The sequence below is a fragment of the Cervus canadensis genome, chromosome 2 (assembly GCF_019320065.1).
Source record: "Cervus canadensis isolate Bull #8, Minnesota chromosome 2, ASM1932006v1, whole genome shotgun sequence".
In the NCBI taxonomy this organism is placed as follows: domain Eukaryota; kingdom Metazoa; phylum Chordata; class Mammalia; order Artiodactyla; family Cervidae; genus Cervus; species Cervus canadensis.
Genome location: NC_057387.1, coordinates 111690912 through 111958222, shown reverse-complemented (window position 1 = coordinate 111958222; position 267311 = coordinate 111690912). Strand labels below are relative to the sequence as shown.

The window sequence follows — 267311 nt, the reverse complement described above, 5'->3', positions numbered from 1 at the left end:
ACTTTGCGACCCCATGGATGCAGTACAACATGCCTCCCTGTCCATCACCAACTCCCGAAGTTTACCCAAATTCATGTCCATTGAGTCAGTGATGCCATCCAACCATCTCATCCTCTGTCATCCCCTTCTCCTGCCTTCAATCTTTCCCAGCATCAGGGTCTTTTCAAATGAGTCAGTTCTTCGCATCAGGTGGCCAAAGGATTCGAGCTTCAGCATCGGTCCTTCCAATGAATATTCAGGACTGATTTCCTTTAGGATGGACAGATTGGATCTCCTTGCTGTCCACAGGACTCTCAAGAGTCTTCTCCAACACCACAGTTCAAAAGCATCAATTCTTCAACTCCTAACTTCCTTTACAGTCCAACTCTCACATCCATATATGACCACTGGAAAAACCATAGCTTTGATTAGACGGACCTTTGTTGGCAAAATAATGTCTCTGCTTTTTAATATGCTGTCTAGGTTGGTCGTAACTTTTCTTCCAAGGAGTAAGCGTCTTTTAATTTCATGACTGCGGTCACCATCTGCAGTGATTTTGAAGCCCCCACCCCCCAAAATAAAGTCTGTCACTGTTTCCACTGTTTCCCCATCTATTTGCCATGAAGTGATGGAACCAGATGCCATGATCTTAGTTTTCTGAATGTTGAGTTCAGAAATGTTCCCTGTCACCCCTGCCCAGTAAGTCCATCTGGTCCATTTGGTTACATCCAAGTGCCCTCGAACTCAAGTCCATTTCCATCTTGTTGGTCTCCCTGCATCCTCCTGTCTACTCAATGTTGACACTTAGACGTAAGATGGGCATCACAAACCACCGCCAAATAACAACTGATTTTCGCCCCCCCCCCCCCCCACACCCCCCCCCCCCCCCCCAAAAGGCGTTCGGAGGCGCCCTGCTGTCCGACGCTGGAGCTCAGAGACTAACGAAGGCCCTGGAGGCGCTCGGAGGTATTCGGGAAGCACCCGGAGGCGCTCGGACGCTTTCGGAGCTTTTGGAGGAGACAGGCTCTTGGCCACGCCACCGCCACCGCCACGCCCTCACGCTCACGCGGTGAGTTCTGGAAAATGTAGTTCCAGCCCTTTGATCTTCCTTTCCCCGAGGACCCTGCAGGCAGTGTCAGAACTACGACTCCCAGGGCCCTCTGCGGCCTAGAGGCCACTCCTCCCCGCTATCTCGAGCTCCGAGTCCGTTGCCGACAGGAGGCCAACGAACCCAACGGCGTTCAGGAGTTTCGCGCGGTCGGTTAAGCGGCTCTGCAGTAAGCAGAGGCTGGGCTGCGATCCCTTACGCATCCCCGGGACCAGGAAAGGGAGCAATGAAGGCGCCGGCGCCCCGCCGCTCGAGCCCTCCGCCTACGGCTCCAGCTCAGGACCCCCGACCACTTCGGGCCACGAGGAGACCTGGCCGTCGGGAGTATTAAAAGCGCCCCGGCCTCTCGGAAAGTGCGGCCAAAGCCGAAAGCGACTGGTGTCGAGGAAGAAGGGGGTCGTTTCAGACTGTGACATGGAAGCAGTTTTCTCGAGGAAGAAAGACGAGTCTTACCGACCGTTCGGTGACCGCGCCTCAGTTCTGCCCAGCGTTCACTCTACAAGTGCAGTGAACACCTGTTATGTGCAGCGATCAAAGAGATGAGACTGACCAGAGCCTTGCAGTCGAGGAACTGGGCAAACAAGAACCCACAGAGGCCCCAGGCCTCTAAAATACATCCCAGAGGTCGACCAAGGTGGTGCTTGGTTAAAAAGCAGCCAGAGAAGTGCAGAGCTCATCAGGTTATTGGGCTTAAGTGGGTCTGAAAGGAGGAGGGATAAGATTTTAAAACCGATGACCCAGAGTCTTTTAGCTGCTCTTGGGAGCGCCCAGGCTTTTTTGCTCTTCCATCCCGGTATAAAAAGTTGCCCCCCCCCCCCGTCCCCCGCCAAGATGGTAACTCTGGCCATATCTGTTCTGCTCCTAGTTGTTGTCATTCTGCCCCTCCATTGTCGACAGATGACACTCCAGGCACTTTCTTCCTTTCCCCCACAGATCCCACCCCACCTTAACCTGGGCGAATTATATACATCTCTTAGACATCTCAGTCAATAGCCAGGCCATGGTCTCTTGTCACCCCTGACAGCTCCATCCCAGGAAACTTTTCATCGGGGTCTCTTCCAGTTAACGGTCTCCCTGTCTCCTTCACAGTCAGGTTTCTTGAGAATAGTCTGCATTCTTAAACTTTTTTCATTTCCTCACCTGCTTGCCCCTAACAAAATTTCACCATTTTCCGTTTCCCACCATTGTACTGGAAACTTCTGGCAGTCTCTGGTGAAGTCCTAAATGTTAGAGCATCCGACACTGTCAAGAATGTCATTCTTAAGACACTGTTCTCTGTCTAGTCTTCTTGCTTCCTCTTTGCCCATTCCTTCTCAAGTTGTAGACAGGGCTGTTCTCTGCAGCCTCCCCTGTACATCTCGCTGCAGCCCGCATCCTCCTTGGACTGACTGCTCTATGGTCTCCCTGGCTTCTCCCAGTCCTCTCTGGAGCTCCAGTCACATGGGGTCACAGAATCAGACACGACTGAGCGACTAAGCACAGCACACAGCATTCTAGTGGCTAAAGTTTCTTCTCAAGTTTATGCTGTAATAAGGGAGACAGACAAGAAATACCTGCTCTGGCAGATGGTGCATTCGTGCCAAGAAAAATTGTAAATCAGGTCATGAGGACAGGGTGTTATGGTGTGGAAGCAGGGTGCAGATTTCAGTAAGTTGATTATAGAGGATTCCTTTCTCTGTAGGTTTGTTTTGAGCGGAGAATGGATGATGCTCTTGGATGGGGACAAAAGCCAGTGGCTGTCCTGGGAAGGAGTGGGTTAGGGTTCAGATGGCCTTAACAATAGCACCAGCCTTGCTTTGCGCATGAAGTGCGACTGTGGGAGCAAAGAAAGTGAAGTCGCTCAGTCGTGTCCGACTCTTTGTGACCCCATGGACTGTAACCTCCCAGCCTCCTCCGTCCATGGGATTTTCCAGGCAAGAGTACTGGAGTGGGTTGCCATTTCCTTCTCCAGGGCATCTTCCTGACCCAGGGATCCAACCCAAGTCTCCCACAGTGCAGGCAGACGCTTTACCGTCTGAGCCATGGGGAAACCCGGGTGGGAGCAAAGCCCTTCCGAGACCCCTTTCTGTCCCCACTCGCCCCCTGCCCCTCCCACTGTTTCTGCCTCCTTCATTCTTTCCTGCCTCTTCTGTCCTCTTCCCTTTCGTACTCCCCATTCTTTGGACTCCCCCGCCTAGCCTCTGCTCCTGCCTCTCCTCCAGCCTTCCTTCTCCCAGCATGGGGTGGGCTTGGCTGGGGGTGGCCGTGCACCTCCGGGCCGCGTGACGCCCTCTCCCTGCCCCTTCGCCGCAGGCTCTGAGCACCTGGCTTCCTGGGAAGGCGTCCCGGCTGCTGCAGTCCCCCTGCCAAGAGGGCTTCGGGGGCACCAAGGACGCCTGCTGACTGTACCCAGGTGAGCCCGGGGAGGCAGGAGGAGAGCCGCAGAAGGCATGGTGGTCTGCACCCCATTTCTTCCGCCGCTGCGCACAGCCTGGCCTGCTGGTCCTGACTCAGATGGGTAAGCAGGGGCCGCCCTGTGGACACCGCTGAGGGACAGGGGAGCCCCTAGTGCAGGGGCGCAGGCTCGGCCGGGCATGCTGGGCCCAGGTCAGGAGGGAGAACCACCTTTCCCATGAGAGCCTGCACGCAGGCACAGATGCTGCCAGTGGGCCGCGAGCCTGGAAGCCCCGGCGGAGCCCAGCTCTGTGCGTTTCCCCGCAGACTTTTCCCCCCGTGGACCAGGTCTGTAGCCAGGCCTCCCCACCAGGCCCCTCCACAGGCCGAGCAGGGTCCAGGGTGGAGGGGCAGGAGGCACCCTCTGCTTTGGGGAAGCTGAGACCAAGTCTCAGGGGGCAGCCTTGCACCCTGTAAGCAGGAGGAGGGGCAGACAATTATACCACCTGCGGGGGAGTGGGGCCTTGCCCTTAAGGAAAATGTGATTTTAGAGGAGCAGATACTTCTTGAGCATTAGTGTCTGAGGAACAAAGGCCATGGGAGAAGAACAGGAGAGCTGGGGGTTTGAGAAAAGGTGCGGTGGCCTCCGACAGCAGCTTCTGAAGGAAGGCTTCCTGGAAGAGGTGGCCTGGGAGCCCTGTAGGACGGGTGGAGGAGGACTTTCCTGTGGGAATCTGGTCCCCACGGAGAACCGGGAGGGTCTTCGGAGGGGGGCCAGAATAGAGCACAGGGGCCCCTCCCGTGGGAGGGTGGGCTTGGGGGCGCTCCTGAAGCCTCCTTACCTCCCTCCCGCCTCCTGTCGGCCTCCCTGCATCACCTCTCCTCCTCCAACAGCTTCCCGGAGCAGCTCCCTGGCAGTTGGACCTGGAAGGCTGGGCAGACTCCCACACGGTCCAGTCCCCACGCGCCCCCTGCCTTCCCTGGGCCCTGGACCAGGGAGCTCACAGCGCAGAGGACAAGACGGTGGCCTGTTGTCCCAGCACATGGCAGCACCACAGATCTGTTATCTCCGTTTCTGGGGGTCGGGGATCCAGCCAAGACAGGCAGGGGCTTCTGCCTCGAGGTCTCGCGAGGCTGCACCCGGGCACCGGCGGGGACTGTGGCCCATGCGCAGGCTCCACCTGGAGGGTCCAGGCTCACTCGGGGTCGTTGGCAGGATTCGGTTCCTCAGTTCCTCATGAGCTACTAGGGGAGCATCATCCTTGTCTGCATTTTGCTGGAGGGCTCACTCCGTTCTTGGCCAAGTGAGCCTCTTCAGAGGGCATCTCCCTACAAGGAGGGCAGCAGGCATCTAGGGGAGCCGGCCCCGCATGTAACGTGACAAGGAGGCTAGCGCGCGTGATGGGGAGACAGGCCCCCGTAACCCCGCCTGCAATGGCAGCTTGTCCTTCTGTGCCGTTAGATTCAGCTCACCCTGGGGAGGGCCTCGCAGAGCGCTCGCCCAGTGGGGACCACTGGGGACCACACCCCCGCCCCACTCTGCACTCTTCCTACCGTCCCCCAGGCCTGGGTCTCCAGAGACGGTCATACTGTGTCCAGTGTGACAATTGTGTGTTTTTCTCTCGTTTTAGAAACTGTAGCCTGGGCCACCGCGCCCTGAGATAGATGTACCCAGAGAGTTGTAGGCTGCACTGTGGACACTGTTCTGTCCACGCCGCCCCTGCGTCAGCCCTCCCCGGGCCTCTGCTTACTAGGCTTTCCCGCCTCCTCCATGACAGGAGCCGCTTTCCTTAAGCTCAGGAGTTGTTTGCATTTTTATCAGAGCAGGATCAGGCCCCCAGTCTCCAGGGAGTGGAGGAGCAACAGGGGAATCTGAGAAGGAAGCAGAGGGGCCCCCACAGGCCACACAGTCAAGGCTTGAACCACAGCTAAATCTCAGTGTTGGTGAGACCCTGGGAAGGGCCGTTGCGGACGCCTGGGCACCCCTGCTGCCCCAGGAGGCCGAGCCGGAGGGGCTGAGTGATGCAGGGCGGGCCCCGGGCGCACGGTGTCCCGACGCTGCAGCCACCTTGGCCCTGTCAGGTGTCCCCTGCCCGGGGCCCACCAGGAGCTGGCACACTCAGCTGCTGTTCTGTTTGTGGGCTGTGTAATAAACGGAAGCTAAAAAGGACTGGCTCTTTCTTTAGAGGCTAACCTACCAACCTTGGCTGCCCGGGCTTGACATGATGGAAGGAAGGGGAGGGGAGGCGGGAAGGCGAGAGGAGGCGGGAAGAAGGGCCCCAGGCCCCGGCCCTCGCCACCCCTCCCCTGGGCCGGAGCCAGGTCCTGCTTTCTGCTCCTGCTTTTCCTCCTGGGGTTCCACCCAACCCCGTGGAGTTTGACCACTCCACTCCAGAGACACTGTGCCCCAGCCCTGCCCCTGGAGACGCTCGGGTAAGGGGAGCCGAGCTCACTCCAGACCAGAGCAGCCCTCAGGTGGCCCAGCACTGAGGGCAAAGCGGAGAGGACTCAGCCCCTTTTTCCTCGATACGCTATGGAATTTTACAATCAGAAAGTTGAAGGAATTTTTGACTACACATCTGTACACCCACTGCCGATGGTCCCACTCAGCGTTTTACTAGACTTACACCTAGGCAACCATCCTTTAATTCATTAGATTTTTGATGCATTCAAAATTAATTTCAGCCTTAAGTGTGCTTGCCCCTACATACTTTAGCATGTACATTAACTAGAGTTCGTTACTGATAGTCTTTTAATATAAAACAATGAAATGCCCAGTTTGTAAGTGAACATTCACTCTTTTGACAAGTGTATGCATTTTTGTAACTCAGACCCTTATCGAGATACTGAGTGTTCCCATCACCCCAGAAAGTTCCCTCATGGTCCTTGCTGGTTGACCCCCAGTGCACTCAGAGGCAACCACTCAGTAACCTGCCTTGTGATACTGGTACAAAGTTACAAAGTGAAGTCGCTCAGTCATGTTCACCTCTGTGATCCCATGGACTGTAGCCCACCAGTTTCCTCCGTCCATGGAATTTTCCAGGCAAGAGTACTGGAATGGGTTGCCATCTCCTTCTCCAGAGGATCTTCCCGACCCAGGGGTTGAACCTGGGTCTCCCCCATTGCAGGCAGGTGCTTTACCATCTAAGCTACCACAAATTACATATAATACTGGAGCCTAAAGCAAAAGGAATTATTTTTTAATGGCTAATACTTTATTTTCCAGAACACCGAAGTAGGTAAAAACCTGTTGAAAAGTAGATATATCAAAATAGTTTAACTCTTTTATTTATATAAAACCCAACTGATAATCTTGCTTTCCTGGTTTTAGTGGGAACGAACTCATCAATATTTCCAAAGTCTACTACTTGTCTTTAAAGGAGAGAATTGCCATGCTAATTTCTTTTGATGAAGTGATCTTAATTTTTCATTTACTGCAGCTTACTGAAAGTGTCTTACAGGATGCCATGGTGACTGGGAATGCTAACAGCCTTCTCAAGACCATGTCCAAATTGGAAAGATTGCACTAAGCAAATTTGTGAATCAGCCTTAGAAGGTACAAACACTATTTTGTAAATAACTGATACTGCATGCTGCTTAAAACTATATCAGATGGATATATAGGACTTCGGATATTTGAGTCAAGTAAGTGGCTGCTTTGTGGAAGTCAGAGGTATCCATAGAAAACTTTTCTCCAGTTAAAAATTCAAAATGTAAAGACACTTTTAATTTTTCATATATTCATTTAAAATGTGAAATTAGGGTGCACATGTCTCTTTCAGATCTGGTTTCCTCAGTGTGTATGCCCAGAAGTGGGATTGCTGGGTCATATGGCAGTTCTATTTCCAGTTTTTTAAGAAATCTCCACACTGTTTTCCATAGCGGCTGTACTAGCTTGCATTCCCACCAACAGTGTAAGAGGGTTCCCTTTTCTCTACACCCTCTCCAGCATTTATTGCTTGTAGACTTTTGGATAGCAGCCATCCTGACTGGCGTGTAATGGTATCTCATTGTGGTTTTGATTTGCATTTCTCTAATAATGAGTGATGTTGAGCATCTTTTCATGTGTTTGTTAGCCATCTGTATGTCTTCTTTGGAGAAATGTCTGTTTAGTTCTTTGGCCCATTTTTGAATTGGGTCATTTATTTTTCTGGAATTGAGCTTCAGGAGTTACTTGTATATTTTTGAGATTAATCCTTTGTCTGTTTCTTCATTTGCTATTATTTTCTCCCAATCTGAGGGCTGTCTTTTCACCTTACTTCTAGTTTCCTTTGTAGTGCAAAAGCTTTTAAGTTTCATTAGGTCCCATTTGTTTAGTTTTGCTTTTATTTCCAATATTCTGGGAGGTGGGTCATAGAGGATCTTGCTGTGATTTATGCTGGAGAGTGTTTTGCCTATGTTCTCCTCTAGGAGTTTTATAGTTTCTGGTCTTACATTTAGATCTTTAATCCATTTTGAGTTTATTTTTGTGTATGGTGTTAGAAAGTGTTCTAGTTTCATTCTTTTACAAGTGGTTGACCAGTTTTCCCAGCACCACTTGTTAAAGAGGTTGTCTTTTTTCCATTGTATATCCTTGCCTCCTTTGTCAAAGATAAGGTGTCCATAGGTTCGTGGATTTATCTCTGGGCTTTCTATTCTGTTCCATTGATCTATATTTCTGTCTTTGTGCCAGTACCATACTGTCTTGATGACTGTGGCTTTGTAGTAGAGCCTGAAGTCAGGCAGGTTGATTCCTCCAGTTCCATTCTTCTTTCTCAAGATTACTTTGGCTATTCGAGGTTTTTTGTATTTCCATACAAATTGTGAAATTCTTTGGTCTAGTTCTGTGAAAAATACCGTTGGTAGCTTGATAGGGATTGCATTGAATCTATAGATTGCTTTGGGTAGAATAGCCATTTTGACAATATTGATTCTTCCAATCCATGAACACGGTATGTTTCTCCATCTGTTTGTGTCCTCTTTGATTTCTTTCATCAGTGTTTTATAGTTTTCTATGTATAGGTCTTTTGTTTCTTTAGGTAGATATACTCCTAAGTATTTTATTCTTTTTGTTGCAATGGTGAATGGTATTGTTTCCTTAAATTCTCTTTCTATTTTCTCATTGTTAGTGTATAGGAATGCAAGGGATTTCTGTGTGTTGATTTTATATCCTGCAACTTTACTATATTTGTTGATTAGCTCTATAATTTTTCTGGTAGAGTCTTTAGGGTTTTCTATGTAGAGGATCATGTCATCTGCAAACAGTGAGAGTTTCACTTCTTCTTTTCCTATCTGGATTCCTTTTACTTCTTTTTCTGCTCTGATTGCTGTGGCCAAAACTTCCAACACTATGTTGAATAGTAGTGGTGAGAGTGGGCACCCTTGTCTTGTTCCTGATTTCAGGGGAAATGCTTTCAATTTTTCACCATTGAGGGTGATGCTTGCTGTGGGTTTGTCATATATAGCTTTTATTATGTTGAGGTATGTTCCTTCTATTCCTGCTTTTTGGAGAGTTTTAATCATAAATGAGTGTTGAATTTTGTCAAAGGCTTTCTCTGCATCTATTGAGATAATCATATGGTTTTTATCTTTCAATTTGTTAATGTGGTGTATTACATTGATTGATTTGCAGATATTAAAGAATCCTTGCATTCCTGGGATAAAGCCCACTTGGTCGTGGTGTATGATTTTTTTAATATGTTGTTGGATTCTGTTTGCTAGAATTTTGTTAAGGATTTTTGCATCTATGTTCATCAGTGATATTGGTCTGTAGTTTTCTTTTTTTGTGGCATCTTTGTCTGGTTTTGGAATAAGGGTGATGGTGGCCTCATAGAATGAGTTTGGAAGCTTACCTTCATCTGCAATTTTCTGGAAGAGTTTGAGTAAGATAGGTGTTAGCTCTTCTCTAAATTTTTGGTAGAATTCAGCTGTGAAGCCATCTGGTCCTGGGCTTTTGTTTGCTGGAAGATTTTTGATTACAGTTTCGATTTCCTTGCTTGTGATGGGTCTGTTAAGATCTTCTATTTCTTCCTGGTTCAGTTTTTGGAAGGTTATACAAACAGTTCATTGGCAGCAGCACTGTTTATAATAGCCAGGGACATGGAAGCAAACCTAGATGCCCATCAGCAGATGAATGGATAAGGAAGCTGTGGTACATATACACCATGGAATATTACTCAGCCATTAAAAAGAATTCATTTGAATCAGTTCTAATGAGATGGATGAAACTGGAGCCCATTATACAGAGTGAAGTAAGCCAGAAAGATAAAGAACATTACAGCATACTAACACATATATATGGAATTTAGAAAGATGGTAACGATAACCCTATATGCAAAACAGAAAAAGAGACACAGAAATACAGAACAGACTATTGAACTCTGTGGGAGAATGTGAGGGTGGGATATTTCAAAAGAACAGCATGTATACTATCTATGGTGAAACAGATCCCCAGCCCAGGTGGGATGCATGAGACAAGTGCTCGGGCCTGGTGCACTGGGAAGACCCAGAGGAATCGGGTGGAGAGGGAGGTGGGAGGGGGAATCGGGATGGGGAATACGTGTAAATCTATGGCTGATTCATATCAATGTATGACAAAACCCACTGAAATGTTGTGAAGTAATTAGCCTCCAACTAATAAAAAATTAAAAAAAAAAAAAATTCATGTCCAAAAAATAAATAAATAAATAAAATAAAATGTGAAATTAAGGCATCTATAATTTCTTTAATTTCCATTTGATATGCAGTTTCTTATAATAATTGACATCTAGTGATTCATTTCCAATTTTTACACTTTAATTTTAAAATTCAAGTGCAGCATTGGTGACATAGTGGTGAGCATACTGCCTTTCATAAAGTTCAAGCAGTAGCCCATATCTTCTGCTAAGATTTCACATTAATCAAACATGAAAGGTTTCTGTTATTTCTAAGCAAAGGTACAGGCCTTCTAAGCATACAACTTATATAATGTATAGTCTTTTTTTTAATTGTATAGACATTAGCTTTTACACTTGGTTTAGAATAACATCCTACACAGATAGATTGTATAAAGTAATGCATTTACGCCAAGATGCTTTTGATGTATGCATTTCATTTAATATATATTTCAGTATAAGTGCCTTTGTATATGAAATACCTTGTTTACATTTAATCTTGATCCTCACAGGGTATCTGGATGTGTTTTTAATGTAGGTTTTAGAACAGACATAAAAATATGCCATCCGCATCCATTTTTAAAACTTCACACACAAAATATGTATATTATATGTATCCATATACATATATATAAATGCTAAAAAAATGGTTAACATTTTATTTCCCAGGGGCAGCATTTTTGCATATTATTATGAGCTGAGGAAGCACAAATTTGGCATAATCATATTTGGAGGAAAATGTCTTATAAACTCTTGTATAACATGCTGTATTTTCTCCATTAGACTATACCTGGCCACAGGCATTTTTAATTTTATTTCCAACCTCTAATTTTATAACCTAGACTTAGAAAGTTTCACCTTTCATTTCAATGAAGTCAGTACAACTTATTTTATTGTCATGACATTGTTCTTAATGTGAGCAGACCTCAGGGTCAGATATGCTTGTTCACAATGGACTACATCTTGTGTACAAGCAAAAAATAAAAAGTACTTGCTCCATTCTTGACAATTATTTCAGAACTCATGTGATTTGCTTGTAACATGATATACTTGTTTTGAATTTTATTAGACCAGGCACACGGATTTCCAATAATTTCCTGTGATTCCCTTAAGATTTAAATTGTTTTTTTCAAAGTGTAACATCTAAAACCACTCAATATATTGTGATTTTTGTTGCTTTGATTTTGTCATCTTCTGCAAAACATCTATTAAACTGTCAGTTTGAATATTTTTCAAAAACACTTCACATTTTAGACAGCATCACAATGAGACATCAAATTTTCAAGATCACAGCTTCTGTTTAAATTTTTCTAATATTTGAAACTTTTTGATGGTTACAAAAATTTGATTCTGTTGTATTATTGTGGGGAAATATGCGTGAAAAAAAAGACACTTCTTGTAAATAAATGAACCAGTCACAGTGAATTTATTTGCCATTATAATAGTAAAAAAAAAAAGAAATGTGGAAGAATCTTTGGCCATCATGTGAAATAGATTCTTTAACCTAGCTTCTCTAAAATATACCCTTTTCCTTTGTTGGGTCTGTGTTGTATTAAAATAATTTCTATTATCACAAAGTAGCAACCATAATGCAAAACTATTAAAAATGTATTTCAAAATGGCATCTTCTTACTTTTGCTCACACAAGTATCTGAAATTTCTAATATTTCTCTTTATTTCCCAAATAAGAATCTTTAAGAATCTGAATTTGATTGTAGTTCTGTTCTAATAATGTCAATGTTAAGGAACCCTCATTTTTAGTTGCTAGAATACTGTTTTTCTAGTCCAATTTTAATTGTCCCCTATTATTTTAATACATTTCTGCATATATTTTTCTTCTTTTCCAGAGTATTACACCATTTGACTTTGTAGATACTACAGATACCATATTTGTCTAAAATAATTTAGTATACATTTAAAATATGTATTTAATGAATTATATAATTATTACAAATATAATATTTAAATTAATATGAATTTTTAATATTTCACAGGTAGGTATACATAAAGTTTTGTTTCAAAAATAGAGAAATCAATTGCTGTTTGGAATGTAAAATTCTATAGTCACTATGAAAAAGAGTTTGATAGTTTTCAGAAAGTTATACTAAAACTACTTTATGACCTAGCAAGTCCACTCCTAGGCAAAAACCCAAAGAATTGAAAATAGGGACTCAAACCAATTCAGTTCAGTTCAGTTGCTCAGTTGTGTCCAACTCTTTGCAACCCCATGGACTGCAGCACACCAGGCTTCCCTCTCCTTCACCAACTCCCAGAGTTTACTCAAACTCATGTCCATTGAATTGGTGATGCCATCCAACCATCTCATCCTCTGTCATCCCCTTCTCCTCCTGCCTTCAGTCTTTCCCAGCATCAGGGTCTTTTCACAAATGAGTCAGTTCTTCCCATCATGTGGCCAAAGTATCAGAGTTTCAGCTTCAGCATCAGTCCTTCCAGTGAACACCCAGGATCGATCTCCTTTAGGATGGACTGGTTGGGTCTCCTTGCAGTCCCAGGGACTCTCAAGAGTCTTCTCCAACACCACAGTTCAAAAGCATCAATTCTTCAGTGTTCAGCTTTCTTTATAGTCCAACTCTCACATCCATACATGACCAATGGAAAAACCACAGCTTTGACTAGACAGACCTTTGTTGGCAAAGTAATGTCTCTGCTTTTTAATATGCTGTCTAGGTTGGTCATAACTTTTCTTACAAGGAACAAGCATCTTTTAATTTCATGGCTGTGATTTTGGAGCCCCTAAAAATAGTCTCTCACTGTTTGCCCATCTATTTGCCATGAAGTGATGGGACCAGATGCCATGATCTTCATTTTCTGAATGTTGAGCTTTAAGCCAACTTTTTTTTTTTTTCACTTTCATCAAGAGTCTCTTTAGTTCTTCACTTTCTGCCATAAGGGTGGTGTCATCTGCATATCTGAGGATATTGATATTTCTCCTGGCAATCTTGATTCCAGCTTGTGCTTCATCCAGCACAGCATTTTGCCTTATGTACTCTGCATATAGGTTAAATAAGCAGGGTGACAATATACAGCCTTGATGTACTCCTTTCCCGATTTGAAACCAGTCTGTTGTTCCATGTCCAGTTCTAACTGTTGCTTCTTGATCTGTATACAGATTTCTCAGGAGGCAGGTCAGGTGGTCTGGTATTCCCATCTCTTAAGAATTTTCCACAGTTTGTTGTGACCTACACAAAGGCTTTGGCATAGTCAATAAAGCAGAAGTGGATGGTTTTCTGGAACTCTCTTGCTTTTTTGATGATCCAACAGAAGTTGGCAATTTGATCTCTGGTTCCTCTGCCTTTTCTAAATCCAGCTTGAACATTTGGTAGTTCTCAGTTCATGTACTGTTGAAGCCTGGCTTGGAGAATTTTGAGCATTACTTTGCTAGCGTGTGAGATGAGTGCAATTGTGTGGTAATTTGAACATTCTCTGGCATTGCCTTTCTTTGGGAATACATAATACACAATAGAGAAAAGGTGGAAACAATTCATGTCCCTCAATAGATGAATGTTAAACAAAATGTGGTATATTTATACAATAGGATACTATTTAGCCAAAAAAAAATTAATGAAGTTTCAATACATTCTACAACAAGGATGAATCTTGGAAACATTTTGCTAGGTGAAATAAGCCAAACACAACAGAACAAATGATTTATTATTCCATTTATATATGGAGAAGGCAATGGCACCCCACTCCAGTACTCTTGCCTGGAAAATCCCATGGACAGAGGAGCCTGGTAGGCTGTGGTCCATGGTGTCGCTAAGAGTCGGACACAACTGAGCAACTCACTTTCACTTTTCACTTTCATGCACTGGAGAAGGAAATGGCAGCCCACTCCAGTGTTCTTGCCTGGAGAATCCCCGGGACGGGGGAGCCTAGTGGCCTGCTGTCTATGGGGTTGCACAGAGCTGGACACGACTGAGGTGACTTAGCAGCAGCAGCAGCAGAGCAGGCAAATCCACAGAAACAGAGTAGAATTGGGTTACCAGGGGTGGGGGGAAGGGAGGGATCGGAGATGTCATTTAACGGGTGCAGAATTTCTGTTTGGGATAGTGAAAAAGTTCTGGGAATAGATAATGTTGGTGGCACAATGTTGTGAATGCCACTGAATTGCACACTTAAAAATGGCTAAACTCACGCTTCCCTGGCAACCAGTGGTTAGGACTCTGCGCTCCCACTGCAGGGGACCCGAGTTCAATCCCACATGCCACATGATGTGGCAAAAAAGAAAGAAAGAGAATGGCTGAAATGGTAAATCTTCTATTATATATGGTGGTGGTTGGTGGTTTAGTTGCTCAGTCGTGTCCAACTCTTGCAATCCCACGGACTGTGGCCCGCCGGGCTCCTCTGTCCATGGGATTCCCCAGGCGAGAATACTGGAGTGATTTGTCATTTCCTTCCCAAGGGATCTTCCTGACCCTGGGATAAAACCCAGGTCTCCTGCATTGCAGGCAGATTCTTTACTGACTGAGCTACAAGGGAAGCTCCTTAAGCTCTGTTATGTATCAGTTCAGTTCAGTTCAGTTGCTCAGTTGTGTCCAACTCAGCGACCCCATGAACTGTAGCAGGCCAGGCCTCCCTGTCCATCACCAATTCCCAGAGTTTGCTCAAACTCACGTCCATTGAGTTGGTGATGCCATCCAACCATCTCATCCTCTGTCGTCCCCTTCTCCTCCTGCCCTCAATCTTTCCCAGCATCAGGGTCTTTTCCAGTGAGTCAGTTCTTCACATAGGTGGCCAAACTATTGGAGTTTCAGCTTCAGTTCTTCCAGTGAATATTCAGGATGGACTTCCTTTAGGATGGACTGGTTGGATCTCCTTGCTGTCCAAGGGACTATCAACAGTCTTCCCCAATACCACAGTTCAAAATCGTCAGCTCTTAGGCATAATGATCTGTATGGAAAAAGAATCTTAAAAGAAATAGATGTGTGTACATGTGTGACTGATTCACTTGGCTGTGCAGCAGAAACTAATACAGCACAGCAAATCCATTATACTCCAGTATAATTTTCAAAAAACCCACAGAAATTAATTACTCAAAATAGCAGAAAATGGAGATAGAGTAGTAAAGACCTTTTTTTATATAAGAAGTAAAAAATGATGAGCTATTTCTTTTTCTTTTCTTTTTTTTTTTTTTTTTTTTTGAGCTGTTTCTCATAGTATTAAGTGAATAGAGGATGAAATTTTCCTGGTAAATATGTTTTTCTAGTTAAAACATTTCAGAAAATGTTTGACCAAGTCTCATTTATGGAAAGTCAAATTATATTCACAAATATAAAATTACTATTACTCACCTAAATGCCCATGATGAGGGTCTTGCAATTGGAAGACTTAAAGCCAGGAGGGCAATAGACTGAGTCATGTTTTCAAAGATTTCTCTCTTTTTCTGGAAAATCGGGAGGGCAAGGAGTCTAAGAGAGAGAAGACAATCTCATTCATCTAGGAAAGAAATAGCAGGGCTTGGTGTGTGTGATCATGGTGGCAGAAATGGGATGTCCAAGGTTTCCAAGTAGGAGAGGCAAGAACTTCCACTGAACTGGACACGGGGGTGAAAGAAGGTAGGAATGGAGGATGACACCTAGGTTTCGGTAGGAGCCTCTGGGTGGATGGTGAGATGAGGAAGATTGGGGAGGACAAGTTTTGGGGAAAAGAGCAGGAGCTGTATTTGGCACATGTTTAATCCGAGATGTCTGTTAGCCATCCAGGCGGGGATAGTGAGCAGACGGCTGGGGATGTATGTATGTATGCAGAATTCTGAGAAGAGGTCAGGACAAGAGTCCCACATGAACAGGTCATCAGAATTTTGGGGTCTTTAAAGCCACAGAAAGAATGAAGATGACTTCAGAAGACAGGAAACTGCAGAGAAGAGAGGGCCAGGCCCGCGGGCACACCAACATTTCAGATCAAGAAAACAGGGGGTCTCAGAGTGGGCCACGTTGCCTTTCTAACGTGGAGTGGTGGGATTACAAGTCCTCTGGGGCTCTTTCTGCCCTAATAACAGGGGTCTATAGTTCTGAATGGCTACAGATGGAAGATGGTGAGGGGGTCGGGGAGAGCGGGTAGGTAGACGCAGGAGAGGCTGCACCCACCCATCACCTTGTGGGAAGGCTGAGATTTTGCTAATGGTAAAATTGTCTATGATCCCCCCATCAAGCTTCACTCACCCTCTTGGCATTCAGGACCCTTATGAAGTGATCCCAAGTTAACTGTCCCACCTGCCAACCCAAGTCCTCTCTACCCCTTGTGGAGGCCTGGCAGCCCCACACCCATGCCTTCCAGCTCTGCCCTTTGCCCATAGAGAATTTATTTTGGCATCTCAGCATCACACCCAGTTTTCAAAGAAGACTTCCCACTCTGGCTAGTGGATATAGGAACTCCTGGCCCTGTGTGAACAGCAAGAATGCAGCCATAATAATTGCACCACTGTTATTCAGGCTTGTTTTGTGCACTGTGAAAAAGGACTGGCAAAACAAACGAAACAAGACAAATAACTGTCCTGTCTTCTGTGGCACCGGGGAAAGGTAATAGCAGCTTTCCCGTCCTGGTTGTTCCTTCTTCAGCCTTAGGTAGATTTCTCACACAACCGCTATCCGGTTCTCACCTGAAGACTCCAGGGACGCCTTCTGCAGCCCTACCCATCGCCAGTACCACTTTCCTCCAAAGCTGCTGAGAGACGAGTGCCTGGTCCCAGGCAGGCAGTGGCGGTCTCAGTTCTCTGCCCCGCTCCCACTGTGCTTTGGCGGTACTGTGTGCCAGGCACGTGGGATCTTAGTTCCTTGACCAGGAATCGAACCCACATCCTCTTTTTAATTAACAGGTTAATTAATCTGGTCACATCAGGTCTTGGTCTCAGCGTGCAAGGCCTTCCCGCACTGTCTTTTGCTGGGGCACACAGCCACTCCAGTTGCAGAGCATGGGTTCAGTGACCCCAGAGCATGTGGGACCTTAGTTACCCACCAGGGATTGCAAGCTGGGATCTTACTAGGCACTGGATGACCAGGGAGGTCCCTCTCCCCCTTCCTTAAAGGACGTGTTTCACAATAAAAATAGGACTGCCAATTAAATTTGCACAGTGTGAGAGATTTTCTGACACTCAAATTTCCCCAAACCAGAGTGGCTAGAAAATTCCTTTCCCCACTGCCACAGAAAACAGAACAGTTGTTTGTCATGTTCTTCCTTTTCCAGTCCTTTCTCACAGTGCACAAAACAAGGCTGAATAACAAGGCTGTTCAGTTACCACTGCGGCCTCCTGTGGACCCCAAACCCGGCAGTTTACAACAACCTCTCCATTTGCGCTTGGCCTGGCCCTGCTTGCTTCAGACCTGTCGCTCAGGTGCAGTTGGGACTTCCAACATTTTTCCTGGAAATCTTCCATGCCAGAGCCGTCGGTTCACTGGGCACAGTTTTCTACTTCCTACATTATTGTGGGCAACAGTTTTCCTAAGCTTTCCATCAGTGTCTAACAGTAATTTTTTCTCCATCTTCCAGCAGCATGGTTCTCACTTTGAGCATCATCCACAGCCTGCGGCCCATCAGGGTTCCACCAGGAGTCGTCTCAGCTCCTTCCAGGCACCTGCTGCCCAGTCCAGGACAGTACTGTGCATTTTGAGTTTTTGGTGTATTAACACCCCACTCTGGGTACAAAATTGCTCTTCATGCTACTACTGTTGTGTAACAAGTCACCCCCAAACTTAGCAGCTTAAAAAAAAACTTACTTTGCTAGAGAGAGTGTGGAGAAATGGAACCCTCCTACACTGCTGGTGGAGATGTAAATTGGTGCAGCCACTATGGAAAAGAGAATGGAAGTTCCTTTAAAAACTAAAACTAGAACTACCATATGATCCAGCATTCCCACTCCTGGGCATATATCTGGAAAATATGAAAACTCTAATTAAAAAAGATACATGCATCCCAGCATTCACGACAGCACTATTTATAATAGCCGAGATATGGAAACAACCCAAGTGCCCATCAATAGATGATCTGCTTAAAAAGACGTGGTACATATACATGACGGAATATTACTCAGCCATAAAAAAGAATGACGTATTGCCATTTGCAGATGGACGTAGAGAGGATTATACTTGGTGTGTGCGTGTGTGCTTAGCTGCTTCAGTCGTGTCCGACTCTTTGCAACTCCATGGACTGTAGCCCACCAGGCTCCTCTGTCCATGGGATTCTCCAGGCAAGAACACTGGAATGGCTTGTCACGCCCTCCTCCAGGGGATCTTCCCAGCCCAGGGATCAAACTCGCATCTCCTGTGTCTCCTGCATTGGCAGGCAGGTTCTTTACCACTAGCAACACTTGGAAGACCCATTATACTTAGTGAATTAACTCAAATGACTTACTTTCTTAGTGAAGAAAGACAAACATTAAATTATATCACTTATATGTAGAACCTAAAAAATAATACATATGAATCTATATACAAAACAGAAACAGACTCACAGATGTAGAAAACAAACATGGTTACCAAAGTGTACAGGAAGGGGGGAGGGATAAATTAGCAGTATGGGATTAGTTTGTATCTACAAACTACTATACATAAGATAGATAAGCAACAAGGACTTACTGCATAACAGGAAGTTAACTGAGTGTCTTATAATAACCTTAAATGAAAAATAATCTGAAAACTCTCTCTGCATATATATGTTCAAACTACCACACAATTGCATTCATTTCACTTGCTACCAAGGTAATGCTCAAAATTCTTGAAGCTAGGCTTCAACAATATCTGAACTGCGAACTTCCCGATGTACAAGCTGAATTTAGAAAAGGCAGAGGAACCAGATATCAAATTGCCAACATCTACTGGATCATAGAAAAAGCAAAGGAATTCCAGAAAAACATCTACTTCTGCATCATTGACCACGCTAAAGCCTTTGGCTGTGTGGATCACAACAAATTGGAAAATTCTTCAAGAGATGGGAATACCAGACCACCTTACCTGCTTCCTGAGAAACCTGTATGCAGGTCAAGAAGCAACAGTTAGAACAGGACATGGAAAAATGGATGGGTCCCAAATTGGGAAAGGAGTACTTCAAGGCTGTATATTGTCACCCTGCTTATTTAACTTATTTGCAGAGTACATCATGTGAAATGCCGGCTGGATAAAGCCCAAGATGGAATCAACATTGCCAGGAGAAATGTCAATAACCTCGGATATGCAGATGACACCACTCTTATGGCAGAAAGCTAAGAGGAACTAAAGAGCTTCTTGATGAAGGTGAAAGAGGAGAGTGAAAAAGCTGGCTTAAAACTCAACATTCAAAAAACTAAGATCATGGCATATGGTCCCATCCCTTCATGGCAAATAGTTCGGGAAAAAATGGAAACAGTAATAGTCTTTATTTTCTTGGGCTCCAAAATCACTGCACATGGTGACTGCAGCCATGAAATTAAAAGATGCTTGCTCCTTGGAAGAAAAGCTATGACCAACCTAGACAGCATATTAAAAAGCAGAGACATCACTTGGCCAACAAAGTTCTGTATAGTCAAAGCTATGGTTTTTCCAGTAGTCATGTACAGATGTGAGAGTTGTACCATGAAGAAAGCTGAGTGCCAAAGGATTGATGTTTTCAAACTGTGGTGCTGGAGAAGACTCTTGAGAGTCCCTTGGACAGCAAGGAGATCAAATCAGTCAATCCTAAAGGAAATCAATCCTGAATACTCATTGGATGCTGAAGCTGAAGCTCCAGCACTTTGGCCACCTGAAGCAAAGAGGTGAATCATTTGAAAAGACCCTGATGCTGGGAAAGATTGAGGGCAGGAGGAGAAGGGGGCAACAGAGGATGAGATGGTTGGATGGCATCATGGACTCCTATGGACATGAGTTTGAGCAAACTCTGGGAGATACTGAAGGACAGGGAAGCCTGACATGCTACAGTCCATGGGGTCACAAAGAGACACAACTGAGTGACTGAACAACAACAAATATATATATATTTTAAATATATATATGTATATATACATATATATATATATATATATGAAACTGAATCACTTAGCAAAGCGAAACTAATGCATTATTGTCAAATGAACTATACTTCATTTTAAAAAAAAGAAACTTTATTTAGCTTGTGATTTTGTGGGTCAGAATTCATAAAGCAGTTAGCCAGGCCTGATCCTTAGCCTGATGCTTGCTCAGGGTCTCTCATAAGGTTGTAGTCAGATGTTGACTGGGGCTCAGAATCCTAGTGTGAGGGTTCCCCAGGGATGGACATCCAAGATGACTCACTGAACTTGGCTGGCAGTCACTGCTGGCTGTTGGCCATGCCAGCTCATCAGGGCCGTCGTTGAATGCAGTGCTTATGTGTGTGGCTTTTCCTGTCAAGCAGCCTCAGAGTAACTGGACTTCTTACTTGGTGACTGACTTCCCTGAGGGCAAGCATTTCAGAGAAGCAGGCAGAAGTTGTGTGGTCTTTTATGACCTAAACTTTGAAAACATGTAATGGTGCATCGTCCACTCTCTCTGTTGGTCAAAGTAGTCACAGCTCACCCAGGTTGGAGGGGAGGAGGCTCAGAGCCTACCTCTTGATGAGAGGAGTGGCAGAATGCTATTTAGAGGAGCACAGGGAACAGGAAACGTTGTTGCAACAAACTCTGGAAAACAGCATCTGCTGCTTAGGCAGCTGAACATGTCCTAGGACATCAGGTACCTTTCTTATTGCTAGACAGTTTAAGGTCTCAAAATCAGAAATTAACCATCTTTTTCTAAGAGCAAAACTGAGCTTAGTTTGGGTCATCCTGAATGAGTACACAGGAGGCAGCACTTTTGGCTCCAAAATTCCCAACTTTCTGGAGGTAGGAAGGCTTGTATTACAAACCCTGAGCATCAAAAATGGACTTATTGGACTTCCCTAGTCGGCCATTGGCTAAGACTCTGCAATCCCATTGCAGGGGACCTGGTTTTCATCCCTGGTCAGGGAACTAGAGTCCACGTGCTGCAACTAAAGACACTGCATGCTGCGAAGCAAGATCAAAGATCCCAGGTGCCACAACCAAGACCCGGGGCAGTCAAATAAATAAAATGTTTCTTAAAAAATAAATAAATTACACTCCTTTAAAAAACAGACACTTTATCCGTCCATTCATTTTGTCCATTTGATCATTCATTCATCTAGGCAGTGTATCTACTGTTTGCCAGGTGCTGGGGGTTCAGTAATGTGCAAAACTAAACATAGTTCCTGCCCCTACAGCTTACATTCTGATAGAAGATGCAGTCACTGAGGACAAAATGACAGAAATAACTGTAAAACTGCAACCATGACAAAACCCATTTAGGAGAGGTGTCAAGTGGGGGTTGTACTTCGGACACTCAAGAAAGGTTTTCCTGAGTATTTGATGACCAAAGTCTAAGGAATAAATCAGATTTCCTAGAAGCAGGGGGATAGAAAAAGATCCCAAGCCAAAGGACCCACATGAGAAAATGTGCTGGGACAAGACAGAGAAAGATGAGTTGAGGAAAGTTCTGAAGTAGAAGCCAGAAAGGAAGCTGTGATTTGGTGACACAGGTTTGGTGGGCATGGGGCTCAGGGGATAAAACTGGTAGGACTTGGTGATGGAGGGTGTATTTGTTATCTACTGCTGTGTAACAATGGAGAAGGCAATGGCAACCCACTCCAGTATTCTTGCCTGGCAAATCCCATGGATGGAGGAGCCTTGTAGGTTGCAGTCCATGGGGTCACTAAGTCGGACACGACTGAGCGACTTCACTTTCACTTTTCACTTTCATGCACTGGAGAAGGAAATGGCAACCCACTCCAGTGTTCTTACCTGGAGAATCCCAGGGATGGAGGAGCCTAGTGGGCTGCCGTCTATGGGGTCGCACAGAGTCGGACATGACTGAAGAGACTTAGCAGCAGCAGCTATGTAACAAATTACCACAAATTTAGTAGCTTAAAACCACATCCACTTGTTATTGCAGTTTTCCTGGGTCAGGAGTCCTCTGCAAGGCTGCAATTGAGGTGTTGGCCTGGACTGGGGTCTCATCTGAGGCTTGACTAGGAAGGACCCATTTCCATGCTCATGTAGCCGTTTGCAGCACTCATTTCTTCACGTGCTCTTGGACTGAAGGCCTCCTTTTCTGCCGACTGGAGGCCACCCTCCATTCCTTGCTGTGGCCCTCTTCATACTGTAGCTCACAATTTCAGTTGGGACATGTTGAGTTTGAGTGACTTTTGAGACATCCCTGAGATATCATGTGAATGATATATGAATGTATGGATCTGGAGCTGGTAGGAAACACAAATGAATAAACCACGTTTAGATAATCGGAAACTCAAGCCATGTGTGGATGAGATTTGCTGAAGGAGGGAGTGTGGGGTGAGGAGGACCCAGGATCAAGTATTAAAGAATTCCCTCAACGAATAACCAGGCAGAAGAAGTGGGCCTGCAAAGCAGACAGGGAACACTTTCAAACAAAGACAGTGACATGTCCCACAAACCAAACGGAAAGAGAGGCTGATGGTGTCAATGCCGCAAGGATTCATGTATGCTGAGGACTAAAAAACTCAGTTCCTTTTAGCATCACAGTGGGAATTCACTGATGAGCTGAGCAGGAGGTGTCTGGAGAAGTGATGAAGTGAAGCAAGGTTGGGGTGGGCAGGAAAGTGGGAGAGAGGTGAGGAAACAGGGCTTTGTTATTCCTTTAGAGCACGCCTGCAGGGAAGAGGCAGTTCATCTGCTAAAGGAAGAGGAGAGTGCCCTGAGGGTTTCAAACAGTAGCGAGTGAGCAGCTGGGTAGATGTGCAGCCTGAAGGCTTGCTGGGCCAACAATGTCCTTAGCCAGAGATCACCAGAAATCAGTAATCAGTAGTCCACGGAGCTGTGCTTCATCCCAGCGAGGGAGACCATCACCATGGGAAACCGCAGTAAAGGGATGTGTAGATATATCCCTGGACCGTAAAGGCAAAATGTCAAAGAATTGATGCCTTTTAACTGTGGTGCTGGAGAAGACTCCTGAAAAACCCCTGGACAGCAAGGAGATCAAACCAGTCAATCTTAAGGGAGATCAACCCTGAATATTCACTGGAAGGACTGATGTTGAAGCTCCAGTATTTTGGACATCTGATGTGAAAAGCCAACTCATTGGAAAAGATCCTGATGCTGGCAAAGATTGAGATCAGGAGTAGAAGAGGGCATCACCAATGCAAGGAACTCCAGGATACGGTGAGGGACAGGGAGGCCTGGTGTGCTGCAGTCCATGGGGTCGCAGTCGGACACAACTGGACGACTGAACAGCAACTACTGATATTTACAATATTTCAGTTGTGTTAGTTGATGTGGGGGAAACATTTAAGGAAGCCAGTCCACTTTGGATTGGATGTCAGGAAAAGGAAGCAATTCCTTGACCAGATGTCTTCATAGATTGCATCACAGAGGCAAGAAGAATAGAGCAAAGTTAAACCTGTAACTGGTAAAGAATGAGCAGTCACTCTGATTGGCCGAGACAGAAAGAGGTTTGGTCATTTTTGTGGCTTGGACAATGTTCTTCTTCTGTCTGTGTTCAGACAAGTATGGAAGGGCCTCGTTTTTGCCGTGGATCTAACATCAGAGCCTGATGTCTACGTTTCATGGAACTCTGTATATTCAGTAGAACACTGAGGCCAGCTGTGTGTGCCAGGCCAGCTCCCTGATGTCACCGCCATGGACGCTTGTTTTCCCCTCTTCCCCACGTGATCGGATGGGAGCAGACAAGTCCAGAGATGCCTCCTCTCCACCATGCATCTCAAGGGTTCGCTCCAACAGGATTCTGCTTCTCAACCTCAAATTGGCCAGGGATGGCGGGACGGAACCAACGTGAAAACCCGGGTCTTCCGGGTCACCAGGGCTCACTACAGCGGCCCTTGAGCGCAGACTTGTGTTTCTGAAAGGGGCCTTCTCGGAATCCAACGCCCATGTCCAGAGAAAACTTGAGGAGCCCAGGACAGGCGCGCGCGGGGAACATGGCGCCGTCGGCCTCACTGTCAGCAAGTCAGCCGGGTTACCAGCTCGCTGTCGCGGCGGAAGCGAGGCCAGTGCGCTTGCGCGCCGTCGCCCCGCCCCCGTCCCGCCCTCACGCAGGCCTCTGGGGCGACAGGGCCATGCCGCGCGCCGATTGGTGGCGTTCCGGGCCCGCCCTCGGGTGATTGACGGCTCCCGGGCCGCCGCCGCCGCCGCCGCCGCCGCCGCCCCGCAGCCGCCGCAGGGTGTGGAGCCCGCCGCCGCTCGCGGGCTGCGCGTCTGCCGCAGCCGCTGCCCAGCCTCCGTCATGGACCTGTTCGGGGACCTGCCGGAGCCCGAGCGCTCGCCGCGGCCGGCTGCTGGTAAGCGGGCGGCCGCTGGGCTGGTGAGGGCCAGCAGGGCGGGCGGGCGGGCGCGCGGGAGGGCGAGCGCGGCCTGCACCGGCGCGGGGAGCCGGGCCTCCGCCATGTTCGCTGCGCAGGAGGAAAGGCCGCGCGCGGCCCGGCGCCCTTTGTGCGCGGCCGCTTCCCCTCACGGGAGCCCCGCGCCGCCGGCTTGCGTCCCGGCCGCCCGCCTGGGGAGCTCGTGGTCCCGGGCGCTCTCCCGGTTCGGCGTTTCCTGTGCTTTGTGTTCTGTGTGTACCCCGGCGATTGAGGTGGTCCCGGCTCGGCTGCTCGTGATTCTGAGGCTCAGAAGAGAAGATTCGTTCTCTCTCCGTCCTCCGATCTTGTCTCAAGACTCGGAGTAGTAGTTGTTGTTCCCTCTGGGCCCCGGAAGTCCCCTCTCCCCAAAGGGAAGACCATTCGCCCGGGTCCGCTCCCCACCCCTGGCTGCCCCCTGACCTCGGCCGCCGTGCGCGTCCCGGAGGCCGGGGGTCGGAGCTCCAAGGGGTAGCCGTGCGGGGACCACCACGCCTGGTCCTCTGTCCGGCGGGTTATAACCGCTCCGAGGCTGAATTTGGCAAGACCTGTTCACGTTTTCAGGTGCAAGACATTCAGCTGGATGCTGTGGTTTAGGACTTTTTTTTTTTTTAATTTCCTAGTCTAAGTTGGTGGCAGGAAACGTGGAAAACTCTTCAGAACACTTTTCAGATTCCAGGCCCAGCTCAGCCCCACTCAGCTTGCAAGCCCGGAAGGTGGGGCCCGGCCTCTGGGTTACGAAATCCGCAGCGGATTTTGTTGGACAGTCCCGGAGGGGGTCTGGAGACCCTGGTTCGGCAACTGCTGTTGTCCTAGGGGCATACGAAGGTGACTGACACCCAGCGTTTGCTTTCTTTCAGAGAAGCCGAATTCTGAATGCGAGTGGTTGACATCGAAAAGGGACAAAGTTAATGACTGGGAGTTGCTCAGTGCCCGGGGAAAGGGGTGTCTGTGATCCGTGAACGGAGAGTTGGTTGGGAGGTGGTGCTGGACTCGGGCTTCCAAAGATGGATGGACTTGTAATTTGCAGAGATTCTAGGCAAGGGAACAGTGTGCTTTGGGGGGAACGTTTGGTTCTCCGGTTTGCCTGTGCATGCAACGTGGAGAAGTAGTGCGACCTGCGACTTGGATCCGTGAAGAAGTCTCCCAAGAAGGGGTTGTTCTGCCCTCCGTAGGGCTTGGATTCTGGCATGTCACATGTGGACGCCAGGCCAGTCTTAGGAGGCCGTTAGTCACAATAACGGCACTGTTAATTTTCCCGGCAGAACATCTCATTTTGTGGGTTGTTCCCTAGATTTCTTTTCTAGATTGTTCTCGTTGTGAGTGAAAACTCTGGCTTGTGTATGCAGTCTTTTTGACTCTATTGATGGAGGATAACTTCTGTCCGAGTGTGTTTGGGGCAGAGTTTGCCTTAGCAGATGCACCTGTATGCCTGTCATTTTCTTTAATTGCCATCACTTTCTACCTGAAATTAATTCGGGTCCACTCAGGTGGAAGGGACCCCTGAATGATCCAAAAGTTGACGATTCTTTAAGTTGGTGCCTGGAAGGACATACCCAACCCTGGCTGAGACGACAGGGTGGCAGAGGTGCTGCGTGGTGTTTAAAGCCGGGCTCCCTCAGGAGTGGATCAGTGACCCGCCTCCGGCCGGTGAGGAGGGTGCTGGCACTGTCACAGGCTCTCCTTGACCGAGTGTGTTAAAGGCAAAGAAGGCATGCCTTCTGAATTTGTTGATGACAGACGCTGAGAGGGATAAGTACTAAAGTGAGTACACAATCAGAACCCAAAGTTATCTTGATAGGCATTTAGTTAAAACCAGTAAGATTAAACTTAACAGGTTAAAAAAAAAAAAGTCATTTGAACAAGAATAGAAACTGATTTTATGATTTTGTAAAAGTACTTTGATTTTTGAAAATTTAAATCAAATGTCAAAAAAATAAATGTCATACTTTTTGTTTCTGAAAAATTGTTGATAACATTGAATCTAGAGTGAAGGAGAGGAAAGTAAAGTTGGCTTCTTGAAGCAGATGGAGAGAGGAGGCTAGACTGCCACCGTCACAGCCCTTAAAGGATGTGCAGGTGTCACAAATTTCTGAGCTAATGCAGGAACAATAAAAAGACCTAATCATTTTCACAGTCCCCCAGCAGAGTTGTTTGGGGCATGTACTCAGACTGGTTTCAAATCCTAATTCTGCCCTTACTGTCTTCTGTGGCTGTTCCTGCATCTGAAAAATTAGTGTTGCATCCTACTGTTAACCACAGGTTAGAGAGAGTGAGTACGTGTGTAGGGGAGAGCAGAGGCTCTGTGCTCAGTACTGATAGACGCTAGTGCTTTGTAGATGTCACTCTATGAGTTAACTTTCACAGCTGTTCGAAAGGGGGGAAAATGCACTCTCAAATGGATTCTGTCAAAACGCCCAGTGTCCAAAGGGAAGAAGTATCCACTCCTGATCATGTCAAGTGTATTCTATTTGGTGTTTTGATTTTTGGTTTGAACATCACATCTAATGTTCCTACACCAAGCCTCTTACTTTTTATGATCTGAAGAAAAATATGGAAAGAATACAATAAATGTTTTCAGATTTTGAGCTGAATTAAGGGTTTTCATCCCAACCCTTAACAGGTTTTGCTTGCTGAGTGAAATCAAGTTTCTAATGTACAGTATACATACTTACTTAAAAGAGGATGTGTATTTGTTCGTATCAGATGGAGATGGAATTTCTTTGCTTGTTCGATCTCTAAGTCGTGTCGGACTCTTTGCAATATAGTCATTAAAATGCTGATTGATGTCTTTGAAGATTGATAGCTTATATTTGGTAGTTGAACAAGTTAAAGGTGTCTTGGTTTAAAGTCATTTGTGTAGTAATCTGATTTCAGTTTTATAGGGTGGTTCTTTCACTACACCAGTACACTTTAAAACTGATGGTCTGCTGTCGACGACTAAATAAATACTTGCTTTGCAAGGCACCCTCAAAATATTTCTTTTTATGAAATTGGAGATCAAAATATAAAATAAAGGCTAAGATAGTAGAAAAAACTTGCACTAATTGTAAAACCTCAGGGTTAGTAAGAAAAAACTTAAGTCATAAAAAAATTAAAATGGATTTAGCTATGTAAAAGTAAAAAGTTTTTGCAGCCAAAGTAGCACAAAGGCAAAAGACAAACTGAGAGAAAATAGTTGCGGTACCGTTACTAAAAGTCACTGCCCCTGGTAAGGGAAAGGCTCAGACAAGTTAACAGGAAAAAGAGGTGACCCATTAGAAAAATGGTCAAAGGATGTATCCTGACAGTTTACAGAGAAATGCAGGCGACCCATCGATGGGAATTGGTGCTAGCATCCTCAGTCACTGGGAAGGAATAGCAGGTCACTGGTGTACCATGTTTTTCACTGGTCAGATTTAAAAATTGGCACGATGGTAATGAGTATTCAGAGAAATGGACATTCTCATAAAGCATGTTGAGAGTGAAAGTTACCACAACTTTTTTTGGAACACATTTTGGCATTTGTCAAATTTCTTTGTTTACTTTCTTACTAGCAATCTGGCAGATAAAATGAGCTTATGAATCCCGGGTTGTTCATTACGGCATTATTTGTCATGTAATAAACCAGAATCACTCCACATGCCCATCAGTAAAGGACCCGGACAAGTGAGTGGCAGTGCTTCCGGTATATTGTAGGATAGTGGGCGACTGTTGGAAAGAAGCCTTAGACCCAGTGTGCTGGTCTGGAGCATGCCCTGATGGCTTACATGAACAATGATATGTGTAGAGTATTGTATATAATGGTGGCAGTGGCTCATGGTAAAGAATCTGCCTGCAGTACAGGAGCCGCAGGAAACACAGGTTCGATCCCTGGGTTGAGACGATCCTCCAGAGGAGGAAATGGCAACCCACTCCAATATTCTTGCCTGGAGAATCCCATGGACAGAGGAGCCTGATGGGCTACAGTCCATGGGGTCGCAAAGAGTTGGACACGACTAAAGTGACTTAGCAGTAGCAGCATTGTATATAGCTTACTTACACCTTTTAAAAGTTAAAATGAACATCTACGATTCAATTCATGAGCATAAAGGGAAGTGGAAAGTATACACTAAGGTGTTATTCTGGTGGGGATAGGTGGAGCAGTGGGCCTTTTTCTAATACATCTGTGGTATTTGGAAAACATACACAGTTGTCTGTCACTCTCTGCGGGGGATTGGGTCTGAAGTCCTCTTCAGATCCCCAGATCCGAGGATGCTTAAGTCACTTATATAAAATGGTGTAGTACAGTTGACCCTTTGTATCCATGGATGAGGAGGTCAACTGTATTGCATTTATAGTTAAAAATTCAGGTACAAGAAGCAAGTTAGGCAAAATATTTAAGGTTTCTGTTGCTATAAGTAGCAACTTTTTGCAACCTGAAAATGATCAAGAGTATTTTTGTCAGCATAATATGTAACTTTCAGTAGACTTAGCTTCAGAATGTAAATAACTTTAAAAAAAAAATCAGATGAGATTAAGTGTCATGGAAAACCTGTTTTCTGTCTCGTTTCTTTCTTTATGAGAGTTCTTGTATTTAGAACTCAGGGACCACTTCTAAAGGTAAGGTCAAAGTCACACTTAGTCCAATGATTGCAGCCCCAGATACTTTGAATTACTATTTATCCAACACAGAATGTAAGGTTCTGGCTAACCAGAAGTTCCCTTTATAGCATCTGTGATGTACAGATTGTTTTTAAAGAATCCAGATGCAAACTATTTTAACTTTGATCCTTACGATGATGCAAAAAGGTACTCCAGAGATCTTATAGAGCCTTAGGCTTATCTTTGGGGGGTTGTATAAAAGTTAAATGATCTTGTGAAGTTCCTGTAACAGCGAGGAGGCAGTATAACACCTCACAAAGAGCATGTGCTGGGAAAGCAGGCTATCTGCGTTTCAACCTCCATTTCTCACTGGCTCTTCTCTTGGACAGTTACTTAAGCAAGTGCATCAGTTTCCTCATCAGTAAGTAACCATAATAATAGTACCCACCTCATAAGATTATTTTAAGAATTCAATCCATGAAAATATGTAGAGCACTAGAGTAGTTCTTGGCAGGCAGTGAATGTTAATTATCATTTGCATAAGCCATTCTCAGTTGTGGCCAACAAAACTCTGAGATGATCTCACTGTGTTTAATTGCAGTACCACTCAGAATATTCTAGAGTGATAAAGAGCAGTTGAGGTTCACGCCATTCAGCAGGGGAAGAGAGGCTGTTCTCTGGGGCTGGTGGTAGGTTTGAGGCACTCTCTTAACTAACTTGTCAACAAAGGAGAGCGGCCGGGCTAGTGCTGAGCTGGAAACCCTGTTATGAGGAATGCTTGCCAGGACCGAAAATGTTTTACCTGGGTAAAAGAGGATTCCCCCCATTGGACACTGGATTTGGAAAGACCTGGTATAGAGAGGTAGTTTAATTCAGAAATTAAAATCTGGCCCTGCATAAGTGGAGGGTTGGTTGCTCTTCGGGTCGGCCTCCTCCCAGCAATGTCCCTCTGTCCCAAGGTGCCTTGTGCTCTGACCCCGCTGAATATAGTGCGACTGTTCTGGGTCATCCTGTTCGGTCTGAAGTCTGTTGAAATGGACATGATTATGCTTAGACTAGTACGGTTTGAGTTCCCTTTGGAAGTAGCCTGCTGAAATATTAGTGATTCTTGTAGGAGGAATAGTACAGTGAGTAAATGGTTATCCTAAATGCCTTTTAATGTTCTAATGCTGTTTTTGGAATACTTCCCATAGAGTATGTCACTTGTGAGAAAAGTGAAACTACTTGTAATTACTTAATGTCTTTATGCTAATCCTAAGGGAAAAAATTATAATTTAAAGGAATAACTATTTCCTGTTTGTGTTACGGGTGTAAAGCAAAAGAGTTACTTTTTGTTAAATTAGGAATTTATCAGGTATTTAATGTACTTCTGACCTAAAGACCCCTAAAGAAATTTATTTCCTTGAAGTTTATAAATTTTGCTTAAAATTTTTAGTTTTTAAAAAAGTAGAGTTGATACCTAGCTCGTTTCTAGGCAAAAAGACAATATGGATGCAACTTTCGGAGCACACATGTTGAGTAGGTTTTTTGTTTTTTTTTTGTTTTTTTTTTGAGTAGGTTTTTAATTGGGTGCATTTCTGTACTTGAGCTCTGAGGAACAAGATCAGTGTGTTCGATCTCAGAGGACGTGGACATCCACATCTTCATCTTTAGCCCGTTGTTTCCCCCACATTCCTGTGGGCTGGTTCGTATATTTTGTAACTTCAGTAGAAATTTTGAGGAAAGCTGGAGAAGGAATAATGATTAAATTTTATGTGGAAAGGGATAATTGAGTATAAAACATTTAAGACAAGTACTTCTGTTAGGTAAATCTTTAGGTTTTTAAGTAGAAAGATTTCTTAGCTTTCTCCTGAGTTTATCTTGGAGTATCTGAAATTCCTCATTTTCTTCATAGATATTTATTGAATTGGGCTCTGTGCTGGAGATACCAGGTTAAGACAGATTCAGACCTCTCTCACCGTCTCTCTGCTTGTGTGTTTAAGATTCTGCTTGGTAATTAGTTCAGAATGTTATTGAAATAGGATTTTTTAAGATCGGTAGATCTTTGACGAGTCCCTTTATCTGGGTACCGAGATAGAATTATTGTTTTGCTCTAGAATCAGTTTTTTCTTCTCAGGATTCACTCTTAAAGAAAGGTTTTTTAAAATTTGTTCCTTTCAATACTGAAATTAGCAAGAATACTTGTTTTCCTTAAAACACTCAGTAGCCCTTAAAATTCCTATTGGATCATCTTCATTGCTTGTATATTGACTATAACTGTTGGAAACAAATGTCCATATTAAATGACTGTTGAGAAAGTATTTTTGGAAACGGTTACTCTGTCCAACAGAGAGGAGAAGATTTGAGTTTAATAGCTGACTTATCTCAGAAGATCTCCCCCTTCGAGCCCCACCTGGCCAGTGTCCAAGTGCTCTCTAAGCAGGTGTTCCGTGTTCTAGGGAAAGAAGCTCAGAAAGGATCTCTGCTCTTTGATGGTCTCCCTCCGGCCAGCAGTACTGACTCAGGTACAGTCTCCAGGCTCTCCCAGGTGTGTGTCAACGTGTCATCCTGGGATTGTAGTTGTCTCAATCTTTTTCCCTTTCCCCCATTTTCAACACACAGATGTTTTAGGTGTTGGACTGTCTTAAGTTTTGAATCCATGGCATCAGGTAAGGCAGAAAAATCCGCTAGTTGCTAGCCCTGAGAAACTGCGTGAAGATATTGAGCAGTGTTCTCTGGTTCATCTGAGCGTCTATTTTACTAGTGAAATAAGACTGAACTCCAAGGCAGGTTTTCTGTCTCCTTTGAAATGATGAGACTTAAAGTAGTTTCAGGACGCTGTGTGCACAGTATGAGTTGCCACTGGATTGACACGAGAGTTTTGAGTTTATTTCAGTGACCTGTGTAGGTATCCTGGTGGGATGGATTCTGAAACTGGAGCCCCACCCTGGTTTTGTGGGCTCACTCGGTGTTTTGCTGTGTTTCAGGCTCTGGGGGACCTTTGCTTTTTGACGATCTCCCGCCAGCCACCAGTGGCGATTCAGGTAAGTGGTAGGGAAGCTAGTCCAGTGTGCTGATGGAAATAACATAATGTTTTACTCTGACATAAAGTGTATTTATTTATAGCTGTAAAAAGCCTTAGGATGACAAATTATAATACTACATAAGGTTTATTAAAACTAAATAGATACCGGAAATTCCCTGGCGGCCCAATGGTTAGGACTCAGTTCGTTCACTGCTAGGGTTCAGGTTTGACCCCTGGTTGGGGAACTAGGTTCCCGCCAAAGCGAATAAACGAACAAACTAAACTCAGTAGATACCATCAGTTGGGAAGCAAAAAATTTACATAAATACTGCGTCACTTTCTGGTCATTATTTTCTACTCCTTGGAATTTTAAGAATTCAGTTGTTTATTTTGACCTTTGTTATTAAGGTTCTTTAAAAAAAAACCTGAGTCTGTCATTCTGGTTTTGCTTTGTTATATTCCTGACAGATCCAGATGTATCCAGCAGAAAAGTATCTGAATACGTGAAGTACTTTCCACATTTATATGTGAAGTACTTTTCACATTTCACACTGAAAAAATATCTTCAGTATCCCTGATAAATTAGTCTTCTGTTTTATACCACTTACAAAAGAAAAAGAATTTTGATCTTTAAGTGAAGTTGGAATGACACTGCTTTACTGACTGGTACAAACCGTGTGCAGGAATTTGAATTCTTGAGATTTAAGACCTTAGTTAATTAATTTCCAGCCAGTGCTTTTATGTTCGTTCTCAACATTCTTTTTGTTGATTTTATTTCATTTTTGTCAAGCCTATTAACACTGGCTCTACTTGTTTCTGTAAATGTTTAACTTCTCCTTTTATATCCCAACTGAACAGAAGGGGAAAACAGAGCAGATTCCTGTAGGTTGTCATACATGATGAGTCTGTTATTCCGTCTGAGTACTTCTCACATGGAACCTCCCCCAAAGCAGGGTGGGGGGGGGGGCAGGGTGGATGTGGCAGGGTGGATGCAGGCTGTCCTTTCTCATATGTGAGTATCTTCTAGTGTGAAAAAACCTTCCTTATGTTGTCAGATAGAACTCTTACTGCTTTTCAGGTATATTTTTCTGTATTATTAATTAATTGCTACTGAGTCATTGGAATTAGTCTAACCAAGTATGGATTAAATTAGTATTTTTCCTATATTTGGACTTCCCAGGTGGCACTAGTGGTAAAGAACCCACCTGCCAATACAGGAGATGTAAGAGATGTGGGTTCAATCCCTGGGTCAGGAAGATTCCCTGGAGGAGGGCATGGCAACCCACTCCAGTATTCTTGCCTGGAGAATCCCATGGTCAGAGGAGCCTGGCTGGATATAGTCCCTAGACTCGCAAAGAGTCAGACATGACTGGAGTGACTTAGCACACACACATTTCTGTATTTAGAAAAAGTATCACAGTCATATTTCACAAGAATTCTCAGATTTTCAGGCTGTGTCCATACAAAAAAAATTACAGCATTCTCATACAATTTACCCTAAAACCTTCCTAATAAAGACCGTACTCTTAGTTATAATGAAAGTTAAATGTGTGCAACTAGGGCTCTTAACAGATTCAGTTAAAGAAAGGAGGGTTCAGGATAGTTATGTCTTAGTTATCCTCAGGGCAAAAGGCAATAAATTAATAGCAACTTAGAAGACTTCAGCACCATTATTAACAGGGTTTGTAGAATCCAATCTTGTATCCAATATTTAGGATTTCTTGAGAAGACATACTTTTCTTCTCAAGCAGGCCAGAGCCATTTACAAAAGTTGACTACATTCTAGGCCATAAAGTAAGTCCTAGTACAGAATCAATATCATATGTAGACCACTTTCTCTGATTACAATGTAATTCACTTTGAAGGCAATAACAGTTTAAAAAATTTCTCTGTTTTGCAATTTAAAAGAAAGGAAGTTTTTTTTCATACACATTTGGAAAACTGGAACACAAACACTAAGTGGCAGGAGGCTAATGGAGAGACCATTGAGAGATCCATGGCATTGTCCTAGTTAATTTGCCTTACCATGTGGGGTAGGATGTGTGTGTTACACTGTTGCAGAAATCTGTCCTTTGCAAGTAACTGATTATTCTTGAAGGCAAGAATGTTTCCTTTTTCCCCTCAGTACTCAGAAAGGTCTGGCAAAGAGTAGTTGTATGAATAATAAATGGTTGTATGCTTTTATACCTACATGCAGAGAATACTTAGGGCCATTCATTGGACACTTGATGGACCAGGGACTGTGATGAAAGCTTTACATACGTTCTCCCCATCAGTTTTAAACAGCCTTCTGAGAGGACAGTTTTCTCCCTGTTATGGATGAAGGAGCTGAGGCCGGCAGGTTAAGTAACTTGCCTTAAGGGTACACCCCTTGTAAGTGGCAGAACTGAGACTTAAAACTAGACTTTGTCGTTCCACAGTGCATACTCACTGCAGGTGCCCTTAGTTCTTAACTTTGACTAGACGTTCATCCCTTTGCAAGTGGGAATGGCTTCAGCAGTAGTGTTCTGCCTTTCAGGATACAGACGGTTCTTAGAGCCTGATATTGGTCTCATTTTAAGTCCTTGTTGGTTTTTTTGAGCTGGTTCAGGATGTTTCACTTGGCAGGTTTTGGAAAATGTATATGTAAGGGCTTGTGGATATAAAATACCATGTGTGTGCCATAGCCCCAAGGTATGAATGTGTTTTTGCCACTGAGAAGCCTCTCACATGTCCCCCCGAAGCCTTCTGAGCAGGGCCTGGATTTTAACTTGTGGCCCCCCTCTGTGGGCACCCAGGGCACTGCCCCACCCCTCAGAGTCATGGCCATGACCGCTGAGCCTCCCTCTCTCCCAGGCCTCGCACGAATGTCCTTTCATCTCCGAGGGCTGGGAGGGGACCAGGTCTGCTCGGGACTTAACAGTCTATAGCTGTGTTTCTGTCTGGTTTTTACTTTATATTTCCAGGTTCTCTTGACACTTCGATATCCCAGGTGGTAAAGAATGAAGGGAAAGGAGCAAAGAGAAAAACCTCTGATGAAGAGAAGAATGGCAGTGAAGAGCTTGTGGAAAAGAAAGTTTGTAAAGGTTTTCAGACAGTTTGAAAACAAATGTATTAGACTTCATATTGTAAGACAACCCAGAGCAAAATCAAGCTTAGCTTTCCAGTGATAACACTTCCTTTCTGTGTCTGTGTTTAAGAAGTGGATAGGGTTCCTTGTTTGCACACGGATTTCCAAGTTCACGCGTGCTTCCTCACTCTTTGCTCTCCATGCGCTCCATCTCTTACTCACCTTCAGTCAGGTAGGAAACCTGCCTTAGTCCTTCAGGGGTTAGAGACAGGTTTACTTGGCTGTGGTTAGTGTATGGGTCCCCAGTCTCTCTCCAACCACATGTCCTTGCCCTCCGCCTGTTGATTAGTACTTGGAATTCTGTGAAGAGCTCGTAGGCAGCGTCCCAAGAGATGACCTGACACTGGAAAGAGCAATTGAAATTTCTTGTCAGCTTTGTAAAGTGTCACAGTGCATGAGGAATAAGTGAGGAGTATCAGCTAGAGAGAAAGCTGACGTTCTGGGTTTTTACTGACTGCACCAGCCAAGCAAGCCACTTGGTCGCATGCCATAAGTGATCTCCGGCGGAGGCTGCGGGCTCCCGCGGAGGTGTGGTGTGAGGATGCAGGTTTCAGCGTAGCTTGTCACTGCCTAGAGCCTGAAGAGCGCTGTGCCTGCCAGCAGCCGCCCTTCAGGAAGGACATCTATCACTGACGTGGCTCTCAAGTGTCAGAATATGAGCTCCAGCCAGCCATTAAAGAGAAATTTCTGCACCTCCAGTGGACTCCCTTTTTCCTTTTCCTTCCTCAGTTAAAGTAAAAGCAACTGATCTTTCCATTTGTTCAGTCTTCCAGCCTCAAGCATGGAAACATATTTCCAATGTGTCCAACAGGGCAGTTGGGATAAACTACTTACTTGCATTTCTCTAAACTAGATTTTTCCGTCCTCATGAAATTATTGACAGACAAGATTTGCAAGGAGCTCCTTGCCCTGGTTCCAGTCTCACTTCTGTGGGGTGACAGCACATTCCTTGCTCTGGTGCTTTGACCAAGTGCTCTCTTTGGAGGAGCCGTTCTGTCCTGACTTGCTGTCGCCTGCTGTCTCCTCTCCGCTGCTCAGCCTTGCAGAGGCCGCCCCTATCAGCAGTGGTCTGCTTTCTGTAGCAGACTTGCCACTTGTAGCAGGGAGATGCCTGGCAGGGCAGCTCTCGGACACTGCTGGGTAGAACAGCCACAGTTCCCTCTCATTTGCTCTGGGACTAGGGCATCTGGAGAGAAGGGCACAGTTTTGTATTGGCTTTTTGTTCTCCTTTCCGTAGCCTCTTCGGTGATCTTCAGCCTGAAAGGCTACGTGGCTGAGCGGAAGGGCGAGCGGGAGGAGATGCAGGACGCCCACGTCATCCTGAATGACATCACTGAGGAGTGCCGGCCCCCCTCCTCCCTCATGTGAGTGCCCTGCTCTGGCAGCCCGGGTGGTGTAGAAGTCTGTTCTGATGCTGGCGCAGCAGTGAATGGCATCAGGAGAGCTGGTGCGGTAGTGAGGGCCCAGAAGGAGACCAAAAAAGCGGAAGACAGACTGTGAACTTTCTCCTGCAGTTGCATAAAATTAAAGTGAAGGAAAAGGTATGGAGGAAGAGCCCTTGTCACCAAGAGCAGGAGTTGCTTGGAGTTGCTTTTAGAGCCAGGAGAGGGCCTCTGGGGAAGCCTCGGGGGCACGTCTTTTGGAAACAGATTTAATTGGGGGACACCAAGCCATAACTAGTAGATGCTACACTGTAAGATTCTGAGTTATAAACCACATATGAGAGGCATATGTATACATATATATCACATTATATATAATATTATATATTGGAATATATGTACACACATAATAGAATATCAGTTAGCCATTAAAAAAATAAAATTTGCTGTTGGCACCAACATGGATGGGCCTCAAGAGTATGCTCAGCAAAATAAGTTTATTGTTTCATGGCTCATGATGTCCCACATTGAGAAGGGATTCTAGAAACGTTTGAGGAGAAGAACAGCTCTGCAGAGTAAATGTCATTTCTCACAGCATATTTGTTCTTTCCTTCCTGAAACAGTTTTTTAATGCTATTTATGTATGTGAGTTTTTTGGCCAACTTGAAAGGGGAATAGCAGTAGGAGTGGTAGGGTAGGCTTTAAGAATCTGATATCCGTCAGAGTTTGAGTAGCAGTTCTGAAACTACCTGTCCTCTTACAGATGTTCTTGACTGTCTTGGATCAGTAATTTATCTGTGTTTATCTGTGTGTTGGTGTTTAAAACTAAATCTGCTGTAAGTAGAAAACTAAATCTGCTGTAAATAGAAAAGAGTTCTGAATATTAGTGAAAAATCAGAGTTAACAGATCTTGATTTTTGAAGTAAGAGTGAATTTTTAATTTTAAAATGTCATGGACGTTACTTCAGTATTGTCTCAGGTACTGTTACTGCTTGCTGTTCGAGTTAAAAGCTTTAATGGAGAGGAGTAATCTTTGCCTGAGGATCTTGCTGACTCTCAGTTCATTATTCCAGCACTCGGGTTTCATACTTTGCTGTTTTTGATGGACATGGAGGAATTCGAGCCTCAAAATTTGCCGCACAGAATTTGCATCAGAACTTAATCAGGAAATTTCCTAAAGGTGAGGCTCAGAACTCAATCTGTTCGCGTTCATCTCAGGGTTGGCTCTTTGTGCTGGTGAGTGAGACGTCACTGGCTTTAAAAGAATCCTTGATCGAAAGAGCATGGCTTAGAGAGGGTGGCGCCGAGGGGAGCAGGGGCCGTGCAGCGGGCCCACTGTGGAGCTGCTTGTGTCTCTGGGCGATGGCACCTCTTGTCTCTGTACTTGGGAGGTTACTAACACCTCCACTTACAGTGGAGGAAGCACAGCTTGTTCTTGGTCATAATGCAGAAACACAGTGATGGTGGCGGGAGGATAATCTTCCTTCCTTAAGACTTTGTTTTCTTTCCTGCCCTCTGCAATAGGAGATGTAATCAGTGTAGAGAAAACCGTGAAAAGATGCCTTCTGGACACCTTCAAGCATACTGATGAAGAGTTCCTTAAGCAAGCCTCAAGCCAGTAAGTGTAACCATATGAAGACCTGTGGTGGAGGGGGCGTGTTGTTTTCCTACACGCATCTCAGGCCTTCCAGTACGGTTTAATGCTAACGCTTGTTGTCCGAAAAACTCCTAGCACGAAGTAAGCTCTTAAAGCTTAATGAAATCTGAATTAAAAAAAAAACACGTATTAAAGAAACCGTCCATTTTAAAAGCAGGACACTTCCGTTTCAGCTCTGGAAGTTCAGTCTCAGAGTGCTGGCACGTTGGTGGTGACTGTGTCTCTGATGTGTTTCCCCCTCAGGAAGCCAGCCTGGAAGGACGGGTCCACCGCCACGTGTGTTCTGGCCGTAGACAACACTCTGTACATCGCCAACCTTGGGGACAGTCGGGTATGTGGCTGTGGTGCCGCCCCCGAGACAGCAGCACGTCCGAGGGGACTGTAGGCAGCACTGGTGAATAAGGCCACGGTGGCGGGGTTGCTACAGGGGGCTCTGTTGCAGTTAAAAGTTCTGGGTCAGGGAATGGCCGCTAAACTGGAGGCTGTTTGTTCTGGGAAGACTTAGACCCTATCTGTCAAACAGGTACAGAACTGTAAGTTGGAATTTAATTGGCCCTCAAGTAAAACTACTTATATTTAAACAACTATTTGTCTTCATTTCTTTGTCCTCAGATAGTAATGAATGAAAAGTATTAGCCCCTGCCTCTCCAAATTATATAATTTCAAAATAACTCAACAGCTGTGACTGGAAGAGTGCTTGGTGATGGGATGAATGTCCACTGAGCCCAGCACCAGGGCTGAGGGAGAAAACCTGGCTACTTCCCACGACGACAGCCTGCGTCACGTCCCAGCTGTGAGGCTGACTCAGAGCCAGAGGGCGGGCTCCGTAGGGCCTGTGTGGTCCCTGCTGCCTCCCCGGCCAGGAGTGGACGGTCGCCTCCCTTGCCGCCTGCTTATCAGCCAGCCTCCATGCCCGTGCAGTGGTCACGGACAGAGTGACCTTCCCACTCTTAAAGCATCTTCAGACACGGACATAGCCGCTCCCCACCCTGTTGCTTTTAGGGTGACTTGGGATACGGGGCACTGGGAGCCGCGAGCATCCCAGATGAAAGCCCTGCCCCAGTGGGGTCTGTGTTGGGGTGACCCTTTAGTGGATCTCTCTGGTGGGACTGCCTCTTGTACACGGGCGTTTGGACCAGAGGACTTAAAAATAGCACGTGTATGAATTAGCCAGAAAGAGAGACTTTGGAGTCAGACCCAGTTTGAGTCCTGGCCCTGTTCTGTGACTCCAGGCCTGATGCTTATCCTCTGGGCCTCAGGCTTCCCCCTCCGTAGAATAAGAAGTTTGTCCGGAAGTGACCACCCAGTAAACACGGTGATGGGAACACGCAGACCTGTGCTTGCTCAGCCCACCAGATGGGCCAGTGTAGACTCGGGGAATGGTAGCGCCTAAAGGGACCTCGGTGCTGTTTAGGGACCTCCTTTTCACGTCACAGGTGGGAAGACAGTGACCTGGTGAGGGGAGCAGGGGGCTGTGGTCACTCAGCAGTTCTTCCCTCCCTTAGTGTTTGTGTGTGTGTGACACCACTTTGCTACTTGATACTTCTGACGCTGGACCTCTGAACTCAAGTTTGTCAGCAGGAGGCTGAATCTGAGAGTCAGTTGTTTTTTTTTTTTTTTTTTTTTTTTTTTTTTTTTTTTTTTTTGAGAGTCAGTTGTTAACTGTGCTCTCCCCTGGCATTATTGGGCGCTGGGCTTGTTCAGTTCACACCTGGTGTCCTCTTGTCATCCCAGGCAATCCTTTGTCGTTACAATGAGGAGAGTCAAAGACACGCGGCCTTGAGCCTCAGCAAGGAACATAATCCAACCCAGTATGAAGAACGGATGAGAATACAGAAGGCCGGAGGGAACGTCAGGTACCAGAGGGTGGCGGGGGCTCCGGGAGGGGCCGCTGTGGACGCGCGAGAGACCTCCGCGGGCGGGTGCTCTGCCTTGTGCAGTCTTCAGCGCGATGAGACTGCCTGCGGTCTAACTGGGTGAAGCCGAAGTAGGATTTCACGTATGTCCCAGTGGGAACAAACAACGTGTGCGAGAAATATGCCTCCCTACGTCTGCAAAAGGAGGATTCCTGTCTCTAATTCACGTTCACCATTTGCAGCATCTTCTCTGGTCCTAGGAACTCTCATAAAAACTATTGTTTGTCACAGCTGAATAAGCTACAGTTTGGGCAGTTTCTCCAGAGAGAAAATCTGAACTGGTTAGGACAGTAGCATGAGCTGATCACCTCTGGGCTTCTGGGGAGCAACTTCTCAGGCCCAGGGGGCGCTCTTGCCTGGCTTGGTCTGCCGCAGTTGTTTCATCTCTCTTTACATCTTTGAAGACTGTGCCAGCTCTAGTTTGTCATCTGCCATCTCTCAGGTGGTTAAGCAGGGCTAAGGATGCTGCATTAGGAATATCACCAGAGGTCTTTTCTGGTTCATCTTACCGTTTGAGCCCTTTAAGACTTCGTTGCCTGTTGGAGATAAGGGAGAAGTGAGATGCCAGTGTGAGACTGCAGTAGGAGGTGTCATTTCTCTTCTGTTGTGTACTTAGGGCGGTTTTTGTTGTCGCTGCAGGCTGTTTCTAGCTGGTGGTGCAGGGAGGTCTCGAGAGGAGTCAGAATTCTTAGGGTTGGTTAAAAAACTCCAGGGTTAGTAAAAGGTGATTTTGGTCTGGGTTATGGCTGGCTGCGTGAGCAAAGACAGAATTACAGACGGGGTTCTGACCTTGGCCAGTGCCGTGACTGACTGAGCCCCCGTGACTGCTTGTGGGAGTTAATGCCCAAGGATGTGACCCCAGCACTGGTGTTAGTAGCATCACCTTTAAAATTCTGCATTTGCCTGAGCTCCTTGGAAAGATTTTGACATTAGCATTCCTATGGCTGAAAGTAAGATCAGCTGTATTGCATTTACTTCCTGTTTCCCAGTCTCCATTTATTAAGCACTAGGTGGACTTAGGGTGTGCCCCTCAATTTGGAGACGTGAGTGGGGGTGCTCAGAGACAGGAGGGGTGACTTGTTCCGGAGCAAAGGGCTGGGCTGTGACCCACCTCCGGCCCAAGGCTGGGGCTGGCACGCTTTTACTTTTTGTCCATGCCCTCTCACTTTCATTATTAAGATTTTCAAACATGCAGAAAAAATATTAAAATAGTAAGCATTTAAATATCTACTACCTAGATTGAATAATTAACATTTTGCCATATTTGTTTTGTCTGTTTATATGTGTGTATGTGTGTGGCTGAACTGTTTAAAAGTTAGTTGCAGACATAACATCTAAGAAAATAATCATTCCTTAGTTTGTGTTAGCTTATCTTAACATTCCATCTGTGCCCCCATTTCCCCAGTTGTCCCCAGAGTGTCTGTGTTGGACACCAGGGTCTGGTCAGCATTGGACTCGCGTATTTCCATGAAGAACCATCTCTGCTTTGGCTTGGATCATGTCCCTAGTCAGCCCTTGGATAGGGTCACCAGCACTGTTTTCTCATGGTGTCATTTGAGGCGCCTGTATGTTACGTCTCATAAAGCAGAATGTAGGTCTACAGGCTGCTTTAGATTCAGGTTACACATTTTCAGTAAACGTGGGGGATTTGATGGGGGATGCCAGGCGCTTCTAACTGCCCCCATGTCAGTAGCCGTGTGGGATCACTGCTGGAGATGCAGGCTCCGTGCTGGCCACCATGCGGTAGCAGATGGCTCTGGAGTGGAGGGCATGTTTCTGTGTGTGTCTGCCGGTAGTCTGGGGAGACCCACTCTGGCCCCTTGTGACTGCTGCCCGTCAGCCTTTCAGCTGCCGCTTTTAGCACCCCTCAGTGATCTTGTGTGAATCAGCCACTTCACAGCGCCAGCAAAGCGGACCACCGGCTTCTGGCTGCTCCTGCACGTGGTAGCAGGCAGCCTGTTAGGAGAGGCTCTCCTTCGCAACAGGGGTTGAACCAGCTTCTCCCTGAAAGCAGGGTATGTGTTGAATTCTTCCATCACCATTACAGAGTGGGAGCCACCCACTCTTGTGGAAACTGGTGTTTTTCTTTCCCTTCTCTGCTGCTTCCGTCCGCCTTCCTTGCTCCAGGAGTCACTGCAGGTGGGTTTCTGGACCCCGGGCGCTGACTCCAGCCGTAGAGGCAGGGTGTTCCTGCTGCTCACGTGCCCTCTGTGGGCCGCGGGAGGGAGCGCCTTCCACACGGCTGCCTGTCTTAAAACAGCTCCATGTGCTGGGGCTGCTGGCGTCAGCTGCAGGTTCCTCAGTTCACGTCTGTTCAGGACAGAAGCAGGACACACACGTGTGCTCTCTGTAGCCTGTGAGCTTAGATTGCTACTTCTCATTCGAATTGAGTGTTTATAGGGCTTTCTCTTAACTTGAGTCAGTAGTTGTAGTGTCTTTTATCCTGAAAATCTTGGTTCCTGATAACACCGCATATTTATTTGCCAAAATAGCCTTTTGAAATTGAATTATCAGCAGCATCACTATTAATGAACGTGAGCTCCCTGTGGCTCTCTTGTCTTCGTCTGTGTCTCACTGAGGATATACCGAGTATTGTGTGTAAACACGGAATAATTATTTTCACTGCGGTTTTCTTACACTTGGCTTGTCATGATTATTAGTTTCATTTTGTTTTCAACTTCAGGGCTTTCTTACCCTCTATTATGAAGCATTTACATGGCGAGATAGGAACCCTGGTGCACTGTTGGTGGGAATGTAAAATGGCACAGCCATTGTGGAACACGGCATGGCAGTTCCTTACAAATTAAAACTAGATCTACCATCACAACATTGTAAATCAGTGCTTTAAAAAGAATAAAGATAAAAATTACATAGACCTGCCATGTGATCCAGCAGTTCCAGTTCTGGGCCTATATGCCCCAGAATTCAAAAGGGGATTTGAACAGACAAGCGTGCACCCATGTGCATAGCATCACTTTTCACAATAACCACAAGGTGGAAGCAACCCAAGTGTCCATCGTTAGATGAAGAGAAAACAAAATACGGTCCCTCCATGAAATGGAAACACTATACAGCCTTGTTAGGTAGGAAATCCTGTCACATGGATGAGCCTTGAGGACATTTTGCTAAGTGGAGTGAGCCAGACAGAGAAGAGCAGACACTACATGATTTCATTTATATGAGGCCCCCCAAGTGGTCAGAGGCCATCCAGACAGAAGGTAGGATGGGGTGGTGGGGGAGGGGAGCTGGTGGTTAGTGGTCACAGAGTCCTGGTGGGGGGATGGGAAGGCTTGGAGATGATGGTGGTGATGGTTGCACAAGACTGTGGATGTACCTAATGCCACTCAACCGTTCGCTTAAAAGTGAAAATGAAGATGGCAAATATCATGTCACATATTTTTACCATGATTTTAAACATGAAGAAAGCCTACATTGACATGGTCGGCGATCTAAAATACAGAGCAGAGAGGTGCTTCCACGTCTCGTTCTCTTCACCTTATCTCCTGAGTCTTGCCAGTGTGTCTTACAGAGACACGCATATCCACACATGTGTTTTTATTTTCCTGCTTTGTTACACTGAAGGGTGTGGACTGTACGTGCAGTGCTTTATGCTGCTCAGGAGAATTCCTCGGAGAAAGTGAAGACAGCTTGATGTTTATTTTACGAGGAAGGGAAGCTTACACCTGTAGCATCTGCTGTCGGGTCCAGAGTGCTGTGTGTCTGGGACAGTCTCTGATGACAGGGAGACAGTTCTGGAATCAGGTGCAGTCCTGCCCTGTAGCACCCACCCTGCTGATACTCCAGACCTTGGCATTTGCCGTCCTGGGATGGTCAGAGGAAGATGGAGCTTCCACCTCCCAGCCTCAGCTTTGCGAGCCCGTTGAGACCACAGTGTCCCTGGGCCAGAGGCACTGTAGTCAGAGCAGGTTCAGCGGGCAGCCAGGGTGTTGGTCTCTGTGGCCCTCTCCCGTTGTGAAGGATAAACCAGAACAAAACACCAGCAGAAACGGTGCTGCAACCAGCGGGCTTTGGTGCCTGTCTTGGCGCCAATAGGACAGCCGCTGTCTGACTGATGGGCGGACGGAAGGGAGACGGGAAGGACACTGCGTGGAGCAAATTTGCAAGTGCTAGAAGGCAGGAGCCCCGGCCTGTGGACAGCAGGTCCCCAGGGAAGGCAGACTGGCTTGTGGGCTGGGACTTGAACACCCACTCCCTGCCCAGCATGGTGGTCTCAGGGGAGAACTTTGAGCACAGTGGGAGAAGAGCGGATTCTCGGCAGTTTGCTGGGGGAGAGGCCGACGCAGAGCGTGCAGCGTCCTGTGTTGCGTATGGGAAACTGGCTGTGTGTGGAGGGGCTGTCGAGGAGGCTTGGGGCGGGCGCAGTCCGTGACCCACATGGCTGGTTCCGGGCAGCCCTTGCCGGGAGCAGTCCTGTTGGGCTCGCTGGGCACAGAGGGCAGGTGGTGTGGCTGTGCTCCCGTGACGCACAGCCCAAGTCGGCCTGGGCCTCTGCAGCCGGCTGGCGCCCGCACCACACACATCTCACACAGCCTGTTGCGCCGAGTGCAGGCAGAGCGGCAGCCAGCCCACCGGGTCGGCTTCGGAAGCGCGAGTGCGCTCCGAGTTGTCCTGGTGGTACCGGGGTCTTCGGCCTGGCCACTGCGCACAGTCTTATTGAAACAAGCTGGGTCTGTGACTCGGGAGGAGGAAGTGCGCCCAGCCCCTCGGCCCTCACTCCAGAAGACGCACTCTGGTCCGTGGGCTCCAAGCTGCCACCTCTGGAGGGCTGAGGGACCCCCGCGCACTTCTTCACCCTCAGCTCTGCGCTGGCGCCCTTTGCTCCCTCTTGCTTTTTGTTCTGCTGTCTGTACCTGGGAAGACTGCTCAGCTGCTCACAGATACCAGCACAAGTCTCTGCTGCTGGTGACCTGGCGGTGGCCACCGGGAGGGGGACTCTGAGGGCCAGTGAAAGGCCGGGAGCCAGGCGGGATCCTGACACCGGCGGGCGGTTCCGGCCCCTTGGGCGGGTGGCTCACTTCCAGGGCGTGCTCCCCGTTGGGGAGCCCCATGGTGATGCGGCAGCTCTGTGGCTGGCTGAGCTCTCTGGAGCCCCTTGTCGAGTGTGGCGTCTCCTCTGGCCTCACACTGAGAGCCTGGGTGCTGGGCGTTGGAGCTGCCCAAGGGGCAGAGCGCGCACGCCGCCAGGATTGTCCTTGGGAGCGGTGGGCATGGGGCTGCTTTCCCTACCGACGGAACTAACTGGCTGTCTTAGGCCCTGCAGTCACCTTCCCCTCTTCTGAAAGTAGAATGAATGAAGGTGTAGTGGTGCCCAGAGTTCTCCTGTTTATATTTAAGTCATTAAATCATGTTCATACCCCAAGTAAAGAACACTTGCTTCTGAATCAAGGAATAGTCACTTTCAGGTATTTTCCAAATCTAATTAGAGTGAAATGCAAAATATCCCTCTATCCCAGCTGTTTGTAACTCTGGTGGTTTTAAAGTGAAAGTGAAAGTCGCTCAGTCGTGTCCAACTCTTTGCAACCCCATGGACTACACAGACCATGAAATTCTCCAGGCCAGAATACTGGAGTGGGTAGCCTTCCCCTTCTCCAGGGGATCTTCCCAACCCAGGGATCGAACCCAGGTCTCCAGTATTGCAGGCGGATTCTTTACCAGCTGAGCCACCAGGGAAGCCCAGGAATACTGAAGTGGGTGGGTAGCTTGTCCCTTCTCGAATCAAACCAGGGTCTCCGGCATTGCAGGCAGATTCCTTACCAACTGAGTTACCAGGGAAGCCCCTGTGACTTTAAGGTACAAACGAAGCAGACAAAGCCAGGTCCGCACCCAGTCACTGCCCCTGGGCTGTGGGCAGACCCGCGGGTCAGGCCTGGTCGGCCCCGAGCCAGGCCGAGGGGGCGCTGCTGCCACCAGCGTGCAGGCGGCGGGCCGCTGACGACCCGGGACAGGAAGGCTCCACGCAGCGCTGCAGTGCTGTGTGACTGGCGGCTGAGGGGTGTGGGTGCCACAGCTCACGTCCTTCACTCTGGCCCACTTCTCTGCTTTTGAGGTCAGGGTCTGGGTCCTGGGCCCCTGGTCTGCCAGGTGGGGTCTGATGTGCCTACCCCTCGCTGCAGGGATGGGCGTGTCCTGGGCGTGCTGGAGGTGTCCCGCTCCATCGGGGACGGGCAGTACAAGCGCTGTGGGGTCACTTCGGTGCCGGACATCAGACGCTGCCAGCTGACCCCAAACGACAGGTAGGCTCTCCTGGGGCACGGGGTGGCCGCCTCCTCTTGTTTCTCTTCCGACTTCTTCCAGCTCGCATACTGAACCTGGGGTGGCGAGAGGGCTGGCGGCCATGTCCTAGGCACTGTGCTGGGCCCTCCACGTGCAGGGATCAGTAACATCCCAATCTGCTATCGTGGGTCCAGTCTGACTACACATGAACGCATGCACAGTCCCGTGTATCTTAGGGCTGCGGGCTGCTCCGGGAGCCTTCAGCCGTGGCGGGAGGGAGACACCCGTGTTGGGGACAGCAGGGCTTTCCCGCAGGGGACACACACCAGGGTGGTGAAGTGGGGTGGGGTGAAGGTGTGGCCACCTGACGCCACAGTGGGACGTGGTAGCAGGCACTTGGACGGGTTGCAGAGGCTTGTGTTCTCTGCTGAGCAGTCTGGGGTTTAGCTCATAACGGGAGAATCGTGGGAGGTTTTTAAGCGGAGCCAAACTAGGAAGAGATCTCTTGTCCAGCCTCTGTTTCTGAGCTGCTTGAGAATAATGCCCTGTGCCTGCGGGAGAAGGCCTCCGCAGGTCAGTGTGGAAGGTGGACGGGGCCCAGGGGCCTGTCAGGCACTGGCGCACCAGCCTGCATCGGGGGTGTGGGCGCTGAGGCGGCAGCAAGGGGCCAGGAGGCCAGTGCTGCCAGGGGCTCCTTTCTGCGCCTGCCTCAGCCCCTCGGGGCACATTTCCACCTGCTCCTCCAGCTGCCCAGGTGACGCCTCGGGAGAGTCTTTCGTTGCCCCTTGAGACCAGGCCCCGTGTGGTCCCTGCTGTGGGAACCCCTCGCTTTGCAGCAGAGCAGAACCCCTCTCCGGGGTCTTTCACCTCGGCGGAAGGGGCTGGCAGTGCTTGGGCTGGGGCCCTGCCGGGTCCCAAGCACAAACCATGTGCCTGTAAATGCTTGCTGAGTGAGTGCCCAGTCAGAGGTGGAAAACCAGGACCTGGGTGTTAAAATGAGGAAAGAGGTGAGCAGGAGGACCGGAACTGTCCCGCCCCTCCGTCCCTGCTGGAGAGCCTCCCCTCGGCGGTCGGGGGGACTTTGAAAGGGACGGAGGCCTGTGTTCCAGCAGGGAATGCGGAGGGCTGTCCCCCTTCATATGGGCAGTGAGCGCTTGACATTCCTCAAGTCCAAGCGTCCGTCCAGTTTGAGAAATGGCCAGAGGCCTGTGTTGACCGACACTCACCATGTATTTACCGTCCCACCTGATGGATCTCACGCAGTGATGTTCCTGGAGTCTGTCTGAGAAACCGGGATTGGGTTGATCCCTAACTTCTGGTGAACAGTGTAGTCTCAGCTTTGATGTATACCGTCTCACACAAAATACTTTTTAAGTGCCTTTAACCTTGATCTCGTAGAAGTTAAATTGGTTTAAAAATGTGTAGCTTTTGAGGAGTTGGCCAAATATATTTTATCTCTATTGCCAGGCCATTTTGTAAAGTTTGTGCTAAAACCCATCTATGTTTTTCTCCATGTTGTAGGTTTATTTTGCTGGCCTGTGACGGCCTCTTCAAGGTCTTTACCCCAGAAGAAGCCGTGAACTTCATCTTGTCCTGCCTGGAGGTGAGCACTCTCACAAGGGGGTGGGTGCCTGTCGTTCCGGCTGCCCTTGGGCTTCAGAGGAGAAATCCCGGGCCCCCTTCCTCCCCGTGTCCCCGTGCAGTCCCGGGCCCCCTTCCTCCCCGTGTCCCCGTGGGGAGCGGGCCCCCTTCCTCCCCATGTCCTCGTGGGGAGTGGGCCCCCTTCCTCCCGTGTCCCCGTGGAGAGTGGGCCCCCTTCCTCCCCATGTCCCAGTGCAGTCCCGGGCCCCCTTCCTCCCCATGTCCTCACGGGGAGCGGGCCCCGTTCCTCCCGTGTCCCCGTGGGGAGCGGGCCCCCTTCCTCCCGTGTCCCCGTGGGGAGCGGGCCCCCTTCCTCCCGTGTCCCCGTGGGGAGCGGGCCCCCTTCCTCCCTGTGCAGTCTTGGGCCCCCTTCCTCCCCATGTCCTCGTGGGGAGCGGGCCCCCTTCCTCCCCGTGTCCCCTTGCAGTCCCGGGCCCCCTTCCCCCCCATGTCCCCGTGGGGAGCGGGCCCGTGTCCCCTTGCAGTCCCGGGCCCCCTTCCTCCCCATGTCCCATGGGGAGCAGGCCCCCTCCTCCCGTGTCCTCGTGGGGAGTGGGCCCCCTTCTCCCCGTGTCCCCTTGCAGTCCCGGGCCCCCTTCCTCCCCATGTCCCCATGGGGAGCGGGCCCTTCCTCCCGTGTCCCCGTGGAGAGCGGGCCCCCTTCCCTCCCATGTCCCAGTGCAGTCCCCGGGCCCCCTTCTCCCCATGTCCCAATGCAGTCCCGGGCCCCCTTCCTCCCCATGTCCTCATGGGGAGCGGGCCCCCTTCCTCCCGTGTCCTCATGGGGAGCGGGCCTCCTTCCTCCCCGTGTCCCCTTGCAGTCCCGGGCCCCCTTCCTCCCGTGTCCCCGTGGGGAGCGGGCCCCCTTCCTCCCCATGTCCCAATGCAGTCCCGGGCCCCCTTCCTCCCTATGTCCCTGTGGGGAGCGGGCCCCCTTCCTCCCCATGTCCCAATGCAGTCCCGGGCCCCCTTCCTCCCTGTGCAGTCACGGGCCCCCTTCCTCCCCGTGTCCCAGTGCAGTCCCGGGCCCCCTTCCTCCCTATGTCCTCATGGGGAGCGGGCCCCCTTCCTCCCATGTCCCCGTGGGGAGCGGGCCCCCTTCCTCCCTGTGTCCCATTGCAGTCCCGGGCCCCCTTCCTCCCGTGTCCCCATGGGGAGCAGGCCCCCTTCCTCCTGTGCCCCCGGGGGGAGCGGAGCTCCATCCAGGACAGTCACCGCTCAGTTTCTCCCGCGCCCCCCCACCACAGGGACTTGGGGGTGGTCGTCCCTTGGGGGTGCGTCTCAGGAGTGGTGGGACGCGGGGTCCCTGTTCACCAGTGCCCCTTCCCCGCTCGGCAGGACGAGAAGATCCAGCAGCGGGAAGGGAAGCCCACCGTGGACGCCCGCTACGAGGCCGCCTGCAACAGGCTGGCCAACAAGGCGGTGCAGCGGGGCTCGGCGGACAACGTCACGGTGATGGTGGTGCGGATCGGGCTCTGAGCGGGCGCGGCCCTGACTGTGAGGTTCGCTTTTGTGTTGTGCACATTATGTGTTTCGTGTACTCCTGTGGGATGCCCATGGCTGTAAATAAAGGTGTTTTTTCTAGACTTCTGAGTTATCTTACTATGTTTTGAGCAACACTTGACCTTTCAGAGGTCATATTTGCTTTTGAACGTGTTTTGGGTTTTCCCTTGTTAAAGGCGTTACAGGCCTCTCGGATTGGCCAGTAGTCATGGCCGTGACTGCTCACCGCGCAGCGCTTTGTAGTTTAGGGCACCTTTCCCGTGCTGCCGCCCCCCGATAACTGGTGGGGAAAGTGGCATTTCACAAGCTGGTGTTTGAAGCGGTGACTGGCTTAGACAGGCGAGCGCCGGAACCCAGGGCTGCTGGGGGCGCTGACTGCCTTCAGCCCTGCAGACGAAAATAAGGTGACAAAGCATTAGCGCAGCGTGAGCCCAGGCTCCACCAGGAGGTCAGGCTGATGGCTGAGGCTGTCGCCCTGCAGGGCTCTGCCCGCACCAGGCCCTCCAAAACACCGGAGTCTGCTCATTTCCCATCCTGCGATGACAGGCGCCATCTGGCTGCCCCCGTGTGGAACACGTGCGTCTCCAGGTCTGGGCAGTCCCGCTGCAGCCCCGTGTGGCCTGAGGTCTGGCCTCCTGGCTTGGGGGCACGCACTGGGCTCTGGGCTGGGCTGAAGTTGGGCTTCACAGCAACACTTGGGTCCAAGACGCTAAAAACACGTGAGGAGCCTACCCAGAAAAACAAACTCGAAAATTCTTGTCACGCCCTTCCTCACAGAGCAGGACGCTGGTGTTGCTGGTGAGGCTCCTTAGTGAACGGCCTCAGGTCTCTGTGTGAGTGCTTGCCCCGGGATGATGTAAGCCTCCGGAGGCTGGCTTTTGAAGCTGTTGTGACACGTTTGCGGGCCGCGCCCAGCCTGCACACAGGCCTTATCACCTCGTCAGCGCCTTTGGAAGGACCGGCCTCCCTGCTGCAAGGACCTCAGGAACGTTTCCAGCACGCCCCTTCCCAGCGTGGAGAGCCGGGCTCCCTCTCTGCGGAGGGGTGGGACGAAGCAGTGTGCCGTCACAGGAGGAAAGAGCCTCGGCGTCTCAGACCGGGGAAACCGCGCACGTTACTCAGTCAAACCTTTCCTTACAGCCTACAAGGCACCAGTCTGAGCCCGTGTCCCTAATTGCCAGAGTGCCGCTGTCCTGGAGCTGGGAGAGGCTTGGCGTGGGGCTTCTCTGGCCAAACCCATGCTCCCCCCTCCAACCCCAGGGGGAACCTCCCCTCCACCTCCCCTCCTGGAGGTCGCCCCTTGTCCTCAGGAGCCTGGCCTGAAGGACTCCCGAGTCTGTATTTTTAAGGTCGGCCCTTTGCTTTTGTAACTTTGTATAACCACATAAAAGAATTCTCAAACAGGCAGTTTTTATACATAAATATATTTCACCTGACAACATTACACAATAAATACTTCAATTAATTGCTGTATAACACACTTATATCGAGAAAAAGAAGGACCGTGGGTCTCCCCAGGGTGAAAGCTTTTCTAAAGTATCTGTACCCACTGGGTAAAGAGAAATCCAGAAGAGGGTGTGGCCACACCACCCCTTATCTAGGAGCAGGGGTGGGCAGGCAGGACGCCAGCCGGCTGGCCGTTCCTGGTAGGGTGGGGGTGCGTCCTACTGAGAACTGTGCCCAGCCCGCCGAAGGGCAGAGCGCCCGCCGAAGGGCACAGACTGGCCGGTTTGTGTGTGCAGTGCCTGGGGTTCCCGTTAGAGTCAGACTGTGGGCTGGAAGCCAAGGGCTCCTGGGCACCTGCGCACCCCCGGGCCAGCTAGGAGGCCAAGGAGCAGGGTGACTGCAGTCATCACCCCGGCCTCTCCCAGGCCTGGACGCACCCTTGCCAGACCAGCTTGGCCCCCAGGAGCTCCTGCGGTACCAGTATTCCTGTGGTCTGTTTTCCGTGCAGGAACGGGGGTGGGGGTAACTTCCTCAGCAGGCCAGGGGGGCCCTGTGTCAAGAAATGGCAGGAACCCTCAGACACGCTTGTCTCTTCACGGAAACAGCCACCATCCCCCAGCCCCAAATCCCATCACCGCTGCGTCAGGGCAGAGCACTTGTTCCCCAGCCTGCCCACAACGCCCATCTGAACTTGGGGCCACGGTGCCACCCGACTGGGGAAGACACTCTGAAGAGCCCAGAGCTGGATGGACCCAGCGGGGCTGGACCGCGTTGACTGGGCACCCAGAGCTGCCAGCCTGCGGGGGCCGCGGCTTCACCCATCCAGATGAGGGCGCAAAGCCTGGCCCTCCCCAGTCTGCAAGGATGTTCCAGCTCTCTCCTCTGGTGGGTGGGCCCGAGCAGCGCGCCAGGGCCTCAGGGGGACAGGCAAGACGACCTGGTCCAGGGGAGGGTTTGCAAAGGAGGGGATGGTGGGGAAGCCAGGCGAGCTCATGAATAGATTCTCGCGCACACGTGAGAACAGCTCCGGACTCACTGTCCCCGTCAGCCCCTATCAGTCCCTGGTGCCCAAGGCTGCTGTGCCCAGGGGCCGCAAGGACAGGCTCGGGCCCTGTGGCCCCTGCAGGCCAAGCAGTGCCCTGAGGTCCACGGCAGCCAAAGGCACGGCTGGGAAGGGGCAGGTGGACGCCAGGCAGGCTGGGCGGCCTTTCCCCTCCTTGTTGGCACGCCCAGCGGGCAGCCCACGAGAGCCCCAGGAAAGATGGAAAAGGTGTGGCCGGACCTCAGCCATGAAACTCAGGCCACCTGGGCAAGCTGCCCGGGGCAGCCAGGAGGGGCCCAGGTCTGCAGCTGGGGAGGGACAAAAATGCGCGCGCCTGGGCATGCTGAAACCCCTCCTTGGGAAAGACGGCGTCCCGGGATCATCCGGAGTTGTGGGACCGCCAGCGTGCGTGTCGCCTCCGTGGGCTGCCCGTAGTGGCATCTCTGGCTTCAGCTGCGGTGGCCAGGGCAGGCAGTCCGGCGGGCTCCCTCCTGCCCGTGGTGTCTGCCACTCCAGCAGTGCCCCTGGGGTTGTTCACACTCCGGTGTGGCGCTCACACACCAAGGAGGACGGCGCTGAAGTGGGAGCCGCCGCGCACCGTGAGGGGGGAGCCGCTGGCGTTGTCCAGGAAGACGGAGGCGTACTGCCCGGCCTGCGGGGAGGCTCCGTGGTCAGCCTGGGTGCTGTGGCCCCGCCAGCCCAGACGCTTCGCCCTCAAACCCAGCACCTCTGACCCCCGTTCTTGCGCTTTCTCCCCAGCTCCATCAGCCTCCTGCGCTGGCTGGGGGCTCCCTGTAGTTTATGCATGTGGGGGCGAACCTCCCTCAGGGCCAGAGTCAAGCTTTCTTTGCAAAACTCAGGCGGGAGGGCGCCCCTCCCACCACAGGCCTGGCCGCTGACCCCTCTGGTAGAGCCACTGTGAGGCCGGTAGTCGGGCCTGGCTACTCCAGATGTGGTCCAGGCACCACAGGGTCACATCCCCAGATGTGAAGCAGGAGCTCCCAGAAATGCAGAAGCCAGGCATTCCACCCCAGGACCACAGGCCCACCACGCCGCCTGAGGTCATCATGCAGGGACCAGACCTCTCAGCAAACACAGCCACAGCACCTGCAGCCACAGCCTGGCCTCCAATCCTGCCGTTGCTGGGTGAGTCTGGGTGAGCTACTTAAGCCTTCTGTGCCATAGTTCCCTTACCCACCTCAAATCACTGTGGGTTGATGAGAAATTTATGTGAAGCGCTCAGAACAGGCCTGGCCTACTTAAGGCCATTTGCATGTAAGCTGTTATTCAACACATCTGCAACTAGACTTCTGTTTCCAGGAAAGCCTTTTCATCCATTTCTTGACCACCTGCCCCAAATCCCCACAGTCTTTCTAGACTGTCACTCGGAGTTTTGTGTGGGAATAACCGCGTCTGCTTCCCACAGTCTCAGAGGGCCAGGGGTCCGTGCTGTCCTCCCTGGGAGAGCTGACCTCTGTCGCTGTCCTCCCCTGCCCAACTGAGTTCTCTTGGAAGGGCCTGTTGAGGCCAGCATGGAATGCTTGGGAGGTCAGAAAACAGATGGAGGGGCAGAGCAGAGGACAGGTGTTGGGGACAGGGCAGATGTGGGGAAGGGAGACCCAGTAACACAGCTTGGCTCTGCTGGGACTAGCATGAGTACTCCGTGCTGCCCTGACCCTCGTCAGGGCTTGGAGGCCGGGGGCACTGCACCCACAGCTCCCGAGCCCACCAGCACCCCTCCCTGCCAGCGGTGGTCCCCCCACGGCGGAGCCTGCCCCACACACCTGCAGGTAGAGAACGCCATTGACTGAGATGGTAAAGAGCTCACTGCTGCTCTCCAGCCCCATGACAGCCTCCAGGGAGCTGCGGCCAAAGGAGATAGAGGGCGTGCCTGAGACCCTGGCCGCAGACCCCCAACCCCACCCAGATGTGCTCCCCATCACCCAACTCCCAGCCCGACGCCACGGAAGCAGCAGCCTTGGCCAGGCTTCTGGGGGAGGTGGTATCTGAACTGGGTCCCCAGCAGGAGTGAGGACAGGACTGACGCGCACAGGACGGAGGGTGTGCCGCCAGGGCCGCAAGTCCAGGCTCTCATGGGACAGGAGACTCCGCTCGGGGCGCGGCTGGAGGTGCCCGGCAGCGGCAGGGAGTCTGGGTTCAGGCCAATCGGAGCGCAGCTTTCCAAACCAGACTGAGATGTGAACTTCACTCATGTACGCCTTCTGCCACTACTGTGGCACACCAGCTCTCCGCCTGGGCTGTCTCGGCGCTGGGGTACAGAACCAGCGGCCCAGCCCTTCTGAACCGACATCAACCGGAGGATGGATACCGCGGGAGAGTGCCGGCGGAGAGGATCCCGCACAGACCGGGCGGGGAAGGCCTCTGAGGACGCGATGCTGACATCTCGGTCGTCGGGTGGTATAGTCAGTCCCTTTTGGGTGCAGGCGGGATCGGGGGTGGTGGGGAGAGCGGGGCGGGGCTGCGGGCTGCGGAGGGTCGGTTTGGGGAAGCGGGCGGCCGCCAGGAGGCTGGAGGAACCTTGCCAGCAGGCGGGGGAAGCCCCGAGGGAAGAGGCGGGCGCGCACTCACGCATGGTGCTGGCACCGGGACTCCAGGCAGATGAGCAGACGCAGGCGATCCCGGGGGCGCGGCGGCCCCCGCCTCGGCGGCTCGGCCAGCGCTGCGGAGGAGGCGCGGGGGTGGTGATCACCGGGCGGCGGGGCCCGAGCGCGGCGGGGCAACCCCCACCCCGCCCCCAGCCCCGGGCCGGGCCTCACCCACGTGCAGCGTGGCGGCGAGCGCGTAGAAGCCGGCGACGGGCGCCGTGTACTGGCCGCTGGTCAGGTTCAGGCCTGGGCCGCGGCGGAAGGCGCCCTCGGCGTCGGGCTGCGGGCGCACAGACGGTCACCCCGGGCCCGCCGCGCAGCGCGGCGCCCGCCCCGCCCCGCCCCGGCCGGGACTCACCACGTAGTAGAGGCCGAGTTCGTGCAGCGCGCGCCGCTCCACCGACGCGTCCCGGCGCAGGCGGCAGTGGAAGGCGGCTTCGACGCGCGGCGCCCGCGGGCCGGGGGCCACGGGCGCGGCCAGCAGCGCCAGCACGCCCGCGTCCCCCGCCGCCGCCTCCTTGTCGTCCTCCGGGCTGCCGGCCGGCACCGCGGCGGGAACGCGCGGGCCGGGCTCGGACTCCGCGCACTCCCGCGTGCGCACCGCGCCTGGCACAGAGCGGGCAGTGGTCGCGCCGGGACCCCCATCCCACGCCGCGGCCCGCCCTGCCGTGTCCCGCCCGGACCCCTGCCCCAAACCCGGGCGCCGCCGAGAGCGCAGACACCGTGACCAATGACCCCTGGAACCGCGCGCCGGGCTCCCGCGCTCGGGAATCCACGTCCCGTGGATTCCAAGACCGGCTCTGGCCTGCGGAGTCTTCTGAACCGGCTTCCCGATCCCGCGGCTACTCCCGTTTCCTTTCACGCTTTGGCTACCGGGAAGCTCAGGGCTGGTGCACCCAGGACCCCTGTTCTCCTGCCTCACCTGTTTATCCTATCGCTTCTCACCCCGGGGCTGCTGCTGCTTTTGCTCTGTTTACATTTTTATTGAATCACGAAGTGCAGCAGGATAAGCCAGACCCGTCATTTGGGGAAAGAAGTGTAAAGACATTATTATTGCAGAGAATGGGGAGGTTCTTCAGCCGCTGAAGCTGGTCTATTTAAATGAAGTGTAGTTGCTAGTCGCTCAGTCGTGTCTGCCTCTTGGCGACCCCATGGACTGTAGCCCACCAGGCTCCTCTGTCCATGGGATTCTCCAGGCAAGAATACTGGAGTGGGTTGCCATGCCCTCCTCCAGGGGATCTTCCTGACCCAGGGATCGAACCCGGGTCTCCAGCATGGCAGACAGATTCTTTACCGTCTGAGCCACCAAGGAAGCCCCAGTACATTAAATAGAAGTGGGGAAAGACTCAACAGCTCTTCACGGTGAAATGAACTTTAGTCGGTACCCAGAGCCCATGCAGGGACACCGCCCTGGGTGCTAGAGGCCCCCTCAACTCTCGCCCTCTGCGGCCTCAGCCCCAACATGCTCCTCCCAGTGCTCCCGGGACTGTCCTCCCCGCCCGAAGCAGGCAGCCTCCTGGGGCCCTCCCGTTGGGCTCTGCAGCCAGCAGCAGCGATGTGTCAGGGGAAGAGGCGGGGCGCAGGTGAGGGGAAGAAAGAGGCCTGAGATCTCCCTGGACTCCCTGCAGGGCTCAGTGGAGCACTCTGCAAGCTTAAGGAGCTCTGACTCCTCCCTCACAGTCCCCACTTGGGGAACGCGGGCTTGGATCTCTCAGCTTTTGCAGGCTCAGCGGCCTCCCAGGTGGGGCTTGGAGGCTGGTCCCCAGGGGCCTACTGAACAGAGGCCAAGTCCATGCTCCTCTGTGAAGCCGCCCCCTCACCCACTCCTCCCCTACCCCCACCAGCCCCCGACCCACACACAGCCCTGACCCGGGCCAGCACCAGAGCCGTGGCCTCCCAGATACAGGTCAACAAGACCAAGGTCTGGGGTATCTCGGCTCCCTGCCCCCGCTCTCCCCTGTGGGGTGTGTATCCTGGTCCCATTCTCCCCAGTGGGGTGTGTATCCACAGCCCGCTCTCCCCAGTGGGGTGTGTATCTGTGTGGTACCCACCCCCTACCTTTCAGCAGCAGCTGGAACTCCTTCAGTAGGACCTCAGGTGGGGTGATGGGGCCTGGGGGGCCCTGGGGGCCGGGAGGCCCCGGGGGTCCTGGCAGACCAAGCTGAAAGAGAAGGCTAACAGTGAGGACTTCTGAACAGGTGGGGTGGGTGAGGGGAGACCGTGGGCACCCTCTCGGTGAGCTCTTGCCACCAAGGCTGGTTACGGGAAACAGGGAGACTCCTGCTTTGACCCCTGAGGGGGAGGTTGGCCTCCAGTTCCCCTGAGGAGGCAGTGAAAGCTGCAGGCATAGGGCTGGGGTTGGTGGGGCACTGGGGGCCAGGCTGGGAAGAAGGAGCCCGCAGCCCATCCCCGGGGCTGAGGGAGGGAGAGGGGCGCAGGGGGCGCTCCAGGCCACCTTTGAGTCTGTCACCACCCCAGTCGGCAAGCCACCCCCGGGTGGGGGGACCCTCAAGGAGCCCTCACTGGACTGGTCCGGGACCCTGCTGGAGGAGCCTGGGGACCCCCCAGCTCAGCTTGGGGGTGACGGGTCAGGCCCTGGTGGCCTCCCAGCCGCCGGGCTGCCCCAGGCTCAGAGCCTGGCACTCCGTCGCTGGGACGGCCCTGGAGAGCAGGGAGGCCAGGACTCAGCAGAGCAGCAGAGCGCCCCACCGCAGGGGACGCGGCCCTCACTGGGGCCCAAGGCAAGGGTCAGCCATCAGAAGCAGGGACCAGGCCCCACCCAGGCTGAAGGAGGGTGGGCACCAGCGGCTGCCCAGGCCCCCGGTGGCCCCCAGACTGTGTCACTCCGGCCCACCCGCAGGTCCCTTCTGCTCGGTCCCTGACTGCCCTGCAGCCCAGCCCAGGCCTCCCAGGCCAGGATACAGAAAGGGAAGAGAAAGTGGGGAGCCAGGGAGGCTGCCTGGCATTCTAGGGGTGCAGGTAAATGGCCAGAACAGGCACCCCGAACTCAGGGTCACATGGGCCCCTGACTTGACACTTCTGTGCTCTCTGGCCTGAGGCTGAGGGTCTGTGCTTGTTGGAAATGCTCAGGGTGGGACCGGGGGTCAGTGAGTGAGGATGTGGGGTGATGGTGGTAGACTGGGGGGTTGGGGAAAGGCCTGTGGGTGGAGGTTCACACACACACACACACACACACACACACACACACACACTGGCTGGGCTCCAGTGCTCACCTTCAGCTTCTTGGCCTTGCCCCTGCTCCCCCTCTTGCTGTTGACACCCTTGTCACTCTGCCTGACGAAGAGCATCCAGGTGTCGCGGGGGTCGATGAGACCGTGGGCTCGCTCCATGGGGGGCTCCTGGAACACAGCCGCCAGCGGGTTGTTTTGCCTCCCAGGCAGGGCTGCCGGCCAAGCAGACCGAACGCTTTGCAAGGCGTCGCAGGACTGGCATCCTCCGGCCCCCTGGGTCCCCGTCTCTGTCAACAGTACTGCCCCCCAAGACAGCATAGCCCCAGCCCCCGGCCCCTTCCTCCCGACCGCGGAGGACAACCCCCGGGAACAGCCACTCCTCAGCCTGGACCCTGCAGGGGAAGACCCTGGGCGTGGGCAGAGGAAGGTGGGGTGCAGAGCTTCAGGGCAGGTGGAAGCTGGCACTGCTGGGCCCCTCCCAGCCTCCCTCCAGGGGAGCTGCAGTGCGTGCCCTGCCCTGAGGACCAGACCACCGGCCTCCCCAGGGGCTCAGGCAGGGCCGCCCACGGCCAGCAGGCACCCAACCAACCCCCGGGGTCTGGAGTTCTCGGGAGGCCAGTTTCCGCCCTCAGGGCTGCAAGGCCTGCCTCTCCGGGCTGTTTCAGGCACCATGGGTGGGGTGTCCAGCACTGAGATAGGATGACGCAAGGCCCCTCCCTGTCCTTAGGGCTTCTGAGACACGAGCCTCGAGCTGGGACAGTGAGGGGTCCAGAAATGTCCACCCCTCCCCCCTCCACAGGCTGCATTCTGACCAGTCCTGACATGGTGGAGCTCCAGGAGGTAACTTCCAGGGAGAGGCATCCGGCCCTGTGGGCGGCAGGCCCTGGACAGTCTGGGCTCCGGGCAAGGCTGCCAGCTGGGAAGGAAACTGGCTCAAGAGGGCTTGGATGAGGTCATGGGCACTGACTCGGGCGGCTGGTGGGAGGACCCTGGGATCTTGGAGCTGGGCAGACTCAGGGGTCTCGCGGCCACTCGGCAGGGGTCCAGGGCCTTCTCTCAGGAGCCGGTGTTGTGTGATGGGGATGGGGCTTCTGTGACGGAGGGACGTGGGTCGGAGGGGGAGGCCTCAGAGTGCCCAGGGTGTCCCCACACCTCCCTGGGTGCCGGGCCCTGCGAGGCCTCCCCCCGTGGTTCCTCTCCATGAGGACCCGTGACCCCAGTTCACCATCCCACGCCGCCCTTAGTGGGGACACCCGGGAGGAGGACTCTGTCCAGGGTGGATTGTGTGCTGGGCCAGCCCTCCCACTGGTCCAGGAGCCTGTGGAGGGACTCAGACCCCAGTTTGGCAGAAACAGGTGGAGCCACATCGGTCAGGGGGCCTGGGAGACAGGCTGTGGCAGTGTGGGTGGGCATCAGGCCTCCAGCCTCCAGTGGCTCTCAGAAGGGAGCCCTGCCTCCAAGGCCAGAACCCCCCTGCCCCCACCCCTGGAAGCACCTGAAGCCCCTCTGTTTCCTGACCACCACAGGCCAGCCTCTGGAAACCCTGCCCCCTGGCGCCCCCGGGGGCTGAGGTGGGCTGTCGGGGTAGGCTTTGCCTTCAGTCCAGGGGAAATGGCAGGGGGCGATGGGAACAAGGGCTCTGGGGAGGCCTCTCCCCGGGGTGGGGGGGATCAGGGCTGGCTGCCACTGTCACCTGTCTTCAGTGGGGGCGTCCCCGAGTGGGGGCGTCGTGGTTCCCAAAGTGATGCTGAGAGCAGAGGGCGACCTGAGCCTCTGGGCACCACCCACAGCATCTTTGGAGAAAAGAAGCTCCAAGCACCCTCCCCGGAGCCCTCCCCTCCCTGTCTGGAGGCCCCGCCCACACTGACGGCAGCTCTGAAGGCCCCAACCCCCTGGTCGCCCCCAACCTGACTGCCTGGCTTCTGCAGCCAGAAAGGAAGGAGCAGGGCAGAGCTCAGCGTTGGCCAGAAAACACACATCGGAGCCCAGCACACCGTCCAGACACACTTTCTCCCTCCCTCCCCAGTTGACAGGAAGACAGCTGTTTATTTTCAGAGAAGGCACCAAGGAGATAGGGGGCAGGCGGGGTGGGGAGGGGTCAGGGGTCAGGGACTTGCTCACACTTTTACAGATACCCTCTTCCCAACTTCAGGAGGATGGAGTTATTTACACTTTACCAGCTTCCCAACCTGAAAGTCCCCAGAGAACAGGCATTTCCCCCAGTCCAGTAGAACTTTGCTTTTCATGACAACCCCAAAAGCCAAGGTCAGGGCTGGCCCTTAAGGCGCCGGGCTGGGCAGGGGACCAGCGCCCAGACCTCCGGTGCCAAGCCCGCAAGCTAAGCGTTTTCCCCTCCCCTGTAGAGAGAAGAGGACAACCGGACCAGTCCCGGCCCCCGCGGGCTCGCGACGCCGCGCTCCCCGCTGCCGTGGAAGCAAGCGCATGGCGCCCGCGGGGAGCCAGGGGCGCGCGCTGCGGGAGGGGAGGCTGAGGCCCGAGGTCTCCAGGGCCCGGGCGGGCCGGGCGGCGTCTTACCGGCGGGCGGGCGGCCGGCCCCGCGGGCAGTTCGTTCCCGGGCGGCGGCTCGTCGCGGGCGCGGCTCCCCGAGGGCGCGCCGGGCTCCGGGGAGCCCAGGCCCACAGCGGCGGCCAGCAGGCTGGCGTAGGCGAGCAGCAGGGCCCGCGCGGGGCAGCGGGCGGGGGCCATGCGGGCGGCGGATGCCTCTGGCCTGCGATCGCAGCTTCTGGACTCTGCCCCGGGCTCCGCGCCTTATAACGCGCTTGAATCCCCCGCCTAGCCCGGGGCGCGCCTCCCCGCCCAGCGCCGCCTCTCGGCTCCCGCGCGCGCTGCCGCCGTCGGGGGGGCCGTGCGGGGAGGCGGGCCGCCCCACCGAGGCGGGGTGCGGGGAGGGGCGTGGGCGCCCGAGGGGTGCGGGCGGGGCGCGAGTCGGGGTCGGGGGGCGCGGGGTCAGCAAGGGGCTGCGAGGAGGGCCGCGCGGGGGAGGCAGGGGCTCGGGGAGCCGCGGCTGGCGGTGGCCGGAGCGCCCCCTCCTGTCGGGCGCCTTTCCTCTCCGCTGCGGTCCCCGCTGAGCGCTGTCCAGCCTCTGCTTCGCGGGCACCCGGACACCCTTCTCCCGGCCACTGGATATCCCGTCTCTCCTCTCTGTCCCCCGCGCCTCCTGCGGGGACCCCGAGACGCCTCTCCCTGACCGCGCGCTGGGCTGGGTCTTACTAGATGGATCACATCTGAGCCCGAAGACTGTCAGAGCCCCTCTTTGGCGCCCCTTTCTCGGGCGGCGACCCCTCCCTGCTTCCCACGGCCTGGGCCCACCCTGAGCTGTGACGCGCTGTTCCTCCCTGCCAGGCGCATCTGCGGGGGCCTCGAGGGCGCGGGGCTGGGGGCGCGGAAGAGATCTACCGCCTGGGAGCGGGCGCCCTGAGGCCTAGACTGAGAGGACGGAGCCCTGCCTCGAACTCGCGGGGGTCAGGGGCAGATCCGACCGGGGACTGGGGACCAGATACCCGCAGACCCCCGAGATCAGGGCAGCCCACTGGGGGACCCGACTGGCGGGCCTGAGCTCCAGTCTCCTCCCTGAAGACAGGCAGCCCCTCGCAGCTCCCTGGGCTGTTTGTTCTGTGACCCGCCTGCCTCCCCAACCCCCGCTCCCTCCATCTCTCGCTCCCCCCACCTCTCACCACCCCCACCTCCCGCTCCCCCCACCTCTCACCGCCCCCACCCCTCACTCCCCCCACCTCTCACCCCCCCACCTCCCACTCCCCCCACCTCTCACTCCCCCACCTCTCACTCCCCTCCCCAGGCTGGCACTTCAGGCTCAGGCTCTCCTGTGCCTCCCTGAGGTCCCTGCACCTGGAGGGTACACTGCATCTTATTTAGGGGGCTCAGGGGAAGGGCGCTTCTGAGGAGGGCACCTTACCAGGCCCTGCTGCCCTCACCAGGGATGACTTCTACCTCTTCTGAGAAGAGGGGAGACCCCCACCCCGTCCTGTTTCAGAGAGTGGCAGCCGGGGCCTGGGGGAGGAGCCGTGGGTCATCCTTGCTACCCCACTGCACCACCTATGGTCTCCACCACCCTTGGACTGTTTCCAGGGGACAGGAAACACTACACTTTAGGAAAAGCCTGAAATTTGATGTTAATTGTTCCCTCTGATTCTGCCTCTTTTCCTACAGGATGGTGGGGGTGATGGTAGTTTTAGATTTCTTAAAGAAAAAAATGCTCTTCCCACCCTGAGAATGTGTTTCCCCTACCCAGTGGTCTATGTGTCCCATAGACTCACTCTATGAGACTTACAGGCAAATTAGAACTGCACAGGTATTCTGTCTTTATACATGTTTGGGCGGGGAAAGGTATCAATGGAATTAAAAAAATAGAGATTCCTATAGAAATTGCAGCTTTGCTGTGGTACATACACACAATGGAGTATTACTCAGCTATTTAAAAGAATGCATTTGAATCAGTTCTAATGAGATGGATGAAACTGGAGCCCATTATACAGAGTGAAGTCAGAAAGAAAAACACCAGTACAGTATACTAGCGCATATATATGGAATTTAGAAAGATGGTAACGATGACCCTATATGCAAGACAGCAAAAGAGACACAGAGGTAAGGAACATACTTTTGGACTCTGTGAGAGAAGGCGAGGGTGGGATGATCTGAGAGAATGGCATTGAAATATGTATATTACCATATGTGAAATAGATCGCCAGTCCAGGTTCGATGCATGAGACAGGGTGCTCAGGGCTGGTGCACTGGGATGACCCTGAGGGATGGGATGGGGAGGGAGGTGGGAGGGGGGTTCAGGATGGGGACACATGTACACCCATGGCTGATTCATGTCAATGTATGGGCAAAAACCACTGCAATATTGTAAAGTAATTAGCCTCCAATTAAAAGAAATAATTTATTAAAAAAAATAAATTGCAGCTTTGCAAGAAGACATGTGAGAAATACTGGTTTATATTATATGCATTCAATAAAATATATGAACTTATCCCACTGACAACCGTTCAGTAGTTTTGTTGCAAACAAAGGCATTTGCTCTAATATTTGTAGATGGTGTTGCTGGAAGGCCCTCAGAGAATTCAGGCTTTCTTGGGTGGCTTCTTGTTTCTGGCCCCACAGGCACATCTATCAGAAGACCAGGCACTGGAACTTTGTAATGACATGTGTGTGTGTGCTGGGTGTGTGCTTCAGCATTAAGTATTAACATTTTTGTTCTGTTTCACTTTAGGGGGAAGACTTTGAGACCGTGAGATGCCGAGTGTGGGGTGTTTTCGTTGCTGAAACCCGCAGTCTGCTGGCAGAGAGGGGTGGCTGTCCTCAGCTTGTGCAGCTGAGTGGTACCTTCATGATTCTGAACAAGCTTGTCCTTACTCAGCATCGCATTCACTTCCCATGGCCCAGCTGGTCAGCCCGTGCGGCCGGGGCTCACCAGGCACGCACAGCCTGGGCTTGGGGCCGCGCTGGGCCCCCGTCCCCCTGGGCATGGTCACATCTTCACAGCCACACATTTTGCGTCCAGCTCCTTCCTATTTCTGATGATGAGCTGGAAGGGTACTGAAACTACAGCTTTGTCTTTTCCCTGAGATGGGCCCCCCTTAGGAGTCTCCTGCAGGGGTCTGGCTGCGAGCAAAGCCCCGGGAAAATGCGTGCAGCTGCCTCTCTTGGACCAGGGGCTCATCACAGAGCTCTCCCTTCCCTGGATGGTGGCAGGGGTGGCGGGGGGAGAAAGGCCACAGAGCAGCCGCCCGGTGTGGTGGGAAAGGGGCTCCTCCTGGGCCCTGCCCCTTGCCCGAAGGTGGCCAGCCTGTCCAGGAGCTTCTGGGAGCCTCAGCCTCCTTGCCTGAGAGTTGGGGTGAATGCACGTGTGTCCTCAGGGCCTGCTGTGGGTGAGGTGCGGCCCCAGAGGGTGCTGCGTGGAGCCGTGAGTGAGGCCGGCCGGCCTGCCTTCCGGGTCACCGTATCATGTTGTCGGGGGGAGGAGGCCCTCAGAGCTGCCTGAAGACAGAGGCCCCGGGCCATGGAGGCCTTGACCGAGCACAGTCAGAGCCCCGGCCAGACCCAGCCACGGGTCTGCTTGGCAGAGCTTGTCCTCACACAGCCCCCTGTGGCTTTGGAGGAGGCCCATCTCAGGGCCTTTAGACACGCATCTCTCAGAGCCTCAGTTTGCTGCTCTGTACAATGGGCACAATGACAGCTGTCAGCCCCGAGCCCTCGTCTGGGATCCCACTCACTGGGGGGTAAGGTGGGTAATGGTCACCCCCAGAGGGAGGCCTGCTGCCTGGGGACTCCACTTCTGTGTTGCTGGCCTGTGTTCTTTTCAGCTGAGGCCAGCTGCTCCCAGGACCACATCTGCTGTTAGTCCCATCCTATGCCCTGGGAAGGTGAGCCTCAGGCTCTGTCACCTTTAGCGACACCAGGGACATGGGGGGATGGAGGGGCCAGGTTTGGTTCACGTGATCGTTTGGATATTCTTGTGATATGGTTTCCAGCTGACGGTAGGGAGCCTTGGCCTGCGTGCGGCCAGCAGTGAGGACCGGAGCCGTTGCCATGTGAAAAACAGTTATTTTCCCAAGCAGTGAGCAATCCTTATGATGTCACAGACCCGCCAGAGGACCCAAATCGAATCTGTTCCGCTGCTGAGTGGCCTCTGTACACTCTCTGGAGGTGATGACACGGCCCAGCCCCAGGGCGGGAGCGTGCAGAGGGCTGGGGCCTCCAGGTGGGGCTCCCTGCGTGCTTCTGGGGGGATCACAGCTCCACAAGAGCCCCCACAGAGGGGAGGAGAGCTCAGCAAAGGGTCGCACAGGCCAAGGACCCCCCACCACGGGGCTCTGGGGGCCCCACGTGCCCCTCCCCGGCAGCAGCGTCCTGTGGGTGCAGAAAGGGGGGCAGTGTCTGCGGGCAAGGTAATGGGTCCCAGGGCTGAGGCGCTGGAGTGGCTGCAGGCAGGGGCCGGGCAGCGTCTGGGGGGTGGCCCCCCAGCCCTGCGCCTTCAGGCCTGGCAGAAATCCAAGCCTCATTCCTGGGCCCTCAGGTCACGGCCTTGGCCCTGGCTTCCCAGCAGCCTGATGCAGCCAAGCCGTTCCCACTCGCGTCTCTTCCTGCAGAGGAAGGACCTCTGCCGATGAAGTCATGGGAAGCCCAGCTCCCTCTGCCCCCAGAACCGCGGGAGCCTCAGCAGCCTGTGGAGTGGCCTCTGGTGGGGGAGGGGACCGGCAGGCAGGCAGGCCGCCTTTGCCGTCTGCCCGACATCACCCCACCCTCAAATCATGTGGTTGCCCCCACTGTGCAGATGTGGAAACTGAGGCTAAGCCTTGGGTTGGCCCGAGGTCATGGAGTCCCCAGGTGCCCTCTCCCTCCCCAGCTCCCTTTCTGGGCTCTGCCTCTGCTCTGCAAGGCCCTGGAGGCAGAGGACTGGCGACGGCCCCCCAGCCGTTGGTGGTCCGGGGAGCCCCCCCGAGCTCCCCGCTGAGTCGCCTTAGCCTGCCCCCACCTCAGACGCAGCCCCCTGTCAAGTTCTCCCATCACTCAACTTGAGGGGCCAGATCCAGGCGCCCTGAATAGCGGCAGCTCGGGCCCCCCAAAGTGGAGGGCGGGCGGAGCAGAAATCAGGCCTTCCCCTAGGACATTTTCAACTATGCGTGTTTGATCAGAAAAAAAAAGTCCAGTGTGACATGCTGAGTCTTTGAAATAGCACCTTCGATCAGCGTCTAAAAAATATTCCAGGTGATTTTCTTACAGAAAGCGGCAAGGATCCCAGAGACCTCCGTCCTCGGTTTCAGCCACCCCGTTCACCATCTGACTGACTAGGCGTCCTGAGGGCTGTGGTTTGTGTTCCTTTGGGAGCAGACCCTCAGCACGCCCAGCTCTGTCTGGGTCCTGGGACCCACTCAGGTCTCTCAGAAGAGATGGGCAGGAAGAGTCAGTCTGGGAGCAAAGTGGCCCTGGGTCTATGGGAGCCAGAGGGACCCAGGATCCGATCCTCAGAGCCAGCAATGTCAGGGGGCCCTGCGGTCCCCAAGGGATTCTTGGAGGAGCCCACAGGCTGGCCCCCGAGAGGAAAGCCAGGTCCGGAGGATGACGGGAGCTGCTTGAGGGCTCGGCGGGTCAGCACTGGGGATGGAGCCAGGCTGGGCGCCCCCACGGAGCCTGTGTCGAGGCGGGAGGGCCTGGTGAGGGGCCTCCATCGTCCCCGTGGCCACCGACGCGGTGCCTCGTTCAGGACGGGTGAGGAGGGGCAGGGGCCCGAACCTGCCCTGTGAGGGGCCCTAGTGCGTCTTGGGGGACTCTGGGCAGTCCACGTGCTGGGCCTCCTTGCCCAGCAGGCCGCCTGAGGGCAAGTCACTGGAGCACCCAGGAGCTATCCCCAGAAGTCCCTGCAGGACACCAGCCCTGCAGGCTCCCCTCTGGGGACCTTCCTTCTGACGCAGCGCCTTCGTTTAGGTGCTGGTAGTAAAGAACCTGCCTGCCAACACAGAAGACGTAGGAGACGAGGGTTCAATCCCTGGGTCGGGGAAGATCCCCTGGAAGAGGAGATGGCAACCCACTCCAGTATTCTTGCCTGGAGGAGCCCATGGACAGAGGAGCCTGGTGGGCTACAGTCCATAGCGTCGCAAAGAGTCGGACACAACTTAAGCAATTTAGCACATACCCCAAGAAAAGGGGAAGCCCTGGCCCTTCCTGCTCCCCTCTCTGGGCAGCCTTGCCGCCCTCTCTGCCCCCAGCCCGCCCCCCACCCCCAGCAAGCGGAAAGACTCTCTATCACAGCCCCTACCCCTCACCTCCTTCTTTGTTTCTGTGGGTGCTGCCCTTCGGGGGGCTGACCCAGAAGGAGCTGGACCTCGTATTTCCCCAGAAGCAGCCTTTGGAAACCAGGTGCCAGTGTAAGCCTGGGGGCTGGGAGACCCCTCCCGAGCCAGCCCCGTGTGCCTGAGAGCAGAGAGGGTAGGCGGCCAGCGGGGTCACACAGATGTGAGGTAGAAGCAGGCCCACTACGGCGGGCGCTGACCCCACCTTGGGGTGCTTCGCTCGGTGCCACCCACCCTCTGCAGCCCTGGCTTCCCGGGTCCCCGCGGTCACCCTCATCTGTGTGGCTCCCTCTGACCGCCACCCATGGGACACATGGCCCAGAGTGGCTGGTCCTCAGACAGATCACGAGTTCTCACGCTGCTCCCCAGGGCCCGGCTCCCTGCTCTGAGGTCTCAGACGCCCCATGGCAGGCGCGCAGCTTCTCCCATCCTTCCAGGCGTCCAGAGGCCCAGCCCTTGCCGCTGGTCAGCTCTGAGCTTGGAGTGGTCTTGCCGCAGAGACGAAGACTCTGTCCCCTGTCGTCCCCGATGGCCGGAGCCCAGCCTGGACCCGGAGGGGCCGGTGATGCTGAGCCGTCAGACAAACCAGAGTGAAAGGGGGCCCGTCCCCCGGGGTGGGGGCTCCGCCAGCCCGCTCCAGGGGGGCTGCAGGGCGGCTCAGGGCTCCGGGGCGGGCCCGAAGGGCTGGGTCCACTTGGAGACGTCCAGGAAGACGGCGGACGCCCCGTGGTATAGCCAGAGGCGGGGCATGGCGCCGAGGCGGACCCAGGCGTCCCGGCGGCGGTCGTAGGCCTCCATCTCCACGTGGTAGTCCCCAGCCATGCCCTGCCAGCGGCCGCCCGTGGCGTAGAGCGCGTCCCCCAGCGGCACCAGAGCCCCGTTCTCGTGCAGGCTGTGCAAGGGCTGCACCTGCGGACGGTCTGCCCTCAGCGCCCCGCGGCCTCACGGTGAGGGGCACCCCACCCCACCCCCATCCAGGGTGCCCCCCACCTGCCTCCTGGGACCTCAGCCCTGCCCCCGGCTGCCCCCGGGGGACCCCTGCGACTTTCCCTTGTGGGGGAGACCCCGCTGCTCCGGGGATAACGTTCCCAGCCATCCCTTGCTCTCCGAGTTTGCCCGTATCTGAGCCGAGAGGGTCAAGGGGGACCTGGGCCTCGCTCCCAGGGTGCAGGCTGGGCCTCTGACTGTCTCTCTCTCGAGGACATGGTGTGGCTTCCACCCTGACAGATGCCCTGGGGACTCAGCGCTGTGCCCTCGCCTCGGCCTGGGGCCTCGGGGGTACCCTGGCTGGGGGCTGTGGGCTGAGGGCTCACGGCTTTCCCCAGGCCAGGGAGAGAGGTGTGTGCCCTTCCGGAAGAGCCGGGGAGGGCAGGAAGGGGGGGGCCACCCAGGTGGAGCAGGGAACGGGCGGCAGACCTCCAGGCCCGCGGAGGACAGGCCCCGGCCCAGAGCCGGGCGGTGGGCCGGGCCAGCCCTGGTGACGGCCCCAGGGACAGAGCCTGGCAGGGCTGGCCTGCACCTGTCGTGCTGCTGGCATGGGGGCCTCCGGTCAGCTGGGCGCTGACGCCAGGGGACAGCTGCTGTCAGCGGATCACAGAGGCCCCGCTGTTGCGCGGCTGGCCTGGCTAGCAGAGGCCACCGCGGGCTCTGGGCACTGTCCCTCCTCCTTCTCGGGAAGAAATGCGGAGGAAGGCCAGGGCTCTGGTGCCTCCACGAGCCCCCGCCCCCTGCCCTGGGGTGATGGAGGAGGGAGCAGTAGCAGGAATGGGGGTGGGGTGGGGGGCCAAGGGCTGGCTCCTTGCCCGTGAAACAGCTCAAGAAGCCCCCTCCCTGGCTTGATCACCCCCTGGGGTGGGGGAGTCTCTCCCTCGCGGGCCTGGCTGGCACCAGCAAGGAGGAGTTCTCTCTGAGTCCACCGGCCCCTGAGCGCCCCTGGCCGAGCCTGGTTTTGCCCCCTGAGGAGGAGGACAGGTTTCTCCATGTGCTGGGGACAGAGCATCCACAGTGACCAGCGGCCCCAGGTCCTCGGGAGGGGGCCCCTCTGGGCCCTTGCGTCCCCAGGCCTCATCCCCTGCCCCCTGCCCCAGCGGGGACCACAGCCCAGGCCTGCTCTCTCCGGGGGCGGGAGAGGCTCACCTTCTGCCACAGGTTGGCCCCGGGGTCGTACACGTAGACTTTCTTGGTGTTGTCCCCCACCAGGTAGAGCGCCCCGTGCAGCGCGGCGCAGCGTGGAGAGGACAGGTACTTGGGGAGGAAGGGCGAGGCGATCACGCTCCAGGCGTCTGCGGACACACGCCCGCCCGCATCACCAGGGAGGCCGTCCCTGGGCCTCCCGGCCGTGCAGCTGGGGGCGCCCCGCTTTGGGGGGCAGGGTCCCCGGGGGGCCTCATCCTCGGGTCCTCAGGAGGGGCTGCGAGGTGTCCAGAGGCCGTGGCCTGAGTGGGCACCCCAGGCCTCTGCCTCCATCCTGCTGGCCCCTTGGTCCAGTACCCGGGGCCCCCACCTGACCCTGGGCCTGGTCTGCCTCCTGTGGGATCCTCAGCCCCACCATCCAGAGGATGGACCAGAGGGGCTGCTCTGAGGGAGAGAGAGAGCTGGCTCCTTCCCCCCGAAACAGCTCAAGAATCCCCCCTCCCTGGCTTGATCACCCCAGGGGCGGGGGACTCACTCCCTCTCAACTCCCTCCCTCTTGGGCCTGGCCCATGCCAGGAAGGAGGTGCCTTGTGCAAGCCCTGTATCCTTAGGCTGGGGCCCAAACCCCGACCCGGCCCTAGAGCCCAAGCTGGTGCCCGCTGGGCTTCAGGGGTCCAGGCCTGCTGCCCCTCCCCACGAGGCCGGTTCCAAGCAGATCCAGCAGCCAGACAGGTTTAGGACCCGGGGTGGGGCTTCCTGGTCCCCTGTCCCCACACCTCTAGACAGTGGGGGGCTGTGGCTCCGTGCTGGTGACCCCTGTGGGCCCCTGCCTTCCTCCACTGCCCCATCCATCGATGGGGAGGCCGTGGCCCTTTGTAAGAGGCCTGCGACTGCCTGCTCCCTGACACCCCCCTGGCCACACCTATCCCCGGGGTCCCCACCCCTCCAATCGCTAAGACGGGTCATGGCGTGCCTGCCCCCTGGGTCCTGCCAGCGCCCCGCCCCTGGGTCCCTCCAGCGCCCCGGCCCCTGGGTCCCACCAGCGCCCCGCCCCCTGGGTCCCTCCAGCGCCCCGCCCCCTGGGTCCCACCTGTGCCCCGCCCCCTGGGTCCCGCCAGCGCCCCGCCCCTGGGTCCCTCCAGCGCCCCGCCCCCTGGGTCCCACCTGCGCCCCGCCCCCTGGGCCCCGCGGCCGCCCCCAACCTGTGACCGGGTTGTAGCACTGCAGAGCCAGGGCGTTGTACTTGCAGGCGCTGGAGCCCACCAGGTAGAGCCGGCCCCCGCAGCCGGCCGCCGAGAAGTTGCTGACGTACTTGAGGGCCGGGCGGATGGGCGTCCAGGTGTCCGTGAAGGGGTCATAGCTCTCCACCTCTACCACGTCCAGAGTGGTGCCTGCCGGGCCAACGGGTAGGGTCAGGGCTGCCGGGGGCTAGGACGAGGGAAGGTTCCCGAAACGCAGGGTCTGAGGCTCTGCGGAGGCTGCAGGGCCGTCCTGGGTGCCCAGGCGGGCAAGGGCAGGGGGAGGTGGGCACAGCCTGGAGAGGCGGGCGTGTGTGTGCGCGGTCTGTGGCTTCAGTCCTGCCCGACTCTTTGTGACTCCACGGACTGCAGCCCGCCAGGCTCCCCTGTTCATGGGGTTTTCCAGGCAAGAATACTTAAGCGAGTCGCCATGTCCTCCTCCAGGGGATCTTTCCAACACAGGGATCGAACCTGCATCTCTTGCCTTGCAGGCGGATTCTTTGTCCACTGAGTCACGTGAGAAGCCCTGAGACGCAGACAACGTGACCCATTTTAGAGAGAGGGGAGCAGAGCTCCGAGAGGGGAGGGTGTCTGCCCAAGGCCACTCGCCTAGAAGTGGCATGGGAGTGGGCTCCTGGACCAGGGATGCCCGACTCCAGAGCAGGTGATGGGGCCTCCCTGTGAGGCCCAGCCACTCTGAGCCCCTCAGAGCCCGGGGTGCCTGGAGACGTGCCCGTGGGGGTCCCGGAAGGCCGCCAGCCCCAGGCCCTTCACATGGTGGAGGCCCTTCCTGGGATGGAGAAAGTCATTCTTGGGGGACTTTTAGGCAGCCCCTCACCCAGCCCTTCCCAGATGGCGCTAGTGGAAAAGAACCCGCCTGCCAATGCAGGAGACGTAAGAGATGTGGGCTCGATCCCTGGGTCGGGAAGATCCCCTTGAGGAGGGCATGGCAACCCACTCCAGCTTTCTTGCCTGGAGGATCCCATGGACAGAGGAGCCTGGCGGGCTACAGTCCATGGGGTCACAGAGAGTCAGACATGACTGAGCGACTTAGCACACACGCACGTTCCCGGCCCTGGACAGCCTGGATGTGACGGTGACGCAGAGCTGCGGTGGGTGGGCGCCCACCTGGAGCCCACCTCAGTCTCTGAGAGCCCGGGGCCCCAAGCTGCCTTGTACCCCTGTGCGAGCCCTCTGTCCTCGGGTGGGGAACACGGCAGCCACTGAGGGAAAGGGGGTCCCCGGGACAGGTGGGGCTCCAGGGATGTCCCTAGGGCCAGCTGTCACCTCCAGAGGCCATGGGACACTCTTGCTCAGCCACCCAGTGCGTCTCTCACTATTCATCTAACCATCAGCATCCCCAGGACGACTCCTCGCTGCACCTTTGGGGTGCGGGGGGAATACTGCAGGCCCTGAGCTCAGGCTGGGTGTGTGGGGGGCCAGGTGACAGCAAAAAGATGCCCCATGTGTCCCCTCGCCCCAGGGGTGTCACCGAGGAGGTGACCCCAAGCTGAGGGCTGAACCCTGGGTCCTGGGATGAGCGTGGCCAGCCCCACCGGCAGCTGAGGCCCCCGCTCCTCACGGGGTTGGCGGACTGACTCCTTGCCCTGTTCTCTGCGTCCCAGAGAACATGGAAGCAGCCTGGAGCTGGGCCCCGAGACTCCTGCCTGAGTCGCACCCCAGGATGCGGCGGGTGGGGTGGGGGTGGGGTGGGGTGTGAGGGGCCCAGGTGTTGGGGGCGGGGGGGCAGGCGGGGCGTGGGAGGGGCCTTACCTCCGACCGCGTAGATCTCCCCGTTGAGCGCGGCGCTGGCGTGGTTGGTGCGGGCCTTCAGCATGGGTGCCACCGGCCTCCAGGCGGCCTCCTTCAGGGGGAAGCACCAGGCCTCCGTCGTGGACCACGCGTCCGTCCTGGAGCCCCGAGAGCCCCCTGCAGGAGAGGCTGTGTCCATTTGGGCGCCCACCGGCCTGGGGCCTCTGGGCGGGCGGGGGCTGAGCACCAGGGCTCCCACCCCCTCCCCGGTGCCAGGCCTCTGTCCTGCCAGACGCTGGGCGGGGGTGGCGGGGGAGGGTGACCGCAGTGGCACGGTCTAGCCCTGTGACCTGCAGAGACCCCTCCACACCCCATAAACAAGCGGGACAAGGTCTCAAGCCCCCATCAGCGGAAGCTTTTTTCTCAACCAAACCTCCCGAGGACCCCCCCAACTTCTAAGATATAAGAGCAGAGGGACAACCCCCTCCTTCACACGCTTCCTCCCGGGGAGACCCTGGGTGCAGGACAGAGCCCATGACACTGCCCCGTGCCCGCTTGTGGACCCATGGACTTGACATTTCCTTGTCTCCGTAGGATGAAAAGGTCTGCAAGAGTCTTGACCAAATGGTCAGCGATCCGGGCATGGCATTCAGGGGTCAGCTCAGCACGGGGCTCAGGACAGGGGCCCCGCCCGCCCACCTGTCACGTAGACGTCGTTGTTGAGCGCCGCCAGCGAGAAGCCCCACTTGTGATGGTCGGGGAAGTCTGGGAGGGCCATCCACCTCTCTGGCGGAAGACGGGGGGCAGTGTCAGGGTGGCTGGGCTCACTGTGGGGCCCCCCTTCCTGCTCAGTACCTCTTCTGCTTGAGGGGGGCAGAAATGTCCCCTCACTGATGGGGGCAGAGGCTGGACTCAGCTAGGCACAGAGGTGGGGGGCAGCACCCAGTGGGGTGGGTTCAAGGTGGCCCCGGGCGCCCCTATGCCCCAGGCTTGGCTCCAGGGGGTACCTGGCTCCCCCCGCTGCCCTCAGAGCCTGGCACCCTGGGTGTGCGGAGAAGGGGTCCAGGCTCCAAGGGGCTGGCTGTCACCCTGACCCTGCAGCCAATCCCACTGACCCCGCTGGACTTTATGGCCCTGAGTCAGGTCTCATCCCAATCAGATGGAGGAGGGGTTAAGGGCTGGCTGATCGCCAGTCACAGATGGGTCATAACACAAGCATCTTCACTTGCTTCTCATCCCGAGCACCTTCTGGGCCCATGGGCAGCGGGGAGGGGCAAGATGCGGCCGTGCAGCTGGCAGAGTGGGTCCCAATCCCTGCTCCCCTGCCCCAGTGCCATGGCCTCGGACAAACCCCAGCCTCAGTTTCCTCATCTGTAGAATGGGGCTAACTTCTCTCCCAGTGGGTGGGGACTACAGGAGATGCGTCTGTCACACGGCAGCTGCCCAGCTGATGGGGGCTGTAAGAACGATTGTCCCTAAGATGAGGCACAGAGTAACGTGCCCACATTACTGCACGAAGCAGTAATGGATCTGCCTCCATGAAGCTACAAGATCAAGAGATGACTTTGAAAAAAAACAGAATGAGCAATAAAAATGTTTAGTACTCTCTATGGACACATTTTGGGTGCTTGTGGAAGGCTGTGGGAGAGACCGGGCCTCTGGGATGTCCCCGGGAGGACTCCTGTTTACTATTTACAGCCGTATGGGGGTTTTCAGGACATGTGGAACCCCCTCTGGGCAGGGACTCCATGTCCCCCTGACTCACGTCTGTGTCACCCCAGGATGGGGATTGCCCAGCGGTCACCAGGCCTTGGCCTGCCAGCGGCCCTGCTGCCCCACCCCCCGCCAGGGTCTCAGGGACAGCTGCTCCCAGCTCATCTGTTGACGTCAGCCCCCAAATTCCCCCCGTCAGCCCCTGACCTGGGACAGCCGGCCCCTGGCTTCCTGGAGCCTGCCAGTCGCTGACGCCATGGGGTGGTGGCCCCCTGCCCGGTGGCCCCAGGATGGCGGCCAGCAAACTGCTGATTTCCAAAGAACTTCCCCGGGCTGGTGTGGCGCCCACCCCAATCCTGAGCCTGGCTGCCCTCTCACCCTCCTTTCTGGTGGAGGGGGACCTGTGAAGGGGCTCCCGGGCAGGAGAGGCAGGCCTGCCCCCCACCCACCCACTGACTCCTCATCACAAAGGCCATTTCACAGATGAGGAAACTGAGGCTCAAGGAGGCGAAGTGACCTGCTCAAAGACTGGAATCGGGACCCCACTGGGCCGACCCAGATCCTGGGCTGTCATACCCCAGGCTGTCTGCACCCCAAGTTCCCTGTGCTCCACCAGGACTGAGGACCCGTTAGGCACACAGAGCAAGACTGCCAAGGGGAAGCAGCTGCCAGCTGTCCCTCCCGCCCGGGCCAGTGGCCACTTTCCCACACCGGGCAGTCTGGGCGGGGGCCACTTTCCCCAGGTCCCAGTGTGTAGAACCCCAGAGTTAGGGCTGCGGCTGGAGGCAGAGGGGTCTGCCGTGCCCCCCACAGTCTGCCTCCCTCCCCTGCTGGGGCCCAGGCTCCTCTGCAACCCCCCACCTCAAGGACAGAGGACCCCCTGTGCCAGGGCTGTGGGCCCCGCGGGTACTCACTGGCCTTGGTGTGGTAGAAGGCGAAGTTCCCGGCCTGGGGGGCGAGCTCCTCGGCTCCCTCCTCCTCCTCCTCCTCCAGTGCCCGCCCGCCCACCACCACCAGGACCTCCTCCAGCTTCTGCGGGAGGGCCAGCAGTGCCTGCGGGGCCAGGGGGCTGGGGTCAGTGGCAGGCCCTGTCCTCGGGCAGAGGGGCCTGGGCGCCGGCAGGCCTCCACGGTATTTTCTGAGGCTGGCCGTGGCCTGGGCATTTGGGAGCCGCTGTGGGTCCACAGTGTGGCCCTGCATCAGTGCACAAGTGTGGGGTGGGGAGAGCTGCAGTGTGTATGTGCCTGTGTGTGCTTGTGCACACGTGTGGTAGGGTGAGCGTCAGTGTGTGTGTGCCTGTGTGTGCTTGTGCACACGTGTGGAGTGGGGTGAGTTGCAGCGTGTGCATGTCCATGTGTGCTTGTGCACACATGTGATGGGGTGAGCTGCAGTGTGTGTGCCTGTGTGTGCTTGTACACACGTGCGGTAGGGTGAGCATCAGTGTGTGTGTGCCTGTGTGTGCTTGTACACACGTGTGGAGTTGGGCGAGTTGCAGCGTGTGCATGTCCATGTGTGCTTGTGCACACATGTGATGGGGTGAGCTGCAGTGTGTGTGCCTGTGTGTGCTTGTACACACGTGCGGTAGGGTGAGCATCAGTGTGTGTGTGCCTGTGTGTGCTTGTACACACGTGTAGTGTCAGCGTCAGTGTGTGTGTGCCTGTGTGTGCTTGTACACACGTGTGGTAGGGTGAGCATCAGTGTGTGCGTCCCTGTGTGTGCTTGTGCATGAGTGTGCATGCATACCCGTCCACATGCCATGGCCACCGTGGGCCGGTGAAGGCAAGTGCTCAGAACCTGGAAAGGTGGGAGCCGGGTCCTTGTGGGCCTGAGCGTGAGGCCTGCTCCCTCCCAGCCGCTCCCCAGTTCCGGCCCCGCCGTGCAGAGGTGTTTCTGCACCACCTTTGGAACCAAGCCCCAGACCCTGTCCCCAGCCCCCCAGGTAGGCTCCCCTCCCCGAGGAGCCCAGCTCCCCTGTGCCAGCTAGGGTGGCCACCTGGGACGGCCCTGGGTGGCAGGAAATGCTGGAGTATTTCTCGCTGGGGGCGAGCTCCCTGGATCCCAGAGTCCCACTGCCTCTCTGGCCCGCCCTCCAAAGTCCAGACCCCCCACCTGCAGCACCTACAGGGTCACCACCTCGTGGGCGGGTGGCCAGCGGCTGCACCCTGTCCCTGGCAGGCCAGTGGTGCCTGGCCGTGGAGTGGCCAGTATTTGCCACCACACACCCCACCGCTGGCCTGAGCCATGTCTCTGTTCCCAGAGTTGGCTCCTAAGAGGTCCTTCTGAGCAAGGCCCGGAGCCGGCTGCCTGGGAGCAGACAGACTTCAGCTCCTTGCCTCAGTCACAGCCTGGCCTGTCACTTCATTAAGGACCTGCCCTCTCACCAGGCCTACCGCCAGCCCAGATAGGAAATTGCACCCCATAAACGCTTGAGCAGCTTCCTAAGGGCAGGTGGTGGCTGGCTGCCATGCCTGTCCGTGCTCCTCGCCTCTTCTTCCTGGCTTATTTCCCCCTGCCGGGCTCCTATCTTTCCTCTAAAGCCCAGCTCAGATGCTGCCTCCTCCAGGCAGCTCTCCCTGGCTGCCTGCCCCTCAGAGGACACCCAAAGTCCAGCACTGGCCTTTCTCATGCTGCTTGGGTGTGTTTCCAGGGGATTTCCCTGCCACGCTGTGGGCTGGGGATGACCACTTCTGGGTCGCCTCTCCTCACAGGCAGGAAGTAGCACACACAGGGGCGCAGTATATACTTAGGAGGTGAACCGACCCCAGGGAGGTGGAGTTGCAGGCTGGGGACACACCTTGGGGGTGCCCACTTCATCCTGTCTGTCCCCATGCAGGTGGGGTCTCGGGGCTCCTCTCCCTGCTCCCCGCCTGTCACTCACCCCCTCGTGGCCCTGGGCCAGGGCCTCCCGACAGGCCTCCGACTCCCGGATCAGCGGCTCTGAGGCCAGCAGCTGCTGCACATGGGGCCTGGGCACGGCGTCCAGGTGCACCAGGCCGAGCAGCTCGGGCAGGTGGGTGGCCCGGACCTGGGGGTCGTGGCGTACCCAGCGCAGCAGGGCCTCCAGCCGGCTCTGCTCTGGCTGCACCTGCAGCAGGTCGCCGGCCAGGCAGGCAGCCAGCCGCTCCTGGGACAGCTGCAGGAACTCGTCCTCCCGGGCCACGGCCTCGAAGTTCTCCCGCAGGAAGGCCCAGGCCTTGGCGGCCACGCCCAGCAGCCCCTGCTGTTCCCCAAACTCGCAGATGCCCAGGCAGTTGGTGGCATCGAGCTGCTGCTGCAGGTAGCGGCCGCAGACCTTCTGCACGGCGGGGAAGTGCAGACGCGCGGCCGTGCGGGTCAGCGCCTCCACGTTGCCCTGGGTGACGGTCAGCCGGCCCGTGTACACGAAGTCCACCAGCTGAGCCACCACGGCGGGCTCCACGTCCCGCAGCTCCACGCGTGCCGAGCAGCTCTCCGCGAAGTCGCCGGCGAACATGGCGTGGAAGTAAGGGCTGCTCAGTGCCAGGAGCCCGCGGTGGCAGGGCAGCTCCCGGCCGCCCACCAGCAGCGTGACGTCCACCAGCTTGGGCTGTGAGCGCAGCCGCTGCAGGCCGTCCAGCACGTCCTGGGCGTGCGAGGGCAGGTGGAAATCCAGGTTGTCCACGTTCCGCACCATGACCGTGAGGCTCACCTACTCACGGGCGTCTGCGTGGGGGCTCCTGGGGAGAGGAGCCAGCAGGGTCAGCCAGGGGGACCGTCTCGTCGGCCCGAGTCGCCTGTCAGGCTGACGTCGGTCCGAGCATCAACCACGTGTGAAGCGCTTCACCCAGCCTCTCACCTAAGCCAGCCCCGAGGCCCTGGGAGGTGGAGGCGCTGTCTTTCCCAGGTGAGGTGGTTGAGGCTTAGAGAGGCTAGGCAGTTGGGGCAGGACGGGCCAGCAAGAGAACCAAGCCTCAGCCCCTCTCCACACCACTGGACTGTGCGGAACAGGCCCCCTGGAGCACGGGGGCCCCTGCCACCCCCAAACCCTCCTAGTGGCCTCCTCTATCCCCACATCCCCCCTTGCTGGGAAGGGCATCTGCCTTTGAATAGTTTCAGCCCCATGGGTCCTTACTGGCCCGTGGTTACGGGGAACCTCGGTTGCCATGACCTTGCTGGGTGACCTTGAGTGAGCCACGCCCCTCTCTGGTCCCAGCCTCATCATCTGCAGACTGAGGCTGGAGGTGAAAGGGCTGGGCCATCAGCCGTGCCCTCCCGGTGCCCCCCACGGACCAGGCCATCCTGGACTTTGCACAAACACCAGCCCTCACGGGAACCCCACCAGCCAGTTGCTGTTTACGTCCCTTTAAAGGTGAGGAAACAGAGGCAAAAAGAGGCTCAAGTCCCTTATCCAAGACCACACAGCTCGGGGGTCCCGGGTCCCTGGACCCCCCCATGTTACATGTTGCTGGACGGTAGGTTGGTAAAGAAAGACAAGCAACCAAAAGAGAGCAATCTCAGTTCGAATCGCCTGATCCAGAAAATGCACTTCTGGGCTAATTTAATTAAGCGCACATTTCCTTACTATCTTCTGATATTTTTGCCCTAAGAAAACCGCCCCAGAGAAAAGAAAGTTCTGTGCAGCTGTTCTTCCCCCAAGTGACCACACAGCAAGAAGCTGCACCCTGAGACACCGCGGGTCCACCAGGGGGCGCCTTAGCAGCCAACAAAACGAAGGCCAGTGCAAAATGCCGGATCCACCCAGTGCCATCGAAACGACAAAGCCCCATAAGGAGAGCTTGCACTGTGGCCGCCCCAGGGCAGCTGTGCTGGTGGTGGGAGCTTGAGGCACACAGAGAACCCACCCAGAGGCCCAAGAACCTGCCTGGGCTCCGCTGGGTCAGGACGGGTCCGGGGCCCTGGTGGGCGTCCAGCCTGCCTCACCCTCTCCCCACAAAGCCCTCTGGCTGGAAGGAAGGCAGCGTGTCCCTCCCAGGGGAGCGCAGGAGATTAGTCAGGCTGCCCCCGCCCCAGGCAGCCGGGGGCCAGCGGGCGGGGGCACCTGGCACCTTCCCGGGGAGCCTCAGGTCATCTGCTGACACCTGCCACCCTGCAGACCTCGCCACCAAGCATTCCTGGGGGCTCAGAGCTCCCCACCCAGTGCCTGCCAGGCCGGGAGTGAGGAGGGCAGAGCGGTCAGGACAACAAAGGGCCTCAATCCAGCTCTGGCCTGGGCTGGACACCGCGGCCCTGGCTGCAGGCAGAGGTGTGATTCAGCCTTCCCCCCGCTTCTCCAGAAGGGCCTGGAGGGGAGCAGGCCCGCTGAGCCCCCACCCCCATCCCCCAGGGCTGGGTCTAGGCGGTGTGCAGGTCTCTCTGCACAGCACCCAGGACTGGGATCGCCAGACCCACTGGGCTGTCCACTAGAAGCCCCTCTCCCCTGCTGGTCCCAGCCCCGGTCCTCCGCTCCCTCTTCCGGCTGCCCCCCCTCATCCTACCTCTCGGTGGGCACCAAGACCTCGTCTCAGAACGCAGGCTGGAGAACACGACTGCCCAGCTGGCCAAGGGGCATGGAGGACCTGCTGGGATATGACGGGGCCAGGCTGGGCTGGGCTGGGCCGGGCTGGCAGCCACGTGGGGACAGAAGGGTATTTTTAGCCTCTGTCAGCAGCGGGTGGGGGGGTGGCCAGCAGGGGGAGGAGGGAGGAGAGAGGGGACAGCTCCTCTCTGAATGACCCTGCTGGCCGGGAGCCTCCTGTGACCCCTGGGCCAGGACAGACGGCAAGAAGCACCTGGGGAGCAGCACGTCTGGGCTTCCCCTCCCGGGGTGTGGGCCCCCTCACTTCTGTGTTTTCTCATTGGCAAGAGGGGCACAGTGAAGCCTGAGCTGAGGACTCAAGGGCCACACGGAGCCCCCAGTTCGGGGCCAGGGTGTCATGAGGACCCGGCATGTGTCAGCTTTCCTGTGGATATTGACAGGGGCGCACGTGGCCTCTCATTTTCCATCAAGTGGGAAAAAGTGACCATGGTGAGGAAATGGGGGTTGCTCAGCAAAGACTTTCAAAACCTGGGGTCCCTGGTGATGGGGAGTCCTGGTGGTGAAGGAGGGGCTCAGAGCGGCGCCTCCCAGGCTGGTGACAGGGGTGTGCAGTCCCGAGGCTCTGTCCGCTTATATCGCGGCCTTGGCCTTGGGCCTGCCCTGCTGTCTTCATTAGTTGTGATGCCGAAGAAAGTGAAGAAATGGGATGGTCTAAAAATACAGCCGCAGAGGCTCGTGGCCTCCTGGGAGGCCTGGGTTCACAGTGTCACAGGGGAACTCCTGACATCTGGATCTCTGCAGGCCCTGGGGTCACAGGCCCCGACTGAGTTTGGGGTTGAGCCCAAGGACCTGCAGGGCATCTCTCATGCCAGGGGTCAGAGAGAAGTTCCCAGCCCCGGGCCCTCAGGTACCAGGGAGGCCAGCTGGGGGCCTCTGCCTGTCAGCCCCTCTGTCTTGTACCCGCTCGGGCCTCACCAGCACAACCAGTTTCTAGGTGTGCTGGGACATGGAGGAGTCAGGTGGCCAAGGCTGACCAGCCTCCCAAAGCCCGCTGGGGACTGGCTGATGCTCTTACAGGGCAGAGAGGCCTGGGGGCACCAGGGTGGTGGACCCCACTCCTGGCAAGGTAAGGGAGCTCCCCAGGGTGTCTGGGTGTCAGGACAGCACGGCTTTGGGACAGCTGTCTCCTCCCGGGCACAGGACGGCTGGCCCGGCTTCCTGCTGGGGCGCTGGTTGTGAGCCGGCCCCAGTCTCTGCTCTCATGTGAGAGTGTGGTCATCACACAGACACTGCAGGGATCGCCTCCCCGACCACGTGTTCACCGGGCCTCCCACACGCTGCTCACTCACAGGTGTCCTTAATCCACACTTCCCTCCCCAGCGCAGCTCAGCCCAGTCCAGTCATAGCCCAGCCCAGCTCAGCCCAGTCATAGCCCAGCTCAGCCCAGTCCAGTCATAGCCCAGCCCAGCTCAGCCCAGTCATAGCCCAGCTCAGCCCAGTCCAGTCATAGCCCAGCACAGCTCAGCCCAGTCATAGCCCAGCCCAGATCAGCCCAGTCATAGCCCAGCTCAGCCCAGTCCTGTCCAGTCTTGTCCCAGTTCAGTCCAGCCCAGTCACATCCCAGTTCAGTCCAGCCCAGTCATATCCCAGTTTAGCCCAGCCCAGGCCAGCCCAGTCACATCCCAGTTCAGTCCAGCCCAGTCCAGCCCAGTCCAGCCCAGTCATAGCCCAGTTTAGCCCAGCCCAGGCCAGCCCAGTCACATCCCAGTTCAGTCCAGCCCAGTTCAGCCCAGTCCAGCCCAGTCATATCCCAGTTCAGTCCAGCCCAGGCCAGCCCAGTCATAGCCCAGCCCAGCCCAAGGTCCTGCCCCTTCCCCAGAGTCCCAGGGCTCCCCCTAGCCTTCCTTAGCATCAGCCTCACTCCTGGGGGCCTCAGGGATGTCTCCAGCTCTCGCCATGTCCAGGACCACCCCAGAGAAGGCGTTGGAGGAGGAGCAGAGGCATTGCTTTTGCCTCCCGACCCCAGCCCCCACTTTGTTTGCAGGCAGAGCACAAAGGGTTAATGCACCCCTGACTTGGGCTGCAGGAGACAGGGCAGGCGATGCTGACGCCTGGCCAGGGTCACAGGCAGCTCCCCCCGCCCCCCCCTCCTTGTGTACAGTGCTGGGCGCCAAGAATGGATGCCCTACGGGGACCCAGCGCCTCGGATGACAGGTCAGTTTGGGAAACTCGAAACCAGGGGCTCAACAGATCCTCATCATCAGATTGCTCCCCAGTGGGGCAATTTTTAAAAATACGCTGCTTGTTTCTTTTTATGATGATAAAAATAACACATGTTCATGGTGGGAGATTTGGAAGACACAGAAAGACGCAAAGCAGAAAACCGGTAGAAGACAATCCCTGTGAACACACGGGGTTAGAATGACCGCTGTGGGTCCTGTGTTGTTTTATCATGATGCTCTATGGCGAGCATTTCTGATGTGGTGAGTCATTTCTGATGTGATGAGTCTTGGACCAGGTGATTTTTAATTCCATCATAATGGGGACACATCACACTTTAAGAAGGTGGAAGTGATGCCCGGTAACTTCTAGTAATGGACGTGCAGGTTGTGAGCCATGCGGACTGTGATGACGAGTGCGGTGTCACCTCTGTGCCTTCCCCTGGAACAGACTGGAGTGTGAGATGACCGCGGTAAAGCACACGATCGTCTTTATAGCCCGATGCATGGACAGAGGGTCGTCCAGCTCGGGTGACCGAGGCACTTACCAGCAGGAGGTAAGACCGCCCCCTCCGCTCAGCCTGGCCCAGTCTCGCTGTGAGGTCCTGCACAACCAGACCCGACCACACCCTCAGTGGGTGTTTCACGGATTTACTTGCTCACAGTATCTCTTATTCCATCTGGGATTTATTTGGGGCATGGGGTTCTGTAAGGTCATATATTTTCTTCCTCAAATAGTTCCCAACACTCTCAGTACTATTAGTAACAATCTCTTCTTTCCCCCACGGATTTGTTGCAGCACCTCTATAGAAAAAGGGCAATGTTTTCTGTGTGAATTGTCTCTTCTGCTGATTTGAATGAGCATATTCTAGGGTCAGAGCAACCCTAGTTCCATCAATGGATTATTACTCTATAATTATAACTATTATATTAGTCCATCAATGGACTATTACTCTATAATTATAACTATTATATTAGTCCATCAATGGACTATTGCTCTTCATACCTGAAATGTAAGCCTCTTTGTCACTCTTCTATTTAAAATCGTCTAGTCTGTTGTATTAGTTAGCTATTGCTGCATAACAAATGACCCCAAAGTCTAGTGTTGTAAAACAACGAACGTTTATTATCTCACAGTTTCATGGCTCTGGGACTGCTTTAGTGGGTGGTTCTGCCTCAGGATCTGTCCATAGCTAGTGCCAAGGGGCCCACTGGACATCAGTCACGGGACAGAGGCTGGCCTGGGACAGAGGTCCACACCGACCTCTCCACAGCACTACTCCTAACACGGTGGCCGGCTTCTCTCAGAGATAAGACAGCAGCAAAGATGGGAGTCTTTCATAACCTACTTGGAGGTGCAGTCTGTGGCTTCCACCATATTCTGAGCTACAATGAGGGAGAGACTCCACCAGATGTGGTCAGGAGGCAGGCTCACTGGAGGCCTTCTTGTAGGCCGGCCTCCACAGCTGGCTTTGTTCATGCCTTATCACCACTAGCACTACCTGGGAAGCCAGCTTTGTTCATGGTTTCTTTCCAAAGAACTTTAGAGTTGTTAAAAAAAAAAAAAAAAAAAAGAGCTTGACTCTTCTAAATCCAAGCATTGACATTCAAAGAGCTTACACTGTTACAGTATTTATTCTCATCATGAGGAATATGTACCACCTCGGGTACAGCATTTTCTTCACATTTGTCCTGCACACGTTTACAATGGGCCGGGGAGAGAGACCAGGCTCCCCTTCTCCAGTATCTTCCCGAGTCTTCTGGAAGCCTCTGGTTCTGCACCTTGTTTTGTGTCTGGTCACCTCACTGAAGTCTGCACCCTCTGGATCCCTACGTAGGGGCTCTGCGGTCCTCAGTGGGGTTTTGACAACTGGACACCAAGATTAAAGGGCCCTACAGCTGAGTGTGGCCTTGCTGGGCCAGAGACCCCCCCCCCATGGCAGTGGACACCTGCTTCCCACAGGTGGGTTGCTAGTGGGGTTCCGAGGTCACTAAGCATCAGAATCACTTGGAACGTCTTTTAAATAACAAACCAGCTTTCTCCGGCCCAGCCCAAGGGACTCAGGATTCCTGGGGTGTTCTTAGGATACAGAGTATTTATAAGGAGGCCCCCAGGAAGCAGAGTGCCTGCAGAGGGGCATTTAGGGAGTCACCCGTGAGTGCCCAGCAGAGAGGTCCTTTCCCTCCGCCAGGCCTCTCGCTGGGGTCTGAGTGCCCCTTGCTACCTAAACCTGGAGCCCTGGTCCTCCTGGAGTCCTGGATGCTCATGGGAACATGAGAGTCGGAGCCGTGGAGGGCCTTGCCCGAGGCCACAGTGAGTGGGGGGGGTGCCCCAACTTGGGTATGCAGGCCTCCTGCTCACTGTCTCCTGAGCAGCCCTGGCTAGCAGCCCACCTCTGGGGCTCGGCTCTGCATCTGCCGCCCACCCTGGTCCCGCCTCCTCAGACAACAGGGTCCTGTGGGTGGCCCAGGGGAGGGAGACATCAGAGCGTCCACCACCTTCTGACCCCCACCTCCAGGCTCACCCCGTTTCACCCTGTGCCTGCACCATGCCAGCCCAGGCAGCGGCAGAGTCCTGTGGCCCAGCCCTTGTCTGGCTCCAAAGGTCAAGCTTCGAGGCCAAGAGCCAGGGCCTCAACACTGTACGGGATGCGTGCGGCTGCCTAGGGCCAGGGCTGTGCTCCTGAGCGTGTGCTCCTTAAAATACTAACATGGCTGGCGAGCATCACTGTCATCCTAGGACAGAGACCTTCATACGGGGCTTCAGTCCATCCTCACCAGGACCCCGGGGATGGGCGGGTCAACACCTTACCCCCATTTTACAGATGAGAACGTGGACGCTCTGTGGGATAAGGACGCTGCCTCTGGGGCTTCGGCTGAGCTGAGCACTGAGGTCTGGGTATGCCCCCAGCAGGGCCCGCTCTGGGCTCAGGGGCAACAGGCACGCACAGAAAGGCCAGCAGGAACAGGTCTTCATTTAGCAAACTCACGCCCGGTGTCGACCCTGCAGGAGGGCTTGGACCCAGAACCTGGCCAGCACCGCCCGCTTGATCAGCCCACGGAAGCCCCGATGGCCTGAGCCCCCCACTTTATTTCTTCCCGGGCATCCCTCCCTGAGACTTCAAGCCAGCAGCCTGGGAGGACCCCCAACCCCCCACAGCTGGCCTGAGCCCTCCCAGCTCTGCAGGCAGGGAAGGACAGGCAAGAGAGCTGTCCTGAGGGGCTTCTGCAGGGAGGTGAAGGCCGTGGAAGGTTCCTGAAACCTCTTCCCCACTCCTGCCTGTGGGGCCATCGCACAGCTGCAGGATATCTCTCCCTGAAGGCCCCTGGACTCCGCACCCTGACCAGGAGGATGCGGGAGGGAAGGCCAGTCTGACAGGAAGGTGGGGGGGGCGGCCGCAAACGGGGAGGGGCACGGCCCAAGGTCACCAGGCTTCACAGGTGGGGGAGGGGGGCCATGGAGGGGGAGGGGAGCTGCAGAGGGGGAGGGGCAAGGCCCAAGGTCACCAGACTTCACAGGTGGGGGAGGGGGACCGTGGAGGGGGAGGGGAGCTGCTGAGGGGGAGGGGCATGGCTCAAGGTCACCAGGCTTCACAGGTGGGGGAGGGGGGCCATGGAGGGGGAGGGGAGCTGCTGAGGGGGAGGGGCATGGCTCAAGGTCACCAGGCTTCACAGGTGGGGGAGGGGGGCTGCTGAGGGGAAGGGGCAAGGCCCAAGGTCACCAGGCTTCACAGGGGGGGGAGGGGGCTGCTGAGAGGGGAAGGGGGCAAGGCCCAAGGTCACCAGGCTTCACAGGTGGGAGAGGGGGCCGTGGAGGGGAGGGGGAATGGCCCAAGGTCACCAGGCTTCACAGGTGGGGGAGGGGGGCTGCTGAGGGGAGGGGAGCTGCTGAGGGGGAGGGGCATGGCTCAAGGTCACCAGGCTTCACAGGTGGGGGAGGGGGGCTGCTGAGGGGAAGGGGCAAGGCCCAAGGTCACCAGGCTTCACAGGTGGGGGAGGGGGGCTGCTGAGGGGAAGGGGCAAGGCCCAAGGTCACCAGGCTTCACAGGTGGGAGAGGGGGCCGTGGAGGGGGAGGGGAATGGCCCAAGGTCACCAGGCTTCACAGGTGGGGGAGGGGGGCTGCTGAGGGGGAGGGGCAAGGCCCAAGGTCACCAGACTTCACAGGTGGGGGAGGGGAGCTGCAGAGGGGGAGGGGCATGGCTCAAGGTCACCAGGCTTCACAGGTAGGGGAGGGGGCCGTGGAGGGGGAGGGGAATGGCCCAAGGTCACCAGAAGGAATGGAGTCGGCATTGGAGGAGGGCAGACAGAGGCTCAGGATGTGACCAGAACCACAGGCACGGGAGGACCTGAGAGATGGGACGTCCTGGTGACTCAGTGGGGACTGGAGGACAGCCAGTGGGGAACAGGCTGGCATCAGAGGCGCCCAAGAGACGTGCAGGCTGAGGGCGTGGGCAGAGCCCATGAGTCATCCAAGGGCAGGGCGACTGGGGTCCTGAGAGAGCTTCTCAGGTGCGGAGGTGACAAGGGGGGCTCTGAGCCCAGTCTTGTAGCCTAGGAGGAAGCCGTCAGGGGGCAGACATGGAGGGTGGCAACTAGCACGCTGAGTCCCTGCCGGCCTGGTCCCAAGGCTCACCTGGCCACCAGGTAGGCGAAAAGGAAAAGAGAAAAGAAAAACCAAAACCACCCCAAACCCGCTCCAGAAAGAAGGCAGGCCTCCGGCCCACGTCACTCCCCAAAGCCGAACATCTCGGCTTCCTTCTCCTTCCAGAAGGCGAAGCTCCGGTCGATGTAGCCACAGATGTCCTCGCTGTTGAAGCTGCCCCGCTGGGGGCCGGACCCCAGCCTCTGCACTGCGGGCTCGGGGCCGCCGGGGCCCGTGTGAGGCAGGGGCCCAAGTGGGGTCAGGCCGGACTTGCGGCCGGGCTCCGCGTCCCGGGCGGGACTGTGGCTGGAGCCGAAGAAGCGGGCTTTGATGTCCTCGAAGCCATCGGTCCAGGCACGGCGCCCAGCGGCCACCTCGTCAGTCACGGCCTTGTGGAAGGCACGGGCCGCCTCCCAGCCGTGGGCGCCCAGGTGCTCGAAGACCTCGAAGCACAGCAGGTGGCGCATCTTGCGCTCCTCCGCCGGCAGGTCGCACTCCAGGAGCTGGAAGTAGCCCAGCATGAAGAGGTCCAGCGTGAGGCTGCCGTAGGGCACCGGTGCCCCATCCACGTGGGGCAGGAACTGCTCCGGGGACAGGGGCCCGCGGGGCCGCCGGCTCAGCCGCCGCAGCTGCCGGGCAGGCACGTGGGCCAGGACGGCCTTCCAGTGGCCCAGCAGCTGAGCGATGACGCTGCGCTGCTGCCAGAGGCGGCCGGGCCGCAGGCTCTCGCTGGGCTGCGGGGAGGGCGGCAGAGGGCCCCTGGCTGCCTCCTGCCCCCACGGCCCCGCACGCCGGGCCTCCAGGGTCCTGCAGGCCGCCGTCTTGAGCGCTGGCGTGTAGGCCGATTTCTTCCAGTGGCTGAGAAAGAGGGTGACGATGCGCTCCTTCCGAAGGCTGGCCAGGTCCGGGCCCGGCGCGGCGCCCGCCTCCGATGGGGCCTCCTCACAGCTGATGCCTGAGTCGCTGGCCTCCTCCGTGTCGCCCAGCCCGGGCCTCCCTCCTATCTGGCCACCGCAGGGCAGGATGGGGGCAGGCCAGCTGCCCCTCGGGCATGACCCCGGCTGGGCCCCCAGCTCACAGGCGGCAGGGCTTGGGGTGCAGGGCTGGCCGGGGGCTGACTCGAAGTTGCCGCGGAGCATCCGCACAGACACCCCACACGCTCGGATCTCGCGCTGGGCCTCGCTCCTCGGGGGGCTGGCCGGGGCTGGGCTGGGGGCCTCCCTGGGGGCCTCTGGGGGGGCCCCCTCCTCGCCCTGCACCAGCCCGTTCACGCCCTTCAGGAGCAGGGACAAGCTGCGCACCAGCCGAGCGACGTGGCTGCACCAGAAGGGCAGGGCCTGCCCGCCGGGCGTGGCCTGCGAGGCCCCCTCCTCGGAGCCCCGGGGCGCGGCCTCCGCAGCCTCCAGCCCGGGCCCCGGGGACGGGAAGCGGCTGTTGACGGTGATGCTGACCAGGGGCGCAGGCAGCAGGGCCTGCAGCTCGGCCGCCAGCCGGCCCAGCTCGTTTTCGTACTCCTGGCAGCGGCGCCGGAGCTGCAGGTCGGCGATCTGCTTCTCCAGGTACACCAGGTCGTCCTCGGTCAGCAGCTCCCCGAAGGGGCCCAGGATGGCCTGGTGCGTCTGCGAGTACCGCCAGGCCGCCTGCTCCATGGGGTCTGCACGCCCGCCGTCGTCCTGGACACAGGGAGGGCAGGTCAGCGGGGATGCAGCCCACATGGCATGCTCCTGCCGGACACAAGCTCCCCTGGGTGGCCTGGCCCCAGGGAGCCCTGGGGACCCTGGCTGGCCCCTGCCTGGGCTCAGAGGGTAAAGGAGGTGACAGGCCAGCCCCAGGCCCCAGCCTGAGGCTCAGGGCAGTTCTCACCCCGGGCAGAGCCAGTCTTGCCCTCAGAAGGGGCAGGGGTGCCTCTGCTCTGCCACCCCCGAGTCCTCCTCCTCTCCTCTGTGGTGAAGTCAAAGGCTGTCCCCAGGGCCCTCTGGATCCCTGCACAGGATGTCCTGCGGGTGGACAGTGTCCCCAAGGAAGGGTAGCCTCTGAGTTCTCATGGCGTATGGCCAGCTCTACCCCAGAACATCACCCCTCGGGGCTCCCCCTGACGCCAGGATACGGCCTGACCCCAGGGCTCGCAGTCTGTGGGAAACAGACACAGAGCCTCCCAGCTGGGGTCCCTCTGGGTGGCTGCGTGCCCACCCGGTCACTCCCCCGAGACCCCCCGAGCGAGGTCCTGCGTCTGCCCCACCTCACAGGTGAGGAGCATGAGCTCTTGCCTAGTCGCCAAGAAGCCCAGGGTCATCTGGTGCAGGTGGGCACTTGGCACAATAAGCCCCCAAGAGGCCTGGGGCAGAGAGGGGAGACTGGGGAGTGTTTGGACCACAAGCGTCAAGCCGGGAACTCGCAGCCAATGGCCAGGCTGTGCCCAGGCCCATCCCCTGCCCTTTTGGCCTGTTTTCTGTGTTTCCCTGAGTTCTTCACACACCCTTGGCTCTGCCCTAAGGTCAGATTCTAAAGGGCCTCCTGGCTGTGACAGGATGCCCCACCCACTCCGGCCTTGCTCCACCCCCAACCCCATGGGCATCCTGGACCAGCTGGGCCACTAGACCAGAGCCGCCCAACACTTCTGAGATGAGGGAGAAGGTGTGCCGAAAACCCTGCAGGAGCCACTCCTCAGAAGTGCAGCTAACTCAGGAGCAGGGGGGTTTATTTCACTTGAAATCCTTTAAATAGCCGCAGCTGCTGGGGCAGATTGAAGGCAGGAGGAGAACAGGACGACAGAGGACGAGATGGTTGGGTGACATCACCGACTCGATGGACAGGAGTTTGAGCAACTCCGGGAGTTGGTGATGGACAGGGAAGCCTGGTGTGCTGCAGTCCATGGGGATGCAAAGAGTCGGACAGGATTGAGCGACTGAACTGAACTGAACTGAAATAGCCACAAATGGCTGGCCTTACGGTACTGGCAGGGCAGCTCTAGACAAAGGGCTGCAGAATACATCATTCAAGACAAAGCCACACCCCTTCAGGATACAACTCTAGAACAGCTGTCTACAGGGCGGCCAGAGGGAGCCTGTTAAAATTCAAGTCAGACCAGAGCCCTTCCCTGCTCAAATTCTCAAAGGCTCCCTGAAAGTCCTGAATGCCTGCCTGTCCCCTCTCTGACCTCACCTCTACGCTGCCTCCCCCTGCCCCCCCCCAACTTGGGCCAGCCCACCCTGCCTCAGGGCCTCTTCACTCACTGTTGCCTCCACTCACAATTGCTTGTCCTTCATCCCCAGAGGGCTCGCCCCTCACTTCTGCCTGACTCCTGCTCAAGGACACTCTCCAGAGAGGCTGCCCCTGAGCACCCGGACAAAGCAGCCCCCTCCCCTTTCCCCTGCCTTCTCTCCACAGCAGTTGGACCCTCCCTCCCCCGCTCCCCGACACCCCCAGCACAGTTGCCCAGTCACCCCGCCTTCCCTGCTGGCACAGAAGCATCAGGGGGCAGGGCTGGGCCCCTTCACTGCCGAGAACAGAGTCTGACATGCGACGGGCAAGACATACAAATCGTGAGATCAAAGAACACGTGGGCAACACATCCCTAAGACAGTTGAAGGGGCACTGCTCACAGCCCTCTGATCTGGTTCAACCTCATCGTCTGGCAGAAGAGGAAGCCGAGGCCACAGAACGACACGCAGTGGGGTACCCAGGTCTCAGGACTCGAGGTGTGGGCTCAGGAACCCACCTTCCACGTCTACCTGCTGGTACTAAGTCAGTCTCCTGCCCCACCTCCGCCCTCTACACCCTGGTCCCACCCGGGCCCCGCCCACCTTCCGCGACACCACGCCCTCCAGGCCCCGCCCACGTCTGACCACGCCCCGCGTCTGGCCCCACCCCACATCTGGCCCCGCCCCCACATTGCCCCCGCCCATGCCTGGCCCCGCCCCCACGTCTGGCCCCGCCCTGCGTCTGGCCACGCCCTACCTCTGGCCCCACCCTGCATCTGGCCCTGGCCCCACCTTGCCGGACCTGGGCCTCTGAGGCTGCTGGAGCTGCACCCAGGCGTGCCTGCAGCTTCCGCACCATCACCTGCCGCTTCCACTCGGGAATGGGTCGGCCGCGCTCATCCCGCGTGGGCACCAGCCCGTCGAGGTCGCCCAAGCGCATTCCGTCCAGCTGCAGCGCGACCAGGCTGTCCGGGGCGCCCCCCGCCACCGTCTCCGCCCCCTATGTGGATGCAGGCACTATTCGAGGAGGCCCGTAGGAGACAGCCGCTCCGAGAGGAGGGGAGGGCCGGCCCGGAGGAGCACAGCTGCGGGAGGAGGGGCGTGGGGGCTGACCAGGGAGGACGGAGGAGCTGACCACTACTGCACCCGCAGCCTGTTCAAGTGTGAGGCTTTGGAGCGCAGGGGCCCCCTGTCTCTGTGTGACCCCAGTATGTGTGGGAAGGCTCGTATGCTGAGAGACTCCCCCCTACTCAGCTCCGAGCATGCCATGTGGATGGGGAAACTCATTTGGGGAACAGCTGCATAGACAAAGCCTGGTGGCCAATCGTGGGCTGCAGGACTTGTCAGAGCCTTTAATGTGCTGTGTGCACTGTGACTGCACTTGCCAGACTTGCACAGAACAGCTCAGGGGCTGGGAGCTCCCAGCCCGAGTGAGAATCGCTGGGGTGGGGGGTGGGGGCGAGGGACAGCAGGGGGCGCCAGGACCAGCCTTCCCATGGACAGATGCTTTCCGGTACGGTGACAGCAGCATCTGTCAGGGTGAGGGGCTTGACCCACTGGGACCCCTAGGATCGAAGACAGTGGCATTTCCACTCTGATGGGTGGACATATACTTGTGGCCTTGAACTCCCATCTCCCCAGAAGCTGGGTGCGCCCCCGACTCCAGGCCAACCCGTCATCCCAGGGACCTCCTGGGCTCTACCTGGAGCTGGAGGGAAGTGCCTGGCTGCCCCCGGAGTGACCTGGCCAGGGCCGGCATAGGAGACCATGCTGAGAGGCCAGCTGGGCTTGGGCTGGGGGTCTTGGAAGACAGCGACACGGCGGGGGCGCTCACCGTGGGGACGGCCATGGCACTGGTGGTGACCCTCGGGGGCGCCGTGTGAGCTGTGTGCTCCCTCGGAGGAGGCTGGTCTGGCTGGCCGGGCCAGGCTGGGCTGAGAGACGCTGCTGCTGGGAGGAAACGGGAGCTGGTGTCAGAGAAGCGGGGGTGGGGTGGGGAGCAGAGGACCCCAGACCGGGGCACAGCCAGCCTTCCTGAAGGACCACTGGACCGGGAGCTGAAGGCCCAGCCAGCCCCCTGACCAAGCGCCCCGGGCAAACTCACTCGTCGCTGCGATCCCATGGGTGTCCATGGGGCCAGCTCCAAGCCCGGCCAGCTGGGGAGCCTGCATTTTACCCACCTCATCCCAGCCATGGCCTGTCCCCCCTCCCCACTCTCCTATGGCCTGGAAGGAGCTAGAAAGGGTGTAGTGTTTGGTAGTCTGGGGACCAAAGGCAGCCCCATCAGAGCAGACCTGTCCTTTTATGACTCCCCTCTCCACTGCACGTGTGTGTGCGCATGCACACACACACACCCCTACCTATGCGTGGCTACATAACTACCACCCATTCCACGAAGCACACGTACCCTCACGACACATGGGGCCTGCTGACATTTTTCACGCTATCCCATTCTACTTCTTTTTGATAAATGCTGGTCCCGGTCCCCCTAGCTGGTGGTGACCTGCGGTTTGAGGACCACCCCCCTGCCCCCTGCAGGAGTCTCAGGAACAGCAGTGGAGAGAGCCGACCTCCGCGGTCCCTCTGGACGAGCAGAGGCCCAGAGAAGGACGGACTACCTGGGACCCCAGCAGCAGGGGAGCTGGGCTGCGGGGGCTTGGGGCTCACAGAGACGCTGAGGACTGGGCAGGAGGCAGCTTAAATGTGGTCATGGAGCATTCTGTCCTCACTTTAGCAAGGTGGCAGGGCGATGACAGAATCCCGGGAGAGCTGGGGGGCTGGCCCCAGCCCGGGCCTCGGTGCCCTCTGTGCCAGCTGTCCAGCCTTGCTGCTCCCCACACCCCAAGCCCCCTCGGAGGACCTCAGGGGGAGGCCAGCAGGGCCCAGTCCCTGCACCCCTGGCCTGGGCCAGCCCCCCTCCCAGGGACGCGTTTACTCACGGGTGGGGCTCCCAAGGCCTGTGCCTCCACTTCTGCCATCCTCCGGGGGATGTCTGGCAGCCGACAGCGGAGGAGGGGGGAATGGCGGGGGCGGGGGGGTCATCAGGAGTGGCACCTGGGGACGGACAGGCCTGGTCAGCGGGAGGCCGGGGGGCGGGGCGGGGGCCTTGACCTGGGCTGCCAGGCCGGGGTGGGGGCACCCAGCCCTGGCCTGGTCTCCGAGGTGGGGCTGGGAGAGGGAAGTGTGTGGGGGCGAGGGGCGGTACCCCTGGAGGTTATGCCCCCCATGTCTCTCCACCCCGGGGGCACGCACCCCCACCCCCACTGGGTGAGCCCCCATCTGGAGGCCCAGCTCGTGAGCGCCCTCTGGAGGCAGCTTAACTCGGCTCCGGGTCAGGGGCTGGCGTCCCCCTCAGGCTCAGCACTCCTTGGCCTTACAGGGGACACGTGTACACACGCACACTTGCGGGCACACGTGTACACACACACACACACACCTTGCCGACTGTCCCCTGATGGCGCTGAGACAGACTGCCTGGACCTGCGCCCGCGCTCAGCCCCGGGCACACAGGGAATCCCAGTGAACCTGGACGTGTTCTCAGCCCCGCACCTCAGAGCAGTGGCGCGGTGCCCAGGACCCACCCCGCAGTCCCGGGGATCCTGGGGCCAGGGAGGCCCACGTCTGGGCTGCAGGGGCCCCCACGTTGCAACCCCACATCTGCCCCAGGTCTGGGGCACCCCCACCGTCCCCCTTGTGCCCAACACTGACGGGTGGGCAGCCAGGAAGAATCTTAGACCTGGAGGCAGCCCAACCCTGTCCCCCGTCCCCAGCTCAGCCCTGTGAGGCCCCCGCTCTGGCCTCTGACCAGCAGGAGCCAAGACGGCTGGCCGGGCTGACAGACGGGCTGGCCCAGAAGAGACTGGGGCGCTCAGGCCACTGTGTGCAGGACTGCCCTCGCCACCTGCCTTCCCACGCCCCTCCTCAGGTGGCAGAGAAGCTCTCCATGAGGACGTGAGCCGTCCTCCAAGTACTCCAGAGCCAGGCTTGCTGCGTTTTAAAGCTGAGCATCGCAGGCGGGCCGACCCCGTCTTGCAGGTGGCTTGTCTCCCAGCTGCCCCCCTGGTCGCCCTGATGCCTGAAAGCACACGACCGCCCCAGCTCGGGGCTCCAGCAGAGAAGGCCACCCATGGCGGGCCCGCTGGGCACTCACCCTTGACCGTCAGACCGAAGTGCCTCAGCCTGCTCCCTCCCGTGGGCAGCGATGGTGGGCAAGGGCCTTGGGGCCCCCACGCTGGCACTGGACAGAGCCCCGGGCCGGGCAAAGGAGCTGGATCAAACCTGCCCCACAGGGACGTGTGGTTTGGGCCCAGTGCTGGCCCCAGTGTCAAGTGAGTGGCTTGAGCCACGGCTTCATTCAATATCCTCTCCTGTCCCTGCCCTGAAATCCTTGATCGGTTTCTAACAAGAAGCCCACGTGTCTGCTTCGCGCGGAGCCCTGCCCTTGACGACGTAGCTGGCGCTGCTGGGGTTAAGTCCCTGGGCCACCTGAGTGTCCCCAGCTCCCCTGCAGGTGGGCCGGGTCCCTCCCCCCCGGACGAGGAGGCGCAGGTGTCGGGTGGCCGCCGTGGCCTGGGGGACCCCTCAGAAGAACCCCAGTGGCTACAGCCACTGCTGCAGGGCCCTCGGTCACATCCCGGGACCCTCTGCACTCCAGGGCCACCGGGAGGGGAGCCTGGGGCCCGAGTGCTTATCTGCCCGTCGCCGGCACCTCCTACCTCTCTCTGCAGAAACTGGTCCCGGGAGCCCAGGAGCCCAGCCTTGGCAGGAGCGTCTCCCAGCCCCCAGCCCGAGAGGACCTTTGGAAGTAGGCACTGGGCTGTGAGCACAGGGAGCTGAGCAGTCTGGAGCCGTCGGGGCTGTCACAGCGCCCGCCCCCGGGGGCAAGAGGCGTCGCATTAATATTTGAAGGCGGAGGTGTCAGGTGGCCCAGCGGGCTTTGGGCTGGCATGGGATCCCTTACCACCAGGCCTTAACCCTCCCCTGGACAGGGGCCAGGGGAGCAGACCCTCTGGAGAGGGAGGGGAGACCAGAGCTCCTTGGTTGTACAAAAGAGACGGCAGAGAGGGGTCCACCAGGGCAGCCCTCAGGCACAGCTGGGCAAACAGATTCGGGGAGGCAGGGTGCTTTCTCAGGGGTCCATGGTGGGGACGGGGATGGGACCAGAATCCTACTTCAGACCCCCGCCCCCTTGATCCTGCCCCTGGAGGAGCCCAAGGACTGAGCCCCTCGAGTTGCTGCCCCTTCAGTCCAGGACCACCAGCTGTGGAGGGAGAGGCAGGCGGGTGGGCCTCTAGGGGAAGCGCGGCACCAGTGGGGTCCCTGGTACCCCTGCCAAGGATGCCAAGCCCTGGCTGCTGTTCACCTACCTGCCTTGGCACAGGGGACCCAGAAGGAAGACCAGGCTGCTCACGCTGGCTACAAATTAGGGGGCGCCCCGGCTAGGGGTTCTCGGCTGTGACACAAAGCTGTGTGTAGCAGCCATCCGCGCCCAGGTCGGTCACCCCGGGACTACGGGGTGGGGGGGGGGCGGAATCTGACAAAACACGACGCCTGCTCCCTGCCGTGTGCCGCAGACCTGGGAATCTCCTGTCTTCCCGCGTCCACAACGCAGGCATAGGTGGCTTAGGAGCCTGGAGGGTCCAGTCAGACCCCAGACCCGACGGCTGGAGAACCTGGTGCTGACGGTCTGACGGACAGAGTGGGGCTGAGCCCCAGGCGCTGAGCCTGCCAGAGCCTCCCCGGCCGCCCCTGCCTAGAAGCCCTTGGGGCTCACCATACCCCTGCACCCCCGGCTGAATCTGGGGTGAGGCGAAAGGGCCTTCCACTCCCGGCAGAGTGCACGGCTCAGCTAGGGTGGAAGGAAGAAGGAAAAGGCAGGACATTGGTCCAGGGCCCAGGGGAACGGACCTTGGCCCCAGACCACCGCACCCGCAGCCTGGGAGGCCGCATGCCATGGGTCCCTGAGGCCGAATTCTGCTCCAGCTCTCCCCGAGGAGAAGCCCTGGGGAGTCGCTCAGTGTCCCCTGGGCCTGAGTTTCTCTGCCTTGGCTGGGACTTACCGGGAGCCCCTGGCAGGGCCTGGCGCACCGCTGCACAGACCTCCTTGCTGCTGTTAGCACAGTGTCACAAGGATCTCTGAATTTTAACCAGCACGGGGGTCTGCTGTGGCGGCCCCCAGTGATGGGAGTATCCAGGCCCTGGACGAGTCTACGGGACCTGGGGGAGTGCTGCCGACCTCTGGGGTCCTGACAGCTGGGCGTGCCCAAGGTTGGTGGTCAGCCGGCCTTGGGTTGGTGACCTTCCTGTGGTCTGGTGTCTCTTTTTCTGTGTTTCTGATGAGATTTGAGCAGTGCCACGCCCGCCATGCATTATACATGGAGGACCGCTGTGGCGAGCTGGGTTACAGGCCTGTAACGCCACCCGGGCCGAGAAAATCATGACCCACGGATGGGTGCTGGACACCCAGGCACCACGGCTGAGATTGGGTTACGGCTGCCCTTCCCCCGAGGAGAGCAGTCTGCCTCGGGGAGCCCCTTGCCCTCTCTGGGTCTCTGTTTCCCCATCTGGACAGTGAAGGGGTCTGAGGGCACCTCTGGACCCAGGGGTGCGCAATTAGCCACTAAACCGGTTGCTCAAGGCACACCTCTAACCCCCAGCGAGGCTCCTCGGTTCCGTCACACAGATGAGAGACCCGGGGCTCACGGGTGCTCATGACTTGGGGGTGTCACTCGGCCAAGAAGGGTCGCTCCAACTCTGGTGGAGGTGAGCACAGGGGTGGGGGAGTGGCGAGCTGAGAGGCTGGGCTCCCCCCTGCGTGGAAGGCTGTGCTCACCCCTCTGGATGGCTGCTCCTAGCTGCAGCAGCCTGGCCCACGCCCTGGAGGTCTGGGGAGCAGGGGGCCCCCTCTAGCCACTGCCCAAGCCCTCCTCACTGTGCAGAGGTGACCCCAGGCCCAGGGAGGAGAAAGACGTGGCCAGGGTGGAGGTGGGGTGGTCCAGGCGGCCGGGGGAGCACCTGCCCAGCCTCACCTCCCAGACTGCCTCTCCCGGGACCCACGACGCCCTGGGAGCAGAGGCAGGTGGCAGGATTGACAGGAAAAGGCAGCCTTTCACCACCTCCTCTGAGCTTGACACGGGAAGAGGCTGCGCAGGCGACCTCTGGATATTGTGTTTCCATCAATATTGCATCGGGCCCCCGCCTCCCCCAGCCTGGCGGCCCCAGCTGACGGCCTGCCCTCCTGCGGGGCCGAGACTGAATGTGGGGGGTCAGGGGCAACTCCAGCCAGCCCCGGGTGCAGCAGCTCATGGGGACAAGCTCATAGTCTGACGACCCTGTCCCTCCGCCACACAGGCGGGGCAGGTGGATGGGCTGGACACTGCGGGCCTGCAGGCTGGGTGTGGAGGCTACACGGACCTCCCAGGCTGGCGTGGGGAATCCTGAGCAGAGGATCGCTGCCTCGTAGCCTGTGGTGACACCAGGGGAGACCGCCAGCACCAGAAGGAACCCCAGGAAACCTGACATGGGCTGGTCCCTCAGCCCCCAGTGGAGGGGTCAGCAGGGCGTCCACAGTCCCCAGCCATAAGAGAGCCAGGCAGAGCGTCCAGGAGGGGTGGGCTGGTGTGCCTGGGCCTGGGGAGGCGGGGCTGGGCACAGAGGTCCTGATCGGACAGAAGGCCCGGCCGTGGGCACCGCTGCGTGGGCTGGAGGCGAGCCAGGGACCCCCGGACAGGGGCCAGGAGGCACCTGCCCCTGCCAGCAGAGGGGTCGCCCAGCCCCGACCACAGCAGGCTCCAGGGCTCACACAGGCCAGGGACCAGGTGGCCAGGCCGTCCCCAACCTGCGGACTACAGAGCTCCGTCCACCACACCAGAAACCCGCAGAGTTCCCCCAACTTCTGGAACCCAAGCCAGAAAGACAACTCTTGTCAAGCAATAGCCAATCGAAAGAAAGTCTGAAAGTCGTGTCTGACTCTTTGTGACCCCATGGACTATACAGTCCATGGAATTCTCCAGGCCAGAATACTGGAGTGGGTAGCCTTTCCCTTCTCCAGGGATCTTCCCAACCCAGGGATCGAACCGGGGTCTCCTGCATTACAGGCAGATTCTTTACCAGCTGAGCTATCAGGGAAGCCCATAGCCAACAGAAGGATCAGTAAACAGTAAACAGGTTGCTTCAAGCAGTGACTGCAGCTCCTGTGTCTGAAACTAGGATACCGAGACAAACCAGGACTCCAGCGCATGTGCCCTGAAGCACCCCCAGCCCCCAACCTGGCCGCCCTGGCGTGGGTGTTCGGCGGTGGAGACAGGCTGTCTCGGTGGTGGCCAGGTGAGGACCAGCCCGCTGGCCCAGGGCCGCGGAGGAAGATAGCTCTGCCTCCGTTGTCCTGGACACTCTGGGGGAGATGCCCCAAGGGAAAGGGAGGCGCAGCAGCCCTGGGGTGGGACCCGGCGTGGGGAGCACGGTGCCCCTGTGGGCCTCAGAGCTCTCACCTGAGGGGGCAGCCAGCCGGTCCCAGGGACACCTTCCAAAGGGGTGGCCAATACAGAAGACTGCGGCAAAATCTGTGCAGGTTGGGACGAGGCGTCAGTCACCGCCCGGGGCCTTGAGGGGCGGGACCGATGGAGCAGGCCTGCTCCCGCACACCTGCATGCTCACGGCTTCATTCATTCAGCAGACACACGGCCAGGCACGGGCTGGGGGCCGGCACACGGGGTCCCTGCCCTTGCAGAGGCCAGGCTGGGTGAGGTCACGTGCCCAGCTGGGAGCCCGCCTGAAACTGTCCCTTCTGGGCTGCACAGGGCTGGCCCGCCTCCTGGGGTCACGCCCCCGAGAACCCGGGAGGGACCCCACTCCCACCCCCGAGTGTCCTCAGCCCAACCCAGCCGCCTGGCCTGAGTGTGAGCGTGGGCTCTGTGGCCTGCAAGGCGGGCAGATCTCTGCGGAGCTCCAGCCGCAGCCCAGCCCTGGACCCCCTTGTAACCCTGAGACCAGGCCCTCCCCTCCTCCCTCCCGACCACAGGGAGGCCGGCCGGGTGAGCTCCCCGCAGGGGGGCCGGGAGGGAAGGGGCCGCGCGGCTCACCGGCCGGGTGCTGTCTCGCAGGTACTGGGCACAGTCGCGGTGGCCGTGGTACTCCGCCAGCTCCGCGGCCGTGTAGCCGTCCTCATCCCGCAGGGCGGGGTCCACGCGGTGGGACAGCAGGGTCTGGCAGCACTGCGGGGGGCATGGGGGGCAGACACACGTGAGCACCGCCAGCTCCCCGCACCCCCGAGCTGAGACACCGAGGCCTGAGCTCCCGCCCTGACCCGGGCCGCCCTGAGCCGGCAGCATGCGATCCTGCAGGCGCCAGCACCATGAATCCGGCATAGGAGCCCCAGGCGCCCTCGCTCAGGGGCTCGCCGAGGGCCCAGACGGTAAGCAGGCGGCACAGTGGGATCCCAGCCAGGCTGCCCGACCCTGACTTTGCCCCTGTAGCCCAGGCCTCGGGTTTAAATACAGAGCCGGTTTCCATCTTTACAGCAGGTCCTGGAGGAGTGTCCATTCTCACACAAAGAAACTGGGGTGCAGAGGCTAAAGACGACGGCTCCGCCCCCAGGTCTCCGGGCTGTACCCTCGCCCACCTTACCCACCTTGCCCACCTCGCCCACCTTGCCCTGCCTGCTCCCTGGCCTCCCGGCCAGGCCTGGCACTCAGCGAGCCCCTCCTCTTGGCTCCAGGTCCGGGGTGAGCTCCTGGGATCCTCACTCCATCCCCGATGTCTCCATCTCTGAGCGTCTGGCTCCTGCTCTGGCCTCACACTCCCCCTCCCCTGGCCAAGCCGGCGCTGGGCCCCCAGTTTCCCTCCCGGCTGGGCCCCAGGGACCGGAAGGAGAGGAAGGCAGACGCTCAGCAGCGGGGAGCAGAGGAGGCTGGAGCGTGGAAAGCGAGAGGCGCCTGGGCGCATGAAGGCCCTTTGTGATGGAGGCTGCGGTGGGGTGGGGGGCGCAGGAGCGGGCCATCTATCTAGAGCCTGGGGGGCAGCGGTCACAAGAGAGCGGGGGCACTGGGTGTGGGGCCTGAGCCCAGACGGGTCTGGGGCAGCGGCCCTGAGGACAGGGAGAGGAGGACTTCACCGCAGTGATGGCCACCAGAGCGGGCACCTGTGAGCAGGGGCGGGAAGGCGGATGTGGACTCGAGCAGGACGGTCTGTGCCAGTGCCTCCGCTTTTCTACAACTCTGAAACGATTCTAAATTCTTCTAAAATAAGAATCTATTTTAAAATACGGAGTGGGCATTATCAGAGAAATGCAAACCAAAGCCACAATGAGGTACCATCCCACACCGGTCAGAATGGCTGCTATCCAAAGTCTACAAGCAATAAATGCTGGAGAGGGTGTGGAGAAAAGGGAACCCTCTCACACTGTTGGTGGGAGTGCAAACTAGTACGGCCACTATGGAGAACATGTGGAGATTCCTTAAAAAACCAGAAATAGAACTGCCATACGACCCAGCAATCCCACTGCTGGGCATACACACTGAGGAAACCAGAATAGAAAGGACACGTGTACCCCAATGCTCATCGCAGCACTGTTTACAATAGCCAGGACGTGGAAGCAACCTAGATGTCCATTGGTGGATGAATGGATAAGAAAGCTGTGGTACATATACACCATGGAATATTATTCAACTGTTAAAAAGAACGCATTTGAATCATTTCTAACAAGGTGGATGAAACTGGAGCCTATAATACAAACTGAAGTAAGTCAGAAAGAAAAACACCAATACAGGATATTAACGCATATATATGGAATTTAGAAAGATGGTAACGATGACCCTATATGTGAGACAGCAAAAGAGACACAGATGTAAAGAACAGACGGTTGGACTCTGTGGGAGAAGGCGAGGGTGGGATGATTTGAGAGAATAGCATTGAAATATGTATATTGCTGTATGTGAAATAGATCGCCAGCCCAGGTTGGATGCATGAGACAGGGTGCTCAGGGCCGGTGCACTGGGATGACCCTGAGGGATGGGATGGGGAGGGAGGTGGGAGGGAGGTTGAGGATGGGGACACATGTACACCCATGGCTGATTCATGTCAGTGTATGGCAAAAACCACTACAATATTGTAATTAGCCTCCAATTAAAATAAATAAATTAATTTACAAAAAAAGTAAAATAAAATACAGAGTGGGGTGTGGGGATTATATTTCCTGGATGATCATAATTTTCCGGAACTGTTAACAAATTTAAGACCCTACAGGTGATCAATAATGTGTGGACTCTGCTTCCGTGCTGGTTATAGCACAACCAGAGACATGGATTTGAGACGGATATTAGGCTGGATCGTAGATGGCGTGGAGAAGTTATCGTGGGGCTTCCCTGGTGGTCCGGTGGTTACAGACCCACCTGCCAAGGCAGGGGGATGTGGGTTCGATGCCTGGTCCGGGAAGACCCTTCATGTCGCAGGACAACTAAGCCTGTGTGCCGCAAGTACTGAGCCCGTGTGCTGCCAGTCCTGAAGCCAGCAAGCGCTAGAGCCCGGGCCCGCAGCAGAGAAGCCACCGCGATGACGGTAAGTCCCTGCACCCCAACGAGGACCCACTCCCACTCGCCACAAGCGGAGGAAGCCGGGGGGGTGGGGGGCCACAAGGAAGACCCAGTACAGCCAAGGGAAGAGGGATTTCCACAACACAGAGACGGAAACGCAGGGCGGTTCTCGGCTCTGAGGCTTGAGTTCCTTTCCTTTCCCACCGGGGGAGGAGGGTAAGGAGCTCGTGAATCCTTGGCTCATCTGTTGAACCTCCTGGATGCCTATAGAATACTTCACTTGAAAACAGATATTGCCGCTTCAAAATAAAGGTGGCAGGGCACTGCTCAGGCCACCCTCGGGTTGTGGAGGCAGTGGCCAGTGGGGGCGGGATGCTGTCTGAGCCGCACCGTGCTGGCTCAGGGCCCTTCTGGCCACCCGCGGCCTCCCCGCCCAGGCCCCTCTGGACACCACCCACATCATCTGCTTGGTGAGCCCATGGGGCTGAGTGCTGGCCTGCAGGGTGAGAGGAGGGGGTGTGGCTGGGGGGTGGGGGGAGCAGGAGGGGGCCCTCAGGGCTCCTGAAAGTCAGGAAGAAGTGTTCGGCCTTGCTGCTGGGCATGGGGGCACCACACATCTCTCTGACTTGTCAAAAGGACCGCTTGCCTTCCCAGGTCTCTGGCTGGCTGCCCTGGGCTGCTCATGGGCCACCTGGGCCCAGGAACACTTGGGGTTCCAGCTGGAAACTGCTGTCCAGAACCGAAGTCCAAAATGGGATAGCGGGCTGCACCTTGATAAAACACCCGCCCTAGACTAGCCTCTCCGGGGCCCGCGGGCCTGTGGGAAGGCCGCGGGCAGGCCCAGGAGACGTCGCAGATGCACTGACCCACTTTGGAGCCCTGCTGGGTGGTTCCGGGGAGGGCGGGCAGAGGAGTCATCCCACGTGCTCCCCTCAGACACACTCTGCTCAGACACAGCCTTGCCTTCGCAGGAGGTCCGCGGGCAGGTCGCGCCAGTGCAGGGGCCAGCGGCTCACGGCCGGGTCCACTCCCAGGCCTGGACTTCAAGTATCGGAACACCGACCCTGCCTACTCCAGGTTCCCAGATGCTGTTTCCTGGGCCACGTGCGCCCCTAGGTTTATCTGGATCACAGCAAAGGGGCTGACCTCACACCCCCCGGGGGCTCTGCTCCCAGGCTGCTCAGAGCAGGGGGCCAGCAGACCCCCTCCTGGGAGGACTGGCAGGAAGACCAAACCCTGAGCCGGCACCCGGGGGGGCTCCAAGCTAAGGGACGGGTCCCCCACTGAGGGCAGAGCCTGGGCCTTATTCCCAGAGAGGTCTGAGTCTGCATTCTGGGCAATGGCTGCCCTGCTGAGGCTCGGTAAAAGGGGATAATAAGATGTATGCTACAGGGTTGTGTTGAGGGTTCAGTGACAGTCACAGGAAGCAGTCCACGACTGCCAGCTCTTGGAGGCTCCCCTGCCCACCCCGTGACCCCCACTGCCTTACCTCCATCTGCCCATTCTCCGCTGCATCGTGGAGGGGTGTCCCCCCCCAGGAGTCTCTCATGATGGGGGCGCCCATCAACAAGAGCCGGTCCAGAATGGGCGTGTGGCCGCCCCGAGCAGCGAAGTGCAGGACGGTGGCCCCCTCGTCATCCCGAGCTGTCAGGCTGATGTCTGTGAAGGTGACCTGTGGGTGGAGGAAGGGGGACAGGCCAGCTGAGGCCGGACGGGGGCAGCCACTCCCCCCCGGGGAAGGGGGCCCTGGGGACATGGCTGGCTCCTCTTGTGCGCCCCAGGCAGCCTGGAGGCGCAGCAAGCTCGGTGGTTTTCTTTTTTTTTTTTTTTAAGCTCGGTGGTTTTACTGCGAGATTCCATAGTCCCCAAACCTGCCCCAGCCCAGATCTTAAGCTGAACACCTCCAGGGGTGTTCCCACTTCAAATAAAGAACGCCTTTGGGCAGCACCCCAGGGCCAGTAAACAGGTGTTTGCTGATGAAGAGAGGGACCTCCTGGCACCAGGCCTGTTTGCATCCTGACCGTCACAGCTCCAGTGCCAAGACGCAGGGTGCTGGGGGCAGGCCCTGTGCAGCCGTCCTCAGCACGCTGGACGTGAGCCCGGTCATCCTGTGGCCTGGGCCCCACACCGGCAGCCTTCCGGCCAGCCCTCCTCACAGCCCTCGCCGGCCCCCAGCCCTGACCACGTGCCCCCAGGGCAGCCACGTGACCCCTGCCAATGCAATGCCGGAAGGGGCTCTTCTGCCTTCCCGACGGAAGGGCTGGTGGACATGGCGTCACCCCCTTTTTCTCCCCCTTCCTACTTTGAACGTGGCCAACCTTCTCCATGAAGGCGAGGCCAGGAGAACAGCAAGGATGTGACCGGGTGTGGATGGCCTGCCGTGTTTCTATGTGGAAGGGATAACTTTTCGGTGGTTTAGTTCCCCAGTCACTGCAGCCAAATGCTGGCTGATCCAACATTCAAACGTGTCTGTCTGTTAGAAAAAGGACAGTGAGCTGGGAGGAGAGCGCCTGCCATCAGCCAGCTACCCCAGGGGAGCGCGGCCCCATCCCTGAGTGGGTCAGCCAGGCTGGACTCCACCCCTCTGCCCAGGGTCCACCCTGCAGGAGGCGGGGGTGGGGAGGCCCATCTGGAAGAGGCTTTCTGGCCCTGGGACCCTCGGCCACAGCTGCTTCTTCCTGGGATGAGCCCCGTGGGGCTGCCCGGGGGGCTGGGTGGACGTTCTTCGCTCCCGCCTGCCCTCCCGCCGCTCCCGGGCATCCCCACTGCTCTGAGATGCCGCGCGTCCGGAGTCCCGCCGACTCACTCCCACCGTGTGTGCTGAGTGCCCGCTGCCTTTGTGCCCCTGCGGCCAGACCCGGCCAGGACTCAGGCCCCCGCAGCGCCGGGAGCCCAGGTCTGGGAACAGGCACGTTTCTCTCATTCACCATCTGAACTACAGGCCAGAGGACGGAAGCACAGCTCCACATGAGGGCCAGGGCGGGGCCCACGCCGGCAGATTTCTCCTACGAGTGGGGCTGGCCCCGTGGGAGCAGCTGCAGAAGGGCAGCTGGTGGGGGGCACGGCCGGTGCAAAGGTGGGTGCCGGCGGGTGCTCCAGGGGTAAAGGGCCAGCCTGGGAGAGGCGGTGGTGAAGGGAGGCTGGAGGCAACTGCTGCGGGCTTCTGAGGCCAAGGTGAGTGGCTGGAGGCCAGAGGAAGTCGCTCCTTCCTTCCTTCCCTCACTCAGCATCCCCACAGCTCTTACCATGTGCCAGGCACAAGTGGAGCAGCAGGACTGAGTCCCTCCCCAGCCACCTCTTGCCCCCCTGCTCCTCCCCAGAGCGACCTCCCCAATCTGACCCCTGACCGGGTAATGAACACCCGCTCTGTAACCCTCAGAGCGCCGGGACACCCCACAGGCCTGGTTTTCCAGGGCGGAGGCGGAAGTCGCCAGCCCTGGAAAAAGCCTTGGAAGAAGGCATCCTCCTCCCATCTAGGTCACTGTGTGTTTCTTCTGGAAAGAGGCCCAGATGATGCTTCCATGGTTCAGAAGGGAAGAAGGGTGGGGCTCGTGGGGCCTGCCCCAGGGTCTGGGTAGCAGGGCATGGACACGTGGGCAAACAGCAGGGCCAGGCACTGCCTGTGCAACCCACCCTGAGAACGGGACACCCACCAGGACTCCTAGGGGAGTCCTGCCGGGGCGGGTCCAGTCCAGGGCCATCCCCAGTCAAAGCTCCCCCTGCGCCCTAGACTGGGCCTGGCATGTGGGTGCTCTAAGGCTGGGGGAAGCACTTCTGATCCGCCCACCACCCCGTGGTCCCTGAACTTCCTGTGGGCGATCCGAGACCCAGGGGGTGGCGCCTCGGCCCCAGCTGGCCCCGCTTGCTAGGCGGGAGCAGGTGCCAGCTTCCGCGGACGCCCCCCCCCACGCCCCGCGCGCACACCCCGGCGCCCCCTTACCAGCCAGACGACGAGCGAGTAGTGGCCGCCGGCGGCGGCGGCGTGCAGCGCGCTCATGCCGTCGAGGGCGCGCAGGTGCACGTCGGCGCCGCAGTCCTTCACCAGGAACTGCGCCAGGTGCAGGTGGCCCTCCTGGCAGGCCAGGTAGAGCGGGGAGGCCCCGCTGCGCGTCCGCTGGTTCACGCCGCTGCGGGGGAGGCCGGGCTTCAGAGCGCGCTCGGCCGGGGGTCTCGGGGAGCCGCTCTGGCCTAGGGCCCAGATCGGGCGCGGAGGCCCGGCACCTGGCTCTTTGCGGCCACCCCCTTACCCGCTGAGGGGCCTAGACGGCAGTGGCCCAGGTTGCGCGCGGCCCAAGGAATCCAGCTCCCCCCACTGCCATCAAGCTGTGAGCGCCGCAGGGGGTTGGCCGACAGGGGTCTCCTCTTAGGGTGAATGGCCCAGCGGGGCCGCCGTGGGCAGCTCAGGGAACCTCTGGACCCGGGGCCTGCTCCGTGCAGGGGGCCCTTGTGAGCAGGACACTAGCCTTTCGGGGCGCTTGGCCTGGTACCGGTATTCCAGGTCCCCGTGTGGACCGAATGGGCAGGGTCGTCAGGTTTCCGCAGCCAGCCTTGCCTCCATGTGGTCGCGGGGCCAGGTGAGTTCTCGGTGCCCTGCAAATCGCTGCAGGGAGCGGCAGCCCCCTCCCCCAAACGGGCCCGCAAGCCCTGTTGACAAAGACTTCCGCTCCGGCTCCTGTGGTCTCTGCCGGTGGGCATGTGGGCCCTGGGGCAGCGGACCATCCCTGTGCATGTGGATGTTTTAATGTGAAATCTCCCGGTTTTCAAATGACAGAAAGTACTTCTAAAACTGCCAGTCTGACACACTCTGCGGGCGGCCAGGCCCGGGGCAGCCGGTGTGGACTCTTTGGGGAGGACGCGCAGAAGGGAGTCTCAAAGGCCTTGGGGGAGAGATCAGGACGGGAAGGCCCAGGAACAGCAGCATTGTCACGGGGTGACTAGGACGGCCGGCCAGCTAACAAGAGCCCCGCAGGAGAAGAGGTGTGGTCAGAGGCAGACGCTCGCGGGAGAAAGGCCAGGTCGGGTGAGGGGTGGACAGAGTCCCGCTCCCAGCCAGGAGAGCCGTCCTGCGGACAGACGGTGCGGGCGGCAGGCCACAGACGCCGCACCCCCTGACGGCCAGGTATACGCCCGGGTGTCTTCTGTGGGGCCAGGACCGCAGCCGTGCCCACGGCTGGGAAGAGGCGGTGGTCTGCTGCCCCCCGCCCTCGCCTTAGCTGAGCCGGTCCCCTCCCTGCCTGTCCACCTCGCCCATCTGCCTACTCGGGGCAGTGGGACCAGGCGTGTGGAGGGAGAATCCACTGCCCCCAAGCCCAGTGCTCACTCTGCTCGCTTCGGGAGGCGTGAGCAGCGACCTTCGCAGCCCAGCGGGGGACATTAGGCCTTGAGACGCCCCCAGGCCGCGAGCGCGTCCCCCTCCCCCCTCGCCCTCTCCTACCCTCTCCGCCCCTCCCGGGGGCCCGTCCCCCTTCCCTTCCCCCTACCCCCTTCCCTTCCCCCTACCCCCTTCCGCCCACCCGCCCCTCCCCCTCCGCCTCGCTTGGCCTCCTCCCTCCTCCCGCAGCCCGCGCCCCCTCCCCCGGCCGCTCCGCCAGGCGGCGCCGCAGCCCCTCACCTGCGGTGGGCGGCGGTCAAGAGCTTCAGGCAGGTCAGGTCCCCGCTGACTGCGGCGTGGTGCAGCGGCAAGGCCCCCTCCAGGGTCTCCAGGGTGGCCGCGTGGCCCTCGCGGAGCAGCCACTCCACCAGCGCCGGGTGTCCGAAGCGGGCGGCCAGGTGCAGCGGGGAGACGCCCGACGCATCCTGGTCCTACCGGGGCGCAGGCGGCCAGTGAGCGGGCGGCGGGCCGGCCCGGGCCTGCCGGGCAGCCGCTCAGGACCGCTCGGCGCGGACCCGCCGGAGAGCTCCCACCCCTCCACCTGGCTCCAGCGCGAGGGTGCGAAGGGGTCTCCTGGACTGAGCCAGGCCAGCGGCTTGGTGTCACCAGCAGGGCCGGGACCAGGCAGGTCTTTTGGGTCCAAACCCCTGATCCTGCACATGCGAGCCCCCCCAGGCTGCAGTCCTGCCCTTCCCTCTCTCTGCTCGCCATCGGGGAGGCTCCACTAGCCCAACCTGCTCGCCTAGGGTGGGCAGCCTGCCTCGTGTCCAGGGGTGATCCAGGGGTCTCTGCCCCGCCCTCACTGAGCGCCCACCCCACGCCCCGAGTCCTCTTGCTGGGGAGCTTCTCTCCCGCAGGCATCCGCACACCTGGGCGTTCTCCCAGGCTCTGGACCAGCCCTGCTCCCGCCCTCGGGGCTGTGGGAAGAGCCCCTGAGGACGGCGGGGCTGCGGCTGTTGGACACTCAGGCTCTGTGACCCGTGGGTCTTCCCTCTCCTGGGACCCAGCGCCTCACAGAGACGCCCACCCAGCTCTGGGCTCCGGGAGGGAGTTCTCTCTCCATCACAGCTAGCTCGCCCACACCCATGGGGCCGGCAGGGAGAGGCGGGCAGGAGAAATGTCCGCGGGGAGACCATCACTGAGCCCCGGAGCCCCCACCGGGGTCCCTGAGCACCCGGGGTGGGCCAGCATCTCCTGAGCCCCAGTGCCTGCTGGGGTGGTTTGCCCAGACCCTTTTCTAGACCCTTTGGAAGCAGGCCCCGTGGATCAGGCCTGATAAGAAGGAGACCCCAGGAGACCCCACACTGGCAAGGCCGGGTGCTCTTGAGTGGGGGCCGTGGGGTGAAAGGACGAGAGGGGCCGCTCTGTGCTGGGCGCTGGGGAGTACCAGGCGGCTCAGGAGGTGTCTGTGGCTTCCGGGGGCCTTGTTTGGGGCTGGGGAGAGGCGTGGGGTGGAGACACGCTGCTGTGTGTGGAGAGCAGCAGCCCAGGGCCCTGGGGAAGCCTGGGGCTCCAGACCCGGCTCTCGCTCACGCCTCCCCATGGACGCGGGCCCCGCTCACCTGAAGACCGCAGCCGCCGTGGCGCACCAGCCAGCCCAGCTCTGCCAGGCCGCCGGTGGCCGCGGCGTCATGCGCGGGGGTGGCCCCGTTGTGGGCGCGCTGGTTGCCAGGCACCTTGGCCCGCTGCACCAGGAACCTGACGCAGGCCAGGTGGCCGGCCCGGGCGGCGTGGTGCACCAGGCCGGCCCCCAGGGCGTCAGTGACGCGCGGGCCCAGGGCGCCTGCCTCCAGCAGCAGCTCCAGGGTGGCCAGGTCCCCGTCCTTGGCGGCCACGAGCGCCCGCTGCTCCTCCATCCTCCGCCCCGGCCACCCAGCCGGCTCTCTGAGGCTCATGCAGGCCCGGGCTTCCTGTTTCAGGCGGGGACGCAGCTGGCAGCTCCGGTTACCCGATAAGCGCGCACAGGGCAGATGGAAAGCGGCGGGGGTGGTGGGGGGGAACAGGCCTTGGGGACCTGGCCTTGCAGCCCTGCCCCAGCCGCTCCCGGGGCACCCAGAGCAGGGGAAGCACCCGCATCATGTTCGGGTAGGAGGTGGGCACTGTCCTGTGGCTGGACCATGCCTCCCCTCACGTGGCTCGAGGGCTGGGACAGACTTCCCACATCAAGTGGGTATTCACAGTTAGTGTCCTTTCCAGGAAGTGGTCGGCTCCCGAGAGTCTGCTTCCTCTGGGCCAGGGACAGCCTCCGAGGGCCGTGCACAGGCCTCCTGGGAGACAGACCCTTTCCCCAGGAGGGCAGACGCGTCCAAGGGAAGCCCTTTCTGGGCGTCTTACACCAGGTGCTGGAGTCTAAGCGTTTGAGCCATGTCGCCCACAGGTACCTGGGCCCGCTACGCCCTGGCCACGCTCTCCTGGAGCCTGGCCTCGGCTGGCACTGGGGGCTCCATGCTCCTCTGAGTGGCAGTGGCTCTGCAGACCAGTGATGGGCCCAGGGTCTGGCCCTGGACAGGAAGGCCTCTGAGAGGAGGCTGAGGGCCTCAGGTGCCCTCCCCAGCCCACCCTCCAACCACAGGGGCCGGAGTTCATGGTCCCAAGCCCATCTTTCAGAGATGCCCAGCATCTTTTCCCAGGCCGTTATCTGCAGTGGGGCTGGACACCCACAGTGCGTGCTGGTGAGCTCGGGGCGCCCTGGCCTCTGCCTGGAGCCCGCTGGATGCTCACTCATGTCAGGGAGCTGCCTTGTGGGGCTCCCGCAGACATGATCTCAAGCTGGAGTCCTGGAGATAATGTGGGATTATTCAGTGACCGGTGGGTCTGACCCCATCCCGAAGCCGGCACAGACACCCGCTGCCCCCAACAAAGCGAAAACTAGAAAAACCACAAAGTGTCCAAAACAAGCATCGGCATCTTTTATTAGTTCATCTCATTTCTGACAGTTGTATTCTCAATGTCATCATGAAGTTCTCTGCTCCTTTTAATCACACATTAAATGTGTTGTTCAATTAAAAAAATCACTCCTATATAAATGTCTCCACAGATAACATTTGCCGTGAATCAGACACCCCAGAGCATCTGTGGAGATCCGAGAACCCTCCCGAACACACCTGGGGGGGACGGCGTGAGGGATGGAGGCTTGCCTGTCCGGGGATGACTCAGATTCACAGGGCGCCCACGGCTGATGGAGGAGCCGAAACCCTGAGCAGGTGATCAGAGAGAAGGGGCGGCAGGGACCTGGGGGCCGGTGGGGAGGCACCCAGTGGCCGACGGCCGAGGGACCAGCAGGTGACCAGCGGAATGGGCAGGGCGGGAAGTGCGGGGTGCCCCGTGGGGAGGGGGCCTGACCGCAGCAGCCAGCCCCTGCCTCTGGAAAGGTCTTGAGGAGGGTCTGGGGGTGAGGCGACACTGCCCTCTCTGCAGACAAGTGCGGGGAGGCCAGGACGGCCCCTGAAAATCACGCTTCCTATGTTCATGGTAGCAGCTGGTGATAAATGCTAGGATTGTATCTTTCAGATAAAAATGCCACCTTCCAGGAAGGGGGTGCCCGTGACAAGCTCGCCCTTCCTCCCAGAGGGGAGCAGGGAGGCGGCCACGACACTTCCCCTTCCCCAGGTGCTGTGGGGCGGCAGTGTCGGCACAAGGAGGGGCTCCCGCGGGCACTAGGCCTGGCCCTCCAGCCGGGCCACTGCCTGCTTCAGGTCCTGCACGACGAGGTCCACCTCAGCCCGGGTGCTGCTGCGGCCCACGCTCAGCCGGATGGCGTTCCTGGCCACGTCGAAGGGGACGCCGCAGCTCAGCAGCACCGGGGACGGCCTGCGGGTGGGAGGCGGTCAGCCTCGCTGCCAGCAGGGGGGCCCCCTGCCCTGCAGCCGCAGACTCCACCCTGGAGGCAGCCACGGCCCCCTCCCTGGGAGAGGCCTCCGTCCCCGTGGCGTTTAACGGGCTCGGGTCTTAGCGGGGCTGCGTGGCCGCCGCGGAGGCTGGGGGCTGGCCTGCTGCACCGCGGGAGGCTGCGGCCCCTGGTCAGAGCTGTATGGTCTCTCACGGCCCCAGCGCCCGGCCTCCCTCCACTGAGGGCCCCTGCTTGTCAGGACCTCATCCCTGCGCTCTCAGCCCAGGCCGCCTCGTCTGGCTGCCCTCCCACCTGCAGGCCCCCACCCAAGAAAGCAGACCCCCTTCTATCCTCCCGCCTGGCTGCTCCCAGAGCCTGAGCCCCCACATCAGCCCACCCCCTCCACCGCCCCCGCCTCAGCCTGCTCCTGGCAGGGGGAGAGATCTGAACTCAAATCTGCTCCCAATTGTCTTGAGGCCTAAGTGGGTGCCTGCCGCCGACCCTGTGCCTCCAGGCTGCCCCACGCTGAGATGCTGCCCCATCTCCTGGGCCAGCCCCAGCACCCCCAGGCTGCAGCTCCCCCCCATCGCCCGCCTCCCGAGCGCCCGCAATGCCTGCTCACCGCCCCCCCACCCCAGTCCCTGCCAGGCCGCAGAGCTCCCCGGCGCCTGGAGCAGAGACGCGCCCCAGATACCGCGGCCATATCCGTGCGGAGCACTCACCGGTCCCCAAGATCCGAGTGGCAGGCGGCCCCCACGCTGGCCAGCAACGTCCGGCACTGCGCTAGCACTGCGCGGCCTGAGGAGACAGAGCGCGGGTCCCTGAGGGCAGGCCAGGCGGCGGCCGCCTCTCATCCCGGCTGCCAGTTTGGAGGCCCCTCCCTGGTGCCACCTGGCAAATCCCAGGGCACAGGCCCCTCTGACCGCAGGTGGGAGGCCCCGCGGGACCCAGCGGAAGCGCTTCCTCCTGCCTCCTTCTGCCTCCTGAAACCAGCCTCGAGGACGCGGTACCCTGACAGGCTAGCATCCCGACCAGCTGCCTACTGAGTGCCGTGTTGTCCTGGTAAGAGTGTCCGTCCTGACGTCTCTGTGTGTTACTGGTGGAGCTCTGGGAGCTGCCTTTGTTAAGGCCTTGTTAAGCCTTCTTCCTTCACAAGCACGGAGATTTAAAAAAAAACACACTGATGGAATTTCCCAGCGGTCCAGTGGCTAGAACTCCACGCTTTCACTGCCAGGGCCCAGGTTCGGTCCCTGGTTGGGGAACTAAGGTCTCACAAGCCGCATGGTGTGGCCAAAAGAAAAACACACCGGTGACAGCTGATTTACTTAGAACGAGGAGCCTGTCTCATTTAAATTAACACAGGCCCTCAGGGAATATAAAGTCTGCCCCAGAAAAGGGGGAAAGGTACTTGAGGAACTCCCCTCCCACAGCCTCCTTCCCAGAGAGGATGCGTTCAGTCCAGTGATGGCTGCCCCAGGGCCCCTTCATGGTCCGAACACGCTGCCTCGTTCCCCGGAGTGACCCAGGAGACCCTTGAGGCGATGACCTCGTCTAAGAAGTTAAAACCACCCCGTGCTCTCAGGTCCCCGGAACCACTCCCAGACAAACAGGGTGCTCTGCCCTGGACTCCAGCCTCAGGGACTCGGGCGTCTGGGAGATGCATCATCCGAACCTGAACCTGAGCCCCAGGGTTTCCGGCCTGGGCTGCGGGGATGGCAGCAACAGAGGAAGCCCGCATACCTGCACTTCAGCCTCCTTCCCAGCCGGGGTTTAGTAGCCCGCATCTCCTTCCCCCACCCTCACACAGCGTTCTGTAAAAGTTGTGGACAAAGCTGGGCCCAGTGGCCTAATCTTTTGCTCATCTGACCTTCCCTTCCACCTTTGGGGCGGGCCCCTGTGCGTGCTGAGCGCCTCTGCGTCTGCGGTCGCAGCACCCTGAGCCGGTCAGCAGCTGTGGTCAGAGCCCCTCAGACTGCGCCCGGCGGGGCGAACCTGCCCCCAGTCCCCGACCAGCCCGCCGATGGCCCGAGCCAGGCCCGGCGCGGCCCAGCCTGCTCCCTCCTCACCTTGGAGCTGGGGTCCCCAGATGGAGAAGTTACAGGTGTTGGGGAGCCGCTCGGCGCCTGGAAACTGGCTGTTCAGATGGATTCTCTTACCAAATTCAGCCTGAAAAATGTACAAAGTGTGTCGTGTCTTCGAAGTCCCCCTCTTCACATCTGTTTGAACTTCAGACTTTCTGGAAAACAAAGCCTCACCCTCAACACAGAATGATTGTTTTTTCTTGTTGTTTAGTAGCTAAGTCCTCTCCGACTCTCTGTGACCCCACGGACTGTAGCCCGCCAGGCTCCTCTGTCCCTGGGATTCTCCAGGCAAGGATACTGGAGTGGGTTGCTATGTCCTTCTCCAGGGGATCTTCCTGACCCAGGGATGGAACCCACGTCTCCTGCACTGGCAGGCAGGTTCTTTATCATGGAGCCCCAGGGAAGCCCCACAGAATTATTTTATCTGTAAGTATCTCCTTATAATACTCAGGGAGACTGAGTGCGGAAGGCAAGGTAAATTGGAAGAGAAAGATTCTGAGGACACTTGGATCGTCTTCACAGGAGCATCAAGTGTCTTGTCCCTGGTATGTTTCGGTCACGCATCCGTGACCCCCGGGGGTCTGGGCCCGGCCTGTCAGGGCTCCGGGCGCGAGCACTCACCGCCAGCCTCTCCTCCAGGTAGTCGCGCACACCCCGCATGTGGGCCTCATAGGCCTCGCAGTTCTCTGCTACCAGCTCGGCCGCCTGCGGACACAGGAGGGCGTGGGGTGACGAAGCACCCCAGTTATGGTAAGATGGGGTGGGGGGCGCAGACAGCAGCGGAGGGGCTGCTTCCTGAGGGCAGAGGCGACGTCGCCTCCGACTGCTGCTTCCCCGGGACTTCACGGACACAAGCCGCATGCCGACTGCCCGCCTTTCGCTTGTTGGCTGGCATCTGACAGCTGTCAGGCTTCCTGATGCCCCGGGCACTGTGGAGTCCCCAGTCAGTGACCGGAGGCCCTCCCGGCCCACTCTAGAGACAGATGGACAGGACGGAGGAAGAGGCGGCTGTGTCTGACCTCGGGTGGGCGCTTTGAAGAGAGCGTGGAGCCTGGGAAAGGGCATCTGGGCGGAGCCCTGAGGAGGGAAGGGCGAGTGCTCCTGGAATGGCGTGAGCGAGAGCACAGTGCCCGGAGGCCTCGCGACAGCGGGCTCTGAGCCGAAACCTGGATGCTGAAGCTGGGTCTGAGCCGCCCGATCTGTGTGTTCACAGCTGGGTGCCATGTGGAGCATGCATGAGGCGTCCACACAAAAGGTGGGGGTGACCTGGCCTAGGCTCGGTGGAGGTGGACAAGGGGCAGGCCTTCATCCATGGCGGAGGCTGGACGGACGGGGCCGGCTGCCGCGTCAGGTGCAGGGGGCGAGGACAGGGAGGACCAAGGGCCCCTCCTGGGTTTCTCAGCAAGAGCCCAGGTGACAAGGGGCACCCCGGGGAGAGAGACCAGGACACGCCGTGGGCTGAGGAAGCAGGTGGGGATGTGGGTCTCCCCAGAGGTCAGGGTCTGCCCTGCGATGGCAGGTGGAAGACCGGAGCCCAGGCTGACGTTAGAGCCCCCGGGGGGTGAGCACCTCGCTGGGAGAGGAGGCTGGCTGGAGAGGAAGCAGAGAATGAGCCCGGCTGGGGCGGGGGTGGAGAACTTGCCCCACGTTCTCTGGAAGTCACAAAGCAAATGGGGACCTTCTCTGAGGCTTCAGGGGAGCAGAGCAAGCAGCAGACCTCAGGAGGAGGGGCGGGAGGGTGCGTGCAGGTCACTCCACTGGGGGCAGAGGACACCGGAAGAGGAACGGGAGGATGTGGGGGGGTGGGAAGGGGGCGACAGCAGGAGGGGCCTGCCTTCAGCCACACGGGGAAGGGGCGGAGAGCAGCCGGGAAACCTGGACTTGGCCTCGGTGGGTGAGGACATACACACCTCCCGGGGAAGGTGAGCAGTGTGGGGGGCGGGAGTCCTGGCCGGAGTGCACTGAGGGGGTCCAGGCTGAGTGAGGGGCGATGATGGTGGGCCCCCCGCCCCGAGTGACAGCAGGGTCAGAGGGGCCATGGCTGCTGCTGGGCCGCCGTCTGGTCCTCTGAAGGAGCCTCCTTAAGAGGCTGCACTGTGTCCCCGTCTTCGGGGGTGGGCAGCCATGCTTGGGGGGGTGGGGGTGGGGGTGGGGGGGCAACTGGATCCAGGGAAGAGCAAACCTGTGGGAATGATATCACTGTTTCTTATAAGACTTGAAAAGAGAGCCTTTTCCTTTCAAATGCTAGGTACATGAAACCCACTCCACGGATCCTAAAAAGCATGTCTCCAGGTTGATAAATAAAATTCGAGGTTTCTCTTATTAATACACTGGTCCGTTTATTGGGATCATGAACGTGACCTCCTCTGAAGCCTGGGCCGCCTATTGGAGCGGCTGGGAAACTGCTGTGAGCCCACAGAACACGCCCAGTGGTCTGCCCTGGCCCTGCAGAGACGGAGACCCAGGAGTTTCCCGAGTCATCACGGCATGACGGAGCTGCCGTTATTCTAATTATTGGCCTTGGACTCTGGTTCCCGATGCCGAGCTCCCAAGTCCCTTGGAGTTTCCTGGATGACAGGAGTGCTTCCTGCTCTAATGAGGTGACTCTGGGTGGGCTTCCAGGTGGGGGCTGGTCACAGAACCAGGATTAGAAGCATGGGGTTTTCAGTGCCCCGGCCCCACCTCCAGAGAGGGGAGAGGGGCTGGAAACGAAGTTAATGATTGAGTGAAGCCTCCGTAAAACCCCGGGAGGATGATGGCTTCAGAGAGCTTCCAGGTTGCTGAACACAGAGGTGCTGGGAGAGGGGTGCGGGCGAGGGCATGGATGCCCCTTCCCACATCCTGCCCTTCAGAGTGTCCACCTGTGTCCTTTATCACACCCTTTCATGATAAACTGTTTATTGGGGTCAGTGGTCTAGTCCTCTGAGTTCTGTGAGCTGTTCTAGCAGACTCACTGAACTCGAGGAGTGGGTCGTGGGAATCTCTGATTCACAGCCAGTTGGTCACAAGCACAGGTGACAGTTGGCATCTGAGGTTGTCGGGGGTGGGGGGGTCTTGTGGGACCAAGCCCTCATCCTGAGGGTGGATAGTGTCAGGATGGGCTGAATTGCAGGACCCCTGGCTGGTGCCACAAGTGCGCTGGGTGGGGACCCCGCCCCTGCACATGGGGTGAGAGTGAGGAAGAAACGCAGGAGGAAGACTGAGGTTCCCTTGCATGCTGATGGACAAAGCGAGCTTCATCCGTCCAAGGTCCCCAGGGCTTACCTTCCCAAGGCCAGCAATCATCGGGGTGTTCTCTGTCCTGTAAAAGACAAGGGATTCAGTCCCGTTTCCATGCAAAGTAATTAACCAACATTCCTGGAAGAAATCCCAGCCATATGAAAGTCAGGTGTTCAATTAAAGATAGTCAGGCCAACATCTTTCCTAAACGAGGGCAGCTGCCAACCCCCCCCCAAACCCTCTGTGGCTGTGGCCTGGGGAGAGCAGATGCGGTGCACTCTGGGCGGTCTGCCCTGGCTGCCACTGGCTGGCCAAGTGACAGCTCTGTCTGGACCCTTCCCCTCCCCGCAGGAAACCCCCCTCTGGCTGCAGGCCCCAGAGCCCGTCTCTTCGGTCCCCCTGCCAAACCCGGCCAAGGTCCAGGGGCTCAGTCCCCGCCCCGCTCCCTGCAGCCTCTCAGCTGTAATATGGGGTGAATCTTTGGTGACTAGAGATGTGGGGTGTTGTGTGTGTGTGTGTGTATGCGTGCGTGCATGTGTGTGGCTGTGCAGGGGACAGGAAAACCCCCGAAGACCAGTGGTTCCCACGTGTTGATCTAACAAACTAAAACTACAATGCTTCACTCTATTTCAGGAAAAACCAAAACAGTAACTTAACTTTCTGCTTTGGCTAAATGAAGTTCTCTTAAACCTCTGGAGCTGTTTCCTGCTTGTTTACTAACAGCAAGATAAATGAACTCAGATGAACAGCGCTGACAGTACAGGAAATAAGGTCCCACTGACCTTGCCTGGACAAGTTCACTGGTCAGGCCTGTCCCCGAGACAGGCTCTGACACCCGGAGGGGGCGGGGCGGGGGGGACAGGGACGATCCAGGGGCTCTGGGCTCCGTCCGGGGCTGTGAGACCTCTAATGTCGCCCTCCTCTGTAGGATGACATGGTCGGACCTGACGCATCGCTCAAGTTCTGTGACCTGGGACTGCCTGGGGGTTTGGGCAGGGCGACAAGGCCAGGCCCCTGTAGGACCTGGAGCCGGCCCCGCACGAGCCCAGCCCTCCACCCCCACCCAGAGTCATGCAAACCTGCTCCCACACCTGCCCACCCACGGAGCTGCCTGTATGACTCTGGCACAGCTGCTGTTCCGCTTCTTCTCTCTCCCCACCTTTTTCCTAGCATATATTTATTTGGCTGCGTCAGATCTTACTTGTGGCAGGTGGGATCGAGTTGTGGTGCGCGGGCTTAGCTGCCCTGTGGCGTGTGAGATCCCAGTGCCCCTACCAGGGATCGAACCCACGTCCCCTGCTCTGCAAGGCGGATTCTTAACCACCGGACGACCAGGGATGTCCTTCTTCCTTTTTTTCGTTTCCCCTCTCTCCCTCCTTTCTTTTTAATTAATCTTTTTATTTTGAGAGAACATAGATTCACATGTCATTGGAAAAAACAGCACAGAGGCACTCTGTGTATCCTGTACTCAGTTTCCCCAGGTGTTAATAACACTGCAGGCCAGAATCCCAGCCTGGACACTGACAAGATAGAGATGTGGCCACCGCCACAAAGACCCTGCCGCAGCCCTTCTGTAACCATGCCCACTCTTCATCACCCACACCCTCAGCCCCATTCCCTCCTTAACCCCGGAGGACGTTTCAATTTTGTCATGTAAACTGATATCACAGAGTTTATAACTTGGAGGGCTTGGCTATTTTCGTTTGCCAAAGTCCTCTGGAGGTTCCTCCGAGCTGTTGTGTGTGTCCGTGGTTCCTTCCCCCTCATCCCTGACAGGAGTTCCATAGCATGCATGTGCCCCTGCTGTTTAACTGCTCGCTCGTTAAAGGACATCTGAGTGGCTTGCAGTTTGTGGCTGTGATGAATAAAGCTGCTAAACACTTTTGAGTACAGGCTTTGCTTGTGAACACAAGTCTTCATTTCTCTGGGATAAATGTCCAGGAGTGAAACTCCTAGGTTGTGTAGTAGTTGCATATTTTGTTTTTTGTTTATGTATTCTAGGGACCAGCCCTTTGGCAGATGTGTCATTTGAAAATATTTTTTCCTAATGTGTAGCTTGTCTTTTCATCCTCTTAACAAAGCATTTTTCAGGACAAAAGTTTAGATGAAGTTCATCAATTTTTCCTTTTATGGATGCTTGTGGTGTCGAGTCTAAGAAAGAACTCTATGCTTAGCTCTAGTTTTTGAAGATTTTCTCCTAAAATTTTTATGGTTTTATGTTTTACATTTCAGTTCATGATCTATTTTCAGTTACATTTCATAAGGTGTGAGACTTGGGCTGATTTCTATCTTTACTTGGGATGTCTAGGTGTTCCAGCAGCATATGTTGAAAGGCTACCTCATATTAGGGGAATTACAGTAGCTTATATTTTTTGATGAAGTAGTCCACTCTTCATATCAAATTCATGTATGTGGGGTTCTTCACAGCATTCCATTATTCTTTTTGATGTTTGCAGGGCCCACAGTGATATCTTGTTTCATTCTTGATAATGGCAATTTGTTTCTTCTCTCTTTTTTTGATCAGTCTTGCTAAATTAAACATTTGTCAATTTTATCGATGTCTTCAAAGAGCCAGATCTTCAATTCATAGATTTTTAAAAGTGACTTTTGTTCATAATTTCACTGATTTCTGTTCACATCTTTATCATTTCATTCTTTCTGTTTGCTTTGGGTTTGTTTTGCTCTACAGTTTCTAGGCTCTTCAGATGGGAGCTTACTGACCTGAGATGCTTCACTTTATCTAACATATGCACTTAGTGCTGCACGTTTCCTCTCAGCCTTGCTTTAACCATGTCTCACAAATTTTGGTAAGTGTATTTTCCTTCATTTCAGTAATTTGCCCCATGGATTACTCATAAGTGTGTTGTTTCTAAGTGTTTGGAGATTTTCTTATTATCTTCCTGTTATTGATTTCTAGTTTGATTCCACTGTGGTTAAAGAAAACATTCTGTGTAATTTCAGTTCTTTCAATGGCTGAGGTTTGTTTGATGGCACAGAATATGAACTTATCTTCGTGTACTTTCCGTGGCATTTGAAGAGAATGGGTATCTTACTGTTGTTGGGTAAAGAGGTCCAAATATGTTGATTAGATCCTGTTGATAGGTGTTACTGAGTTCTTCTGTGTCCTGGCCAATTTTTGTCTAGTTGTCTACCCATTGTTGAGGGATGGGTGTTGAAGTGTCCATCTGTAATTGTGGGTTTGTCTACTTTTCCTTTCAGTTCAGGTTTTGTTCCTCACACATTTTGAAGCTGTACTGTTTGTGCATCCACATTAGGATTGCCATGTCTTCTTGGTGAACTGACTCTTTATTCCTTTCACCCTCTGGTAATTTTCTTTGCCCTGGAGTCTCCTTTATCTAATGTTATGTAGACAGTCCTGCTTTCCTTAGATTAAGATTAACATGAAACACTTTTTCCCAACTTGCTATATTTGAAGTGAGTTTCTTAGAGACAGCATATGGTTAGGCCAGTTTTCAAAAATTTATTCTGCCAACCTCTGCCTTTTAATTGATACATTTATTCCATTTACACTCAATGTAATAGTTGATGTTCAGGCTTCAGTCTGCCATTTTATTGTTTCAGTTTGTTCTATTTTTTCCTCTGTTTTCTTTTTTCTACTTTTCTGTGAGTTACTTAAACAGTTTTCAGAAGTTCAAGTAAAGAATAGAAAATGTACCTCTTTATACATCTGTTATTCGTCCCCATTCACAAAATAATCATCGTAAATATTTTTTCCACTTACATTAAAAAAAAAATTATTTGTTTTTGGCTGCGCCAGGTCTCTGTTGCTGCACAGGGGCTGCTCTCCAGCTGCAGCGAGCAGGGGCTGCGCTCTGCCGCAGCGCCTGGGCTCCTCACTGGGACGGTTTCTCTGCAGCGAGCAGGGGCTGCGCTCTGCCGCAGCGCCTGGGCTCCTCCCTGGGACGGTTTCTCTGCAGCGAGCAGGGATTGTACTCTGCCGCAGCGCCTGGGCTCCTCCCTGGGACGGTTTCTCTTGCTGTGGAGCACGGGCTCTAGGGAGTGTGGGTTTCAGTGGCTGCAACATGCAGGCTCAGGAGTTGTGGCACATGGGGTTGGTTGCCCCACAGCATGGGGTATCTCCCTGGACTAGGGATCAAACCCATGTCCCCTGCATTGGCAGATGGATTCTTAACCACTGGACCACTAGCCAAGCTCCCTGCACATACATTTTGAACCACATCAGACAGTGCTATGATTTTTGCTTAGGCTACCAAACATAATTTAGAAAACTCAAGAGGAGAAGGAAAGTCTATTTTATTTACCTATTTTCTTGCTTATCATGCTCTTTTCTCTCTGCTGTTCCAAGTTTCCTTCTTTTACTGTTTCCTTTCTGTGTAAAGAACTTCTTTAGTCATTTTTAGCATAGGTTTTCTGGTGACAAATTCTGTCAGTTTTCTCTTTCATCTGAAAACATCTTGATTCCTTCTTTGTTCCTGAGGATATTTCTGCTGTGTACATGACTCTGGATTGACAGGCCTGCCTTTTCTTTGAGCACTTGGAAAATTTTGCCTTACTTCCTTGGGCCTCTGTGATTTCTGATGAGTAATCCACTGTCATTTGAATTATTTTTTCCCTATAGGTAAGGAGTTGTTTATTTTTTCCTCTGGCTGTATTCAGGATTTTTCCTTTGTCTTTCATTTATGGAAGTTTATTTTTTATGTCTTATATTTCTTTTGGTTTACCCTGGTTGGGTTTTGTTCAGCTTCTTGAATCTCTGAATTTGTCTCTTTGCCAAGTTCTTTTTCATCCCATCCTCCTTCTCCTCGCCCTCTCAGACCTCAATGAAATGAATGTTAGATTTTCTGTTGGTTCCACAGGTCCCTGAGGCTCTGCTCAATTTTTTTCCAGTCTAATTCCTCTCTGTTTTTTATATTGGTTAATTCTGTTCTTTCAGTTCACCGAGTCTTTCTTCTGTTGCCCCCATTCTGCTGGTGAGCCTGTCCATGGCCTTTTTACTTTGGTTGTTGAAACTGTTTGTTCTAAAATTTCAGTTTAGCTCTTCTCTGTATTTTCTTCTTCTTTGCTGACACTTTTTATTTCTTCTGTTTCAAGTGTGTTCATAATTGGTCACTAAAGCATTTTTATTGTTTTTGCCTTAAAATCTCTTGTTAGACAATTTGAATATCTTTATCACCTCAGTGTCGGCATCTATTGATAGTTTCCTTTCTTTGGTTTAAGGTCTTTCTGGTTCTCAATATGATGAGCAATTCTAAACTGAAACCTGAATGTCTGCATGTTATTTTATGATTCTTGATGTCTGTTAACCCTTCTGTAGTAGCTGGCACTTTCTGACCCTGCTCATCACTGTCAGGCAGGGGTAGACGTCCGGGCTCCCAGCTCAGTCCTAGTCAACATCCGAGAGGAGCAGGCACCTTGCCAGTGATGGATGTGGGCCGAAGCCCAGGTCCCCATGTGGTCCCCGCTGACACCGTGGTGGGGGTGCGTCACTGTGGCGGGGCAGACGTCCTGGCTCCTCACTGGGCCCTGTCTGGCACTGGAGGCTGTGGGCTCCTGTCACAGCGTGTGTGGGTGGAAGTCTGGGCCCCTGGCACCTCTGTGGTGTGGGTGCGGGTGGAGGCAGGTGTCCATGGTGGCAGTGGGAGGACAGCATGTGTTGTCTAGAAGCCTTCCGTCTTGCTAGGTTGTTCTTTCCCTGCCACCAGCTGGGGAGCGGGCTGTTGGGCTTTCTTCATCAGCCCTTTCTGGTGTTTCTAGTCGCTGGCTTCTTCTGCTTTAGTTCTGGAATAAAGGAGGCAAAAGAAACCCCAGGGACCCAGCGCATGTGTGGTCTCTCCCTCTTGTTATCACATTGCTGACAACATGTGTGGTGCTGGCCCCACCTCCATTGCCTGCAAGTCATGAGGACACAGGAGCTTTCAGAAAGGAAGCCAGGTGCTTCCACGTGGCCCTGTGCACCCCCACAGTCAAGAGGGGGCAGCACATCTCAGCCAAGGCTGGGGGGGTATGCAGCGGCCCCTCTATTGTCGGCCGGGCCCAAATAACAGAAGGAACTGGGCTCACTGAAGCAGCCACGAGACAGATTGCTTCATCTGCTTTGACTCCTCCCCAGCAAGACGGCATGCGTGTGAGTCCCACATGCAGAGTCAGCCAGTGGAGCCATGTCCGACTCAGTGGAGGGTCTATCACAGCACTTCCAAGAGGCGGAAGGGCCACGGCGTGGCCAGTGGGCAGACAGCTCGTTCACCTCCTGCCTTACCCTGGCCTGAAGTTCCGCTCTTGTCCGCCTCCAAACAGCATTGGGTACAGAGGGGTGTGCTCACCGAGCCCTCGGACGTAGAGCGCACCGATCCTGGGGCCGTAGAACTGCAAGGAAAAGCCAGTTACTTATCCAACAAGAACCTTCGGGGACCTTCTCCTGCACGTGCTGAGAGCGACACGGAGATGCTCTGTAACGTGAGGGCCCTGCTCTCTGCGGTCTCGTGGCCGGGACCCGTCCAGACATGGGTGCGGGGCAGGCACTGATGCTGGGCCCCAGCTCAGGGGCAGAGAGCACCTGCCAGCCACGGGGGAGGCTGACGGACGGGCTGGAGCCAGAGGTGGCCGAGGGCTATCCTGTGGGCGGCTCCCGCTCTCACAGCCTCGTTTGGGGGAAGTTTCACATGCCGGTGTGTCACATGGGCACACTCACTCCCTTGGGAACCAGCTGGGAAGAAAGTACTGAAAATACTCCCAGTTCTCTTGGCTGCTGGAGAGAGACGCAAGAGCTTCAGAAGGGTCTTCACTGCTAACTATCAGAATTCCCCAGCACAGCCTAGAGCTGAGGGTCGCTAAAACCACACCTTCACTGTCTGAGCTGCCCTGTGAGTCAGATTAGACGAGCCCTCACTGATGAGCCCTGCGTCTTCCGTCCCTGGGTGGGGGTGGGGGTGGGCTGGGAGCGCAGAGAACACTCCGCCGCTGCTCAGTCACCCAGCCGAGTACGACTCCTTGTTGACCCCATGGACTGCAGCCCGCCCAGCTCCTCTATGGGATTCTCCAGGCAAGAATACTGGAGTGGGCTGCCATGTCCTCCTCCAGGGGATCTTCCTGACCCGGGGATCAAACCCGTGTCTCTTACATCTCTGGCATTGGCAGGCAGATTCTTTACCGCTTGCACCACCTGGGAAGCTGCAGAGGACACTCGTCCCGGGCTAAGCCCACCTGAGATCACCCCTCCACCCCCTCCCTCCCCACCTCCCCACCCTCCCCAACCCCTCCACAGCTTGCCTGGCCACAGGGCCACAGTCCGCCTGGCACCTTGACCCAGGGCCTCGCTGGGCAGGCATGCCAGGCACGCCAGGTGAGGGAGGGTGAGTGGTGCCTTGGGCTCTGCTCAGGGGTGAGCCTCACGGGTGTCGAGGAGTCTCCCTGCGGGAGGGCAGGGGGCCAGGCGGACACACCTTGTGCCCCACGATGGTCAGGAAGTCCACGCCCAGGTCCCGCACGTCCACGCGCCGCTTCCCCAAGGCCTGGGCGGCGTCCGTGTGCACAAGCACCCCCGGCAGCCCCCCCGCTGCCCGCTGCTGGTTCAGGGCTCGGACTCGCCGGCTGATCTCAGGCACGGGCTGGAGAGGGAAGAGCAGACAGCGGGCTGGGTCACTCTGATTCCACAGAAATGGAATCAAAGAAATGAGGAGCCGTGAACGAGGGTGCGGCAGAAGTTCCCAGACAAAAGAACAGAGGAAAAGGGGAGGCTGGGCCGGAAGCCCGCGTCCCCATCGGTCTCCCCAGGAGGACAGCGACTCACCATGATGACACCTGTCTCGTTGTTGGCCAGCATGATTGTCACCAAGCACGTGGCCGGGCGAACGGCCGCCAGGATGTCCTCAGCCTCCACCTGCCCGTTCACCTTGGACACGGGGACAAAGGTGACCTCTGAGGAGTAAGACACAAATATGAGGTCAGCCCAACAAGGCCTCCTCTGTGGAACGGGACACAGTGAAAAAAGCAATTTATTGTAAAGGTTCAGAAGACTCTAAAGGAATATGAGCCACCCTTTGTCACCAGGCCCACAGACAATGGCTTGCAGGCTTCACCAATGAGCCCCAGTGGCGGGATCTCTCTGGGGACCCTCTGATCTCCTCTGAGGGACCTGTGAGCAGCTGAGACACCTCAGTTCACAAAAGCATCTTGAGGTGCCAGCAACGTGACCTTCACTCACTCAGTGCTGACCCAACCTTCCTTAAGCCCCTCCTGTGTACTTGGCACTTAGACCCCTGCTACTGCAGGTGGAAGACAGGCAGGGTGACTAAGCCCAAGTTTCGGGTGCAAAATGCTGAAGACAACACACCTGCTTTCCCCTCAAGGTCCCACTGAAATGAGAGGACGGATATATTTCTCAACATGGGCAGCACCTTGTGGACGAGGAATTCTGAGCCATGCCCAGAATACAGAGAGATGGTGGCATCAGATTAATGCCAACAGGGAAAACCCACCCAGGTTGTAGACAGGTGAAAACTAACTCTGTAAAGAGTAGGAAAGGACCTAGAGGTCAGCTGAGTTCAGGGTGCACACGCGGAGAGCTGGGGGAGTGCCGACTGCCAGGGCAGGCAGTGGACTAGGTTCTGACACCCAAGGACCCCCACCCCACTCCCAGAAGTGGGCGGCAGAGGCGCTGGCCTGGTCAGGCAGGCTCCCGGGGTGGGGGTGGGGGCGGGGGGGCAGCAAGAAATGGGTGCTGCTGGTGCCTCCACTGTGGGGCTCAGAGGGGAGCAAAGGAAAGGCTACTCTAGCCGGGAGTTTTGTCTCTTTACTACGTACAGGAGCACCCACTCATCATCATCAACCCTCAGGGAGATGCAGATCAAAACCCACCCATTAGAGCCGCCTGCATACCTGCTAGGACAGCTGTAATAAAAAACACTGACAGCAGACAAACGTTGGCAAGGACCCAGAGAAATCGGAAGCCCAACCCCACCCCAGGCACCACGGTGGGAATGTAAAATGGTGCAACTCAGGTGGAATACAAAGGTTAGAGTTAAACAAGTAGAGCCTTGGAAAGGTGAAACACAGAATTACCACATGACCCAGCAGTTCCACTCCTGGCAGATACTCAAGAGAAACAAAAACATATATCCAGACAAACACCTCTATACAAATGCTCCCAATGGCATTATTCATCATATTAATATCAAATTGTTCATCAGCGACGAACAGATAAAATGTGAATATCATTCATCCGTAAAAAGGGAGTAAAGATTGGCACAGGATATGATGCGGATGAACCTTGAAGACACAGTGCTAACTGAAAGAAGCCAATGACAAAGACCACGTATCCTATGATTCCCTTCACATGGGAGTCAGAATGGGCAAATCTCCAGAGACGACTATGGACCAGCTTGTCCAGGGGTGAGGGAAACAGTTTCAGCTACAAGTAACGAGGTCCTCTGTGGGACGTGAAAGGCATCATAACTGATCGTGGTCATGGTCACACAACTCTGTGAATACACTTTAAAATGACTGAAATGTACACTTCAAATGGGTTCAGGGTATAGTGTGTGAGTTCTGTCTCCATAAAGCGGATGTTAACAGAAACAAACCCGCTGGGACATTGTCCGGGTGGAGGGGTGGGAGACAGGCAAGGTCAAGTCCCCGTTTCACACTTGGGCGTCAACAGACAGGTGCTCGAGTGATAAACCAAGAAATGGAGATTATGTTTGTAAGCAAGTAAGTATTAAAGTGGAAGCAGCTAAAATGATAATACTGAGTGGGAGAAAAATTGAAAGCAAACTCGAGGGGCGGCTGCCTCAGGACTAGCGCTTTGGGGAAGAACCTTTGCTTTTCCTTGAAGCCTTTCTGCAGATCTTTATTTCCATCCCTGTGTGTCTGTACTTTGTAAAAACTTGTGTAATTTTAAACGAGGTAACATGTAATAGTAACCAATGACAATGTATTACATTGCCTTTCCCTGTTACAAGTGAGACAGGGATGAAAAGGAATTACAGTTTAAAGAAGAAAGTCGGACCTGACTTGCTTGAGTTAAAGTGGTCCACTCAGGAGAGATCACAAAGTGAAAACCAGTAATAAGGCTCACGGTCCGACCAAGCAGTTCTGTCCCACTCCTTATCCTTAAGATACAAACACTTTCCCTGCTTCCCCTCGGGTTTCCAGGCAGATCAGGTAATAAGGCGAACGCCGAACAGAAGAGCACTGTCTTATTCCAGGCAGAGTTCAAGCTCAGCTGTTCTGAGAACGATGACTTTTATAAATTAGTTTTTGAAAAACTAGTCTCAACACCCTGTGTCTCAGGATGCCGCATCACAGGAAAAGTGAAGGAAGGACCGGAAGTGACCCCGGCCACTGCCACTGCTGGGCAAGCCCTACCTACCCTCAGACTCCCTGGCAGGGGCACCTCCTGGGGGGCTCCGGACCACCCCTGCCCCTCACCTGGGAGGCCCGAGCCTCCTCTGTGCTGAGAGAAGGGCTCCCAGCAGGAGTGCACTTATTCTTGTTTTTACCACCAGAAGTCATGTCTACTGGATCCTTTTCCTTTCTACCAGAGGGAGGGAAGCCAAGATTTAATTATTAAAATCAAACAATGAAAAGCACGAGTTAGCGTTTATAGGCGTGCTACTAAATATGCATTTACTTATCATACACAAGGGGCTTCCCTGGTGGCTCGGTGGTAAAGAATCTGCCTGCGTTGCAGCAGATGCGAATTTGATCCCTGGGTCGGGAAAATCCCCTAGAGGAGGAAATGGCAACCCATTCTAGTATTCTTGCCTAGAGAATTCCACAGAGAGAGGAGCCTGGCAAGACAGTCCATGGGGATGCAAAGAATTGGACACGACTGACTGAGTAAACTACCACCATACCATTTAAAGAACGCAGAGTTCATGGTGAGCTGGGCTCTGGATTGGGCAAAGTGGTAATTCTTTCCAGGTCTTCAGGTGTTATGAGGCACTGGACTACAGGAGAGTAAGCAAGTTGGCAACCAGGAGGTGGTGTGTGTGTGTGTGTGATCACACATAAGAGTCTATGCATCATTTGGTGATAAATGACCAGTTCCACACACTGATAATCATGGGGTGTGTGTGTGTGATCACACACAAGAGTCTATGCATCATCCGGTGATAAATGACCAGTTCCACACACCGATAATCATGGGGGGTGTGTGTGTGTGTGTGTGATCATACACAAGAGTCTATGTATCATTCAGTGATAAATGATCTGTTCCACACACTGATTATCATGGTGTGTGTGTGTGTCTGTGTGTGAGATCATACACAAGAATCTATGCATCATTTGGTGATCAATGACCAGTTCCACATACTGATTATCATGGGGTGTGTGTGTGTGTGTGTGTGTGAGAGAGATCATACACAAGAATCTATGCATCATTTGGTGATCAATGACCAGTTCCACACACTGATTATCATGGTATGTATGTGTGTATGATCATACACAAGAGTCTATGTATCATTTGGTGATCAATGACCAGTCCCACATACTGATTATCGTGGTGTATGTGTATGTCTGTGTGTGAGATCATACACAAGAGTCTATGCATCATTCGGTGATAAATGATTGGTTACACACACTGATTATGGTGGTGTCTCTGGGTGTGTGTGTGTGTCAGATCACACACAAGAGTCTATGCATCATTTGGTGATCAATGACCAGTTCCACACACTGATTATCATGGTGTGTGTGTGTGTCTGTGTGTGTGATCATACACAAGAGTATGCATCATTTGGTGATCAATGACCCTTTCCACACACTGATCATGGTGGTGTGTGTGTGTGTGTGTGTGTGTGTGTGTGTGTGAGATCACACACAAAAGTCTATGTGTCATTTGGTGATAAATGACCGGTTCCACACACTGATCATCACTTTGTCCCTCAGGGAAAATCTGGAAGCACAGGCCGTGTAAGCGTTGTACCGCAGCACAGCCCGGCGGGCGGGTGCGGGAGGGCAGGTGGTTCACGTGGCCCCCGGGGGGCCAGCGGTCACTCACCGGCCACGTGCTCCTCCCCCAGGTGCTCCAGCGGCAGGCGGATGGAGTCGTGCTCCACGGTGCAGGTGATGATGTGGGGCAGGGCCCCGTCCACTGGGCTGGGACGCCCGCCCGTGTCCCCGTTGGCGGCGTGGACTTTGTGGAAGTGCTTCACCATGGACTGGATTACTAAATTATTTGACTGCAGAGACAGAGCAGAAAGGTTACTTACAGTAACCACCCAAGGGGAGCCATCGAGTAACAATAGCTCTTATTTGTAGTTTCTTTTGTGACTAACGTGGAAAAAAATGGTCTCAAAGAAATTCAGCTCCTGAGCTGCACCTTCTGAAAGACCCAACTACAAAGATCTGGGGGTTTTCAACTTTCAGAAATGTCAGAATTCACTTCTGGTGGATTCTGATTTTTGTTACTGTTGTTAAGCAACATTATACATTTAAAATTTTCTAAATCTGTTAAAAAAGCATATTTTGCCCAGGCACCCCTCGCTGGTGGGAGTGTGAACTGACGTAACCCCTGTTAAGGGCCGCCTGGTGCATTCATCAAATAAGCCCTCTGACCCAGGAGGTCTACTTCCTGGACTTGATCCTACAGCTGCGCTTGCATAGAAGCAAAGCGATGGACGTGAAGTTGATCAAGTGTACAAAGATGAAGCAGCAAAATCTTAGAAGCTTCAATGTCTATCAATAAGGGGGCTTGGTAAATAATTACACATTGTTAGGTGGACACCAAGCAGATGTAACAGCATCGAGGGACCACTCCACAGGCTGACGCCAAAGATCTCAAAAGCACTTGTTAAATGAAAGAAGGTAGCATGCATTGGACGCAGCATCCTCCAGTCTGTATAAAAAGGGCAAGACACATACACATTCACACATACACCCCTCCCCGCCACATCCTTCCTTGAAGAGGTAAAAAAGGAAGGAGAGAAGATAAGAATTATCTACACCTTTAGCTGCATTTGGACTTCCCTGGTGGCTCAGACGGTAAAGTGTCTGTCTACAATGCGGGAGACCTGGGTTCGGTCCCTGGGTCGGGGAGATTCCCTGGAGAAGGAAACGGCAACCCACTCCAGTATTCTTGCCTAGAAGATCCCACGGATGGAGGAGCTTGGTGCAGGCTACTGTCCATGGGGTCGTAAAGAGTCAAGCACGACTGAGTGACCTCCCTTTCCCTTTAGCTGCATTTAAGGCAGAGACTGTCTCTGCAGGACTCGACAGAAACTAACAGTACTGGCCTCCTGTGGGGACAGGAAGTGGATAACTGAGGAGATGGGGTGGGAGATTTTTGTGTTAAATCTTTTTCTCTTATTATTATTAACAGTATTATTGTTCTCATTATTATTATATATGGGCTTCCCTGGTAGCTTAGCTGGTAAAGAATCTGCCTGCAAAAAAAAAAAAAAGAATCTGCCTGCAATGCAGGAGACCCTGGTTTGATTCCTGGCTTGGGAAGATCCGCTGGGGAAGGGATAGGCTACCCATTCCAGGATTCTTGGGCTTCCCTGGTAGCTCAGCTGGTAAAGAATCCACCTGCAATGCAGGAGACCTGGGTTGGATCCCTGGGTTGGGAAGATCCCCTGGAGACGGGAACAGCTACCCACTCCAGTATTCTGGCCTGTAGAATTCCATGGACGGTATAGTCCAAGGGGTCACAAAGAGTTGGACACAACTGAGCGACTTTCACTTCACTCTTGTTAAATTTAGCATACATACAGAAGAGCACAGAAACGTAAGTTTAATGAGAAAGTATGACAGTGAACATCTGAGTAACAGTAACCTGGATCAAGACAAAAAAACACAGCCCCCACTCAGGGACCCCCCCACTTGCTCTCAATCACCACCTCCCCCACCCCAGCTAACTGCCACCCTGATTTGTATAGTAATCATTTTCCTGCTTGTCTTTACATGTTTCCTTCCTGTGTAAGCATTCCTAACCAATTTTGCTTATTTTGCCTCTTTGGGACCTTCATATGAATGGAATTGAACTGAACTGATCTTTTTCTCAACTGAACATCCAACCTATTCAGGTATCCGAAGGCACCACCTGCGGGAAGGCGGGGGCTGTGCTTGCTCGGTGGCGAGGAGCCCTCACACTGTCACCCGGCGGGGACTGCAAAGGCTCTGAGCGTGTAAATAGGGGGCCCTGGGGGAGAACAAGGCAGCCGATGCAGGGACCCCAAGACTCGAGACGCATCAACCTGGGTGATGGGGAGGAGAGGGTCAGGATGGACAGCTTGGATGCGCTTCTCTGAGTGGCGGGTGGTTCTTTATAGAGCCCCACCCCCTTCTGAGAACACTGCTGCCCACACAGTGATTCCTGGTCCAGAAAGGGGGGCCCCTGGGGGCTGCACACCTCAGGTCAGAGCTGATCCGACCCACCGAGAACAGACGAAGGTGCCGGCCCTCCCACACTGGCTCCACCTGCAGGTACTGAGGGGTGCAGGACTCTGTGCTGCGCGCCCTGGAGGCGCTGGGAAGGCGGCAGCCTCTGTGGGAACCAGCTGGTCACAACTGAAAATGCACTACGTGCCCTCAGGCCAACAGGCTGCTTGGCACCTGGCCCCAGACGAGATCAAGACGGCTCCATGCGGGCCATCAGGAGTCTGGACCCGGTGTGTGGGGGTGGTCACTGCCCAGGGGCCTGTCAGCGCCCCGCGCCCCTAACCCGGCCCCTCCGGCCGGGGTCAGCTAGTCTCAGGCTGGCACCCTCCGAGCCGCGCCTGGGAGTCCTCCAGCTGCTGCAGGGCACCGGCTGGTACCCTCCACCTGGGACTGCCCCCAGAGACCTGAGCACGCGTCAGTGCTGTTTGGAGGGATGTGTGGGTGATCCCTGGTCTCCAGCTGTCAGGAAGGCTCCATGAGCGGTCCCACCTGCCCTTGGTGTCCAAACGCCCTGTTCTTCTCGGGCATGTCCCCGAGCGGAGCAGCTGGCTGACAGGGCACATGGCCTCAGCTTTGCCAGGCGGCGCTCGCCCACCTTCCAGCGTGGTTTCCAGCTTGCACCCCCATCTGCCCTGTGCTCGATACCTCCTGCCATTGGCCCTCTTGCTTCTTCCATCCTGACAGGTAGGCAGAGGCACCCATGTTGCTGTTTACCTTTGATCCTGACCAATTATGAGGCTGAGAACCTTTTCCCATGTAGAAACCACAGGGGCGTCTCCTCGGTGCAGGGTTTAACGTCTCTTGCCCGTTTTCTACTGGGTTGTCTGCAGGTGTATTCTGGATGCGAGTCTTTTGTCAGTTACTTGCTGCAAACATCTCCCAATGCCTGGCTGGTCTTCTGATTTCCTTCAGGGTTCACTGATGAGCTACAGTTTGTTTTGTGGTGATGGGAGAATTTATCAATCTTTTATAGTTAAAGGTTTCTGTATTTTATTTAGGAAATCTATCACTCTTCAGCGTCACAAGGGCCAGGGCTCGTCATGTGACAGGGGCCCATTCAGGTATGGACCTGTTTCTGGCCCAGTGTCTCTCATTGCCCTAAGACCGTCTGTCTTAATTCATAGAGCAATTCACTGCATTCTAAAGAAGTCTTGGCTATTCTTGGCATTTTATATTTCCATGTGGTGAGGCGCCATGAAAAAAGGAGTCAGAATTCTGACCGACGTTGCACTGAATCCATAGACTTAAAGAGCTGACACAGTTATATTGAGTCTTCCCCTCTGTGAACATGATATATGCTCCGTTATTCAGAACTTCTTTGAAGGCTCTCGGTAATAAATTCTATTCCTTTCCCAATGTGTATATGTATTGGGGTGGGGAGTGGTTTACAAAATCTTTTTTACTAGATTTATTTCCTAAGTATTTGATATTTTTTGGTACTCTGATAAATATGCGCTGTTGATGGTACATAAAAATACACTTGATTTTTTTTAATCTAATAACTTTGCTAAATTTACTTACTAATAATCTAGCTACAGATTCTTTTTTTTTAAATATGGACAGTAACATCACCTGTGAGGGACCTTCCTTTCCGGAAATGAGATGGTAAGACTGACTGAGTAGAGGCCTTGATGCCATCAAACCGTCATTGAGAATCTTCTATCAATTTAAAAAGGAATACCTTTCAAATGGGTCAAACCTCACACCCGTTTTTCTTTTTTAATCGGAGCACGGTTGATTTACAATGTTGTGTCAGTTTCAGGTGTGCAGCAGTGATTCTGTTACACACACATTCTTTCGCAGATTCTTTTCCATACAAGTTATTACTGGACACTGCCTATAGCTGCCTGTGCTGTGCCCAGGTCTTGGTTGTTTATGTTTTATATGTAGTGGTGTGTATATGTTAACCCCAAATTCCTAATTTCTCTCTCCTTGCCCCGCTTCCCCTTGGTAACCATGGCTTCTTTTCTGAGAGTCTACTTCTCTTTTATAAATCAGTTCACTTGTATCATTTTTTTAAAAAGATTCCCCGTACAAGAGATGTCATATAATACTTGTCTTTCTCTGAGTTACTTCCCTCAGCATGTATCATATATATGTACCATATCTTCTTTTTTAATTAATTAATTATTTATTTTTTATTTTTTGTTTTTTTCCCCCTTTATTTATTTATTTATTTTTTCAGTGGGTTTTGTCATACATTGATATGAATCAGCCATAGACATATCTTCTTTATTCACTCATCTGTTGATGGACATTTAGGTTGCTTCCATGTCTTGGCTATTGTAAATAGTGCTGCTATGAACACTAGGGTGCACGTATCTTTTTGAATTAGGGTTTTCATCTTTTCTGGGTATATGCCCAGGAGTGGGATTGCTGAATCATATGGGAACTCTATTTTTAATTTTTAAGGCACCTCCATAGGGCTTCCCTGGTAGCTCAGATGGTAAAGAATCCACCTGCAATGTGAGAGACCTGGGTTTAATCCCTGGGTTAGGAAGATCTTCTGGAGAAGGGAATGGTTACCCACTCCAGTATTCTTGCCTGAAGAATTCTATGGACAGAAGAGCCTGGCGGGCTACAGTCCATGGGGTCCCAAAGAGTTGGACATGACCGAGTGACTAAGCACACACATACTGTTCTCCATAGTGGCTGCATCAATTTACATTTCCACCAACCATGTAGGAGGGCTCCCTTTTCTCCATACCCTCCCCAGCATTTGTTGTTTATAGATGTTTTGATGATGGCCATTCTGACTGCAAACCTCTTAATAAGGTAAACTTAGGGATATAAAGGAATGATTCCAGGGCAAAATGAAGGAGACACTCTCTTTATTGAGACAGCAATGCAAAGCAAGTTAATTCATACGTTAGGTAACAAATATCCTATCAGCCCCCTGGAATTCACTTACAGGATAAATACTGCCTAATAATATCAGGCTAATTTGCAAAATACCAGGACAAAGCATTACTCTTTAAAAGACAATAATATCAAGAGGGCACCACCTCATACTTTTTAAAAAATAACTGACAGCTAAAAGAACACAAAACTTTGAACTGTTTACCTCGGTGCCCCCCGAAGTGAAGATCACGTCCTGAGGCTGCCCACCTATCATCTTGGCGAGGTTCTCCCGGGCTGTGTTGATAATCTCCTTAGCCTTCCTTCCTGGAGGAACCAAAGTGGAAATTCAGTAACTTGGCTGCACCAAATCCAATCAACACACATTTAAAGGAGCGACCAGACATGAGGGAGCAGGATGGCCTAGTGGGCAGTTCTAGGACAACACGTGTTCACTAACGTAAGTGACAGCCTAGATATCATGTGGTGAAGGGACAGCTAATCAGGGGAAACTACTGAGACTCAAGGAACTTGGGAGGAGCTAGAGACAGCCAGGGGAGGAGGCCGGAGCCCTAAAATTCTGAGAGTGGCTTTCTTCTTACCCGGCGCTACGCGAGAGGATCTGTGGCCATCTGCCCCGCTTCCCATTTGGGAAGATGGGAGAAGGAAAGGGTGGAGTAATAGAGCATGCTGCAAAACAACAAAAATAAGCAGAAATAGAACCCATGACTGCTCAACACAAAGTCCAGCAGCATATGTCACAGTGTAGGTCCCCTCAGTCACTAGAGAGGTCACTGCCCCAGGGACCCATTTGCTTCCAAACCTGGGCTCGGAGCCCAGCTACCCCTAGTTTCATGGGAGAGCAGGAAACAGGAACTGAGCTTCACGTGGTGGAGAAAGAAGGGCTCAGGGCAGGAATTCTGGAGATGTCCATGACCATTCATACTTCGACTACAGACCAGTAGCCTCCAGACCTTTTGACCATTCAGTCTTATTTATAAAAATACTTTTTTGAGCAGGTACCGCTATAATAAATATGTAAATAGAAAACACACATAAAGATAAAAATGTAAAAAGATGCAGTTAAAATACATATACGAAGTCATCCACACACTCCCTAAGACTACTGCGTTAAGTTTTCATTACAAGTTAGGAAAGTCTGCAGTGTTTAGGAGACCCAGTCAGTTCAATTAGGGATACTTGAAAGACTGTGATCAGCATCAGTCAACATGGGCAGGAGCACCACGGACACCGTGAGCCCTCGGGCATGCCTCTAGGCTCGTCCACCCATTCCCTCCCCATCCTGCCCCAGGATTCTGTTGAGAAGCCCCTCAGAGGAGCTGCTGGGCTGGTCCTTTGCCTATCCCCCCTCCCCTCCCCACAGCAATCCTGTGGCCCATGTGGTGTACAGCAGCCCGCAGCCTTTTTCGACCCACTGACAGACCTTCGTCTAAGCATTTCTTTTCTTTTCCCTTTTCAGAGCTGGGTTTCATAATTTACATACTGGTTTGCAAAAACTCCCCCTTCCACTTATCGACAAAGTCTTGGAGACCCTTCTATGTAAGGATTCGTGGGGCTACCTCTCTACCGTCATGTGCCTATTAGAACAGCTAAAATGAAAAGACTGGCCAGTCCAAGTGGTCAGGAGGTTGTGGAGGAAATGCAACTCTCATCACGCCAGTGGGAACACAAAATGGTACAAGCGTTTTGGAGAGAGGGCAGCGGTTTCTTAAGAAGTCTAACCTCCACTTCCCATCCGATCCCACCATTCCACTCCTAGGTGTTTATGGTATAAACATTGTTTACCCAAGAAAAAAGAGGCGATGACCATGACTCGTACATCGACATTCACAGCAGTGTCATTTACAACCGCCAAGAACCGGGAACGGCTCACACACCCATCAGCAGATGAGAACATGAGCACAGCATAATAGACCACCACCTGGCAGGGCAGACAGATCAGCTGCTGACAATCACACAGGTCAGTCTCAAGGTAACTATGCTGACCAAAAGAAGCCAGATGAAAAACTGGTAAGATTCCATGTTTATACAAACACAGAAAATGCCCACCGCTCACAGGGCAGGACGAGAGCCTCTTCCTGAGGGTTATTCCTAAACTTCTTCATGACAAATGCTTTTTATTAGCACTCAATTGTTTTCCACATTCTCCAGTTTTATGCGCCAGAAAGTTCAGTTTCTCTAGAGGAAGATTAGCTACAAGGCAAAGTCCAAAAGATTAACCAGAATACATGTACAAAATAAACCAACAATGAAGTTAATGAATGACTACGATCTAATTTTGAAAAGGCTTTTAGTTACCAAGTTTACTAAGCAAATGGACATGAAAACCCACAGAAGCCTGTAAATCTGTACACAAGTATTGCTAAGTCAGAGGCTTCCCTGGTGGCTCAGCAGTAAAGAACCTGTCTGCCAATGCAGGAGACCCAGGTTCCATCGCTTGGTCAGGAAGATCTGCAACAGGAAACAGCAACCCACTCCAGTACTCTTGCCTGAAAAATTTCATGGACTGAGGAGCCTGGCCGGCTACAGTCCATGGGGTTGCAAAGAGTCGGACATGACTTAGTGACTAAAACAACACTGCTAAGTCAATTCTAAAGGAAACCAACCCTGAATATTCACTGGAGGGACTGATGCTGAAGCTAAAGCTCCAATACTGTGGCCACCTGATGCAAAGAGCCGACTCAATGGAAAAAACCCTGATGCTGGGAAAGACTGAAGGCAAAAGGAGAAGGGGACAGCAGAGGATGAGCTGGTTAGATAGAATCACCGACTCAATGAACATGGGTTTGAACAAACTCCGGGAGACAGTGGCTTCCCTGATAGCTCAGCTGGTAAAGAATCGGCCTGCAATGCAGGAGATCCTGGTTCAATTCCTGGGTCGGGAAGATCCGCTGGAGAAGGGATAGGCTATACACTCCAGTATTCTTGGGCTTCCCTTGTGGCTCAGCTGGTGAAGAATCCACCTGCAATGCAGGAGACCTGGGTTCCATCCCTGGGTTGGGAAGATCCCCTGGAGAAGGGAATGGCAACCCAGTCCAGTATTCTCGCCTGGAGAATTCCACAGGCTGCATAGTGTGTAGTCCATCAGTCCATGGGGTCGCAAAGAGTTGGACATGACTCAGCAACTGAACAACAACAACAATTGTTAAGCCCTATCCCATGAACTGAGGAGCGTGGCAGGCTGTAGTCCATGTGGTCACAAAGAGTCGGAAACTCCTGAGCAACTTAGCACGCACACAGCATGCATCCCTGATAAAACTAAATAAGAAGGCACAGCTTCAGCTCACCATCTGCAAAATAAAACGTGACTCAGCCAAGTAACTACTGATCTAAAGCAAATTATTTTGCAGAACCTCTAACTTAAAGCTCTACATGGAATCAACAATAAATGAGAAACATGTTTCCAACAGACTGTGGAAAATTCTTAAAGAGATGAGAATTCCAGACCACCTGATCTGCCTCCTGAGAAATCTGTATGCAGGTCAAGAAGCAACAGCATGGAACAACAAACTGGTTCCAAATCAGGAAAGGAATACATTAATGCTGTAAATTGTCACCCTGCTTATTTAACGTATATGCAGAGTACATCATGAGAAATGCCAGACTGGATGAAGCACATGCTGGAATCAAGATTGCCGGGAAAAATATCAATAACCTCAGATATGTAGATGATACCACCCTTATGGCAGAAAGTGAAGAACTAAAGAACCTCTTGATGAAAGTGAAAGAGAGTAAAAATGTTGGCTTAAAACTCAACATTCAGAAAACTAAGATCATGGCATCCAGACCCATCACTTTATGGCAAATAGATGGGGAAACAATGGAAACAGTGTCAGATTTTATTTTTGGGGGGCTCCAAAATCACAGCAGATGGTGACTGCAGCTATGAAATTAACAGATGCTTGCTTCTTGGAAGAAAAGTAATGACCAACCTAGACAGCATTCTAAAAAGCAGAGACATTACTTTGCCAACAAAGGTCCACCATCTAATAAAAGCTATGGTTTTTCCAGTAGTCATGTATGGATGTGAGAGTTGAACTGTAAAGAAAGCTGAGTGCCAAAGAATTGATGCTTTTGAACTATGGCGTTGGAGAAGACTCTTGAGAGTCCCTCAGACTGCAAGGAGATCCAACCAGTCAATCCTGAATATTCATTGCGAGGACTGATGCTGGCTATCAATACTTTGGCCATCTATGCGAAGAATGGACTCATTGGAAAAGACCCTGATGCTGGGAAAGATTGAAGGCATGAGGAGAAGGGGATGACAGAGGATGAGATGGTTGGATGGCATCACCAACTCGATGGACATGAGTTTGAGTAAGCTCCAGGAGTTGGTTATGGACAGGGAAGCCTGGTGTGCTGCAGTCCATGGGGTTGCAAAGAGTCGGATGTGACTGAGCGACTGAACTAAACTGAAAGAACTTTAAAGTAATTTTTATTTTTAAAAAAGGAGGCCAGGATTCTATGTGATCCTGATTATGTAAAAGATCTAGTTTGCAAATTTTGTAAGGATCGACAGAGACAGATACGTGACAGGGTCTTAATAAGTACTGTTATTACAAACAACTTTTTTTTTTCAATTGCGCCTTGCAGTAAACAGGGTCTTAGTTCCCTGACCAGGGATCAAACCCACGCCCCCCTGCATTGGGAGCACAGAGTCTTAACCAGTGGACCACCAGGGAGGTTCCCTACAAGCAGCTCTTAATACATCTTTTTCATCTGGGAAAGGGGTACAGGAGAGCATGTTAAAGATGAAAGATTATGGTATCAACAAAGCTCAAATTTGGTCTTTTCAGAAAAAAAAAAAAAAAAAACTATCCAGAATTACAGCTAAAGACATGCGGTTAACAGAAAATCCACTCAAAACCGAGTCATGCCATATGGTGTAGAGTTCCTGCAAGAGTGCCTCTCCCCCTCATCTCAGATCTGGGCATGTCTTCTAGAATTACCTGCTGGGTAAGAGCTACTGGGATTTCCCCAGGCTTCCCGCATGGCCTCTGTCATGGCCTCAATCACTTCTGGCTCCAGGGGGGTGGTTGCATTATAGTCCATATACACTTTCCTGCTGGAGAGAAAACAAAGACGTGCCTCTTCAGGACAAGAAGATGAAATGTGGAAAAACAGCTGCACTCAGTCTATGTTGTCAGCAGGAGCAAACAATGTCAAGGTTGGGGGCTTTTCTGCAATTACACTGTGTGCTTAGGAATGCCCACATGTGCATCACTTTCGGAAAATGTATACATGATTTCTGATTATCTAGTGTTCTTGTCTGGAGAATCCCATGGACAGAGGAGCCTGGTGGGCTACAGTTCGTAGGGTCGCAGAGTCGGACATGACTGAAGTAGCTTATAGGAGGAGGAGTATTTGCTAGTTTCCTTTATCACTGCTGGGAGACTGTCCACTTAGACTTCCAGAGCTTCTTTCCATCCCATGCTGCTTCCTTCTAATGCAAGGGGGGAACCTTGCAGGCCCAGGGAGTCGCACATTCCTGAGGGCTTTTCCCCTGGTGTTTGAACTTCACCACTTCACCGGCAGTTTTCCTGTATTTCCCGGTGGTGTCTGTGATGGCCGTGAGGCTCGGGTGACCTAGGCTCCCACGGTTCCTCTCACGGCCCCTCTGTGTCCCCTGCACTGCAGTCTCAGGGACTTCTCTCTTTGCATTTTCTGTTTTCTTTGCCTGTAATGACGATGCCCTCCACCACTGCCTTACTTTTTAGGTCTTTGCTCCAACTTGACCTCATGAGGCTAGTTTCTAAATGAAACTGCAGCCATCCCTGCCCTCCTCCCCAGGGCTCTATGTCCCCCTGCTTCTCCGCAGCACCCCATCATCTAACACATGAGTCTTGCTCCTTGTTAATTCTCTGCCTTGAAAGAATGTAACCGAACAGCAGCTCCACGAGCTCCCATATTCCTCCCAGGTGTGTCGCCAACACTGAGGACAACGGCTGGCACACAGTAGGGGCTTGACATATAAGGTGACAAATGTCATAAGAAAGTGCGCAGCCCCTGAAAGATTCCTAGGTGAAATTTACCTCTGTGTGTGTGTGTGTGTGTGTGTGTGTGTGTGTATTTATCAGAATCAAAAACTTTCAAGCACAGGGAACTCTACTTAATACTCTGTAATGGCTTATATGGGAAAAGAACCTTAAAAAAAAGGAATGGACACATGTATACATATAACTGATTCACTTTGCTGTACAACTGAAACTAACACAGTACTGAAAATCAAGTCCAATAAAAATTTCTTAAAAATCTCAGAAACGTTCATGAATGTATATAGCAGACAATCCTGTCAGATACTATTCATTATTTTACCTGATTTTTAAGTCAACAATAGTGTTCAAGCCAATTCACACGTAAATTCAAACACAATTACCAATGGTGGCTGCTAAACACATTTTTAAAAATCCATGGAGTGTTTGAATGCAACATCTTGCCTCTAAGATGCCCAAGTACAGGGCTTTGGGGCTTGGGAAATATGACCAGCATTCCTTGACCACCCTAGGATTAGGAATCCCTGCTTCTGAGAATTAAATCTGCTTGTGTCCCTAACTCTGCTCTCACTTCCAGTAAGTGTTTTGAAGTTCCTCAAACTACTAGTGACCACAGCTCTTCAATCTTCTGCTTGGCTGAGTTAATTCATAGCTTGAATTTCAGACGAACGCATGGGAGATTACTCTGCCCCAGGATGTGCTGCTTCTTTAAAGTGTTATCAATATTGCATGGGAAAAGTAAAGTTTGTTAGATTCGTAACTGAAAAATGAAAAGGCATCGTGAATCTCTGCCTTCAGTCAGTACGTTTTCCTTCTTAGCTCCCTTTTCTCCGGCCCAGACAAATGAAACCGAAAGAAAGAGCAGTCAGATTTAGGCCTAGACCCAAATGTTAAAGATACAAACCCATTTCTCACATTCGGTAGAGAGGATTACCCACTCCCCCGCGAAAGTATTTAACAAATTCCTGGATTCAGGATGAAGACTCTCTCAAACACACCCAAAGCATTTCCCGCCGGCCCCCCCACCCCCAGGGCAAGAAGTTCCCAGCATCGGTGGACTGAGGTATCTCCCAGTCTTGCTCCCCACTCTGCCAGCTGCTCAAGCCTGGGAGCTTCTTTTTTAACACCCCCACCCCCCCGCTTCGAGCAGGCATCAGCAAGTCGGGCAGGTTTTGTCAGGTACTTTCGCTTCTCCGCCACGCCTGCGCCCGCTGAGGTCCACACCACCTCTGCCTCCCAGATGATTGCAAAAAATTCCTAACGGGTTTTCCTGATTGCTGCAAACCCTGACTCCCTACCAAGCAGCCAGGAGTCCTGTAAAATATACAACACCAACCTATAATGTAATTAAATTACATCACTTCCCTTATAATATAATTAAATTAAATCTGCTCAAACTTCCAGGAGCACCATCGCAGTGACAATACGCCCCAGGTCTTCCCCGGATCCTGCCGGTGGACAGTTGCCCCAGGCCCTCCCGGGACCGCGCGGGCTCGTTCCTAGAACCCGTGCTGCGGACTCCTGAGTGTCCCTGCGGTTTTCGGCCCGAGCGTCACCTCTCCGGAGCCCTTCCCAGGCCCCGCCGTTGCGCCGCTCGTCCTCCCGGCGGTCATCGTCGCATCCCGCACGGACCCTCCCGCACGGGAGTGACAGGCCAGCTGGCGCCCCGCTCCCCGGGAAAGCCCCGTTCCGCCGAGAGCGGCCGGCGGCCCACCGCCCCTCGGGGAATGACCACCCGCCGCCGCCGCCACCGCCACGCGGCGCCTGGAGGGCTTCTTGGAGGAGCGCGCCGACGGCTCTCCCCACCTTCCCCTCAAGGAGCGCACCTCTCGGGCGGGCTCTTCTCCGCTCGACCCCGCGCGTCCCTGCTCCGCGCCCCAGCCGCCTCCATCCTGACCCCACCGCGGCCCGCTTCCAGCCAGCCAGCCCCCTCAGGCGAGGCCCAAACCGGCAGAGCCTGTCACGGTTCGGAGCGCCGCCGGGAGGGGGCGGGGCCGCGGGCGCCGGGGCCGTGCGGATTGGCTGAGCCGCGCAGCTTCGGCCAATCCTCGCGCTGCAGCGGCGCTCCCGCGGGGAGGTGGGTACCCCGGTCGCGCGCGCTGAGGAGAAGGGCTGGGGGCGGGGCTTCAAGCGCGTCACGGGGGCGTGGTCACGTCGGCGGTGCGCGGGCGGGCGAGGCGCGCAAGGAGGGGCGCTCCGCGGGGAGACAGGGCCCCCTGACGCGCGCTCTGAAGAGACAGGCTGGGGGCGGGGCTTCAAGCGCGCCGTGGGGGCGTGGTCACGGCGGCGCCGCGCAAGGAGGAGGTGCCCGACCCGGGCCGGCGGGGCTCCAGTCGCCGGTCCGCCTACGTCCGCTCGGCTGGAGGTGGAGCCGCCGTCAGCCGAGGCCGGTAGGCCGTACCTTTCGCCTCCTCGGTGACCCGACCCTCTGCGCGGGTGACTTCGGGCTCGTCTCGCAAGGGTGGGTCTGAGGGACCAGGCGAGACCCGAGGGACACCGCCCGGGGCGCGGGGCAGGGCGTCTGGAGGGCCTAGGCAGCGGGGGCGCCGCCGGGCACGCGGGAGCGAGGGGAGGAGCAGCGCCGGTACCCGGACGGGAAGGCGCCCAGGCCGGCGGAGCACGACCTGTCGGATGGGAGTGTCTAGCGTTCGTGCATCCCGTCAACCGTAACGCGAGTCGGTTGCGAAAGCGGTGAGGGCGAGGATGCAGATTCCTGAATGCTAACGAGCCGCCCACCGTCTCTTGCCCTTTTGGCAAATTAACAGTTTCTGAGTTTGAGCACCGAGCGTGTGCCAGGCGGTATTCCAAGCGCCTTTCGTGTGTTCACTAGTTTCGTCTTGGCATCACCTTTATCCAGTGGGTACCTGGCAGCTCCACCTTACACGCGAGGACGTTCAGGTAGAGGAAAGGCCAGCATCTTGCCCACGTTCACACGCGGAGGAATGGAGCCAGAATTGAACGCAGGGGTGCTTTGCCAAGAAATTGAATTTTAGTTGGATTTCTGTAGATTTGTTCAATGTTATCTCCTGGCAGGGTCCAGAAGTTGTCTTTTGCAGCTCAGCAAGCCTCTTTCCTTTCTGGATTCTTTATTTCCTTTCATTCCTGCATGCAAACCGAGCTCATGTCTTGCCAAATGCAGTCTGGAGCAAAAGACACATGAAAATTTAAGAAGCAAATAGATATACAGAAGCTCACGGCCAGTGAAAAGAAGAGGAAACAGAATGAAGAGTGTCAAGAGCACAGGTAGTAGTTGAGAGGAAGTCTGAAGTGTCTACTGTATATAACAGGCAGGAGATACTCCTGATTTTGTGAAAGGAATTTCAGGAGAGCAGCAGGGGAGGGTGAGAGTGCAGCACTGAGGAAGCAAGGAGACAGGAAGAGGTGGAGGATGCAGCCAGCTCTTCAGAAGGCTGAGGAAGGAGGTAAGAAGGGGCACAGGATGAAGGGGCTGAAGGAAGGCAGCTAACAAGAAGGCTGAAGATGAAGAGGTAAAAAGTCCTGGAGGCAGCGAGCAGGTAGGAGGTTAAGAGCAGAGGTGGGTGGGGAAGTTGACAGGTCGGGAGCAGGTTTCATTCTCTGTATCTGTATGGAAGGCTGTCAGGATGGGAGCTGGAGGGGCCAGGGACTACCCACAAGGGGACTGATCCAGCCCTCCGTGGACCAGTTAGGCAGTAGTTAGAGGGTTTGTGTTTCCAGGTGGATACATCGACGGTAGTGGTGGAGTCAAGAGGTGAGAGTGCCCCACACTCAGGACCATGGCCTGGACTCCACTCTTCCTAAAAGCGGTAGCAGCCACATGATTCCGAGTGGGCTGGTCACACACGCAGCAGATGCCGGCAGAGGATAATTATGAAATCAGTGCCCAGTAAAGATCAAATATTTGAGGAAATGCCATCTCTGTGGCAGTGAAATAGTAAATGCAGCAAACAGAGCTCATACCTAAGGGGAAAAAGTCATAGAGCAGAGTAAGTCCTCAGAGAGGAAAGGTCTCCAAGGAGTCAGTTCAGTCACTCAGTTGTGTCCAACTCTTTGCGACCCCATGGACTGCAGCTCACTCAGGCTTCTGTGTCCATCACCAACTCCCAGAACTTTCTCAAACTCATGTCCATCGAGTCGGTGATGCCATCCAACCATCTCATCCTCTGTCGTCCCCTTTAAGGAGTCAAGGGAGCATCTTGTTTCTTTAAAAAGGCAGTCATAAGAAAAAGCAACAGTTAAAAAAACCAACTGGATGGAAACTATAATAATTGAGATTTAAAAACTCAATAGAGGGGACTTCCTCGGTGGTGCGGTGGTTAAGAATCCGCCTTGCAATGCAGGGGGATGTGAGTCTGATCGCTGGTGGGGAAACTAGGATGCCACGTGAACTGGAGCCACTGGGGCCGAGCTCTGCAGCTGCTGAGCCCGTGTGCCGCAGTGGGAGAGCCAGCGTGAGGCAACCCCAGCCTTGGACCGAGGTTAGGGCCTGCCACCGTCACACACAGAAATTAAAATTTTAAAAAAGAAAGCTTGAGAAACACTCAATAGAGTTGTCAGGGATAGGGAGTCAGGCGAGCATGAACAGGCAGAGCACAGAGAATGTTTAGGGCAGTACAACCACTGTACATGATAGTATAACAATAGATGCATGTTATCACACATTTGTGGAAACTCATATAATGTCAGACACCAAGAGTGGACCCCAGTGTCAGCTAGGGACTGTGAATGTCAGTGATGTTTCCGTGTAGGTTCAGCAGTTGTAACAAATGCCTTACATCTGTGTGATGTCAGTAGTAGAGGAGGTTAGACATGTAGGGGACAGGGTGATACGGGAACTCTGTTCTGCTCAATTTCTCTGGGAACCTTTAAAACTGCTCTGAAAAATAAAGTCAGTTTTTGAAAAAATCAATGAATAGGCTGAATAGAACAGGCATAAAGAGTGAATTAATGCATTAAATGCCTAAGCAGAGGAATTCTCTCAGATTATTGGTCAAAAACACAGATGCAAAATATGAAAAGTGATTCTCAACCAGGAGTGGTTCTTTCCCCTCCAGGGGACATTTAACAATGTCTAAAACGTTGGCTGTCATCACTGTGGTCGGTGCTTCTGGGATCTGTTAATAGCTCGTAAGGCCATATATGCGTTAACCACCCTACAATGCACTGGCCAGTCCAACTGGGAGCCACATCTGGCCTAAGCGTCAACTTAGTGTAACCCTTATGTGGTTCTATATTCCCACTTGATATCATGTCTGAGGACTTTGTTCAAAGTTCCTTGCAGTGTTCATCTGCTGGCATGACTTTCAGCTTTTGTATGTATGAGAAACATCTTTATTTTGCCTTCAGCTTTGATACCTTCCCCAGATACAGAATTCTCACTTGAGATTTTTCTATCAATAAAGTTTTTTTTCTCCACTGTTTCCTTGCTCACATTCTTTCCAATGGGAAACCTGCAATCACCCTTTTCTACGTTCCTTTATGCATTATGTGTCTTTATTTCTTGACTGCTTTTAATATTTTCGCTCTGGTACTGATTTTAAACAATGTAGAATGTGATTTGATGTAGTTTTCCTCACGTTCTTGTGCTTTGAAGTTGTTGACCTGGTATCCGTTGGCTTGGAGTGTTTATAAACTTGGAAATCTTTTAGTAATTAAATCTTCAAATAATTTTCCCTCTCCCCTGCTCCTTTGGGAACTCCAATTACAAGTTTATTGGGCTGCATGAAGTTTGCCCACAGCTCACCCAAGTTCTGAGTGTTTTTTCCTTAGATGTACCGCCACCCACCAGTTTTCATTTTTTTATTGCTGTCTTCAAGTTCATAAATCTTTTCTTCAGCAATATGTAACCTGTTGTTAAACCCCTCCAGTATACTTTTCATCGTGTTTTTCTTCAGAAAACTGAATTTGTGTCTTATATTTTCCACATCTCTCCTTAACATGAGTAGTCTTTTCTTGATCATCTTGAGTTGTTTTAACTCTCTGATCTATTAATGCTATCATATTTGATAAGACTCTGTTTCTATAGACTGATTTTTTCCTCCCCTCTGACCATGGATGTTATTTACTTGCTTCTTGGATACCTTGAAGTTTTGTGTTGTATACTAGGCATTGTAAATTTTACCTTCTTGGGTGCTGGGTGTATAGTTTACTTAAAAATTTTATTGGGACCCTTATAGGTTTACATGCAGTTGTAAAAATGATGCGAAGTCCTTTACTCAGTTTTCCACAATGGTAACATCTCCCCAAACCAGAGTAATCCACTCGGCAAATCTTTGTCTTTTAGTGTATTAGACTATTTACATATAATTATTAAGTGGTAATAAATCTTAAATCTACCATTTTATTATTTATTTTCTATTTGTTTCATCTGGTTCTCAACTCTTTGCTTGTCTTCCTGTGGATAATTTGAACATTTTCCAGTATTACACCTTAATTTCTTCGTAATGTTTAAAAAGAGATAGATCCATATACCATAAAATTAACCCTTTTAAAGTGTATAGTATTCATCTAATCCCAGCACATTTTCATCACCCCCAACAAGAAACACTGTACTCATTTCCTCTTCCCCACAGCCCTAGCAACAACTAGCTACTTTCTATCTCTTTCTATCTCTAGATTTGCCTTGTCTGGGTATTTCATATAAATGGAATCATAAAGCATGTGGCCTTTTGTGTCTAGCTTCTTTCAGTTAGGATACTGTTTTCAAGGTTTCAACCCATGTTGTAGCATGGCATAAGTAATTCCTTTTTGTTGATGTTCACTGTTCCTTTCCCCGGGGATTCCACATTTCATTTTCCCATTCATCACTTGACGAGCATTTACCCTGTATCCAGTTTTTGACGATGATAAATAGTCTTTGTTGCGGTGCATGGGCTTTCTCTAGTTGCTACGCTCAGGCTCTAGAGCTGCAGGCTCAGTGGTTGCTGTACAGACTTTGTTGCCCCTTGGCATGTGGGATCTTAGTTCCCCAACCAGGGATCGAACCCGAGACCCCTGCATTGACAGGCACATTCTTCACCACTGGGCCACCAGGGAGGTCTCAGTGTGGTTCCTGTATATGTAGCCTGAAGAACTTCCAGAATGTTTTTAAAAGGAGCTGCCCCATTTGCCATTCTCATCTGCAGTGTATGAGGATTCCAATTTCTCAGCATCCCCAGCAACACCTGATGTCTGTTTTTTACATTTTATTTTAGCTGTCTTCCTGGGTGTGAAGTGGCCCTGCTTGTATTTCTCTAATGACTGAGATACTGTGCTTTATGGTAAAGAGTGTATTTTTGACCTTTGTCCCTGTTCCTGGCACCGAGGAGGTTAATCCATCTTAGCCAGTGCACGAGCCTCCTCTGCCCTGTTGCCCTCTCTACAGATGACCTTTGTCTCTTTATTGTCCTTTCCTGGAGAGTTCACCAAGTTTGTCTCCACATCACTGATCTGTTTTCCCAGCATCGATCCTGCCCTGCACCGTTGTGCGTTTATTATTACTTTTTTAAAATCTAGTTTTGGGCTGTGCTGGGTCTTCCTTGCTGCATGTGGGCTTTCTCTAGTTGCAGCGTGCAGACTTCTCACTGCAGCGGCTTCTCCTGTGGAGCAGTGGCTCTAGGCGTGCGAGCTTCAGCAGTTGTGGTGCATGGGCTCAGTCAGCAGCTGTGGTCTGTGGGCCCTGGAGCGCTGGCTCGGTATTTGTGGGGCAACGGTTGAGTGGCTCTGCTGAGTGTAGACTCTTCCCAGATTGGGGATTGAACCTGTGTCCCATGCACTGGTAAGTGGATTCTTAACCACTAGGTCACCTTAGAACTTTTTGATTTGGGGTCAAAGGTGCATTTTCCTAAGCATGTGGATCTTTTTGCTCCCTGGAAAAGTTTCTTTAAATCCTACACTTGGTTCCCAGCATCATGTTTATCCCAAGTCTGCTGGATATTATTCCTTCTTTCTCAGCAGGATTTTTCCAGAGGCCCATTTACTCAAGCAAAGCAAACTTGAGACGCTGCGCCTGTCACTGAGGGGTGGGGGGTCTGTCAGCCCGGGTGGGCTGGGCTGGCCGGCGTTTCCCGCCCCAGGCAGGGGCCTGTCCTGAGCAGGCTTGCCTCTGGCAGACTCATGCTCTCAAGCTCCCGCTGCACCTACTCGTAAGAACTGACTCAGTCACTGCTAGCGGCGAAGACGAGGACCTGTGCTCCAGGCACTGACCGATGCCCGGACAGGCAGAAATAGACACGCGGGCAGGTGCAGACCTCCCCCGGTGCTTCTGGAAGCCTAGGCGAGGTGAGGACACCGCAGGACTGTCCACTGGCCTGTGAGACCGGCCGCACAGGGGGCACCACCTGAACTGAATCCAGAAGGAAGCCCCAGGAGGGACGCTGAGGCTGGGGGTGGACGGGCCTCCCTACGGCAGGAAAGCTGGGGTCCTGGGCGCGGCGGCTGGCAGGGAAGACAGGCCCAGTGGCCGCGGGCTCAGGGTGCCAGGCCGGTGCCTCCTCTGGAGGTGCGGGAAGATGTGGCTCGGGAAAGCTGTAGGAAGCCCCGAGGGCTGCCCCGTGTCTGCTCCAGTCTCAGCAGGTGTGCGGCTGGCCCCCCACCCCGCTGCTGTTGTGCGGGGACTGCGGTCTGTCATACCTTGGTCACTGGTCCCGCCAGGCACGTGGCAGTGCCACTGCGCTCACCTGGGACACGGGCGTCATTTCTCACTCTAACTTGAGGACGAAGCCGTGTGGGAGCAGGAAGCAAGGCTCTTTCTCCCGAGTGCTGCACCCAGCTCATGGCACCCACCCTCATCCAGGTGAGGGGATGGGAGGACACAGATGAATAGGGCTATTGATGTTGGAGTAAATTCTATTTTTATTTTTTTATTTGGCTGCACTGGGTCCTAGCTGCAGAACGTGGGATCTCTGAACTTCATTGTGGCATGCAGGACCTTTAGTTGCAGCATGTGAGATCTAGTTCCCTGACCAGGATTGAACCCAGGCCCCTTGCACTGGGAGCGTGGAGTCGTCACCACTGGAGCACCAAGGAAGTCCCGGAATACGTTTCAGAAAGAGGTGTCAGATAATGAATGGTTAAGTAAAATGATCTTTCGCCATCAAGCACCATGAGTGGCCTGTGGGAGTGACTGCAGGGCCTCCCCAGGGTCGTGCAGGAGAGAGCATCCTGGGCCATGAGCTGTGGGGAGGCCAACCCTCCCCCGGGCCCCCGACCACCATCTGGCCCAGTGTGCAGAGCACAGGCTTGTCCGTAGTCTCTCCTCCAGCACTGGGAACTCTTGCAGCACCGATGATTTCTTATAACTGCCCATAAGTTTAAAAAAAGGCAACCAAAACACCAGTGAATTTACCGGAAGAACTCTGGCCCAGCGTGACTGGTGATCAAAGTCAAAGAGCCCTAAGATGGATTTTAAAAAAGAGATAATTCAGTTCTTTATACAGCTTGACACAAGGAAACAGATATTCTCAACAGTGCAAGGTCCCCAAATGCCTCCATATCTGGGTTTTTTGAAGAACATTTGCCCAACCACAATTCTTTTGGTAAGTCACTTTGGTAACCCGTGGAACCCCAGGGCATGAGCGAGAACTTCAGCAGGTGATGTGGATTCCTCTGAACTGGCCCCTCCAATCTGCTGGATTTGTTTGAGGCAGGGCTGTAGGAGCAGGGAAGGATAGGTGTGACCAGTTTCCCCATTTTCCAAGTTCTTCGGCAAAGGAAAAGGAAAACATTATTTTGCTATGTGTCAATAGCATTTTACTACACACACTTTATGAAGAAAATGAACTTGTAGCAAACCTGACTTTCCAAGATTAAACATTTTTAAGTGGATGGACGTGAAATGACCCTGGAACAGACTGTAGCCGCTGCGAAAGGATCTTGTTGAGTTTGAGTAAACTCCAGGAGTTGGTGATGGACAGGGAGGCCTGGCGTGCTGCGACTCATGGGGTCGCAAAGAGTCGGACACGACTGAGCGACTGAACTGAACTGAAACCTGCAGTTGGTGGTTAATGCCTTGTTGGACTTCTTATATGAAAAAAATTCTGCTTGATTTGATCATCAAATCAGCAAAAGGTCTGATGGCAACAGGAATTTTTTTCCCACAGCAGTTCTTTAAAGAAAGAAGGGTAGGGGTAACAGAGCAACCCAGGCTTGTCCCCTGAAGACTCATGACACATCATGGTGGTCACCACCACCTGTGAGTTTGGCCTCTGAGATGTTTTTGCTAAGCTTCAGAGCCCAGCAGGTCGGTTCAATCTGTTTCTGCTGCCTCTGCCACCAGATGTCCTGAGGGTGGACTTGGGACTCTGCTGAGACCAGCCTGGTTGTAGCCACACTGTGGGGAAGGCCTGCTACCTCATGGAGCTGTGAAGTCTTCCTGCGTGTCCCCAGGAATGGAACAAGGGCGGAGGAAAATACACATGGAACACTGAGACTGGCAAATATGAAGGGACGCCTTCCTTTCAAAGATGACATTCAAAGTGTTAGCTACTGCAAATAGTCTGAATAGCACAGTCTTCCCACAAATCTTGTACTGCAGACTTCTCCACCCAGGCACGTGCACCACCCAGCTTAGTCTGAGTGCCTGAGGTCAGACAGGCAGGCCTCTGAGGCTTTCAGGGCTTGGAGAGGAGGGTGGGTAAAGCAGGGCATCTCATGAAGTTACCCAAGACCCTGCTCCCTGAGGCTGGCATTGGGCAACAACACAGACACAGCAGCTGAAAAGCACATGCAGGACACGCGATGTCCCGGGCTGCAGGGAGAGACCCAGCCAGGAGGACAGTGCTCAGCACCTGAGTAACGCTGGCCCTGGCTCCTCCCAGAGGCAGCTGGCAGGCAGTCTGTCCAAGGGAAGGGAAGTGGGGGGAGGTGCGAGCTTCTCCTGACAGGGCTACCCTGGAGCCGTCTCCATGTAAAGTGTGCCCGAAAACCACGCAGCTGAAGCGTGCAGTTCTAAGTAGCAGCGGCATGGGGACACAGCACCACCCCAGCTGGCTCCAGGGCGGTCGGGGTGCCCAGAGGCCCAGCAGCCCCACCCCCTGGCAGAGCAGACATCACCAACTGTCCTGGGTTGGTGGGCACAGGAACTACGGCCAGAAATGTTACTGTGGCCTAAGGGTGTGAAAAAGACACCAAGAAACCAGAAGTCCCGGAGGTCAGTGTCCCACAGCCACCAAAAGCTGCCACAGGGCCCGCTGGGCAGGCACCCAGGATGGCACCATGGGCCACGGAGAGGGCCCAAGTGGGTGGGCTCTTTAACAAGATGGGGTGGGGGGCAAGGTGCCTCTGAGGGCGGACCACCGGACAGAAAGGGATGATCCAGAATGTGGGAGTGTCCCTTCTGAAGAACTGCTTGACCCCTGATGAGCAGACCTGTGTGTCAGAACCGACAGGGAGCCTTATCCCTTTCACACTGTCCAGCGAGTGGTCTTTGCCCCGCATCACTCATGTTTCATTTCTTCCACCTCCATCTGCATCACCAGGCGGGCTGCCTGGACAGCTAGGGGTGTGACCTAGGGAGTCGGGCAGGAGCTGGCAGGGAGCAGTGTGCCCCGGGGCGTGTGGACCGCCAGCTGCTGCTCTCCTGACCCACCTAGCAAAGGGTGGCTCTGTGGTCTGTGGGGGAGCTCCCGTGACACTGGGCTCCAGTTAGAAGTATGTGACTGGGGCGCCTCTCCCAGGACCCTTGTCTTGACAGGCCTGGTCAGAGATGCCACCCCCAACCCCCCACCCCTGCTCCGTGCACCAGACATGGCGGCCCAGTAGCTGGGTCAGCCTTCTGTCTAATGGGCAGGGTTCCTAATGACCAATGGGAAGTGTCGCCCCAATTCCTTCCTGGACAGACTGATCTCATAATCAGAGATAATGCTATAAACTAAGAGGAACTGACCAGACCGGGCAGATGGCAGACGGGGCATCCAGAGGCCTGAGGAAGCTGTCAGTTAAACCTGAGTGTGTCAGGCAGGCAGCAGAGGAAACCATTGGATTCCAATGTCTCACGCCGGAATAAAGCCACTCACCTCTCTTCCCTGTTCTTACTCCGAAGTGTGCTGCTTGTGACTCCTAGTCCACCAAGGAGACCCGCCCCCGAGACTCAGGGACCAGGGAGCAGGGGAATGCCAATACCTCAGAGGGCCACAGGGGCGGTGTCAGGGCCTCAGGCTGCTGCCTGAGGTCTCTCTCCCCGCCCCAGAACATAAGGCTCCCTTGCACACTGGCTCACAGGTGTGTGACCACGCAGGAGCACCAAGCCCTGGGGTGGGCTGGGCTGTAGCCTTGTCCTCCAGGCAGCATATGAGGATGGGCTCCCTGCTTTTCTTTTAAATCTTCCAGATCTAGCTGCAAGGGCGCCCGAAGTTCCTTTGCCCCATCTGGACCTGGAAACAAGCTGATTTTTTAAAACACAGATTCTTGGTGTATTTGGACACAATGAATACTGTGCCTTTCATATTTTCTTTGTATTTCTCAATAGTTGCTTGACCCAACATCTGTCTGCTCTATACAATGAAAATACAAACTAAATGAGAATAGAAAAAAATAATTAAAGCATTAAATTGTACAAATTACAAATCTGTTCCAAAATATACTTACATTAAATAAAATACGCATTTCAGTAAGAGATCTACAGTGAATGACTCTGCATTCTGGGAAGCTTCACGACACCTAGGCAGGGCCGACATTCGTGGGAGGAGCTAAGAGACTTCGCACCAATCACAGTTTGCAGCGGGTTTCTGACGGCCAATCTGCGGGCTACACTGAGCACGTCATGAGCATCACCTGCGCGGGACTGACGGGGGAGGGGAGAAGCAGCTCTAGCCTCGACGCTGAGTTCATTCTCATCAACAGCCTATACAGTACAGTTTCAAAAAAGTAAACATGTTAAGGTAAGCAGACAACTCTTTAGGACCCCAGACACATTTTCTGGCTGTATTTATGTGGAACTCTCCGGCTACAATGGGCGGTCGTGAAGAGGTTCTTCCTCAGGACAACACGGTCACAGGACTCGGATGAGCCGGCGGGACTGAGGGGAGCCGAGGACCGGAGAGAGGCTCCCTCTGGTTGCGGGTGGAGCCCATCTTCTCACGCACAGTCCGCGGCCCTGCAGTCCTCTCCCCGTATCATCTGGCGTAGCGCTTAATGTAGTCCTCCACTTTATTCCGGAAGTCCTCCTGCGGGGCAGGGATCAGGGCCGTGAGTCACTGGGGAGCGACTCTCTGGGGCCAAGTGGGGCTCCCCCAAGCCAAGGGCCCCTGTGAGCTCTGGGGAGTGTGTGGAGGGCCCGGCCTCATCCCCCGGCCCCCAAGTGGCAGGACGCACAGAGACCCGCGGGCAGAGTGCCACCTCCCTGCCACTCGAGGTGCTGGGGTGCCGGGGTGGGGATGCCAACACCCTCTGGGCAGAAAGGAACTGAAGACCCTTCGTTCTGCAGACAGGAGAGATGCCCAGTGCGATCAAGGTCCCCACGTAGGTCAGGTCAGGGCTCTGGACGGCAAACGGTCCCGGCTGCTGCTCTTGGGAAGGCCCTTTGTGTCCAGATCTGCCTTCCCAGGACCCTGCTACCTACGGCCCAGGCGTGGTGGGCCATCAGGGTGCCCACCCTGCCCGAGAGGAGAGGGGGGCTTGAACAGAGCCACCTCCTCGGGCAACAAACAAAAGCTACCTGGCGCCTGGCTGACCCCTCTGGTGTAAAAAGGCCGCATGCATGCAGGCCCCTCCCAGGCCAGCCTGGGCAGGAAAGGCACCTCCCATCTGAGCCAACACCCAGGTCCCAGGTCCTTTATCTCTAAGGTTAGAATTCCCTGGCCTTGCAAGTACTGGGTAGGGCCCTGGGGCTGTCTGAGCCATAAGAGGGACTTGGAGCTCGTCCACCTCAGAAGGCCTGCCCGCGTTTGGTGGGGCAGCGTGTGAGCTGAAGGTGGGCTCCCATACCCCCTCCTCCCCACACTGCTGCCCACAGGGGCACCCGCATCCAGGAACACACACAGCCCTGGGGCCTGATGTGCACCCTCTACTGGTGACCGGGAGGCCCCCACAGGGGCCACTAGGGGGCAGAACCACACTGAATTCACCCTGCAGGTGGGGGCGGGCTCTGTGCTGAGGAAGGGGAGAGCTGTGACTGCCACCAGGTGGCCCAGGGCTGCGCACGGAGACCATCACCAGCCCCCTGCCCACAGCCAACAGGGGCTGCACGGAAGCCCTGGCCGCCTTCAGCCAAACTCACAAGGTCACGTCCACAGCGCCGGAAGCCCACAGTACCACTGGCTCCTGGGGCCAAAGCTCTCGGGGTGGAGTGATGATCCCACAGGCAGCCCTGCCCTCAGTGTGACCCTGGGAGCACAGGTGCCCTGGCTGAGCCCGAGTCCCCTCTGGTCTCCACACCCCTCCAGAAGGTGAGCAGCTCCCTGCTCCTCCGTCTGAGGCTGCCTGAGAAGGCCAGGAACTCCGGGCTCAGGTCCCGAGCTCTGCCCTCTCCTGGCAGGTCTTCTCCCTTCTTGGGGGCCCTGCTTCCTTGCCCCGTGTGGAGCTGTGGGCAGACGAATGGGTCCTGGGGCAGGCAGGACAAAACCTGTGGTGTGGGGGCAGGGGGCCGCCTCCATCCTCCTATCGGCATTCCTACACTGTCATGAGTTGAAGCAAGGGTTGCCTGTTGTCAGTCACTCACACTGAACTCTGCTAGGAAATCACACCTTATATAGGAACACTCCTGTTTGACCTGGGGTCAAACACTTTCCTAAGACCACGCACGTTGATTATAACACATCAATTATTAATGCTTTAAGCTCCAAACCTGGGTTCCACCATTCTCAATTTCATCCTTATCTACTCAAGGGGCAGTAATTTTCTTTTTAGGCTTCCCAGGTGGCACCAGGTAAAGAATCTGCCTGCCAATGCAGGAGATTCAGGTTTGATCTCTGGGTCAGGAAGATCCCCGGGATAAGGAAATGGCAACCTATGCAGTTTTCTTGTCTGGAGAATCCCATGGACAGAGGAGCCTGGTGGGCTACAGTCTGTGGGGTCACAAAGAGCCAGATACAACTGAGTGCGCGTGCACACACACACACAAGTATATTTTCACCAAACACATCAACCTAGAATGTTCTGTGAATAGCTTACCTTGTCTCGCAAATGATGTTCCGCAGCTTCAATATTCAGTGGATCATCAAAATTCAACAGATCCTTAAAAAGAAAGAGTAAACAGTGGAAAGAACCTGTTTTTCTGCTGTTATAAGTCTTCATTTTATGAAACAGGCAACAGAAATTTAATTAGCAAATGTTACAGTGACCTAGAGAGTTGAGAAAATTGCTGAGAAATGAAGTTCTTTTGATGCAGAAGCATTGAATGTGAGACTTTTTTTTCAAAATGGTGATTCATGGTTGACTGAGAGGAGGCTGGAATGTGTGTACACATGACTTTCCAAAGTTTGGTGAGGAAATAGCAATCACATTAATTTCTAACGCTATTTCTTATAATTAGGGAATGACAAGCCAGTCTCAATATGAGCATTTACGAATAAAAATCCTATTTTTCCTTAGAAACTCATTTTCTCCTTGATTTTGTGATTAACAGCTGTGCCTTCTATGCTTTCATTCTGTTCTTGCCCGATTCCCCGTCATCTTTAACTCATCTCCACAAGCACTGCACTCACAACCCAGGAGGAATGATGTCTGGACCCAAACTGAACAGAGGCCTGGCGTGCTGCGGTCCATGGGGTTGCAAAGAGTTGGACATGACTGAGCGACTGAACTGAACTGATGATCAAAAAGTCAAAACTCAAAGGAACAGCTAATTGTGAAAAGCCTAAAGGTTGGAGACTACATGCTCCTTCATCCAAACTGGAGCACCTAGGAGAGAAGCAGAGCAGAGTGTGGGGCGGCCAGGCCCCCGGAGGAGCCTAACCCGATGGAGACCATGGGGAATGGAGCTGGCCTATGCTGCCCCGGAGGCAGTGGGGACCCTCTCCTCTCCCCGCCCTCTGCTCTCTCCCCACCTGTTCCCCCGACCTCCCCATGGATTACTCCAAAGCACCCTCAGTTTCTAACTCACTGTTCTTCTGACTCACAAAAGTGCCAAAGAAGGAGGGGTTCAGTGATTCCCTTGTGTTATCTTTAATGCAATCTTTAAAACCAGCAGTCAGAGGAATTAAAACAATTTGGAATTTTGTTCAACATACTTACAGTAAACAAAGAGTTTAATCCCCAAACAACATCCTGAAATGAGAAGAAAGAAGAAAACAAGTTTTGGGTGAGGGTGGCCTCCAAGAGATGAACCAGTAAGTCCCCCATTTTATGAAGGATAGTTTTCTGCAAAGTTATTTTAAAGGCAGGGCCTAGAGAGTTAATCAGCAAAGAACCGTGGGGAAACGGAGCCTGCGTGCAGGTCCAGTCCTCTCAGGCCCACCCTCGTCACCCAGGGACGGCAGCCAATGCAGCAGCTCCATGACCAGCCGCTGCCCGCTTCTTGTGACCTCAGCACAGACTGAGGCTTCTGAGTGGTTTCAGTCAGGACGGCTTTCATCATCCACACCTGACTGAGCCAAGCTGCCATGTGTGAAAATGTTACAGGAAACAGAGGGGCAAGGAGACAGCGCGGGCGCTACGCCAGGCAGCTGAGAGCCTCAGACGGGCCGACGTGCTGCCTGCGGCCCTTCAGGTTAAGAGGAGGGGGATGGTCACCACGAAAACAGCCTCGCTCAGAAGACCACATCTCTGCGCTGAAGCGAAGGGCACGCTGGGAACACCACTGTCCCCAGACCCAGTCTGAGGCAAGTGCTCCTCTGGGCAGGGCCAACCCCACGCCAGACAGGCAGGGGCTGTGACACCGTGGAGCCACTTCACTACTCAAAGAAGATGGCAGAAGTCAGGCAGCTGCTTGCCACTCACTGAACACTGGCCAAAAGCCAGGATGCTTCTGATAAGTCAGGGAAGAAAGGCAGGGGGCCCAGGGGCAGCAACATAGGAAAGCCTAGAGATGACGCATAGCCGGTGGCGCCACGTGGGCGCCCAAGACACACCCCCCGAAGCCCACTTGAGTCACACTGGCAAAACACCTGGGGTCGGTTCCTGAGTCCCTGTGGCTCCCCGATCACCCCCGCCCCAGAGAGGTGCCCCCTTCAGCACACCTGGCCACATCCGCCACCCCTCCTCTGTCCGAGGTGACTCAGCGTAGACATGGGACCCCAGCCTCCCCATCCTCTGTCCCTGCCCACTCCTGGCAAGCCTCCACTGTGTTAGGGGAGACCACTGTGCAAGCCTGGGGAACAGCAGGACGAGCAGGAACGGTAAACCACTGCAGCACCCGTGGCAAAGGGCAGCGGAACCAAGCAGACCCACCCTTGGCCAGCAGCCCCATGAGGGCCGGCAGGTGCTGAGGGGAGCGGGAGCGGGGTGGGTGGCCAGCAGTGCGGACGGGATAGTGTGCACACCACTGTCCTCCCGGGAGGCTGGCTCCCAGACGGGGAGGCCCCAGGGGGAGGCCCGCACTTCACCTTCAGTGTCCTTGTGGGGGCCCAGCCGGTGCCGTCGATCGAATGTTCTCTCAGTAAGCTGAAACAGATGGAAAAGCGGAGCGGTGAGTGAGCAGCAGCCAGCAGGCCCGTGAGCCGCAGGTGCGCAGCTGGGCCCAGCGGCACAGAGCGGCTCCTGTCCGCCGGGCCGGGCCCTTCTTTCCTCTGTGGTTTGCAGTCTCCTTATGGCTGGAGGACCAGGGAAAGGTATACAGATAGACGCACCCTCCCGTGGAACAGGAGCCTGTCCACACGTGCACGTGCACACACACACACGCATGCACGCTTTGCTGTCTGCCAGCCTGAGAAGTGGCGAGCAGCCTCCCCTTGCTTCCACGCGCTTGTCTCCCATCACCACGGAGACCAAGCAGCCCCAGACGCTTTCTGCCCACTGTGTGCCTCCTCCTGTGAATCCCCTATTTGGAGCCAATGCTCATTTTTCCAGTAGGGGGGGCTCATCTTTTTCGTATTGATTGAAAGGACTGTTTACATACAAGGGCTGCAATCCTGATACTTTTCTCTTTCAAACTGTGTGTTTTTAATTTTAACATGGCTAAATGTATCAACTATTTTCCTTCATGGTTTCTAGCTTTTGTAGCAGGCGACCATCTGTTAAATTCCTATTATATTTTGTTAATAATCTGATTTCTCAGAAGATGGCAGAAGTGACCAGAGAAATGCCCTCTCTGGACCCACCCTGACTGGAGGAAGGGAGACAAGACACTTAGGATCTGAAACTGAAGATCACAGATTTCTAAAGTTTCAACATTTAAAGGGCAGATACTTAAAAAGGGAAGATGCCTTTAAAAAAACAAAAAATACTAAAAAAAACTAAAACTAAAAACACTAAAAAACTAAAACACTAAAAAAAACTAAAACAACTAAAAACTAAAAAACTAAAAACACTAAACAAAAACTAAAACAACTAAAAAAAATACTCTCATAAAATGTATTTTTCACTATCAAAAGCCAAAGTGGATGTGAAAGTGGGTATCCTCGTGCCTGCAGGGAGGACGGTTACAGCTTGCACACGGCCTTTCACAGGTGCCGGCGTTCTCTGCGGGGAGAAGAGGGTGGGAGGACAAGACCCAGAGGCAGGGCCTGAGGAGGACGAGATCACGGAGCAAGGGAGCACACAGCAAGCTGGAGACACACCCCACATGGAGCAGCCGGGCTCCCCAGGTCACACGGCTGCCAGGGCTGGGCCAGGACTCGGCCAGGGAGCCAGCACCAGAGCCCTGCAAGCTGACCTCATTGCCCTGCCAGAGAACGTGTGGGGCACAAGACAGACACAGCCCACAGGCTAAACTGACTCGAAAACCACCTCCACCACCAACCTCTCTGGTTCTCTACGTTAGTGACCAGCAAGCTCTAGAAGCAGGAAATGGCTGGTTGCCAGCCATCTGCCCCTGGAAGGGCAGGGCCCAGGACACCACGGGCAAAAGCTCCAGGGACGTGCTCTTGCACACATCAAGACCATTTTGGTAAAGAGAGGATGCTGAGGGAACTGCCTGGTGGTCCAGTGGTTAGGACTCCGCACTGTCACTGCTAGGGCCTGGGACTGATCCTGGCCAGGGAACTAAGATCCCATAAGCCACGTGCAGGCAGCCAAAAAAAGTAGAAAAGAAAAACCACAAGAGAGGACATTTAAATATAAGTGGGGGTGGGGGATGTCTTCTGAAGCCTGCCATCCACATTATCCTCCTACCGTGAATCCCGTTAATTACAGTTTCCCCTTTTATCTAAAATCAGCCACATGGCGGGAGTGTGCCTCATTAAAATAAGAGGGGACGGGGTAAAGGTCCTCAGAGGGGGCGTCCTGGGTGGATTGCAGAGGGCAGGCTGGGATGGGGGAGCCGAGAGACCGCTCCAAAGCCTCCCTACTCCCAGCCCAGCCTCCGAGTGTCCTCTCGGGGGAGATGACCCCTGGGAAGCCGAGCCTCAGGCAGCGCTCAGAGCACAGGAGACAGGAGCGGACAGAACTCACCTGAGACATATCTCACCAGTCTCGGTGATGTTGGGGTGCCAGATCCTGGTCAAGCATTTCACTTTGGGAGGCTGCAACACAGAAGGAAGAGATCACAGGCGCTCCAGAGCCTTCCGTGTACCCCGTCCAGCGCTGTTTTACAGCGCACTCCCAGCTTGTCAGGCAGCAGCCCCGGCCCCTGCAGCAGTGTCTGCACACCGCAGGCAGCGCTGGTCTCGCTGGGGGGGCTGCTGCCCCTGCACAGGACCCCTCCAAACCCCGGGGCTGATGGCAGATGATGCTGGCTGCTGGGCTCCTGCCCCCTACCCCGCCCTGGGCCCTGGCTGTGGAGGAGCAGCCTCAGAGGCCTGGGGAAGCAGCTCTGCACCCCCAGAGCCCGCTGTGAACCAGGAGCCCCTAGACTCCTTCACACTACGTGGCTGAGCAGCTGAAGTGCTGCTCCCCATAGCAGCGCTGGTGCCCTTTGTGGATGTTTCTGAAGACACTACTGTCATTTACCTTGTCTAGATGCAAGTCCTAGTCCACTTAATACTTAAAAGAGGGAGAGAGAATGGAAAAGATCACATGGAAATAAGACACATCAACATCACTTAGGATGGAGCGTGTTTGGATAACGTTCTTTTAATCTTAATCTATTTTAAAACCGATCACACTCATCTTAGAAAAAAAGAAAAAAAAAAAAAGGAAAGATGTGTGTAGACAGAGATATAGCACTCTACCCAGAATAATTTCTATTAATATCTGATGCACATTTTGGAGCCTCTTTTCTAGGCCATACACACAGGTGTGTGTGATGCACAGTCATTTTTCTTTATAGAAGTAGGGAAACGTGCTGTACATTTTTTCACATTTATTCTTGTCATCATCTCAGATGCCTTTGGGCGTCCATGCATCCCATGGCACAAACACTAGCATTTAGCAAGCCAGTCCCCCTGTGCCTGGAAACTTAGGTTCTTCCCACTTCTACTACAAAACTGCTGTATCAATGCTATCTTCACTCACAGCGGAATGAAATACTTCACTGGGATGAAGACCAGGAACCGGGCAGGGGGTTCTGGCCAGAGCGCTGCTGCGGATTCAGTGCCAAGCGCTCTTGCCTCCAGGGAGATCACTGGCCCACACTTGCCTGCAGTGAGGGGCCCCTTCCCCAGGCCCAGTCCACTGCAAGGTCACCTTGGTTTGAGGAGCATGACAGTCGTCTCTCAGAATCTTACCAGACAGGTCATCTACAGATTTAAAATCTTTGTAATGAAAATTTTTATCTTTGAGACCAAATCTAGAGAATCTGTCACCATCCAAATATTCTGTACTCTTTCTAGTACTCTAATAGTTCCACCTTTTGAATCTGTATAAAACAAACATTTTTAAACACCTTTTTTCAGTACCCTCATTAAATTTTCTTCCTGATTTCAAAGCAACATGACATCAACAGATTCCCCTGAATGATTATTCCAACCAAGTAGAGGTGGGTATCTGAGGATTACAAAATTTAGGATCAGTGGGAGCTGAAATCAAACTGAATATTCTCTAACTTGCTTTTCTGCAGGTAAATATAGGACTGCATTTGACAGAACAAATACTAGCAGAGCCTGCACTCTCGGCAAGGCCTTCAGGCTCAAGAGGAAGGCTGGCACTGTGCATGTGGTAAGCCTACTGAACACAGTAGCCTGCAGGGTAGACTGCAGCGCCGCCTCAGCGTCTGGAAGGACTGAAGGCTCCCTCCCTCCTCTGAAGCCCTGACGCACTGTCACCCGCCTGGTCACTGCAGCTCCCAGGGTGGGGCCGCACCTGCCCTCTCCTCTTCATCCCCTCACACCTGCCACAGCTGGAGGCTGTCGATGGCCCTCTTGACATCGGTGCCCCAGGGAGAGAGCAGACTTCTGCACCACACTGGGGACCTGATTCTGACACACACTTTTCAAGCTGAACTATTCTCACAGACCCCCACCACCTCCAAAGCCAGACAAACAAGACGCACCCAGCTCCAGCTGCTACCTCAGGGGCTGGCATCACTAGCCATCCTGTCACACAGCTCAGGGTGTGTACATGACAAAGGCCATACTGCAAATCAGTGGGGACAGGGGCACCTCAGGGGTTATCTATTCAGAAAAGCACAGTCAGATGCTCACTGAGAGCTTTACATAACACAAACAACACAGAACGCTAAGAGTACTAGGAAAAAACACAGATGAGTCATCTTGGGGTCTGAAGGCCTGTTACAAGCATTCCACAACATGAAAAATTCAAAGAAAAAGTAGATTTGGCTACACCTTAAAACAAAAAGCCATAAGCTTTTACTGAACAACAAAAAGACAAATGAAAACAGGAAAACGTTTATAACAGCTAACTAAGAAAAAAGTTTCATATAATTTCTATATAGGAATGCTTATAATAAGAAAAACAAACACTACAACAGAAAAAAAAAGGGGGGGGGGCCAAGCACATAGTAATAGCCCATAAAAGACATAAACAGTTAATAAGTAGGAAAAAAAAATTTAGCATCCTATTTAAGAAATGAAAATTCAAATGACATTTACTTATTATTTATTTCCTTCCAAAAGAGCAAAAAGAAAAAAATAATTAGAACATCCCATGTTGGTCAAGGTTTAGGAAAAACAATTTTCACACACTGACAGTGGAGATGCCAAATGGAAACTCTCTGGAAGGTAACTGAATCGTATTGATTAAAAAGCCTTAAAATCAGCATCAATGACTCAATACCTGTAACTGCACTTCTAAGAGTTTATCCAAAGGCAGCCAGCAGCAGGCATGCACGTGCTGCTGTCCAGGACCTGCATCACAGCACTGCTTATTCCAGGGGTCAGCAAACTACAACCCGCGGACCAAATAAGGCCGAGCTTGATTTCAAGTGGTCTATGATCTAAGTATAGCCTTTATATTTTTAAAGGGTGTTTTTGTTTTCGTTTTAAAAAAAGACTATATGACAGAGACAATATATAGTCCACAACGCCTAAAATATTTACTGTTTGGCCCTTCTCTAAAGTTTGGCTCACATTATCAAATATTGGTCACCCAGTGATCAACCATAAAGGATTAGTTTAAAACCATGATACATCACACAATTAAGTGCTCCTACTAAGGGTGATATAATTATACACTACTTGACAAGAGAACGTACGTTATTATGATACAATGATATACTGTATCATGCTGCTGCTGCTGTGACTCCACGACCCCATGGACTGTAGCCCACCAGGGTCCTCTGTCCATGGGATTTCCCAGGCAACAATACTGGAGTGGGTTGCCATTACCTTCTCCAGGGGATCTTCACTATCCAAGGATCAAACGTGCGTCTCCTGCATTGGCAAGTGGATGCTTTAAGGCTGGGCCACCAGGGAAGCCCATGTTGTACTCTACTGTAACGTTAAAAACCCCAAGTCACCAAGTTATGTGCAGCATGATGGCACTTGTATGTATAGTTAGATATCGTGCATAACATCCATCAGAAAGTTAGTGGTTATCATCTCTGATGACGGAGAGAGACAACAGATGACTAATATTCTATTTTTGCGTAGTGATTTTTTTCTGTTTTCCATGGAGTATAATAAATTACCCTAAAAAGAAGACGGCCAGTGGGCATTCAGGTGTTACTGGTGGTACCTCCTGTCCTCCTTCTGGAAATGTGGCAGAACACTTGTGATCATGTTGCCTGATGCGGTTTTACCATATAACCTCACTTCCAGGAAGAGAGAAAAGCCACATTCCTGTCTCCTGCTTCAGCACACGGCTTCCTACCACAGCTCAGGTGACATGCTGGGGGAGCCGTGTGAGGCCTGAGCGTGTGAGACCACAGCCAAGCTGGTATCTGCTCCCAGTCCTGCTCTGCGCGTCCCCACATTCTGGGACGTCACCATCGCCACATCACCACCCTGGCTTGTCACCGTTTCTGTGTCCAGAGGCTGAGCTTCTTCAAGGCCGCCTGACTTCTCACCTCCAGCCCACAAGGCCTGACACAGAACCCAGAGCACTTAAGGAGCTCGTTAAACGTCACTCCATCCTTTCAGCCAACTTCTAGGGTTGAGAGAGACTGCGAAGCAGCTACAGACTGTGACATAAAGTTCAGGGATCAAAGGAGAAAGAACCAAAGGAAATATCTGCATTTTAGCTGCTGGGGCAGAGGGCTGTGGGCGGGGGTGGGGTGGTGGTGAGGGGATACCAAATATGTGTTTTCTTTCTTTTTTAAAAAGTTTATTCTAAAATAATGATTTATTGATGCTTAACTGATTAAAAAAGCTTCATTCACAATCTTAAAAACTGACCGTGACTGCAGGAACCATAAGCGTAAGGGGTTTAAAAAAAAAACAAGTCCTTAAGAAGTACAGAAATCCTATAAACTGTGATATAAAAGCAAATGAGTTCTGAGAAAGCTCCACAAAGTCCTTTCAGGCTGACTTGCTGAAAACCGGCTGTCTCCTCACTCCAGTGAAACATGAATTCCTGAAAGTCTGCTCTCAGAATCACTATTCCACATGCCTGGAACCTCTATATTTTCAAATGCTGGTTTATTTTCCACACCACAAATTTCTGGGGGGCAGAGAACATACCAACCACTGGAGAAATATGAGCCACACACCTGGTGTGGCCACCCCCACCCAGCAGTGGAAATACAGTGAGATCAAGGGACCCCCAGACTCCTCCTTCGGGGAGCAGACAGTCCAGTGAAGAGAGACAGTGAGGAGAACTACATAAAGATGAACTACTAACAAGGGGAACACCACCACCTCTGTATCTACGAAGCACGACACCTCACGTCTTCGGGAACAGAGCTGCCCTCTTCGCCCTGCCGTGAGCTCACGGCTCTGGCTGGCCTCTGCCTGCAAAGAAGCAGACAGAACATGCAGAGGCCCTCCCGGCAGCAGGGTGGGGTCTGGATACACCCGGATGGCCTGGCCTCTCAGTGCTTCCTGGCTGGAGAACATGGGTTTTGTTCCCGAAGAAAGAGGACTAGCCCATCACTTAGAAATTTTCCAAAGGAGGCAGAAATTAAAATAGAAAAATGTGAGATCTTTATAAGCCACCAGTAACTAGAGGGAATGTGTCTTTGAGGCTCAATGATTTTCTATTCGCTACTTATTTCATTTCTGACTTCATTCTTAAAGAAGTCACAGGGACAGGGGAGTATGACAAACACTTCTCACTACGAAGCAGCCACCAGGTGTGCTGGGAAGGGCACACGTTAGGAAGGCGGGCAGCTCTTGACAAGAATCGGCTTTGGTGATGGACACCGAGACTGGCAAGGCCAACTAGGTTAAGTTCTCACCTTTCCTTTCTGAGCCCTAACTTCCTGGTGGGTAAACACAGGAATACTGACGTCACCCAAACGACTGGAGTGTGACCGAAGCAAAATTAGTGGAAGCCCAAAACACACCTCTGTTCCTCCCTTCCTGTTCTGACACTCTGCTCTATCCTTACACTGGGAAGAAGACACTCTGCCACCAAATGATGCCCGACGCACGCCAACAGCAGTTCTCAGCTTCCTTGAGGCTTGTTTGGAAAGTTCACCAGCTTACGCTAAACCCTATGATCTATCCTCCTCCCCTGAAATTCCCTGCTTTTCTGAAGGCTGTATCGCAAACCTGCGACTTTTAACTCTCTTTAGAGAGAGGGCGTATGTCCAGGAAGCTAGAGCCTAGAGTTTTAAGTACTGCGTGTCTGGTTGTTTCCAGAAACCATCAAAATAGCCCCACGTTCTAAACATGTGCCTATAAAGCAAGTTCTCACACTGTTCTTGCCTGAAGGGGTGCAGGTTCCCCTGTCAGTGATCAGGGCAACAGGAAAAGTCTCAGCGGGCAGCTGGATGGATGGGTTGACAAAGACCTGGAACGCATATCTTCCTATCTTTGTTTAACATTTAAATCTCCTTTTTCTTTTTCTTAGATTGCCAACTCTTCCACATCCTCCAAAAGGGCTTTGAACATAGTAGCCCAGTAGAAATCAATTTCCATACAGAAAAGTTTGGCTTTAAATAGACAAGTGTTAGAGCCACTGAACTAGACAGCTGGGGTTGGGGGTCTCGGGGGTCAGGGGTTGGGGGTGGAGAGGAAGCACGGGAGGAGGGGGACAACCCCACTTATCAGAGAGGAGGGAGCTGTCCCTGAGGGGAGCAAGGGCCTGAGCGGTGCCAATTCCCTCAGCCTCGGGTTCACAGGAGACTGAATTTTACCACCAGATTTTTCTTTCCTGCTCAACAGGCCTAGAGAATGTGAAGAAACATGGGGGGAAATAGACATATAAATATGCAAAAGTAGAGCTGGCCACGTGCCAACCCGGAGGCTCAGAGCCTGGGCGGGCATACCACGCCCCCTCCTCGCCCCTGCTCAGGGGGTGTGGAGCTGTTTGGAGCCCTCACGGATTTCTCACTGCTGCAGTGAAAACGCCCCCCAAACCCCGATCTGGGTTTTCTCACCTCTCCACTATTTCTTGACCCCAAGTCTTCCTTCAAGTCGACCTGGCCAACCCGCCCGGTACACAGGCCGAGGTTCCCATCTCCACAGCTGTCGGCACGGCGGGAGACGGGCCTCGGCACCCAGAGCCCCTGCCCCAGTCGTGCTCGAGCCAACCCAGTTCTAGCTCTCTGCAGACCCTTAACTGGCCCTGGCCACTTTCTCTCTTCCTTCTCTGAATTCTCCAGTTTCCTATCGTTGACCGATTATCATTGTCTGCTACTTACCACTTTATGATTAATTTCCTACCCTTTCTCTCACTTTCCTACTTGGTCAGCACATTCCTAAAAGCAGACAGAATGTGACTGCACTGGGCAGTTACTACTGGAGGGTCCTTGAAGGATCTGACATGTTTACAGGGGTGTAAACAAACACTCACAGTTTAAAACCATGGGTTGTTATCCTTTTCCAAAATTCTAAAACACACGTTTTATACAAATTTTGGTGTTACACCATAAACAAACGTAGTTTTACATAAAATGCTTTTTCCTCCAGTGTCAGAATTTAACAAGATTTGCATGAAATATACAGGCAGATCCCTGTAAACGTGTGGCCTCAGGACAGTAATTCCAGCCTCAGTAGAGCTGCACCTTGGCACAGACTGCCCGGCACACAGTACTTGCTAATGTGCACTGAGAAATGAACCTCTCTACTAAAACTCAAAATACTGCTGGTGAGGGGCATTAACCGCACAAGTACCAGCCATTTCATGCTCAGTTCCAGGACTGGGTGGGCAGCATGTGGACATGATGCTGGGGAAGGGACCGCCAGCCCCTGTGATAGCCAACCGCCACGCAAAGGGGGAACAATGACTCAAGTGCAGGCTACTCACCACCATGTTGTATGCGTCAGGAACTTCAGTTTCAAACTGAAATTTTCCACCCTGGTAGTAACCCTCATCTATCAAAAAACACAAAACAAAACAAAAAAATCCTTTAAATTAAAAAAAGAAAAGAAAAGGAAACAAAAGGCAAGCACTGTGTTAGGATATGGCAAATACAGAGAATTAAGAGTTTAAAAAGAGGACTGCCAGGCTCCTTTGTTACTGCACCAAGCTCACCCCTGAGCTGATGGTACTGGCGGGCCCTCTCTCCTCCTGGCGGGCAGCGCCCTTGGGGAAGGGGAGGCTTCTTCTGGGAGCCTGGTTCCCCTCCTCCTCCGTCCCTGGAGCAGCCCAGCCCTAACCTGGCCCATCCCAGCCCGAACCGCAGTGCCCAGGGCCTCCCCTCAAGCCTCCGGCACTCCTCATGACAGGCTGCTGCCCTGCCTTAGCTCTTGGTCGTTTGTCTGTCTGCTGCCGGCCTCCCCATGAGAAGTCAGTTCCAAGGGGCAGGCGGGCAGATGGCCGTGTCCCCTCTCACCTCCCCTTTCACGACCTTTCTCCCGCTCAGAAGAAAAGGCACGCTGCCCAACCAGCCTCTCCCTGGGGCGCGCAGCCCACAGCGGGGCACCCTGAATCCAGCCCAGTGCGGGCTGGGGCTTCTCTCCATCCCACACCCGCTTCTGCTCGGGGCACAGCGCGGCACTGCAGACAAGATGTCATGGTTCATGCTGGAGTGTCTGGAATTCAGACACACTCTGGAGCCTGATGGCAGGGATGGTTAAATTTCATTTAGTCACTTCAATCTTAAGACTGCTGTAAAAGAAAGCATCACCCCTGTGAGGAGCAGGCAAAGAGGCCTCCAAGGAGCACAGAGAGGCACCTTCCTCCACATGGTGATCAGCTCCATACCTCACCTCTCCACTAGGAACTGAACTTGGAAGTGGGATGGCTGTCAGATGCACACCTTAAAGGTTTTAAAAAGTTAAGGCCTCACCCAAGAGAGTGGTTTGACAGAACTGGTTCTGTCTATTGATGCAGATATTTCTGATAAACTGAATGAGCTTAATCTGCAGCCACGAGCTTTTGTAAGGCCCACATGTTTAATATTGTAAGGGTAAGATAATATTGTAAGGGTATGATAATATTATAAGGGTATGATAAATTAATATCACAATTTTCTTAGTGCTTCCTAGTATTTCATGTACAATGAGAGGCTGTCAAGTGAAGGACAGGTATGATGAACGGTCAGCTAGCTGGTGTCAGGAAACTGGTTTTGGGGCAACCTCAGAAAATGTGACACAAAGGGACTCCAATGATCAGGTTTGAAAGCCATTTCCAACCAGCTGGTTTTTAACTCTTTGCCATCAACACAATAGAAGGAACCTAACCTAGTCGTCAGCTGAAAGATGATGACGTATCAAACACCGTATATGATTTTTGGCCCCCGACTCTGAAGTCCAGCGACAACAAACATCTTCCATGCCTGCCTACTTATTCACAAGAACAGTTTTCAGGGGCTACACTTAGAAAGACAAGGAAGGAAGAAAACTGATACTGAATGAACGCTTCTTTCTAATATTACGTGATACTGTTCACAAACACCCAAACTGAATCAGAGGAAAATGCTACCAGTAACCTCATCATTCTCAGATACATTTCAGATAAACTGCTATTTGGTTTAATAACCATCAAAGCTTGCAACATATTGTTTGAAGTCATTATTTATCCTACAACATTTGAGGAGTGCCTACTATGTGTCAGGTACTGTTCTAGACAAGGGCTGACACACCAGTAAGAGACCTTCCTGCCCTCATGAAGCTTATATTCAGCTTATATTCAGAGCTTATATTCAGAGGAAGGGAGACAAAGTAAATAAGTAAATCATACAATGGAAAGTGAAAAAGAGCTAAGGGGCTAGGAGGTGGGAGGAACTGCAGTTTTAACAGGGTCTGAGAGTGAAGGCTTAAAGGAGGAAGGTGTCCAGGCGAAGGACACCCCAGGAAGGAAAGCAAGGTGAGACCTCTGAGAGGGCTTGATGCATTCCAGGGACTGGGCAGAGGCCAGAAGGCAAGGCAGGAAGGAGGAGCTGAAGCTGGAGAGGCAGCAGGCCCGCCTGCCTGCAGGCCACTGTTAAGCACACCGGCTTTCATTCAGAGCAGGGGGGCTTGGGCAGAGGAGGGGCAGAATCACAGCAACAGTCCAGGTGAGAGACTGTGCTGGTTAAGACCAGGTGAGGGCTGCTGAAGCAGAGGTCCCGAGAGTGATACCACCAGAATCTGCGGACAGAGGAGGGTGGGCGGGGAAGGGAAGAGCCAAAGTGCCGGATCTCTGAGTGTGATGGAGAAGGGCAGAGCTGCCACCGCAGAGACAGCAGCCTGTGGTGGGCAGAGCTGTAAGAGTTAACATCGGATGTCAGATCCATCTGAGACTTCATGTCCACATCCAAGTGGAGACATTGATGGGAGTGCTGGGGAGAAGTCAGGGTTGCAGGAGCATGGCTGGGAGCTGTGCATGGAAGCCTCCAGATTTCATGAGCTGGTGAGGTCCTCAGGGACCCAACTATGGTGGACCAAGGACAGGACGAAGCCCTGAGGGGCCCCATGCTTAGAGGGGTCAGAAGGCAGGACAAGATGGGCAGTGGTGGCAATGGAGGAAAACCAGGATATAGGAGCTGGTACAGACAACTGCAACAGTCAGTCACAAGATCAGGCTCAACACCCAAGGGTCTCACATTATAGAACGTCTTAAACAACTGAATTTAATAGTTACAAAAGAGAATGACAGGCTGAAAAAATTCTTATAGGCAGAAAAATGTTTACTTCAGGATAAAATTCTGTGTGTGTGCTTAGTCACTCAGTCGTGTCGGACTCTCTGCGACCCCATCGACTGCAGCCCGCCAGCCTCCTCTGTCCATGGGACTCTCCAGGCCAGAATACTGGAGTGGGTTGCCATGCCCTCCTCCAGGGGATCTTCCCAACTCAGGGACTGAACCCAGGTCCCCCACACTGCAGGCAGATTCTTTACCATCTGAGCTACCAGGGAAGCCCCAACTTCTGTGAGACAAGAGAAATAAAAACATGAGCACAAGGAGAAAAAGTAGCAATGAACATCTCCCAATGGTTAAAGTAGAGCTTGTTCATGTATTTTTTTAAATGCATGATGGTAGGTATATCCATGGTATTTACACTCCACTGGAAATATTTTAAAGAGTAACACAAGACTTCCCCCCTCTTTAAATGTCAATATTTACAGCACACTGGAATCACATGCTATGCAAATTTTAAACTCAAAGGAAAAATACAATCCCTGCCAAGATGAGCCTGTAGATAGGAGGTCGGCAATCTCTCTGTGAAGGGCCAGGCGCTGCAAACTTTGGGTAGAAATAGAGAAGATCCACAGTGAAGCACACAGAGAAAAGTAAACAGAACTGTGGCCCACAGTTCATGCGTAGAGGGTATATATAGCCAAGGTATTACCATTCATTTACATAATTGAAGTTCCATAAAGGGCTTATGGATAAAATATTTTTAAAATGTTGGTCAGTTATTTCTAAACTTGATGAAAACTGTAACTCACGGATCCAAAAATATCAATAAACCCCAAGTGAGATAAACAGGAAAAAAAATCACATCAAAGCACATCATAATAAAACTGCTAAAAAATTGACAAAGAGACAATGCACATCACAGAAAGTGAAACAAAGAATCACCACTAATTCTTACAAGAGGAAAAAGAGCAAGTCAGAAGGCAGAGGAATGATATCCTTAAAATGCTGATATTGTCAACTTAAGAATTTAGCATTCAGCAAAGCTGGCAGAATTCATCATCAGCAAATCTGCAACCCAAAAAAAAAAAAAAAAATTCAAGGAGGTTGTTTAGGCAGAAGGAAAATAACAGATGGGAACTCAGAACTACAAAAGGAATGAAAGCTGTAAGTGGTAAATATGTCAATAAATATATAAAGAAAATATAATTATCTAAAACAAAGGTAATTACATTTGTTACAACCCAGAATACACTGTTAAGTAAATGTGACTACAAAATAAAGGTCTGAATGGGGAAGTGGAAATTCACTATTAACCTGGCTCAACTTCCACTTTAAAAAATAGAAAAAGAAAAGCAAATTAAACTGAAAAAAGGACATGTGAGCAGAAAACTAAAAAATACAGCCCCCCAAAAAAAAGAAAACTAAAAAATATTAGAAGAAAATCAATGAAACCAAACACTGGTTCCTTGCAGAGACCAATAAAATTGATAACCTCTAGCTAACTGGATCAAGAAAACAGAAATTTTCAACGCCAGGAATTAAGGAAGGTATATCAACACAGACTATATAGAACTTAAAGAGGTCAAAAGATGTTAAGAGCAACCTTACACCAATAAATTCAGAATGCAGATGATATGAACAAATTCTCTGAAGGATACAAATCACCAAAGCTCACCCAAAAATAAGAAATCCAAGTAACTCATACCAATTACATTCATACTTAAATTCCTACCACAAAAACAAATCAACAAAATGGTAGACGTAGGTGGTTTTACTGATGAATTCTATCATTTAATAAAGAATTAATAGTAACTCAACATAAAACTCTTCCAGAAAACAGAAAGGAACACTTCCCCATTCATTCCAGAAGAGTAAGGAAGGAAGGAAAGAAACTAGAGCCTTATCTTGCACCATATGCAAAAATTCACGCAAAATGGTTCACAGACCTGACTTTAAAACCCAAAGCTATAAAACTACTTTTTTTTTTAAAAAAGGAGGAAATCTGCATTTCTTAGACAAAGATTTCTTAGGACACAAAAAGCACTGTGTTAGCTTTGCATTGTTGTTGTAATAAATTAGTAAATAAATTATTATAAGCTCAGCAGCTTAAACAATAAAAACTTATTATCTTTTGTAGGTCAGAAGTCTGAAACCAGTCCCAGCGGCTAAGAGATGGCAGGGCTGCAGCTCTTTGTGGTGGCTTGCGGAAAAGTCCATTTCCTTCACGCTCCAGCTTTAAGCGGCTACCTGTGCTCCTTAGCCCAGGGCCCCTTCCCTCCATCTTCAAAGTCACCGATGGCCAGTGGAAGTAATACTACAGACAACAACGTGGATGTGCTAAGTGAAAGAAGCTGTGTGCAAAATGCTACATCCTGGTTGTGGCCATTTATGTGACTTTCTGGAAAAGACAAACAGCAGGGCAGAAATCAGATCAAAGACTGCCAGGGGCTGGGGGTGGGAAGAGGAAGCTCACTAACAAGAGGCCCCGAGTTCTGAGCTGATGGACACACTCTACGCGCATTTCAATCCTGCCGGTGGTTACACAACTATATGTATTTGTCATAAAGCAGAGAATGCTACACCTAAGAACGCTGAATTTACTGCCTGTAAAATTATGCCTCACTAAACATGATTTTTGAAAAAGATAAAGCCTGCTACATGAAAGGCACTATCAAGTAGTACAGGAAAATCAAAGCATGCTGGCAATTTTTACAATGCCAGAAAGCTTAACATTTAAATAGCGTGTCCTCTCAAAAAACATTTTATATACAATAACTATCAGAATATATGTTTAACAATGTAATAACGGTTTGTAAAACAGTATGTCAAGACATTTAAATTCATACCCACTCCTGGAAATCTGAGCATCCCAAGAGAGAATCTGCCTCAGAGTTGTACATGCGAGGCGGAGGGCAGAAATCAGTTTGAGCACAGTGGATACCAGATAACACATCCCCTGCTCAATAGGATCTAAGCACAGACAAGAAGGGCATGAACGTTTCCCTAACAAAAGTTAGCTAGTGCTAAGGGAGGTAACTGGTCGTCTTGAGCGCTGATACCACATCTACTATATATGAAAGGAGAATAATTGCCACTGTATTTCTAGGGTTATTTGAAAGAAAAGACTCCATCAGGAAAAAAGTCTCTTCTGCTTCAAATTTTTCTCCTTGCAATGGTTATCTCCCAGAAAGCTAAAAACCAACCTAGAGAGAACCAGGGAGGAGGGTTCACATTCTGTGTGTCTGAAACGTTGACAGAGTAACAGTAAACTACACTCCAGCTACCAGGAGACCAGAGTGATGGTCAAGCCAGAGGTCTGCTTCAGTGCTCTGATCCATTTTCATGTCTTTAAACATGTTCATGATCATTTAAATGTTGCTCTAAAATGTTCACGTGTGGGACCAAACCTATGCCTCAGGCTTACTAACCACACTTCTCTGCTGAGAAACTGGGCTCTTACTTTATTTCACGTTTAGAAGCTTTTCCTTCTATAACTCCAAAGCTGCGAAACAAAGCTAAGAATAACTAAGAACCAAACATCATGGGGTAAAAGATAATTTAAATTTCATGACTCACTGTAGGGTGCATTTTTATTATCAAGTTCATCAGTTAGGGAGCTTTTAATAAATTATATGTTCAAATTAAGAAAACATGACTAATCTGATAATTAGGTGAATATATACCTAGATATACAAGATTTAGAATATAACTATGTAATTTCCTAATCAGAACTTTTATCTTATGTAACAATTAAAAAAAAAAAGACTTTCTAAAAAAAAAAAAAAAAGATAATAAAACCTGGTACTTTCTAAAAAAAAAAAAAAAAGGATATTATTCGCTATTAAAAAAAAACTCCCACATATCTAATAACAAACATATAACCAGAGGATGAGATTGTTGGATGGCATCACCGTCTTGATGGACATGAGTCTGAGCAAGCTCTGGGAGTTGGTGATGGACAGAGAAGCCTGATGTGCTACCATCCATGGGATTGCAGAGTCGGACACAACTGAGTAACTGAATTGAACTGAACCCAGGTACATAAATCTCGCAACTCAATAATGAGACAAGCAATCCAATTTTTAAATGGATAAAATATTTGAGCAAAGGAGATATAAACAGAACAAACAAGCTCAAGAAAAGATGCTCAATATCTTTGGTCATTAGGAAAATGCAAATCAAAGTCACAATGAGATACACACACATTGGAATGGCTAAAATTGAAAAAAGTGATAATACTAGCTGTTGGCAAGAATGTAGGTTAACTGGAATGCTCATTCATGCTAGCAGGAATGCAACATACTTTCTTTTTGGAAAACAGTACACCAGTATTTCATAAAGCTAAACTTATTCTTACCATCACTAATTATTAGAGACATGCAAATCAAAACTACAATGAGGTGCCACCTCACACCAGTCAGTATGGCCATCATCAAAAAAAATCTACCGGTCCGCCCACGGCGGCCATCGCCGGCGGGCGAGGCAGCAGCGCTGACAGTCCCCATGGCGGCTGCGCCGGAGCCCGGGGAACCCGGGAAAGGGAAGGCAGAATTAGAAGATCATGTGACGTTGGAGTAGGAGGATTTATCGTGGTGACTTTAGGATACTGGTTCCACCGTAGGTATAATTAAGCTAAGCTAAGAATCCAGGAAAGACTTGCCAGAGAAGGAATTAAAAACAAGATTTTATACGAAAGTACCCACCTTGATCCTGCAAGAAAACAAACCAATGGCGGCGGCAGCAGCAACTGAGCAGTCTTGAGCATAGAAAACCCAGATACAATTCACTTCATTGTGAACAAAGCTGAGATGAACTACAGAAACATTTTATGTACCATAAGGCAGATCTCAATCAAGTAAATAAAGTATGTGTAAGCTGTAAAAAAAAAAAAAAAAAATCTACCAACAATAAATGCTGGAGAGGATGTGGAGAAAAGGGGACCATTGGTGGGAGTGTAAACTGATACAGCCATTATGGAAAACAGTATGGAGATTCCTTAAAAAACTAGCAACAAATCTATCATATGACCCAGCAACCCCACTACTGGGCATATACTCTGAGGAAAACCATAACTGAAAAAGACACATGTACCTCAACGTTCATAGCAGCACTGTTTACAATAGCCAGGACATGGAAGCAATCTAGATGTTCACCGACACACGAGTGGATAAAGAAGCTGTGGTACATATATACAATGGAATATTACTCAGCCATAAAATAGAATGAATCTGAATTCTAGTGAGGTAGAGGAACCTAGAGCCTGTTATACAGAGTGAAGTAAGTCAGAAAAAGAAAAACAAATACAATATATTAATGCAAATGTATGGAATCTAGAAAAATATCAAAGAACATATTCACAGGGAAGACACAGATGTAGAGAATGGACTTGTGGACACAGTGGGGAAAGTAGCATCAACATATATACACTATCAGGGGCAAGATGGAGAGCTAGTGAGAAGATGCTGTGTAGTACAAGGAGCACCATCTGGCGATCTGTGATGACCTGGAGGGGTGAGGGGAGGAGGGGATGTAAGTATAATTATGGCTGATTTGCACTATTGAATGGTAGAAACCAACACAACATTGTAAAAATTAAAAAAAAAAAAAAAACTGGCAAATGAAGACCTGCACGCAAAGGTTTACAGCAGCTTTTACGCATGGTGGCCCCAAAGTGAAAACAGCACAAAGGTTCATCAATAACCTGGTATAAATACTGGTTTACACCCATATGATAGAATAAAACCCATCTATAAAAAGACACAAAATACAGTACAGGTGAAACTCAAAAGCATTATGCCAAGTAAAATAATGTAACTTATACCTCAATCAACATTGCCTTTAAAGAACTTTTTAAAATCAATCTACATTTCCACCTTAAGAAGATAGAAAAAGAAAAGCAATTTAAACCCAAGTACAAAGAAGGAAATCATAGACAGCAGAAATCAATAAAATGGACAGACAACTCAGAAAAACAAATGCTTGCTCTTTCCAAAAAAATAAACTGGATAAACCACAAGCTAACATGATCAAGGGAAAAAACAGAAGATCCAAATAAACCAACATCAGGAATAAAAACAGGGATGTCAGGACAGATCCCACAGACATCAGCAGACTAATAAGAAAATATTCTGAACAAATTTGGATGGTGTGAAAATGCCAAAAGCAGTCTTGCTCATAATAGCCAAAAGCTGGAAAGAATTAAAATGCCCATCAATATGAAAATAATTATGTTCATCATAGTCATACAACAAATACTGCTATCCACAATAACACATATGAATTTAAAAACATGTTAACAAGAAAGAAGCCAGAGACTAAGAGTACATAGTATGATTCCATTTAAATGAAATTCAAGAACTCAAGGAATTTAAGGACTATAATAAGAGAAATCAGAAAGCAATTTTGGGTATGTAGCAGGGGGTGAGGAATTGACTGCAAAGAGGAAGAAGGGAACTTCGGGAATGCTGCAAAATCTTTACTGGGATTAAGGTTACACAAGGGTATGTGTCCATTTTGCACAACTAATTATGCTCTGCAGTTAAAATTAGCACCCTTTACTGTTAATAATTTTATACTTCAGTAAAATTTGTTTAAAAAGTAAAACCTGAAATGAAAACTGTCTATGGTCCCGTCTGCCTATAAGTCACCATACCACAATGGGAGCAGGCTGGGGGGACCTCCACAAGTCAGTAGGCCCAGTTTTTCAAACCACCCCTCTGACTTCACAGATGACACCAGGGGGTATTTCAGCCAGTCTTGAGATTTTTGCTTTGTTTCATTTCCCTTTCTAGTATTGTTTCTTGTTGTATGAGTTAATGTGGAGTTTTTTTTCTTCCAAATTTAGTTCTTTTCTTTTCTTCCATCACCTAATTACATTTCCATCTTTTCTCTGAAGAGTACATTTATTCCCAAGCATGAGGGATATTCCAAAAACAAACAAAACTATAAAAATTGTACCAAGTACAAACAGAGACTATCCTGCCAGGAGCCAGAGAAAGAAGAGATTTGAGTTTCAAGTGCAAATGCAACTCTTCCCCCCTGACCACCTAAATATGTAGATCCTGTATATTATCTAGTTTTCATCCCCAAGATTACTGGCCAAAATGAGCCAATTTCAAAACCACCTGTTCCATATACTGTTAAAACACTGTTACTACTCGGGTCTATCTCTATAGTTTCTCTTCAATACTAAAGACAGCACGACTCCACAAAGTTTTTATAAAAAACCAGGATACTGGGCAAGCTTTTGGGGTTGGCAGATGTCTGTGATGCTTCTCTGAATAATCCAGGGCAAGAGAAATAGCAGCTTCACTGCCACAGACAGCACCACTTCACTAGAGGCGCCCCGCTGACACCGCAAACACGAGCACACCACACAGCTCCACGTGCGCACGCCCCCAGACTCGGACACTCGAGCACCCGGCAACCACAGGCACCAACACACAAGCTGCCTTTTCACCTGAAGGAACACTCGTGCTACAGCTCCAAGAACAAGAACATCAAAGATGGTGTCAGAGACATAACCACAGTGAGAATGTTCACGTCATTCAGTAAAAACATTCAGTTGAAAAAAAAAGGAAAAAAAAGAAAGAGTTATCCAGAGGTTGGACTCGACACATGGAAGAGAGCAACAAGCCTGGCAAAGCAAACCAGGTCTCTGAAGAGCTGAGAACCACAAAGCCCAAGCTTGGGCAGAACAGCAGAATCCATGAGAGCCACTGAAAATGCTTAAAAAGGCAGAGGGAAGAAAATTTTTTACTACAAACACACAAGAGTGAGACCACTTAGTAAACAGAGAACCAATCTAAATCACCACAGTCACTTCTGAAAATACCTTGCAGTGCGTAACAGTAATAGTGATGCTCATAATGGTGACCTCTGGTCACCAGGAAACATTAGAGTGTGCTCAGTACCCCTTGCTAAACACAGCAAACCTGCGACATCTTTGTGAAGGCGGCCAAAGGATGGTAAGAGCTCCCCCCCACCTCACAGGTAAAAGTCCTCTCTGGGGGTCAGGCCCATTTCTGATGACAGTGCCCTGGTGGTAGGATCTCTACCCTGGTGCTCGCTCAACTTAGGCAATGGAGATGGTACCAGACTGAACTTATGGATACATTCCAGAGCCGACTGTAGAAGCAGCACACAGATTACATGAAATTTTTAAAGATTTCAAGCACATTTTGAAAGTAGGATTTCTCCTGTTGTCATACATCACCTCCCATCCTACCTGCAGGCAGACAACACGAGGGCTTATTTGTAAATTCACTATCACCCACTGAAATTCTGCATTCTCCTTCACTGTTTAATTAGCTAATGACTCATGATTCCCAGTTTCCCACTTGCTTTCCACCTCCCAAATAAAACACCACCCTCCACTTCCTCCACAGTACTCCATCCCCTTGCTTAATTCTCTCTGCCCTGCTCTCTCCTCTCCCCAACCAGCCCACCACGGCACAACGCCCTCTGTCAAATGAACTCTGGTGGGCTGCAGTGTTGGAAGCTGTACACCCCCAACCGCACCATAACTAGGAGAGACCCACACCCTCTCTCCAGCGGCTCAGCATGACCAACGAGAAATATCTACCAGCTTAGACACCTATCAGTGCTAACGAGGACAGCTGGTTATCTGCTTGTTTCCTCTGCTAGACCTGGGCTGAAGCGCTTCACACACATTGTCTACTTAATTCTCACAAGTGTCCCATGAGATAGGTTCTATTTGATCCCGCTTTGCAGCTGGGTGGGCTGCAGCTGAGACAGGTTCCTGAACAATTCAGGCATGGCCGTGCTGCTGCAAGTCAGCAGAGCAGGATCTGAACCCAGTGAAGACCTCGGGGCTCGCGCTCTTCACTCTGTGTCAGCAGCCTCCACCATTATTCCCTCGGGCTGTTAAAGTCTGTACCGGTTCCTAGAGTACATGCCGCATGCCTCAGATCACTTCATGATGCTTTATCTGACCACACGGCATGCATCTCCTCTTCATCTGGAATGTCACTGCTGTCATAACTTACAAAAGTTAGAGGACAAATCAAACCAAAGATTATAGATTTGGAAAATCTTTAGAATGTGCTTTCTGAAAATCACTTTAACACATATACATGTAAGAATATTACCTGGGGTGACAGTTAGCTGAAAGCAATGAAGCTTGTTTGGATCAGGAAAATGCACTTTACACGTACCTGCAAAAGAAACAGCTCGTCAGGAAGGCTAGTGGTAGTCCTTACATTGAGGCAAACCTCAAAATACATGGAAAGTTTAACGCTGCTGAGGAGCTGACAGGCCAAACCAGTAGATATCATCTATTTGTTTGGTAATAATCATGCCAGTGTGCTCAAATTGCAAACCACTGATACTTGTCATGTGTCTTCCTCCTTACAGGTTTTTATTAGTTAACTCCAAATTGACCATGTTATCTGTCACCCTTTAAATGGTTCCTAAAAACAGAGCTCTTTCCATTAATGTCAAGACTGGTGCTACTTTACTTTGAGAAGAGAAATCACACCTCAGGGAGATTAATGTATGTGGGTAAAGACAAGCTAAACATAGAAAAACCAGGAAAAGAGCCCAGGCCACACTTCTGGTCTGTACCCACCACAACATACAAAAGTTACAAAGAACTGTCCCAGCTGAGGGAGCGCATGCCCAGGCCACGGCATTCTTTTTTTCCCCCCTAACATCCTCACAACCCAACCAGTAACTCCGCTTGGTTTGCTGGCAGAATGAGGCTCGGCTGACTCAGATGGTGACACTCGGTCCACGTGAGCCGCACCAGAGGGTCTGGATTAACGGAGAGCCCCCTGAGAGCGCTGCTGCGGTGGGGCGGACAGAGTAAGGTGGCCACAGCCGACATCTGCCGCCTTCAAACAAAGGACACGTCAGAAGAGCAAATACCCAAGGGATTAAATATAGAAGGAAGATGGAGGGAATACAGATAAAAATTGTACTTTATAAACCTGGAAAATAGTATGCTAAATTCCTTGAGTCATCTACTGACAATTTCTTACAAGTCCTACTGGAAATATCTGCCTAGTTTCACACGGTATGAATTTTCATCCGAAAGAGGAAGATTCTACTTTAGCCTGGGACACAGCCTTAGAGACCATCGAGTCCGACATCATCGACTGTGAAAGATGACACGAAGGCCCAGAGAGGTACAGTGACCGGCCCAAGACCACACAGGTTATCAAACAGAAGGAAGCTTAGCCCCCAAATTAAAACTAGTTTATGCCTCATTTCATTACTCCATGAACATGCCAGATATGACACACAACAACAACGCAGAACTGTTTGTGGCGTATTTTTTTGGACCAATCCTTCAGAAACATCAATGCAGAGTAAAAGGTAACTTAGTCTAGAAAAGCAGGACAGAGTCTCAGAGATCACACTGTCATTTTCTTTGTTTTTGAAACAAAGAAACCAGGGACTGAAGAATCCAAGGTTTTCACCCAAGACACACATTTGAACCATGCATAGTAGTTTAAATGGGTTTTGTTTTTCCTAATTTAACTTGAAAAGATAAATGCCATTTTTCTAGTGAAATATATGCAACAAAAACATATGACAAGGGTGTGGGAAATGCTTCATTAATTAGATATAAGTTGGCACCATCCATTTGTCTTTAATGCTTCATATTCTCATTTAACAAAGGGACAGATATAGACATCAATCCCTCTAATACAGACTGACCCACCAAGAATAAAGAAATTATCAAGATGGGTTAAAAAAAAACAAAAACAGTAAAACTCCCAGAAAGAACCAAATCTTCTAAAGCTAAAGAGAAGTCTAAGTTCCTACAATGACAACAAAAAGTTAAAGTCAGGTTTTTGTTTTAGTTCAGGTTTTGTTTTAGTTCAGTGTAGGGGCATCATTAAACTAGAGAAGGGAACAGCAAACCATTAATTATTAAAACTCCAGAATTACGCTTTTTCTCTGTCTGTAGACACAGGCTAAGACTTTCACAGTATTTCCATCTAATTGAAAGAGATGTTTTTTATTTTTTGCAAACAGAGACACCTCTATAAACTTGCAGGTACAGAGTTCCAAACTAGTTCTGAATAATTTCTAAGCAGCATTGCTCTATGGCAAGTTATTTTGTTTGCCTTAATATTTTAGAAAGATTATGAATTAGACAGGAAAGATCTGTTCTTTCATGGCTTCTTATTTCCTCTTTAGAATGAGCTATGTACTTGTGGAAAGCCTGGCTGATTTATATTGTATCCTCTATGACTTGGAAAGCAGGCAGGAAGATGGAGAGAAGAGAAGCATGCAGCATGTAGTTTGTTTAATCTGACACCACACCTGTACGGCCTGGGAAGATAGGTCATGCCTTTTTCAAACCTAAGATATCCAGTTAAAATCCTGGTTTGAAAGCCAATTATAGTTTTATTGTTTCAAACTAACCTTTTAGATAAAGCTAAACTATACTCTCTGGGTTACTAACTGACAATCTCTGGGTTTTTATGGTCTTTGATTAAATGTCTGTATGAGTATATATGTTCAAGCTGGGGGGCCAGTGGGAAGACATGATGGGAGCTGAGAACAGAAGGACCACGTCATTTTCCTCTTTAACTGGATTTTACTAGATTATTACATAATCTGAAAAGAAGAGGGGAAAAAAAGAGTGAGAACAGTGTAACACAGCTGTCACCCAGCTTCAGGATTTCACCGACCTTGCTTCCCTGTCCTACCCACACACAGCTGTTTGCCTGTTGTCCTGGAACGTTTTAAAGCAAACCATTTGTAAATACTTCCATAGGTAGAAAGATAACCTTTTCATAGAATCCCAAAGTATTTCCTTCTTGTTCTGCCTGGAAGGAAACTTTGAAGTCAAGCAATCCAGCTACTTTTAAGACATTCTTGACCAACACTAAGAAATATATTTCAGCACAACCCACTATACTCATATATAAATGTTATATATTTAAAAGAATTTTTCAAGGAGTATGTACTAACCCTTAAATACTGGTTGCACAACCATTGAAGCACTGCACCCCACAAGGATCTTTCCAACTTTCAGTGGGGTTGGAGAAGGCCCTCTCTCACCCTGTGTGAGACAGGCCTCTGTATCAAGCTCTCCCGAGCATCTGCCCAGACTAGGAGACCTACGTATAAAATATTTCACTGAAATCGTAAACGTCCTTAGCCTTAATCAAGTGTAATGATAAAAAGTTCTAATTCCAAAAAGCACTACAGTGGTCAAAGCATTTAGACTTGACGGGCCTGCACACCAGAAAGGGCTTGGGAAGGCGTCGGTGACACGTGTCGCAGGAGTGGACGCTGGGCAGGCGCGCCTGCTCACGGGTGAGGCCCTCAGTCAGGCCCAGCGTTAGGCGGGAGGACCAAGCAGGGGGAGCGGACCTGAAGACACAAAGACAGCACCGCTGTCCAACCTCGGGCACAAGGACCAGTCACAAACAAGTATTTTCTGGACCAAAATGGTGGTGCCATCACTAACAAGAACAGGACTGCCCATCCCTGATTCGCATGCCTCTTCACGGGAAGGGGACATTGGACAGAATGTGTGCGGGAGGAACGAGCCCTAACCAACGCACTCCTGCGGCAATAAGGAGAGGGGGTGCTGTCGGCTACCTTCTCCTTCCCAGGGCCTCGAAAAAACCCTGCTACCTGTTTGCACAAAATGCAAGCTTATTCCTAATACACATATAAAATAGGCTTTTTGCTATGTAAAGTTATTAAAACATAAAACAAGCTTCTCCATGCAATTTATTTTATAGCATTTAATGTTTGGTTGGGGATGCTATACTTACAAGGTAAATTAGCTTCAAGTTCTGCAACCTCTGTGGAAACAAAGAGATTACTGTTAATATTAGTTAATTACTCCACATAAAATCACCTGCTCTAAATTGGCATTTCCCTCCAAGACACCAAAAGAAAAAACTAAAAAAGAATTAACCAAAATCTACACTTGGGTCTGACGCTTAAACTTTAAGCCATGAAGTTGCTTTCAAATACACACAGTGACTTGCAGGATGCCAACAAGTGCAGTCAAGGGCCCTTGAAATTTTACTTTAGTACAAATGAGAATCATTCAAAATTAACAGAAATTACCTATGGGTAAACAGTCACTAAAGCGGTTTTGAAAATCTCGTTCCCCCAAGTAGTGGAACTACTGCCCTCAAAATCTGATTTCTATTTATAACTTTGCCTCTTCCAGTTTTTCCAGATTCATCTTCCCGCGAGGGCTCGCCCAGTTTGCGCTCGAACTTTTCCAGTGAGAGGAAACACTATGCCTCCCGCTGGGCCCGTGCGCTGGCCCCATCATCTGTGGGTGTGCCGACACCCAAGAGAGCCTGCTCCTGGGGCGACGCTCCTCAGCCCCAGCGCTCTCCTCTGGGGCTCTCCATCAGGCATGCACTCGGTGCTCAGGCCCAGCACCTCTCTGCCAGGATGAAGCTGCAAAGCCCCCATCAACTGGGCAGGCAAGTCGCCTGTGCCTCTGACATATCTGAAACTTTGCCTAAAGGGCACAGCTTTAGAAAGGGCAAAGTGGGGGCCAGGGCACCTGTGAGGTGGCTGCTCCTGACTGGCAGGGAGAGCCGGCAAGCCCGGAAGTGAGTTGGATAGAAGGATGGGCCAACTGTGTAGGGGTGCGGCTGGGGGCCACTGAGGGGGAAGGCGACAGAGGTGGGACGGAGGGAGTGAAGTCTGGGTTCATGACCAGGGCTGGAAGCCCCTGCAGTCATGCCACCTAACAGCATGAGACCCACGGAGGGGAGAGGCTGGTGAGAAGGAAGACCTTTGGCAGAAAGCGGAGGACAGGAGCAGGGACAGTCACCAGCGGAAATGCAGGAGCGATTCAGCAGAGACGGCATGCTGGTCTGGTGGTACGAGGGGGATGAGGCCTGAGGGAGAGCCCGGGATGTGGGTCAGACCCTGTGGAGTGCATCCAAACCAGCAGGAAGGTAAGTGGAAAGACGGAAACCAGACTACAAAACACGAAGGAGCAAATAACTCCTTCAAGTGAGGAGGCGGGAGGGAACAGGTGGGGAGGGGGGGGTCTTGATGTTTGCAGAGTTGAGTGCATTCATGAGAAGACCTGTTCAGTTGCTAAGTCGTGTCTGAGCTTTTGTGACCCCATGGACAGCAGCATGCCAGGTTTCCCTGTCCTTCACCATCTCTGGAGTTTACTCACTTTCATGTCCACTGAGTCGGTGATGTCATCCAACCATCTCATTCTGAGGCCGAGGGTTTAGGGAAGAGCCAGGCCTCTGATTTCAACTAGTTGACAATCTGGGTAGAGACAGTTGGCCCACTAGACGTATTAGCTCTGGGGTCCAGGCATTAGGGATGGGTAACCAGGAAAGTGAGGTGGGGCAGGGGAGGGAGGAGTCAAGAAACAAAGGGCAGTCTGTGATCAAATGCAAGCCTGGGGTCTATCCTCTGGGCAGTCTTATGCTGTGGTGCATTAGAATATATGCACTTAAAACAAAATGCTGCTGATCCTCTAAGGTTCACTAGCACCATCCTTATAATGACCCTGAGGACTTTTCATTTCTTCTTTCTGATTGGTCCACTCTAGCCCTTCCATGGGCTTCCCTGGGAGCTCAGCTGATAACAAATCCGCCTGCAATGCAGGCGATCCCGGTTTGATTCCTGGGTCAGGAAGATCCCCTGGAGAAGGGACAGGCTACCCCCTCCAGGCCTTCCATAGAGCAGGGCACTGGGCAAGGAACGCTCTGATGCGGCTCACGTGGGCCTTCTGACCAGGACGGGGTCAAGGACCTGGCTCTGCTCCAACAGTGCACACAGGGCATTCATTTTATCAAAAAAGCGCACATCTTACCAAATGAGTTATGCATATTAATCACTTCTAAATAAACATTATCCATATGATGAAACCTATATAGTTTTAAGGCAAATACTATTTACATATTTATTATACTATTAGCTTTTGGTTGGTAAGAATTTACAAGAAACCGTTCTTGAGGACCGTTTGGAGAGACCGGTGCTGTCCCCTGGGACCCAGTTTTCTCTGGCAGGCCTATTCCGACTGCTGTCCTAAGAGCTCTGGTCGTTCAGTTTTACAAAAGCCCAGTGAAACAGAAAACGTGCCCAGAGGACGTGAAAGGGGGCCACAAGACAGAAGGGAAATACTTGAGAAGACAGGCTGGCACCAAGGAACAGGGAAGAGGTGAGGTCTGGGCACAGGAGAGCAGAGAGGCACTGACCAGGGCATCATGTTGACCGAGAGACAGAACGGACCCTGCACACAGGGATGGGGTTGGGGGACGAGAGGCTCTCAGCTGAGGACGCCTCACACGGGGCAGGGACTCTCCGCCCTGACTGCACACAATCATCGGGGGCGTACAATCCACGTAGTGTAAACAGACCAACGTCAAGTGTACAGTTCAGTAACTCTTAGTAAAATTTGGAGCTGTGCATCCATCCCCACAATCTAGTACCTGCTGAGCAACCCTTCACCCCCTCATCCAGATCAATTACACTGAAAAGCCTGGGTGGGGCCAAGGCCCCTGAATCTTACTATTCTCTTCAAGTGTAGGAAACCACTGTAGGCTATTCTGCCAAGCTAAAATATCTACACACAGCTATTTTCATAGACAGATTTAATAATTTCACATCGTGGTCTAGAATCAAACTCCGAAGAAGAGTGTTACGCCTGAACTTCCCCGTCAGTGTAATTCCCTTGGGGAAGGAAGATGAGGGCCAGGGAGGGCAGCCCCCAAACCCAATCCAGTGATGACCACAACCACAGTCAGGGCCTCTGGACCAAGAACCAGTGCGTGCAAGAAATGTGACCTTAGAGGTAAAAGGGTTTCATCAAAGAAGCATGACACTTTGGTCCAGCCCAGTACAGAAGATAAATGAACTACAATGCAGTGTTCCTCTCAGGGAGGGATCACAAATGATACCTGTACACTTCAAATGAGGGCAAACAGTAATTCACTAACAGCAATTAACTCAGAAAGTGCTGAGTCTCTAAGTTGTGTCCAACTTTTTTTCAACCCAATGGACTGTAACCCACTAGGCTCCTCTCTCCATGCAATTTCCCAGGCAAGAATACTGGAGCGAGTTGCCATTTCCTTCTCCAGGGGATCTTCCCAACCCAGGGATTGAACCTGAGTTTCCTGCATTGCAGGTGGATTCTTTACTGCTGAGCCAGCAGGGAAGCCCAATTAACTCAGAATCTACGTACAAAGACTATGACCAAACAAACGAGCGATCTGCTTTACATGCCTGGGAGGCCTCTTGGCAGAGCAGCAGTCCTGCCCTGCTCGAAGGACACTCACTACCCCCACCTGGAAGGTACCAAGAAGTTAGTTATTTTTAAACCGCCAAAGTCTTGCCTATTCCAACCAAAGATGCTAACACCTCTCTGGCTCACCAGCCCAGCCTTTGGAGAGATACCTGGCACCTTGCACAATTAAGTGGCTGCACAACTTCCTTCTAAGAAATTAGACTCTTTTCCTTTCTAACTAAAGACCAAACCACAGAGCCCACTTGAAGCACAACTGCACTGAAATGTCAGATTACAAAATCCACCCATTACCACAATGGCCCCCACACAGCATGGACCCCCCTCCTGCTGTGGGATGCTCACAACACAGTGCTCCAGCTGCTTCCCACCCCTGGAACCTGCACATTATCCATGGTGGGGGCTGCACATTCTGATCCAGCCCTGGGACCCCAGTCCCTGGGCCTGAGCTTGGCACACATGGAGTGCTTGGGAAATGCTTGACCAACAAGCACACTTGCCAGCAGAGCGGCAGTACTTGCAGTGTGGACATCCTGAGATGTGAGGAGCTTTGTTCCTCATACAGTTGGTGACCAAGGCATTCCAAAGGTGTAGTGGATTGAACTGAGCCCCCTGCCCAAGTTCATATGTTGAAGCCCTAAACTCACATGATGATATAAGGTGGGGCCTCTAGGATGTAATTAGGGTTAAATGAGGTGGGGTGGGGCCCTCATGATGAGATTAGTGCCCTTACAGGAAAAGACCCAGGTACTTACAAGCCAGGAAGCCCTCCCTAGGAACTGAATCTGCCAATGCCTTGGCCTTGGCCTTCCCCATGTCCAGGCCCCCCCCAACTCCCACATCTGTGGTGTTCTATCATGGTAGCCTGAGCTGACAAAGACCAAGCCCAATCACAGGTGCCAATGGTTCTGGGCAGGAGCCAGTTCCAAGCACTGTCAGGAAACCCAGGCAGGACAGCTGTGCCCTCTGACCCAGGCAGAGCTGGAAGCTGCTGCCCAGAAGACTCGATTGCCTCTTCTTACCTCGATTACCCCTACTTCTTAGGTTTCTCAATCTAGGACTTTATCCCTTAGCTTCCTGTATGTCTTTACGCCTTGAGTGCCTCTTCTGCACTGCCAGTGTCCACGAACAGTGCCTTCATGGGGAGACACCTGCCCCAAGGGCATCATCCCACTCCCAGAGACGGCACTGCTACAGCTGAGGCCAAGTCCCCACTGAGCCACTTCCACTCAGTCTAAGGGCCTTCCAGCAGCACACTGCAGAAAGAGGGCCACAGGAGAGGAGTCAGGGCCACGCCACACTCTGGAGCAGCAAGGATGTAACCCTGAAAACCAGCGTCTGCAGCAGAGACTGCTCTGGATGGGGTGGAGCCCCATGGCGTCCAACCACCCACTCTCAACATGAGCAGACAAAGCTGACTGGAACCTTCACTTCTCTTGCACAGATCCTCCCCGCCCCCGCCGGCCCTGCCTTCCCCAGATCCAGGGCTATCTGGGGCTATTTGGCAAGTCCGAGGGGGCTGCCACATTCCCAGGCGGTTTCACTGGTGTTTAAAACCCTGTAAGAAAGCATTAAACGGGAGCCGTGGGCCACCACCTTACTCCACATTAGTAGGGCTCCTCCTCTCTGGGCCACTGCCCTAGTTTTATTTTAAACACATTTTGTAACACATAGCCCACAACTTCACACGCTGCTAAATGCTCTGGACACTCTGCCAGCATGGCCAGCCCACCTCCAGAGTCCTGGGCAGGGCTGGCAAGGACAAAAAAGCCCTGGAGAACAACAAATGCTTCTCTCTCGCCCATTCTTCCAGGAAGCGCCCTGGACCAAAGCCCTCCCTACACCACCATAGCACTGGACTGCTCCGGTGGGCACAGAAGTGCTCAACCAGGGAGGCCACATGTGGCCCCTTGTGGGGACACCTGCACCTTGGATGTTGGAAAGCCCATGCAGGTAGGCAGCCAGGCCTCTTGGCTCGGCAAACCAGGCCAGGAGCACGGAGAGCTGCCACAGCCACGGAAACAAGAACACCAGGGGCCACTTGGGGCACAGGGGCTGAGGGGACAAAGGCTGCAGAATCAGTCTCTGTAGTTTCCAACTCCAGACCTGGCCCTGAACTCAGTCAGCTCAACACCAAATCTCCACATTTAGCAAACGCTTCCAGCCAGCCTGCCTGGAGCCCCGAGAGGTCTTCAGGGGTCACTAACAGGAGGCTGGCACACACTGGGCAGTAAAATCTTCGTCAAGTGAATAAGTCAAAGGACAGGGAGACATGCTGACATGTTCCCATTATGTGAAAAGTAAGCTTCAGAAAGAAGAAAGTAGACCATTCTGCCCAGAGGCTTTTTTGGGAGGTGGGGAGCGTCATCAGACTCAGAACTAATAGACCCAGCAGAACCACAAAGGCCCACCAGAAAGCAGCACCCCCAACCTGTGGCTGAGAACACAGGGAATGGCTCCTAGCTGGGCCCAGACCTGAGCTGGGGCCAACAGGAAATGCAGACCTAACACTCTCCCCCCAGCATCCCCAGCTCCCAGGTCTCAGGACAGACAGCAGCCCTCAGTCTTCACCCAGAAACACTCAACTGCTCTACCTCAGGGACTGCTGTTGCAAGCACCTCTCCAGTTCCAGCCTGAAGGATGTCCTTGAGGGTGACCTCAGGGGTGTAAATGAAAAGCTGGTGTGGCCCAGGGGCCAGCATGACAGAGCCTCACGCTGGCCAGCTGCTCCAAGGCAGGCCCCGGTGCTTCCAGGGACAGCTGGCTACACCTGTCACCTTCTGAACCAGGCCCACAGTTCTTCAGTTGTGCAGCCACCACTGGCCCTCACCACTGGAGACGAGTGTCCCTGTGAACCTCCAACCTCCCATGTTAACCCCACAGCCATGTACACTGAGCCAGATCCCCTACTGTGTAAGCTCATCCAAGCACGACAACAGACCAGATAAAAAAATATTTTTGCCTGGAAGCGTCTGTGGTCTTTCCTCTGGGATATGGGGCGCATGGCCCAGATGCCCTCTCAGTGAGGGCTGACAGCAGACGGCCTTCAGCTCTCAGTCCTTCCGGGAACTCTGAGGTGCACAGAGCTCCTGCCTCGGGCCAGACTGGTCGACAGAGAGCAGAAGGCCTGACCGTCTTACCTGACTGGGGTCTGCTCCGAAGGGCTGAGCTTGCCCCGGAGCAGAGGGGCAGGAGCAGACAGACAGGCCCTTGTCTGTCCTGGGGCCTTCGTCAGAGCTCTCCCTCTTCCCTGCTCCTGCTTGCTCCACCACCCTCCAGAGGGATCAGTCCCAGGGACACCCTTTAATAACCTCATGGTATGCCAAACTCCCCACTTCGGGAGCTCAGCACACAGCACTGAGCCCCAAAGACACATTAATACACTTTTCTACAACTTATTGATCCTCACGAGTAACACTTTCACACGAGCCAGAGGCAAAGCCACAGCCCCGGGTGACTGTCCTGACTGCAGCAATCCTGCTGAACGCAGACAACCAACCTACCTTTTTCCAAGCCCCAAGAGGGGAGTTTCACCTAGAAGGGATTCTTGGAATTATCACCCCTCCAAGGGCTTCACCAGGCCCACAGGAGCCATGGACTCCACCAGACTTCACTTCCACCATCAGAAATCCCCAGAATGAAGGCTGCGGCCACATCCAACCAGGAGAAGCAGTGCTACAGGGGTGGACCAAGCAATCATCACCCATCAGAGCATCCTCTATCAGGCACCTCTTGCCACAGCTTCCTCTCTCAGGACAGACCCACCCTTCCTCTCCACCTACTCCCCACCAGAAGCCCAAATTACTCACCACTCAGTCAGCCTGGCCGCCCCCAGCCTGAGGGAGAGAGCAGATCACACGAGGGCCGTGTTACTCTGAGTCCTGCTGCACAAACACCCATCAACTGCAAGTGCTTTGGGGCCCAGAACCCTAATAACCCCCAGTGTTTCTGGGAGAAAGAACTGGTGGCCTCGTGAGGAGGTTCCGCACCTCTCCCTGATGAGGCTCATACCAAAAGACCTCAACCCAGCCTGTCAACCCAGCCCAAGACATCTCCTGTCCTAGGCCCTGGGACCGAGTCCAGCGCTGTGGGCCTTCGTCAGCCTGGTGCCTCCTTGAATTCTCTCTTCTGTGGACTCACACCTCTGCTCTGCTCCTTCAGGTTCTGCTCCCCAAGTGCCTTCCCTACCCCAAAATGTGGGTCTGGCTGTCTTGCTACAATAAAGCTGAAACCTGGGCAAGTTTTTGAATCCCTCTAAGCCTCAGTTCTTCAGTTGTAAAATGAACTACCCACCTGGCAAGGCTTAGTCAAAGTCAAACAAGAACTGCCCTATAAAGTCCCCAACAGAGGGCCTTGCCCCAAGTGCTTAGTGGACAGCAGCTGCCATCAGCCGTGACACTGTCTATTGTGCCAGTGTCCCACAAGCAGAGTTCACGACAACTCCCCCTCATAACAACTCCGTGGCATTAGAACACCCTCCCCTTGAAGGACCACAACCTCAAGCATCGAACCCCTTCCCTGGCTTGTTTGTCTGGCTCCTGGCTTCCTCTGTAGATGGAACCCTAGAGCCAGGAGCCAGGAAAGTCTTAACAGGCCTTCCAAGTAAGGGGCTATAGCCAGGCCTCACCCTCAGTTCCCATAGGGTAAACTTCCTGCACTGTAACAAACTGAATGCAGTCTATGCTCTCCCTGACATAGCAAGTACTATCAAAATGTCAAAAACGATCCTTACTCCATCTTTAGCCCATCATCCCTCAGGCTGGGAGAACCAGAGCTCAGTCAGGACTCAAGAGGCAGAGAGAAAGCAGGGTCAAGGGCACCACCAGTCTCCCCGAACCCAGCACCTCTGTTCACAGACTCAGCAGTGCTTTATTTCTGAGAAGGCCCAGCATGGGGCATTCACACATGCCAGGTCTCCCTCATCAGATCTGTTCCCAGACATGCAAACGCCAGGAACCCCATGGTGTCCACCTAATACAAAATGAAACAGGAGGTTCTAACAAGTTAGGTAACACTCTGTGCTTCTTGGATCCTTACACTAACAAAATGTAAACATGCATCTTAAAGTAAAAAAGTGCTGCCAGGTATAAGGTATTTCAAGGAAACTGTTTCTTCTTCTGTGGGTCTCATGACCCTGGGAAACTGCCTTTGCACTCAAGAGTTCCAACTCTGTTCAATGACTAACTGCACAAGTTTCACACACACACACACACACACCCCCCACACACACACTATATAACCCTTCTCTAAACACTACACAGTTCTAGGACACCTTTATTAATTCTGTGAAGAGAATCAGTTTTGTACAAGGTTCTCCTAAGGCTGTGATTTGAATGAGAGAGAGAAGGACCCTAAGAAATTACCCTCCCTCTACAGATGAGATCCTCTGGTGCCGAGGAGTCCGGGAGAAAGGATGAACCCCGCCCCCCACCTAAGACAGCACCGAGACCAGAGTCGTGGGTCTGCTGTCCCTGGAGCCTTACTCCTTCCACTAGCACTCTGGTGGCCCCTGCAGAGAACACCCCAAGTATATAAGATACATCACGGTTCTAATACCATTTTCCTGCCATTGGCATTCGACAGTGTGTGCACAGGGCAAAGTCCTTCTGCTGTAAGCGATGAGGAATTATATTTAAAAATATCTTGAAACAGGTATTTCTATTTAGCAGCAACAGGCTGCTTCATATCCCCAAAGAGCCACACGCCAGACATCATTTTGTTGTGGGATATAAAAACAGCTCACTCGGGTGGCCCTTACCTTTAACAAGCAGCCTGTCCCTCACAGACACCCGCCGACTGGAGTCAGAGGCTGTGGCTGACGCCCGGGATCCTTTGAGACCATCATCCCGCTTCAGCTTGCTTGCCAGCGTCAGCATCACTGCTGCCTTTTTCCTGAAAGGCCAAAGGCAGGTTAAGCACTCATCTCCAGACACTGAGACAATGAGGTAAGGTGATTTTTAATTTTTTCCCATAATTTAGTTGTAGAAAAATGTAGCATGTAAGATAGATTAATAAGACTGCATTCCTCCATAATGAATTTGGGTAATCTCTATGCCTCTCTAAATCTGATTTTTTAAAGTATGAATGAAAATTTTAAAGGACAGCCAAGCATTCAACACTCACTGAGCAGCAGGCCCTGGGATGTAGGGCTCATGTCTAGGGCAGCCTCCACTGACGGGTTCCACATGGGCCCACCACTGTTCACTGCCCTCCCCTGCTGTGGGGACCGTGCCTCTGAGGGTGTGGCCCCAGTGTCTGGCCCATCGCAGACCGAGGGAGGGGAGCGTCCGCCCCTGGTGAGGAGGGAGCACCGCAACGCTTTCCCCCCTCCTTTAAGAAAGGTGTGGCTAGAACCTTAGTACGCATCTTCACATTTGTGTGTATTGTGCTGTACTCACATTGAAAGGCAACAGCAACTTAATTAAGTTATAATTAATGCCCCAAACTAGATTCTTTTCACTGGGCTGCTTCCAGCCCACTGTGTTGCAGGCTCCCTCCCCGACAGCTCACTGGGAAGGACAATAAAAACCAAGCACAGGTGATGCACCTGACTGCTTGGGAAAAAGGACTTAAGCTGTCAGCAGTGTTTACAGACAGAACTGTCCTCCAGCATCGCCTTCTTTATGTACACAAACCGCCATTCCTGTATGTACACAAATGGGCCTCCTGACTCCTCCTGCATGCTTTACCAGTCGGAGAGGAACTCTGGAATGTCTGACTGAAGACAAAAATTGATTGCCAGCTCAATATTTTCATAATTTCCTCTGTTGTTTTAATATTGTTTCTTTGCAATATCACTGATCATTTTCAAGAGAAAATGATCCAGAACTTCCAGATGAAAAATTTAAACCGACGTAAGGAAAGAACTTTTAGTTTGAGGCCAAGGTCCTGAAAGTCAAACTGTAAGAATAACTCTCTCCCAAGTGATATTTTTTGGAGAAGGAAATGACAACCCACTCCAGTATCCTTGCCTAGAAAATTTCATGGACATAGGAGCCTGGTGGGCTGCAGTCCATGGGGTCGCAAAGAGTCGGCACGACTGAGCGACTAACACTTAAGTGATCTCTTGAGCCATTTTAATCCAGGTCCCTCACTTTTCACACCATCATCTGTTTTATCTCCCCACCCCACAAAGACTGTAAGATTTTATTTTCTATTATGAAAACAATATATTGAATATGCTCTTCTGAACTACACAGGACCTATCACTCACCTAATCCCTTTAGGAACCACTGGTCTCAATGCTTCAAAAGACAGTTCTATTACACATCAGCTCCTAGAATGTCAGGTCTGGGAAGGACCCCTTCCCCTGACTCCTACTTTTTCATGGATGTGGATTCTGGGACAGCTGGGGCCCAGGATCTGGATTGTGTGAGGCCACTCAGCTGCTAGAAGAGGTCACCATAGAAACACTGGTTTCCCACAAGTAGATGGTGGGGATGTTTCTATCCTGAAGATGGTGATGGTTCCAGGGCTATATACACACATCAAGACTGATCAAATCACACGATTTAAACATGTACAGCATAGTGGACTTCAGTTGTACCTCAGTAAAATTGGTCAAAATGTGATTCCAAGCCATCACTAGTTTCCTTATTCCCACTCTACCATGCCGTCTCCCCAGGTGGGCCTATGGAGAGGACATAATCCTTTAACACACATCTCAGCTTCACCCAGCGTGGGGGACTATTGCTTCAGCTGACAAAGCAATCTCACGAGGGAGGACTGGAGTGGTGTCAGGAACACCTGTGGGCTCCAGCCCACAAGCTACCAGGGACAGCAGCACCATCTACAGCCTGGGGCTCCTGCTCACCCCCACCTGCCCCCCCCCCAGTCCCGCTCCAGGGAGCTTGTCATTAACCCCTCAAGCAGATCTGGATCCCAAAGCAGTGTCTGCCTCCCAACCAAGCCCACTGCCAGGCACCCAGACTTGAGGACATCAGTCCTGCCACATGGATAGGGTGGCCTGATGATGGGCCAAGATCTCCATCTATCACAAAGTCCACTTGGTTTTTAAACTCTAGCTGACCTTGGTAACACAAACACGGCAAACAAAAGCACAGCTTGTGTAAAGAGAGTTCGGTAGGCAGTACCCTAGGAAAGTCATAATAAAGAGCCCAGTGGAGTGGGTCCCAGGGCACACGACTAGCCCACACCCAGCTCCCTGCGGACCTGCACGAAAGGGGCTGTTCAGAGGGTCCTGGCAAGATCGACTGACACAAAGAAAGGCTCACACCAAGATGCTTCTGTGTCGCCTCAGCCTATGGACTCTGCTTAATCATCTTACACTCCTACCCCACACTAAATTCTTCTCTGTGGGCAGAGTATGCCCCATACGCAATTCCATTTAGAGTCAGATTCCTGGTTGTCGATATTCAACAAGTTTGTGACCCCTAATAAAAGACACTGGGCTCTGATTAAGCAAGATATAAAACACTGTGATGTCCCGTTTTTCCATATAAGACAAAATATATTCTGAACATTCTAAGAAATCTAATTATATAATGACCAACTTTTCTCCATCATCTGCATCATTTTCATACACCACTTTAGGGATAAACCAAAGGTCTAATTTGGACATGTTCCATAGCTGTTAATTTAACTCTGTGCAAAGAGATGTAAATGAAAATAAATTATTCAGGCTGTCAGTTTAACTGAACACCTGTGGTTTGCTTCAGAATTCTCTTTTCCTTCGTCGATATACTTCACCCTTTGAAGACCTGGTTTAAAACTAAAATTTCCCTTTTACCAAAAATTACACTTTGACCATGGCAGCATTTTCAGTAACAAATCAATTACACTGAATAGCACACTCAGTCTCTAAATTCCTTAAGTTGTAACTGGCCCATTTACGTTCTTCCTCTGGGTGGGACTTTATTGCAACTGTTCAAAGATTTTTATGTGCTACTACTGTGGTTTAGTTGCTAAGTTGTATTTGACTCTTTAGCAACCCCAGGGACTTACCGGTCAGGCTCCTCTGTCCATGGGACTTCCCAAGGCAAGAATACTGGAGTGGATTGCCATTTCCATCTCCAGGGGATCCTCCCAACCCAGGGATCCAACCTGAGTCTCCTGCATTGCAAGCATTTTCTTTACCACTGAGCCACCAGGGAAGCCCCTGTGCAGTTTACTAGGCTCATCATCAAGAAGTATTTACTCAGCATTCTGGCCTGCAGTTGCAAAATCAAGCCAGGCCACCTGTACAGGGGCCAGTCAGCGAATAGGGTGGGGTACTCCTTAGTTACAATTCTTCCTGCCTTGGCAGAGTCCCAATCTAAGTGTAAAAGGTGGAACCCCATGTCACTAGGGGTCAACCAACTCCACAGTCAAAAAGGGGCCCAGATCAGGACATAAAAATGTCCACACCCCATTCTCCTCCTTCAGAAGGCCAGGGCCCAAGGAACCCACCCACCTGGCTCAGTGGTTGGCTGCCCAATGACCTTTGGAGCCCAGCCCTTTTATCTGGAGCGGTCAACCTGCCTCCCCCTGCCCTGCCTACTACCTGAGGGGCAGTTTGTTCTGGTGGAGGTCCTCAAGCCCCTTAACAGTTAACTTGCTGGTGATTCTTTGAACATCTCCCCCACGTGGGCCTTTCCCCTGCCTCATCCCCTTACCAGCCTGGAACCCTCCGTACAAGGTAGAGGGGCCTCCTCCCTGTTCCTCAGCGACACCTCGCTCATTTCTGGAAGCTTCTGCTCAATCTGACATCCAGGTCTGGATGCCCTGCCTCCCCTCACCACTTCATCCTGCTTCTTCCTTCGGATAACCGATGACTAGGCAGCAGATTCCTGCACCTCCTCCAAGAAGCCTTCTCCGACCACTCCGAAACCGTCCCGACCCCACTTGGGAGCTAGAGGGAAGGCAGAGGGGCGGGCCCGATCCCGCGTATGACAGATGAGGGAACCGAGACCCGGGGAAGGGAGGGCCACACCCAAGACTCCACAGCAGCGGGGACTCGGCGGCCTTAGGGATGGGTCCAAGATGTCCTCCCCCCATCCTCTGCCCCGGGAAGACCCTCCAAACCGGCCCCGGTCGTCCCCAGTGGGAAGCCGCAGGCACGCCGGCGAGGCGGCCACCCGGCTCCTCCGCACCCTCAGGGGCGCCCCCCGACTCCCCGGCCTAGCCCGATTCCCCCGGACGTCAAGAGTCCGGCTGCCCGCGTCGAGTCCCGCCGCCTCCAGCCACTTTGGACCGGTGACCTTGAGCCCGCTGGGCGCTGCGTTTCCTCGCGGACAATGCGGCTCGCAGCTTCCCCACGAGACGGCGGGCGAGAGGGGGGGCCGCGGTGTGCCCCCAAAGTCCGGGCTCTGGCGGGCTTGTCCGTGGAGCCCGGAGGCGGCCAGCGCCCCGGTCCCAGCCCCGCACTCCCCAGCCCGCGCCCCGCGGCGCCCGCCGGCCCTCCGGCCCCCCACAGCGCCCGGCCTTGATGAGAGGAGCGGCGCGGCCTGAGGCGGCCCTACGCCCGCCCGCCGGGTGCACCGGCGCCGAGGGAGCCAAGCCGCCCTCCCGCGGCCGGCAGCCGCCCGCCGCAGGGCCGCGCTCTTCTCACCTGGGCACCCCGAGACAGGCGAGGCGGGCCCGGCGCCCAACACCATGCCCCAGCCGGCCGGCGGCAGCGAAACGCAGCCCCTCACTGCCAGCACCGGCTCCGGGCGGCGGGACCGGAAGTGGCGAGGCGGGGACTCGGCCGCTCTCGCCTGAGGCGGCGGCGGCGGCGACTGCAGCGGGCGCTTTAAAAAAAAAATTCAAAGGCCCGAAGAACTTTATTTGGAGCCTGACATGCGAACAGCAGTGCGCACCGGGAAAGGGGACTGGATTCGGCGGCCGCTCTGGGGCCTCGCTCATTGGCTGCGGGGCGGACACGGATCTTGCGGCCCTCGCTGATTGGCCAGTAGCGACAGGGGGCGGGTCGCCCAGTCAGTTCCCGAGCCTGCGCGCCAGAGATCCTGGGACTCCGAGCGGTGTTCATGCGTCCATTCATTTGGTCCTGTGCTGGGTCTGGGCCTGTGGCTCCGGATCGTCACGCAGCGTGGTCCGCGGAGGCGGCCAGGCTGATGCTGACGGCTCGGTGGATGGGGCGCCCGCTGTATGCCCATCACCGTGCTCAGAATGCAGAGAAGCCCCCCCCCCCCCCGTACCCCGCCAAAGCCCGCACGGTCGGGACAGACCTGCAGCCTCCAAACTCCCCGGGGTGCTCGCGGGGCCCGCCGTAGAATCGGTGGGCCCTTTCCTGTTGCCCAACTTTTTTTATTCCTTCTCTCATCGCTTACACTTTTGTAAAGTACTTACTTTTAAAAATCTGTTTCAAATTGCTCTAATTTCTAGCTGCTTCAGTTCAGTCGCTCAGTCGTGTCCGACTCTGCGACCCCCATGGACTGCAGCACGCCAGCTCTCCCTATCCATCACCAACTCCCGGAGCTTACTCACACTCATGCCCATTGAGTCGGTGATGCCATCCAACCATCTCATCCTCTGTCATCCCCTTCTCCTCCCGCCTTCAGTCTTTCCCAGCATCACGGTCGTTTCCAGTGAGGCAGTTCTTCACACCAGGTGGCCAAAGTATTGTAGCTTCAGCTTCAGCATCTGTCCTTCCAATGAATATTCAGGACTGATTTCCTTTAGGATGGACTGGTTGGAGCTCCTTGCAGTCCAAGGGACTCTCAAGCTTCTTGAGTACACATTATTTTCCTGTAGCTTTGCGTCCTGGTGTAGTTGGTAACAGGCTCTCTGGGGGAGTTGTGCAGGGCTCCTGGAGGAGTGAGCCATCTGAGAGAAGAGGTTCACCTCCTGGACAGGGAAGAAAGGGCCAAAAAGTTAGAATTTTATTTTCAGAAGCCCCATTGAGAGGTGTTAGAGGGTGGTGTGACAGTATCAAGTTTCCTTTCTAAAAGGGGCTTCTGGTTCTGAGAGCTGGTGGAAGAGGGGACAGGCAAAGAGGAAACCTGGGTCAGCAAGACCAGTCAAGAACAAAATTCATGGTGTTACTTCTGTTTGGGGACAGTTTCCTCTTTCTTTACCCTAAATTTTTCTAAGCTTCGACATCACTTTCTCAGAGAGGGCTGAAAGCTGTGCAAGGGGTGAAAGGGGTGAAAGCTGTGAAAGGGGTGCAAGTGCCCCTCTGTGATTTTGCTGAAGCTCTGAGCTTCCTTGTTCCTGGTGGTCAGGGCCAGTGCCTGTTTCCGTCAGCTCCTCTTCTGTGTTTCATATCGTCTGACCCTCCTCCCCCGTCCTAACATATAACAGGTACCAGATAAATACTACCCGAGCTTGTTGCAGGAGTCCTGGAGAGAGAAGATAAGGCCTTGAAGCAAGGCAGCAAGTGAAGGTGCAGTGGGTTGGCCTGGGTGCTTGTCTTGCTGAGGAACTCTCTATAGGACAGCCTGAGTACACACAGGCCCGTGGTGGCCACACCTCACCAATGCAGGTAAATGAAGCCATTCCTAGCTCCATTTCATGAGGCTGCCTCATGCCTTCATCTGAGCCTTATTTAGGGACTTGGTTGATTCCTATAATCTTCACAACAAGCTAATAAAACAGGTGTTTTATTATCTCTGCTTTGTAGATGAGGAAACCGAGGCACAGATGTCATCTGCCTGCCAAGGAGGAGCTGGGGGTCTGCCCTCAACCCGTGCACCATGGTGGCTGGTGCTGCCATCAGCCAAGAGAAGGGCAACGCTGGCCCTCCGGCTTCCGAGGGAAGCAATTGGTTTTCATCCATAATCCCTTCAGAACCAAGCTTTCACTAACTTAAGCACAAAAGACTTAGAGGACAAGATATACATGTGGCATCAATCTGAGGAGGAAACTGGGAGCCTGGCTTCTAGCCCTCAGTGGCTCCAGCTGAGTCTTGGCCTCTGGGGACTGGCCTTGTCCTACCAGATGCTTCTGTGTATCTGGGGCCTGACCGGAGATACGTCTGTACAATCCAAGCCATAGAGGGGCAGTTGCTTCCCTCCCAGCCTCCCGTGTGTGCATGCATGTGGGCATGCCGGTGTGTGCTCATGCCCATGTATGTGTGTGCATGTGGGCATGCCTGTGTGTATGTGTGCACGCATGTGTACATGCCTGTGTGTACATGCATCTGTGTGCAACTGCCTGTGTGTGCACATGCCCATGCACCTATATGTAAGGGCGGAAGGGGTAAAGGACCAGTTGTGAGCCTCTAGTAGGGAAGAACCTTTGTATTCTATTACAAGTTAATCATCAAAGGAATATTGCCTATAAATTTAAGTGATACATAATGACTCATCCTTGGGAACCCTCTGCTGCCAGGTAATGAGCATTAACCTAAAACTCATTTGTTTAGCTCACAGGAACCATCCTGACCAGGCTCACAAGTGAATGACTGCAGGAAGGAAGAAATTAACACATCCCCTCCAGAGGCTGATGGGGACCAGGAAGTGTTTGACTTTACCCACCTTTACTTTTAGTATAAAAGAAGTCTGAATTCTAACTTGGGTGGGATGGTTCTTGGGGACACTGGTCCACCATCTTCTCGGTCTGCTGGCTTTCTGAATAAAGTCGCTATTTCTTGCCCGAGCAACTCCTCTCGTGATTTATTGGCCTGTCATGCAGCAGGCAGCATGAGCTTGGACTCAGTAACAAGCCTCTGAGAATAGCACAGTGCCCAGGGATGAGCAGGTGGACACAGTTCTTCTGGTGTCCTTCCCACCTCCTTCATCCCTACCCTGAGAAGCTCAGCCCAGAGCTTCTGGCTGAAGCACGGAGGGGGAGATATCCCCTATCTTTTCAGCCATCCCGGCCTCTGGACACAACTGTACAGGCTGCCCCGGAAGCTGTCCTGGCCGGTCTGGGACTCACTTTCCTGGTGATATGGTACCACCAAGGTCTGGGCTCACCAGGGCTCTGGGCACTCTTCAGCCTGGGGCATCCTGCAAACTGGTTAATGTCACCTGGGATAGGGCCCGGGTGCCTGTTGGGTTAAGGCCAGGCCTCCTGGGCAGGAAAAGCCTAGTGGAGCCCTAAGGGGGGTGCTTTCCTTAGCCGTTCACTCACTCTTCCCTCCCTCACCCTCTGTGGATAGAGCAGAGCTCTCTCATGCCAGCAGCACCCCATCAGGGTAGACATTCCTGGCTCCTGGCTTCATTGGAGGATTGTTCTGCCCACCCTGTTCTGTGAACTCCAAGCCTTTGCCAGGGCAGGACCTCAGCGATGTTCCCAACCCAGCCCCTTGTGTGGATTGGGACACAGCCCTGGCAACACTGAATGCTGAGGAGACATGGGTGGAAGGGTGCACCCCGGCCCTCAGCAGGTACCTACTCCAACCTGTTCTGTGGTTATTCCAAGGCATGCATCCTTTCCTCTAAGAAGGCCTGTTCTCCTAGGAAACAAGATCCAGGGCACTAATGAGCAGGCCTGGACACACACAGGTCTGTGTCCCTACAGGGGCCCCTGAAATCTATCTCAGTAAGTCAAGAACTGTGTGATGGGCTTCCCTAGTGCCTCAGGGGGTGAGAATCAGCCTGCCAATGCAGGGGACCCAAGTTTAACCCCTGGTCCAGGAAGATCCTACATGCTGCGGAGCAATTAAGTCCATGTGCCACGGCTACTGAGTCACGTGGTACAACCACTGAAGCCTGCATGCCCTGGACCCCTGCTCCACGAGAAGAGAAGCCATCGTAACCAGAAGCCGGTGCCCTCACCGTAGTCTCTGCTCACTGGCCGCGCACAGAAAAAACCCACTCACAGCAACAAAGACCTAGCACACCGGCTAAATATAGAAATTAATTAAGTTAAAAAGGAAAAGAACTGTACAGTGAGCATCTGTCAAGTGCTGACTGCCGGAAGGAGACAGAATGTTTAAAGCGCAGACCCTGCCCTCTGAAACCCTGAGCTCCGTGGAGAACTAGTCCTGGTAACTCACTGTAGGATGGGGAGATACAACTGTGACTCAAGCTTGCCCCACACACAGGAGGTCCGAGTCTCTGCAGTCTCACTTGAGAGACTGCTGGAGGAAGGATGAAGGAAGGACAGCTATACTGACCACAGCCCTGGCCTTAGAGTCCAACCGGGGAGGCTGGAAACAAACGTGCAAGAGCCAAGGTCCTCCTGGTGCTCTCTGTTGTTAAAAGTGGAGGTGGCACATTGTCATTGTTAGGAAAAGATTGACTGGGCCTTTTAGAGGAAAGGGCAGTGTGCTACTTTGGAGAGGGGAGGAGGAGGCAAAGATTAAACCACAGAGTGGCCGGCAGTGCTTCTGGTGTCCTGGCAGGGAGGTTGTCTTAACCAAGACCCATCAGCACGCTCAGTCAACCCCTTCTGGGATCCTGTGCAACACAAGGAAGGCGCAGGCCCCTTGTGTAATAACTGGGCCAGCTCAGGGTGTGGCTGATGATGGCTGTGGTGCTGCTGCTAATGGAAGTAGCTATCCAGGAAGCAGACAGTTGGACTCTAACTAGTGTGACTTTAATTACTTATTGAGTATAATTAACTTTTGACTAGCCCCCAGGGAAAGCATCATGTTTCCTTTTATTCCTTTAAAAAATAATGAAATGAGCTATGACAGCTTTCCTGAAAAGGGACTGAATCAAAGTGATGTTTTAAGTATTACAGGATTGAGATTTTTCTCACTCACCCCAAAGCCACACGGGGCACATTTTAACAAGGGCTGCGCTTTGTAAATGGAGTGCAGATGTTCGCACAGTCAGCGCCCTGTGGTCCCCGCCCCCCTGCCTGCAGGCTGCACTTCTGTGCTCCTTCCCATCAGATCAGGCCCCCATGTGACAAAGCCCTGGGTGAACGTTACACAGGAGAGAAGCCGCCTTCCTCTGAGCCTTTAGCTCTTGCTTTCGTAGGGAAATATACTAAAATCATCTGCCTTTGTCACACCCCTGTTTTGCATTGCATATTCTTTAGTATGACTCACTGACTAAGGCCCATTCATCTTTTCAGGTGTTTTTAATGCTACTGATGAAAAATTTTTTATAGTTTAGTTCTGGTTGGGGACATAAACACTATGGATGTTTGTGTGACTACATGTGATAGGCTGAATAAATAGCCCCTTGAAGATGTCCTTGAACTAATTATTGGAACCCGTGAATATGTTACTTTACATGGCAAAATGGACTTTGCAGATATGCCTAAGTTAAGAATTTTTAAGGTGGGGGATGCTACAGATGGAATGTTTATGTCTCCTCATATATTGAGATCCTAGCCCTCAAAGTGATGATGTTAGTTTAGGATGTGGGGATGTTGGAAAGTGATGAGATCGTGGGGGTGGAGCCCTCAAGAATGGGATTACTGCCCTCCTAGAAGAGACTCAGACAACTCCCCTGTCCGTCCTGCTGTGGGAGAACACAGGGAGAAGGCGGCCGTCTCTGAATCAGAGAGCGGAACCCATGACCAAATCTGCTGAAACCTTGACCTTGGACTTCCAGCCTCCGGAGTGATGAGAATTACATTTCTGCTGTGTATACCCACCCAGGCTGTGGTTACTGCAGCCTAAATGGACTAAGAGGGGGAGAGGGTCCTGGATTATGCAGGGGGGCCGTCACAGTCACAGGGTCCTTCCAGGAGACTCAGGACCTCAGAGTCAGTGGTGGTGGACGTGGCAGCGGAAGCGGAGGCGGGGTGACTGAGGAAGGGGCCCGAGCCAAGGAGTACACGTGGCCTCGAGAAGCTGGAAACGGCAGGAACACGAGTCCCCTGAATCCTCTGGGGGCAATGGGGCCCTGTCGACCTCCTGATCTTGGATTTCTGACTTTCAGAACTGCGGGAGAATAAATACATGTTTTAAACCCCTGTTGGTTATGGCACCCATAGGAAGCTGATGCACAGTACCTCCAAGAAACATGCCAGGAATGGTGGCTGAGGGCTTCAAGGGCAGCCTGGGATCTGGGCATTCAGGAAAACTTCCTGGAGGACTTAGCAGGTGCCATCAGCCCAGGGCATGTTCACAGGGATGCAGGATGCTTGGACTGTGATTGCGGGAGGTATGGCTGCCTATGTTATACATGTTGTGTAGTGCCTATAGTTTTCATTGTTCTAAGTATCTGACCATGTGCACTTTAGTGAGTGCTATGGGGGGGCGGGGCGGGGAAGAGCCACAAAACACTGTTTTCCCTTAAAAAAACCAAACAACAAAACCATGGCTGAACATGTATATCCATGAGAGTTTATGTAAACACTTGAGGGAAGAAGGCAGGGATGTAGTCTGGAGTGGCCACGCTGTGTTCTGAGCCTCTGTAACAGTCCAAGGTGATGTCCATTGGTCTGTGTCTTGGACTGCACCCCACCCCCCCACCTCGGGACCACACTGGGGTCACCTGAGGCAGTCACCTGGCTCATCAGGGCAGTCCCACCTCCAGGGACAGCCACTCCCCTGCAGCCATGGCACTCTCACTAGAGACTGGGGTGAAGAACCAACATTCCAGGAACTCCTGTCCACACCCTCGATGACTGACGTCTGACGGCAGAACTCCAGCGATGGCCACGCTGCGGTGCTTGCTTCTGAAGAGGAGGAGCCTCCGTTCAGAGCGGACCCGGACCACTGCCTGCTCTGCCGGCGTTAGGTGACCCAGCACAGCCTTACCCAGCACAGCCCTTCAGTAGGGCAAAAAAAAGATCCTAAAAGCCTTCAGATCTTTTGTCCCAGTAGTTCCACTCTAGGGACTGATGTGGTGAGTTATCCAAAAGCAGAAAAAGCCCTGGCACAAAAATATCCATTGTTACAGAACTTGGAAGCAACTTCAAGCTCAGTATTGGGGGAAGGGTAACTAAATGACCGCTCATTTGCTTACAAGAATATGACACTGTGATTACGTTTGATTGTTAAGCAGATTATGTAGACCCTGAACATACTTATTAAATTAAATAAGCAATCAACATTCAGATTGTATAAATTCAATGACCATCGTTCTGAAAAACCAACAAATGGGCAGAGACTGGAACTAAATGAACAAAAGTGAATACAATTTTTGTGTCAGACTGGTAGGATGTTGAGTGAATTTCCCTCACTTTTTCCTTCCAAACTTTATTTTGTCTTCAGGACAATACAAAAGTCTCTTCTAAACATGATTGACCCTTACCTTGAGCACAGGTCGTGCGTCAAATAAATTATTTTAATGCTGCTACTCACTAGAGAAATAAATATGAAGCAGCATAAGGCTTCCTTGAACAGATGGTTTTAAAAAAACAGGCAATACAGGGACTTTCCTGGTGGTCCATGGTTAAGACTGCACTCCCAACACAGGGGGCACAGGGTCAATCCCTGGTTGGGGAACTAAGATCCCACATGCTGCACCCAGAAATAAATAAAAAAGACAGAGAAAATTGTTTTGAAGTAGATGGTGACCAGTAGAGATCATATATTAGTTTTATGCCAAGTCTACATGATCGTATGAGTGCTCCGCCTCCATCTGCCATGCATACGGTACAGTCAAGTCCAACAGAATCCTGAACATAACGTTTTCTAGAAGAAAAGACAGTCTGCAGTACCCAAACACACATTGCAGCAAAAGTGGATGCCACCTTCATCTGAGAGGCCGGGAGAGAGACTCGGGGAGCACTGGGGCTGGTTACAATCAAGAGGGAAGAGGGAGAGGACACAGACAACAGGATGAAGGAAGATGCAAAGACACCCATGCTCACCATCAGTATTACCTAACATTATTCTGGAAGTCCTGGCTGACTCAGTGCCAGAAACAGAAGACGGGTGATAGAAAGGACCAGCAACATGATCAGACCACGTGATCAGCTCCCCAGAACAGATCCCGAGGCAGCTGAAAACCGTAAAAAAGTAAAACTGAACTGCCCAAGTCCAGCCTCGGTGGGTCCAGGAATACCTAAGGGATGAGTGGCGTCGGCGAGAAGAAGTGCACGGACTCTGGTTGCAGTACAAGAGCTCGTCTACCTTAATTTAACAGCTCAGATTATATAGAATTGTTTTTCTTGCCTCCCCCTTACCATCCCCCATGTTACATCAGATGTTGGTTTCATACTTCCGTAAATATTTTTCCCTCATGTCTTTCCCAATGATTTCACCTGGAACAACCCCGATTACAGGGTTTTTTCCTTGAATGTTCCGTACATTAGTCCTCTTGCCTCAATGGCCTAACATTTTCACTCTGCCAAAAACAACGTTCCATAGAATCTAAATATAATATAAATTCTTTGGACAATAAAACAATACATGGGAAGGGTTATGAAAAACATGTTCGACATTTCTGAGAATAGTACCATGAGAAAACCTTGATATTTTTCTTTGTCTAAGACCACAAAACCTCAGTCTACAATCTTTAACTATGAAGCAGCAAAACATCTCTGAAGCAGCAAAACACCTCTATTAACAGTGAGGTAATGGCAGTGAGGCTGGTTAATATAAATCTTCTATACTATTGAAATCCTATGCTACATATTTTCCATTTCTACAAAAATACCCATAATATTCCATGTTGTTTAAAGGAAGGGAAACAATGGACAAATAGCAGCACTGAAATAGCAATAGTGAAAACCCTCCTGACCAAAGAACATTAACCTATCGTACATCCACTTCTGAATCTAAATGCCTCTACTTTTTTCTAATCTAGAACATTATCATCTTCTAAGCAAGCAGCCAATCTATGCCTGTGGCCTTTTCCTTTTTGGCTTGGTACGGTGCTTATGGTCATGTTCTGGGCCGAAGCAATTGTGAGCATTTTTATACCGTGGAAAACTACACTGACCAAATCCATGGCTACATACCATCGTTTCATATCTATTTGTCGAACGAGGAGGATCTGTGAGATATCTAAATAAACCTTTCATTCCTGGTTGCTCATAAGGCTCTCAGTAACCTGGAGGCACAGTGGGTCTAGGCTTTGAGGGATAATTCCTGATAGGCTTGGGCTATTCCGGGGAGGCCTGATTACTACATGTTGCATTTCCAAGATTTAGTAGAAAGCAAAATAACAGCAAGACAGAAAGAGAAAGGGGACAAACTGGGTCCCCGGGGTGACCCCGAGGGGAAGAGCTGCCTTGCAGGTTCCTCTCTCGTCTTGTGACCTTGTCACGGCCTGGGCGTGTCCCGGCGGCTCCCGACACTGAACACACTGATTTGTGTGAAAAAAATCAATAAGTATGTTTTATGTACCAACACCAGCTGCGAAGTTATCAAGAAGTCCTTTTCACAATGTCATGGGGAAGGGGCAGGGAGAAAGACATGTGAAATATTTAAATAAGCTTAATGGCCAAGAGGCATGACTTCGGTAAGCGAAATTACCAACTTTCTGTCTCTCAGAATGTAGATGTCTGGATCAGGGAAGGGTTCAAAGAGATGGTCTGCACGGAAAAGCCCACATTGCTAGAAGGAGCCACCGAGAACTAGCTACCAGGGAGGGGGTACCCAAGGCTGGTCAGAGGCCGCACAGGATGTCAGATGGAGAACAGGTTAACATCACCCCATCACTGCTGGTCTGTTCTCAGCACCATCAGCCCGGAAGCCACGCACGTCTCCACCCACAGGTCCTCGAGGAAATAGGGGGCGTCAGCAAGCCAGCCTGGGCAGCTGCTCACAGAACCAGCAGACAGGCACCCCCTGGCACGGAAAAGTGTCCATTGTCTATCACAGAATGGGAAACTCAGTGGCGCGATTGCCTGAATAGTATAATGACGTTGTGTCAAAATGGTCTGTTTAGATAGAGATAAGTTCAGAGAAGGAAACGGCAACCCACTCCAGTATTCTTGCCTGGAAAACCCCATGGATGGAGAAGCCTGGTGGGCTACAGTCCATGGAGTCACAAAGAGTCGGACACGACTGAGTGACTTCATTCACTAGAAAGTATTCAGAAGCATATTGTATTAGTTTTTCTAGAGCTGATGAAACAAGGTACTGTGAAAGGAGTGGCTTAAACAGAAGAAATTCACTGTCTGTCAGCTGGGAGCCTGGAAGCCTGAGACTCGGGGTGTTGGCAGAGTCGGTTCCCTCTGTCCCAGCTTGTGTCTCCTCCCCGTGTCCTCCCATCATCTCTCTGTGCCCAGATGTCCCCTCCTTACAGGGACACCACGCACGCTGGACTGGGCCCCACCCCAGTGACCTCATTTTATTTCAACTAGCTCTGTAAAAGCCCTATCTCTAAGGTCACATGGTGAGGCTCCATGGGGGTTAGGACTCAACATGAATTTGGAGGGGACACAATTCCACTCATGACACTCACAGCAGCAGTTGCTCTGGGCTACGGTGTTGGGGGAAACACACTGACTGAAACCGCCCCACCCTGGCCGGGCACCATAGTAACCATCTGCGTGAGTAATTTTATGACAGGGGCTCCTGGTAAGGAACACGGAACTAATAAGCCACCACTAACTGGAAGAGTTCAGGAAAGGTCAAAAGGAGACACCACATGTCTGACCACTTCCCAGAATCCTTATCGCTGGCTTCCATCTTGGCTGAGCAATGCGTGCGCCACCAGGAAGGACTCTGAGTCAGAATGATTGTCCAAAGACTACCAAGGGGATGACAGAGGATGAGATGGCTGGATGGCATCACTGACTCAGTGGACACAAGTTTGAGCAAACTCCAAGAGAGAGTGAAGGACAGGGAAGCCTGGTGTGCTGCAGTCCACGGGGTCACAAAGACATGACTGAGTGACTGAACAGGAGAGCAGCAGAGTCTTCTGAAGCAGGCCGTCATGCATGATTAGAAGGCTGCTGCTGCTGCTGCTAAGTCACTTCAGTCGTGTCCGACTCTGTGCGACCCCACAGACAGCAGCCCACCAGGCTCCTCTGTCCCTGGGATTCTCCAGGCAAAATACTGGAGTGGGTTGCCATTTCCTTCTCCAATGATTAGAATAACAAAACAAAAACAATGAAAAACGAATCAAAGGAACAGTTCCAGCATGGAGTCAGAATTGACTTCTTTTCTGTGCTTAACCTCTAAAGAACAGTCCACTCATAAAATGAGCATTCTCCGTGCCTTTTAAAAATGAATAGTGTAGGTCACTGGGCTGAAAAGTGACGGAGGAACTCTGAAATTCTGCTGCTTCTAAGAGCAGCAAAAAATTGGCCCAAAAAGTCACAGTACACTTTTTTGGACTCTGGAAATTAACCAAAGACTGGCAACAAGTCTGAACAAGACTCAACAACAAAGCGAGGTCAGGAAGCGCTGATCCCAGGGAGCAGGTGAATCTCAATGAGAAGAGTTGGAACTTGTGGGGTCAACGTGTGCTGGTCCTATCCCCTGCTCCCCAGCTCTGCAACAGCCGGAAAACTAGAGCGACTGAAACATAAACAGACAATGGGCAGCCTGTGTACAAAAATAGAACTCTGGCCACAACCTGCAGCAGCGGCCCAGGACCCTGACCCCCTCCCCACAATACACGGCCCAGGAAACAGCCTGCTGTAAGTCAGACTTGCAAGGAATGGGATTGTTTTCATCTAGGAATCTAAACAATTACTTCCGTAACAATCTGCCTCAAATGGCCAGGACCGGATGAATAAATGACAGCTTCCCTAAATTTTGTCCCCACGTCCAGTTCAGGACCAATCAGAGAAAGCCAAATACACTCATCACGTGGGCCACCCCAGGCCCACGGCCCCAGCAGGCACTCTGGAGGCTTCCTGTCTCCCACCAGAAAGCCCTCTCTCCTCTGCCTGCCTGTGTGTGTGTGTGTGTGTGCATGCTTGTGTGTGCACACTCAGCCATGTCCGACTGTTTGTGACCCCGTGGGCTGCAGCCCACCAGGCTCCTCTGTCCATGGAATTTTCCAGGCAAGAATACTGGAGCAAGTTGCCATTACCATCTCCAGGGGATCTTCCTGACCCAGGGATCGAACCTGTGTCTCCTGCATTGGCAGGCAGGTTCTTTGCCAGCTGAGCCACCTGGGAAACCCTGCCTGCCTTTGAGTCTCTGCACACACAGGTAATGGCGGCTGGCCCGCTTGCTACAGCCAGCTCTGAGTAGATAGGTTTTTGTTCTTTTTCTAGAGATGTTTAAAATATAACAACTTGCACTTAAGGACTTCCCTTGAGATCCAGTGGTTAGGACTCAACGTTTCCAGTGCATGGGGTACGGGTTTGATTCCTGGTTGGGGACTAAGAGCCCACAAGCCTCTCAACATGGGCAAAAAAAAAACAAAACACCTTACACTTATTAATAATTACACTACCTATTTCTAAATATAGCAGAATATAATTAATACTGTGGAATGGACACATGTGTATGTGTGTCTGTTATTATCTGTCTGTACTATCTACTTATTTTATACTTTAATGGATATGAGTGGATAGGCTTTGCTCTTCTCATTGGTTGGTCTTTCTTGATTTCCATAAAAATAACAGCCCATGTTCCCAGTAGGGGATGAACAGATCTTCATAAAGAATTGTCATCTTTTGACCTGTCTGGTAACTAACTCCCTGAAAGACAAGTTTAAATGATTTATCCTTATTTCCTGACTTGCACCTTGGCCCTGGGGTTTAAGGCACCATGTAGGGGGCATTTGTCAAAAATATTCACAGGCAAATTGTTCCTGCCTAAGGCAATAGTTAACACCTGGGGCAAAGGATGTGTGTACTAAATCATTTCAGTCATGTCCGACTCTGTGGGACCCTATGCACTTAGCCTGTCAGGCTCCTCTGTCCATGGGTTTCTCCAGGCAAGAATACTGGAGTGGATTTCCATGCCCTCCTCCAGGGAATCTTCCCGACCCAGGGATCTAACCCGTGTCTCCTACATCTGCTGCGTTGGCAGGCATGTTCTTTACCACCAGCGCCACCAACCAAAAAGCTTTCTTCCTTTTCTTAGAGAATGGTATTAGAAATCCACATCTCGGTGCGGGGCATACCTGTCGCTACTGGCGCTTGGACCTGGCTGGAGAAGCTGTAGGTGCAGCCCACTGGATACCGGAGAGGTTTGCTGGTTTCTCCTTGGCAGAACTGGTCTGTGGTCACAGGGCTAGCAGGAAGCTATCCTTCAGAGGTCCGGCTGAGAATAGGTAGCCATCAGCTACGAATGGCCAGGCACACAGGCACACAGAGCGAGTGGGGCTAGCGGGAATCCTCCAGGGTGCAAGTGGACACAGGGAAAACATGGTGAGGGGCCAGAAAGTGAGTAGAAAGAATCAGGGTGCTGGTGGGGCAGGGGGCCTGGAGCTCATGGGGACCACAGGGAAACTGTCACCACGTCAGGCTGCAAGGCTGTTGAGCATCCGTGTGTTCTCAGGACACGCTGGGGACAGAGCACCACCCACCGACCCATCAAACAGCTGTGGCAGGCAGGCAAGCTCCCCTTCATGTGTCCCTATAGCACCCTCTACTGGGGGACTTAACACTGTGTTCACTGTTAGAGGGGAAAGGCTCCAAGAATTCTTCCACCACCGCAGAGCCGGTACTGAAGGGTGAGTTTGGAGCTGGGAGGGGATAAATTGATCACTGGCATCAATCAGGACAACTCTCTAAATATTCCTGCCTATTAATTCTAACACGTGCATCAACTCTCCATCAGTTTCAATTCGTTGGTTTTGTTCACATCAGGGTCATATTTTCCTGTTTCTCTGCATCCCTGGTAATTTTTGCTTGGAGCCTGATACAGTGACTTTCAAGCTGTCAAGTGGTAGATACTCTGTAGTCCTAGAAATATCCTTAGCTTTGTTCTAGGATGCACTGACACGCCATGTTGGAAACAGAAAGATTCTCCTGGGTCTTGCTTTTAAGACTTGTTAGACTGGATCAGGGGGCTTCCCAGGTGGTGCTAGTGGTAAAGAATCCACCCGCCAATGCAGGAGATACAAGAGATGCAGGTTCGATCCCTAGGTTGGTAAGATACCCTGGAGAAGGAAATCTCCAGTATTCTCACCTGGAGAACCCCATGGACAGAGGACCCTGTTGGGCTACTGTCCATAGGGTCACAAAGAGTCAGACATGACTGAAGCGACTTAGCATGCAGACTGGACCACAGCCACGCTCAGATCAGGGTAATTATTTCATTACTGTGCTAACCCCTCAGGATACTCTACCCAGCATCCCAGGAGTCACAGCGTCTTCCAGGTTTGGCTGGTGGGAACTGGCAATCCCCAGGTTGATGTGAGCTCCAGGCACCAATCCCCCTTTGGCTGTTTCCACTTTGGGGGTTTCCCCACACCCATGTGCTGGTCAGTGCTCTGCACTATGCTCTGTAGGTCTCCGAGCCTTCCTCTGCGCTCTCCCCTCCCCAGGGCTCTGTGCTGAGAACTTCAGTCTCCCTGGATTCTCAGCTCCATCTCCTCAGCTCCGGGTCCCTCAGGCTCTGCTTCAGACTTCTGTGCTGCAAGTGGAAACCCTCCAGGCAGAGAGCCGGGGCCATGGTGGGGTCCCCTCTCTCACCCACCTCTCAGAGGCTACTGTCCCCATTGTCTGACATGCAGTGTCTTGAAAACTATCTTTCGTATTGCACATATTTTGTCTGGTTTTATCTGTCGGTATTCCAGATGGCTGTGTAAATCTGGTCCCTGTGACTGCATTGTAGTTGGTCGGAGTCTCCTGAGACGCCTAGCAAACACCCAAGTGGAGATACTGAGGCCACAGTTAGACATGTGTATTTGGAGTTGAAGGAAGATGTTCAAGATGGAAGAATAGATTTGGGGGTCTTTTAGAAATAGATGGCATTTAGATCCGTGAGAGGGCTTCCCAGGTGACTCTAGTGGTAAAGAACAACCCTGCCAATGAAGGGGATGCGAGTTTAATCCCTGGATCAGGAAGATCCCCTGGAGGAGGGAATGGCAATCCACTCCGGTATTCTTGCCTGGAGAATCCCATGGACAGAGGAGCCTGGCGGGCTACAGTCCAGGGGGTCGCAAAGACTTGGGCACGACTAAAGTGACTTAGCATCCATGCATGCAGATCTGTGAGAACAACAGAGATCACTACGGACTGAGTGAGGATCCACAAGAGGATCAAGGAACAAGCCTTGGGTCACTTCGAAGTTTAGAAGGTGGTAAGATGAGGAAATTCTAGGAAAGGAGACTGAGATGGAGTGACCAGTGAAACAGGAGGAGAAACAAGAGGCTACGATGCCTTGAAAGCTTCACAGAGATGAGAAAACTGCATTGGAAGTGTCTGATTGTTCAAGTTAGGTGATGTGATAATTGACCACAATGAAATCATTGGTGTCCCTGCAGGAACTATTTCAGAGGAGTGGTGGAGATGCAAGCCTGCCTTATGTGGCTTCAGGAGAAAACAGGGGTAAGGAGTTGGAGACAGTCAGGTTAGAAAAAGCTTCAGAGGAATTTTCTATAAAGGATAGAGGAGGTCTAGGGTAACCAAAGGGAGACATAGGGGTTTTCCAAGGAGGGTTCGTTAAGAGTGGGAGTTTTTGCAGTTTATTTGTAGGCTATCAGTAGGAATTGTCCCATTAGAGAGGGTAACACTGGGGGTGCCAGAGAGAAGCAGAGGGTTGTTGCTTGTGGGATGTCCTTAATAGGAGAAGGTGAGGCTTTACACAGAAGCGTGGCCAGCCCACTGCAGTGGCGGGGAAGGCAGGGCACGTGGCACGCAGGTGGACCTGTGTGGGCATGTGAATGTTCCCTGTGTGTGTCAGTGACCAGGAAGCCAGTCATCAGCTGAGTGTGAGGAGGGGGTTTGGGGAGTGCAGGGAGGAGCAGGGCTGAAGAATTCAAGGGCACCCGAGACAGGGCTGGTCCCCCGACCATGGCCCTGGAAGGCACAAAGGGCCCTTCATGGGATCACAGGTTTGTAGGACTGGACACGTGGCCCTTCGTGGCATCACAGGTTTGTAGGACTGGACACGTGGCCCTTCATGGGATCATGGGTTTGTAAGACTGGACACATGACCCTTTGTGGGATCACGGGTTTGTAGGACTGGACATGTGACCCTTTGTGGGATCACGGGTTTGTAGGACTGGACGCGTGGAGCTTTGTGGGATCACAGGTTTGTAGGACTGGACACGTGACCCTTTGTGGGATCACGGGTTTGTAGGACGGACACATGGAGTTTCGTGGGATCATGGGTTTGTAGGACGGACACATGGAGCTTCATGGGATCATGGGTTTGTAGGACTGGACACATGGAGCTTCGCAGGATCACGGGTTTGTAGGACTGGATACATGGCCCTTCGTGGGATCACAGGTTTGTAGGACGGACACGTGGCGCTTCGTGGGATCACGGGTTTGTAGGACTGGACACGTGGAGCTTCGTGGGATCACGGGTTTGTAGGACTGGACACGTGGAGCTTCGTGGGATCACGGGTTTGTAGGACTGGACACATGGAGCTTTGTGGGATCACGGGTTTGTAGGATGGACACGTGGAGCTTCGTGGGATCACGGGTTTGTAGGATGGACACGTGGAACTTCGTGGGATCATGGGTTTGTAGGACTGGACACGTGGCCCTTTGTGGGATCACGGGTTTGTAGGACTGGACACATGGCCCTTCGTGGGATCACGGGTTTGGAGGACTGGACACGTGGCCCTTCGTGGGAACACAGGTTTGGAGGACTGGACATGTGGTAAGAAGTTTTGAGCAAGAGAGTGCATTTCTTCTCTTAGGCCAGGGCTCAAGGAATTGAGTCTTTTGGCTCCTCACCTTCCTGAAATGAACCCCAGCACTGGGGGCCAGGCTTCTCAATAGCCACACTCCCGCACCCGCCTCTGCCTCTGCCAGGGGTGCTGAAAGCAGGTAGTTTCTTGATGTTTGCTACTTGTAGGGTCCCTGCGAGTGTCCCCTCTTTCTTCCTCAGAAGCAGGACAGGCAAGAGTGGATGGAGGCCAAGGGTTGGGTAGGTTTGCAGACCCAGGAGAGAGCATGGTGCCCCAGCCAGGAGGAGGAAACCGTGGGAGAGGGGACATGGTGGGGGCAGTGCCCTCAGCCATCAGTGCCCCTGTCCTGGGTCAAAGGTGGCCGCATGAAAGCTACGGAAGAGCAAGACTCCATGTGAGCCAAGTCACAATGGAAATTTTGCTTGGGAAATAGAGAGCCACTTTTTTGCTCCGTCTGTTTCCATTCGGCATCACGTATGTCAAAGAAAAAGTTAAAGCTGGCAGAAATCATGTGCCAGGGAGTGCAAAGCAGGTGCTATAGATCGACCATGGAAACCAAAGGGGTCCCGCCTGGTTTTCCGCCCATTGGTGATGAGCCATGTGCAAGTCCCAGTGGCCCACGTTCATGCAGGTTGGAGAGAGGAGTGTGAGTGTTAACCAGGCACCAGAGGATGGAGGGAACCCCGGGGTGCTGCCCATGTGGGCCCAGGTGAGGGACTGCACTCATAGCATACAGGTATGGGTGTCCCGCAGGTGGAGCAGGCTCTGTGCCAGGCAGACCTCGCTGTCCCAACTCAGCCTTCCCTTCACAAGGGTCTGAGTCTCTCCAGGCCAAAGGTTGTTTTTGCATCTGTGAATTGGTATTTATAATAGTGGCTGCCTTAAAGGACCATGGGGGGGGGGGGAGAACACGGAAAACATGGTAAGTGCTCCATAAGTGGGTAGCATTGTCATGAATTATAAGAATTAAGGATGACACAAGAAAATGAATCGCTGTCTTGAAATTCAGTTCATTTGTTAATTGAAAAGCAGTCTTGGGTTGTGCCCAAGATGTTTGGGGGCTTCCCAGGTGGCTCAGCGGTAAAGAATCCGCCTGCCAATGCAGGACAGGCAAATTTGATCCCTGGGTCGGGAAGGTCCCCTGAAGAAGGAAATGGCAACCCACTCCAGTATTCTAGCCTGGGAAATCCCATGGACAGAAGAGCCTGGTGGGCTATGGTCCGTGGGGTCGCAGAGTCAGACACGAATGAGACCCCAAGGAACAACAGTAAAGACGTCTGGGAAATAATTTAACAGTTTGAGGCTTTATGTCGTAGTATCAGGGTCACAATATGCAACTGTGGCACTGTAGCTGAAGCGTTTTATGAGGGTGGGCCGTCCCCACCATGTGACGGCTGTGATGATCAGTCTCTGGAGAGATCAAAGTTTTCAACGGAGACTCCAACTCACGGATGCTCCATTTCTAGAGACCGACCCAGGAGTGTGAGAAAATAAACAAACTCCCAGAAGCTGTGAGTTTTGGATTGCCTTGGGCGAAAACAGTCAAAAGTTCCAGAGAAAATATTTCAAGCTTTCTGGATGTGTTGGAGGAATAGAAAAGTCAAGGACTAGCTGGGAAAGAGGGTGTAGTGTTAAGTAAACTCAGCTGCACAGACATATGGTCCGTTGGTGGAACTGGAGTCAGACCAGATATTAGTCCTCAGTGAGGTACCGCTCTGAAGAAGCCTCTCATCTACAGATGTGATTCAGGGCTGCCAAGGACAGTTGTGCAGGTGTGCACTGCACAACTCAGGGCCACCATGAATATCGCACATAATCGTACATGGCAAAAGCGGCCATGGTGCAGCTTTTTGGTCTTACCATGCCAAATGTCTTTTGCCTTTCTGAGCAAAGTGACTGTGAATCTGTGAACCTACCAGGGCACAAACTCTGCAAGTATCCCCTGATCTTGACAGTGTGGCACCCCAGAACGCTTCCTCAAGGGCCCTCCCTGCAACAGCTTCAAAATCTCCTTGTGGGGAATGTGGCAGGCAGACCCTAGTGTGCCTCAAGTTCATGCATTGTTTGAACTTGAGAATGGGTGGAGTTTGTAACTTGCTTAGAACCCACAGAATATAGGGAAGGGGTGGAGTGTTACCCCCATGACTACAGTAGGATATGTGTCTAAGACTGTCTTACTAGCACACACTAGAGCATCTCCTTGCTGGCTTGATAAATAAGGAGCTGTATTCTGGAAGTTCACCTAGCAAGGAACCTAGCAAGGACCGAGGGGGGCCTCCAGTTGAGAGCCAGCAAAAGGCACCATCTTCAGTCACTCAGCTGAAAGGAGATGAATTCTGCCCACAGTCTGGATGAGCTTGGAAGCGGGTCCTTCCCCAGTTAGGCCTCCGGACGAGAAGGCAGCCCGGCTGACACTGGATTCCAGGCTGGTGAGATGCTGCAGCCTCAGAGGGCCCAGGGGGGTCATGCCTGGACTACAAGCAGGTAAGAAACGTCTGTTGTTTTCATTGCTGAGTTGCTGGTGCTTTGTTACACAGCAATAGATAGCTGATGCAGGGGGCCTGTGCAACACAGCTCAACTGGAATCGGAAAATAGGTGAAAGAGGGGAGGGGGTGGGATGGATTGGGAGACTGGGATTGACGTGCACACACCAGTATGTATAAGATAGATAACTAACAAGACTGACGGCAGAGCACGGAGAACTCTACTCAGAGCCGTGTGCTGGCCTAAGTGCGGAGGACATCCAAACCAGAGGGGATATGTGTATATGTTTAGCTGATTCACTTTGCTGTACAGTAGAAGTTAACACCACATTCTAAAGCAACTATACGCCAATAAAAATTAATTTAAAAAATAAAGAAAATAGGTGAAAGACACAAGGAAGAAACTTTCTTCAGGTGGTAAACATGTTGTTTTGTTCAATCGTCTGTTTATTTGGAGTGGTGTTGCAGTGAGGATGGAATTGTGGTAGGTAAGGTCCCTATGGGCCACCCTGGGACGCAGAACTGGGCCCAGGAACCTGGAGGAGGGGGAGGCGGAGCTGGAACCTGGCTTGTGGATGAGGGTATGTGATTGGAGCATTCTTGTACCATTAACTGGTGTGAAAAGGGTCGTAGGTATCATTTTTACCTTTTGGACCCAGTTTGGTTTGGTTTGGTTGTTGTTGCTGTTTGGTTGCCAAGTTGTGTCCGACTCTCTGTGACCCCACGGACTGCAGCACGCCAGGCTTCCCGGTTCGTCATTAGCTCCCTGAGCTTGCTCAAATTCATGTCCACAGAGTCAGTGACACCATCCAACCATCTCATCCTCTGCTGCCTCCTTCTCCTTTTGCCCTCAATCTTTCCCAGCATCAGGGTTTTTTTCCAATGAGTCAGTTCTTCGCATCAGGTGGCCAAAGTTGGAGATTGGATTCAGCTTCAGCATCATTCCTTCCAAAGAATATTCAGGACTGATTTCCTTTAGGATAGACTGGTTGGATCTCCTTGCAGTCCAAGGGACTCACAAGAGTCTTCTCCAGCACCACCATTCGAAAGCATCAGTTCTTCAATGCTCAGCCTTCTTTGTGGTCCATGTCTCAGCACCAGAGCTAGTTCTGTGTGAGACCAGGGGTAGGTGGTGGGAGGTGGGGGGTGGGAGAATCTTGCTACTTGCACACAGTGGACTGCCCCATCCTTCCCACGCATCTCTTCCCGCCCCCAAGCGCGCGTGCGCGCGCACACACACACACACACACACACTTGTCCAGCCCCTTCCCTGCTTCAGGCGTGGGGTGCACCTGCAACCACAGAGGCCCCCCTGCCATGCACCCCAGGAGAGCCTTAAGAGACACAACAACAAAATGTCACTTAGCGTCCTAGGTGGGATCTTGACTATAAAGAGGACTTAGAGGGAAACCAAGGAGATGCGAATAAAGTATAAACTTTAGTTAATAATGATTTGTATCCATACTGGCCGCAAGGTCTGTGTTCTTCAGGTTGCAGCCGTATATTTGGAGCCTGGAGCTGTTCTGGAGCTGTCCTGGAGCTGTTCTGGAGCTGTTCTGGAGCTGTGGAGGCCTGGGGCCCTGGTGTGCCTCTTCATCCCTCCTAAGGAGCCCAGGGTGGCTTCTGAGACCCAGGCTTCCGGGCCATTATGGGCTGAGCTCCAAGTGCAGTTCCAAGGGAACTCTTAGAACAAAGATTCCATCACGCATGGACTGGGTCTCAGCAACCATGAGGTGAGCTAGTGTGATGTGACGTCCCACCCAGTGGGCTTGACTTTCCCAGCAAAGAAGGGCATGTTTGCAAAACCTCTCCATCAGTTTTCTCAGCGCCTCTCTCAGACCTTTGATATTTAAGTCATCCTCTTGAACCGCCTCCACACTCATTTTTGCATGGTTTGTAAATTGCTGTGTCAGATATTTCCATTTGATAATCTACAGGGACGCTGACTCACAGAGAATGGTGGGAGAGGGCCAGCCACTGTTTCTGTCTTTTTCTAAATAAATGTTTTTACTTCAAGATAGATTTAAATTTACAGAACAGATGCAAAGAGAATGCAGAGTTCCCACACAGCCCACACCATCAGCACTAGTTTTAACATCTTACATCAGTATGGTACCTTTGTTAGAATCAATGATGGATTGTATGGATACACACCACTATTAACTAAAGTTTACTCTTTATTCGGATTTCCTTGGTTTTCCTCTAAGTTCATTTGTGTAATTTTTTTAGATTCCGTATATAAAAGATGTGTGTGTGTTAGTCTCTCAGGCGTGTCCGACTCTTTGCAACCCCATGGACGATACAGTTCATGGAATTCTCCAGGTCAGAATACTGGAGTGGGTAGCCTTTCCCTTCTCCAGGGGATCTTCCCAACCCAGGAAGTGAACCCAGGTCTCCCGCATCGCAGGCAGATGCTTTACCAGCTGAGCCACGAGGGAAGCCCTTTGGAAAGTGTGTACACACTCAAATTGGGCAAGCAGAGTGCTATTGTGGCGTGTAATCCATAAATGGGTAAAGCGCCTGGGCAGTGATTTGCCCCAGAAGTCTCCCGTGGGCAGTATCTGCACAAGAGGCTGGCCACGAGGGAACCAGACACGGACAACACCAACAGCAGTACATGTGAATGGAGACTCCACTAGATGCTGGGGAGTGGGTGATGCAAGTGTTCGAAATGGATCTAGCAATATTCACAGAAAGCTTGCCTCCTCTTGCCCCGCAAATTCTATTTCTAAACATTTGTTTTAAGGACTAGAATAAGGACATGCACATCAGAACACTGTTTATAAATATCTATAAACAAAACAGACAACACCCCTGCCTGGAGAAACTTATAACTGTATGGTCCTTTTGTTAAATAACACCTTAAACACTGAAGCCTTCATTTACAAAACAGTACGGGCCCATTTTTTTTTTTTCCCTTTGGTTTATCTATCATCCATGTGCTCAGTCACATCTGACTCTTTGTGGCCCCATGAAATATAGCCCTCCAGACTCCTTTGTCCATGGAATTCTCCAGGCAAGAATACTGGAGTGGGTTGCCATTTCCTTCTCCTGGGGATCTTTGGACCTCAGGGATTGAAACTGCGTCTCCTGCATTGGCAGGTGGGTTCTTTACCACTAGTGCCACCTGGGAAGCCTACCATCCATGTATCTAAGTACAAATTGAATTTTGGAAGATTATATGCAAAACCTGTGTTAAAATTACCTGAGTGGTAAGAATAAAGACTTTCTATTTTTCTTTTTTTTTTTACACATTGTAGAAAATGTGCAGATTACTTCCCTAACAAAAGTGATTTATTACTGGCATGACAATGTGAAATAGAGGGATACTACTAAACTGTTAAACGCCTAACAGTACAGGACTGGCTGGTTGCGATTCACTGATACTAATTCAGTTCAGTTCGGTTCAGTTCAGTCACTCAGCTGTGTCCGACTCTTTGCAACCCCATGGACTGCAGCACGCCAGGCCTCCCTGTCCATCACCAACTCCCAGACCTTGCTCAAACTCATGTCCATTGAGTCGGAGATGCCATCCAGTCATCTCATCCTCTGTCGTCCCCTTCTCCTCCCACTCTCAAGAGTCTTCTCCAACACCACAATTCAAAATTTGATTCTTCGGTGCTCGGCTTTCTTTATAGTCCAACTCTCACATCCATACACAGCTACTGGAAAAACTATAGCCTTGACTAGATGGACCTTTGTTGGCAAAGTAATGTCTCTGCTTTTTAATATGCTGTTTATGTTGGTCATAGCTTTACTTCCAAGGAGCAAGCGTCTTTTAGTTTCATGGCTGCAATCACCATCTGCAGTGATTTTGGAGCCTAAAAAAATAAAGTCTCTGTTTCCATTGTTTCCCCATCTATTTGCCATGAAGTGATGGGACCAGATGCTATGATCTTAGTTTTCTGAATGTTGAGTTTTAAGCCAACTTTTTCACTCTCTTTCACTTTCATCAGGAGGCTCTTTAGTTCTTCTCTTTCTGCCATAAGGGTGGTGTCTGTTACTAATTATAGTGAGTCAATTGTATATGGATTTTTTGAGTGCTGACCATTTGCTGGGTACTGTTTTAAAGACTAGGAAGCTCTTTAGCTGTTCTTTACTGTACATGTGACTGAGCCTTTAGTTAAAAAAGAAAGGGATTGCAATAAGTGAGAAAAAGTAAGGAGGCGTCCTGGGCAGATGCAAGGCGCTCTGACTCAGAGGACGGGTCACTTCCTGTCTTGCCCTCACTCTCCCCTGCCGCGCGGCTTCCGACTCGCTAGCGCCTCTAGTGGTAGGCTGAACACTCGCGGCAGCGTTTCTTACCTTGTCTGTTAAACCGGGCAACCGCCAGCCAGGCATGGTCTCAACTGCAACCATTTTCTTTCCAGTCCCTGGCCCTCCAGCCAGCCACGTCAGGACCCAGCCAGTGGCAGCTAGGTGTCCTCCAGGCCGATGAATGGGTAGGAAAGGCGCCCAGGCACAGGCTGCAGTTAGGTGGTGCTGATCCAGCCTGTCTCTCCTGATCTGTTAAATCATTTTCAGGCTGTGTATGACCTTCTGCAGGGCCAGGACTTGAAAACTAGAAAGCAGTTATCTTCTTAAAATCACAAGGAAGGAAACAATGAATTATGGAAGTCCTCCATCCAAACCCAACAGAAATTCACTGTTTTATTGGTACCAGTTTTTTGGGGAAAAAATTGCTTTAATTGAAAATTGAGGATTGAGAAGAAAGAAGGGTGATAGAAAGGACTTGGGTTTGGATGGGGGCTGGGAGGCCTAACAGGATGTAGGGGTTGAGTAAGGCAGCAAGGGGTAGGGGCTGTGGGAGGGCCCATGGAAGGGGGGCTGTCTGCCTGGCCCCTGCCTCCTGGGGCTACACAAACATTCCTCCCTCGGACATTCTGCCTTATGTTCCCAAAATTTAAGGACAGTTTGTTCTGGTTGAGGGGCCAAGCAGTCATCCTTTCTGGGGGCACAGGTGTCTGAGAGGCAGGGAGACTTACAAAGAGGTGGCGTGGGAGAACCAAGAGGCCTCCCAGTCTCTTCCTCCAGGCAAGACGTAGCACCTTCCTCCAAGCTGCTGGGCCATGGAGAGCCAGGGCACCTCATGGGCTGCAGAGGCCTGGATGGGGCTCCCCACGTTGGTCTCCACCCCATGGCTTCCCAAAAGGATCAATCATGAGGCTGCTGTGTGTGTGGGGGCACCCCCAGGGGCAGAGGTGGCCCGGGAGGGCTTGGGGACACAGGGGTATGAGTCCTGCAGGGGGCCCACCTGGAGATGCACACACCCAGTAGTGACCCATGCCTCCTTGCCCTCACCCTCCTGGAGCCCCCAGTTCCTGACTGGTCTCCCTCCTCCTGAACCAAGGGAGGTGGCACAGGTGATAGAACTGGGCGTCTGGGAACCAGAAGGCCCCCGGCTTCAGACCCTGGGTCCAGCACCCACACTCAGTGCAGCTGGCCACGTGCTGTGGTCTCTTTGTGCCTCAGACCCCTTATCTGCAAACCGGACCCCACGTCCGGGGCTGATGTGGCTAGGAGAGCAGAGGTGAGTTGAGTGAGCATCCCGAACAGCGGCTGGACACACATTCGGTGCTTCCCCCGGGCCTGGCCTGCTGTGGGTGGCTGGCCAGCATCTCTCGCCCTCACCCTCAGGAAGCAGGCCCAGGCTGCCCTTGCCCGCCCTCCTTCCCTCCCCTCACAGCAGGCTGATTCTGCCGGCATCTCTTTAATATTCTCTAACAGTCTTCCTCTTCTCCCTGCTCTCCTGATGGGTGACCCAGTTAGCTCAAGAAAAATATCTGTACTTTTCCCTCCTCTCTCCTTAGCCCTTCATTTCTTTGTTCTGTTTTTAGGCCCCAAGAAAGGAAAAAAAAAAGAGAGAAGAAACATGATTGTGCAGGAACACCAGCAGAAGGCAAGAAGGGAAGTGTCTATTTTTCAAGAAATGAGACAAGATGAAAAGTCTACGTTGCCAAGCTGCCAATGCCCTTGAATGCAGCAGCTCCGGGCACCTCTTAGGAATCCCACCACGACCCTCCCCTGCCCCTGCAGCCTTGCTCTCCCCCACCCCAAGATGTGCGATGCATCTTAAAGCAGGTTTTTATTAGCTCTTGTGATGCTTCTGTAGCAATTGCCCTGTAGCAAACGCTCTTTCCTCAGAATTTTCATGGTGAATTACTGCCCTTTCATTCCATCACAGCTTAAACTGGTTGCTGTGGCCCGCTGGGAAAGCTGACCACCATCTAGTGGCAGTTCAGTGGTTGGGGAAGGTGGGCTCTTGTGAGGGCTGAGCCATATGCTGCTTGCTGCAGTTTATGTGTTGAAGTCCTGGTCCCCAGTTCTTCAGAATGTGGCTAAATTTGGAGACGGGGTCTTGAAAGAGGTAATAAAGTGACATGAGGCCACTGGGGTGGGTACAACTGGTGTCATAAGGAGAGGAGATTAGGACACGGTTATGCACAGAGGGACGGCCACGTGAAGATGACCATCTACAAGCCAAGGAGGGTGGCCTCACAAGAAACCAACCCCATGACGCCTTGACCTTGGATTTCCAGCTTCCAGGATTGGGAGAAAATACCCTTGTGCTGTTTAAGCTGCCCAGGCCATGGGCAGTCTTACGGGAGCCCCAGCAGACTAATACAGCTCTGCTCTGCATCGAATGCGGTGGACCCCAGCAGTGGGGGGGGTCCCTAACGTCACCCCTTGAACTGTCATCGTCATCATGATGCTTGTCCCTCCCACACACCTCCCGCCCTCCATGCGCTGGGGCCGGGACCACCCGAGAGACAGAAATGGAGCCCAGGACGGGGGTTCAGGCACACCCGCAGCCCTCGGCGCCCAGATCCTCCATGAAGGTGCAGCACCACGGCCAAGTTAAAGAGCACGTGGGAGGCGCAAGACTGTCTACACGACTCCCCTAAGCACCTAGAGCCGTCCATTTACAGGTGGGGAAACTGAGGCCCAGAGGGGCCGAGCATCCTGCCGCACTGGTTTTACTGCACAGAGCTGGGATTCAATCTGTTCGCAGGCAGTTGGGTGCCATCGCCTCTATGCTGTGCGTGCTAAGTCGCTTCCGGCGCGTCCAACTCTTTGCGACGATATGGACCGCAGCCCGCCAGGCTCCTCTCTCCGTGGGATTCTCCAGGCGAGGACTGGTGTGGATTGCCATTTCCTCCTCCAGGGGACCTTCCCAACCTAGTAATCCAACCCATGTCTCTTTCATCTCCTGCACTGGCAGGCGGGTTCTTTACCACTAGCGCCACCTGGGAAGCCGTTTTCTTTTCCAACATGGACTGTTTGTGACAAGTAGAGGGTGCCAGGATGAGAGTCTGAGTAGCATCCTGGTGTGACCCTGGGCAGCCTGGATGGACACTGGGACGCAGCTGCCTTCGTGATGATGGTCCTCACTGACCTGCAGAGACGTCCCCCCCCACCTGCCTCCTGCCCCCACTCAGAGGACAGTCAGGGAGCAGACCGTCCGGCCTCCTGCGAGTGAGTGTGTCTGCTGGGAAAGGGATTCATCTGAGGGGCGGCCATCCACAGCCCAGGGGTTGTGGCTAGGGTGGGTGAGTGGGGGATGCTTTTAAGGTTGTACGGCAAACTGTTCCTCAGGTTGCCATCAACCTGCTGTCCTTTCTCCCTGTCCCACCTTTAGAGACCCGAGTAAAGATAGGCAGGGAAGTCCCCAGGGAACTCGGCTCAGGCGGTAAAGAATCTGCCTGCGATGCTGGAGACCCAGGTCGATCCCTGGACCAGGAAGATCCCCTGGAGAAGGGAGTGGTTACCCACTCCAGTATCCAACACACCTGTCGCTTAGAGGTTTTTTGGACATCATCATATGATCTACATATAATGGGCTTCCCAGGTGGCTCAGTGGTAAAGAATCCACCTACCAGTGCAGGAGATGCAGGAGAGGTGGGCTCGACTGGGTGGACGAGATCTCCTGGAGAAGGAAATGGCAGCCCGCTCCAGTCCTCTTGCCTGGAGAATCCCATGGACAGAGGAGCCTGGTGGTCTACAGTGCACGGGGTCGCAAAGAGTCGGACGTGACTGACACAAAAGACAGGCAACCTCCCAGCCCCTCTCAGCATGGTCCCATGAAGAAGAAACCAAAGTCAGATCCAAGTTCACCTCCAAAAATAGCCTTGAAAAGTACCACAGATCTTTCCTAAAGTTATTCTGCAAGGAACCAAAGAGCAGTTATGCTCATAAAAGAGACAAAAGTGGCTTAAAACCTTTTTCCTCTCTCAAAGGCCCCCAGCCACAGCCCACCTCCACCTCCCTCCACAAACATGTGGGTCCTCTGGCCAGGAGCCTATTCTCTGGTGCTTAAACACAGTCCTTTGATCACCTTTTCCAAGCACAGAAACTGGTCAGAGAGTGAAGAAGCTGCTCAGAGCCACACAGCTTGGACAGAGGTCCAAGCAGACCCCAACAAGCAGGAGTCTGGCCCTGAGACCCCCGAACCACAGCTCTGAACAGACTTCCATCCCGGTGCCTGCAGCCTGGGGCTCTTCTTATAAGAAGAGAAGACACAAAGACACACAGAGAAGGTCGTGAAACTGGCGGGCCGAGCCGGGGGACACTGAGGGATGCCCACGATGACCAGTGGCCAGAAGGAGTCTCCCCTGGAGCCCTCAGTGAGACTGTGGTCCTGACAAGACCTCAGTCCTCGGACCTCTAGCCTCCAGAAAACTGTGAGGGAACACATTCTGTTGTGTTAAGCCACCTGGCTCAGGGAAATTTGCTAAAGGCAGGCCTAGGAAATGACGGTTGTCCCTGGGTGCCCACGAGGGATGGGGTTTAGGACCCCCGCACACACCCAGATCTGCAGAGGCTCAGACTTGGTCCTCCGTATCCGAGGATGCAGAAGGGCCAGCCGTAATAAGAAAGTCATTTGTTTTTGCTTACATGATTATTTATAAGACAACCTCAAACTAGTAATGCAGAAATTCCATTTTGGTTTTTCAGTTCTCACTAAGCACCTTATTTGCCAGTGTTGGGTTCCTTGCCCTCGGCCCTGTGATCTGCAAACACTTGACCATGAACCTGGACTAGATGAAAAGCCCCCTGGTGAGGGCAAAGTCTGGCCTCTATTCCAGTCAAGACCAGTGAGCTGATGAGGAAGAGAACCCTGAACGCACTCTGGTTCCCCCTAAACCTTCACGGCAGAGCAGGAAAGTTCTAGTCAGGCGCACATGGACTCAAAGGCCTTACAAATACCCATTCCAAAGTCAAACCTAAACGTTCAGAAATTATCCACAGTAGCCAAAGTGCGCAAACAACCTACATGTCCATCGAGAGATGAAGGGATAAAGTGTGGTTTATCCACACAGTGGAGTGTTACTCAGCCTTAAAAGGGAAGCAGTCCTGCTATCTGTGACAGGATGGATGAACCTTGAGGGCATTATGCTAAATGAGATAAGCCAGCCACAGAAAGGCAAATACTGCAGGACGCTATTTACTATGTCACTCAGTTATAAGAATGAAATCATAGCATCTGCAGCAACATGAATGGACCTAGAGATGATCACACTAAGTAAGTCAGACAGAGAAAGACAAACACCATGTAATATCACTTACGTGTGGAATCTAAAACAAATGATATAAATGAACTTATTTACAAAACAGACTCACAGACATAGAAAAAAATGTTTTGGTTACCAAAGGACAAAGAGAGGGGAGAGATAAATTAGGAGTTTGGGGTTAGTGGGTACAAACTACTATATATAAAGTAAGTTAACAACAAGATCCTGCTACATAGCAAAGGGAACTATATTCAATATCTTATAATAACCTATAACGGAAAAGAATCTGAAAATAATGTATATACATATTTATAACTGAATCACTTTGTTGTACACCAGAAACTAACACCACATTGTAAATCAACTATGCTTCAATTAAAACAAATTTGTCTCTAAAGTCAAAACCCAATTTTTGTGTACTTTAAGACATATTAGGGACTTCCCTGGCAGGCCAGTGGTTCAATGCAGGGGATGCTGTCAATGCAGGGAACACAGTTCAATCCCTGGTCAGAGAACTAAGACCCTACATGCCACATAGCACCACCAAAAGATAAAAAACTAAACAAAAACAACAAAATCACTTTTAATAAACCTGAAAAATACTTAAAAGTTATCACTCTTCCATTGTTGTTGTTCAGTCACCAAGTTGTGTCCAACTCTTCACGATCCCATGGACTGCAGCACACTAGGCTTCCCTGTCCTTTACTGTCTCCCGGAGTTTGCTCAGATTCATGTCCATTGAGTTGGTGGTGATGCCATCTAACCATCCCATCCTCTGCCGCCCTCTCCCATTAGCCCGGATAATTTTAAAGTAATGACCGTGTTTAGTGTTCATACCATCTGTGCTTTGCGGGGATGGCTCCTGAGGATGTTTTCTCCCGAACCCTCTATCACCAGAAGTGGAGCTGCCCTGGGCCCACTGCCGGCTCTGGGACCCACCGGGGCTTTACCTCGAGGCCACACTTCACAGGGTCGCTCCCGAGACAGGAGGCGGGTGGGTCAAGGCAGGCCTGCTCCCCGGGACTCCAGGGCACAGACTTCGGTGCAGAGACCCCTGTGGCTTTGCCGACCCTTCTTGGGTCATGTGGCATCTGGGACCTTCCCCAGCTCCTAAGTGCCGCCCTGACAGACAGCTGCCTCACGAGGAATCCAGTCTGGGTGTCTCAGAAAACCGGGGCTAAGACATTCTACTTAATCACCACCTCACCCTTCCAGGAGGACCCCACCACCCTCCCCACTTTATGGAGGAGGAGTTGGGGGCACAGAGCCCCGGTTGGTGGGGACAGCGAGGCGGCTGTCCTGAGGCTGAACTTGGCCTTCTCTGTCAGGGTTAATGTGATTATTTTTCACAGGCCATGATGACAGGAAATACACTTTCAAAGGTTTAAAAATAGATTCACAGTCGTTCTTCCAGAACATGTGACATGCTGACAACGAAATTAGGTGACAGCTTTCAGATTAGACCTTTCAGAGGCGAGTGCTTGGAAAACCCATTCTTCTAATTGAGCCATCCTCTGACCTGTAGTGACCAGTTCCCCGCAGTCATTTTCTCCTAAGGGAAAATGGTCCTCAGGGGCTGCATAGGGCAATGTGAGGGACAAGTGGCCTGCTGTCCTGTAAAGGTTCCTTCCCTTGGTCAAAGCTGGAAAGTCTTATTAATCGGCTGGCTGTCAGTCAGTGGTGCAGAAGTGAGCAGCCAGTTAAGGATGAGGCCTGTCCACCAAGTGGGACCCTCTCCACACCCCTACCCATCACCCGCCACCCCAGCAACACCCCATCACCCACTCCACCCCACCCCACACCTCACACCCCACACCCCTCAGGCCAGCAAAGCACGTTTTGGGACAGATGGGGCCTGTCCTTGAAGTCACCACAGCCCCAAAACTGCCTCAGGAAGGCTCCCTGGGCCAGAGGGGCTCCCTCGGGGAGGGGCGCGCGCTCCCGAACCCCGACCTCCTGCTCCGATCCGTCCTTCCCCCCACCCCGTCTCTGGTGCCTTTGCTGGACGCCAGTGTCACACCTCCGTCACCCAGTCCTCCCCGTGGGGAGCCGAGGAGAGCCCCAGGGCCGGGAATGTGGACTTGAGAGCCCAGAGGCCATGGCCTTGGCCCCGTGCCTGGGTGGCTGTCCCGCTGGGCAGAGGATGGTGGGCCTGAGAGGGTGCAGTTCCTGGGCTGGAGGCACTGCGGCCGGCTGGGGGCTGTGAGGACCCCGGAGGAGCAGGCTGAGCTCTGGGGACATCTGGGAGGGATGGCGCAGGGCGCTCCCTTTGGGTTTCCAGAAACTTCTAGAAGAGCGGCAGTAAGCAGGAGCCTGGGAAGCACGTGCTGCTGCAGCCTGAGGGGAGCAGAGGAAATGGCCGCTGAAAGCCTAGGGGACAGAAGGGACCTGGGGGCTGGCGAGCCATCTTTGGGGAGGGGCCTCTGTGAACACCCAGCAGACCCGGCCCCTCTGGGGTGGATCCCAGCTCACTGAGGTGCGGTGTGTGGGGGCGGGCAGGGGTCACCCTCCCCCGCTAGGTCCCTGTGAGGGCCCCTCCTGTCAGAGAAAGTCCAGAGGGGCTGGAGTGTCTGCCCGCTCCTCTCCGCTGGTCCACATCCAGAAAGAAGGACGCTGCCCGGATTCAAGGACGTCCTTTAATCACAAATATGTCTCCACAGTCTGGCCACAGGCAGGAAGCGAGTGCGGTGGGGGTTATTGGGAGACAGCTCAGACGGCCCCCAGCAAGACCAACAGCTGCGCCGGCTCCCTCCTGGCCCCTGGGCTGCCCCCCCCAGGCCAACGCCTATGCTCACCACTCTGGCTGGCATCCCGGGGTGAGCTCTTCTTGGTAGAAGAGGGGATTGGGGGGTCTGCTCTGCCGTTGGGGCTCCAGAAGCCTTGGTCAGGCTGGGCCTCCGTGCCTGCCCCCCCACCTGCTCTGCAGCTTCTGTGATCGGGCAGCCCTCCCCCCACCCCCACACACAGACCGCGGCCTACACGATGCCCTCCGGGCGCTTGCTCCTCCAGACCACCAGCACCGTCACGAGCAGGGTCACCAGGATGGGGACCACGATGAAGGGGCAGAGGACGCTGCTGGGTGGGTCCTGCAAGGCCCTGCCTGAGACGGGGCAGTTTCTGAAGTAGTGCTGGTGGACGGCGAGGAAGAACTTGTCCACCTCCGCGTTTGGCCAGAAGCAGTCCAGGTTTTGCGCCACATGCCTGGTGCAGTTGGAGAGCTCCTTGTAGCTCCTGCAGGTGGAAAAGCAGGTCGTCAGGTCCTGAAGGGCAGAGGACCCAGGCGGGGACTCGAGCCGGGGCTCTCCAACCCACTCCCAACGTGGTGACCTCCACCGAAGCCCAGGCCCCGAGGCGGTGACTCTGGTTCTAGAGACAAAGGTCCTGGAAGGCTCCTGGGGGGTGGGGAGGGGAGGGAAGCGTGTGGCCAGACCCCAGGAGGCAAGCTGGAGCTAAGGGATTCTAGGAGCTACGATGTCACACCAAGGGCAGACTAGAAGGTGGACCAGCTAAGATCTTTAGAAAGAAGTCTGGAAAAAAGAGCTTCAGCCCTTTGAGCACCTTGCCGTCTCCACCACCCCGTGCAGACCACCCCAGCCTGGAAGCTCCCCCAGCGGTCCACAGGACTTGTCGTGAGGCCTCCCGCCCTACCTTCACCCCAACCCCTCATCTTCCCACTCTCTCTGGAATTGTGCCACAGCACGGTCACCCTTCCCTCTAGTAGGTTATGCATTCTTTCTGCTTATTGAGTGTAAACACCATGAGGACAGGGATGTTGTCTGTCTGGTCACCTCTGTAATCCCAGTGCCTAAAAAAGTCCCTGGCACACGCCAAGAACCGATACATTTTGTTCTAAATAATGCTAAAATATTAATAACATAAAATTTACCATTTCAACCCTTTTTAACTGTATAGTCCAGTGGCATTAAGTATAGTGGCATTGTTGTGCAACCCTCAGCACCATCCATCTCCAGAACTATTTCATTCCCAAACAGAAAATCTGTCCCCATTAAACACTCATGCCTGTCTTCCCTCTAGTCTGTGACAACTCCTGCCTTCTATCTCTGTGAAATCTGATGACTCCAGTTAGCTCACATAAGTGGGCTCATACACTCTTTGTCCTTTTGTGATTGGCTTATTTCACTGAACAGAATGTCCTTGAGATTCACCCATGTTATTGCACATGACAGGGTTCCGTTCCTTTTTAAGGCTGAATAATATACTGCTTGTGCATACTTTATTTTGTTTATCTTCTCATTGATGGGTATTTGGGTTGCTTCTATGTTTTAACTGTTGTGACAAGTGCTGCTACTTTGAATATGGGAGTTCATGTAGTTCAATTACCTATTCAAGTCTCTGCTTTCAGAAGAGCTGAAATATTCAGCTCTTTCAGCTGCATAATCAGAAGCCAGAAATTGCTGGATCATATTATAAGTTTGTGTTTAATTTTTTGAGTCAATTTTTTTTTTAAATAAATGAAGATTCAGTGTTGGGGAAATGAAAATGTAGTTTCCAGAAGGTATCACTTCTGCTTCTGCTTAGGATGGAAAAAGCAAAACAGAGTGCTGATTCCTCTTGAATAACAACCAACAAAGCTGAAGAAACTACAAAGTCATGGATGTTCTGGAGTTTATCAGAGAGCTGAGACTGCAAGTCAACAATGTGACTTGGGTTTCAGGGAAGAGCAGGGCGGTGTGAGGAGGATGCATAATAATAAGCTGCCCAGGGTTCAGTGTGGGCTGGGGGGAGGGGGCTCAGTCTGGAACTCCTGGGGCCCCAGGTGCACGGGTGGTTCCGGGACTCTTTGTTCTTTCCCATGAGGCTCTAGGGGGAGCTCGTGAGAAAGGTTAGGGGCAGGCACAAACACCATTTCCCAAACCCTTCTCACATAAGCAACAACACTGCCTTGGGCCCCTGGAGGATGAGAAACGCTGATCCCAATGAACAGATTCTGCTGCTTTGAACATGGGAGTGCATTTACCTATTCGTCTCTGTGACTGCAGCTAAACAGGACTGAAGCCCTCCCAGACCCTTATCTCCAGGAAGCAAAGCCTTGAGCTGCCAACTGTCAGCCCCAGGGCACAAGACAACACACCATGGCTGGGAGAAGGATGGGAGAAACTCTTTTCCCTTGGGAGAACAATAGGAAACCATCCTGGACCTAAGAATCTGCAGGATACCACACCACTGGGAGAGGGACAGGAATCTCCCACCCAAGCCCCAACAGATACAGGGCAGAGTCTGGCCGCCACTGGGAGGAGGCCAACGGCATACAGCTTTTCTGAGCTGAGACTGGACCAGGACAAGGGAACCCCTCTACCTCTCTCCCAAAACAAATCTGGCATAGAATAACAAGCAACAGTACTCTGCCACAGGGAGGGGGAGAGAGACCTACCCTGTGGCACAGGTGTGCAGGGTGGGACACAGTACACAGAGAAAAATTCTCTAGCCCCACCCTGAGCACAAGGCAATGGGAACCCGTTGCCAGAGTTCTTCAAAGTCTATCAAGCTCTGAAGGAAACCATAGCAACAACAAATCCCAAACCCAGCTCAGCTCCTCACAAGATCAACTTGAATCCCATAATAACAGCCTGACACAAGAGGCTTAACAATTTCCAGATGTAAATACTATTTGTCTCAATCTCTTCCCTTCTACACATGCAAGTTCAGCATCCAGTAAAACATTAGGACTCACTGTCAAAACATAAAACAATCAATAGAATCTGACTCAGAGATGACCCAGATTCAGTAATTATCATACAGGGATTTAAAAATATTAATATGGTAAAGGGTCTAGTTGAGAAGGTAGACAATATGCACCAACAGAGAATTTCAGCAGAGACAGAAATGTAAGAAAGTCAAAGAGAAATGCTGGGGGAGGGAACCCCACAGTATCAGAGAGTCCATCTTTGATGAGGTCATCATCAGACTTGGCATCTGAGGAAGGAACTAGTGAACTTGAAGATGGGTCAATAGAAATTACCCAAGCTGAAACAAACAGAAAAACATAGAGCATCTAATAGTTGTGATAAATTAAGAGCACTGTCAATGATGTCATCTCCAACTTGTAATTGGAGTTCCAAAAGGAGAAGGAATGGGGCAGAAGAAATATTTAAGAGATAATGGCTGAGGATTTTCCAAAACTAATGAGATGAAAAACCATAAATCCAAGAAGGTCAGACCCCCCCCCCCCCAAACAGAACAAAAAAGCAAAGCAACAGCAACCGCCTAGATATTAAAGTCAAACTGCTGAAAACCAACGGTGAAGGAAAAAATCCAAGAAAAAATCTTGGAGTCATTCAGGAAAAAAAGAGACATGTACAGAGGAATGTGTGGTGTGAACTACAGCAGACCTCTTACTGGGACTATGCAAGCCAGAAGACAATGGGTGGCATCTTTTCAAGTACTAGGTGGGGATGGGGAGAGGGGTAGAGGGAAGGGCCACAAAGCCCTGTCTGCCCAGAATCCTTTACTCAGCAAAAATATCTTTGAGATATGAGCTTGCAATAAACACCTTTTCAGAAAAAAGCTTATAGAGTTCACGGTCAGCAGACCTGTGCTACAAGAAATGTTAAAGTTCTTCAGTCAAAAGAATATAACAGAAGGAACTCTGGACCCACACAAAGAAATGAAGAGTTCCTCCCACTAAAATGAAGATTTACAAAACGTGCTTTTCCTTATTTTAGGCCAGGAAATGAGTACACAGAGCAGAAGCCATAACTCAACATTGAGGAGACACTCAGGCATGTATTGAAAAACCGAAGGGAAAAGGTTGGGGTCCCTCCAGCACCCAAGCACCCCTCTACCACAGCTCCTATCATATGGTCTCTCAATCACTAGGTCACTGTTTTTTCTCCACTGCTTGCCCTTTGGGCCATGACCCCACGTGCACACAAGGCCTCCCTCAGTCCACATGCCCATCTAAATGGATGGAGAGAGTGGGCAGAAGAAGTGGAGGGTGTGCAGGAGCCATGCCCACAGGGGTGTGTGGTTTTTCTAAGAGAACAAGGACTCATGTTCCAAGTAGAAAATGGAAGTGGAAAAAGCTACAGGAAGTTAGGACAGACTGGGTCTAACTGTGAAAAAATGAATTAGTACACATCAGAAGCCTGGTACAAGGTAAGTGAAAGTGCGTCAGGGATCATGAAAAACCAAAGACTTTGAGCTTGTGGTTGGCCAACTACAGGGCTGCATGTTACAAACCCTGGTTTGAATGGTTGTCTTCTTCCCCACCTCAGACCCATCAGATTGACGGGTAGTTTTAGGTGTGGTACAGACAGTGACACAGTCAGTCCTAAATGTTGTCCCCTACGCTCTGCCTGGGGAATAGAGCTGGGATGTCCCTTGGAGGAGGCATTGCCAGAATGGGAAGAGCCCCTGACCCAGGAAACTGTGACACCAGGGACCACAGACTGGGCACATGTTGAGGCTGAGCCAGTGGTGGGCCCTTCTGGGGCCAAGCACTTTCTCCTTGAAATATCCTTCCAGTCTGCAAAGCCAACGCCCCCACCCCCGTCTAAAAATATCCCTCATGCGGAGTCTGCTGCCCACTCCATCCTGTTTATTTATACAGAAGTGACAGCTGAAACTCTCAATAAATATTGTGAGCTCTGTCAGCAAGGATGTGATACAAGAATTCCCTCCAGAGTACAGACATTCTTCTGTTCAAAAGAACACTGTACCGACTGAAGGGGCCAAAATAATCATGAAGAAATACTCTTGCTTTAACCCTCTACTTTCAGTTCTCATGTAATGGAATCATTTTCCTTTTTTGGCCAGGACTTTCTATTCTGGGCCCCCATGTGAACTTTGCTTGGAATGTTCCTGAACACCATGGTGGGAGTTTCCAGTATGTCTGGGTCCCACCAAGTCAAGGCTCCTGGCACTGCACTTCATGATTATTTACTTGTTGACAAGAAGGTGCCCGCCACTGCCCACAGGGGACTTGTCTGCTCTGGGGACACCAACCAGCATCAGGACTGACTGGTCCCAATTGTGGAGTATCAGTACGGGCCCTGGTGCCCCGCAGAACTGGGTTCAAATCCAGCTCCACCTCTTATGCTGAGTGATCCAGGGGCCTCATCTCTCCCATCCAAGCCTTATTGCTGTTGTTCAGTTGCTAAGTCATATCCGACTCTTTACAAACCCGTGGACTGCAGCACGCCAGGCCTCCCTGTCCTTCACCATCTCCCGGAGTTTGCTCAAACTCATGTGCATTGAGTTGGTGGTGCCATCCAACCATTTCATCCTCTATGGTCCCCCTCTCCTCCTGCCCTCAATCTTTCCCAGCATCAGGGCCTTTTCCAATGAGTCAGATCTTCACATCAGGTGGTCAAAGTATTGGAGCTTCAGCTTCAGCATCAGTCCTTCCAATGAATATTCAGGACTGATTTCCTTTAGGATTGAGTGGTTTCATCTCCTTGTAGTCCAAGGGACTCTTAAGAGCCTTCTCCAGCCGTGGTCATCCAAGCCTTGATCTCCTTATAATCAGTGAAGAGACAGGTCCTGACCTGACAGGGTTACTGGGCAGATCAAGTTAAATGAGGTCAAGGACCTGATGGACAGCAGTGCCCAGTAAGTGGAGGACTTCCGGACAACTGGTGTGTGGTCCCCGAAGGGGACATTTCTTGTTCTATAAACTCGAGTAAATATTGACCAGGCGGTGTGTGTCCAAGACTTCAGAGTATCTGAGGAGGAACCACTAATGTGGTTCACTTTCTCTGGACCAGTATTGGATTCCATCTCCCCAGGACAGTTCACAGCCTGGTGGCTTCCAGCAGCTTTAAATACCTGCTGGCTGTCAGGGAGGTGGCACCACCAGGCGCTCGGGAAGCTGGGGCACATGAAGGAGGCTGGGGCCCATCTGAGGCTGGCCTGGGGAGCCTGTCTAAATGCTAAACTAACATGCTGTTGTTGTTCGGTTACCAGGTCCTGTCCGACTCTTTGCCACCCCATAGACTGCAGCACGCCAGCCTTCCCTGTCCATCACTCTCTCCCGGAGTTTGCTCAAATTCGTATCTATCGAGTTGGTAATGCCATCCCACTGTCTTATCCTCTGTTGTCCCCTTCTCCTCTTGCTCAGTCTTTCCCAGCATCAGGGATTTTTTTTTCCCCCAGACTGATGTGGGGGGTGGTTAGATAGATAGGGAGGTGTGTGGGTGGGTCCAAGATACAAATAGTTCTAGAAATACAAATGGCTAACAAGCATCTGAAAAAAAAAAAGTTTAACCTCACTTTTAAGGAAGAAAGAAGCAAACATCCAAACAGAATCCATTTTCAGAATGAGAATATGCAATGCTGGTGAAGGTACAGTGAAATGAAGCAGGTGCTTGTATCTTTACTAGTAGAAGATAAAATAGTAACAGTTTCCTGCAAAGCTATTTGGCAATTATGTCTGGAGAATTTCAAAATCATGGATACCTTTTGAGTCAGGAATTCTATTTCTTGGAATTTTCCTAAATTAATAACATGAAATGTAGACCAAAGTCATGTAAGAAGATGTCCCCAGCAGATTTATAATTATGAAAAAGAGCAAACAATAGGGCAGTGACTAAAGTCGCTTACAAGAGCCTCTGCTATGTAGCTATAAAATGATATTCAGGAAGAAAATATTTATAAATGTTGAACAGAAGAAGCCGTTGAGACCAAGTGATACAGACAGTGTGGTTTCAGCAGAAAGTGGTCCATGCAGGAGGGGAAGACCCCAGAACGTTAAGAGTTGTCACCACTAGAGGTGGTGGACTTTTATTCTCCTATCTCCGCTTTTAGAAGGATTTTTCCACGTTTTCTCTACAAGCACATATTATTTTTATAATTGTATTTTTTACAAGGCCTGTAGAAAGCTGGACACTCAAGCCCCCTGCATTTGCAGCCGCGGGGAGCACGTCTCCTTAGCCTTTGGCCAAGGGAACACTCTGAATCCCAAGCAGCTGGGAGGACTGGGTGCAAGCCGGGAGCAGGCTGGCGGGGAGTCGGGGGTGCGGGCACCCTCAGCCCCCCTGCCCGGCGCGGGGCACCTTGCTGGGGGCGTGGCCGCTCCACGTCTGTCACCGATCAGGGCTCAGAGGGGCTGCGGTGGCCCCGGGCTCCTCCCGAATCCTGCAGACCCCGCCCTGTCCAGCAAGCCTGCAGCCTGCGGCCTTCCTTCCGTCCACCCGCCTAACCTCTGCCCCACTTGGTTGGGGTCAATCCCGGCCCGGGGACCACCTTGGGGACGCCCCCTCTCCCAGCCTCTGCTTCCAGCACGGGGGTTCTCCCCTCCCTGCCCCCTCCCGGGCCGCTCCGGGGGTGGGCAGGAGCTCCGGGACACCCCTCCTCCCTCCGGGGGGTGGGCAGCTCTGCTCCAGGCTGTAGTTGGGGTGGGGGGCGGACCCCTCGGAGAGACACAAGGCGGAGGCAGTTCTGGGGTGCGGCCGGCCACCGGGCCCTCGCCTCCTCTCGGGTTCCACGCGGATGCTGCGGGGATGAGCTGCCCAGTCTCCGAGGGGCGTCCGGACCTGAGGGCTGGGAGGGCCCCGAGGGCAGGACCCCCTTTGGCATCCATCTCCCCCTCCGGCTCCGCGCGGCGCCCAAGGACCCCCTGCTTCCTGGACCCTCCTTGCCAGAAGGACGAGGCCACCAGATGGCGCCCCCTCCTGGGGACCGCCTCTCCTGGGACCCTCCTCCCCTGACCTCTTCCCCAGAGACCCCCTCCCTCGCAGTCAGCACCCCCACCCCGCCCCGTCTCTCCTCGGGGCTCTCTGTCTTCTCGCTCCATCAGCGGCCTGGTTCATCGGCCCGCGCGGCCGCCGGCCCTCGCCGCCCGCCGGGTGAGTGTCCTCTGCGCTCGGTCGCGCTCTATCACTCCTCTGTCGGGCCCTGTGGGCTGCAACCTCCGACACCCCTGACATCCTCACCCCCATCTGAAGCCTTGGTCCTGGGCACAGTGGGCTGTCCACGTACCTGACTCTCGGCGTGCCCCCAGCCTAGCCCCATCTCTCATGCCTGGCTGGCTGGGAAGCCTTGCCTTCTCTGCCTTGGACTCCCCCCCATTTCCAGGGGTCCCCTCCCCTCCTGCAGCCCTGTCACTGTGACCAGCTTTCATTTCTCTGCACTGATCGTGGGCCGGGGCATGGGCATCTCTGTGCCTCTTCTCCTCCCCCTACTCAGCTTAGCAGTTCAGTCAGTTCAGTCGCTCAGTCATGTCTGACTGTTTGCGACCCCACGGACTGCAGCACGCCAGGCTCCCTTGTCCATCACCAACTCCCAGCGCTCACTCAAACTCATGTCCATTGAGTCAGTGATGCCATCCAACCATCTCATCCTCTGTCATCCCCTTCTCCTGCCTTCGATCTTTCCCAGCATCAGGGTCTTTTCCAATGAGTCAGTTCTTCGCATCAGGTGGCCAAAGTGTTGTAGTTTCCGCTTCAGCATCAGCCCTTCCAGTGAATATTCAGGACTCATTTCCATTAGGATGGACTAGTTGGATCTCCTTGCAGTCCAAGGGCAGCCATCAACTCCCTCCTCCACTTTCCTCTCTTCTGTAGCCTGGGCTCTGTCCACCATGGGCTCTTGGGGCCACAGCCCTGGCCTCTGTGCTCTCCAGTTTCAGCCCACTGCCCACACCGGGTTGCCCTTGCTTCATATGTTCAATGCTCGCGCCCCCCGCTCCTCCGCCGCCCCACCCCGTACCTGCACTGCATTCAAAAGGGCTCATGCAGCCCACACCTCTCCACTCTCCACTGTCCCCCTCCCTCTCCCTGGCCACCCTGCCTGGCTGGTGTTCCTGCCTCAGGACCTTTGCACATGCTGCACTTTCTACGTGGAAGACTGTTCACCTGGTCGTCACAAGGCTAGCATCTGCATGTCCCTCAGATGTCACTTCCTCAAACAGGCCTTTTTTCTGATGCTTCAACTCGTTAGGATCCCCAGCAAAGTAGGGTTTTCCTTCACAGCTGTATCCTTCTTTGTATCTGAACTTTTAACTGGGGATTGTTCACTCACTGTTGGTCCCGGTGACTAGACGGCAAACACCACGATGGCAGGGCGAGTGTAGGCAAAAACAAGGCCCCACTCACCCTGTTCACAGCAGTCATCTCAAAGGCAAGAGAAACAAAAGCAGAAGGAAGAGAAAGAGACAGCGCTGGCTGGAGACGTGGGAGGGCGGCAGGGGCGATGGAGCACAATCCAGCGCAGAAGACGGTAACCTGGTAACCCCGTAACCTGGTAACGCGGTAACCTGGTAACCGGGAAGAGAGGGGCGTTCACACCAAGAAGGGCGTTGTCACAGGTCCACAGGGTCCACAGGGTCCACACAGCCTACTGCTGTGAGTAATCATGACAAACTCTTCTTGTGGGGGGCTGTAACACACCTCTTCAGGTTCAGGGAATAGTAACTAGTATAAAAATGAAAAATAAATTTAATAAACCTGATTTCAGTGACTATATGAGGAAGTTTCTATCCTGCAAAGACTCAACAACCTTTTTAAAAGTCCCAGGATCCTATTTAGGCCACAAAGGAAAACTTGATACATTCTTGAAGTGCAGATTTTAAGTCTTTGACTACAATATTAGCTCAGATGGTAAAGCTTCTGCCTACAATGCGAGAGACCCGGGTTCGATACCTGGGTTGGGAAGATCCCCTGGAGAAGGAAATGGCAACTCACTCCAATATTCTTGCCTGGAAAATCCCATGGACTGAGGAGCCTGATAGGCTACAGTCTGTGGAGTCGCAAAGAGTTGGACACTACTGAGCAACATCACTTCACTTCACAATATCAGAAACTAGAAATTAGTAAGAAAAGGATAAAATTAAAAAAAAATGAACCCCAGGAAATGAAAGATCACTCTTATATAATTTCAGGGTCAAATGGGGTTTAAAAATTCAATTATAGGTTGTTAAGAAAAAATAATGGCAACATTGCATGTAAAAATTAATGAAATCAAGGCAAAACTTAATTTTGAGAAAAATCTGCAGTTGTAGTTTATCTTATTATTACTAAAAATAAATGAAAATAAATGAAGAATCCAAATCAAGACATTTAAATAAAGAACCACAAAATAGATCTCTCCAAAGGGCAAATAATTTAAATGCATTACTAATTATTGAAAACTAATATTTATTGATATTTTTAAAAAACATAAAAATGAATAAGTAAATTCAGCAGTTGATTCTTTAGAAAAATAGCTATAATGAAATGATCACATTTCTGGATAATCCAGAAAAAAAGCAGAGAAAACACCAACATACAAAACTACAGATAAAAGATTAGAAAAAGTATAAGAGACTAACATGCAAAACATGTATGTTAAAAGTTGGAAAGTCTTTGATGAATGGGAATGCTTTGGGGCAAATTACAAATGATGAGATCTTGACTTATAATGTAGAAAATCTGAGAGGAAAAAAATTGCTAAAGAATTACTTTCACAAAAGGTACTAGACTCAGGCAGTTCTTTCAGATTCTTAAGGTCACAGAAAAAGATGTCAAGCTTCTCAGTTCTTTGAAAAAGTTAACAAAACCCTGATCCCAAACCTCTTACAATGGCCCGCCCACGTGCCTCGGAACAGGCAGGCTCATGCAACAGATGTTCACTTTCACTTATAAATAGACACAGATGTCCTTTTTCAAACACTAGCAATTTTAAGCTAGCTGTATAGAATAAAGTCGGTTTATTTCAGGAAGGCTTCAGTGCTATTACTATAAAGTCATACTTCAATTTGTCAAAGGAAAGCAGCAATCATTTTGATACATGTTGCAAAGGCATTTGATAAAACTGAACATTCATTTCTGATTTGAAAAAAAATTAAAAAAATTAAAAAAGCCCAACTTTGTAAAGCACAAAGAAGTTCTTTCTAACGTGATTTAAAAAAAATCTCTCAAACGAATAGCAAACATCACATTTGCTCTTGAGGCACTTTCATCACGGTTAGGAACCCGTTTGTGTTTTAGGTGGCCAGGTCTGTCTTCCCCCTGGTGGTTTCCACCTTTGCTCCCACCCAAGGTTTCCTAGTCACTGCAGGATCTTTCCAAAATTGGGAGGGGCTGACAGCTCAGCAGGCCACTTCCTCTGGTGGCAGAAAGCCATGGGCTGGCCCTTCCGACATCAGGCTCCAGGCTCGGAGCCAGTGTGCCAGGCCAGCTCATCTCTGCAAAGGGCCTGCGACCACAGACAGGAGGGGCCGAGTGGCCCTCGGGGGGATAGCCAAGCCCACCTCGGGGACTGTTCCCCGGGCCCACGGTGCCTGGAGGCTGCATAGGACGGGGCATCTTTTGCTTTTCTTGATGCTGCAGGGAGCATATAAGGAAGTCCTGTTGATGGCTGGATTGAAAACATTTCACTTCAAACCCTGGAGTCACCTGCAAACATGTGCTGGGCCGGTGGGACATGAGCCAGCAGTGTACCTGGGCTCACCTGGACCCCAAGGACTTGCTATGGGGGTGGGGGGCAGGTGGATACCATACTGCGAAGCCCTCCCTAAACTAGGGAGATTAGAGAGATTCCACCCAGCTGGAAAAATCCACCGTGACCAAGTGATAGGAGTCTTCATGCATTTCTGCTGGCCTCGGGCTGACCCACAGGACACCTCGCCAGGAACGCTTTGCAGTCAGCATGACCACGGTGTGCAGATGCACTCCTGCAGGTGTCTCCTAGGTTCCCACTACAGTGGGTCTCTGTCTGCTGTAGAACAGGGACTCCTGACGTCTGGGCAAACCCGTCTTCCCTGGGAGCACTGGGAACCGGGAGCTCCACGTCTGTCCAGGAATGACGCACGCTAGGAGGTGCCCCCTAATACTCCTGGGTCAATAAATAAACAAAACAATGAGACAGGCTTCATGCCAAGCCTGAATAGCAGGTCAATGCCATCTCCTGTCTTCACGAGACCAGCTCCCTGGCTAAACGGTACCTCCCAGACCACCGGCACTCGCTGAGCGAGGCAGACAAATGCCATTCTTCTCGGAAAATGAATGATACAAATAAAGCAGAGAAAAAAGCACCTTGGAAGGGGGGCTGTTTAAGGTAAGAGGAAGAAAAGGGGAAACAGGCCAGTGTTTTCTCTGTCCCTCAGGAGACACCCCCAGCCCATCTGGAGCTTCCATCAGCTAGAAAGCAGAGGAGCCAGGTGGTTGGGGGGACTGCGGGACCCCCACCCTCTTGGACAAGCCCTCTCCAGCCCCATTCTCACCGTCCCCTCCCACCCTGGGGCCTCTGGCTTCAGCTCCCCTGTCTTTTGCACTTTCAGTCTCTCTTCTCCGGGCCGGGAGCCAGCCTGACTGTCCCACCCCCGAGACATTCCACCAAGGCAAATGCCAGCAGTGTTCTGGGGTCCATGGAGCTTGGGGGACGCTGCACAGAGGGGCACCCCACTCAGTACAGACAGGCGCTGAGTTGCTAGGATTCCCTCCGGCCTGCCCTCCTAGAGCCTCTTGTCTTGCAGACATGGGGAAGGGGGACTTTTGGGAATTTCTGAGCCTGTTTCCTCTCATGCGGTCTTGTTTCCGGCCGCCTCTCAGGACCCACTTAGAAATGACCTGCTCTGTGACCCTCAGGCCAGATTTTGCATCTCCTGTTCTGGAGGAAGTGGTTCTCCCAGCCCCGGTCCATAGCAGGGATGGGGACCCCCTTCGTCCGATGCCCCCAGCCCCATCCCCAGCTGCCTGCAGACATTCCTGTCTCCAGCTCAGTGCTTCGGGGGTACACCCCTAAGCGCAGCCTCCGGGCCCTGGGCCCGCTGTGTCTCCCCCATCCCTGCAGGTGCTGCAGCCGCCCATGTGCTGTCTGTCGGCCTGGGGTGTGACCTCGGGTTCCCTGCTCTACCCCGGGCCCAGCACGGGGCACACCTTGCCCCTGTGGACGAAGCTAACGTGTCTGTGACTCCAGGAGCCACTCAGAGCCCTTGTTCCCTGAGCCCGGGCTGGGAGGGAGGGGCTACTGGGGGGTCACCGTCCCTTCCTGCCTGGGCTGTCCAGGACCCCAGTGTGGACACATGAGTCCTGAGGACAGCTGGGGTTCCCGCCTGGATAGGGGGTCTGCAGCAGAGAGTCCCAGGCCCCCGGTGCACGCACCTCTCAGAAGCACAGGCTGCAGTCTCTGCCCTCAGAGCTGTCAGTGTACCAGCCCCCACCCAGACCCCACAAGCTGGAGGCACGCCTTGGGGAAGGACAGGGGGACACCCTGAGCTGAACTTCACTCGGCACCCAGACCGGTCGGGGCTGCCTGGAAGCAAGCTGTGCAGCCACGTGGGGGCCGGGCTGTGGGGGGGCAGTGCTGGGTGAGATTGGAAGGGTGCCCCTCCTCCAGGCAGGGCATGGGGCTTGGGAAGCCGGATTTCCACTTCTGCCTCAGCCAGCTGCCCTGTGAAGCTGTTGTGTGTCCTCAGGCGAGAGGCTGAGGGTCTCTGAGCTGTGGGATCCAGCTGGGCAGAAGGCCCAGGGCTGAGATGTCACCAGGAAGTCAGAACATGTGGGACAGTCCCCACTCCCCGAACCCCGGTGGGGAAAGCGCCCAACCAAGGTGACGCTAGTAATGTTCAAAATTCTCCAAGCCAGGCTTCAGCAGTACGTGAACCATGAACTTCCAGATGTTCAAGCTGGTTTTAGAAAAGGCAGAGGAGCCAGAAATCAAATGCCAACATCCGCTGGATCATCGAAAAAGCAAGAGAGTTCCAGAAAAGCATCTATTTCTGCTTTATTGACTACGTCAAAGCCTTTGACTGTGTGGATCACCACAAACTGTGGAAAATTTCAAAAGAGATGGGAATACCAGACCATCTGACCTGTCGCTTGAGAAATCTGTATGCAGGTCAGGAAACAACAGTTAGAACTGGACATGGAACAACAGACTGGTTCCAAATAGGGAAAAGAGTATGTCAAGGCTGTATATTGTCACCCTGCTTATTTAACTTATATGCAGAGTACATCACGAGAAATGCTGGGCTGGAAGAAGCACAAGCTGGAATCAAGATTGCCGGGAGAAATATCAATAACCTCAGATATGCAGATGACACCACCCTTATGGCAGAAAGTGAAGAGGAACTAAAAAGCCTCTTGATGAAAGTGAAAGAGGAGAGTGAAAAAGTTGGCTTAAAGCTCAACAGTCAGAAAACTAAGATCATGGCATCCGGTCCCATCACTTCATGGCAAATAGATGGGGAAACAGTGGAAACAGTGGCTGACTTTATTTTTCTGGGCTCCAAAATCACTGCAGATGGTGAATGCAGCCATGAAATTAAAAGATGCTTACTCCTTGGAAGGAAAGTTATGACCAACCTAGACAGCATATTAAAAAGCAGACACATTACTTTGTCAACAAAGGTCTATCTAGTCAAGGCTATGGTTTTTCCGGTGGTCATGTATGGATGTGAGAGTTGGACTATAAAGAAAGCTGAGCGCCGAAGAATTGATGCTTTTGAACTGTGGTGTTGGGGAAGACTCTTGAGAGTCCCTTGGACTACAAGGAGATTCAACTAGTCCATCCTAAAGGAAATCAGTCCTGGGTGTTCATTGGAAGGACTGATGTTGAAGCTGAAACTCCAATATTTTGGTCACCTGATGCGAAGAGCTAACTCATTGGAAAAGACCCTGATATTGGGAAAGATTGAAGGCAGGAGGAGAAGGGGATGACAGAGGATGAAATGGTTAGATGGCATCACCGACTCAATGGACATGAGTTTGAGTAAGCTCCGGGAGTTGGTGATGGACAGGGAGGCCTGGCATGCTGTGGTCCTGGGGGTCGTGAAGAGTCAGACATGACTGAGCTGAACTGAACTGAAGGTGACTGCTATCAACTGAGGACGTCACCATTTTCCTGTGTTTCTGGAAGATGTCCAAAGAGTTTGGTGGACAGCCTGGAGCTTTGCCACCACTCCGGGCAGCTCTCGACCCAGCCCTGGTGTCCTGAACTTGGCGCCGGTCAGACCACACGGCATCTGCTCCCTCTCCAGGCTCTGCAGACAGAGCACCCCCTCGTTAGCGGCCCCCAGGCTTCCTCAACAGAGCCCAGCCTGTGAGAAGCACCCACACGGAGGAGCAGGAAGGTGCAGAGGGGACAGGGGCTGCTGGGTGCCGTGCGCGGAGACCGGGCTCCAGGGACCTGGGGCTGCAGAGACCGAGGCGGGCAGGCAGCCGCCTCTCTGGACGCCCTGCTGCAGGCAGGGCTGGTCCGACACCCACAAGGGGGGCTGGGCTCCTGCTGGGAGCATGTGAGCACCAGCCCCTAGGGCAGGACAGGCCCAGTCTTGGCCCCCTAGGTGATGGACACCCTGTAACTGAGAGGGAGAACGAGGACTTGCCTAGGCCGGGGTGCATGGCGCGTGCACCCTGAAGCTGGCTGTGACCTCCAAGGGGACACGCCCCACCCCTGTGACAGCGAAACCCTCTGCTGTTCAGAGGACAGGACACGCTGAGGCCATTCACACGGTGCCCAGACTCCGCCCTGCCTTGCAGACCAGGGAGCTGGGCAGGTAACCGAGCGAGTGGCCCCAGGGGGCAGTGAGGTGGCTGGCCCAGGGGTCTGACTTGGGGTCTGCTTGCCTCCTCCAAGTAGACCGCTAACCCCCTTGGGGAGGGGCCTCCCCCACTGGCCCTGTGCATGGGCTCTGCTACGGGCAGGAAGGAGTCTGGGCCCCTCTGCCCAGGCTGGGAGGAGTCCATCTCTGGCTCCGAGAGCAGCCACTCTGGCACCAGACACCGGCTGGGCGCTGCCAGGCCGGGCTCCCCGTGGGCAGAAGGGCATGCCACCTCCTTAAGATCGGGCCATGGCAGAACTTGGCTTTGGGGGTCTGCGGTGCGAGGAGGGAATCTCCAGTTTCCAAATGCAGGTGGTGTCTTCTGAGGGCCGGGCAGGTGGGGCGTGAGTGACCCAGAGTCTTGGGACACCGGTAGCGGTGCCCACTGGTGGCCAGGCCAGTGGGACCCCTCTTACCCACTGCCACCCTGGGATCTCCCGGGACCAGTGCGTGGACAGCCAGGTCCAGCGGGGTGAAGTCCCCAGCTGGCCGCACCCAGCCTGCCGGGGTCCAGGGCCCTGCCCTCGCCAGGACACGGGTGAACACGCCTGTCTGAGCTGGGATTAAGCAGGACTGCCAGGGCGCTATATTTGGACTCTAACAGCCCTCGGGAAGCCGTGCTGGTGGCCGGAGGGACGGGATTTCCCCTCCAGGCCCTGCGGCCCCGCCCCCGAGCCTGGGCAGGGCCCTGGTCCCCTTCCCCCCTGCTCTAGTGGCCCTTTGTCTCCCTGATGCCACTGGATTCTCCTGGGACCGAGAGTTTCCCAAAGCCTTGACGGACTACCCTCCTCTCCTCGGCAGGGGCCACCTGGCATGAGCTCAGCCCCAACCACATGTCCCGCCAGCTGCCTGTGTCCATGCGGCCCCTCCTGGCTGGCCCATCTTGTCCGGAGCTCAGGGCAACACCGAGGGTGGGGGCAGGGCCGCAGAACATTCTGCACCAGGGGACAGTGACCAGCAGTGGGCTTTGAAGACTGAGGCTCCGTGCTTTCACCTTTAAAATGGGTACAGTGGCCCCAGGCTCCCAGTAAGGGGGCGTGAGTCCCCTACCCTGCCTAGTAGGAGGCAGTCAGGAGCCTAAGAGGCCCCCACTGAGATGCCCACCCCACCCCACCAAGGCACCTGGCCGCCCCTGACACCCTGGCCTGGTGATACTCTATCTACCACCCCAGAAACATGTGCCCATGCAGGAGGGCAAGCTCCCAGTCACCTGCAGGGGCTTCTCCCTGGCCCCAAATCACCCTGGGACACAAGCCTGGTCCATGAGCACCTGGAGGATGGATACACAGGGATATAGGTGTCACCGGGAACCTGCAGACCCACCTGGCTTCCAGAAGCGGGGTCTCAAACCTCCCCCACCTGCTCTGGGACCAGGTAGGGAGGGGTGTCACGCACTGGTGCTCCCCGTCAGCTCATGTCCCCAGTGGTCTTGGCTGTCAGGGTCTGAGGATGTGTGTCTTGAGAGCTGCCTCCAGGCAGCCCTGATGCAGCCACTAGGGCTCCAGGCCCATGTCCTGCCTGCCCTGCACCTCTGCTGTCTCTTTCTGGTCCCCTGGTTCTAGCAAGTCATGAACCTCTGAGCCAGAGAAAAGGAGCTCATATTTAAAGACAAAGCAAAATCTCTTCTGCTTTCTCTGAAAACACGATGAAAAGCCAGAGACAATGGGACAAAAGCAGCTTCATGAACTTCATGTTCATGAACTATATGAACAAGGCTGATCATCATAGACTTATTATCCTGTCAGGCTGTCACTCAAGTACAAAGGCAGCAAAAAGCTCCTTGGAAATTTTTAAATTCTGAGAATGTACTAATCACATGGCTTATTTCTAGGATCTACTTCAAAGAGTTGCCTGAAGTTAAAACACGTAAAAAGGAATGATGATGTTAAAAATAGTAAGACATGTTTGAATTAACAGCCTGTCTGCAAAGATTAAGTAACCAAGAGCCCTATCAGATTAATAGCTATTGCTGATAAAAGAACCTGTGACCTGTGACGTCGCTCAGTCGTGTCCGACTCTTTGCGACCCCATGGACTGTAGCCTACCAGGCTCCTCAGCCCATGTAATTTTCTAGGCAAGAGTACTGGAGTGGGTTGCCATTTCCTTCTCCAGGGGATCTTCCCAACCCAGGGATCGAACCCGGGTCTCCTGCACTCCAGGCAGACGCCTTACCGTCTGAGCCACCAGGGAAGCCCGATAAAAGAACAGAGAGTACAAAATAAAACCAAAATAGAAAGCAGAAAGAAAGAAATAGGTTTTAGAACATTCTTTACCGTCTGAGCCACCACAGAAGCACTTTAGAACATTAGCTGAAATCAACGAAGAGAGGCAGAGAGGAAGAGGTAGGTAGATAAAATATATATAGATGGATAGAAGGATACCTAGATTGGTAGATAGGTAGAATTAGACAGATAGATAAAGATAGGCACACAGATGTAGACAGGTAGATGCAATGATAGATAAGTAAATAGATGGATGGATGAATGGATAGAAAGAGATAGATGGACAGATAGATAGACATGGAGGGAACCAAAACACCAGAGTTTTGAATGTAGAGTCCCAAAGAATAGCAGGGAGAGATAAGAAAGTCTTTCTCAGTGATCAGTGCAAAGAAATAGAGGAAGACAATAGAATGGGAAAGACTAGAGATCTCTTCAAGAGAATGAGAGCTACCAAGGGAGCATTTCATGCAAAGATGGGTACAATAAAGGACAGAAATGGTATGGACATAACAGAAGCAGAAGGTATTAAGAAAAGGTGGCAAAAATACACAGAACTATGCAAAAAAGATCTTCACAACCCAGATAATCATACAGAGCCAGACATCCAGGAATGCGAAGTCAAGTGGGCCTTAGGAAGCATCACCACGAACAAAGCTGGTGGAGGTGATGGAATTCCTCCTTAATAGCAGTTGAGCTATTTCAAACCCTAAATGATGATGCTGTGAAAGTGCTACACTCAGCAAATTTGGAAAACTCAGCAGCGGCCACAGGACTGGAAAAAGTCAGTTTTCATTCCAATTCCAAAGAAAGGCAATGCCAAAGAATGCTCAAACTACTGCACAATTGCACTCATCTCACACGCTAGTAAACTAATGCTCAAAATTCTCCAAGCCTGGCTTCAACAGTATGTGAGCCACGAACTTCCAGATGTTCAAGCTGGATTTAGAAAAGGCAGAGGAACCAGAGAATAAATTGTCAACATCCATTGCATCATCGAAAAAGCAAGAGAGTTTCAGAGAAACATCTACTTCTGCTTTATTGACTATGCCAAAGCCTTTGACTGTGTGGATCACAACAAACTGTGGAACATTCTTAAAGAGATGGGAATCCCAGAACACCTGACTGCCTCCTGAGAAATCTGTATGCAGGTCAGGAAGCAATAGTTAGAACTGGACATGGAACAACAGACTGGTTCCAAATAGGGAAACGAGTAAGTCAAGGCTGTATATTGTCACCCTGCTTATTTAACTTATATGCAGAGTACATCACGAGAAATGCTGGGCTGGAAGAAGCACAAGCTGGAATCAAGATTGCCGGGAGAAATATCAATAACCTCAGATATGCAGATGACACCACCCTTATGGCAGAAAGTGAAGAAGAACTAAAGAGCCTCTTGATGAAAGTGAAAGAGGAGAGTGAAAAAGTTGGCTTAAAATGCAACATTAAAAAAACCAAGTTCATGACATCTGGTCCCATCACGTCATGGCAAATAGATGGGGAAACAATGGAAACAGTGACAGACTTTATTTTTTTGGGCTCCAAAATCACTGCAGACGGTGACTGCAGCCATGAAATTAAAAGACGTTTGCTCCTTGGAAGAAAAGTTATCACCAACCTAGACAGCATATTAAAAAGCAGAGACATTACTTTGCCAACAAATGTCTGTCTAGTCAAAGCTATGGTTTTTCCAGGGGTCATGTATGGATATGAGAGTTGGACTAAAAAGAATGCTGAGCACTGAAGAATTGATGCTTTTGAACTGTGGTGTTGGAGAAGACTCTTCAGAGTCCCTTGGACTGTAAGGAGATCCAACCAGTCCATCCTAAAGGAGATCAGTCCTGAATATTCATTGGAAGGACTGATGCCGAAGCTGAAGCTCCAGTACTTTGGCCACCTGATGCAAAGAACTGACTCACTGGAAAAGACCCTGATGTTGGGAAAGATTGATGGCAGGAGGATGAGATGGCTGGATGGAATCAACAACCTGAGGGACATGAGTTTGAGCAAGCTCCGGGAGCTGGTGAAGTACAGGGAAGCCCGATGTGCTGCAGTCCATGGGGTTGCAAAGAGTCGGACAGGACTGAACTGAACTGAATGAAAAACTGGGCCTTTTGGTTTCCCTTTGATGAATAAGGTGGCATCTAAATGAAGGAAAAAAGGGGGAGAAAAACACAAAGATAAAACAAAACTTGGGACTTCCCTGGTGTCCAGTGGTTAAGAATCCACCTGCCAATGCAGGAGACATGGGTTCGATCCCTGGCCTGGGGAGATTCCACGTGCTGAGTAGTGACTAGGCCCACTTGTCACAATTCTAAGCCCACGCTCTACAGCCTGAAAGCCACAACTACCAAGCCCAGATGCTGCAACTACTGAAGCCCAGGAGCCTAGGGTCTGTGCTCCACAACAAGAGAAGCCACTGCCAGGAGAAGCCCACATACTGCAACACAGAGTGGCCCCTGTTCGCTGCAAGCAGAGAAAGCCTCTGCAAAGCAGAGAAGACCTAGTGCTGCCAAACAACAACACAGAACTCGGGTGCAGAGGACAGCAACATTTAAGGGAATACTACACACCACTGTGGTTTAGTGAGAAGTCTGGAGGATGTGGACCACATAAACACTGCTGAAATACAAACAGGAAACAAGGAACAGGAAACTAACCCACAGTGGAGGAAGAAACTGGAGAGAGAACTCTCCCAACCCATTCAGAGCTGAGTCCTCCCATGGGAAGGATTCTTGCAAACATCTTCTGTCGTCCCCTTCTCCTCCTGCCTTCAATCTTTCCCAGCATCAGGATCTTTTCCAGTGAGTCTGCTCTTCACATCAGGTGGCCAAAGTGTTGAAACTTCAGCTTCAGCATCAGTCCTTCCAATGAATATTTAGGATCTCCTTGCAGGAACAAATAATGCTCCAGGTACATCAATTATTTCCTACTCTTGACTCCAGTAGTCAGCTGAACACATATACTCCACTTGGCAAATAGGAGCCTAAGTCTTTGGGCTTCCCAGATGGCTCAGTGGTAAAGAATCCGCCTGCCCATGCAGGAGCTGCTAGGAGATGTGGGTTTGATTCCTGGGTTCGGAAGATCCCCTGGAGGAGGAAATGGTAACCCACTCCAGTATTCATGCCTGGAAAATCCCATGGACAGAGCAGCCTGGTGGGTTACACAGTCTACGGGGTTGCAAAAACGTCGGATATGACTGAATGACAGTACACACACACACAGTCTAATCCTAAATCCTATTAAGGAAACTCACATAGAGGCAAATCAGGAACTGTCAGTCAAGAAAATGCTACTAGACTCACTTCACTGCGGAGGAAACGAGGCCCAGAGAGTTTAAGTAGCGAAAGATTCAGCAGGTTTCACGCCCGATGGGTCCCATCTTGGTTCCATGCTCCCCCTACCTCCGCCCCATGCTTGTTTTTTGTACTAATCACTAAGACGCAGCACCCAAAGGTAACAGCTGGTCAACCCAGCTCCACCTGCTGCTGATGCTCAGGACACCAGGGCCCACAGTGCCTCCCTGGGAAGGGCTCCTGCAAACAGGTGATGCCTCCTAAGTTGACGGATTGATACCAGTCATCTCAGAGTCTCAATACCGAATTTTTATGGAATTTGGCAAAATGGTTCTCCAGTTCTTTCAGAAAAACAGGTGGAAAAATATCAGACGGAGCACAGTCTAATGTGAAATATAATGAAAGTGAACACAGTGGGATCAGATGAGCACTTCTAACTTGTAGAAAATATCATAAAGCCATGATAATCGAAGTGCTGGAATATGACCCCAAAACATAAGTAAAAATTACCTGAAACAGACTCAAATGTGTACAAGAATGTATTAAATGTATTAAACTAAGCATAACCAAACAATTGAGGGAGGAAATATCATTCAAAAAATAACGTTAGGATCACTGAGGTAGGAAGGACATAAATTTTCATTCACGTCTTAATGTAACGATCCACTGCATTGAGAAGATAAATGTTATTTCAAAACAGAACAACTAAATAGAAACAACTTACTATTGTGGCCACAAGACTCAACTGAACCTGTGAAACAGACAGGACCTCGCCGAAATCAGAGCTCTGAGGAATGAGTCTGGGCACTTGTATTAACTGAATAATTAATTAAATAAAACATGGAAAATAAACATCACCAAGGGAAACATGAAGAGTAAGTATTTAGAACAAGATGACAAACAGCTAGTCTTTACCGTAGTCAAGAGTTTGTACAAGAAGATTAAAAATACCCCCAATGACTCAAGAGATAAACAGGGAAGGTTAAGGTCAGATAATTTGCATTTGAGGGGAAAAAACAATTGCAAACAGCTATGGGAGAACAGCTCAGTCTTCTAACAGTCAAAGATGGGCAAATTGAAACTGAAGAGGAAATCTCATTTAAATCTGCAAAAATAAAATCTTCCCAAACTCATACACAGGAACCTATGAAAAATACATATTTTTGAATGTTGCTGGTAATGCAAATTAGTGAAATCCTTTAACAGGGCGATGGGGCCAAACCTATCAAGAACCATAGAATGTTCATGGCACATGTCATAGCAAGCCCACGTGCAAGAATTCTTAAAGAAATGAGTCGAAAAGAAGTAAGTCTCTACGTACAAAGTTCTTATAGTGACATCATTTGCAATATCAAACCCCAGAAATGGCTCAACATAAATAGGATTGGAAACATCAGGATGTGTTAACTTGGCCTTCTTGCCATTGATATAGGCTGCCTGCCCCGCCCTAGCGGTGGGGTAAGCTCAGCTTCCCACCTACCCGAAAGGAGTGTGTTTTTAAGAAAGTGAGGTCTTGGACTTCCCTGGTGGCTAAGGCTCCTTGCTCTCAGTGCAGGGGTCCTGGGTTCGATCCCTGGTTAGGGAACTAGACCCCACACACCAGAAGTGAGTTCTCACGCAGCAATTAAATATCCCACATGCGACAACTAAGACCCAGCACAGCCAAACAAATAAATGAAATACTTTTAAAAAGTCAAAAAAAACAAAGTGGGGTCTCCATTTCTTTTCTTTTTAAATCTTATTTATTTGGCTGCACTGAGGCTTCATTGAGATATACGGGATCTTTAGTTGCAGCACGTGGGATCTAGTTCCGTGACCAGGGATCAAACCTGGGGCCCCTACACTGACAGCCCAGAGTCTTAGCCACGGGAACACCAGGGAAGGGCCAGGTCTCTGTTTCTAAGACAAGGAGCTGGAGAAGAAGGATCTCAGACCTAAGGGCTGTCCCGAGTGTGTCCCGCTGGGCACCTTGTACATAAGTGTCCAGGGCTTAAGTCCTGGAAGATACTTGGAGAGAAAGGTGATCTCAAAGTGTGCCTGGCCCCTCCGCCAGTAGACCCGGAGCGTGAATGACTGAGGGGTGGGCGGGTCCCTGGAGACCCTGTCCATGGACTTGGCGGGGGCGCTGCATGGGGCAGGGTGAGTGCTGGGGTGAGGTCAGCATTAAGAAGGGACATCTGCCACGACCCCCGCCCAGCCGCCCCTGCCCCCCAATGCACCCTATCACCCCGTCCTCATCTCCCATCACCAGCTCTGCCCTGCCCCTCTTCCCGGCGTGCAAAGACCCCAGAGGCTGTCCGGCGCGACAAGCCTGGCCCACCGCCCCAGACAGAGAAGTCCCATCTGCTTGACGGCCTAGACAGTCCTGCGGTTTCCGGGGCTGTGGGGAGAGGTGTCCAGGGGAGGCAAGGAGGGAGGCGCGGAGCAGGGAGCCCCCAGCCCCAGATGAGTTCCATCTGCCTGCCCTTCCGCCCCGGCCGGGGTCCGCTGAGCGCTGTCTGCTTCTGACCTTCTGCGTTCTGACACGGCCTGACTCCATCCCCCAAGTGGGGAGATTGTGAAACTGGGCCTTCATCACTTGATGGAAAAAGACGTCAGAGCAGGCGGGGTGCCAGGGCCTGGCGGCCCGTTTCCCTGCGTCTGGGGAGCATGTGTTTGTCCCCCCGCCCCAGGGGAGCCGTGGAGGTGGAGGGAAGCCGAGGATGAATCCTCCTCCCCAATTCGCGCCAGTGGTTGTTGGTCTCTTCCTGGGAGCTTTCTGCCTCTGATCCTCACCCCTCGGAGCCAGAAAGCCCCCTCCTGCCCTCTCCAGCACGCCCTGCACCCACCACTGGCCCCAGCCCCGGACCCGCCCCCTAGGTCAGCCCTGGCTGAGCTCCAGAGACAGAGCAGGGGGCTGGCAGGCCTCCTGAGACCCTGCCCCCATGCCCGACAGGCCTGGCCTGGTGCTGTGGGATCTTGTGCCCAGGGTTTCGGGGTGCCCAGGGTCATGGGGTGCCTGGGACACATCTATGCCGAGAGCTGGCATCCCTAGGGCTCTACCCGGATGCCACCTGGATGGGGCTTCAAGAAGCTGCCTTTGTGGGGGGAAGGGTGCCCCCTTTCTTCTGCCCACCCAGCCCACCTGGGCACATGCTGGCCCCCGTGGCAGCAGAGCTCGACGCATCCTGGGGGGGCTCTGAGAGCCCGGGGTTCCCTCCCTGCTGCCCCCCAGGCAGCAGAGTCTCCTGCCCGCCTGCGTCACACTCAGAAAGGCGACGGGGAGGTGACGTGAAGCTGGGGAGGTAGGGACTGGCTGGGAAGGCCCGTGGCCACATGCTCACCCACCTCGCACCCTGGTCCAGCCACCAGAAAGCCGTGTCGACGCCTGCCGCCCGCGGGCAGGAGCCCCAGCTGAGGCCGGGCCGGGGAGCGGGGGAGGCCTCCCCGAAGGCCCCCAGAGGCCCCAGGGGGTCTGCCAGCTTTCTTCACCCCTGGGCTGGAGGCTGTGGGTGCTCTGGGACAGCTGGAGGGTGTGCCCCCACCCAGGTGGGCAGAGGGTGGGGAAGTGGACCTCTGCGTCAGGTCCTCCCGACAAGGATGTGGCCCAGCACTCATGGGCAGACCCTCGACAAACACTCACGCGTGCCCGGCCCTGCTCCGAGAGCGCCCGGCTGTGGGGGGTGCTCAGGTGGGCGAGCCTCCCCTCCAGGCGTCCTGCGGGGCGCTGGTGAGGGGCCTGCCCGGCACCCTGGGTGTGGGCCCCCCAAGGGAGGGGCGGCCCAGCACAGCAGGAGCCCCGGGCGGGGGGCGGTGGCAGCCGCTGCCCCAGAGAGACCTCGGTGTTGAAGGAAGATGCTGCTCTCGGGCCCCGTCAGAAGCAGAGCAGGTGTTCCACCTGCTGCTGCTGAGCCGGGAAGAATCTCCTGAACTGGCTCCTTCCAAGGGACACACGGGCAGGCCCGCGGTTCTCACAGTGGAAGGGGCACTGCAGCGGCCTGGGCAGACCCCGTGGCGGGCCAGCGACCCGCCGAAACCAGGTCTCCCTGGTAGAGGGCCCTGGTTCTCTGTCCTCCCCGGGAACCCTCGTAACTGAACCGAGGCTCAGGCCAGGCTGGAGGGCTTTCATGGGGCCCGCGTGGCAGGGAGGGGTCCCCAGGAGCAGGCCACAGGGACCCAGGCCCCTCGGACGCTGAAGATTCTGTGTGTTGAGGCAGACAAACGTGTGGGTGTGTGTGCGCTCAGTTGTGTCCAACTCTTTGCAGCCCCATGGACTGTAGCCCGCCAGGCTCCTCTGTCCATGGAATTTTCCAGGCAAGAATACTGGAGGGGGTTGCCATTTCCTCCTCCAGGGGATCTTTCCGATCAAGGTATGAACCCACGTCTCCTGTGTCTCCTGCATTGGCTGGTGCATTTTTTTTTTTTTTTAACCTCTGAGCCCCCTGGAAAGCCCCTCCTGGGAGCCGGACACAAACCCGGAGGCTTCAGGGCAGAGACACCGGGATGAAGCAGAAGTTCTGTCCCGTGATGACCAGTCTCAGAAGGCAGTGCCCGCTGCCCTGGCCCACCTGTGACGCTTCCGCCCTGACACCTTCCCCAGCTCAGAGCCTGAAGCTGTGTGCAAAGTGGACGAGCAGGGCTGTCTCCTGGCCTCCTAAACCCACTCGACATTTCTCGGCTTGGGGAAAAAATGATCACTGTCAACCAGCCCTCGGGACCTCCCTGGTGGTCCAGGGGTTAAGAATCCGCCTGCCAGTGCCAGGGGCCCGGGTTCAGTCCGTGGTCAGGGAGCCGGGTCCCGCGTGCTGCAACTTAAGATCCTGCAGGCTGCAATGAAGACACAGCGCAGCCAAGTAAACAAATATTAAAAAATAAATAAATAAAACCAGCCGTTTCCTAGCTGAGTCCTGCACATTCCAGATTCCTCCCCCCCCGACCAACAGCACAGGAAGGTCTCTGACAAGAGCATCTGACAACATATTTTCCCATGTCCTCTGAAGCTTCCCCAATTAGATTACACCCCCAGTTAATGTTTCAAATCATGTTAAGTTCCCATTAGTGAACCAGGGCTGCAGTTTAATGAGCTGACCTCCGGGACACGGTGGACTTGGCCTGGCGCACGGACAGGAGCCTGCTCTCCTGGGCCCAGCGGCCCCGCAAGGACCTGGTGCAGCGATGGGTCAGACCCCTGAGGAATCTGAGGCCCCCCAGGCATCCTCATACAAGGAAGGACTGAACGATGACCCCCAAGCCATTCTCAGGACAGAGGAGACAGAGGCCGAGTGGACTTAAATACAGGAGATCATTCTTGATGATGCAGGGCGGGGCGGCAGGGGGGTCCCCTGCCTCACTCTCAGCAGAAAGGCCTTGAAAGCAAGTTAAGGAGCTCTGCTTCAGAGTTCCCCGGCGGTCAGTGGTTAAGAATCTGCCTGCCATTGCGGGGGACGTGGGTTTGATCCCTGCTCCCACATGCCATGGGGCAGCTAAGCCTGGGCACCACAACTACCGAGCCTGTGCTCTAGGGCCCACAAGCCACAGCCGCTGAAATCCAAGTGGCCTAGAGCCCACGCGTTGCAGCGGGAGAAGCCACCACAATGAGAAGCCCGAGCCCGGCAACGAAGACCCAGCACAGCTATAAATAAAATAAAATAAAAATAAATTCCGCCTTGAGGCTGCAAGCATCAGCTCTGTCCAAGACCTCCAGCCTCGGCCTGCCCCACAGGTTTCGGACTTTGCACACCCCACAATCATAAGCCACTTCCTTGAAATAAATAGGGTTATATATAGCCTTGCCCTACACCAAGGTTAAAGGCGGATTCACCCATGTTCTTTCTCTTCTTGGACTTACGTGGTTTCATTGGTTACGTCTCAATCCCTGATAGGAATATATGTGTATGTTTATGTTGGCCTCTGAACACCACTCTTTAATAAAAGGAACCAGGGCTCCCTGGAAAAATGGCTGATTCCAGGGCTGGGGCAGAAAACCCACAGAATGAGCCTGGAGAATCTCATGATGCCAGAAAGTCAGAGGATGAGGGGGGCAGGCCCAAAGGACATCAAAGTGACTTTAAAGGTACTGTAATCATCAAGTGAAAGTGTGAGTCGCTCAGTCGTGTCCGACTCTGTGACCCATGCACTATAGCCCGCCAGGCGCCTCTGGCCATGGGATTCTCCAGGCAAGAATACTGGAGTGGGTTGCCGTGCCCTTCTCCAGGGAATCTTCCCAACCCAGGGATCGAACTCTGGTCTCCTGCGTTGCATGCAGGCTCTTCACTGTCTGAGCCATGGGGGAAGCACAAACCGCCAAAGCTGGACAATTTAAGGAGCTTTGTGAGGGTGTTGGACCCGCCCAGATAACCATATAATCCCCCATCCCAAGGTCACCTGGTTAGCAACCTTAGTCCATCTGTGATTTACCTCCCCCCTGCCACGTAATGTAGAGGAAAACAATAGAATGGGAAAGGCTAGAGATCTCTTCAAGAAAATTAGAGGTACCAACGGAACATTTCATGCAAAGATGGACACAATAAAGGACAGAAATGGTATGGACCTAACAGAAGCAGAAAATATTATGAAGAGGTGGCAAGAATACACAGAAGGACTATACAAAAAAGATCTTCATGACCCAGATAACCGCAATGGTGTAATCACTCACCTAGAGTCAGACATCCTGGAATGTGAAGTCAAGTGGGCCATAGGAAGCACCACCACAAACAAAGCTAGTGGAGGTGATGGAATTCCAGTTGAGCTATTTCAAATCCTGAAAGATGATGTTGTGAAAGTGCTTCACTCAATATGACAGCAAATTTGGAAAACTCCGCAGTGGCCACAGGACTGGAAAAGGTCAGTTTTCATTCCAATTCCAAAGAAAGGCAATGCCAAAGAATGCTCAAACTACTGCATAATTGCACTCATCTCACACGCTAGCAAAGTAATGCTCAAAATTCTCCAAGCCCGGCTTCAACAGTACATGAACCATGGAATTCCAGATGTTCAAGCTGGATTTAGAAAAGGCAGAGGAACCAGAGAATAAATTTCCAGCATCCACTGGATCATCAAAAAAGCAAGAGAGTTTCAGAAAAACATCTACTTCTGCTTTATTGACTATACCAAAGCCTTAGACTGTGTGGATCACAACAAACTGTGGAACATTCTTAAAGAGATGGGAATATCAGAACACCTGACCTGCCTCTTGAGAAACCTGTATGCAGGTCAAGAAGCAACAGTTAGAACCAGACATGGAAAAACCGACTGGTTCCAAATTGGGAAAGGAGTACGTCAAGGCTGTTATGTTGTCACCCTGCTTATTTAACTTATATGCAGAGTATATCATGAGAAACACTGGGCTGGATGAAGCACAAGCTGGAATCAAGATTGCCGGGAGAAATGTCAATAACCTCAGATATGGAGATAATGCTACCCTTATGGCAGAAAGTGAAGAAGAACTAAAGAGCCTCTTGATGAAAGTGAAAGAAGAGAGTGAAAAAGTTGGCTTAAAACTCAACATTCAAAAAACTAAGTTCATGACATCTGGTACCATCACTTCATGGCAAATAGATGGGGAAACAATGGAAACAGTGACAGACTTTAGTTTTTTGGGCACTGCAGATGATGATTGCATCCGTGAAATTAAAAGATGCTTACTCCTTGGAAGAAAAGCTATGACCAACCTGGATAGCATATTAAAAAGCAGAGACATTACTTTGCTGACAAAGATCTGTTTAGTCAAAGCTATGGTTTTTCCAGTAGTCACATATGGATGTGAGAGTTGGACCATAAAGAAGGCTGAGCACAGAAGAACAGATGCCTTTGAACTGTGGTGCTGGAGAAGACTCTTGAGATTCCCTTGGACTGCAAGGTGATTCAACCAACCCATCCTAAAAGAAATCATTCCTGAATATTCATTGGAAGGACTGATGCTGAAGCTCCAATACTTTGGCTACCTGATGCGAAGAACTGACTCATTGGAAAAGACCCTGATGCTGGGAAAGATTGAAGGCAGGAGGAGAAGGGTTGACAGAGGATGAGATAGTTGGATGACATCACCTACTCGATGGACATGATTTTGAGCAAACTCTGGGAGCTGGTGATGGACAAGGAGGCCTGGTGTGCTGCAGTCCATGGGGTCACAAAGAATAAGACACGACCGAGCAACTGAACTGAACACATCTCTAGGGGCCTTTATTCTGCCAACCAGCTCGCTAGCCCCAGCTGACTTGCTGAGAAGCTCTCACAACGGGGACTTCTGCCTCTTCCTCCTTCAATAGTCTTGATTTCCTTTTTAAATAAATAAATTTCCTAGCAACCTCACTCCCACCCCCCATGCCGAGTTCCAGCTGAATCATGCCTGGCTCAGCTGGGAGGATGGCAGACTCTGGGCCCGGTGATAATGACTTCTGTTTGCACTCTGACTACAGTCGGGAGCCTCCCGCGGCGGCTTCATTTCTAGGAACCTGTCACCACTGCTTCGTTCAGAATGTCACACTTGCGCTACCTCTTCTGCTAGGCCACTGGTTTGCAATCTGTCTACACAAACCACTTGCACAGAGCTGGGTGGTGGTGGGGGGAGCGCGGATCCCCAGGGACCCCTCGGCATCTTCTCTGCATCTTAATAATGTGTGACCTTTCATTTAAACACAAATCCCTTAGAGAGGCAGGAGGCCCATTAGCCTGAAAAGCTGATTTTTAATAACCTGCATCCCCCTTTGATTTCTAACTCATGAGTGATTTCTCAGCTCAGAAAAGGAGACCCTGAAGGCCGTGGAGGAGGAGGACAGGGAGAAGGCCCTACCGGGGTGGCTGTCACTGAGCCTCTGCTCAAACCCTGGAGGGACGTGCGGGCTTCACGTTAACTGCAGGAGGTTGAGGACCCCGTGCTCAGCTCCTGTGTCTCTGGGCCGGGCTGTAAACCGAGCGGCAGACCTTGTACTGAAGACATCGGAGCCCGGCCCAGAAACCCGCACACACACTGGGGACCCCGCGTGCCTGGCTGGGTCCTCCACTCCGCTGTGATCTCGGTGTTTGGAGGGTGTTTCTCTTTGCCTGTATTTGCCCACTGGAGCCCCCAAGGAAGCAGAAACAGCCTAGGAAAACTCAGCCTTGAATATCGACCACAGACAAGCTGATTGCTGATATGGCTGCCCTAGAAGATGAAGGAGCCAGGCCTGGGTGGGGGGAGACGCCGACACCATCGAGGGACCCCTCTCACAGCACCCCCGCTGCCCCCCGGGACATGCCGGACTCACCTGATGGTCTTGCCCCAGTCGCACCACAGCGTCCTCCCGACGGCCTCCATGTGCGCCTGGAACTGGGGCAGGCAGGACTCCCGGAGGAGAGCGCCATAGTCGGCGTGCTGGCAGGCGGTGGCCAGGCAGAGCTGGGTCACTGCAACGAGAGCCCCCGGACGGGTCATCCGCTCAGCTCGCCAGTCCAGCCTGCCCATCCCTGCGGGGGCAGGGGCTGGCTCCATCCTCTGCGGCCCACACCCATCAGCATTGAGTGGCCCGTCCGACTCCGAGGTCCCCCCAGTGGCCTAGGGGGGGCGCCGTGATCCCGGGAGGGGGCGTCCAGGCTCCAGCGGATCATTGCTTTATCAGTCACTTCAGGGCCCAGCAAAGGCCCACCTGCTGATGGTGTGTCCAAGACCACCGTCTCCCTGCTCCAGAGCAGGGACTGCACGTCCTCTGGTCCGGGGGACACGGTCTGACATGCACACATCGTTTCGGCCTCACGCACCCCCAATCTGGTTCCTAAGCCTGCACTTCGCAGATGCGGAAACTGTGGCAGTGAGAACAGCCTGCCAGGACTGGATGCAGGCTGATCACGCACGAGGCCCCTGCGCGTCTGCCCGGGAGGGAGGGGAGGAATCAGCCTGCCCCAGGGAGGCTGGCGAGCAGCACAGGGTCTTGGAGACCCCGGCCCCCTCTCCCACCAGCGTGTGCCGGCCCAGAGGACAGCTTGTGTCCTCTGGGTCTGGATGTTCATCGGCTAGAAACCAAGCTGACAAGCTGTCGCCTGAGCTCTTCCTACCCTTCCACCCGTGAGGACTAGGGAGAGGAACAGGTGGACAGTGGTGACGGCTCCAGGTAACAGAGCCGATGGGCTGTCCCAAACAAAGGCCAAGGGCAGACTGCCCTGGGGGCCGGGAGGGCGGCCGGGCACAGGGCCCCTGGCAAGCAGGGGAGCAGACCCTGTCTCTGTCCCCCCAGAGCCGGGGGGCATGTGGTGGCAGGGGGCCCCACCCTCCTCTCCAGGGTCCACGTGAGCCCCCAATTCCGTGTCACCCATCAGGGGCAGGAGACTAATGACTCCACCTATCTAAGTGATAGAGGCCAGGCCGGACACATCTTGTCAGGGGCCCGAGCTAACAAAGTGACAGTTCACAGCAATACAAGGACAACGCTGAGATTTGTTTGTTCAGTCGCTTAATCGTGTCTGACTCTGCGACCCCACAGACTGCCAGGGTCTGTGATTAACTCTGTGATTAATCACAAATAAAAAGCCAAACAACAGGCAGTCCACGGCACATGGAGCTAGAGGCGAAGCCGGAGGCAGGAGCTGTAAAAAGCCTCAGGCTTCACCTCATGGCTCAGGGGTAAAGAATCTGCCTGCAATGCGGGAGACCTGGGTTCAATTCCTGGGTTGGGATGATCCCCTGGAGAAGGGAAAGGCTACCTACTCCAGTATTCTGGCCTGGAGATTCCCACGGACTGTGTAGTCCCTGGGGTCGCGAAGAGTCAGACACGACTGAGCGACTTCTTCACTTCACTTCACCTGCCTGAGCGCCGAGGTGCCCAGTCCTGCACCCGCCGAGTGAAGGGTGCCCCTCTGTCCCCCAGATCTGGACACGCAGGCTGGGCACCTGGAAGCCAGTCAAGCAGGGAGGACCCGGGGGGTTTTCAGCCAGAGAAACCAGGAGTAATGGGAGGTGGGTGGGGGAGACGAGATGCTGGGAAGAGGAACCCTCTCCCACCTTGGAGGAGCCCCAGGAGAGGACCTGCAGGCTGGGCAGCAGGCCAGCCCACCCTGGGTGCCCTGGGATGGGCCCCCTGCTGGGTCCACCCCGCGAAGCACTGCGCACCTGAGGACCAGCTGGGGGAAAGGGCTGCGCCCAACCCCGGCTCCATCCAGATGGCCCCCCGCCCCAGGGAAAGCCCACATGCGTGCACAGGTCGCTTGGGAGGGCTTAGACACTGGCTCACGGAGGCGCTCCAGCTGCCTTCTGAAGGCCCCAGCCCGGTGCCCCGCCCCCTCAGCACTCTGCACAACCACCGGGGCTAGGCCCGTAGACTGCCTTTCACCCCGCAAAGCCCAGACCCAGATGGGGCCCGTCCTCCTCCGCGGCCTCCTCCCCAAGGTCCCTGCGCCCGTCTCTCCCTCCAGGCCTCATTTAGGGCGGGCAGGGGGATTTTCCTTTCCTTTGGCCGCCTTCTGATCGCCCGTCACCCTCCCAGGTAGCCAGCGGCTCTGCGCATTATTATTTGTCCAATGAACAAGCCCGCGACACCCGCCTTTAGCAGAGCGCACTCTGCGTGGGTTGCAGCGAGGCGCCTCGGAGCGTCCCCAGGAAGTCTGGAAGGGCGCTGGGCTCCCCTTCTGCGCTGGGAGGGCCGGGTTAGGGAGAAGGAAGACAAACGTGCATCTTCGTCAGGGAGCCGGGGGCAACCGAAAGCCAGGCGCAAATGTGGGTGCTGGAGGGGTCCCACAACGGTCCCCCACCATCGTCCCGGGCCTCAGAGGCCTCAGAGGTCACGTTCTAGCCCCCACTGTGGGTGCGAGGCCCGCTGGGCCTCGTCGTGGCCCGGCTCTGAGCTGGCCCACGGTCAGCCTCTCTGGGAGCCGCTGTCTGTGTCCCAAGGGTGGGCCCTCTGCTCCGTGGGGACAAAGTCTGCCCCTCACCACTACCCTTTCTTCCCTGCCCTGCAGGAGCCCAGAGCTGGTTCTCCCGGCCTTCTGACAACTGGAATGAGGTTGGGCAAGCTGCTTGGGTAAATCTGGAAACCAGGTTCATTTTTAAGCACGGGAGAAGGACGCTGGGTTTGTGGTTTTTATTTTTTTAATAAAAAATGAGCCTGATATAGTTTTTTTCATTTCAAAGAGAGGCCACATCACAGCTTTAAAATGGAATACGCTGCCCAAAGTTTTAAAACCAGCTGTTTGAGACCAGATGGGTTCCATTCCTGGGTGACTGCGAGGTTAATCCTTCACAGCGCATATCTTAAGAGGCCAAGGGTGAGGCTGCCGGGCAGACAGGAGCAAGTCGAGGCAGGATTTGCCCTCGCATCTGCATCCATCAGCTCAGGGGGGCTGGCTGGGGCTGGAGGGGCTCAGAGAAAGCACGGAGAATGCCCCTGGCCCCAGCAGGGAGATCGCCATGGCAACGGGCCTGGGGCCAGAAAGACAGGGTGGCCGGCGCCCCCCGGGGGCCCTTGGGGCTTGGGGGCTTTCTAACTAGCGACAAGGGCCCAGGGGAGGGCCCGCCAGGTCTCTCTTCTAGCCTGTGCCCTTGGCCTGAGGCTGCACGCCTGCAGGACCAGCCTGTCTTGCTGCCACTCATCCCACGCCGCGTTAGCGGAGACAGAGCCGCAGACCCGCACAGGCCTCCCAGGGCCGGGGTCATGGGTGGGGGCTAGCTGTGGGAAGGGCCCCTCCCTTGTTGGACTAGCTGGCCGGGGAGCTGAGCTCAGAGCCTCCCCTGCAGAGCCTGTGGGCCTCCGGGCCCCGGCCCATCGCCCCCACCACCCGGGCTGGGCCGCCGGGCCCCGTCACCTCTGGGCCAGTTTCTTTCTCTGTGAAATGAGACCCTCCTGCACCAAGCGGGCCCACAGGGCTCGTTTCCAGAACTCGTGTCCACAGGGTCAGCCCCACGTGGCCCTCCCTGCGGGTGTGCAGTGTGGGCGGCCCTTAGCGACTCACAGGGCGTGGAGCCCCGAAGGGGTGGTGGGAGCGGGCAGGAAGGGGAGGCGACAGCGGCAGCTTTGGAGGTGGTGGGTACACATGCTCACAGTCTTGAGTCCACGTGGGTGCATACACATCCCAGGACCTTCTAAGTCACACACTTGAAATGCATTCTTTATTCTATGCCAATTACTCCATTGAATTGAAGAAGTGCAGTCGCTCAGTCGTGTCTGACTCTTTGCAACCCCATGAACTGTAGCCTACCAGGCTCCTCTGTCCATGGAATTCTCCAGGCAAGAGTACTGGGGTGGGTAGCCATTCCCTTCTCCAGGGGGTCTTCCCGACCCAGGGATTGAACCTGGGTCTCCTGCATTGCAGGCAGACTCCTTAACCGTCTGAGCCACGAGGGAAGTCACTCCTCAATTAAAATCAGTAAATCTGAGGTAAATCGAGAGCAGGTGATCTGAGTGCTGTGGTTACAGCTGATCATGCTGCCTTCTGCTCTTCCGTATTTTCTATGGGTTAAGGAATGGGGTTTCTAAAGCGCCGCCTCTATACTGCCTGGACCTTCTCCTAATAGCTGCGGGAAAAGCCTTGCTCTGAGTGCTCCAGCTGAATCACCTTCTCTCCAAGCTGGGTCCAGCACAGTGGGAACCACCCACTCCCAGGACTCCTCTGGTTACAGACACTTGGGAGCCAAATGCCCAGGAAGCTACCTGCCTGGCCAGTCACTAAATGCCCCAGAGGATGACGTAAACAGCACTTGGTTTGAATATGTTACCTTTAGCCTTTCTCCGTCTACTCTGGAAAAAGAAAACAAGAACCCAAAAGACAAAATGAAAAAAAAAAAATATACACTCTGTGTGACAAGTGAAAACTCCTACTCAACCTTCAAGGCCCGGTGAACCATCACCTCCTCCGCCCTGCCCAGCACAGGGCCCTATCCGACTGTGCATTGCGCCATCTTCTAACTGCTACCAGGAACCCTTCAACAGCCAACCACGAAAGGGGAGGGGAATTCAGAGCCTGTGCCTCCTGCTTACTTAGCGGCCTGCCTCAGCAGATCAGCTGGGAGACTCCTCACTCCCGGCCAGGGACGGCTCTCTCAACGTTCCAGGTCTGTTCTGGCTTCTCGAAAGCCCCTTGCAGGCCTGGCACCATGTGACCCTACTGTTAGGTACCAGGGGGAAGTCACCAGGAGGAGGGAGTGCTTCCCTCATCTGCGCTTCTACCCAGCCCACAGCATCCTTCCGCACAGACCCTGGAATCTGCTCGAGGCAGTAATGCCACCTGCAGAGGGGCCAACCTCTGTTACCTCACCACGCCTTTGCCTTTCAGGCCTCTTCCCCCAAAACATGAGGTTTGCTACTGTTGCTGTTCAGTCCCTCAGTCGTTTCTGACTCTTTACAACCCCATGGACTGTAGCACGCCAGGGCTCCCTGTCCATCACCAACTCCTGGAGCTTACTCAGACTCATGTCCATGAGTCGGTGATGCCATCCAACCATCTTATCCTCTGTCGTCCCCTTCTCCTCCCGCCTTCAATCTTTCTCAGCATCAGGGTCTTTTCCAATGAGTCAGTTCTTCACATCAGGTGGCCAAAGTATGCTGAGTTTCAACTTCAGCATCAGTCCTTCCACTGAATATTCAGGACTGATCTCCCTTAGGATGGACTGGTTGGATCTCCTTGCAGTCCAAGGGACTCTCAAGAGTCTTCTCCAACACCACAGCTCAAAACCATCAATTCTTCACCGCTCGGGCTTTATGGTCCAGCTCTCAAGTCTGCTATCTGATTCATGAACTGCTTTCGTTCCAGTTGACAGTGGGCTGGAGTGTGTGACTGTGAGGCAGGCGTTATCACCGGGTCATTTGCCGGGTAAACTGCTGTCTTTGATCCTCCCAGGTGAGGTCTGGCTTAGGAGAATCCTTGCTAGTGATCCTCTCGGCTGTGGGGGTGCAGAGTCCTGGAAGCACACACAGGTGGGGGCTGCCTAGGTGGATGCAGGGGGCGGCCTATGGTCCCTGGTCCCACAGAAATCAACGGAGAACTCCGCCCGGTGGGAGGGGGGTGGGATCGCAGAGGAACGTGAAAGAGACACTGGGAGGCCTAATGAGGAGGAAATAAGGGCGGGCTGGCTGTGATGAGACGCCTGGGTCCCCTGCTCCCCTGCCGAGACTTGGCCACGGACCCTGCTTCAGTGAAGCTGCTCAGAATCCGTGTTTCGAATGATCACTGAAGTGATGTCTTTCGATGTCAAAGAAAATACTAACATAAAACAATCTTAGGGAAATTTTTTTGTTTTTTCTCCATGGACAACAATACCGTCATTATGTCACCAAGAATAAGCTCTTGTTTAGCTTGGGAGCCTCCTCTCACTGCTGTGTTGACATAACCCTCCTGGCCAAGAACAGATGCATTCTCTAGAAACGTTACCCAGCCCCAAGGTCATTCATCCTGGAGCGGGGAAGGGCTGGTGCCCGGGACATCCCTGTGGGCGCTCCATGGGAGGGGGGAGGGGGCTGGGGGGACAGGGCAGAGCCCCAGCAGCGTCCTGTGGTCTCCACGTGCCAGGGGGAAGCTGCAGAGCAGGGGCAGGTGGGTGGGGGGGCACACAGGGTCAGCGGGGGTTCCGCCCCTCCCCCGGCCCCGCCCCAGGCTCCCCATCTCCTCCTCAGGTCTCCCCTGAGTCCCCAGCAGAAAGAGAGGTTCTCGGGCAGGGATCTCGAAGCCCCTCAACCCCGCCCCAGCGTGTGCCCACCATGCATCCACCACCCAGGCCCACCACCCTGCAAGGCACGCATCTGACTCAGATGTGACGGGGTCACGGGCTGGAAACGTTCACCTCTCGGGCTCACTCGGGAGAGGTCTGTCTGTGTGTCTGTCTTGGAGAGGTGCTCTGCCCGGCCCTCCTGGGGCCCCTGCGGCTCCCAGGATGGAACCTGGATGCACGGCCCCCACGTCCAGCTGAGAGGACAAAACAAAGCTTTGGGCCTGCATCCCGGGTCCCTCCCCGAGACCGTCCCGGAGGCAGGCGGCCCTCGGGAAAGATGAGCTCCGGGCCTGAAGGCGGCCAAGCCGGAGGGGCTGCCCTGCCGACGGCTCAGCGTCTTCACTGGAATTCAGGTCACTCGGGGCGCCGCCATCGCACACTCTGCCAGGCGCCGTTTCTGAGAAGAAGCTGCGCGATTGCTTCATCCTGGGGGAAAAGCAGGAGGAACCGACCTCCCCCAGCTAGCTATTTGCCCTGAGTAAGGATTTCTCCTAAAACTCTCCCTTGACGTGTGGTTACCGCTGCTTCCGACGTGGGCATAAACGTCTCTCAACAGCCCTGGCCTGGCACTGACCATGTGCACACCAATGGGCATGCACCTGTGGACGGAAGACGGATGCCCAGAAACGTCTCCCTGCCACTACACACACAGAAAGGGTGAACAGACACTGCGGACTCCAGGATTAGAGCCGCCTCCGGACTGAAAGCAGCATGGTGATCCGAAGCAGTCACGCGGACTGCATTTCCTGTGGTGTCCTGGTCGGTCCCAAGCAGCTACCCTTGTATTTATATGAAGTCACATATTTCAATAAACAGTGTTAGTCACCCAGCGTCTGACTCTGTGCGACCCCACGGACTGTAGCCCGCCAGGCTCCTCTGTCCACGGGATTCTCCAGGCAAGGACAGTGGAGTAGGTGGCCATTCCCTCCTCCAGGGGATCTTCCCGACCCAGGGACAGGGCAGCCTTGCAAGAAGCACCCCCTCCCCCAGACGCCGGGGGAGATGCGTGTTTCCCAGGACAGATGACGGAGGAGTTCATACAGGCCAACGTCGGCCAGCACTGTCGAGTGAAGGTGGGCGTGTAGAAACAGGAGCTTACAACGAAGTCATCATATACAGACTCTGGCTCCTCTGGAAATGTCCTTCTTTTCTGACTGATGAAAAATAAGAAATTCCACCTTGCTATTCTGGGTAGCAAAATCTTCATCACCAAAGGGCTCTAGCTCACACTACCCCTTGGGAAGAAAAACATGTGCTCTCCTAATTCTTCTGATTACTGCTGGGCTCCAATGACACTAATTGGCTGATAACCTCATAAAGCTGTGTTTCTTCTTCCATGATATAACATTAGCCAGACCTCTCAGAATGTTAGGGTTCCAGGACTTTGACCTTCCACCAGAACATGTATTATTTTCTTGGTAAACAAGGAAGGTCTTTAATATGTGATCATGATAAAGTGTTTTATTTATACAAGCTTTAGAGGGTGCAGCTTTTGGACAGCAGGAATGAGAATTTGTTTATTTATGCTTAGGAAACTGACTCAGCCCAGCTCTCTACCTTGCTGAAAGAGAAATGCTCATTTCTTAAGAAACTAAAACAGTACGTTCCAGGTCAAACCCACAGATCCTAATGCAAAAGAAGAGAATAATATTATAAGATTCTGCTTTTCATATAACTTCAGCAAAAATGCTTAAGTGGCAGGATCAGCTTTCAGAGTACATTCTGTTGAAGTAGAGGCTAAGGGTTTTCGGCAGATACAGCACTCCTTGGTGAGGTGTGGGAACTGGAGGCCTGGAGTGGCAGCCTCCCGCCTCCCAGACAAGCCCCGCAGCCCTTGGCTGCCTCTTGAGCAGCTACGCAGTGTGGGGTCCCCCTTCCCCAAGGGCGGCATCACTGCTCAGCGGCCAAGACACAGCTACCAAGAAGAACCGTGGGGGCCTCCCTGGGCCACTGGATTCTTCCACTTTACATGACTGATTTGGTTATTAAAAGGTAACTAAATACACGAAATTAATACAATAGTTGAGGCAGTTCAGGAAGGTTGCTTAGCATTTTATGAAAACATTGGGAAGAGGAAACTGAAGACGACAATTATTGCTAAATTTTGCTAAGTCAGGTGCAGGTTCCTGCCACCCTTGTATCTCAGAGCATAAAGCCAGGCGCGTTCCGCCACCTCCCCAAGAGTCCCTCTCTGGACTGCTACTAGCCACACATACACACAGACACACACACACACACACGCAAGTCAACGCACACCCACCCACCCACAGAGTGGCAAGTCAACACACATCCACCCACACACAGAGTGGCAAGTCAACGCGCATGCACACACACACACACACACACACACGCAAGACAACGCACACCCACCCACACACACAGTGGCAAGTCAACACACACCCACACACACACCCACACCCACACCCACACCCACACCCCCACCCACACCCCTGTGGAAATGCCCCGAAGAGAACTGCCGGCCTCCTTTCTGCAAAGGAGGCTTATCTACAAATCAGCAACTGTTGGCTGTGAATGAGTCGATTTTCAGTTTTAGACAGTTTTCTAGGTAAATGGTGCGTGGTTCTGATTCTGGGACCTGAAACGGCCCGCAGCTGGGGGCCAAGGTGCACGAGGGCGGTCACGGCTTCCTCCGGAACCTGAGCGCCCGGCGGCGGCCGGGGAAGCGCCCGCGCCCCGCGCCCCCGCGACGCCGCAGAAGCCGCCCCTTCCCCGGAGGGAGGCGCCCTCCGCCCGCGGCCGCGTCCCGAGCCGGAGCCGGGACCCCAGCCTACTCACCCAGGAGCAGCCAGAGGCCACGGCACGGGAGGCCGCGCAGGCCCGGGGCCATGGCCGCAGCCGAGCCGAGTCCAGCCGCCCGCCGCGCGCCCCGCTGAGCACTGAGCACGCCGGCCGGCGCACCGGGGGCGGGGGCGGCAGCGGAGCGGCGGGAGGCGGCGGCCGCGGGGCCCGGCCCACTGCGGCCTGCGGCGGGTGGAGGGGGGCCCTCGCGGGGATGGGGGCCGCGCCGCCGCAGGGAGGGTCCGCAGCAGGCGAGCCGGGCTGGCCAGCACCTGCCGGCCAGGGCGCGGGGGCAGACGCTGCACCAGCGATACGGCCCGGTCCGCGGGGCGCGGGGGCTTTGCCCGAGAAGAAGCCGTGCGCAATGTCTCCAGGACCCTACCCAGGGGACCCCACGCTCCGGCGGCGACCTCGGTCGAGGCAGGGATGCTCCTGAAGTGTTGGCCAAACAAACAGACAACTTGTTTAACCGGGGCGGCTCGTCTCGACAGGGCCTCTCGATGCCAACCCGGGCGCCCTCTCTCCTTCGCTCTGTGGGTTACAACCGCTCTACCTCGGGGGTCTACTTTGCAGAATACCAAGGCCACCCTGGCCCATCCGCCTCGCCCGAGGTGCAGGCACTGGGTTTTCTGAGAGGACAAAACCAGCCTTGACGCTTGGAGACATTCAGAGTAACCAAAAAAAAGCACCCACAGGTCCAGCGAGGAGCTGGAATGGAGCTGGAATGACGGGAATGGGGAGGTGTGGGTGCAGGGGAGGAGGTGCCTGGCAGGCATGTGTAGGTCCTGGGCTAGCGGGAGGAGGGCTCCTGGGGGTACAGAAAGGTGGCCCTTGTGGACTTCTTGCCTGACATAGGGGTGTGAAAGGAGGCTGGGAGGGCCTTTCTGACTCTGAACTGGTAGGAAGAGAAGGGCTCCCTGGGGGGGACACATGAGAGCCCTGGGAATCCGGGGAAGTGCAGGTTACCCGCATGCTTCCCCCTGACCCAGGAGGCATCAGCCGGGCCTAGCTGAGCTGACCTGGGCTCTCTGAGCTCTGCTGTTGGCTGTGCTTCACTTTGCAGAGGTTCCTGCTTCTAACAGCCTATTCTGAGAACTCTCAGCAATTGAATACATTTATGCTCATGCTAAGGAATCAACCACTGCCCTTGGGAGGAGCAGGAATCACACCTTTGTGACCAAAGCTTCTGACGCCTAGCAGAGTGCCTAGTGCAGAGTTCTGTGGTCAGTCCATGTGTACCAACTCAACATACCCCTCTGCTGACAGCTCTGTGAACAGGCAGCAGCTGACAGCCGGCCGGGCGGGAGGCACCGAGGACCTGCGTGCCTACGGCCTGGAGCCCGAGGGGCCTGTGTCCCATGGGGGGAGAGCATGCGCTCGCTCAAGCCAAGCCCCTCTTCCGCAAACTTAGGAAGATACACCCCAGCACATGGCCTGGCCTCCCTCTCTTTAT

General features: G+C 53.2%; 7 protein-coding genes, 1 long non-coding RNA gene and 1 other non-coding gene across 16 annotated transcripts; 2 read left to right on the top strand and 7 right to left on the bottom strand.

The window, feature by feature from the left end:
* Window positions 1–1178: 1178 nt before the first annotated feature.
* On the top strand, window positions 1179–6478 carry LOC122437309. Its single transcript, XR_006268220.1, has 3 exons — window positions 1179–1767; window positions 3380–3584; window positions 4355–6478. It is a non-coding gene; the product is annotated as an uncharacterized LOC122437309 (long non-coding RNA).
* A 17756-nt stretch (window positions 6479–24234) lies between these two features.
* LOC122437308 (ILK associated serine/threonine phosphatase) lies at window positions 24235–49566 on the top strand. 2 transcript variants are annotated; one of them, XM_043462147.1, is made up of 12 exons: window positions 24235–24417; window positions 31476–31541; window positions 32004–32060; window positions 34987–35106; window positions 36388–36514; window positions 37606–37712; window positions 38057–38150; window positions 38433–38520; window positions 39924–40045; window positions 46240–46359; window positions 47861–47942; window positions 49319–49566. In XM_043462147.1, the coding sequence occupies exons 1-12, from the start codon at window positions 24363–24365 to the stop codon at window positions 49457–49459; spliced, it is 1179 nt and encodes a 392-aa protein (XP_043318082.1). In that variant the 5' UTR covers window positions 24235–24362; the 3' UTR covers window positions 49460–49566. The 2 variants fall into 2 exon arrangements, with proteins under 2 accessions (XP_043318082.1, XP_043318083.1); XM_043462148.1 differs by lacking the exon at window positions 31476–31541 and having other exon boundaries at window positions 24261–24417.
* A 1325-nt stretch (window positions 49567–50891) lies between these two features.
* On the bottom strand, window positions 50892–60512 carry ERFE (erythroferrone). 3 transcript variants are annotated; one of them, XM_043462145.1, is made up of 8 exons: window positions 60304–60512; window positions 57811–57936; window positions 56636–56738; window positions 54936–55183; window positions 54749–54857; window positions 54561–54651; window positions 53756–53834; window positions 50892–52623 (listed from the first exon to the last, which is right to left on the bottom strand). In XM_043462145.1, the coding sequence occupies exons 1-8, from the start codon at window positions 60472–60474 to the stop codon at window positions 52525–52527; spliced, it is 1026 nt and encodes a 341-aa protein (XP_043318080.1). In that variant the 5' UTR covers window positions 60475–60512; the 3' UTR covers window positions 50892–52524. The 3 variants fall into 3 exon arrangements, 2 of the variants coding, with proteins under 2 accessions (XP_043318080.1, XP_043318079.1); XM_043462144.1 differs by having other exon boundaries at window positions 54753–54857; XR_006268219.1 differs by having other exon boundaries at window positions 52589–52623; window positions 53756–54651; window positions 54753–54857.
* Window positions 60513–65415: 4903 nt separating this feature from the next.
* On the bottom strand, window positions 65416–78997 carry KLHL30 (kelch like family member 30). 2 transcript variants are annotated; one of them, XM_043462142.1, is made up of 8 exons: window positions 78889–78997; window positions 76314–77130; window positions 74350–74488; window positions 72422–72508; window positions 71744–71899; window positions 69935–70123; window positions 68736–68881; window positions 65416–67508 (listed from the first exon to the last, which is right to left on the bottom strand). In XM_043462142.1, exons 2-8 carry the CDS (start codon window positions 77085–77087, stop codon window positions 67257–67259), a joined length of 1743 nt encoding a protein of 580 aa, XP_043318077.1. In that variant the 5' UTR covers window positions 77088–77130; window positions 78889–78997; the 3' UTR covers window positions 65416–67256. The 2 variants fall into 2 exon arrangements, with proteins under 2 accessions (XP_043318077.1, XP_043318078.1); XM_043462143.1 differs by lacking the exon at window positions 72422–72508.
* Window positions 78998–85460: 6463 nt separating this feature from the next.
* On the bottom strand, window positions 85461–107827 carry ESPNL (espin like). Of its 2 annotated transcripts, XM_043448182.1 has the most exons (9): window positions 107453–107827; window positions 106131–106321; window positions 104460–104646; window positions 102009–102191; window positions 98072–98203; window positions 91931–92045; window positions 90826–90938; window positions 89794–89991; window positions 85461–87464 (listed from the first exon to the last, which is right to left on the bottom strand). In XM_043448182.1, the coding sequence occupies exons 1-9, from the start codon at window positions 107783–107785 to the stop codon at window positions 85875–85877; spliced, it is 3042 nt and encodes a 1013-aa protein (XP_043304117.1). In that variant the 5' UTR covers window positions 107786–107827; the 3' UTR covers window positions 85461–85874. The 2 variants fall into 2 exon arrangements, with proteins under 2 accessions (XP_043304117.1, XP_043304111.1); XM_043448176.1 differs by lacking the exons at window positions 102009–102191; window positions 104460–104646; window positions 106131–106321; window positions 107453–107827 and adding an exon at window positions 97481–97552 and having other exon boundaries at window positions 98072–98385.
* A 950-nt stretch (window positions 107828–108777) lies between these two features.
* On the bottom strand, window positions 108778–140213 carry SCLY (selenocysteine lyase). Of its 2 annotated transcripts, none has more exons than XM_043462140.1 (12): window positions 140056–140213; window positions 137186–137301; window positions 132442–132542; window positions 126997–127177; window positions 122788–122915; window positions 122441–122605; window positions 121258–121364; window positions 115065–115101; window positions 112422–112505; window positions 111786–111885; window positions 110442–110517; window positions 108778–109700 (listed from the first exon to the last, which is right to left on the bottom strand). In XM_043462140.1, the coding sequence occupies exons 1-12, from the start codon at window positions 140118–140120 to the stop codon at window positions 109547–109549; spliced, it is 1314 nt and encodes a 437-aa protein (XP_043318075.1). In that variant the 5' UTR covers window positions 140121–140213; the 3' UTR covers window positions 108778–109546. The 2 variants fall into 2 exon arrangements, with proteins under 2 accessions (XP_043318075.1, XP_043318076.1); XM_043462141.1 differs by having other exon boundaries at window positions 137186–137298.
* Window positions 140214–150620: 10407 nt separating this feature from the next.
* On the bottom strand, window positions 150621–194689 carry UBE2F (ubiquitin conjugating enzyme E2 F (putative)). Of its 2 annotated transcripts, XM_043462138.1 has the most exons (10): window positions 194507–194683; window positions 189716–189849; window positions 180491–180520; window positions 176837–176902; window positions 164969–165036; window positions 157673–157743; window positions 155668–155725; window positions 154358–154390; window positions 153296–153358; window positions 151081–151350 (listed from the first exon to the last, which is right to left on the bottom strand). In XM_043462138.1, exons 2-10 carry the CDS (start codon window positions 189831–189833, stop codon window positions 151300–151302), a joined length of 558 nt encoding a protein of 185 aa, XP_043318073.1. In that variant the 5' UTR covers window positions 189834–189849; window positions 194507–194683; the 3' UTR covers window positions 151081–151299. The 2 variants fall into 2 exon arrangements, with proteins under 2 accessions (XP_043318074.1, XP_043318073.1); XM_043462139.1 differs by lacking the exons at window positions 176837–176902; window positions 180491–180520 and having other exon boundaries at window positions 150621–151350; window positions 194507–194689.
* Window positions 194690–226039: 31350 nt separating this feature from the next.
* On the bottom strand, window positions 226040–266006 carry RAMP1 (receptor activity modifying protein 1). Its single transcript, XM_043462136.1, has 3 exons — window positions 265856–266006; window positions 256638–256776; window positions 226040–226648 (listed from the first exon to the last, which is right to left on the bottom strand). Exons 1-3 carry the CDS (start codon window positions 265905–265907, stop codon window positions 226393–226395), a joined length of 447 nt encoding a protein of 148 aa, XP_043318071.1. The 5' UTR covers window positions 265908–266006; the 3' UTR covers window positions 226040–226392.
* TRNAS-GGA lies at window positions 244017–244088 on the bottom strand. Its single transcript has one exon. It is a non-coding gene; the product is annotated as a tRNA-Ser (tRNA).
* Window positions 266007–267311: the final 1305 nt, after the last annotated feature.

Excerpts from the sequence above, each read along its gene's own strand:
- LOC122437308 (XM_043462147.1), top strand. The coding sequence starts at position 24,363 with ATGGACCTGTTCGGGGACCTGCCGGAGCCCGAGCGCTCGCCGCGGCCG. Across the intron at positions 36,515-37,605 it reads CGGCCCCCCTCCTCCCTCAT|CACTCGGGTTTCATACTTTG; the intron begins GTGAGTGCCCTG and ends TCATTATTCCAG. Across the intron at positions 38,521-39,923 it reads CCAACCTTGGGGACAGTCGG|GCAATCCTTTGTCGTTACAA; the intron begins GTATGTGGCTGT and ends TTGTCATCCCAG.
- ERFE (XM_043462144.1), bottom strand. The coding sequence starts at position 60,474 with ATGGCCCCCGCCCGCTGCCCCGCGCGGGCCCTGCTGCTCGCCTACGCC. Across the intron at positions 56,739-57,810 it reads GCAAGGCCAAGAAGCTGAAG|CTTGGTCTGCCAGGACCCCC; the intron begins GTGAGCACTGGA and ends CTTCTCTTTCAG. Across the intron at positions 53,835-54,560 it reads TCCCGGTGCCAGCACCATGC|CTCCCTGGAGGCTGTCATGG; the intron begins GTGAGTGCGCGC and ends CTTTGGCCGCAG.
- KLHL30 (XM_043462142.1), bottom strand. The coding sequence starts at position 77,087 with ATGGTGCGGAACGTGGACAACCTGGATTTCCACCTGCCCTCGCACGCC. Across the intron at positions 72,509-74,349 it reads CTTCTACCACACCAAGGCCA|AGAGGTGGATGGCCCTCCCA; the intron begins GTGAGTACCCGC and ends GTCTTCCGCCAG. Across the intron at positions 68,882-69,934 it reads GTGCTACAACCCGGTCACAG|ACGCCTGGAGCGTGATCGCC; the intron begins GTTGGGGGCGGC and ends GTGTGTCCGCAG.
- ESPNL (XM_043448182.1), bottom strand. The coding sequence starts at position 107,785 with ATGAGCCTCAGAGAGCCGGCTGGGTGGCCGGGGCGGAGGATGGAGGAG. Across the intron at positions 102,192-104,459 it reads ACTCGCTCGTCGTCTGGCTG|GTCACCTTCACAGACATCAG; the intron begins GTAAGGGGGCGC and ends CTCCACCCACAG. Across the intron at positions 98,204-102,008 it reads CGGAGAATGGGCAGATGGAG|TGCTGCCAGACCCTGCTGTC; the intron begins GTAAGGCAGTGG and ends TGCCCCCCGCAG.
- SCLY (XM_043462140.1), bottom strand. The coding sequence starts at position 140,120 with ATGGAGGCGGCTGGGGCGCGGAGCAGGGACGCGCGGGGTCGAGCGGAG. Across the intron at positions 122,916-126,996 it reads GGGGGAGGAGCACGTGGCCG|AGGTCACCTTTGTCCCCGTG; the intron begins GTGAGTGACCGC and ends CTTACTCCTCAG. Across the intron at positions 121,365-122,440 it reads TGACCATCGTGGGGCACAAG|TTCTACGGCCCCAGGATCGG; the intron begins GTGTGTCCGCCT and ends TTTTCCTTGCAG.
- UBE2F (XM_043462138.1), bottom strand. The coding sequence starts at position 189,833 with ATGCTGACGCTGGCAAGCAAGCTGAAGCGGGATGATGGTCTCAAAGGA. Across the intron at positions 157,744-164,968 it reads CTGACGCATACAACATGGTG|CCTCCCAAAGTGAAATGCTT; the intron begins GTGAGTAGCCTG and ends TCTGTGTTGCAG. Across the intron at positions 154,391-155,667 it reads CCCCCACAAGGACACTGAAG|GATGTTGTTTGGGGATTAAA; the intron begins GTGAAGTGCGGG and ends TTCTCATTTCAG.
- RAMP1 (XM_043462136.1), bottom strand. The coding sequence starts at position 265,907 with ATGGCCCCGGGCCTGCGCGGCCTCCCGTGCCGTGGCCTCTGGCTGCTC. Across the intron at positions 256,777-265,855 it reads TGGCCTCTGGCTGCTCCTGG|TGACCCAGCTCTGCCTGGCC; the intron begins GTGAGTAGGCTG and ends CTCTCGTTGCAG. Across the intron at positions 226,649-256,637 it reads GACTGGGGCAAGACCATCAG|GAGCTACAAGGAGCTCTCCA; the intron begins GTGAGTCCGGCA and ends TTCCACCTGCAG.